Source organism: Delphinapterus leucas, chromosome 1 (assembly GCF_059928025.1).
Source record: "Delphinapterus leucas isolate spDelLeu-1000000601 "Yukka" chromosome 1, BTC_Dleu_Yukka2, whole genome shotgun sequence".
Taxonomy (NCBI): Eukaryota; Metazoa; Chordata; class Mammalia; order Artiodactyla; family Monodontidae; genus Delphinapterus; species Delphinapterus leucas.
Window position 1 is genome coordinate 161,362,249 of NC_143129.1, and position 269,919 is coordinate 161,632,167.

Below are 269,919 nucleotides of genomic sequence, written 5' to 3' on the forward strand. Positions count from 1 at the left end.
TCCAACTGCCTTCAGAAGCCCGGGAGGTGATCCTTGAGGCCTATAACACAGCTGGGACCTCTCATCCCACCCCAGTGGTCTTCTTGGAGAGCGGAGGTAAAGGGGGCCAGCAGCTAGTAGAGCATGATGGTTACGCATGTAAATTCGGAGGCTAGACTGCCTGGGTTCAAATCTAGCCCTGTCACTTGCTAGCAATGTGATCTGGGCAAGTTACTTACCCTCTCTGGCCTCAGTTTACTCATTTAGCAAATGGGGATGATACAGTATCTAACTCAAAGCATCGCTGTGAAGATTACGAGTTAAGACATGTGCCTGGCACAAAGTAACTGCTCCATATGTGTTAGCTATTATTATTATCATTAGCCAGAACCAGGTTAAGCCGGTGGTGGTGCCTACACACACACAGTCTATTCTGCCAAGGAAATGGGAAAGAAAGCCCTAAGTTTTTCCAGCTCGAACACAGTCCCTGAGTGAAATGCTCATTCTCAGGGGATCAGCCACTACCAACCCCAGGTGCCCCTGAACATGGGTCCTCATGAAGTGAGACTCACAATAACAATAGCTAATATTCCCATTTCCCAGCCATGTGACCCTAGGCAAGTTACTTAACCTCCCTGTCTCAGTTTTCTCATTGCTAAGATGGGGACCGTAGCTGTGCCCCACAATGGGACTGTTAGCAGACTCCGTGAATTAATACATACCGAGAACCACACAGGGTTAGCTTTCATCATCACCAAGCACTACTCCATGCCAGGCCTGTTTCATGTACCACCTCATTTAATCTGCACCATGGCCCTACGAGGTAGAAACTTTTATCATCGTTTCCACTTACAGATGAGGAAACTGAGGCTCAGATGTTGACTTACCCAAGGTCACCCAGCTTGTAAGTAGCAAAGGCCAGATTGAACCCAGGCATCTGGCTCCAGGGCCTGCATTCTTTTCATCTTCACGTCATCGTCTCCTACTCTGTCTCCAGGCCCACCCCTGGGCAGACTCCACACCGTGGCTCGAGACCCTCACAGCCTCTGGGTGGGCTGGGAGCCCCCCAGCCCTCAGCCTCGGGGCTATGTCATTGAGTGGGGCCTCGGTCCCCCCAGCCCCAGCGGCAGCCCTAAGACGTGGCGGATGGAGCATAATGGAAGCATTGCAGGGACCCTGCTGCAGGGTGAGGCAGGCCTGGGGGGCTGGGCAGGTGGGCAGGGCCCGGGAGAGGGAGGGACATTTTACCTGCCTGACAGTAGGCAAGGGGCGAGCTGAACCACCCTAAAGACGCAGATTCCCCAGTCTTTCCTGTTCTTTCACTGTTCTCTCACTGTTCTCTTTTCACATCCTCAGAATCAGGAAGTCCCTCCTGCAGTCTAACTGGATCCTCTGTTTCCAGCCCTGACTCTGCCACCTTCCTAGCTCTCCCACTCTTTGCCCCTTACCCGCACCAAATGGTCTGAAGAAGAGACTGCAGAGGCCAGCCCTGCAGAATGAGGCCCAGGTTACCCCTGAAGTCTGAGGTTAGCCCCCGACCATCATCAGAGGCTAGCCCCTAACCAGGGTGCCCCTATTTTCTCTCTACAGAGAACATCAGGCCCTTTCAGCTCTATGAGATCACTGTGACCCCCCTGTACCAGGACACCAAAGGACCCTCCCAGCACATCTATGCTTACTCCCAAGAGATGGGTTCGTCAGCCACCAAGCCTTTTCTCAGAATCCTCTCCTCTCTCTCAAGGCCTGTCTAGGCCCCCAAAATCAGGAATACGAGGGAACATTTTCTTCCTCCCCTACCTCTGGCCCAGAAGAGGGTCTCTCCCAATCCTAAGATTACCTCTGGCTTACACTGGACCCCTGCAGCTGGAAAGAAGTCAGGTGGTGGGGTAACAGAAATTGGGCAGTGAGCACGGCAGAATTCAGGGAGCCGGTCTGGCAAAAACTGATCCGGTGTCACGTGTGATAGAAATTAAACTGAGGGCCTGGCATAAACTTAGAGAGTCAGTGGCAGAAATAATGAACCAGACAAAATCAGGCCTGGCAGAAATCAGGTAGCAAGGCTTTGGAGTCAAAGAGGAGCAGGTTCAAATCCCAGCTCAACCACTTATTAGCAGTCGGTGGGATTCAGGGAAAGTTCCTGGGATAATGAGGCTTGGACATGAGTCCCCCTGGACTCTCTCCTATCACCCACCCCCACAAAGTGTCCCAGTTCTTGGGTCTGGGGAGCCACAAGAAGTCCAACTGGGCTCTCCCCGCCGCCCCGCTCCCTGTCAGCCCCTGTACCTCTCTCTTCCGGCAGCCCCCTCCCATGGCCCAGAGCTGCATCTAAGGCACATTGGCAAGACTTGGGCCCAGCTGGAGTGGGTACCCGAGGCCCCTGAGCTGGGGAGGAGCCCCCTTACCCACTACACTATCTTCTGGACCAATGCTCAGGACCGGTCCTTCTGTGAGTCTATCCTCAGTGCCCCACAGCCCCAGAAGGCCAGAGAGGGCGGGTTCAGAAGCCTTGGGGCGGCTCAGCAGCCAACCCAGACTCACCATTCTCCTCTCCTCCCAGCCACTGTCCTGAACGCCTCCTCCCATAGCTTTGTCCTCCGTGGCCTGGAGCCTTCCAGCTTGTACCATGTCCACCTCATGGCTGCCAGCCAGGTGTGGGCCACCAACAGTACAAGCCTCACCCTGATGACCTTGGCCCTAGGTAAGGGGAGAAGGGGGCTGGCAGGACAAGGCTGTTGGGAGGGTGCCTCACCCAAAGGATCTCCATTTTGCAAGTAGATAAGCCTTGCATGGATCCCCTGATTTGAGGGAGGAGACCCAGCCCTGCCCTTGGACCCCAGTCTGAGGGAGGAAGCCCAGCCTTACCTACGTGCACTCTTGCCTCTTCTGGCTTTCCCCTCACTCTAGAGGAGTCTGAGCTGCACATCCTCCTGGGCCTCTTTGGCCTCCTGGTCTTGCTCATCTGCCTCTGTGGGGCTGCCCAGCTCTGCTGCAGACCCAGGTGAGTCCTTTTGAGAGGCATGACAGCCAACTAACCCTGCCTGCAGGGAAGTGCAGGCCTGAGTGAGCCGGTCTAGGCTCGTCTCAGCCTTGCCAGGCCTCAGGACCCAGGTCTGGGGGTCGGGCCCTCCACCTTCTCCTCTCTACATGAAGGGGTCGTCCCTTCAGCTGCTGTGAGTAGGTGGGAGAAAGGATGGAAAGATGGGAGGGCATGCCTGACCTAGCCTTCACCTGCCCCCTTCTCCAGCAGGAAGAATCCCCTCTGGCCAAGCGTTCCAGACCCAGCCCACAGCAGCCTGGGTTCCTGGGTGCCTACCATCACAACGGAGGTGAGAACACTGGAGGGAGAGGGAAATGGGGCTGGGGGTTAGGCTCCCACCCCAGGCTCAAAGTGAAGGGATACCCCTCTGAGGAGGAGTACTCAGGCCTTCCCATCACTTCACCTCTTTGGAGCAAAGCAGACCTGAGTGCGAATCCCTGCTCTACCCATTCAAACCCTCAGTCACCTCACTGTGAAATGGGACTAACCCCATGCAGAAGAGTTGGGGAGATTCACCAGGCTAAGTCTAAACAGCACATAACACGTGTCAGGAACATATGAGATGCTTTGCATCCTTTGAGTAACCCTTTGAGTTTCAGCAAAGAGCAGCAGGAAGTGGCTGGGGCAGATATCTGAAATGAACCAGGCCCTCACCCCATATCCTTATGTCCAGGATACCTTCCAGCTGCCCAGCCTTCGGGACTCCAGCATGCCACCCATCACCAAGATCACGGTGCTAGAGGAGGAAGAGAAGAAGCCAGGACCCTGGGAGTCCAATGACAGCTCAGGGACCTGTGGCCTCCCCAGCCTGGTCCAGGCCTATGTGCTCCAGGGGGACCCAAGAGTACCTCGTATCCAGCCCCAGCCCCAGTCTGGCACCAGTGACCAGGTCCTTTACGTGCAGGTGCTGGGCAGCCCCACAGGCCCACGGCCTGGGCACTACCTCCGCTGCGACTCCACTCAGCCCCTCTTGGGGGGCCTCACCCCCAGCCCCAAGTCCTATGAGAACCTCTGGTTCCAGACCAGCCCCCTGGGGACCCCAGAGCCCCTAGTCCCAAACCCGGAGGATGACTGTATCTTTGAGCCACTGCTTGACTTCCCTCTCCTGCAGGGGCTCCGGGTCAGTGGGGTGGAGGGTCTCGGGGGCTTCTAGGGCTTCCTAGAACTCCCCACCTGGGCCTGCTTCTTGATAAGCCTGGGCTATCCAGAGAAGAGGAGGTCAGTAAGCCCTTCACTAAAAAACCCCCAGCCCCAGGAAAGGCAGAAAGTCTCCCAGTGTCCCCCTATCTCTGGCCCCTAGCATCCCTCTCCCATCCCCCCAATTTCCATGGGCTGGGCCTCCCACTTCAAAGGCCAGAGAATGTTTTTTCAAGCCCTGCCCACTAGCTTTTTGTACTTGTTTCCTACAACTTCAGTCTCTTAAACTGGTTTATGGTCTGATTTGGTTTGGCTTGGTTTTGAGAAACTCTTGAGTGTGCCTGAATCTCTGTTCTTTTTCTTTTCAGAACCCTAGAAATCGGGGCGGGGGGGGTTACTCCTTAGAATCATTCATTTATTTATCCTTTCCTTAATTCCTTCATTCAGCCTGCCCTCACCTAGCATCTAGGCCCTGTGCTGGCAGCGGGGGTTCCAAAATGACTAGGCTCAGTCCATCCTCAAAGAGTTCCCATTCTAGGGACTTCCCTGGCGGTCCAGTGGTTGGGTCACCGCGCTTCCACTGCAGGGGACATAGCTTCGATCCCTGGTGGGGGAACTAAGATCCCGCATGCTGCACGGCGAGGCCAGGAAAAAAAAAAAGAGTTCCCATTCTAGTGATGGAGACTTGAGAAATGACCATTAGGGCACGGTGGCCAGGGTTACCGAGGGAGTCACAGAGAACTGTGGGACATGGGGAACAGACCTCAGAAAAGAGTAGCCCCTGTTGCAGAAATGTAATTAAAAACAAAATCTCCTGCCAACCTAGAAAACCTCTCCACAAGGGTAGTAGAGGAAGAAAACTCTTTTTTAATTGGATGAGAATTAAACCAGAATGTCACAGGCAATCAGCTCAAGGGTTTGCAAAGATGAAGAGAAATTGTATCTGTTTACACAGCCAAGTGGACACAACTCATTGCGTACATTTTCTCAAGATAATCACTAGTCCTCAAGCAAGAGGACTTGACAGCGCTACTTGTCACACAGGGGTCATCCTAAATTCAGCTGGGAAATGGGGTAGCCACCTGGGTTTGCTAATTGCCATTAACCAAAGGAAAAATAAATTTCTCCTATCTTTATGAGAGGAGGGAGGTTTGCAACTTGGAGCTGGGCACCTGCTGAAGTTAGGCTCCTACCCTCCAGCAGAAACTGGGAGACAGGGGCTCTATCTTTCTTAATGATTATATTTCAAAGAGCCGGCTCCCAGGTCCTTGAAAAACACATTCCTGGGTTGTAAAACTGGCAAGAGGCTTATTTAGCTTTTAAAAAGATTTACATACATCTCAAAAGGGCAGAGAAAGAACTCACAGTTACAGGTATTCTAAAGTAAATGCTCTAAGAAAAGCAAGGGGCAGAAGAGTCTTTCCCTTTTTTGCACCACAGAAAATTAAGATCTATTTTTCCTACTTTTAATTGGCATTTGTCCTTACACCCCTCATTTCACAAATATCAAAGCTAGTATTTCTTGAATACTTAACTATATTCCGGGTGCTTTGCACACAACTGCCTCCGTTAATCCTCTAACAACCTAAAAGATAAGACACGGTTATTACCACTCCCATTTCATGGTTGAGTAAGCACACTGTGGCCCAGAAAGGTTGAGCGACTTGCACACAGAATCACACAGCCAGTAAACGGCTGAGCTAGGCTTCCAGCCCAGGGCTGTCCAAAATCAGCGACCTTAATCACCACGCGGCAACACTGCCAGAGAAGAGGCTGAAACCTAGTAGTTCTTACAGGGGTCCATCCTGCACTCTGGAGGGAGAGGGGGTGGAAATGCTAGGTTGGGGGAAGAAGACACGACAGGCCCCAGGGAAGCCCCCAAGATAATCGGGGCCCAAGGTCAGGAACGTGGAGTAGGATTAAGGGCGGGAGGCATGCTCAAGAAAACGTGGCATCTTAAGAGTTTATACAGCACCGCACGCCACTAACGATGTCAGGCGACGACCAAGCTCCCTCAATCTCGCGCTACAGCTAACCAGACCTCTGCCCTCGACCCAACTTCGCGTCATCACTGAGTCCGGCCTGCCAATCCATCATCTCGGTCCTCATCTGCTCATCCGGTCTCGCAACTGCACTCGATTGGTCGAGCCTGAGCCAATATGGCGGCGCCCTAAACCAAGTCCGTACCGCGAAGGCGACGGCGGCCGTGGGGCGGGCCCCTCGGGGGTGAGAAGGTACCATGCTGAGGGCGGCGTGGAGGGCGCTGAGTTCGATTCGGACCCAGGCAGTGACCCAGGCCCCAGTCCTCGGGCTGCCGGGCGGAGGGTGCGCCAAGCTTCTCTCCGTCCAGCGGGACCTTCCCTCACGTCCTGGAGGTAAGGAGCTGAGAAGCCGGACAGCGGAAGTAGGGAAATGGGGTTCGGCGGAGATAGAGGGTACGCGGGAAGAGGTTAGGGGGAGGGGGGGCGGAGTGTAGCGGCAGGAGAAAGAGTGGTGGGTGGGGAACAAGTAAGGCGCGGTGGGAGAGACATGGGGTATTCGGGGTGCGGAAGAAATGGGACTGTGGTCCTCGCAGAGGGGCCAAGACCTTGGAAGAAGGGTAATGCAAGGGCCGTAGACGAGAATCGAGGCTGGACTGTTGAAGGAGAATGTCCTCAGCACCCCCCTTTTTTGTGTAGGTTTCATCCTCCGGGCCGCCCGCGGATATGCCACCCAGAAACCAGGTAGGAGCTGTTGGGTGGGATTTAGGGCGGAAGAGAGATTAGATTGTCTAGAAAGCTTGGGGTGGCCAAGGGGAAAGAGGTGTCTACGTGGAGCCACTGGGGGGAAGGGGGTGCGGGTGACGGGGGGGGGCCGGAGGTCCTGCGAAGAAGCCCACGCCCACCTTATGACAAAGCCGTGGGCCTGGAGCCTGCATGAAGGGCAAGAGGAGGGGAGGTGGAGGCTGGGATATAGCGCTTCGTGTCCGCCCTTCCGAGGGGGAGGGCCCGGTTTCCCATTCCCAGGCAGTCTGCATAGTTGTTCAGATCTCTTACTAAATCTTAGTGTTATTTAGTTAGTATTATTTGCATAGCGGCAGAGCAGGGGCTGACTGGAGAAGACAAATTTCTCTCTCCCATGCCTCTCCCTCACCTACAAGCACAGTCCAAGCCTCAGGGTTTCCTTTGATCTCTGTTTGGTGTCTACAATTCAGGCATCTTAAAGTTCAGGGTCCCTCCTCAAGCCCCTTATTTCATTCATGCAGTCAGCCAGCGAGCATTAGTTGGGCGTCTATTCTGTGCTGGGCTGCAGACCAGACGTGGGGGATTCAAAGGGAGTCGACCTCAGTCCGTCCACAGGAGCACCCATCCTAGCGGGACATCTGATAACTGTAGAGCCAGACAGGTGTGTGAGAAGTGCAGGCACAGTACAGGGTCTTGGGAAAGGCCGCCTACTCCCAGCATGAAATATCAAGGCAGAGGCCCACAGGATTTGCAGAGGAGAAACTGAGCCCGGGGTTACCCAGTGCCTTGCTTGAGACCGTGGATGTCTCTGACAAAGCTGGTGAGAAGAGCCAAGTCTGGGAGGATGGGCAGTGAGAGTTGACTCTGGGTGTTTTCCATCCCTCCACTTGACAGTCCAGCCCAGCCATGAAGATGACCCACCCCCTTCTATGCTGCTCAAGGACTACCAGGACATCCCCGGAATTGAGAAGTAAGCAGGAAGAAATCTCTTTGATGAGGCAGGGGGCCCTGGGAGGATTGGCAAGGAGGGGGCTTCGAGGTAGATGCAGCTTGACTATGGAACAGGGCAGAGAACTATAGAAGCCCAGGAATGGTGAGGATGAGTGGGCAGCAGGGGCACATGGAGCACACCTGCTTGCCGTTTTTGTGCTCTGGGTAAAGACCCTCTACCATGAGATACCAAGGAGGCACCGTGCCTCACGGGTGTTTGTAGAAATCTTTCATCTCTTGATCCTGTGAGGGAAGAAATCGTGTCCCCGTTTTGTAGATTGTCAGACTGCCCAGTGTCATACAGCTCCTAAGGGGCAGAGCTGGAGTTTGAATCCAGGGCTGAAAGATACCAAAACCAGGATCCTCTGCTCAGCCCCTGTCCTGTGCAGTGGGAGCTGGGCAGTCCCTCCAGTCCCTCCCACTGTGCAGTGTGACATGAGAAAAATACAATGATTGTAGAATTGAAATGTCTCAAGAGAGATTGAACCATATTCCAGCTAAAATGGAAATCCTCTTTTTGCTCTCCCTGTGACAAGCCTGAAACACTTGAGCTGACAGCCCCAATTTTCTGTAGTTATCACATCATTCCGTGTTCACAGCCCAGCAAATCAGATCCGTGCTGACTTTGAATCCCTGAGAAATGGCACCCCGCTTCCAGAGAGACTCATGTTGTAAAAGAAATTTTCACTCATCCTTGGTTTTCAAACTAAAATGAAAACAGCATTGCTCCCCTTCCTTCTTCCCACCCACCACCCCCGCCGACACCTGTCTCTCATTGCTATGGTTTTTCCACAGGGTTGATGATGTCGTGAAAAAACTCTTATCTTTGGAAATGGCCAACCAGGTGAGTGGCCTTTGCCAAGGCTTGGCCTCTCTCAGTCCTCTCCTCTGAGATTCCCTCCTACCCTGGTAACACCTCCCAGCCCATGCTTCTCAAGTCACAGCACTTATCCTACTCTCATTCTATATCCACTTGTCAATACCCCCAGACTGAGCACCTCCAAGGCCAGGACTGTCTTGTTTCCCATTGTACCCTTAGCACCTGACAAACAGTAGGTACTCGATAAAGATCTAATGCCTGAATGAGTGAGCACGGTTTGGGGACATTCATCCAACATTCTTCTGTCAGTGGCATTGGCCTTGGGCTCACCTAGATGTGAACAACCATGTGGTTGGCCAGAGGCCACACCCTGATGAGCAAAGTCACGCCCTGAGCCTTATGGCCTAGTTGCTACGACTGTGGCCCTGGCCCTGGAGGTACGAGGGCTAGTTCTTACAGGGTGGCAGACCTCACAGGTTCTCGGTCTCTGTCGTCAACAGAAAGAGAAGCTAAAAGTCAAGAAAGAGCAGCTGATGAACAAGCTCGTGGAAAACCCTAAGGACACCAGCTCCCTGGAGGCTCGAAGTTGGTCGGGGGGCCCTGGGGGGGGTCGGGGTGCAGGGGAGTCTGCTAGCTGGTACTTAATCCAGGCCCCTCACCTGCAGATACGCTGGTATTAGATGTGGCTTGGTAAAGGGAGAGACGGGAAGGACCAAGGACAGTGAAAACTGGACTCTATCCGTGATGCTGTAGTCAGCGCCCAGGTCCTGCCTCGTACCTACCTCTGTATGAGCTCAGGCCAAGCTCCTCAGGAACCAGAGCTTGTCTCTCTCTCCACTCTGCAGCTGAGGTGGTGTGAAAGGGCGTGGGGTCCGGGCCAGCACTCCCACTGCACTCTGCAGTGTTCCCAGAGCTCAGTGTGCGTACGGCAAGGGCCTGCTGTAGTGACAGCCTCTCCTTGGGGCCACCTTCTGCTTTTGCCTTTGCGATATAGGTTTGAGTTAAATAAGAGGATAGCTGAGGGAAGAATATTCTGGGGCTTTAGGAGATGAGTGGGAGCTGATAATTCTGAAAACTCATTAATGAAAACACAGAGATAAGGATGGCAGCTGGAAGGGAAGAGGCAAGGAGAAGACCCTTGACAGTCTTGGGATCTTAAATTATTACATTGGTGAGGACCTCCAGGGCAGTATTGAATCATAAACTGTGACAGCAGCCATCCCAGACTAAATCCTGAATTTAACAGGAATGTTCTAAAGTTTTACCATTAAAAATGCTAATTTGGAATTTGGGGTTTGGGGATGATACCTTCATAAGATTAAGGAACTTCCCTTCCTTATACTTTGCTTTCTAAAGGAAAGATAATCCAAAGGCTTTTGAGATCTTGAAGTTCAGAGTGCTCTGGGAGTGATAGAGAGGTGTACAAGAGCTTTGGTGATTGTTATTCCTTGAGGTCTTCTTTTTTTTAATTTATTTTATTTTATTTATTCTTGGCTGCATTGGGTCTTCGTTGCTGCACGTGGGCTTGCTTTTCTCTGGTTGCGGTGCGCGGGCTTCTCATTGTGGTGGCTTCCCTCTTTTGCAGAGCATGGGCTCTAGGCACGGGGACTTAAGTAGTTGTGGCACACAGGCTCAATAGTTGTGGCGCTTGGGCTTAGTTGGTCCGCGGCATGTGGGATCTTCCCAGACCAGGGCTCGAACCCGTGTCCCCTGCATTGGCAGGCAGATTCTCAACCACTGTGCCACCAGGGAAGCCCTTCCTTGAGGTCTTAAAACATAACCAGGGTCTGGCTCTTCCTTCCTCTGTGCCCGGCTCTCATCCTCTGTGGTTTGTGGTTTCAGTTGTTGCCTTGACTGTCAAGATCCACAGTTATGAAGCACACATGCAGAAACATCGAAAGGTAACCCTTGGGCCTCACTCACAGCTAGCTGGGGGAGAGGAGCCTGAGCACTGATGGGCTCTGGGTCCAGAGAAACAGCTTGAGAAGCCAGGTGGCTAGAGCAGCAGAGCACCCACCCCTCAGTTGCGGTGGGAAACACACTTCCCTTCCACCTCCAGGGGTGAAATGGGAGCCTTACAGGACAGTGCTGAGTGTCACTAATGGTCAAGAACACAAACTTCAAAGCAAGGGCACAGCGTGTGGCACATAGTGGGCGCTCAATAAATAGTTGTTGAATGCGTGCATGGAGTCAGATTGCCCCAAGTTCAAATCCCAGCTCTGCCACTGCCACTTAACTGGCTGTGTGGCCCTGGGGAAGTTCCATGTCCAAGCCTCAATTCTCCTGTCTGTCAAACGGGGATCATAATAGTACCCACCGACAGGATTGCAAGGACTGTATGAAGTAATGGCAGCCAACATGACGCATATAAAGTATTTAGGCCTCATGCTAAATACTTCACATGCATCAGTTCATTTAACCCTTATACTTGTCTTTGTATCCCATTGTACAGAAGAATGAGCTAGGCTGGCGTAATGAAGTTATCCCTCCAGGCACAGGCACACCACTAGGAAATGATGTGCTAGGACTTGAAACTTGGTGATCTTGCTCCAGGGCCCACACTCCTAACCATTCTGCTGGATCTCAGCACAGTGTCGGACACAGAGCTGCTACAATTAGGCAATTGCTGGTATTTTTAATAAACACACAGTTGTGAACACAGACTGGCCCAGCTCCACACCTAGCACTTCAGTGTTCCCTGAAGCTAGTTGAGCTGTTCCTTGGAGATCAGAGTTGGAGTATGGAATGCCAGCCCCACTGAGGGAGCAGTGCCTGGCTGAGGGCAGGGGTTTTCCTAAGCCTTCCCTCCTCTCCACCCCAGCTGATAGTTTGCTGAGCTGTGCAGAGGCTGAGTGGGTGGTACAGGGGAAAGAGCATGAGATGTGGAGTCAGACCACTAGACCTGGATTCAAGGTATAACACAAGGTCCCGACCCAGCAATTCTAGAAACTTTAATGAATCAGTTAACATCTATGAGCCTTTATTTTCCCATCTGTAAAATGGGAATAACAGTAACACTGCCTACCTCAGAGTTGCACTAATATTTGCCTAAGATTGTGGGGAAGTTTCATTGCCAGGGTAAAATGACCATCCTTTGCTACTGTGAAGTGGCACACCACTTATTTACATAATACTCAAAGTAATACCAACTCTCGTACAGGACAAAGCCCACAAGCGCTATCTACTGATGAGCATTGACCAGAGGAAAAAGATGCTCAAAAACCTCCGCAAGACCAACTATGCTGTCTTTGAGAAGATATGCAGGGAGCTGGGGATTGAGTACACCTTTCCCCCTCTGTACTACCGAAAAGCCCACCGCCGCTGGGTGACCAAGAAGGCTCTGTGCATTCGGGTACGAGTCGGGACTGCTGCTTTGGTTGGCCCCACTCCAGGACCGTGGTGGGGAGAGCATAAGGGAGGGGTCGTCTGTTTCTGAGCAAGGCGTGGAGCTGGCCCCGAGGCTTTGAGGTGGCTCCCAGGGCACGAAGCCCATAGAGAAAGGCTAGGGTGACCATCTGGGGGAGTCACTTCCCACCCCAGATGCTCGAAGTCTGAGGTTTTGCATAGCATTACAAAGTTTTTTCCTGCCCTCTCTCATCCCCAGGTTTTCCAAGAGGCTCAAAAGCTGAAGAAGCAAAAAAGGGCCTTAAAAGCTGCAGCTGCAGCAGCCAGAAACAACGCCAGAAGAACCCAGAGAGGCCTTCCAAAACTGGACCAGAGGCAATCAAAGAAAACCAATAAATGTTAAAATTATGTCTTGCTGCCTTAAAGAATAACAGTAGAGAAGGTGGGGCTCTTAGTGGCCTGAGGACGAGGAAGAATTCATTCCATCATGGAACTCTGGGGTCCGGGGGATATCTGAGGCAGAGTCCCTGCCCTCACATGCCACGGGATGCATTCTCATAACGCACCTCACACACACTCACAGAAACAACCCCGTCCTCCAGGGGCCGTTCAGTGGAGGCAAGACTGAGCACACAGCAGCACAGAGGAAGCGTGAGGAGGCCAGCATACGAACTCCCTTCTAGATGGGGCCGTATAGGATGAGTGGAAGTTCACTGGGCAGAAATGGGAGTGAGGGCATCCCGGGCAGAAGGAATTGCAGGTGCAGAGGCAAAGAAGTGTACAGGTGCATGCTGCATTCAGAGAGCAGCAGAACTGGACATACAGCTTGACGGGTAAGCTGAAGCTGGGATATGAGGTTTCATATGCTGGCTGAGGAGACGGTACACGGTCCTCTATGGAGAGGGGAGACAGTTATGGTTTGAAAACCAAAGGCGTGATGATGGTAACAAGGCTATTTGATAGTTAAGCAGCATCAGTGTGGAGGTGGATGGGAGGGGGAGAGATCAGAGCGATTGATTGATTGGGGGGCAGTGGTTTTGGTGTTCAGATTGAGAATGGTAAAAGCTACAGGTCCTGTCCCTAAAACTGCACATGTACATAACATTGCTTATAAATTCTGGGGTGTCATGGATAAGCCCTTCCCCACAAAGCCCACCCACTTACACCAAGTTAAGTGCCAAGGCCTTGAAGCCTGAGTATGCTTAGCATGTTTGAAGAACCCAAAGAAGACGGTATGTCCAAAACTGAGTGAGCAAAGAGAAGAGTAGGAGGTCCGAGAAGCAAGCAGAAACCAGGTAGTATGAAGCTTGTGGGACGTATTAGTCTGTTCAGGCTGCCATTTTTAAATACCATAAACTGGGACTTCCCTGGTGGTCCAGTGGTTAAGACTCTGCACTCCCCATGCAGGGGGCCTGGGTTCAATCCCTGGTCAGTGAACTAGATCCTGCATGCTACAACTAAGAGCCCGCATGCCACAACTAAAAGATCCAGTGTGCCACAACTAAGATACAGTGCAGTCAAATAAATAAAATACCATAAACCGAGCGGCTTGTACAACAAATTTATTTTCCCACAGTTCTGGAGGCTAGGAATTCCAAGATCAAGGTGCTGGTCTGTTTGGTTTCTGATGAGGAATCTCTTCCTGGCTTGCAGATGGCTGCCTCCTGACTATGTCCTCACATGTGGAAGGAGGGAGAGACGGGGAGAGAGAGTGAATCTCTTCCTCTTATAAGGGCATTAATCCCATGATAAGGGCTCTACCCTCATGACCTAATTCTCATGATCTCCTAAAGACCCCCAAATACCATCACATTGAGGGTTAGGGCTTCAACATTTGAATTTGGGAAGAACAAATATTCAGTCCATATCACTGTGGGGAAGACCTTAGACTTCATTCTGAGTGAGAAAGGAAGCCAGAATTTATAAGCAATGTTTTTTGTATGTGTGCGATTTTAGGGACAGGACTTGTAGCTTTTATCTGATTCTCAACCTGAACACCAATACCCCTGCCATTGAGGAAAGCCGGAAAGGAAGGAAGGTGTGTTAAAGTGATGTCCAAAGAGCAGCTGGAGACAGCTTTGGGAGTTACGTTTAAAGTGACCCAAGCCATGGGTGTGAGTGAAATTGCCCAGGGAGGGAATGTAAACAAAGAAGAAAGGACCATGTCTGGATGGGAAGAATGATCTCTGAGGGCATAGCCTGAGTCAGGAGGAGTAGCCGAGGTTAAGGGGAAGGTGAAGTGAGGGTGGAACAGAGGACTTGGGATCCTGCAGAATCAGAAATGAGATGAGAGGGTCAGAACTGAAGATGAGCTGCTCAAATACCACCTCAAGAACAAGAGGGAAAGCCTTTTATGGGGCAGGACTCACAGCTACTTAAGAGGTATTGTGTGGAGGGCCAGGTGCTGACATGTAAGGGGGCTAGTGGAAAGAAGGCAAGAAAAGGAACACATTCGCACATTCGTGGAACAGGCCCTTCGGGAAAGGCATTGTTTTAAGTGCCATGTTAGGCACATTAACTCATTTCATCTTTAAAGCCGCCTTTACCTATTTGCCCCCCCTCACCATATTGGCATAATTATCCTCATTTTACCGTGAGAGAATTAAGGCTCAGAGAAGTTAGGTAATTTGTCCAAATTCACACAGCTGGTTAGGGGCAGGCAAGGATTCAAACCCACATCTGTCTTGACTCCAAAGCCCATGTTCTGTTCATTATTATCACACAGCCTAGGGCAAAAAGTGGTCTGAGAAGCTCTGGTAATTACACTGTAGCAAACTCAAAAGCCTTTAGCAACCAGGCAGATAGCATAATGCATGAAGGCCAGGTGTAAGATAACGATGCTAAGCTGCTTGTTACATTCCCATCCTAGTTATATTCCCTTTTGTGCACAGACCAGGCAAGATCAAATCAAAGCCTTGGGCTGCTGGCTTTCAATTACTGTATAGTATCCAATGCTGAGATGTCAGTTAAGGACCAAAAAGTCTTCATGGTGAAGCAGTTTCAGTAGAGTGGAGGGAGCTGAATCCAGTGGTAGTGAGGTGGGGAATGAGGATGTTATGGAAATTCAGGTTGTGAGTGTAGACTACTCTTTTTTTTTTTTTTTTAATTTTATTTTTTGGCTGCATTGGGTCTTCATTGCTGCGTGCGTGCAGGCTTTCTCTAGTTGTGGGGAGTGGGGCCTACTCTGCGTTGCAGTGCACGGGCTTCTCATTGCAGTGGCTTCTCGTTGCGGAGCACGGGCTCTAGGCACACGGGCTTCAGTAGTTGCGGCATGCAGGCTCAGTAGTTGCAGCACGTGGGCTCTAGAGCGCAGGCTCAGTAGTTGTGGCGCACGGGCTTACTTGCTCCGTGGCATGTGGGATCTTCCCAGACCAGGGCTCGAACCCTTGTCTCCTGCATTGACAGGTGGATTCTTAACCACTGCGCCACCAGGGAAGTCCCTAGACTACTCTTTTTAAAACTCGGCTTTGGGCTTCCCTGGTTACTCCATATTAATTGCTCTCTTTTCTTCTCCACGGGCCTGGCTGCTAGGCTAAATTTCAGAAGACACCACTTTTAGTATGACATCCCTTCAGTGGCTCTCTACTGTTTGGCAGATCACAGGTGAAATCCCTTTGTATGGCATTCAAGGCTGTCCACTCTGGCCAGTAGAGAGCCACTGAAGGGATGTCATACTAAAAGTGGTGTCTTCTGAAATTTAGCCTAGCAGCCAGGCCCGTGGAGAAGAAAAGAGAGCAATTAATATGGAGAAACAGTAATGCAGATAGAAAGAAATGAAGAGGTAAATTTGAGAAAGATTTTGGTGGAAAAAGCAGAATTGGTGACATAAGAGGACCAGGGGGAGGGAGTTGGAAACCAAGGCTAAGGTTTCAAGTCTGATTGGCTGGAGGGGAAGATGATGAGGTCATAGAAGTATTGAAATTTACAGAAATGGTTGCTCATCAAAGTAAAAATGTGCAACATGTGATGAAAATGTGATCCTGGAGCTCAAGATGGGGGTGAAGTATGTGGTCACTGCCCTCAAAGCAGAGAATTGGATGCCAGGCCTGCTTAACAGCGTGGGGGGTAGCTTCGGAGAGCCCCCAGCACGCGTCTTCCCACAGCGGGACAGACGTGAACAGGCCTGGTTTGCTTCCCGGTGTGTGAAACAGGAGGGGCTACACTCCAAGTAGCTTTTAGGGAGGAAATGCAAATAGGTCCTTCCCCCACCTAAAAGTCAGTTACCATTTTATTGAGTGCTTTCGTGGCATTTTGTGATCGCAATAACTCCTCTCTGCAACCCTGGGAGGTGGGTGTCCCCTCCATTTTCCTATGAGGAAGCCCAGGCTCAAAACACCTGCCCCAAGTCAAACAGCGAGGAAACTGCAGAGCTGGGATTCAAACCCAGGTCTGTCTGCCCGGAGTCTGCTCTAAAGGAGTTTTGCTTGGGTTTCCCTGGTTCAGGGGCACGTGGGCACGTGAGCACGCGGGCCGGCGGGGTGAGGGTGACGGCGTGAAAGAAGCCGGGCCGCCAGCCCTGCCGGGTACTCACCCATCCGTCGGGGCTCAAGAAACTCAAAACAGGCGCTGCGGGCCTAAGGCCCAAGCCGCTCCCACCTCCGGCTCGGACCAATCTACCCTGTAGGTCTTCGCCGCCCCGCCCAATACGCGTCCGCCCCCGGGCTCCTCCCAACAAGCGGCCTGTTGATTGGCTCTTATTTGCCGTCCGCCGTGTTGCCTAGCAACCGGCCTTCGAGGACGCGTCTGACGGGCCTCCAGGCCTCTGACTACCAAACTTCCGGGCTCTGTACCAGCTGCGTTCGCTTCCGACACCATGTCGGTGCGGACGCTACCGCTGCTCTTCTTGAACCTGGGTGGGGAGATGCTTTACATCCTGGATCAGCGGCTGCGAGCCCAGAACATCCCGGGAGACAAGGCCCGGAAAGGTGAGAGGGACCAGGCCCGCACAGCCAGCCCCCGCCCCCGCTCTCGCAGCCAGAGCTCCCCAGCCAGGCCCCTTTACAGACTGACCAACACCCCTGCACCCTGCTCTCTCGTAGCCATGGACCTCTTTCACAACCCACAGCCCCATCCAGGCAGAGCCCTCATGAGCAAAGTCCCCAAAAGATCGTTTCACCGCGGAGGGATTTAATACCCCTGTTGGATATTATTAGGGAACCTGACCCCCCCCCCCGCCATTTACTCATCCCCTTAAATTGGAGATGATTTCCCAATCTCTCTTGACAACCGGTCCCTCCCAAATGTGGGAGTCCCAGTGGCCCACCACCTGGCGACACATTCTGCTAGTCCGAGCATCTTCTTTCCCCCCAGGGAAGCTTCTGAGCCTCCATTCCTCTGTGTGGTATCCTCCTTCATAAACTGGAGGCCAGTCTTGCTAAGTTCAGAAGCTATTTCTCGAAAGGTGAGGTTCTGAAGTAACAAAGATAAATAAGAAAATAGAAGACAAGTTGTAAATCTTTTCCCTTCACAATTGTTCGGAGAGAATGCAATTGTGGAAGTAATGATATGAGAGCTTCTAAAGTGTAAAATGTGCCTCCTGTGCACAGCACATCTAACCCCAGAGGAATGGCCACCCAGAACTCTCTGCCACCCCTTTTCTCTCCCTTTTTCCCCCTCTTTACAACCAACAACTGTTTTCACCAAGTTTCCTGGATTAACTATGAAGGAGATATTATATTTCAAGGTAGAGGAAGAAAAGTTGGTACAAAGGTAACTGACATGGCCGCTGGTTAAAACATTTATTCTATCCAACAGTTTCTGTATGCTCCATTGATGTTAAACATGCAAATTCAGATGTTAAGCATACATATTCAGATATTCACTACTGTATCTGTGCAACTGAGTCCAAGTCCATGCATAAAGAGATAAAAGAACTCCCTATAGCATACCTCCTCCATTCATTCTGTACGCTGCTGCCAGTGAGCTTTCTAAACTGCAAATCCGTCCACACTTCCTGCTACTTGAAACCCTTTGTCAGCTTTCCACTGCTCTCTGGATGGAGGCCAAGTCCTTGGCAGGACATTTCAGGGCCCTTCCTGATCTGACCTCTGTCCACCTCTGCAGTCCCACCTTTCACCACTGCCTGCCTCCTACTGTGTATCTTAATACCAAACTGCTTGTAGGTCTCCATTTAAAGCATGTTCATTCGTGTTTGCATGCTAGTAATTCCCATTCTACCCCACACCTCCCATTTCCATGCTAGTTATCCCCTTGCATCCTGCACTATTCAGCTTAAGAACCATCTCCCTCTCATCTCCGCATGGGAAAGGGCCTGTGCATACTCCCATAGCACCCCAGTGTGTCCCTCTCTACCTTATCGCTGGCCACATTATACTGAAATGGTCTGTATATGCGTCTGTCTCCCCCATGTGATTGTTTTATTCATCTTTGTATTCCAGCACCTAGCATAATGCCTGCAACAGAATAAATCAGTGCTCGGTAAATGTTTGTTGAACTGCTGTTTTGTATGACATTGCCATTTCTTCCTCAAAAGGGTTCTGTTTTTCTTGGCGCTATGTTATGTGATTTCATCTGGGCTATTGGCACTAGTGAGCTGACAGGTAGTTCTTGGACTGGTAGTCTACATCTTGGAAGGCAATGTAAATTAGCAATTAAGAGCATGCTCTCTGGAGTCATACAGATATGGGTCCCAATTCCAGTTTTGCCATTTAACTAGTTGTGTGACCTTGGAGTGTAACCTCTATAAGCCTGTTTCTTTCTCCATAAAAGGGGAATAATAATATGCACTTTACAATGAATTTGTAACGATCGAATGAGGTCATGTATTTAACACGTTTAACCCAATGAGTAGCAGGTGCAGTCTTTCAGGAGGCAGTCTGGGCAAGACCCTGTGAATACTAGGGGACCTGCTTCCTTTGCGTTCAGGAGCTGCAGTCCTTCTGGGTTTGCTAGATACAGCTTCAGGGAGTTTCAGCCACCTTTCATAATTCACCTTCACACACTCATTCCTTCCACAGTTGGGTTGAGTGTCAGATGCCATGTGAGATGCTGGGTGGAGCCTGATGCAGCCCTTCTGCACATTCACTGGAGGTAGGGCTTTTGATCAGTCTGTCCAGTAACTGATTCTAAACCTGGGGGATATGTCTTCCTAATACAACAACAACAAACTTTTTTTAAATTTATTTATTTTATTTTTTTGACTGCATTGGGGCTTCGTTGCTGCACGCGGGCTTTCTCTAGTTGCGGCAAGCAGGGGCTACTCTTCATTGCAGTGCGCGGGCTTCTAATTGCGGTGGCTTCTCGTTGCGGAGCACGGGCTCTAGGTGCATGGGCTCAGTAGTTGTGGCACACGGGCTCTAGAGTGCAGGCTCAGTAGTTGTGGCACACAGGCTTAGTTGCTCCGCGGCATGTGGGATCTTCCCGGACCAGGGCTCGAACCGGTGTCCCCTGCATTGGCAGGCGGATTCTTAACCACTGTGCCACCAGGGAAGCCCCAAAAAACATTTATTAAGCACTTACCATGTACCATAGATGTCTCTGAACACCTTAATCCCCACAACTATCTTATCATATAGGTAATAGTCCTGTCCCCATTTTACAGATGGAGAAAGTAGGCTAATTTGCCCAGGCTAATTTACATAGCTAGTAAGAGGAAGAGTAAAGGATTTAAACCCAGGTCATCAGACTCCAGAGCTCATACTCTTCACCCGTATCCTTAACTGCTGCCCTGTACTTCCATACCCGAGGGGACTGTGTCAGAATCTTTGTGGGGGGAGTGGGGTAGGGAGGGGACTGGAAGATTGGGAGGAGACAGAGAGGTTTGAAAAAAAAATACAGTATAACCACTGATTTTGTAAAAGAAATGACAGAAAGTAGTTAGTTGATGAGGACCTGCAGAAGACAGAGCGAGAAAGCAGGGCAGAGAGTGCGGGATTCAAAACATCGAGAAACACTCATCTCTTCCACCACTTAGAGTTGGCGTAGCTGCAGGAGCAGGGGCCTCTGTGACAAATAACCCTGCACAGAGGCCTATAAAACACCAGACACGGTAAACTAGTCCTCATTGAAGCTTTGAATGGAAATCGTATTTCTTCTAGATGTTTTCACTGCCTTATACAACTAATTGGTCTCCTGGAGGCCATCCTGCTCCCACAAGGCCAGTGCAGATCTTGCAGTTCTTCCCCACAGTGCAGCCTCTAGTTTAGAATTCAACAGAAAGGAAGTGCTCTCTCTGTGGGGCAACTTTTGAGTGTTGCATATTGAATGCGGTCCCATGTTTAAGCAATCGCGAGAATAATAAAAGGTGCCTTTGCCTCACTCCCACCCTCTTAAAGATACTCATCAGTAAGACCCTCTTACGTTTTGTCTACGTTCCTCAGCTGACAAGGGGAAACTGAGGCATGGGGCCATTAAGTGATTTTCCCAAGATACGCAGGTCACAGCGTAGTACTGAGCAACTGAATGCCGTGAGGTTCTGTTTTTATTTTTCTAGTTCCAATTTAACAGGCAGCTCTGGATATCCTTGGGCCTACCTCCCACTCAAAATATAAGTAAAGTGGAATTGTCACAAACAAGTCATCTGGAGAAATAATAGAAAAACAGGGCATCCTTTACCTTCCCCGGATCCTCAGGAGGAAGTGGGCCCGGAGCACACAGCACGACAGAGACCTCTGCTGGAGCTGATTGTCACTGCCTGCGGGAGTGCCTGGTAGCCCTGGGCATGTGTTAGCCAGCTCTGTTTTGTCAGCAGCAGGTAATCACTGTCCCTTAGGGTAGGTGAGCCCCTGGCAGCCCCTCTGTTCCCAAACACACCTTCAAGAGGGTTGCAGCTCTATCTCTCTGAATTCCCACGAGCCTATCAGGCAAGACCACCTGTAAAATAAATGCCACGAAATGATAGAAGATGCGGACATTATGCCAAAGAAGCCAGCATCTGCTTTAAGAAGGCCAGACTCTTGGTGCTGCTTCCCCAGTGTTTTCTCTCCTAAACCCTGTGGCTCTTGTGGGAGAAAGATGATGAATTTTCCCAGCGGAGTCTGACATTGCAGTGGGAACCCTTTGCAGTTAGTTAGGACATGGCACTGGCTGTGCTTTCAGGCCAGTCTCTTCGAAGCTGTTGGTATTGTGTACTGAAGGCACATATATGCTTTGCTTATAACCTCAGAAATCACCTCTCAAACAATCTAGTGCAAATGTTTCCAAACTACACCAAAATACAAAATGTTTTTGAAATGTGGATGTGTGTGGAGCTCTGTTTATCTGTGGGTGGTTTCTCTAGATTGTAATCTCTCCCAAAAAATTAAGGAAAAAAAAATCACCATCTTTTATGGATGGTGTCCAGAGTTCTGCAGTAGAGAAAGCAGAATTAGGAGAGAAGCCAGCTAAGTGCCTGATGTGTCTGTTTCATCCCCACAACAACCCTACAAGGTAGGTGCAGTTATCATCCCCCTTTCACAGATGAAGAAACTGAGGTTAAACAAGCTGTTTGAAGTTATCTAGCTAGTAAGTGGTAGAGCCAGGTCTCAACCCATAAAGGATCTTGATTCTCACAGGTTTCTCTAGCCAAGTACATTTTTCCTTATTTGGTCTCTTCTTGGCATCTCCCTGACTACCTTTGTCCTCAGGAGCTTTCTGTATATCGTTATTTCCCTCTTTTTACATGGAAGCCATGCCTCTCTCTATAAAAAGTAAATCAGAAACAAATAGACTTTTTCCCCTATTAATTCACATTTCAAGTTTTTTTAATTTGAGCGGTTCTGTCTGTACTTGAGAAAGCAAAATCTTACAGTAATAAGAAAATCTGGTTGTGAAGAAAGAAAATCCTTTCTCTCCCTGTTCTTGGGGTTATTCTTCCTTGTGGAAGTTAGTGTTTTTAAAAGCCTTGTATTGAATGATGTGTATTTTCAGAGTGTTAGAGGGGATGACTTCTTGAGCCTTTCAAGATAAACCCCAGGGTAGCTAGTCCTGCTGAGCTTCCTCTCCTCCTAAGCCACCCTCTGTAAGATAACAGCCCCCCTAGGGCTTTTTTGGAACTTGTTGTTTAACCATCATCCTTTTAAGAGTTTCAAATGGAAGGCAGAGCATTTGCATTAAACGTTAATGCAAACATGAAAACTAAAGTTTCATAAGCCAGGTAATTGGAATTGGTATTTTTAAAGCCTCATTGAAAATAACGTTCTTGCTTCATGAACTGGTGTTTTCTTTTTATATGCTTCATGTAGATGAATGGACAGAGGTGGACAGAAAACGAGGTATGCTATTTCGGGGCTGCATGTATTCAGTCTGCATCCACAGGTTCACCCAGTCCTTCATCAGCGGGGCTTAAAGTGGGGCCACTCTAAATATTTCCAAATAAAAGAATAGGTGTGAGTTTCTCTTTAGCTGAGACATCGGTTATACATTTGAATCTTTTACTTAACCGAATACAGAGTGGAAGATGAAAACCAAGGAAACATTGGCCAAAGGACCATATTGCACCTGAGGTATTTGTCCCTTTTCATCCGTTCCAAGCTTTGCAAGGATAGCTGGAGCAGTAGCGATATTTCTGGATAGGCTGTCCCATTTAGTCATCCTTAAAACAATTCTGTGACAGCATCGTGAAGCCTAAGAGCTGTTCTGCTTAGCACACGGAGATATCTGTTGAACAACCGAGAAAAATGGAAGTCTATGGCTGCATGGCCGCCGGGATTGCGTGCAGAAGGCATGACACGCACGCACTATGGCCTTATCATGCCAAATCTTCAGTTTCCTCTTCACCTACAACTAGCAGCAAACCTGAAAAAGCTGTCTATTCCTCAGAATAAAACCTTAGCCTTTCTCACCTTTAACTGTCACGAATATCTTCCATCATTTGACATTTGGGTATAGTTTATGCACGTCATAGCCAATGTCCTCGATATTTTAAGTGCTCTCCCCACACCAAGTATGCTGAGGAGATAATGTATATAATATTTAAGAGCACAAGCATTAAAATCAAACAACCCCATTCTAATTTCAAGTCCACCGTCTGCTGTGTCATCTTGGACTTTAATCTTTCTAAGGCTCAGTTTTCCCCCTTGACAGAATTGGATAATAATTCAGAGCTGTCCTGGGGTTTAAATGAGATAATGCATGGAAAGTTCTAAGCCCAGTACTTGGAACATAATAAGGCTTCAAAACATGGTAATCATGCAGAAGTAGTAGCTTCTCTGTTTTACCCTTGGTTCCAAGTTGTATGTTCCCATAAACAATAAAATTTGCAGCAGAGGTAGCTGATAAAAACTCAGTTGCTTTCATCAAGAGAATTATTTCATCAGGCCAGCCTCAAAGAAAAGCCCAATCGAAGTGGTTGATACTCTTTTATGATATTTCACAACCATCTTTCACCACTTCTCTTGAGCAATTTTTGGCCCACCTCTTGACGCACAGCAGAACTTCAGGTGAGAAGTATGGATTTTGAGGACTCTTCATGTAAGTAATTGAATCACTGGAATTTATCTTCACTTAAGCGTCCAAAAATAATAAGCAGAACCTGACTTCATAATCTGACCCTGGTATTAGAAGCCTGTTATGTGAACAACTCAGTTGTTGACCCTTCCAGTGCACCTGTGAAAAACCACCCCACTCCCTGGCTTTAGTCTCCTGATGAAATCTGGCTGCTAGCACATTCCTGCCTCATGAAAGTATGCAGAGCTCGTGAGAGTGCCAGAAACCAACACCGGCACCAACTGACAGATCGGGTTAAAACTATTTCTCAGGTTTAACTTGAATACGGTGCGGGCTGCTACTCTTGGGCAAGGACAAAGTTTACTTCCTCTTTGTGCCCTGCTGTTCATCTCAGTGTCTCGTACTCAGCAGGCCTACGTCAACCAAGTGCCAGGTGAAGCACACTGTGAGATATAAGCATGTTAATTTGTGCCCCCAAAGAATTAAGTGAAAGGTGGGCGCTCTGGGTGCCAGGGCCCAACAGTAAAACTGCCATTTCCTCTTGGGGACATTTGTGTTCACTGCTCTGCCCACAGGGACAGGGCCTGTTGTGCTCTCTTTCCAGCAGGAGAACTTTCTGGAAGTTCTCGTGCAAGGAGCCATGGTGATACATAGCTTATTCACTTCCCCCCAGGGGAAAGGCTTCGTTTTGCTTTTTACTTTGCCAGAGTGGCTAACAATCACCTTGGGATTGTCTTTCCTTTAGAGCTGATTTATTTGAGCCTAAGCTAATTTCCTAGGTTCTGCTAAAGGCTCAAAGACCCTAGGGACATATTGCAGCCCCTAGGGGAATGGGAGCTCTTTGTAAGCGTGAACATAATCAGAGCTGGTGTGATTCTTTAACTTGAATTCTTCCTCTTTGGCACTCCTCCCTGGCCTACGTACACCTATGGAAAATTCTTCAGATTCTCTCTTCTGAGGCTTTATACGTGTCTTTCCATTTGTAGCTATTTCCTTGCAAATTCTACATGTTATATAGGCTGTGGTAAGAAAAATGTCAGAAAGCCCAATTTATTGCAGGTCCTTGCTTGGGTAGGTCAAAGGCAAAAGGCTGTGCTTGAGGCAAACCCAGAAGAGTTCATCTGTCTCTAGGGAGACAATGGGGAAATGTTAGTGCACATCGAAGGTAAGCTGCCCTGGGTTGGAACTGTCCAGTGTGAGGGATGCCCTGTGTTGGTAATGGATCTGATGCTTCCTCACTAATGGGATGGAGTATAGAGTAAAATCCAAAGGTCAAGTGTGAGTTCAACACTTCTGGAAGGAGTCTGTTCTTTTGTGTCTTGGGGGGGGAGTGGGGAGGGAGATGTTTCCCATCCCCCTCTCCCCTCTCTCTGTAGCCCTTCCATTTAAAATTTAAGTACAACTAGCCCTCAGCTCCCCGCTTCTCCCCAAAACTGCCCTTTGAGATACTTTAAAATGCTGGCCTGAGCCCTCAGTGTACGTCTATCAGTTACTTACAGGTTGAGAGGGTGCCCGAAATCATGACCTTGCCTTCACTCTCTAAGATACAAGGCCACAGCCAGTCACCTGGTGTGTCCTCTGTGTGGCAAGAGAAAGAGGCGTCTGTATCTTTCAGCAATAATCACCCAAGTTTGATAATTGATTTTGTATAATTATGTTAAGTAACCAGTTTTCTTTCAAATTTTAATTACTATGAATGTATAGTCTCAGCATCCATATACCCTCACCTTTAGGCAGGAATATATCTGGCTTAATTAAGAATAATCTGTGTTCAACCATACCCGTTCTTATTTCTTGTACCAAAGGGTTTTCCTAGCCCTCAACTAATGTTATTTGAGTAGCACAAAATATCTAAATGAATGAGTGAATGAAAAACTAGAATTGTAGAAACTTTGGTTTGCACATGCCTTAGGACCTTTTATTCTCACCGTATGGACATTTTCCATCTGAACAACAGTATGAGACATATCACTACAGTATAATATCAATATTATAGATCATATATAGAAATTAAGGCATCCTAAAATGGTGTTTATCTGAAGTACACATCTTATAGAAACATTAGAAAAGTTTTAATCTCTAACCAGTGGGTAGACTTGTCTATTTTTGTAAACTGTTTTGCAAAAAAAAAAAGAGTCAATTACCATTATAGGTCCCATTTTTATAAAATTTAATTTTGAGTAAAAATTTTATAAACTTGCTAAACAAACAAAACAGCATGATGCTGTTTATCATTTTAAGGTAGAGCTCTAATCGAAAAGAATCTTTTTTAAAGATTCTAATAGGAATCTATTTTAAAGAAAGAAGAAACTTATCCCCTATCACCAAGTGAGATAATGTATGTAAAAGTGGTTTGTAACCGTTGAAGCACAGCGTATTTTGTACATTGTCACATGTATGTTTGCCCTGAGATGGTCTCATAAAGCACTCCTGACCCTGCTTTCTACTGGGACACCTGTGTGGTTTCTCCCCAGGGAGCAGATCCCACCAAACGCATCCACATCCCCACTCTACATAGGCCCGGTTCCTCCATTCCATTCATACCCAGGGAACATTTCCTGAATAAAGCTTCCGCCAGTACCTTGTTCAGCTGCATCTTCTCTTGTCTCTACAGTTCTGAATGACATCATCTCAACCATGTTCAATCGAAAGTTTATGGAGGAATTGTTCAAACCCCAAGAGCTCTACTCCAAAAAGGCCCTGAGGACAGTCTACGACCGCCTGGCTCACGCCTCCATCATGAGACTAAACCAGGCCAGCATGGATAAGGTGAGCAGACAGCTGCCTCTGTCCCCTGGGCTGCATTTCTTGTGGATGATCACAGACTGGAATCAAATAAGATGACGTATGCAGTGGTGCCCGGCATAAGACAGGCACATGTAAACATGGGTTGTTCTTGAGTTTCAAGTGGGGAAGGACCTCAGAAGTCATCTGCACCAACCCCTGTGTTGTTTATTCCATTATGTCACCCAAAGAGTGTGCTGATTTGCATGTCCATGTTTAGGAACACCTTAACCCAATACAAGCACCCAACCCTAAAAGCTTTAATTCTGCTTCTTCCTTAACAAAGCTCAGCTCTGCAAACCAGGCATTTTTTTTTTAAAGCAAATTCAAAACTGCTCAGTCTTTATTGGGTTGGCCAAAAATTTCGTTTGGGTTTTTCCCAAAGATGTTACGGAAGATGTAAAGATGTAAGATGTTACGGAAAAACCCAAACGAACTTTTTGGCCAACCCAATATTTATAATATATACATATCTGTTTCTTTGCGAAACCAATTTTTGGGTACTCTAATTTTAAAAGGAATAATTCCAAATAAATAATGGCAGAGAATAGATAAATCTCCTGTTCATAAGAATTCCAAACACTTACATAGATACTCTGCCCTCAGGAATAGAGAGCATAACTCCCCACTGCTTGAATGTAGCTGCACTTGGTGACTTCCTTCCAAAGAAGACAGTATGGAAAGGAGGGGGAAAACAGCTAACTTCTCAGTGGAAAAACATGGCAAATATTACCTCAACCAGGTGATAACATCAATAGTGATAAGCCATGTGGTGGTACCCTGATATGATGCAATGAGGATAACACTTTGCCTCTGTGATCTTCCTCCCAAAAACCCACAACCCCAGGCTGATCATGAAAAAAACATCAGACAAATACCATTCGGGGGTCATGTTACAAAATACCTGACCAGTCGTCAAAGCTGTCAAGGCCACCAAAAACAAGGAAAGCCAGAGAAACTGTCACAGCCAAAAGAAGCCTAAGGAGACATGATGACTAAATATAATGTGCGATCCTGGAACAGAAATAAGACATTAGGGTAAACTAATAAAATCTGAATAATACATGGACTTCAGTTAGTTTTTAAAATAATGATAATAATAGTTCCTTTTCAAGTCCCTTCATTATGTGAATTTTTATAAATCATGAGGACTGACAGTGGGTGCCAGGTGTGCAAAAATCAACAGTGTCTCACTGCTGGTACCTGGAAACCTCAGAGAGACAGACTGCCTTTAACTATGCCCTCTTACTTTCTGCCACTTACCTTAAGAAAGTTACTTGCTTTCCCTGAGCCTCCATTTTCTCATCTATAAGATGGGGATAATAATAGCTACTTCATCAGTTAGTGGGACGATTAAGTGAGAAACATAGATAATAATGACACAAGAAGGCCTGGCACATAGATGTTCGATAAATGTTCGGTATCTTCTCTTCTCTGCTTGTTCCTCTCCCTCTGCCTTTAAGAAAGTTTAGGTTTCCACTGAGAAAGGACACAGAACTTGGAATAAAAAACCCTGGGTTCAAGTCTTCTTTCTACCAATAGCTCTGAGACACAATTGACTGAATAACTCATCTGAACTTTCATTCCTTCATCCTATACCTGTTTTTATCCTTTATTCCTAGCACAGTGCCCTGTACACAACAAGTACTTAATGTTTTTTGGTTTTTATAAATTTATTTATTTGTTTATTTATGGCTGCGTTGGGTCTTCGTTGCTGCGTGCGGGCTTTCTCTAGATGCTGCGTGTGGGCTTTCTCTAGATGCGGCGAGCAGGGGCTCCTCTTCGTTGCGGTGTGCGGGCTTCTCACTGCGGTGGCTTCTCTTGTTGCAGAGCACGGGCTCTAGGCGCACAGGCTTCAGTAGTTGTGGCTCACGGGCTTAGTTGGTCCGCGGCATGTGGGATCTTCCTGGACCAGTGATCGAACCCATGTCCCCTGCATTGGCAGGTGGATTCTTAACAAGTGCGCCACCAGGGACGTCCCAGGTACTTAGTGTTTGATGGTGATGATGGAGAGTCTTAAATCTACATCTCCAGTATCAGACACACCTGCGTGTGCGTGCATGCGCGCACGCACACACACACACACACACACACACACACACACACACACACACACAACCAGGCTGCTCCTGCTGTATGCCACCTTCTAAGCGAGATGTTTATCTGCATGTTGGAGAAAGGGGATCGTGTAGAGGGTTCTAGCACTTGCTTCAGGATCTGACCGTCTTTAGTTGCAAATCTCACCCTACTACTAAGTACCAGCTATGTGAAATTAGGCAAGCTTCTTCATTTTTAAACTTGGGATAATACGTACCTCATAGAGTTCTTGTGAAATTAAAGGGGTCAGTCGAGGCCATGCATATCCACGTGCTCGCACAGCATTCAGGTGGCTGTAGTTTAATTCCCAAGCCCACCTCAGATGTGTCCATACCTTCTCTCCCAAACTCCCCTCCCTCCGTCGTAGCATCATGTATCTCCCAGGCACTAAGTTGGAAATGCTGTGGTCCTTTTGGACAGCCCTCAGATCGTCTCCCGAATCCAGTCAGGCGAGCACCATGTACTGACAGCTTTCCTCCTGAGTGTCACATGCTCTTCTTTTCCCTTCCTTATCCATCCCCACCATCTTTATTCCAGGCCTTCCATCTGGGTCACTCCAACAAAATTTCTTTCATTCATACAATCAGTAGATGTTATTGCCACCCTCTTAGGAGCCAGGCACCAGCTAATCCTCCCCACTCCAGTCTCTCCCTTCTCTCGCATCTCATCATGGCCAGAGTCACCAATCTCACTTAATTACTACTTTTATCACACCAGCACAGAGCATTTCAGTAGCCCCCTAATTCCTACCACATCTAGTCTAAATTATCTTGTCCATCTTTCTAAAACCTCTAACATTCCAACCTTGCCGTACCCACCTTTATTTCCCACCACCCCGAACACAAACCATCCCCTCCAGTCAGGCTGCTCTACTCTTTCTCCCAGGAAAATAGCATGGCTATAGCTGCCTCCAGACCCTCACGCATGCTGTTCCCCTCCACTAGAATGCCTTTCCCCTCCCTCAGCCAGCTGGAACCTTGCCTTGAGTCTGTAGCAGGCCCAGTTCTTCCACAAAGCCTATCGTGACCACTTTGGTCCTCACCAGTGTCTCACCTCTGATCTTCACAAGTGGTCATACCATACTTGGGGCTTGTTGATCTCTTACTAAGTTTCATTTTTCATCTCATACAGCGTGGAACTTCATTCTTGCCACTTTCACATGTGTTTTCTCATTTACTCCTCTCAGCTGTTCTGCAATGTTGGGAAATTAGGGAGTATTTTTTTTTAATATTTATTTATTTATTTGGCTGTATCGGGTCTTAGTTGTGGCATGTAGGATCTTCGTTGCAGCACACGGGCTTCTCTTTAGTTGTGGCTCTAGAGCGCACGAGCTCAGCAGTTGCGGTGCGCGGGCTCCAGAGCGTGCGGGCTCAGTAGTTGCAGTGTCCGGGCTCTCTGGTTGTGGCATGCAGGCTCCAGAGCACACGGGCTCGGTAGTTGCAGCACATGGGCTCTCTAGTTGTGACGCACAGGCTCCAGAGCGCACGGGCTCAGTAGTTGTGGCACACAGGCTCAGTAGTTGTGGCGCACGGGCTCTCTAGTGTGGCACATGGGCTCTAGAGTGCACGGACTCAGTAGATCTGGCGTGCAGGCTTAGTTGCCCCGTGGCATGTGGGATCTTAGTTCCCCAACCAGGGATCACACCCGTGTCCCCTGCATTGGAAGGAGGATTCTTAATCACTGGACCACCAGGGGAGTCCCAGGAATATTTTTTACGCATGATAAAACTCAGGCTTAGAGAGGCGAAGAGACTTGGCCAGGGCCATCCAACAAGTTAGCAGCAAGGAGGGCTTGAATTTGGGTTTTCATTCTCCACGTCCAGCACCTTGTCCAGGGCCCCCCAGCTGCCCGTACTGTTTCACGTGTGGTCCATCAACAATACATGTAAGCTGGCCAGAAATCCTGGTTTGCCCAGGAACATCCCGGTTTACTCCTGTTGTCCCAGCTTAATTATTACTATCACCCCTTTTTACTTCAACAGTGTCTTGGTTTGAGTGATGACTAGATATGGTCACTGAGCTGCATGATAAGCTCAGAATTGGTTTCCGGTAAGTGCCGACTGAATCATCGTTTGAGGTTCTGATGTCTGCCTTTATGGTCCTGTTTCTTTTATTCACGTATGGGTTGGCAGCTCTATGACCTGATGACAATGGCTTTCAAATATCAAGTATTGCTGTGTCCTCGTCCCAAGGATGTGTTGCTGGTCACTTTCAATCATTTAGATGCCATCAAGGGATTCATCCAAGACTCCCCAACCATCCTGCATCAAGTGGATGAGACTTTCCAGCAGCTGACTGAAGTAAGCGTATCGTCAGTTTATCACCTCTCAGCCCCAATACTCGTTCTCATTCCTCTGTTAAGGACAGGCAGATTCTATGACAAAGAGAACAGGGTGAGGAATGACAAAACCTGCCTCTCCCAGAAAACTCTCAAAATCTACAGGTATCCATTTTGGAAACACAAGAGACATTATCATCTTATACCCTCTCACTGTTGCCTTCATAATTGGGGAAGCAATGATACAGAGCATAGCTGTTCTTGCCTAACTTTTCTGAAAGGGAGTTGGTGGTGGATGTTCTATAGAATCTTGGGGAACGGGGGAGGTAAAGTGCATGCTGCTCGGTGTGCCACCGTGGGGCTTGTCCCTCAGGCGAGGGTGCAGTGCTGGCCCTCCTGCCCCGCCTGCCCAGCAGCTGAGTCCTCTCCTTGCTCTCTGGCTCCCATCCGTGGGCACCCACCCACCCCCGCCTGTCCGCACTTTCCATCTCACTTCTGAAAGTGGAATGCCTCTGTCTGCTTTGCCTCCGCAGATATATGGGGGTCTCTCTGCGGGGGAGTTCCAGCTGATCCGGCAGACGCTCCTTATCTTCTTCCAGGACCTGCACATCAGGGTGAGTGAGTGGGCGGCCTGGGAGCACCCTGCCGCTGCTGTCCTGGGGAGACAGGGTGCAAGTCCTCAGGGCAGATAAGGCTGGGATTCTGCCCAGTTAGCAGCATCCTCGGTGTTTGGCTCCATGCTCATAGCAAATCGCAGCAGCTTTTCAATGGACCAGGGAAGACGGTGATGCCACCATTCCCTCCCAGTTACCTTATGTATTTCTTTAAAATGTGGCTTCTTCCCTTGCTTCCCCAGGCCACCTGCCTGATCTCAATTCCAAAACCTTTTCTCAAGCCTTTATCATCTTGACTTCTCCAGTGTCTGAGGTGTCAGGAGGCTGCCCTCCTGCTGCATGAAACTGTCACCTTTCATGGACTTTCCTGGCACCATACCGTCCTGGCCTTCCCTTACCTCTCCCATCTCTCTGCCTTTCACTCTTTCCTCCCCCTCCTCCTGTCTCCAAGCCTTCCCCCTTCTGCCTCTACCCACCCCCTGCTCGTGAGGAATCGCTTTCCTCCCCACTTTGGCTGCCGACTGACCCTTCCACCTATGACTCCTACATCTAACCTCTACCCAACCCTTGCCCCAGCCCTGCCATCCAGACCCACATCTCCACCCGCTTGGGGAGACACTCTCCCATGCCCACAACCTAACGTCTGTAGCTAAACTAGTCTCCACAATTCAAGTCCTGCCCAACTTCCGGTTTCTTTTCAGGGCGCCACCATTCCCTCACTCACTCGGCTCAGAACCAGAGCATCACACCTTTGATTTCCCTTCTCTGATCTTCTAATTGCTTCTATGGCCCATCGAGTCTGCCTTTTCACTCTCCACGCCCTCCTTTCCATTCCTGTCACCACCAGCCCAGCTCAGGCCTTCATACTTCTTGTTGGCTCTCGCCTCCCAGTTGACCCTGCCTCCTCCAGACAGTTCTACACCCTAACTTTGAAAAACACATTTCTGAGCTTCTGAATTTGGGGCCTGTCTCTCTTGCACAGGACTTTGTTCCTTCCCAGAATTTAACACGCTGGTATGGGAGGGTGGGTGATACAGCAAAATGAGCCCAGGCTCGGGAGTCAGGCACTCCTGTGCTTGAATCCCACCTACAGCACAGCTCCATGACCTTGGGCAAATTACTTCCCTGGCGCCTTAGTTTCGTCATCTGAAAAATGGAAATGATAGTACCTAATTTAGGGTTTTTCAGGAGGATTAAGTGAACCATCACATGTAATATATATGTATTTGCTTGTATATATATGTATACACTATAGAATGCTTCTGGAAGGATGTACAGGAAACTGGTCACAGTGGTTGGCTCCTGGGAGTGGGGAACTGCATGGAGAACAGGGATACAAGAGAGACTGACTTTCCCTCGTGTACCCTTTGAACCTTTTTTCTTTTTTTTTTTTTTTTGGCCGTGCCACACGGCTTGTGGGATCTTAGTTCCCCGGCCAGGGATCGAACCTGTGCCCCCTGCATTGGAGGCACAGAGTTCTAACCACTGGACCACCAGGGAATTCCCACCCTTTGAACCTTTTAAATTTTGTATATGTGCATGTGTAACATATTCACAAAATAAAATTCAAAAAAAGAAGAAATAGAATATGCTTAGAACCTGATTGTTATTTCCCTCCTGTGGACAGGGAAAGACAAATAGATTTCAACGCTGAGTCCAATTTTATTTTTAACCCCCATGAATAATTTCATTTGCTATGGATGGAGCAATAATAACATCAATATAAATTAAGATCTCTAATAGTCACCAATTAAAATTAAAAATATGAAAGTACAAATAAGATTAAGTTTCGTGTTGCTTTAAATATTAAAAACTCTGCATCATATGGTTGTCAAGACTGCATATTTGGACATTAGTTTATGGACTGTAGTAATATAAGCAGCCATATTGACTTCTCAATTCTGGCAAGATAAAATTCATTATGATAAAAAGACTTTCCTAATAATAAGTCTATAACAAAATCATTAAAATATATTAAACCACAAAATATATTAAGCTTTAATTGCTAAATGGGCAGGCAATGAAACATCAAAATGTTCATCAAGAGAAATTGGAATCACATACCCTGACATTACTCAGCCACTGGTCTGTAACATCCGGCCGCTTTTCCAAATCTGGTCTTTAATGGTATTTCTGCTCAGCTGCAATTTATGATTGCCTATACAGATTCTCTCTGTGCTCAAAACAACCTTCATAGTTTTTAGATTCTGTTAGCAAAACTAACTAAATCAAGAAAACACAGCTCTGAAAACTCCCTTGCTCATCGTTTAACCAAAGCAAATGCAAGACTCCCCATCCTAATGTCCAAAGCTTTCTGTGATATCACAAAACAACGTGAAGTGGCCTTAGTATGGTCAAGGCCTGACCTGTGCCCCAGGCCCCAGAGGCTGCACGAAGACCGATTCCATTTGGAGTCCTGAGCAGTTATGTACAACCATCTCAAGTCCCAACCCCCTTCAGCTCTCCAGAGCCCCTCCAGAGTTGCCTCCTAAAAGGTGGGCCCTCAGGTCACCCACCCTGTTCCGAATGCTCCTTCCCACACGTGCGTCTTCTATCATGGACTTTCTTCCTGCACTCCCCCTCTTCCAGTTGTTGGAAAACATAACTCCATCTTCGCCTCTTCATAGCATGGTCCTTACACCTCCAATCCATTATCCACTCCACTTGGAAACAGTTCATCCCTGGAAAACTAGTCCGTCTAACAAATATGTATTGAGTGCCTACTTTACACCAGGCAGTTTTCAGTCCTGAGATACAGAAGTGAACGAGGCAGAGGCCCTGTCCTGAGGAGGTTCCGTGCTAGTAGGTAGAGACAAGGAGGACACGTAAATCGTGTTATGGCTCTGATAACTCTTAGGAAGGTGGCCATATACAGTAAAGTTATAGAAGGCAACTGGGACAGGATGTTGCCTTAGACCAGCACTGTCCAACAGAGCTTCCTGTCGGTGATGGAAATGTTCTGTATCTGTGCTATCCAATATGAGAGCCACTAGCCACATGTGGTTGTTGAGTACTTGAAATATAGCTAGTTTGACAGAGAAACTGAATTACTGATTTAATTTAAATTTAAATAGTCATGCTTAACTGGTAGCTACCATTACTGGACGGTACATTCGTAGACGATAGAGGCAAGGACAGCCTTTCTGAGGACAGATATTTCAGTTGAGAGTGTAATAACAAAGGTCTCAGAGGAGAGCATCTAACCTGAAGGGACAGCTAGTTCAAACGCCATTAGGTAGGAAAAAGCATGATATGCTCCTTGGACAGAGCGAAAGCCAATGAGGATGGAGCATATCTAGGCAGGGGTGATATTTAAAATAAAGTTAACCACTTGTGCAGCATGGGCACTAACTAATCAGAAGAGATGCCAGTCATAAATAAACTGGTACCTACCTACCAGTTGACTTAGCTTTAGACCCTAGTAAAGGAGTTTATTCTAAGAGTAAAACAGAGATCTGGAGCATCTTAAGGTGAATGGTAACATGATTTGTGTCTGGAAGATGAATTAAATGGAACAAGGGTAGAGGTAGGACAGCAGTTACAAAATCTAGGTAAAAATGAAAGCACTGGGATTAGAGACACATATGGAATATACCTTCGGGGCAGGGCCAGTAAGATTTACTAAGAGATTAGATGTAGGGAATGAGGGGAAGAAGAAGAAAGAAAAACTCCTAAGTGGCTGGTGCCATTTTCTGAGTGGGGGAAGGACTGAAGGGAAGTGTATTTGAGTAGAAAAAATAATCAATTCTATTTAAATTGGATTTGTTCTCCAAGTAGCAGAGTCAAGTAGGTAGTTGAATACCTAATCCTGGAGCTCAGAGGAGAGCGCCAAGCTGGAGACGTAAATGTGGGAATCCTCAGCGTACAGCAGAGAGACGGTATGCGAAGTCTTCTGGCCACCTGAACGAGGCCGGTCATTCTCCCTCATCCACAGGCAGGATGTGAGAAGCAGAGTCAGTCATTTTGCCAACTTCTCCCCCTCACCTTCCGATCATTATTTTCCTGCCCTCACAAACTTAGCCCTCCTCTTGTAAGGCCAGTCCAGCAACCATTACACCATCCAAAGCCCTGCACTCATCCCTCTCTGCTGAAACCGACTGCCAAGTCACTCACCCACATTCACCAAGCATTTACATCCCTGGCTCACTTCCTCTTGGCCACCTGACTCCTACCATCGTCCTGTGGAATGTGGGTGCTCATGGAGATGTCTCATCCAGCACTCCAGCCCCACAGCTCTGTGACCTTCATTCCCTCTTTCCATAGGAAACGTGGGTCCTGGCTTCAGGACCTCATCAGAGAAGGGAAAGTGCACTAAGTACCTTGGGTATGTTTGGTTCTGACCCAGAAGAGTGTGAAGAGGGAGGACACAACGTGGGCCATGGCCACCTCTACCCAAGAGCATCAGGGAGTCTTCATAGAGTATCCAATAGCTTTTAAAATAAATAGGTTTGGGGGCCCTGGCAGTCCAATGGTTAGGACTCCATGCTTCCACTGCAGCAGGCTCGGATTTGATCCCTGGTCGGGGAACTAAGATCCCACAAGCCATGTGGTGTGGCCACAAAAAGAAAGAACGAAAGAAAAGAAATAGGTTTTCACCAGGACCATGGGAAAACAGGAGGAGGGGTTAAGAGGACACCATCTCAGTAAAGGCACAGGCATGTAACCACCTGGTGTAATTGGCGCGGAGGGCCGGAGGGCTGCAAGCAATCGAGTATGGCGAGAACACAGGGTTCAGGGAGGAGCGTGGCTGCGGAGAGGAACAAGGGTCAACTGGACATTATCTGCCAGGCAGCAGAGAGCCAGTGAAGCAGGAGAGGGACACAGTCAGATAGGAGTTTAGAAGAGTCTCTCTAACCGCAAAGTGGAGGATGGATGAAACACAGAGGAGAGCGGAGGCAGGGAGGCCAGTGTGGAGGCTCTGCAGTGGCCAGGCTGGAGGTGATGAAGGTCTGCACTAGGGAGCAGGGTAGAGAGGAGGGGCCAGACACAGAAGTGATCACCAGGTGGGCAGGGCTTGGCGACTGAAGGGCCATGGGAAGGTGGTGGGCAGGGGACTCAGACTGCTGACTTGGTGACCTGATGGTGTCATTCACTGGGATCAGGTTAGGGAAGCCAGCTTGAGCCCTGTTCTGAGCAAGGTGAATTGGAGGTGCATCCCATGGAACCCATAGGTGGACACGTTTAATAGGCAATGGGGTAGATGGGTCAGATGCCCAGGGGGGAAGACTGAGTGGAAGCTCCAGATCTGGGAGCCATCAGCGCAGAGGTAAATACTGGCGTATGGGTGTAGATGAGATCACCTCGGAATAAAAAGGGTGGAGTGAGAGGAACAGGGCACGGGAGAGTCACACCTACAGCTGAGGGCCAGCAGAGGGGCTGGGCAAGCAGGCAGACCCCAAAGTCCCATCCAGCCAAGGACAGATTCTCAGGTCAAACACACAGTTGACTTAAATTTGTACATTTCAGATCTATGACATAGTCAACCCTGTTAGAATTAGCTAACAGAGAGTCCAGTACCTACATATGGTCTCACTTCTCTCCCAAAATTTTCCTTCTCCATGCTTATATTCATATCCCTTGGTCACAGAATCTCAAGGTTAAGAATTCCTTAAAGCCAAACCCTCCAACCAACCCAGTGTACACATTTTCCCCAAAACATGCCTTGTGCCTGCCCATCTCTGCTTCTGAAGTGTCTTCACACCCACCTTCCTCCTCCAGGCCCAGCTCCAAACCCGCAGTTGCACCTACCCACCCCCTCTGCCTGTGGTCGTGCTCCTCAGTGGGCACATCTGAATATTCCATTCAGCGTACCGTGTTTTATAGGGTCGCCGTTTTTCCATTCTATGCTGTGTCCTGTGCCCAATTAGACTGTGATACTGAGAATATTAGTTATCTCTTATTGAGCACCTACTATGTGTCAGGCTCTGTGATGAGTGCTTTTTGTTCATCATTTGACATAGTGGTCAGCTAACCCATTGAATAGGTTCTGTTATTATCCCCAGTTTACCAAAGAGAAAGGTGGTGTAACTTACCAGAAGACCCCGAGCCAAGGAGAGGCCCAGCTGAGCTGTGAGCCTGGGCAGTCTAACGTCGGCAGGCCAGACCGCCAGCGTACAAACCCTTACCACTTGGCATTTTCACTGCCTTGCATGCAACAGATGCCTATTCTTGATATTACTAATGTAATCTTGTAGAATTTTAGAGTTTCAAGGGACCTTCAAATGTATCTCACTTTACAGATGAGGAAGCGAAGCTCCAATAAAACGGATTTTTTTTTTTTTTTTTTTTTTGGCGGTGCTGCACAGCTTGCGGGATCTTAGTTGCCCGACCAGGGATTGAACCCAGGCCACAGCAGTGAAAGCACCGAGTCCTAACCACTGGACAGCCAGGGAACTCCCCAATAAAATTGATTAAGTGCTACAATCTTGATGGGATTTAACCTGCCCAAGACCTGAATACAGAGCGCACAAAGCAAGGAGTAAGAAGTAAGCATCACGTAGGGTTTTCAGGCACAGAGAAGACCTTCAGACTCTAATGCGAGCTGGATCCACCGGTCCAGCACATAGCTGAGAGCTTGGAGTCAGAAACACAAGGGCTTGAATCCTCAGCCCTGCCCCTTATGAGCTGGCTGGCCTAGAGGAAGTGTCTTAACCTCTGAGCCACCAATTCCTCATCCGTAAAACGGAGATAATGAGGTTCTTATAGGTCAAGCCTCACAGCTGTATGGAAAGTTTGCAAGGAACCAAGGAATGGGTGTGGAATTTGGAGTCAACCTTGGTTTTGAATCCTGGTCCTGTCTCTTTTTGTTCTCTTTGGGCGAGTCATTTCACTCTGTGAACCTCAGCCTCCTCATTAAGGCAGGGGGGGTAGCACTACTCACCTGGAAGATTTGATGTGTGGCGCCAAAGGAGTTCTGTGTAAAAACACTACATCTCTGCAGGTGTTAGTTACAGTGAGTTTTTCTCTCTTAGGTAGCATTCTTAAGCCATTACACACTTTCCATCCTCAGAATGCATATGTCTATGGAAATATACCAAGAAAAATGACAATAAGTATTTTTTTTCCAGGTGTCCATATTTCTAAAGGACAAAGTTCAGAATTCCAACGGTCGCTTTGTGTTGCCAGTGTCTGGGCCTCTTCCCTGGGGAACCAAAGTTCCCGGACTCGTCAGGTGAATTCTCAACAGTAATTGTCAGACCAATATTTGTGTGCTGGGAAAGCAGTATGTGGGCCACCACGTAGAATGTAGCCCTGCTGGGGCCCCTCCTTTTCTTCAGTTGAGCACAGCAGTGAGGAGGTGAGGTTTAATCCCAGCTTGTCACCTCGCAGACACTTGAAACAAACCACCCGGTTCTCCAGGATTTATTTCTTCATCTATTGAACGTTTACTGTGAGGATGAATAAGGTAATACTGTAATGCTCCAAAGTGCTACACAGCACCCGGCACATAACATGTACTCAATAAATATTATTATTATTATTATATTACTATCATTATATCAACCAGCATCTTTATCTTGAAGCAGTGCGTGAATTCCCTTTGGTCCCATAGTACCAAGATTAAAGAAGCCTCCGGGACTCTCCAAGCTCGGAGAACACGTCATCACGTCCTACTTTGTATTGTAGGACGTTCAACAACAAAGGCGAAGAAGTGAGGAAGGTAGAATTCAAGCACGGCGGGAGCTATGTCGCTGCCCCCAAAGAAGGATCTTTTGAACTCTATGGAGACCGAGTCCTGAAACTGGGAACTAATATGTAAGCAAATTCCTCCTTCCCCAAATGAATTCAAGTCCAACGGAAGTCCCTTCACTTAAAAAACCAGCTTGACTTCTGCTATGAAAAATCCCCGCTGACAATTGGAGGAATTTCCCCTTAGATATACGGCATGCAGAGCCCCGATGTTTCCAAAGGGCACCTCAGATTTCCCAACATAAGGTAACTTAACAAGTTGAAAAGATAAATAATTTTAAATAGCCACGCAAGAGAGCTAGCCAAAACCTTTGTTGCAGTGGCGATCCAAAAGGGCCTGGCCTTCACGTACCGATCATGGTTTTTTCAGCGGTACATATTATTTTGCCAGAGAAAAAATTTCCACACAGCTTCCCAGATATTTTGTTTGGGGAAGAAGCAAAATTTGAGTGGTTGACACCCACTTAGTTGTATTCTGTATTCCCAGCACCTTTCTGGACACTTTTTAATGCCTCAAAATAAAAACTATGCACTATATTTATGAGTTAGAAGGAAGTCAGGGTAAAAGGGCTGGACAATGTTTTTGTGGTTTTCTGTTGCCACCAGGTACAGTGTGAACCGGCCCATGGAAACCCATATGTCTGGAGCATCAGAGAACTTAGCTGCACAGACACAGGTAAGCTTCTGCCTCCCTTGTTTACCTTCATAGCTTATTTCTAGATACAAGAGTCTGGACGGGGAGAGGGAGGGATCTCTAGATTTCAGAGCTGGCCAACATTTCCCTCATTGTTTGCAATCTTCTCCATTCCGCCTTACCAGTACACAGGTTTTTTGTTTTTAAATTTTATTTGTTTATTTATTTATTTATGGCTGCGTTGGGTCTTCATTGCTGTGCACGGGCTTTCTCTAGTTGCAGCGAGCGGGGGCTACTCTTCATTGAGGCGCATGGGCTTCTCATTGCGGTGGCTTCTCTTGTTGTGGAGCACGGGCTCTAGGCACACGGACTTCAGTAGCTGCGGCACGTGGGCTCAGTAGTTGTGGCTCACGGGCTCTAGAGTGCAGGCTCAGTAGTTGTGGCTCACGGGCTCTAGAGCGCAGGCTCAGTAGTTGTGGTTCACGGGCTTAGTTGCTCTGCAGCATGTGGGATCTTCCCGGACCAGGGCTCAAACCTGTGTCCCCTGCATTGGCAGGCGGATTCTTAACCACTGTACCACCAAGGAAGTCCCCATCACACAGGTTTTTAATTACAGTTTCTCATGGAGACTTCCAGTGATCTAATTAGGTAATTTTAAACTTGGCTCCCACCATAATTAAGCAGGAACCACACACCAGGACATGTGAAATAGCATTGTACCAGTGTCACGAGGTCCGTGGTTGCTGAGTTTAGCACTTGTGTGTATTCTGATCCTTAAAACATCCCTTTTTCAGTGCTTTCCTGTGTAATGATGTGGAAGCTAAGTTGAAAATGGGGTTTTTGGTTCTCTGAATTCTGTTGTACAAATTTTCACTGAACTAGCTACCAGCTAGCTATAGGACAAATCATGGAATACTCAGTTATTCTGTAAACATTTACTGAACTACGTCTATGGGCTGGGTTCCCAGGACACAGAGCTGGCTTAGATGTGGTCCCATCCTCAAGGGGCTTATAAAGACGGTGATGGAACAAATAACTACAACACGGCGGAAGACGAAAGACGCTCGCTGAGCATTCTGAGTAAAGAGCTGTGTCAGAACACATGTCCTGTCCGGCGGGGGGGGGTGGGTAGCGGAGGACAGGGAACAAGAAGGCTTTTCAGTGGAGGCGACATTCAAGCGAGGCTGTAGAGTGAAGAAGATACTAAACAGCCCAGAGGGAGAAACAGGCATACAAACCCAGGTGACAGCATGAGCAAAAGCACCCAGAATCATAGTGTTGGGGGAAGCGGGGAGGCAGCGTCTCTCCCACATGGCTAGATCATAACGTGATAGCAGCAGTGGTCAGAGATTCGCCTGGGCAGGGACATGGGGCCTGATTCAATAGGCAAAGCAGCGAAAGGCTGCGTTAGAGAGAGCCGGTTAGGAGGAGGGGGGAAGGCTGCAGTGGGACCAGGCAGTGTGAGTGGAAGCCACAGGACGGAAGGGATTCGGTGGGGGCACGGGGGGAGGGATTGTGCACGGACACCACCTGAGCGCAGTGTGGTCGCTCCCATGGAATGAGTGCCCTTGGACCTGGAGCCTCCTACTTGTAAAGGCTGGGGGAACTAGATTGCCTGAAGGAGAAGCAACGTTCTTCTCCTTCAAGGAGGAAGGTAATTTGAGGAGAATGGGGATCCCTGGGGCCTTCCCCTCATCTTGAGAATCTCTGGTTTGTGCCTTGTTAGAGTCCCTCTGCCTCTGACACAGGTTATTTCTCTCTTGGTTAAGCCTGTTTTCTATGTTTCATTTGGGCCCAGTCCTTCCCAGAAGTAATTTAAACTGTTATCGTTTTGCCTTGTTATATAATACCACCCCGGGGCTCTGGGGTCTCAGCAGAAAATGTGATCTCCTTCATGTGGCTAAAAATCATGAAATTGTTCCTGCAGGAAAGCATTGCTCCAAACCCTCTTGCTAAAGAAGAGCTGAATCTCTTGGCCAGGCTGATAGGAGGCATGGAGATTAAGAAACCTAGTGGCCCTGAGCCAGGATTCCGGTTGAATCTCTTCACCACTGATGAAGAGGAAGAGTATGTTTTCAGCCTGTTTCTTTAAAGACCTATATAAAAATCCTAAGTGTGATAAGAACCGAAAAATGACTGTTATAAACCAATGACCCTTATAAACACAGATGTAAAGACCACAAATGAAATACCAGCAAACTCAATAACCTAAAGAAGAATCCACCAGTATTAAATAGCCTGAACTTTGTGGATTCATTCAAAAAATAGTTCTAATGTTTCATTTAGCAAAGTACAACTCAATGAGAGAATTGGAAGTCAAGATAATCATGTTAACAAAAGACTGGTAAACCAGAAGGAGGTCGGAGCATGATATCTTTGGGATCAGTCTCCCCCAGAACCAATAGTGGTGGCAATTCACTGAGACTGACACAGCGCTTTACAGTTTACAGAGCACCTCTGGCTTCATTATCTCATGTGATGCTCCTCGCAACCAAATATTTGGGATGGGGGTTGCCTTCTATTTCCCTCTCCACTGAAGTGGCAGGTGCTGTGGTACGTGTGGGGACCCACAGATGGAGCGGAAGACCTGGGACCTGTCCTCAGGCACTCCCAGTGTCGTAGGAGCACGAACACGTGCACAAGTCACTCGAGCGCCATGTCATAAACACTCCAGTGGAGGACACGGCGACTGACTTTGCACCCGCGGATTGAAGGAGTTGGCAACTGAGCTGGGTCTTGGAGTTTGCCAAGCAGAGGAAGGGGAGAAACGTTCTTGGCAGTAGTACGTGCAAAGGCACAGAGACATAAAAGGACTTCTTGGAGTGTAGGGTGCACTGGTTGGGGACAGGGTAGAAAGGTGAATGGAAAGGGCAGAAGGTGAGGCAGAAAAAATAGGTTGCCAAATTATCAAGGGCCAGTTTGCCACACTAGCAGGGAGAAAACCCTAACCTTTGACCCATTTCTCTACCATCTTGTGCAGACAGGCAGCGCTAACCAGGCCAGAAGAGTTATTCTATGAAGTTATCAACATCCAAGCTACTCAGGTGTGTGCAGGGGATTACACAAGTCAATTCTTATTCCCCTCCTCATCTTATAATAACATTGAACTTCAAAGGCCCTCCCTTCTCCTCTCTAATCCGCACGTAATGTAGTCCCTATTCTGACAAACAGGTGAGGAACTGAAATGCATCACAGTGGTGGGAAAATTAACTACCAACTGCACAAAGAGGCCATGGTGCCCACACATCCTCCTCATTCCCTTCCACCTCTCATTTCTCTCACAGGACCAGCAGACGAACGAAGAGCTGGCTCGGATCATGGGGGAGTTTGAGATCTTGGACCAGCCAAGGCGGAGTGCCAGCAAGGGCGATGATTTGCTTGCCATGATGGATGAGTTATAGCTGTGCTGACCAGGCACGACCCTCCCCCTACGGAGAGGCTGCTTGATGAGGACCCTGGGGGATGTCCCCAGGGAGCCAAATGATGCTGCTAGTTTTCTACTAAGTGAAGCCCTTCCTTACCTCTTGTTCCTGTTTATGTCCTAACGAACTGTGCGGGTCTCCCTCAGGGAGCACAGTCTCTGGAAGGCACACACACATTCATATTTTCAGCAAAATATATTCTGGCTTTTAAACTGGACCTTTCCCATGTTCTTGCTAGTTTTATGGCAATCAAAGCATCCGGAGCCACAGGGTCAAGCCTGAGAGTCAGTAAGAGGGCGCTCCTGTTGCCGTTTTCATTACAGCTTTGCCCGGGGGACCCACTGCTCACAGGTGCCTGTGAATCATCACTAAACGTCGGCGCTTTGTCGGACGTATTCTGCCTTGTGAGTTTGACGTAAGTGGAAAAGGCGGTTGCCTCAAGCAGTCGGGGCCCAGTTTATACAGCCCTCCTCTCCCTGGCACACTGGGAACTGTCAGCTCAGAGGCAGAGGAAGCAAGGCCGTGACAGGGAAGCCTCAGGCAGGCCCCGCGCAGAGCGTGTGGGTGTCTGTGGTTCTCCGCACATCTCTCTATCCATATGTAGTGTGGACTTATCCCATATGGAAATGCGTACCAAGGAAACAGTTTGCTTTTTAAGAATGATGCGTCCTCCTTACCCCCAGAGTCTCCCTCTGCCACTTAGTGTTCTTGCCTTCTAAAGACACCCAGCATGACGTGCCATGACATGTGTCTCCTCTGCTTCGCCATTAGCGGCCAAGCAGAGCCTTAAGTTTGATGTACGGGAGGTGCACACGGTGTACCACTTTCCCATCCATGCACCAGATGAGTGACTTCCCTTGGCAGGATGCCAAGTCTAATTGGGCTCCATGAGAACTGTCTCAGGCCAGGGCTGCCCCGATTGCTTCAGGAAGGAGGGCCAGCCCTCCACCTCATATTCATCCTGAATTGAGTAACTAACTGGCGGGCTCAGGATCAGCCAATATCCAGAGGCCAAGGTACATTCAGTCCCATGGAAGAAAATATCCAGGACGGCAGATGGTAGGAGAGAAACTGAGCTGAGCTGCTCATTGCCTGAGATTGAGCCACAGCCACCAGGACCACTCGGGACCCTGGCACCTTAGCAAGAGTTGAGGCGAACATATTTCTGGAATGCAAGGGTGCCTGTCCTTTAGCTTACCCAAGGCATAGGGTTTGAATAGAGAAGGGTAAATCACCCAGTAAAGTTGCTTCCTACCCATGAAAGTGACTCTTTCTTACCCACCAAAGCCCCCAAAAGGTCCGCTGAAGGAGGAGAAGCACACCGTGCTGTGTAAGCTGCTTCTTACAGGCTTCAAAGTGCCTTCAAACTGTTTTAGTCTCTTTTAAGCAATCTGGCCACCGGTTGGGGTGGCCTGACTGGATGACAAGTGAAGGGGAAGGCTCTGTCTTAGGCCTGGCTGCCACCGCACTGCCACAAACCTGAACTTCACTGTCTGCTCCGAGCTTGTCCTGGGGCCTTGGAGGTGGGCCACGGGCTGCTGAGAAGCAGCCTTCTGCCTCCACCTATCCCAGAGCTGCGCTGATGATTTCAAACCTATCTGTTCTCTCAGTGAACAAACAAGATACAGGTCTCTGGTAAGGCAGCCTGGTGATGAGGCAGTCTTTGAGTTTCATGTCTCTAGACTTGCACAAATGTTGAGAAAAACAAGTTTATTTGCATGGTGGTTCAGGGTACCCAGAGAAAGCAGGGGAGTCGGGAGGGAGCAAAGGAAAGAGAAGGCAAGGATTCCCCGGGCAAGAATGTGGACTGAGTACTGACAAGGCATCATTGTTCACTTAACACCAGGCCACGGGGTCTGAGGGTGTCACACAACAGTGCCCAGTGCGCTCCGAGGGAAGGCACACCGTGGTCCCCATCCCTTCCCCGAATTCACCACGGCGTCTTAGGCAGTTACCCTCACCGAGCCTCAGTTCTCTCATCTGTAAGAAAGGAAAAGAACTAGTTCATTGACTCAAAGCCAGCTTGCCCCAGCTAAGTTGCTGAGTTTACAGATTCTTAGCCCCTGCCCCAGGTGGGGTCTGAGAACTGGAATTTTACCCACGCCGCACTCCCCCACCCCACTCCATGCTTTGGGAGTATATCTGCTCTCTTTCAGCAATTCTGTGACTTAACCTCTTCTCAACTAAGTTTTAAACTGTCCTGCTCTTGTTCTTATCATAGTGTTGGAAGGCCCCGTAGAACATGCAAGGCAAAGCTCTAGAAAAGCCTTCTGAACAAAAGTACTTTAATGGCTCCCAGAAGAAAGATGTAATAAAAATTGAGAGTGAAGGGGAAGAAAAAAAGGAGGAAATGTATTTAGCCCTTAGTTCTAGAATGAAAGTCATCCCATGCAGTCCACATAAGTATGTAACAATTTTAAAAGATAAACTCACTTTTTTCCTTTGATCCAGATCCTGGTAGGCGAGAAACAAATTCAAACATCATAACCAGATCCTGGAGATCCCCAAGTCTGAACAGGATCAGATTCCCTCATCCTCTTCCACCTGTTTTGTCACTCTGGTTTACATCCATGGAGACCAACTCAAGCCTCAGGAAACCACAGAAAGACAAATGCAAATCTTAGGGGGAAAAAAAAAAAAATATATATATATATATATATATATTAGCATAATACCGAATCGTAAAGACCCAAATTAAAATCCAAAAACTGATACACTGTTTACCTCCCCCTTCCTCCCTTTGAATTATGCCCTGGAAAACTCCTCGTCAGCTGCCAAATTCCTGGACAGCTGGCAGCAGAGGGAGTGAAAAGAAGTGTTTTCAAGGGACTGGGCTGGAGAACCCTCTTCACAGTTGAATCTTCCCTGCCCAGTTTCATGATTCAACGTGAAGTAAATTCTCAGATCATAGCCACCTCTTTCCAGATGAGAAGGTCAAGATGCGTTCCAAGGGCCGATGGAGATTATTCTGAATTACTTGATCCCCTTAACAACCCCCACCACCCCACATACACAACGCTGTGTTCTTTTTGTTTCTGGCCAGTCGCTCCTCTGATGTCAAAAATAACATTACCTTCTCTGTTAGTTCCCAGAACCACAGGAAACCCCAGCTGCCTGAGGCCTAGGGAGGCCACACCACTAGGTGTGGCCTTTTTTTTTTTTTTTTAATTTCATTATGAAGGTGAAGGACCTGCCAGGGTGGGTCATTAACACTAGTGCCAGTAACCTGGGAGAAAAATAAGAGGAAGAAAATAAAAGTGACTTCTTGAAAGTCACAGAGACAGCTGAAATTACAATAAAGGAAATTGTTTAAATTCCCATCTCTTACATAATTCATCCAAAACCACTGTCTATAAACTTCAAATATTGTTTCTTTATTTTAGGGTTACTTGATACATACAACTTTAAAACACACAAAGGATAAAATAAGTATTATAAACAAAGCTTTATAGAGCTCGGGGCAGACCCAAGACTCCTAAATCCTAGATGTGCACATTGGCTTCAGATCACTCCACCCTCCTGCTCTTTATAAAATTCCCCAGGGGCTGACCTTTTTTTCAAGTATTCAAGGGGAAGGTCAAGGATGCTTGACTTGGGTTTTCTGGATATCCAGAAGGCCTCTCAGCTTCAGTTACAACTGAGAAGATAATACCTGTGTCAGATGCCCTCCCTCGCCTCTCCTCTCTACCTCACCACATCTTTTATCTCTTTTTGCCTACCCAGACCCCTTTCTGCACCTCAGAAGTTCACCAGGGACTTCCCTGGTGGTGCAGTGGTTAAGAATCCGCCTGCCACTGCAGGGGATACAGGTTCCATCCCTGGTCCGGGAAGATCCCACATGCCTCAGACCAACTAAGCCTGTGCACCACAATTACTGAGCCTGCGCTCTAGAGCCCACGAGCCACAACTACTGAGCCCGCGAGCCAAAACTACTGAAGCCCCCGCGCCTAGAGCCCATGCTCCGCAACAAGAGAAGCCACCGCCATGAGAAGCCTGCACACGGCAACGAAGAGTAGCCCCCGCTCGCCGCAACTGGAGAAAGCCCGTGTGCAGCAATGAAGACCCAACGCAGTCAAAAATTAATGAATTAATTAAGTGTTTTAAAAAGTTCACCAAATGGCAGCTGGGGAGCTCCTCGGTCCAAGCCGCTCCCACGCAGCACAGCCTCTGCTCCTCCAGGGCCTCCTCAGCTCACTCACCAGCTCTACAGTCTTCCGAGCTGCCTCGCCTTCCTCCCTCCTGCCCCCCATAGCTCCTGCCACTACACAGGTAGGTCCCTTCTCAAGTCTCCAGGCCTCAACTTTGCTGGACCCCACCACCTTCTCTGCTCCCCATTCTCCTTGGCCCTGCTCAAGACCCTTTTCTTCCTAAAACTCTCTCACCCTTGGCCTTGGGGGCTCCAATCCTACTAATTTCTTTTCTTTCCCCCACCCCACCAGCCACGCCAGGCCCACTTGCAGGATCTTAGTTCCCCGACCAGGGATCGAACCCGTGCCCCCTGCAGTGGAAGTGCGGAGTCTTAATCACTGGACCACCAGGAAAGTCCCAGATCCTAGTGATTTCTGACCACACTTCTCCTCTCTCGCCCGGTGGCTTCTGATTGAGGATGGCCCGTCTTTGATGCAGGCATTAATGTAGCTGTTTCTAAGTCTGTCAGAACGGCCAGGGCAACTGCCGGAGGATCCTTATTTCATCCCTGGCGTTTTCCCCCACCCCCATCCTCTCTCTCACCTCATCTGTCTCTCACACTCCATTTCTCACCTTCACCCTGTCCCTTACCCTCACCCCAGTGCTCTTGCCCCGTGCTGACCAAATGTTTTATGTGCCCTGCAGTGCTCAGTTTGCACTCTTCTGCAAATTGTTTTGCATCCCTTTTTTCAGAGAGGCCATTATTTTCAACCAGTACTATTAACTCACAAATCTCTGTATCCCCCGCCTCACCTTGACTGCAGACTCACTTTCCCTGAGATGCTCCATCACCCCAAGCTTAGTGTCTAGCACTGACGTCATTTTTATTTATTCAGGTCATTTTTTTCACTTTTGAAAGGCATGAAGAAACTTCTTAAATATAATACGAAATAAGACAGTTCTCCATAGAAAAGAACCAGAAGTGATGGGTAGAATTTACCCAAAACTTCTCAACAATGGAGTAAAACAGCTGGCACAGGAGTGAGCTGCTGGTCACTGGAGTCTCGGGCAGTGGTTACAGGGGGAACTGTGGGGGGGTGGAGTGGGGATTTGGACCCTGGATGGTAAGTTGGAGCAGGTGACCTGGGAATCGCCCTAACTCTCAGGATTCTGTGATCCTCTGACAAAGGGATACAGAACCACAACAGAGCTCATCTAAAGGGAACAGGGAAATTCAAGGCTCTTGAACTCAATTCAAGTGGACCCTTGTCTGGGTTTGAGGTTGCAAAAGAAATTGGAAGTAATTCTGGCTACTTAGGTAGAGAAGGAATCTACTGAAAGTGCCTTCAGGCAACTCACAGTTGTCAGGAAGACTGAAGGCCCATGGGAAATGGCCAGGAACCGAGGAAGAGCAGGCAGCATAGGAAAGCACTCCAGCACCAGCAGCACCCCCGGGAATGAGGCACTGGATGACGCAGACACCAGGACGGAGCCTAAACAGTTCCTGCTGGTTCATGTCTCTTGCTCCAGATTTAGAATCTGATAATGCCTGAGTTTATGTCACAAGCCCATGCCATACCTGACAAGGCCTTTAAATCATCTGGAGTGGGAAGCAGAACCTCACCTCCCACTGAAATTCATAGAATGTCAGATTTCCCCAAATGGGAAAGGAGTTCGGTGGCTGAGTAGCCAAAAACTGAGATACCCTCCACAGGCATGACCCCCCCAACCCTCTTATTCCTATCAATGGACCACCACCTCTCTGGATACACAGTGTTAAAATTTAAATCATTGATTCCCGCTCTGCAAACCACGCTCCAGATTTAATCAGCCCCAAGGATTCTGATTAGCCCTCTTCAGAGTCTGTAACACTCATCCCTTCTTTCCACCCCACTGCCACCAATTCATTCAGATCCCCATCACCTTCTCACCACATTCATAAAACCAGTCCCTCCTGCAACTGCTCTTTGTAGGGTGAAGCATTTGTGCCTCCTAGGACCTTCTCCCTGTCTCAACACCCAGGAGATGAGCAGGAGAAACAAGATTTACGTAAATAACTATGGTGAATCTGCATGCAACCAGCAAACATATACCAAGCAATACGCTATCAGCGTCACTCCCAATTGGGGTAATCAGGGAAGACTTCAGAAAGGTACAGCAATGGAGCCAGCCTTTGAAGGAGGGATTGGACTTAACATCTATAGATAAAAAGAGAAGATCCCAGGCAGATGGAGCAGGATAGCAAAGGCAGAGACAAGAGTGCAGGGCTTGTCTGGGGGTTGCTGAGTCTGACTAGAAAGGAGGGCAGCAGGTCTCCAATTGTAGTGTACACTGTTAGATGTGCAGATCCCCGAGCTCCACTCCTGAGTCTGTAGGTGTGGGGTTGGGTTTAACAAGCATTCCAGATAACTTCAAGGCAACTGGTTCCCAGACCACACTTTAAGAAACACTGGTTGGAGAGTTTGGGTAGAGAACCTGAAGGAGATTCAGCTGGAAGGTAAGTTGGAATCAAATCAATGTCAGCACTGGAAACTTTATTCTGCTAGTGAATTGATTTTTTTCTTAGCAGGTAAGTAAGATCATAACTGTACTTTGAATCTGTTCGCAAAGGATCATGGGACACAAAGACCAGTAAGATGGCTTTTATAATGAATTAAATGAGAAAAAGAGGGTCTCAACTAGAATGGTGGCAGTCAGAATAAAAAGGCAAGTGAAGGCTGGGAGACAAATTCCAAAGAATCTTCAGAGTTCAGTGACTGTGACAGATGTGGGTGAATCCGGAAATGATAGAAGTTGTCAAGCTTATTCAAGGTGCCGAACTTGGGTAGTTGAAAAATGGTGGTAGCAACCACAGAAATAGAAACATTCAGGGTAGCAATTCATTTGGGAAGGACTTGATGAACTTGTCCTATAGACACGCTGAGTTCCAAGTACCAGTGACACATGTGAGAATAAGCAACAGACAGCTGGGAAATGGAGGTCTTGTGTGGAGCACTCTGGGCTAGAGATGTAGACAGAAATTCAGCATATAGTGGTAGGTGGCAAAGAGATACTCGACCAAGAAGAGAGCTGGGCCAGGAATACAGCCCCAGAAAAAGCACACGTGTTTAGGGAGCAGAATGAAGTGGGGTTAAAAAAAGAGAGATGGAGAAGAAACAATCAGAGAAATGGGTGAAACCAAGTGATACAAAGCCCCAGGGGGAAAAAAAATTACCAAGGAGGACGATGGTCAGTATGGTCAATCACTGAGAAGGATCATGGAAGTAAGGACTAAGAAAGAGATAGAGGTTCTCTTAAGAACAAGGAAATCATTAGTAACCTTCTTCAGAGAAGTTAATGGGAGTAGAACTCAAAATACTCGAGAAGAAGCCAGATTACAGTGAGGTGAGGGAGTAGGTGAAAGCCTTCAGGACAGAGCAGCAGTTCTCAAACTTTCAGTCTCAGGACACTTTTGTACTCTTAAAAATTATTGAAGGGACTTCCCTGGTGGTGCAGTTGTTCAGAATCCGCCTGCAAATGCAGGGGACACGGGTTCGAGCCCTGTTCCAGGAAGATCCCACATGCCGCGGAGCAGCTAGTCCCGTGTGCCACAACTTCTGAGGCTGTGCTCTAGAGCCCGTGAGCCACAACTACTGAGCCCACGTGCCACAACTACTGAAGCCCGTGCGCCTAGAGTCCGTGCTCTGCAACAAGAGAAGCCCGCAATGAGAAGCCCACGCACCGCAACGAAGAGTAGCGCTCTAGAGCGCTCGCTGCAACTAGAGAAAGCCCACACGCAGCAACGGAGACCCAACACAACCAAAAATAAATAAATAATTTTTTAAAAAAATTATTGAAAACCCCCAAAAGTGTTTGTTTATGTGGGGGATATATATATATATATATATATATATGTGTGTGTGTGTGTGTGTGTGTGTGTATATATATATATGGTAATCACATATCTATGAAATTAAAATTTTAATATGAATTCTCTTTTAAATAACAACAGACCCATTAACATATTTTTATTTAAAAATAACTATATTTTCCAAAAGAAAAAATATGGTGAGAAGAGTGACACTGCTTTATAGTTTTGCAAATCTCTTTAATGTCTATCACAATAGAAGACAGTTGGATTCTCATATCTGCTTCTGCATTCAGCCCATTGTGCTATGTTGTTTTGGCTGAAGTACATGAAGAAAATCCAGTCTCACACAGAAATAAGGTTGGAAAAGGGACTGCAACTGGAGAACCACTGATATAGAGGCCTCTCCTGAGTTCTACTGTGGAAGGTAGGAAAACAAGAGTAGCATGCATGGAGGAGAAAGACAATTTCAATTTTTAGGATAAGGAGAGGTCTCTGTGATGACTGGTGATGACTGGTAAAAAGAGAAGGCTCCTGGGGAAGGTGGAAACCAGTGAATGAGAGGATAAAGAAATGACACAAACCTAACTCTTATTGAGCTCTTGTGTGCCAGGTGCTTTCACACATTAATGAAGGTCACTCAAACCTTAAAACAATTCTCTGAGTTAGTCATTGTTTTGTTTTTTTCTAATGAAATTGAGGCTGCAGAAAGATAAGCAGCTTTTCCAAGGCTATACAGAATGACCTTTTAAAATGTAAATTAGATCCTGTCACTCTCCTTTGATGGCCTATCGTTGCACTTCCAGTAACAGATGAGGAAACCTGAGGCACAAAGAGGATAATTAACTTGTCTAAAGTCACACAGTTAACAAGGGGCAGATTTAAACCCAGGCACAGCCTCCAGAGCCTGCACTCCTAATCCAGAAATCCAAACGCCTTACCTCGGCTTGCAAAATCCTAAATACCCTGGCTGTTGCTTTCCTCTCCGACTTCTTGTCACACTACTCTTCCCAGTCTTACTGGCCTTTCCGCTTTTCCAAATTGTCAAGCTCATTTGCACCAGGTCCTTTGCACAAACTGTTCCCTCTAACTGCAATGCTCTTCTCCTAGCGTTCACAAGCTTGGCTTCATGTAATTCATCTCAACTCAGATGTCAAATGTCACCTTCTCAGGACACCCCTGACCGTCCAATAAAGAGTCACCCAGTCACTATAACATCGACCCGTTTTAATTCTCTGAAGAAATTTTATCATAATTTTCTTTTTCTCATAGGCGACTCCCCCGCCTCCCCCCGCCCCAGTAGATTTAAGGGTCGGGTCATCAGATCACGGAGCTTGCCTCCTTGGTCACCCCTACGACCAGAGCCTGGGAAAGGGTCCGACACACGGTGAAGGTTCAATGAATACAGCTGGCCCTCCGTATCCGCGAATGCGGAACCCTCCTATACGACGCCACTTCATAGAAGGGACTTAAGCATCCCTGGTTTCGGTATTCGCGGGGGTTCCGGAACTAACTGCCCCACGGAGGAGGGGCGACCGGATTCGCTGAACGGAAGAATGACTCCAAAATAGGAGAGAATCCAATGACGTAGGCCGCGGCTCCAGGAGCGCGAGTCACGCGCCCGCGAGGCCTTCTGGGGATTGTAGTTCCGGGCCCGCCGCGAGGTCGCGGGCCCTGCGCGCAGCCGCGCTCTCGATGCTCCGGGAGGGCAGAGCGGCCCCTCGGTTGCCATGGCTTCTCAGTTCGGCCGCGGGAGAGGAGCAGCCCGGCTAGGCGCTCGTTAGTTTCGGCGGCGACGCGCAGCGGGACAGCGGAAGGAGCGCGCGCGGTGGGTCCGGGAGCCAGGGGCGGAACGCTGGGGAACCAGGAGCCGCGGAGGCGGCGGGAGCGGGGCCAGCGTTTTCCTCCCGATTGCTGAGCGTAGCTCCTCACCCAAGCCCACTCCCACGCTCTGTGAGTAAAGGGTGATCACCATCCCCCTTTTAGGGATTGGCTAACAGGCTTGAAGAAGCCAAGTGGCTTGCTCGAGGTCGCCCTCCTAGGAAGTGGCCGAGCCCGTCCTCGAGACCAGACCTGCCTCTTTGCAGTCACTGTGCTGCCCCAAACCCTTGCTTGGACACGTACTCCTGGTGAAGCCTGGGTGGGGTCGTTAGAGTCGGCCGGCCCAGCTCCTAGCCTCTCGTCAGTGGTATGGGTAGCTTGCCACACTTAATGCCACCCTGCACAGCCTTTTCGGCATCCTGAGTGAGGTCTTAAGGAAAGAAAAGAAAGTTCCACCAACTTGCACTCAGGGTCTGGAAATGGAGGATAGATAAGACAAAGTTACATTAATACAGCATCAGGGCATAATCGAAAGCAAAGGAAAATACATTCAGTGTGGTTAGAGCTTGTTAGCCTCATTTAGCCTATGGTTTAATAGACGTGGAAACAGGTTCAGAGACATTAAGTAACTGTCTTACGTTTACAGAGTGTGGGTGGAGTGGGGAGTCGAACCTCCATTTCTCTACCTTCAAAACGTATGTGCTGTATATGCTACCATTTCTTGTTTTCAATCAGTTATCTGAATTTCTGGTTACATGGTGGCAGCATCCTGTAGACCAGTCGTTCTCAGCGCGCCCCAGGCCAGTAACATCAGCATCAACTGAGAATATTTTAGAAGTGCCCATTCTTGGGCCCCACCTCAGACCTACTGAGTCAGAAACTGAAAGGTGGGCCCAGCAGTCTGTGTTTTAACACGTTCTCCAGGTGATTCTGATGCAGGCAATTGTTTGAGAACTGGTGGTTCACCTAGGGGTCACGTTAAAATGCAGATTCTCTAAGTAGGTCTGGGGAAAGCCTGGAGATTCTGTACTTCTAACAAGTGCCTGGGTAGCAAGGGTGTAAACTACACTTTAGAGCAGTGGTTCTCAAACTCGGATGCACATTAGAATTACCTGGGGAGCTTTTAAAAAATAGGATACCTGGGACCCACCCCTGACCAAATGAATCAGAACCTCTGGGGTGTGGCAGCCAGGTAAAAACTCAGCGGATGATTCTAACATACGGTGAGGGTTCAGAACCACTGGTGTGGGGTTTAGAGTCAGGCAGAGATGGGTTTGAATCCCAGCACCTCCGCTTATCACCTGTGTGACCTTGGGCAAGTGACTTAACCTCTCCCGGCCATATTCTCCTCATTTATAAAGTGAGTATAAGTGATCCTTGGCTTGCAAGGTGTTGTGAGGATTCTATGAGGTGTGTACATGAAGCACCTAAGGGTGCTCCATAGACACAGAAATTGGGGAGGTGGGCAGACTTGGGAATGTCTGGGCTGGGGATTTTGTGCTAAAACCTGGTGGAGGTGAGTGAGCACCTGCACCCGCTAGCCTGCCACAGCTCCCCTCTGTGTGCCCCTCCCAGAGCGAGCAGCCGCAGTGTGGAAGAATGGCAGTGAGCCACTCAGTGAAGGAGCGGACCATCTCCGAGAACAGCCTGATCATCCTGCTGCAGGGCCTCCAGGGCCAGGTCACCACCGTGGACCTGCGGGATGAGAGCATGGCCCGCGGACGCATAGACAACGTTGATGCTTTCATGAACATCCGCCTGGCCCAGGTCACCTACACGGACCGTTGGGGGCATCAGGTCGAGCTGGATGACCTCTTTGTGACAGGCCGGAATGTCCGTTACGTCCACATCCCCGATGATGTGAACATCACCGCGACCATTGAGCAGCAGCTGCAGGTCATCCATCGGGTGCGCAACTTTGGCGGCAAGGGGAAAGGCCGGCGGGAATTTCCCTCCAAGAACTATAAGTGAGCCTGTCCCCTCAGCCAGCCCTGGTCCCCACTCAGGTTCCTCCAGAGTTCTACTGAGCCAAAGCCTGCTCTCCCTCCCCGCCCAGAGCCTGGGAAGGGAGGAGGGCCAGTCCAGAAGCTGGTGTCTGACAGACATCACCTGTCACAGCTGCCTTTCACAGGGTCCCACTCCCAGACTCACCCTGGGACCCAGAATTCTAGTTATCTGTCTGTGGCCTTGGGGTAGATGACAGTCCCCCCTTTGGATATTATTTATCTGAATCTCTGATTTACTGGTTTAGGGAATGTGTCAAATAGTTTTCAGCCCTCTCCCAGTGAGGATTATTAAATGTGCTCGGCCTGAGCATCCCCACTTCTCTTGTAATTGTGGTTTTTTTCTCACAAAACTAAATGGGATGCAAACAAGTCTGTGCCTCATGCTTTTCCCTCTGCACTGGGCTCCCTGTTGGTCCTGTGTCGTAGGGTGCTGGGTCACAAGTATGACTGCACACTGGAATCACCTATCTCACCCTCGCCTATTTGGATTTACTTGGTATGAGGTGTGGCCTGGGCAGTGGGATTTTTTTTTAAGTTTCCCAGGTGATACGAATATGCAGCAAAGCTTGAGAATGTAGGAGAGGGCTTCAGTCTGGTCAGGGGGAAAGCGGCTCTTCTGTTCCGATTCCCTGTTGAAGAGGTTGTTAGTCTCATTGGTCTTTCCTGAGGTGGAGAGGCTGGAGTAATCCTGGGCCCTCCCCTCAAGTGTGGGAGCTCATCCCACAGCAAGAAATCAGGCTCCGATTCTGAGAGTCATTGGGTCTTCAGGGAAGAAGGCGTTCTCGGGGTTAGAACCCCAGCCTTCGTTGTAGCTGCCTTGCAGCCGTACCAGCCCTGCCACCATCTCGGTAGAAGCGGCTCTGTCCTCTGGAACCAGAGAGTTTGTCTTCATCAGACAAACGTCCACAGCAGCTGCCACGTGCCAGGCCTTCTGCTGAGCACACATTGTCCAATAAACTTTGGTCCCTTCTGGAGAGGGGCTTAGAATCTAGCAGAGGAGGTAATCATTTCCTGAGGGAGATTGGAAAGGAGTGTTCATTTGGGCGCTGGCAGCCCACGGTCACTGCGTTCACATTCTAGCCCAGTCTGTCCAAGTGTTGTCCCTGGACCACCTCATCAGAACCAACTGAGATGTGTCTAGAAGAGCCACCTTCCTGGCTCCCCAGATTTGAAACAGAACCTGGAACCCGAGAATCTGCATTATCACACCCACCCACCCACCATGAATCTTCTGCCTATTGTATTTACTTCATTTCCCAGAGGCCCCAGAAGGCACTTAGACTCTGCCCTTTGCCTTCCGGAGAGAACACTGGGTCCTAGCAGGGAGAAAACCACTTCTCTGAGTTTCCAGGCCCCTTTGACAGCTAGAGTTAAGGGGAGCGGCACAAGAAGAAGACTGCTGGTAAGAGAAACCAGAGGGCAGGCACAGAAAGGGGTTCCTCACTGTGGAAACGTCCGTGTTCTCAAAACCAGTGGGGAGAGAGCCACCCCTTCCGGTAAATGATGAACTGGAGGGAAGTCCGCACACAGCCTCCCTTGCAGACATTTCCCACGTGTCTGCAGATGCCCCCAAACTTGAAGAGGTCTCATGCTGGGAGTTTGGCCTAAGGATGGAGGAGAGGTCTAGGTCTGAGGCTTTTAAATGGTGTGCTTTCACATCGGGAGCAGAGTAAGGAAGAGGCCCCAGGCCAGGGAGCAAAGTGGTAGGGCTAGCATGGGTTGCTGGGAAGAGGGGCTCTGGACATGTTCCACAAGCGTTGTGTACAGATGCCAGTGGGTCTGTATGGTTCTCAGGCAAGGTACTGGGAGGACAGGTGGGAGGGAGGGAACCAGGGTCCACTGAGACATACTCATGCCGAGTCCCTGGGGTAGAGCACAGCTAAGTGTTCAAGCCCCAAGGTTATGGGTCTTGGCATCTGGTCCTGGATTGCTGGGAAAGGCTGGCAGCGGCCCAGGTGTAGGGGTGGAGGGAGCTCAGTGCCCGCCAAACTATGGCAAGCCACGGGTCATTCATTCCACAAGTAATTTGAGTCACAGTGCTAGCTACTGAGGGAACATCAAGAGAGACAGAGGTCCTGCTCTCAGGGAGCTGATGTTCTGGAGGGGGAGACTAGCAAAAGTAAACATATAGGCATCATGAAGGAAATAAACAGGGCCCTTTGAGAGAAAATAGGTGGTTTTATTTCAGAAAGTATGGACTAAAGAAGTTAAACTGGGAAGGGGGGGTGGGATGAATTGGGAGATTGGGATTGACATATATACACTACTATGTATAAAATAGATAACTAATGAGAACCTACTGTATAGCACAGGGAACTCTACTCAGTGCTCTGTGGTGACCTAAATAGGAAGGAAATCCAAAAAAGAGGGAATATACGTATACATATAGCTGATTGACTTTGGTATACAGCAGAAACTAACATAACATTGTAAAGCAACTATACGCTAATAAAAATTAATAAAAAGAGAAAGAAAGAAAAGAAAGAAAGAAAAAGAAAGAAAGAAAAAAAAAAACTGAGACGGAGCATATCATTTAAACAGCCAAGGGAAGGCAGAGGGAATCGCCAGTGCAAAGGTCCTGAGGTGAGAAAGCTTGGGGGTTGGGGGCAATAACAGAATACCCTTGTGACTGTTGACAGAGGGGAGGGAGGCAGGAGAAATGGGAAGGGGGTGAGGCAAATGATACAGGGCCTTGTGGTTAAGGAGTATAGCTGGTTCCAATTTCAGGTGTGTTAAGAAATATAAATTGAATTTTCTCTAACTCAACTGAATTCATATTTGGCTTCACTCAGCCAGAGTGACAGAAACTTAATTGCAGTCAATTCAGAGTTCCCCATCACTTTCCTCAGAATTGGTTGAATTCTAGGGCACTTCCTTTGAAGATGCCAAAGCTTGGGCAGGGTAGTCTGATCTGACGGCGTCTGGTCCAGTCACACTAGCATCCCCTGAGATGTCCTAGTTTTGTACTGGTTTTCTGTCTTCAGCCTGCTCAGGATGCTGCTGAGTTGCTCCTTCCTGACCCATCCCCCTCTCAGTATTCAGATTCTTACTCTACTTTTTCCAGGCCACTCAGGCCCAGGAAATTCCTAGGGTCTTGGGTTAGTTAGGCCCCGCCGTCTGCCCCAGTGCAGCGCACAGCTGTTTCTTCAGAGGGTTTTACTACTACTTGGTGCTCCACCAAGAAAAGGAGCACAACTCTTCCTGCTTCCCGGGCCCTGATGCCCTCTAGCTCAGAGGCTGAGGAGAAGCTTCTCTATTCTCAGGGACCACCCCCTAAAGTCTCAGTCTCCCAGATCCCCCTTGTTACAGTTTTCTAAACTTGGATCTGCACAGATAATTCTTTCCGTTCCTCCCTGAAGGCAAGCCCCTTGGAATTCAGAAGCAAAAAATGAGCTCTGCATTCTGTCGTATCATTTGTTTCCTGGCGTAATGCATGCAGAGTATCCTAACTACCTGCACAAGGGAAGGGTGGAGGGACACCAAGGAAAAGATGAAAAACATATTTCAAAATGTCATCGTCCCATCGGAGTTTGGGTTTTATGCTCGTTGCTGCAGCCTTTGTTCAAGCCCGCACATACACCGATATGGGGATCCCAGTTGCTGACTGAGCCCCCCGGAATTCTGAGTGCTCAGGTGGGATGGCATGCCCCCTCCTCTCCCTCCCCTCCAGGCCTTGGAGAGAAGAGTACAGGATGCTCTCTCATTTGGGAGGAGACTCCTGGGAGGAGACTCCCAGGGCTCTGAAGAGGGCTGGGTGGCCTATGGCTTCAAGTTCACATCTCCTTGGGGGCCACACGAGTGATGTGACATCTCCAGCTCTCAGCTGGATGGGACTTGCAGGAGAGCAGCCGGTTCAGTGAGTTCCAGTCTGGCATCCCCAACTGAAGGGTCCCTGAGGGCAGCAGGAGTCCCTTGAGTTCTTATCAGTGTTCCAGAGGGACCCAGAGAAACAGCACATAGTATGTGAAGGTTACCCAAGCTAGCTTGGTCTCCGCTTCGGGCTGGAGTTATACCAACTGCGTGGTGGTCACACTGGCTTGCTCCTCCTGACCACAAGCTCTTATGGCTGTAATGCGAGGCTGTAATGAATAAAAAGGAAGAAATGACTTGATGCAGGTTGTACGGGAGACAAAATCTTATCAGATACGAGGCTCGTGTGGATGGAAAATACTAAAAGAAGCTTTCAAGGTGAGAAGGTTGGGAATCACTGATCCAATCCAACTCTGTCATTTTACAGTTGAGGAAACTGAGGTCCACTTTCCTCAGGGGGAAGGTGGAGGCATCTGCCAGGTCCTGTGATTAAGGTAATGGCAGAATGCCAAGATGGTCATCACAGATAGCTACTGCTTGTTGAATCTCACTGTGTGCCAGGCCCCGTGCCAGGGGCTCTACGTGCTCCAGGAGGGCAGAACCGTGGTCTGTTTGGTCCCACTGGATCTCTAGCATCCAGCTCAGTGCTCTGCACATAGCAGGCACTCCATAAATCTTTGTGGAATGAATGAATCATCTCATTTCATCATTACAACAACCCTGGAGGTTTATATTAGTAGCCCCATTTTACAGATGAACAAACAGGCCCAGAGAGGCGAGGTGACTTGCTCGAGGTCGAAGAGCCAGTGAAGAGGAGGGTGGGGATTTGAACTCAGGTCTGTATGCCTGAAACTCCATGATCTTTACTACCGCACTACAGTATTCTGCCTCCCAGCGCTCCCGATGCTGGCAACCGGGTAAGATAAGCGGTGCCTCTGCTCACAGCGGTGGTACCCAGCCTCCAGGTGTGGGCCTGGCACTCGGAACTTGCCATACCTTGGGTCTAGGGGCTTGGCCACAAAGAGGAGTCAGAAGTCAGCCAGTAGGAAGGGTTCGCTGGGTTCCAGGAGCCTGAGGAAGCTCCCCAGGGTTGAAGGTCTCCTCCTCTCCTTCTGTAATAGGCAGATCTGCTGGTACATCCTCAAGCAACCATCTCATGCTGTTGTGGCAGGTGTCACTTTGTTATGGCAGCACCGTCTGCCAGCATGCCCAGAGTTGGAGAGCCAGCAGGAGAGTATGTCACCGTGTGTGTGTGTGTGTGTGTGTGTGTGTGATGCAGCGGTCTCCTCCTGTTGGTGTCCTGGTGACCGTTTTTCATTTCCTCTGGCTGGCACCTTTCCTTTCTATTCATTACCTCTCCTACTCCTCTCTTTCTCTTCCTCCTCCTCCTCTTTGTTAAAATTCTGTATTTTGAATTGGCTGAGAGCCTCCTGAGGGTGGGGATGGTGGTGTCAGCTCTAAGTGATTCATCTAGCTGATAATTAGAGCTCTGGAAAACCCAACACTCAATCCCGTCAGTCAGGGCTTCCGGAATCCCTAGGCTTTTCACTTTGTCAGAGAGAGGAGCTTGGGGGGCTGGGCCCCGCTTCTTTGTGCCTGACTTTCTGTCCCCCGCTGCATTGAAGCTCGGTAACTGAGAGAAGTATGAGCACTCTTATTCGCCAGGTCCCGTGAAAAGCCCTTTCCACACTCACTGAATCCTCACAGTGATCCCACAAAGTGTTATCCCTATGTTGACAGATGGGGATAACTTGCACATAGTCACCCAGCTTGTAAGGGACACAGCAAGTACTCAAATCCAGCCTTTTTGGAATCTGCCAGACTTGGTTCAAATCACAGCCCTGCCATTATTAGCTGTATGTGTCTTTGGACAGTATGCTTCCCCTCTCAGAGCTCTAGCTGCTTCATCTGTGAACAGACTCCTTAACGTTGATGTCTCTAAAGTGCTTAACACAGTGTGTAACATAATACTGGGGCTGTTTCGATTACTACTGTTATTCAGTCCCATCAGCTCAGTGTGCACTAGACATTCAGAGACAAAGAGGTGGACACAGGAGGAAGCAGCAAGACTCACACCACCTCTCACGTCCTGGCACTGCCTGTGTGGAGATGACAAATGTGTGCATACACGTAAGTGCCTGGCCACACACCCTAGGAAATGCAGCAGTGTGCACACAGGTTTGGACACATGTGCCCACATGGATACAGAATGACACAGCTGGAAAGACACCCGGGGGTTAGACAGTCATATGCAGCAAGCACCCTGGCTCACACCTGGGATACAAAGGAGTGGGTCCATGGTGGCTGGTGCTGCCACCACGGAGCCCTTCTAGCTGCTTCTGCATGCCAGCGGAGGGAAGCCAGGCTCTCAGGGGGCCCCAGTGAGTCACCAGCCTGATGCAATCCCTTTAAAGGGCTCATCTGCTGGTGCAAGAAGCTGATTCACGGAGGGCGTGGTTGCTGGAGGAGGAGGAGAAAGGGACCGAAACTGCAGCAGGAGGGGCTGAGGTTAGGTGGCTGGAATCGCTAACAGGAACTCTTCACTGTTAACCTCCCTGGTCGAGACTCTAGGGATCTTCAGACTGAAGCGTGGTTTCTACAAAAGCGAGGGCCCCAGAGGGAAATGAATTGTGAGGGCTATGACAGGAATTCCTATCATTGATTGAGCCTCACGGCAGCGCTCGCCGCACAAAGCTCCAGAAAGAGAGAAATGGGGGTCAAGGAAGAGCCACTTTTCTGAGAAATATACTACAACTGGCCGACCTTTCAACTGCTGCAGACGTCTCCAGACCCGGGAGGGCGAGGGTAGGGCACGCGAGGCTCAGTGGAGTAGGGGCGGGGGCGGTGCCTCCGGCCCCACCTCACCGCAGACATAGCTAAGCAGTAAGTACCGCCCCTTAAGTTCTCTGTGTCCAATAGTTTCCCAGATATCGGCTCGGACCCTACCCTGAACCAATCCTCAATCGGATTCTGGCCTCTTGCCTGAAGGCTTCCGCCCATTGTCAAGATGGCTCCCAATCCCTGCGCCGTGGGCTGTAGATACGAGCAAGGGGCGGGGATGCAGCTCGTCCGGGAGGAGGGGGCGGTGCGTCACTTCCGTTGTCAGGTGGCGGTGCCGCAGCCATGGAGGGAGGCGGCGGCAGCGGCGGCGGAGGCTCGGGCGACTGCACCGGGAGGCGACGGTGAGCGGCTCCCACGCCCCTGGACCGGCCCCGGCCCCCCGGGACGGAGCGCTGAGCAGCCCCGGCTCCGGGCTACGGACTATGGGCGAGCAGCGCTGAGCACCGGGGGAAGGTGAGGGCAGGGGTCCGGGAGCGGGGAGCCGGGCCGGGGGTGCGGGTTGGTGGGGCGGGCCTCAGCGGCTGTAGCGCGGGGACCGGGGTGACAGCCTGAGGCCGTCCGGCTGCGACAGAAATGGCAGCAGCGACTGTGCCGTCCTCCGCTGTGGTCTGCCCTTCTCGGGCGGCGGGGGCGGGGGCTCCTGCGCGCCGGGTACCCGGTGGCTGCGGGGAGTCTCGGTCCCGCCGCAGCCCTGGGAGGTGGCACTGCCAGCCTTGCCAGGAGTCACTCGGCCAGTCAGTGAAGGCGCCGGATTTGAACCAGCCAGGTTTTTCCCAAGAGACACCCTCTGCCTCTCCACGCTGCCCTCCTGATCCCGAGAGTGACATGAAAGTTGAAACGAGTCCCCAGATAGGACCAGCCCGGGCTTCCTCCAGGAGCCCTCACCCGTTGGCACGGGCACCATCGCTGCTGGGGAATTTTCGAATCCCGGGAGGTGTTCAGGTGCGGGTCAGAGCTCTCTGCTTGCCGGTGCTACGTTTGGCCGGCCTTTTCCAAGGAGAGAGCCTGCTGCTATGGTCACTGTTTCACCTGCTGTGCCCTCTCAGGCCCGCCCATTCCCACGCCGCTTGGCACCACCTTCCAGCCAGTAGATGGGGGCATCGGGATTCCCGACGCCGAGTACTCAGCCACCCCCGCTTCCTAGGTTTGATCCCCGTTTGTTGGCGGAAGGAAGAGATGACAGCCGCCTTCGCTGTCAAGATAGACTTTGCTCTGTATTAAGTCACTGGAGGAAACCGGTTGGCTTTGCTTGGTTTTGAGAGCAGTGAAGAAGAGGGTAGTCACTCTGGGCTGGGCGCCTTCCCTCTTGGCTTAGCTTTGCATGAGATAAGGAAGAGCAGGATATGTAATCGTCGGGCCCAAAGAACCCCTGTTTGTAAACAGTGCTTGTGAGCTGGGCCAGTGCTTGCTGGCCCTGCTGTGCCAGTTGTTTGTCCCTTAGATCTAGACAGTGTGGAGATAGCCCTCGTTCGTTCATTCATTCATTCATTCATTCCCCACGTGACAGCAGCAATGTCCTTGCCTGGAGAGGCAAGTACCCTATATTATAGAGGTTAAGAGTGGGCTTTGGAGCCAGAATTCCTGAGTTCAAATTCTAGCTCTGCAGCTTTGTAGCTGTGTGACCTTGGGCACACTGTTTAACCTCTCTGTGCCTCAGTGTTCTCAGCTATAAAACAGGGGTGATAACATAGAGTTGTTGTGAAGATTTAAAAAGTTAACACATGTAAAACACATAGAACCATGTCTGCCACGTAATAAGAGTTCAATAAATGTTAGCTATTCTTATTCTTATTTCAAGGAGCTCACAGTCTGGTTAAGGGAGACTGACCTGTAAATGAATAGTTGAAACGTAGTGTTGAAAAACTAGTAACAGCAAGAACAGAGGACTGTGGGAGCCCAGGGAAGGAAGCTTCTAGCTCAGCCTGAGTTGGGCGGGGTGGGGGGAGGTTTTGGGGAGGCTTGGAAGAAGTGATGATGCTGGAGCTGCATCTAGAAGGATGGGAAGGCTCAGCCAGGTGAGAACAAAGGGGCAAGGTACTCCACTTAGACATGTCAACTCAGAGTTTTTCCAGAAACCTCAGACTGTTCAGTATGGTGGTGTGAAAGGCAACCTGGTGCCAGGTAAAGCAGTACAGGTTGACAGGGGAATGCCACATTAACAATTTGGGACTTTGTACCAAGGGCAGTGGGGAGCAAGTGAGGAGGTTTTAAGCAGAGGAGTGTCGTGATTAGACTCTCGTTTTAGAACGCTCTCTGGAGCCTCAGCAGGAGGGAAAGGAGAACTCGAGAGGAGAGATTAAAGCACTGGAGACCTCTTCAGAGGCTACTGCAGGCCTCTGAGAGAAGAGAGGTGGCGTGGGGTGGGGGATCCTTGCCGAGACAGCACTGCATGCAACTGGTGGCAGGTGACAAGCTCCCTGCATTGCCCTGGGCAGCTCTGCCTGCCCCAGAAGTGCCTGGCACATGTGCCCCTGTCTTCCTGAGATTGCAGGTCACTCGAGCCACTGGGCTGGTGAGGCTGTCCTCTCGGGTCAGTTGTAAGGTCAGGTGCTCCCTGGGGCTTTTAATTTGGCCTTTCGGGAAGGCAGCAGATTGTGGTGGCTAAGAGCCTATTTGGCTCTGCTGTCAGACAGAATCTCAGTTCAGATCCCAGCCCTGCCAGTCAGTAGAGGTTACTTATTCTTCGGTTGCCAGCTTCCTCATCTGAGGGCAGTTGTGAGGATTCAGTAAGATGTTGCAGGTTGGGCATTTAGCACACACTGAGTAAGAAATGCTTGGTAAATGTTAGCGGCTGTTGCAGGCTGCAGGAAAGGACTTCTAAGAATTAGTTGAAGCGGTTAATGGCAACTAAAACTGTGTCCCATTGAGCTGTCAGAAATGTCCTGAGGGATCACGAGAGCACAGAATTTTATTGTATTCTCTCCAAAAAAGAAATCTGTGGGGAATTCACCGAGTCTGTATGGGAGCCATGCAGATGACTCAGCTCAGCTCTTTAAAAGAACCATTTTTTAAAATAGAAGTAGGACTGCTGAGGAAAAAAAAAAAAAAAATCATGTTTTAAAGTATACTAGGAGAAAAAGTATTTTGAGTTCGTTCCATGTGTGTTCCCGTTAGTGACCCTAGTCTGTTATTTGAATTAGTACCGTCAGGAAGCACACATTGATGTGTGTGGTGACTCAAAATCCGGAACCCCTGTTCCACACACATGAGCTCCCAAGCGTGGCTGAGGATGTGCTGGGGGCCAGGTGCAGAATGAGAATGGCGAGGCACGCCCTGCCCTGGCGGAGCCTGTGGTCTAACAGGGACCAGGCAGGCTTCTAACCAGCTGACATGTGCATGGAGTTTGGTGAGTGTCTCATAGGAGTCTGCAGCATGTAGTGGGAGTGAGATGAAGGAGTGATTCTCCTGGGGGATGGGGGGGTGACCGGGGAGAACTTTGGAGAGCCCTCAGAACCTGAGCTGGATCTTGATGAAAATTGAATCTTGAAGGATAAATAGAGCTTTCTGAGGGTTCGTGAAGCACTCCAGGCAGGGGAGCAGCAAGGCACAGGCATGGATGCAGGCTGGTGTGTGTGCACACTGTAGGAACCACAAGAGGTTCTGGCACAGGGCGTGAAGGGACCTGGCTTTAGGACATGCTGGAGAGGTAAGCATCAGTGCTAAGAGGCTTGAACTTCTTATTCTGTTGGTGATGGGATGCTTTGGTTTAAGGGAGGAAACACCGTTAGAGCTGCATCTTGCCAGGAGCCCTCTGGCTGGCGGTGGGGCATGGACTGGGGATAGAACAAGTCTGGAGTCTCTGTAGGAGGCTTTTGCAGTAATCACAGTAAGGGCTGGTGGGGGCCTGGATCAGGGTAGAGGCAGTTGGGATGCGGAGGAGGGGCATAGATCAGAGCTGTTTTGGGGGAAATCAACTGGACTCCGGGAGTGTTTGGCAGTGATGATTGAGGGAGGAACAGTGATGGCGGGTGACCTCGAGCTTCCCGATTTGGCTGACAGAGTGAACGATATTGCAGATGTAGAGACGGCAGGAGATAATGGCCAGTGAAATCTGCCAGCTCCATTCAGTAAGCCCTCTCATGGGAGAGGGTCAGTTGCAAAGTCTGTGGCACTCTGTCCAGCTTCGGGCCAGGCTTCTCTCTGGTTTTGCCTGCGTCAGCGCCTGGGAAAAGGGCAGCTTCCCTTCCTTCATCTTCCCCCTGCCCAGATTTGCCCAGGAAGGTGAACTTCTTCAGTATTTCAGAAACTCAAGTGGCTGAGTCTGCAAAACTTCTGTGACTTCCGCAGCCCTCAGATGGCCCTAAAGGGCAGCCCTTCAGTCAGGTGCCATCCACACTGATTCAGCAAGTGATGGGTCCTGGACAGCATCATGCCCTCAGGGGACAGATGGCCATTCCCAGTGCTCCTGGGGAGATCTTATCTAGGAAGACACCTTGAGGTTGGATTTACTCCAGAGGCTGGGTCAGCCAACTCAGTCCCTCTTCTCCGGAAGGAGAGATGTCTGCCCCAGGCCACCTGGGACTCACTCAGAACCATCAGGGAAGTGAGAGGGAGCTGCCTTTGTGCCCTTATCCCCCTGAGCTCTACGGGAGTACAGAGCTAGGCCTGAATCAGACTGGGCTGCAGAGAGGGATGTGCTGGTAGATGGGGCTTCAAACAGGCCCTTTGGAATTGGGGAGATTTTTGCAGGATTTGTCCCTGCATTTGTGGTGTAAAGAAGGTAGAAGAGAAAGTGGCCTGAGACAAGGGCATTTCTTCCTCCTCCACCTGCTCAGGTGAGACTGTGGCCTTGAAGGTGGCCCCGGGCCCATAGCAGCCCTGCATCTCCTCTCGGGATCTGTAATCAAGATCCGAGAAGGGAAAGGATGGTGTTGCTTGCTTTGATTTACTTACTGTCTTAGAGATGTTTCCACTCTGTCTCATGCACGTCTGGGTCATTGTTGGCAATATTGTGTCATTGTTTGTGTAATTTATTCAGCAGACTCTCTGCTGATGAGCTTCGGTTACTTTCGGCCTTTTGCTCTCGAACAAAGCTGAAGTGACTATCTGTATATGTGTGGTTTTTCCCACCTCAGGCATCTGCAGGATAAATTCCAAGAGGAGTTGCTGCTTCAAAGAGTATCCTTCATGTTCATTATTTTAAAAGTAATTTCTTGGCCCCCTTTTAAGGAACTGGAGAAGCCTGATTTTCCCTCAGCAAGCGAAGATACACTTTTGGGTTGACATCCCTCTTCCCAAGAGTTACTGAGAACCCCAGTGGCGGTCACCCTTTTCTGGCTCTTGGCAGCCTGTCTTGGTGTGAGTTGGGGTTCCCTAGAGCTTACACAGTCCAGCAGTCTACAGGTCTGATGGTTTCAAAGAAACTCTAGTTGTTGGAAAGCACCAGAGAAACTGAGAAGGGCTCTTGTCATTTAGGATGAAGCTGTCCCCTCTACATCTGTTTACAGACCATCACCTACTTGGCAAAAGAGACCAAGGATCTTGTGGCTTTAGGGAGTCCGTGACCCAAGGGTCCAGACGGAAGAGAAAGTAGCCTGGACATGGCAGAGGGAACCGGCAAGAGCAGGACTGGTGTGCCTGGCGCCTGTCTTTGGGTTTAGGGCAGAGCTGGTTTGAGGTGTGATCGGGGATAGCAGGTGCCTCTAGGGAGAGGCTTGGTTAAGCCTCTTGGGAGACCTTGGGACTGGCATAGCCCAAAATCCTGTGGGACTTTTGGAGCCCCACTGCTGGCATTGCCACCTTTGGAAGAGCAGGAATCCTGCCCCTTTTTGTAGTAGACATGGAGCCCCTGGCATTACCACGTTTGTGTGACTTCCATGGCTGTGTTCTCCTCCAACTCCGCTCCCCAGGTGGTCCCTCCTGAAGGAACAGGAAGGAGACCAGCCACAAAAGAAGGATCCCCACCACCTTCCAGGTCCTTTGCTAAGTACTCTGCAATATATATTGAGGTCTTCTCACAATCTAAGGAAGGAGGGCTTGACTCTGTTTTACAGAGAACCATCGGACACTGAGGGGTTAAGGAACCCTCAGCCAGCAAGGGCAGAGCTGGATTTCCAGCCCACACTCGTGTGACCCTAGAGCCCATGCCATCCCATTCCCCCATCCTGGCCAGGCTCTGGCCCCAGGAAGCCCAGGCCACATGGAATAAAGCCGTAGAGCTGGAAGGGACCTTGACAAAGCTGAAGCAGTCCCTTCTTTTTTCCCAGAAGAATGGAAACTGCCACTGCCTGGAGACAAGTCCTTCCCCTCCTGCCCTGTGAGTAGTAGGTAAGGAGACCTTCAGCCATGTCACCCAGCACTTAAGGCCCAGATCAGACCTGGCTTCAGAAGCCAGTTCTGCCACTTGCTAGCTGAGTGACCTTGAAGAAATCACTTCCTATCTCCAAACCCAGTTTCCTCCAAAGTAGTAATGAGGATTAAACACAAGGTGTTATTGTCTGTGGCAGGTTCGGCCTGGTGCCTGGCCCTCAGTCAGGACCCAGGGGCTGGCTCCGGTGAGGCCTAGGTGAGCTCTTTGCTGGTGGGCCTGAGTGTCCCGGAAGAGGTGTTATGAACCAGCTTCCAGGTCTCCAGTTTGGACAGTTTGATGGTCTTCCCAGCCTTTATAGAAACCGGGTGGTGAACAGGAAGTTCCTTACAGGCAAGTTTACAAGTTACCTGAGAGAGTTTCAGTGTACCTGGAGTGGTGGTTTGTCCCTTCTGTCCCCCACTCTCCTGATGCAGCCTTGCATCAACATGCAGGCCCACACGTTCGGGGCATTCGCACGCCATACTCCCTCAAGTGTGCCTTCCCTAAGACCGGCCTCCCCTGATTCCATTACCACTCTTAATAATTCTAATGGGCTCAGAAACTTTTTTAGATTTTTCAAAATTATTATAGTAGCCTACAATGAAACAGGTAAACAATATAGAAGAATATAAAATAAAACTCTCCATCTCCTTCGGGCCCCTAGTTCTATTACCTGGAGGTATCCACTGTTAAGTTTCTTCTAGAAATTTCCTATGCATATTCAAGGGTGTGTATAATCATCTTTTTTTTTTTTTTACCCAAATGGGATCATCTTATACAAATAGTACTGCAGTTTGCTTTTGCTTTTTCATAAATTTATTTATTTATTTATGGCTGCGTTGGGTCTTCATTGCTGCGCGCAGGCTTTCTCTAGTTGCAGCGAGCGGGGGCTACTCTTCATTGCAGTGCATGGGCTTCTCATTGTGGTGGCTTCTCTTGTGGAGCACGGGCTCTAGGAGCACGGGCTTTAGTAGTTGTAGCACGTGGGCCCAGTGGTGGTTTTGGCTTGCGGGCTCTAGAGCACAGGCTCAGTAGTTGTGGTGCACGGGCTCAGTTGCTCTGCGGCTTGTGGGATCTTCCCAGACCAGGGCTCGAACCCGTGTCCCCGCATTGGCAGCCGGTTTCTTAACTACTGCGCCACCAGGGAAGTCCCCTGCAGTTTGCTTTTTTTAATGTAACGTATCCTAGACATCTTCATCTACCAGCAGGTGTGGGCCTAGTCTTAAAGGCTGCGTAGTATTCCCCTGTCGGGATGTACCATGATGGAGTGAACCAGTCCTCTCTTGGCGGACATTTAGATTGTTTCCTGTCGGGGGGAGATGTGTGTGTGTTTTGATATTTGTGGTTTTGTCTCTGTGTTTTTTCCTGCTACCCAGGGCTCTCCAGGGACCCTTGTTGAGCACATTCATCTTGGTGAACTTGTGTGAGTGAACCTGGAGGAAAAATCCCCAGAACTGGATGTGCTGGGCCCGGGGCAAAGGCATTTTCTTCTGCTTTGCTGGCTGTGGTTTCCCCTTGTCTTCTGCACACCTGTGGGGCCTGGGCAGGGGATTCTGAAGCGGTCAAGGCCCCAGGCCCTGCCCCCAGGAGCTCACCCTCTGGAGAGACACAGGCAAGCATGCGCTCACCCACCCCTGAGCAGAGTATGTGTCAGGGGTGGCTCGTGGCTGGCCTCAGCACCTCGGAGCAGGCGAGGGCCTCGTGTGGGTCCACTTGTCAGTGGGCCACTCTGGTGGCAGAGCCTGCTGTCTGCCTCTGTAATCTTGCCCACCAAGCAGCCACAGCCTGCAGCATTCAGTAAAAGTGCAGAAAGTCACTCTCAAGGCTGTGAAATTTAATTGAATTTCATTTTTGATCGAGGCAGTTAAAGAAGGGCAGTTTGCTGGCCCCAGTCCAAATTACCTTTCTCACAGGGTGATTGTAGTGACTTTGGCTGTTAAAAACCATATGAAGAAGGAGAATCACATGAACCTGGCCCTGGCCCAGGCTTTCCCCTCTGTCGCTCTGGAAATCTGAGGCGGAAGGAAGGAAACGTAACATTTACCTAGTGCCTCCCACACGCTGGCTCCCCGCAGTCCTCAGGGAACCCTGGGCAGGTACAACACTGTCCCTCTTCTCTGGGTGAGGACCCCGTGGAGCAGAGAGACACATGTGTAGGACACAAAGGTGCTCTCAGCCCTTCTTTAGTCACTTGCTGCTTTCTCCTTGCCTGACTTGGGCCATCTTGGGTGTCAAGAACCTGAATTCGGGACTTCCCTGGTGGTCCAGTGGCTAACGCTCCACGCTCCCAATGCAGGGGGCCCAGCTTCGATCCCTGGTCAGGGAACTAGATCCCACAAGCCGCAACTAAAGTTCTCGCATACCACAACTTAAAAAAAAAAAAAAAAAAAGATCCCGAGTGCCGCAACTAAGACCCGGTGCAGCCAAATAAATAAGTGAATGTTAAAAACAAAAAGAACCTGAATTCCACGAGGGACCTGTGGCGGGCCTTGTTCCCACTGAGCAAAGCAGTAGCAGAGCAATAACTGATGGTTTGAGCTGAGGAGGGGTCCCCTTTGTTGCAGGGCAGGCTGGCATGACAGGGGAGGGCTGTCAGTGACTCAGTCTCCCATCACTGCACATGGCAGGAGGCACCCCCCACAGAGCTGAGGGACCACCGGGAAGGTCTCCCAGCCGGGGTATTGGCCGCTTCCCCTGGCTACTTCTCTAAACAGGAGATACCAGGGCAGCGCGGCCTGAGAAAGAGCTATTAAGTCTGTCCCTTCCTCTTCCAGCACCCACACACGGTGACGGATTGTTGTCACACCAGCTGCTTCCGGAGGCCCCTGGGAGGGGCGAGCTAGTGGCAGGGCGGGCGATGCTGCCCTGGGTTCTCCCTGCTGGCTCTCAGAAAAGCTGCTGCTGGAGCCCTTTACCCCGTCCCAGGGACTGGCTTCTTACTCTGTTTATCTTTTCCCCAGAGGGGCCTCCAGGTCCACCTCTGTGGGCACAGCCCTGGAGCCTCTTCTCCCAGGATCACTCCGGGATACATCCTCCCAGCCCGGGGTCTTCAGGCCCACTCCCCTCCCCGTCTCTCCCCTCAGCCTTCATGGAGGCCACGGAGGAGCCCAGTGGGGCTTGCTCAGGGCAGGGGGTGAAGAGGGACATCACTGATTATGTAATCTCCTTGTGTGTGAATCTTGCCTTCTGGAGGAGACTAGAGTTGGACCTCCGAGCTCTAGATGGGTCTGGTGCGGATGTGCTGAGGGGGAGCAGGCTGGCCACTGGGCCCTCAGTCTGGCCGCCCCTCCCACTTCCCACTGGGCTGAGTCACTTCCTCTCTGGCGCTGCAGGTACTCTCCCACACACCCAGCACAGCAGCCTTCCGGGGGTGAGGTTCATCCCAGGCAAGAGAGGAGCTCCGGTTAGTAGCAGCCAGTTCACCTGTCACCCCCAAGGCAAGCGTTTAGAGAAGGATGTGATGGTATGTATTCCTGACAGATTGGAGCTATACATATCCTGCATTTTAAAATGAACAAAATCATCACTCTGTTTTGGAACAGTGGAGATGACAGCACATGCATGAATCTTTGTCATCAGGGAGTCCTGGCTAAAGCTGAGGGTTTACTAATCCACCTCCCCATCCCCCCAGCATCCATCCTGAGCACGGAAGCATATGGCTTCCAGTGGGTTCCTAGGGAGATTGCTTGCGGCCTTCAGGCTCCCAGGGAGAGGGTCCATGCCTGCTTCAGGGATGGCTGTCATTCAAACTCAAAGGAAAAGCCCTTAAACAGAGCCGCCTTCTAGCCAGCCAGCAGGAGTAGAAGAGAACAGGCCACAGGCAGCCTCCTCTGGCCCAGTCAGCTGGGCCAGGGCCTCTAGGCTTTGGTTTGTCAGCAAACCAAAAAAGGGGGGAAATCTTTACTTTATAAAGTTGTGAGAATTAAAGAAAATCTAGGAAACACTAAGAACGAACGGTTCCTGGCAAGCAGTAGGTGTCCATCAAATGCTGGTTTAAAAGGTACGCACCTGGAGAGACTTGTCACCAGGGAGGTTACCTCAGCAAGGAGTGGGGAACGCTCACCTCTCATCTAGCAGAGGCCTCGAGACACCCCTCTTTCACAGATGATGAAACTGAGGCCCACAGAGAGCACATGACTCTCACAGAGGGTAGGTGACCAGCTCTGGGTCGTAAAGCCAGTGAGTGATGGAAGCTGAAGTTTGAACCCAGGCCTGCCGGACCCCAGAATCCATCTTGCGCTCCCAACTGGCATTTGGGTAGCTGGTCCATGGTTTGAAACACCTGGTTCCATGGGCTGCGAATTTCTCTTGGTTCCCTGGGTTGACTTTGTGGATGAAGAGCAAGCCTGTAGGGAAGCTGAGCCACTAGTAGCAGCACATACATGTGAGTACTGAGGTGCAGGGAGGGTGGCTCCCCGAGTGCTTGGGTCAGGGAGGGGTGGGGTACACTGCCTTGTGGTCTGGTGGGAGGGGGTCTCAGTAACGCAGCCTCTGCGGCACCGCAGATCGTCTTGGCTGCATCGTGTGTTGAGATTTCACACCCCCAGTCCCGTTGTTTCTTTCCAGGTGTAGTCAGCTAAATGCATAGCTGGGCCAGAAGGTCTGAGGGAAACGAGTGGCAGGAATTTTTCTGACCAGCAGAAGGACCTTCACACTACAAACCTAGAGGGGCCCAGAGGACCTGTCCCTGGTGTGAGGGGCAGGCCAGGCTGTCACTCGCACACTCGCACACTCCGCTGCAGGAAGGCAGACTTTTCTGCTGGACTCAGCAGGAAGGGGGCTGGTCTGTCCCTTCGCCAGTGAGGGAGGGGCTGGTCCGAGGCCGCAGGCACGCTGCGAATGGGTTTCATTCCTCGGGGAGGTTGCCCTCCAGCAGCCAACACTGTCGAAGCACAACCCCTGGCTATCAGCCCAGAGCCGCCCCGCCCCGGGCATCCAGGCATTTCTGACCCGGGACTTTTCCTGGACACACTATTCCCAGCACCACTGCAGCCCAGTTACCTACAGCTGTGACCCCCTGTCTCTCTGGTCTTGGAGTCTGGCTCCTGTCACAGGCTGGTGGACCATCCGTACCTTCTTCTGGGTCCCGATCCAGCGCCTGGCTTCTCGTTGGGTCCTCTGTGTCCCCTGCCCCAATGTGGGCTTTACTGCCTTCTGGGTGCAGAACAGACAGTTCTACACTCCCTGTTTTCTCATTCAGCAGTTTGCCAGGCACTGGGTGGGTGCAGGGAAGCAGAGATGAACTGGGGTTGCTCAGCCTGGAGAGTGGTGGGGACAGGGGAGTCAGCCAATGGCTACGGCACGGTAGGAGTGGACAGAATGTGCTCTGGGAGCCGGAGGAGAAAAGGACCTGCTGCAGGAGGTGACACCAGTGAGGACTGAGGGAGAAGGACCGGCCAACCAGGGAGAGGAGGTCAGGGCAGGCGTGTTTATGGCACACTCAGGGAACTGTGAGTCATTTGGTGTGGCTGGATTTATGGGGCATATAAGGGCAGTGAAGCTGGATAGGTAGCCTGGGTCTGGCCAGGCTCACTGAGGAGTTTGGGTTTCTTCTTAAAGACCACAGGAAGCAGTGGAGGACCCCCACAGCAGAGACAGATGGAGATACTGCAGGCCCAGGTCCCCGAGCAGAGGAGAAAGAGTAGCCTGCTGGCATGTTTGTCCAGCCCCAGTTCCACAGGCAGCTGAGGTGGGGGTCTTCTGATGCAGTTGCTCCTGCATCCTTCCTGACCAGCCTGGTGAAGAGCAGTGCCCCCACCATCTTGCAGCGCGTGCAGAGAGAAACCCTGTGAAGAAGATGCGCTATAGAAAGACGCCACCAGGTGGCAGACCTGGAGATTGCACAGAGACCTCGTTTCTTTTTCCCCCCATTCCTTTAGCACAGTGTTCGGCCTGGAGAAAGGGGGGCGTTCAAAACTGAACTCCTGTTCGCGCCAGGCTGGCTCCGCCCAACAAGTATGAGATTCCAAATTTTGCCACTGTGAGCTGTGTACCCACGAGAAATCCCTATGAACCTGTAAATCCGGACAACAGATTCCTCCGGGGTCTTGGGAGCGGTTCCAGCAGGTTGCACTTTCTCTTCTGTCTCCGGGCACCTGAGAGTAAATTGCAAACATCATGACCCTTCACCTCTAAGCACTTTAGCATCTGTCACCTAAGAACAAGGACATTCTTCTGTATAACCACAGTGCAGTTTTCAAATTCAGGAAATTTAACATCGTATTATCTAATATACAGTCCATATTCAGATTCTGCCAACTATCCAGGCGTGTTCTGTATAACTTCTTCCTCCCAGGATCACCCATTTCATTTACTCGTCCCGTCTTCAATCTCCGTTAAGTGAGACTGGTTCTTCAGCCTTTCTTTAACTGTCTGACATTGATGTTTTTGAAGCATACACGCCTGTTCTGTTGAATGTCCCTCAATTTTAGTTTGTCTCATGATCAGATTGAGGTTACGCATTTTTGGCAAAAAACAAATAAATAACTGAGGTTGCGTCATATCAGGAGTAACATGATGTCAGTTCTGTTATTAGTGATATAACTTTGATTATTTGGTTAAGGCTGCAGCTTGTTGTTTTTTTTTTTTTTTAATTGAGGTATATTTACACATGGTGAATTTCACAGGTCCTTTAACAGTTCAGTCATTTTGACAAATGCACATACCCAGAGTTGTATCCTTTGATGGTAGAAGTTTTACAGCCCGGTATGTGTGCTCTGTCCCCCTCCCACAGTCCTCTACAAGAGATCCTGGACTAGAGGCACTAGGTCTTAGTTGCAGACTCCTCGCTGCCCCCCAACTTGATCATGATGAAGGACCCTTTTGGTCTGGCCCCATCATCCTGGACCGTCCCTTACTGCGCCTTGAGTTGACAGTTGCCAGCTGGTGCTCCAGCCTCTGCTCCCCCATACACCAGTGAACAGAACAAGAGGATGAGATGCTGTGTGCCTCTGCCTGAAAGAACAGGCCCTCCCCTTGACCCGCAAAACAATTGGACTCTACACTCCACTACAGATTATACCTGGTACTGCCCAGCACCCCGCTTCCTCCTCAGCAGCTCAGCCCACCCCCAGGCCTCCTGTCCTCCCCGCACCCAGTTGAGCGTGTTACTCAGGCTGGCCATCAGGCCACCCACCCCCGCCCCCACCCCGCCTGTAGTCTCAGGCCAGCAGACAGATGGCAGGTTCAAGGTCTCTTAAGCCTTTAGTCTGGTTACCGTCCTTCTTCCGCCCCCCACCCCGAGTCAGTGCCTAACTATCCCTTTCTCCTTGGGCAGGAAGAAAAATTCAAAGCTACTGTGTTTAGGCTCATAAAAGCACAATTTATCAAATGCTTATGATATGCCAGTAGGTACTCTTGCTAACTCCTTTGCATGGGTTATCTCACTTAATCCTTAGACCAACCTTGTAAGGTGGATGCTGTACTCTGGGTTGTGTAGGTACAGCATAAGTATCTCATCTGAGATCTCATCATTGTTAAGTAATGGTATGGTGCTGGGCTTGCAGCCAGGTTTGGCTTACTCCAGAGTCCTTGCTCTGACTCCGAGCTTCCCAGCCAGTTTGGGTTATGCAGGTCAAGATGGTGATCCCTTTAGCCCAAGAATGACTGCTGAGCTAAGCAGAGGACAGCTGGTGTCCCCAGGCCTTTCACCCCCAAGTGCTGTACAGATGTTTCTGTCTGTCCTGTGGCATGGGAAAGACCGAGACGCATTGCTCTGACCACATTGTTCTGCTGCCTGAGTGTCCTGTGGACAGAGACCCCTTTCTACCTCCCTCTTGGGGCCTGGTGCGGGTCTGGCCACACAGACCCTTAACTCCTGTGTGGCAGATAGGACTGAGGCCAGGGATGGGTGGGAGCATCTGTGCTCATTTCCGCGTGCCAGGTGGGCTGGACAGAGGGGCGAGGTCCCTGCCTTCGGTAGACACTACCAGAGATAAAGTCCAGAAGACAGAGGCCTACACAGCTCAGGACCTTTTTTACTTGTTTTGTTTTCACAGAGCCAGGAAACATGGGGGTGGGGATAGGGACTGCTGACAGGGACAGCTTGAATCCTGACACCGTCGGCTCAGCCTGACCCTGCAGTGTAGACAAGTCCTTAGGCTCCTAGCAGGCATTAGAAGCTGCTGACAAATCGTGGCTACCAGCTGTGGTGTTATCACACACATACACAGAAGTAGCGCACCGGGCCAGGGTCTGCTGCTTGCTCCTTGCGGGGACCGCCCTTGCACTCTGCCTGCACTTGTTCGGTTTGCAAGGTCACCCATCTCTCCAGGAACCCCCAGGTTGCAGCAAGAAGCCTACAGCGAGAATGAGTGCAGAACTCTCTGCGCGTGTGTGCAGACCCCATGCTGCCCCTCGTGTTTGGGGGCTGGGGGCTCACGCTGGCTCTGCGCTTGTGAGTGTCCGCCGCCTGGGCCCGCGCGTCTCCTCCTGTGTGGAGGCCTGTGGGCATGCTTCTGGGTGCGAGTAGTGGGCCCCTCCCTGCCTTGACCAGGCTTCAGACTGAGCGTTCATTCAGGCTACAGCCAGGCTTTCAGACTGAGCCGGGCACGCCTCGGTACCCTCTCTCTTTGCAGCCCACCTCCTTTGGCGGTTGGTGGTATGTCTACCATATTGAACCATGCCCTGCTATAGGGTGCCCTGCCCGGCTCTGCCCTGCCCAACTGTCCTGTACCCTGTCACACTACAGCACTGGACTGGGCACGATGGGCCGTAGAACCTTATGTGGTGCTGATGGCCCCGCCTTCGTTTCCTTCTGGGAGAGCTGGGCTCACATCGCCCAGCCGCTTTGGGCAGGATGACCTTAACAGCAAACTGACAGGGTAGGGCCGGCATCCTCTCCTCTGGGCATGCTGTGATGGTGGACACAGAGCAGAGGCCCACAACTTGCTCCCCAGGTTGGGCCAAGCAAAGGGAATCTCCTGCTTGCAGGGTGGAGGAGCGCAGCCTGCGGGCAGGCATGCCTCCCTCCTGGCCTCACCCCTCACACCCATTGTTGCCTCACTGAGCCTCCTGTTGAATCCAGGTTCTAAAGAAACTGGCGTTGACTTGGGAGGACAGCACGTGGAATAGTAGCCGGATTTAAAGTTCCAGAGACTTCTAAACCAGGCTTGCTGAGTTCCTGGCAAGCTGAGCTGTGGGCCCAGGAGACACCAGGCAGATGGCTCCCCCTTAGCCAGGCTGGGCCAGGGCCCTTCACCCCAGCCCGAGGACCAGCATCCCTGGAGGGGCCTGGCCCCAAGCCCTTCTGAAACCAGGGTAGCCAGAGCTTCCACATCACAGATCTCACTGGGAAGCCAGGATCCCTCAGAGCAGCCTCCCTGTGGGAGCATCTATGGGCCATTTGAAGGTGTGTCTCTGGAGGGGGACACATCAGGATGATTTGGGGGGACAGGAGGGGCTTGTCTTTGCTCATCCCACCCGCGAGCCCACAGCAGCTTCCAGTTGCTCAGAACTGCCTCCTCACACTGCTTGCATCGCCTTCACCAGCGTGAAGGGATGTTCAGGAAGGGAAACAGCCTTGCTGCCACTTCGCCTGCCAGCATCTTTTCCCTCTCCCTGCCCATCTGCTCTCATCCTTCTGTCTGCCTACATTTTGGAGCAACTCCCATGCCATTTGCTTGAGTTGAATCCTTAGTGGGGTGGGTGGGGTCAGGCTGAGCCCCCTCACTGTCTGTGCTGCAGCTGCTCCCGGCAAACTGCTGTCTAGACCATGCCTGTGCGTGGGCACCTAGGCAGCGTCTGCACAGGTACGGTGACACCACGTGGTGCTGTCCTAGGAACCGGGAAGAGAGAGGAGTCTTAGCGCTCCAGGGAAGGTAGAGAACAGCACCAGAATGGTAATGAAACCAACTCATCTACCAGGGCAGGGCAGCTGCAGCACAGGGCTGCTGACCCAATAGGAACCATCAGCAACTGGAGGGAAGGCGTCCAGCCATTCATAGAGTATCTGCTGGGCCAGGCACTGGGGGTAATGGTTTTATGTAATTTTTTTTCTTTTTTTCTAGTTCTGAGGGATTTTTAGTCTACTAGTGGGGAAAGGACATTAAGCATATAAGCACACAAATAAATACATAATCACAAAATATGGAAAGTGCTATGAATGAAAATTACAGGGTACCGAGTGGGACTGTGACCCGTTGGTGTTGGGAATGTCAAGAAGGCTTCTCTGAGGAAGTGACATTCACATTGAGGAGGATGTGTAGAAGTTAGCCAGGCAAAGAGTGGAAGCACTGTTCTAGACACATTACTGCTGAGCTTTTTAGGATTTTTCTAGAAACAGTTGTGTTCTTCCCTGCTTTTGTGTGAATGACTGAATCTACTTCCAGCATGAGCCTCTTTGGCAGAAGTCACAGCTGAGCCTAACCATGGCTTCTGCTCTGTCTGGGGACTGTCAGGGCCTACTGAGTTACCTGATCCTAGTTACTCTCAGGATGAAATCATGGGTCTGCTCCTCGGTGGCACAGCTCTGAAGACAAATTAGGGCTTGATGGGAGTCAAACCTGGTAGATTGGACTAGAAGGGCATCAGGCCATCTCTCCTAGTTTCCAGTTCACTGCATGGAGTCAGTCTCCTGGGGTTTAGAATAAGGGCCAGAATGGCAGCATATGAAGTTATAAGCTAACTAGTGAATACGCACCTGTTATCAGAGTAGGGGCACCTTCTAGGCATAAGAGCAAAAACAAACTAAAGGAAAAGAAGACTATTTGACTACATAGACATTTAGTCTTTTTTAATTAAAAAAAAGTTAAAAGATTAAGAAAAGCTACATCCTATGTCAGTTATAGCCTTAATATATAAAGAGCTCCTAAAAAATCACTAAGACTAATACACACAAAGCAGTAAAAAAAATAGAAAAAGAATGTGAACTGGAAATTCATAAAAGAAATAATACATATAGCTAGTAAGCATGTAAAACAAGCCCAGCTTCATGAATAATTAAGGAATTACGAAATTAAACAACGATATACTTTTTATTACTCATCAAATCAGCAGCTTTTAAAAATACTCATTCCTGGTGCAGGTTCTGGGACTTACTCTCCCACACTGCTGATGGTATCAATATATAAATTGGCACAGCCTTCCTGAGAGCAACCTGGCAGTGTATGTCACACACCTTTAAAAATGTGTGCCCCATTTGACCCTGTAGTTCCATTTCTTGGAGTTTATCCTGAGGGAGAGAGGCAGGTGTGCCAAGATGTGTGTGCATAACTGCTAATAAAAAATATAAAAAGTGGGAAGAATCTCGATGTCCATGAATAGGGGTGTGGTCTGATAAATCATGCTATATTCTTACCAAGGAGACTAGCTATTTCAAGTGACGCTACAAAAGAATATTGTCGTGCAAGGACGTTAAGAATGCTTTTTTCGTTTTGTTTTTTTACGGCTTTATTGAGATATGTTTCACATACCATAAAATTCACCCTCATAATATATTTTAGGTGGGAGAAAAGGAGGCTTGGAAATGGTATCATAGCGTCGTCTGAATTTTTGTAACAATGAGAACTAAGCATACACACACACACACACACACACACACACACAAACACACAGGAAAGTCTGCTTGAATATTAAGATTATGGGTACCTTATTTGCTTACTTTTGCATGTCTGTATTTTCTAATGCTTCTGCAGGAAATGCCAATTACTTTTATAAAAAGAAAAAATTATAGAAGCTTAGGGTTCAGTGTTCCCAAGCCCCCTGTGCAAGGGTAAAGTCTACACTCCTAACGTGGCCATCAGGTCCCCTAGATCTGGCCTTTGCTCCCCTCTGTGGGTCACCTATCACCACTCCCTGTACACTCCAGCGACACAGACTACTTGGAGTTAGTTGCTTACGTGCCGTTTCTTACTACGTACGTTTGCTCACCCAGGCCCCTCTGCCTGGAATGACCTTGCCTGTTGCCTGGCCCACTCCAGTATCACCTCCTCAGGGAAGTTTTCCCTGAGCCCCTGCACCCACTGTGGGCCAGAGGCCTTGGGATTGGGCAGCTGGCCTTCCCCGGGCGTCCCTATGACCCTCTGCCCTTCGTGTGTGGAGCTCCTCTGTGTACGTGTCTTTCCTCGCCCCACCTCCAGCACACTGCCTTCCCGAGGTGTGAACTGTAGAGAGCTGAAAGGAGCAGCTTCTTTTTGTTTTGTTTAAATCCAGGTCTAGAGGTTAACGTCTTCTCGAATCTGGCTCCTGTGTCCCCTTTCCTTTTAGGGGAAAGGGGTATTTGGGGAGAAGGCCTCACTTTGGGAACAGTCGCTCCAGGGCCAGCTGTCTGTCTCAGGGGACCCCAGTTGGCACCTGCACAAAACTCTGTGTCCTTCTGTCTGCATTTGGCTGGTCCCTTTGAGGTGGGCCAGCTGCCCACCTCTGTAGCCAGTGCATCCAGCTTGAGCCCCTAATTAATCCCCAGTAAAGGAGCCGTGGTCCTTTGCTATCGAGAACCTTCCACGCTCCTCTGGGACGGGGAGGAGGTGGCAGCGGCAGCTGTGTGATGCGTCCTCAAGTCAGACTCGCAGGCTGGGTTAGCGTAAGGAAACTCGCTGACTTGCTCAGTGAGAAGGCTCTTTTCTGTCTTGTCTAGAGCTGAGAATGAAGCGGAGAGCATCAGACAGAGGAGCTGGGGAAACGTCGGCCAGGGCGAAGGCTCTAGGAAGTGGGATTTCTGGAAATAATGCAAAGAGAGCTGGACCGTTCATCCTGGGTAAGCCTCTGACGGCCGGGTGAGTGGGGTGCCGGGGCAGTACAGTGTGACCTGCAGACACGCAGGGTGCAGCGCCTCGAACACCCCAGCGTGGGAGCCTGACCAGCCCTCGGCCACTTTAAATGGAGTCTGTTGATGAGAGGGGAAGGTCGCTCTGCACCAAGAGTTGTCGTTTCTGTTGTAGCCGCCCCAGCCTTAGATTAGTGTCAGCTGAGAGATAGACTGCCTCTTCCCCCAGAGGATCCTATGTGTGGCCCCAGGACATCACCCACAGGAAGCAGACAAGCTGCCTTAGAACCCAAGGCACATCATGCCAGGCACTTCTTTGACCATTCTTGGAGGGCACAACGGAGTTCACAAAGTGTTTGGTACAGCTGCAAACTTCTTACAGATTTGGCCCCGAAATCCTGTAGAACTGGGTGTTCCCAGTGGTCTGGAGGAGCAGCGGGGCCTTTCTGCATGAAGTTCGAAGCCCAGCAAGTCTAGACTGCATGTGTAGGGTTGCAGGTGCTTTGGGCTCTGAGGACCCCAGCTCTCCTAGCAGCCAGAGACTGGGTGTGGCTTTTGCTTTGGGACAGCGTCTTGGACTTAGGAGTACAGGATAGTTCCAGTTCCAGTCCCTCAGCAAACAGTGCATGGAGCCTGCTACCTGCCGGGCCTGTGCTCTTTGTCAGGGACGCAGCAGGGATTAAGACAGACAAGTTCCTGGGGAGCTTCCTGGCGGTCCAGTGGTTGGGGCTCCACGCTTCCACTTCAGGGGGCGCGGGTTTGATCCCTGGTTGGGGAACTAAAATCCTGCATGCTGCAGGGTGCGGCCAAAAAGAAGAATTGGGCATTGGGCGGGACAGTTGGTTGGAGACACAGAGAGACACACTCTAAAGCTAAAAATAAAGACCATTAAGTTAAAAAAAAAAAAAAAAGACAAGTTCCTGCCCTCACGGAACTTAACATTCTAGTTAGAAAAAGAAACCGAGAGTAAACAACACACGAGATCATCATGGGGGTCGGGGGGAGGGGTAAGGGCCTTGAAGGAAGTAAACAAGATGGTGTGAGAGGAAGAAGGGTCTAGAGAGAGTGTAGACAAGGAAGGTTCTGTATGAGGAAGTGACAGTTGCTCTGACAGCCAAGGATAAGAAGGAGCAGCCATGTGAAAAGCAGGGGAAAAGCATTCCAGACAGAAGGAACAGCAGGTGCAAAGGCCCAGAAGCAGGGAAGGGCTTAACATCTCAGGAATGAAGAGTCCAGCATAGCTGGAGTATGGTGAGGAGGGGTGGGGAAACGTGATCAGTTGAAAGCTGGACAGGAACCAAATCATGCAAGACCTTGGAGGCCAAAAAAAGGAATTTTGATTGCATATTAAAAGCAGTGGAGTGCTGTTAAGGTTTTTTAGCAGTGCACTGACACTGTGACGTTACCTGATTTATGCTCTGAAAGCTCCGGGTGCTGTCACAGGACATCAAGCCGTGCACATCTCTAAAAGTACAGAAGTTCCCCAAAGCTGATACGTGGCCATATCAGACCGCCAGGGGAACCTGTTAAAGGGACAGTTTCCTGGCTCCTCACCCTGGAGTTGCTGATTCAGAGGGCCCAGGTTGCAGCTGGGATCTCTGCTTTAACACTTACTCCTCGGAGATTCCAGCATGCACCCCGTGTTGAGAGCCCCTCTTGAGAAACGTGCCTGTAAAAGCCAGGTGTACTCAGGCGGATGCACACATACTGCTCCAGTTTTGGAGGGGAGACCGTGAGTTCAGTGGATGTGAACGTGGTGCCCTCCAGGAGAGAAGATCCAGCCAAAAGCCCACGTGGTAGCACAGTGCCCCACGGTGCCATGGTAGACAAGGCTACTGAGAAGTAAGCCAGCGGCTGTCTGTGCCATAGGTCCCCGTCTGGGCAACTCACCAGTGCCAAGCATCGTGCAGTGTTTGGCGAGGAAAGATGGCACGGATGACTTCTATCAGCTGAAGGTAAGTGAGGCACCAGGCGTGAGGGGCTGGGGACCCCCGGGACATTCTACCAGCCCGGCTTCTCCCTCCTCGCACCTTCTTCTGCACCACTTGTGAACAAGAGCAGTGCACTTCTTCCCGGGGAGCTCTGTCTGTGCTTATGTCATTTTGCTGTCACATTGGGAAAGACCGTTTCACTTCGTCCACGCACGTGTGGGTGTGCGTGTGCCAGGGTTGCGTGGGAGGATGTGAAACCCTGCTCCTCCTGTTCTAGTCACTCTGCTTGGAAAAGTAAGGGTTGTGGGGTTTTGTTTTTGTGTGTGTGCCTTCCTAAAGATCCTTACACTTGAGGAGAGGGGCGACCAAGGAATAGAAAGCCAAGAGGAGAGGCAAGGCAAGATGCTGTTGCACACCGAGTACTCCCTGCTCTCCCTCCTCCACACGCAGGATGGGGTGGTTCACCACCACGGGCTCTTCCAGGTGAGTGGCACCTCTCCCGTCCCCACCCCGGCTGGCACTGCTGGGGCCACATCACAGGACCCCCCAGTCTTCCTGCATGCGGAGCAGCGGGACTTCCTGGCAGGTGGCCTGGAGGTCTGGCTGGGCCAGCGAGCTCCTGCTCTGATGGTGGCAGCCTAGCGGGAATGCACCCGGTTTGCAGCCTGCAGGCTTTCTTTGAAGAGCCGCTTTTCCAAGAAAAGAGGAAAGTATGAAGTTATTTAAAGACACGGGCTCTTTCTAGCTGTGTTGTCAGGAATCAGCCAGGCCAGGGTGGAAGGGAGGGCAATGAGGAAGGATGGGCGCCGGGGCACTGTGGATCTCCACAGTTGCCTTTGGTACCAGTCCTTCTGCCTGCCCAGGCGTTTCAGCTTCTCTGGCAAGGGTCCCTGAACCCCATACTCAGATGTTCCAGGTCCGTTAGGAAAGGTGCTGATTGGCGACTGGTACTCTGAAAAGAGCTCTCCCCAGGGCAGAACTGAAATTGCGTCTCCAGAAATGAAGAACCAGGTTCAGAATGCTGGAGGGTGGGGGAGGGTTCCTGCTGAGGCCCCCGTGGAGCTTCTGCACCGCCCTCAGCCAGATGCGCTGGCCAGGCCCACTCATGCTTGGATGGATCTGGTACGCTAGAGGCAGCCTGGTGTCAGGGAGGGCGCACAGGTTTTGGAGCGGGCAGTCCTGGATTCAGGTGGTGTGACCTCGAACAAGTCACTTCCTAAGCCTCAGATTCCTCATGTGCAAAATGAGAACAATGATAACCGTGCCTACCATGTATGGTGGTGGGAAGATGAATGAGAGGGTATAAAGCACCGAGCTGTCCCGGGACATACGTGCTCATCACCGCTGTTATATCAGGCAATAAGAACTCCTTGTCAGCTTGGTTTCTTGAGGGAAAATAAGGGGAAAATGCCTCCCAGTCCCACACATAGATCCCACCGAGGTCTTTATTCTTAGATGTGCAATGAGAGGCACCTCTGAAATTTAGAGTGTCCCTTAAACATGAAATCAAATCTGGGGTGATTATGATTTCTTAGTATTTCATCTCTGGTAGCTTCCAGAGCTCGGCCCTGGTGTATATCATTTTGGGTAAGAGAACCGGAGCGATTAGAGTCCTCTGTGTGCCAGGCACTGTGCTGGGCCTCTGGGGAAGAAAGGATGAGAGGTATGACCCTGCTCTTGAGGAGAAATGTGGCGTTCAGTCCCCGGGAGTCCCCCAGTCTGCTGGGGCTGGCACCAAGGGCCTCCTCAAGCTGGGAGGATCAAAGTCCTCATGTTGCACCTGTGTTTTCTCTTACTCGAAATAAATACCTTTTCAGCAAGGAAAATGGGTCCAGAACTGCCAACCTTGGGGTTGGTAGTGGTGCCCGCTTACCGAGCCCTGGCTTACCGATACCGAGTCCAGGTGCTTACTAAGCACTTGTCATGGTTGTCTTTTCTCTCAGCAACCTGTGAGGTAGGGGTTGCTGGCTCCCTTTCACACACAAGGAACCCGGGTTGGAGAGCTTAGGTGAGCCGCCCCAGGTCCCGCAGCTAGGACAAGGTGGAGCCAGGGCCTGAACTCAGCCGTCAGGGGCCAGAGCCGTACTCTTAACCACCATTACACAGCTGCCCAGAAGTCCTGCGTGCCCGTGACGCAGCAGTTGTCTTGGACGCACACAACACTTAGCTTCCCCCGTCTTGGACACCTGGAAGGACGTTTACATCGGTCATTGCCAGAATCCCTGGGAGTGCCAGGAGGGGAGGATGCCCCGGAGCCCTGAGTGTGCTGCCTGCACACTGAGCTCAGAGGGCCCTTTGGCTTTCAGTGCCCAGCCCTGATCCAAACGCTTTGCAGTAGGATCAAAGCATGAAGTCTGAACCTGAGCTGCTTCAACCTGAGCCACTGGCTGGGCCTGGCACGGGGGAAGCAGGGCAGTGCTGAGCGGCCCATGGGCCATGCTCCCCAGATCTCAGGCCTCTGCCGCTCTCACACATGCAGTCTTGTTCCAGGCTCCAGAAGAGAGCCCCAAGCCCCTGGCCCTGGCGGGCCCCCAGCCAAGCCCTGGTCTGCCCCCTTCCTCCCAGGACCGCACCTGTGAAATTGTTGAGGACGCAGAATCCAGCCGAATGGTTAAGAAAATGAAGAAGCGCATCTGCCTCGTCCTCGACTGCCTCTGCGCACACGACTTCAGCGACAAGACCGCCGACCTGATCAACCTGCAGCACTACGTCATCAAGGAGAAGAGGCTCAGCGAGCGGGAGACCGTGGTCATCTTCTACGACGTGGTGCGCGTGGTGGAGGCCCTGCACCAGGTGAGGCTCTGCCCCTGCGGCTCCCACCTTCTCTCCATGGAAAGCCGCCCTTCTTGCTACTGCTCAGCGGAAGCAGCTCTGTCCCACCCTCACCCAGGTGTGCTTTGCAGCTGGGAACATCCAGAAGGAAAGTGGCCGGATGACACGCACACCTGAGGACACGGTGCTACAGACCTCAGCCCACGGCCCTGGGGAGGTGCGGGCAGCCCAGCAGAGCCCCGCGCAGAAATGCCCCAGCAGTCAAGAGGCTAAGTGGGAGCTACCCACTGGGTGCAGCCACAGCCTGTCTCTGAGCTCTTCCTAGCGCTGGGGGTGTCGGGAACCCCGAGGCACAGGTTAGGAGAGCCTGGGCCTCCTCCAGACACACAGCTTCTGTGGGCCGAGCCTGCAGTACTTGGTCATCAGAACCATGAGAATTCATCTCTGACCCCAGATCTAGGCAGGTGCTTGGGATTTTTTGGTTGCTTTTTTGGTTCTTGGTTTTTTGGTGGGATGTTTGGTAGAGGCAGAGAGAGGAGTGGTTTTCTCCATTGGCTGCTGCCCTAAGGGGAGAAAGAGCTGGGGTAAACACCCTGTGTGGGACAGAGACTGCCTGGGCTCGCACGTTACCCAGTTCGTCCGCGTGGTTAACGAGGCCCTAAGTGGTCCGGATCTGTCTGTGGCTTGCAAGTCAAGGCCCAAGCCTAAAGAGACATGTCTTCCCCGACACCTGGAGAGCCCACCTCTTACAGGCTGGGCCGACCCTGGCTCTCATCTTCACAGTGCAGACCATGTGCCTGTTGTTTTCCAGAAAAACATTGTGCACAGAGACCTGAAGCTTGGGAACATGGTGCTCAATAAGAGGTAAGCTTCGCTTTTCTTCTTTCATGACGTAACCTCGGGGTTGGGACAGGCTACGTGCTGCAACTACCCAGAGCCCTGCAGCGTCCCCATGGGGATTCTGACTCATGGGGCCGGGGGATGGGATGCTTGCTTCTCTCTTTTGCCACATGGGAATATGGTGATTGCTAAGAAGGGGAGCCTTAAAGTCCACAGAAAGGGAGCTCTGGGAAGGACTTCAGCAGTCCCCCTGGTCCATTCATTTGTCATACCCAGTGGGTGCACAGTAAATGACTGTAAAAAATAGACCAATAGGTGACAGAATGACAGATGAGCAAAACAGGCTTTGTTGTGGGTCAGGTTCCCAGGAAATGGACTCTGAGATGTACGTGCAGGAAGTTTACTGAGGCGCGCTCTCAGGGAGAAGGGGGCAGGATTGGGCTGAGGGAGAAGCTAAACTCTGGGCAGTCACGACGGGGCCTCAGCCTGGAAAGCCAGGTGGCCCCTCAGATGCCCCAAATCAAGTCCGTGTGGCCCTGTATCCCGACTGTGACCAGCCACTGAATGCAGGCTGCTCCCGGGGGCATAGCTTTGCACAAGGCTGAGAGGACTTCCTGGAAAAGGACACAGCTGTGAGTGGTCAGAAGCCAACATTCCCAGGAGCAGGGAGAGAGCACCTCGATATTGGAGGGGATCTGGGCGGCTCACCCCAGCATCCTCGGTGAGCCAGCGGCAGAGGGAGATCACATGAGGCTCCTGCCTCAGGCTGTCACCCCACTCAGGCAGAGGGTCTGGGCCCCTTCTGAGTGATCTGGGGCAGTGGTAGAGGGACACCAACCATGCAGGGTCCCAGGACCGATGGGAGGAGAGCCCACCCTGTGTGTCACCAAGATCCTAGCAATGCAGGGCCGGGAAGGGCACACCTCCCACCCGCTCTCCCTGGGCCTCTCACCCTCACCCCTCTCTCACCTCCCGGTGTGAAAGTGGGTCGGAGGGCTTGCAAATGGCAGGCAGCACACGCCTCATGGCAGAAGTGGTGTGGTGGGGGATTTATTCCATAACGTGGTTGCCCGCCCTGGAGGGGCCTGGGCCCACTATCCCTGAGAAGTGGCCAGAGCCACACTGGTCACAGGAAAAGGAGCTCTGGGGAGGGGCATGGGGCACCCGACCCTGCAGTGCCAGCCCAAGATGCCATTGGGAAGATGCTGCTGCCCCTCAGCACTCGGCACGTCCCCAGCCCCACCCGGCACTGGTGCTGCAGACAGTCTCCCAGAGCTTGCCACCTGGGGGCGACTGGAGGGCAGCTATCACTGTATGAGGGCCAATGTGCAGAGGACGGAGCGGGCAGAGACTCTGGCCATCTCAGTCAGTTCGTGAAGGATGAGTAAAGATTTGCCTGCTTGGGGCTTCCCTGGTGGCGCAGTGGTTGGGAGTTCACCTACCGATGCGGGGGGCGTGGGTTCGTGCCCCGGTCCAGGAGGATCCCACGTGCCGCGGAGCTGCTGGGCCCGTGAGCCGTGGCCGCTGGGCCTGCGCGTCCGGAGCCTGTGCTCCGCGGCGGGAGGGGCCGCAGCGGTGAGAGGCCCACGTACCGCAAAAAAAAAAGAAAAAAAAAAAAAGATTTGCCTGCTTGAGAAAAGTGAAGTGGTTAAAACCTGGTCCTGTCGTGCTGCATGGGGAGGAGGGAAAGAAACAGGAGTTCCAGGGCTGCTTGAACCCCTGACCAGCCGGGAGAGAGTTAAGAAAGCCAGGGAAGAGTGGGCCCTGGGGGTCAGACCTGGCTCACAGCACAGCACTGCCTTTTAATTACCCTTGAGACCGTGAGCACTCGTTCCTTTGATTATTCACCTGTTGATTAAGCCATTCATGTGTTGAGAAGCTGCTGTGGTACCAAGCACTCCTCTGAGCTTCCGTGTCCTCATCTGTGAAAGCAGAGATGATTATGCCTTCCTGCAGAGACTGCCCCTCATAAGCGCACCCTGTGCTAGCCAGCCGGGCCTGCAGGGCCTGTATGCTCGCTCCCTCGGGAGATGAGGCCTGCTGTGTGGTGAGTGGCCGACGAGGATGCCAGTGGCCAGGTCCCGAGGCACCCCAGCCCCAGCTCTGAACTGCACAAGGAGAGGAGGTGTCGGAAAGTGCAGACCATCCTGGCCCTGAGAGCGTATTGTCTTCATGTCGGGAGACTCAGGTCCTGGCCTTCCGTGGGATGTTGGGCCAGTCACCATCCCACTCTGGGCTGCAGGCTCACTGTTCCCAAAGTCCGTCTGGCTGCAGAGCCCATGGTCTCCCAGGCTTCCATGCAGCCATTCATTGGCTCTGAGTGAGCATCCCGAGGGTGCTTACGGGCATGCACCATCAGGGGCTCCTGCGCTGCTAACCAGGCCAGCACCCCAGGCCTCTTTGTCTCTGTGGTGGCTTAGCTTCTGGCTCCCAATTCTCCAGGCCCCCCTAGGTTCTGGGAATGTAGTCCGAAGGTGACACGTCTCTTGAGTAACGCCAGTGTAGCTATAGCAGCTCTTCCGTGAGTGTCCATGCGTGTGTGTGTCTGTGTCTGTGTGCGTGCATGTGCACGCATGGGTGTGTTTCCCTGGGGTTGCAGAGCACCCACACCTCATTCAGACCCTGGGTCTTGGCTGCACATCCTTTAACCATATAATCCCCTGTCTGTCTTGGGCAGACAGAGGTTCTGGCCGCCTCTCACTTGAGTCACGGGTGCTAGGAAGGCGCCGGGTGTGCTGCAGGGACCCACGCTGGCCGCCCAGTGCCTGCTCCCATGTGTCCACGCGCGCACCACTCCCCTCTTGGGGCCTCGCTTTCATCCTTGCGAAGTCAAGGGTGGACCTGGAGGAGCTCCAGCCCCTTCCTGCCCATCAGGCCAGGCCCTAAGTCCAGCTGGAGAGGCAGCAGATGAGCTGGAGGCTCCCAGCAGGACAGAGCGCTCCCAGGGAGGGAAACAGGGAGAAGGGTTTGCAAGGCAGCTGCTACAGCAAGTTCCCCTGCTGTGGATAAAGGCAAGGGTTGCCATCTGAAATCCCCTTTTGAGGCTGGCTATGGGTTCTTTCTCCGTCCTCCTTTCTTTCCGCGTGGGCACGTTGCATGCCCGGTTCCTAGAAAAGCAGACACGCTGTGGTAGCCCAGAGGGCCATAGCTGAAGAGTGACTCACTGAGCGGGCCCTCCTGACGCGGAGCTCTCTCCTTGCACCCCTGCTGCACTTGCCCCTCCTGCCAGGACCGGCTTGGGGGGTCTGGACTCCCGGGGATCTGTGCGCCGCGCCGACTGGGGCAATGGTGGTGGGCAGGGAGCATCGCCAGGCTTCGGGAGGGCTGGGAGCTGACCGTGCGGTTTCCTGTGGGAGAGGCTCCAACCCGGCCCTGCCGCCCACCCTGCAGAGTCTCGGCCGAGCTTTTCTCGAGCCCCACGGGCAGAGGGCTGGCAGGTCCTGCTGGCAGGGTGGAGTGGAAGGCCAGCACGCGGGCACGTGTGCTCCAGGGCCTGTCGTCACAGGGTGGCTCCTCTCACCCGCGACCTCAGCACGCTGTCTTGCCTGGGGTGTCCACTGGCAACCCCCACCAGCTGTGCCCACCGTCTGAGGAGGAGATATAATCCGAGCTGGCCACTGCTTGCCAGGCCCTGGATTCAGTGCTTTCCCTGGGATGGCCTTCTTATCTTGTTAAATCCTAACACAGCCCTGGGAGTTAGGTGCTAATGTTTTCCGTTTTACAGATGAGGAAATTGAGGTTTAACAGAGATTAAATAACATGACCAAGATCACACACACAGCCAGGAAGTGACAGAGCCAGGACTAGAACCCAGGGATCTGACTCCCAAGCCCACCAGACTCTCCCCTGAGCAGTCCTCCTCCCAGCGTCTCAGGCCTCCAGCTGCCGTGGCCAGCTCTGACCAGGCGAGAAAATGCAGTGCGTCTGCTCTGTGGGGCCCTCGTGGACAGGAGGCCTGAGCAGGCCGTATTCAGTGACATGGGCGGTTCTGAGTGGGAGCAGCCCACTTCTTGACGTGATCCTTGCCCGAGACCCTTCACCTGCCCTCTCAGACTCTAACTGCCCTGGGGGCCACCAGGCAGGTTTCCGTGGCATCTGCCAGGGCAGGCCCGTACGGAAGGCCAGGGCCAGCGTTTCCATTTGGAACGCCGGGGACAGACTGGCCTTTGTTTTGCACCAAGTCCTTGCCCACAGAATTCCCCAAGAAAGCTGAAGGGCTCTCGGAGCCTCGTGAGCGCAGCCGCACACACCTGTGCCTCTGAGCCGACCTCTTCTCCCCCTGGAGGCTCTTCTACGGAGAGGCCGCCCGAGGCCCCTGGTGGCGCTTCCCTTCCTGCCGTCCTCCCAGGCTTCTCCGCCCAGCCAGCCGGCTGACACAGCAGAGGGGCCCTTCCTCCCTGTGCCCGCCAACACAGGCCGAGGAGGCTCTGCACCCTCACCCCACGTCCCCAAGGGTGGCATACGGCGTCCTCTCTGGGCCGGTTTTTGTTCTCATTGTGAGCCTCCTAGAAAGGACTGGAGCCCAAAGCTGCTCTCACCACGGCTCTCTCAGATGGGGGAATCTGTGGTTTTCTAGCCAGTGCAGAGTCTGCTGTACAAGACAAGGGGGGGAGTCAGCTTGGATGGAACGGAAGGGAAAGCCAGGTGCTGGGCATTGTCCCGGGACCCAGTGGGCACCCCACTGGTGTCACTCAGAGTGCGGAGTCCGAGGTCAGACAGACCTGCGTGGGATCCTGCTCCACTCCTCACTAGCTGTGTGACCCTGGGCAAGTCTCTCCACTTCTCTGTGTCCTAACTGCATCATCTGTGAAGTGGGCCATGAGAAAGTCTCCCTTGTAGGCCGTTGTGAGGGGTGAATGAAAACAGTCCCCGTCGGGCACTTAAGCCAGGGTCTGCACTTACTAAGCATTAGGTTTTTCGGGTTTTGTGTTTTTTTTGTGGTACGCAGGCTTCTCACTACCGTGGCCTCTCCCGTTGCGGAGCACAGGCTCCGGATGCGCAGGCCCAGCCACTCCGCGGCATGTGGGATCTTCCCGGACCGTGGCACAAACCCGTGCCCCCTGCATCGGCAGGCGGACTCTCAACCACTGCGCCACCAGGGAAGCCCCTCGGGGTGATTTTAAACTTTCTTTCCTTTTCCTTTTTTTTTTTTAAATTTATTTTTATTTTATTTATTTTTTTGGCTTCACTGGGTCTTCGTTGCTGCACGTGGGCTTTCTCTAGTTGCGGCGAGTGGGGACTACTCTTCGCTGTGGTGCACGGGTTTCTCACTGCGGTGGCTTCTCTTGGTGCGGAGCATGGGCTCTAAGCACGCGGGCTTCAGTAGTGGTGGCTCGCGGGCTCTAGAGCGCAGACTCAGTAGTTGGGCGCAGGCTCCATAGTTGTGGTTCGCGGGCTCTAGAGTTCAGGCTCAGTAGTTGTGGTGCACGGGCTTAGTTGCCCCACGGCATGTGGGATCTTCCCAGACCAGGGCTCGAACCCGTGTCCCCTGCATTGGCAGGTGGATTCCTAACCACTGTGCCACCAGGGGAAGACCCAGCATTAGTTTTTAGTACTGTTGGTGCTGCTGCGATAGTAATAAAAGTGATGACCAAAGGCATCAGCACTGGGGGACTGAAGGGAGGCACTCAAGGAAGGCCTCCAAGACTCTGCTGGGCTTCCTCTTCCTCCTGTGTAAATGAGGGAACCAGACTTGGTCTCCAGTTCCTTCCAGTCTACTGGTAGATACCATGTGTGTGGAGATTGAGGAAATCTCTGCAGTTCTTCCAAGCCCTAAGCTGTAGCCCCAAGACTCAGCCAGGGCGCAGGTTCAGGGGAGCACCCTGAAGCTCCCCTGGTCAGAGTGACTCAGATCCCTGCGGGGACGGCTCAGCAGGTGGCAACCAAGGGTGACTGGCCCGTGTCAGCACCCCCAGTGGCACTCCCCACGCAGCTATGGGGAGGCCGGGAGGGCCAATGGAGAAGAAAAGGACGTGGGTGTGATTCCTCTGCTCCTTGGACGACAGGTGGGGACAGCTGGGGCGCCCGTGGGTACAGACACCGAGGTTTGTTCACTCCCTGCCCCCTGCCCCCAGAACTCATCGGATAACCATTACCAACTTCTGCCTCGGGAAGCATCTCGTGAGCGAGGGGGACCTGCTGAAGGACCAGAGGGGGAGCCCCGCCTACATCAGTCCAGACGTGCTCAGCGGTATGTGCAGGCTGCCAGGCAGCAGGCCCTGGGGCCTCACACAGCCGGGCTCTGCAGCCGTTCATTCAGTCAACAAACTGTCTATGGGTGTGCCCCGGGCTAGGTGCTGGGGCTTCAGTGGTGGCCCAAACCAGTCCTGTCCCTCCAGGTACAAAATGTGGGGTCCCATGGAGGAAGAAGATGGTAATCATTACACTAGTTACTCTCTGAGATTAGTGCTTGGAAGGAAAGAAATGTGATTTTTGTGAGCTTGAAGAATGAGCGCTTGAAGCCCCTCCCCAGGGAAGTGGCGTTCGAACTGAGGTTGTGAGAATAAATAGGAGCCCACGAGGGCTGTGACTGGGCGAAGGTGGCGCCACATAGTTGAGGAACCACAGAAGGCCCCTGAGGCTGCCGCTCAGAAAGTTCAGGGGGAGGCCAGAGAGGTGGATGGGGGTCCAGCCGCGCAAGGCCTAATGGAGGCCCTGTTGAGAAACGCCATCCTTTAATTCAAGTGCGAGAGGACGCCGCTGAAAAGGTCTTCGCTGAGGCTACCGTGATGAGACTTGCATTTCAAAGATATCACTCCCTTTGTTCGTTCGTTCATTCATTCATTCACCCTGCTGGTATTTACCGAGGGCATATCACTCCCTTTGTTCGTTCGTTCATTCATTCATCCTGCTGGTATTTACCGAGGGCATATCACTCCCTTTGTTCGTTCGTTCATTCATTCACCCTGCTGGTATTTACCGAGGGCGTATCACTCCCTTTGTTCGTTCGTTCATTCATTCACCCTGCTGGTATTTACCGAGGGCGTATCACTCCCTTTGTTCGTTCGTTCATTCATTCATCCTGCTGGTATTTACCGAGGGCGTATCACTCCCTTTGTTCGTTCGTTCATTCATTCACCCTGCTGGTATTTACCGAGGGCGTATCACTCCCTTTGTTCGTTCATTCATTCACCCTGCTGGTATTTACCGAGGGCATATCACTCCCTTTGTTTGTTCATTCATTCACCCTGCTGGTATTTACCGAGGGCATATCACTCCCTTTGTTCGTTCGTTCATTCACCCTGCTGGTATTTACCGAGGGCGTATCACTCCCTTTGTTCGTTCGTTCATTCATTCACCCTGCTGGTATTTACCGAGGGCATATCACTCCCTTTGTTCGTTCGTTCATTCATTCACCCTGCTGGTATTTACCGAGGGCGTATCACTCCCTTTGTTCGTTCATTCATTCACCCTGCTGGTATTTACCGAGGGCATATCACTCCCTTTGTTTGTTCATTCATTCACCCTGCTGGTATTTACCGAGGGCATATCACTCCCTTTGTTCGTTCGTTCATTCACCCTGCTGGTATTTACCGAGGGCATATCACTCCCTTTGTTCGTTCGTTCATTCATTCACCCTGCTGGTATTTACCGAGGGCATATCACTCCCTTTGTTCGTTCGTTCATTCATTCACCCTGCTGGTATTTACCGAGGGCATATCACTCCCTTTGTTCGTTCGTTCATTCACCCTGCTGGTATTTACCGAGGGCATATCACTCCCTTTGTTCGTTCGTTCATTCACCCTGCTGGTATTTACCGAGGGCATATCACTCCCTTTGTTTGTTCGTTCATTCACCCTGCTGGTATTTACCGAGGGCATATCACTCCCTTTGTTCATTCATTCACCCTGCTGGTATTTACCGAGGGCATATCACTCCCTTTGTTCATTCATTCACCCTGCTGGTATTTACCGAGGGCATATCACTCCCTTTGTTCGTTCATTCACCCTGCTGGTATTTACCGAGGGCATATCACTCCCTTTGTTCGTTCATTCACCCTGCTGGTATTTACCGAGGGCATATCACTCCCTTTGTTCGTTCGTTCGTTCATTCACCCTGCTGGTATTTACCGAGGGCATATCACTCCCTTTGTTCGTTCATTCATCCTGCTGGTATTTACCGAGGGCATATCACTCCCTTTGTTCATTCGTTCATTCATTCACCCTGCTGGTATTTACCGAGGGCATATCACTCCCTTTGTTCGTTCATTCATTCACCCTGCTGGTATTTACCGAGGGCATATCACTCCCTTTGTTCGTTCGTTCATTCACCCTGCTGGTATTTACCGAGGGCATATCACTCCCTTTGTTCGTTCATTCACCCTGCTGGTATTTACCGAGGGCCTATCACTCCCTTTGTTCGTTCGTTCATCCTGCTGGTATTTACCGAGGGCCTATCACTCCCTTTGTTCGTTCGTTCATCCTGCTGGTATTTACCGAGGGCATATCACTCCCTTTGTTCATTCGTTCACCCTGCTGGTATTTACCGAGGGCATATCACTCCCTTTGTTCGTTCGTTTATTCATTCACCCTGCTGGTATTTACCGAGGGCATATCACTCCCTTTGTTCGTTCGTTCGTTCATTCACCCTGCTGGTATTTACCGAGGGCATATCACTCCCTTTGTTCGTTCATTCACCCTGCTGGTATTTACCGAGGGCATATCACTCCCTTTGTTCGTTCATTCACCCTGCTGGTATTTACCGAGGGCATATCACTCCCTTTGTTCGTTCATTCACCCTGCTGGTATTTACCGAGGGCATATCACTCCCTTTGTTCGTTCATTCACCCTGCTGGTATTTACCGAGGGCGTATCACTCCCTTTGTTCGTTCATTCACCCTGCTGGTATTTACCGAGGGCGTATCACTCCCTTTGTTCGTTCATTCATTCATCCTGCTGGTATTTACCGAGGGCATATCACTCCCTTTGTTCGTTCATTCATTCATCCTGCTGGTATTTACCGAGGGCATATCACTCCCTTTGTTCGTTCATTCATTCACCCTGCTGGTATTTACCGAGGGCATATCACTCCCTTTGTTCATTCATTCACCCTGCTGGTATTTACCGAGGGCATATCACTCCCTTTGTTCGTTCATTCATCATCCTGCTGGTATTTACCGAGGGCATATCACTCCCTTTGTTCGTTCACCCTGCTGGTATTTACCGAGGGCATATCACTCCCTTTGTTCGTTCGTTCACCCTGCTGGTATTTACCGAGGACCTGCCACGCACGGGCTCTGTTCTAGACACTTTGGACGCGGCACTGAACAGTCAGACAGACATCCTGCCTCCATGGACGGCGAGCTGACTTTCCAGTGGGGCTGAGACAGGCAATACACAAATAAGCCGATTATGTAGCTCTCACCTTCTGATAAACTGTTAGCGCCGGGTGCTGTGCTGAGCATGACAGGCGTCATCTGTGTAAAAGCACACAGCTACGCCGTGAGGTAAAATTTTTACAGATGGGAAAATTGAGGCTCAGAGAGATCAGACCTCTTGTTCAAAGTCACAGCTGATAGTAAACCAGAAAACCAGGAGGCTCGATCCCAGGGCTGCCTCCTGCCCAAGCCCACGCTTCTGTTTCACCGTAGGCTTTCTTTCCTTTCTTGCTTGTCCTTTGCCACATTGGGGTCCGTCTCTCTGTCCTGATCCCTCCAGGGACCAAGGGCTCCCATCCGCTCCCATCCCTGTGATGCGAAGGTTTCAGGGTTGTCTACAGGGCCCATTATCCCCAGCACTCACACATGTGCCTCCCTCCTCACAGTGGCAGAAGCAGCCTCTTCCCGAGCTGTCACGTGTCTTCCTGTGGAGCAGGCTGCTCTAACTTGCCACGAGCATTTGCGATCTCCTTGGAGGCCTTCTCCCAGCTGAGGGTTCTGCTGGAGCATCAGGCCTCTCCCAGGGCTACCTCTGCAGAGGGCAGTGGTGCCACTCTCCAGGCCTGGGGATTTTGGGTGGAGTCCCTGTGGCCTCTGCTAGAAGGATCTGGGTGCCAGGGGTGCATCCCAACTCCCTGAGTACCCCTCCCCCACCAGCCCAGCCCAGCCTGGATACCCTCCCTGAGAGTCCCGAAAGCATCCCTGTAGTTGACAGAGCCAGAGCTGTGTCAGAGGTGCGGTCTGTGACTGTATGCAGGCCTGGGGGTGGATGGGCTGCCTCTGGTTAGGCCTCCTCAGCAGTGCCAGGCTGGGGTGGCCTCCACGTGCAGTCACTCCCACCTGCTGCCCTCGGCCTCTCTCTCTGGCTCGTCCAGACTCATGCCAGTCTTGAAGGATGAAACAGAGGAACTCCCTGCATCAGAAAGACCTGGACTGGGAGACCAGAGACCCGGGCTCTGGGACTGGCCTTGTTAATACCCAGCTGTGTGACTTTGGCCCTCAACCCCCCTCTCTGAGCCTCAGTCTCCTTGTGGGTTAAAAGCTGAAAACAGTCCTGCCTCCCTACGTCGTTAAGAGGATGAAGTGGGGTGGCTCAAGTGGGTTTTGATCCCAGGTCTGCCTTTCATTGATTCTGTGCCAAGCACAGGCCTCAGCACCGGGCATGGAGCTGTGAAATGGCAGCCATGGCCTTGCCCTCACAGTTCATAGTCCGGTTAATACCTGTGTGACCTCGGGAAAGGCACTGACCTCTCTGGGCCTCTATCTTCTCATCTATAAAATCGGGATGATAATAGCCCCTACTTCATTAGGTCCCTGTGGGATTGAATAAGGCCATAACCCAGTGTCTGGCTCAATAAACCATAGCTGGCATTGTCATTACCAAAAGGAAAGCTCGAAGTTCACTGTTCCCTCAAAAGTCAAAGCTCAGGGAAAGCTCCTGGGAGAGTTAGAGCTCCTGGGAGAGCTCGTTTGCTGCAGAGGCCGGACCAGCGCCCGAGAGCTGGCAGTCAGCAGAGCAGGGCTGGTGCTGTGAGGAGGAGGCGTGAAATGTGCCCAGGAGGGTGGGCTGCACAAGGCCAGGTGTGACCCCTTCCCCTCAGGGGTCGCGCCAAGGCGGGGCATCCCCCTGTGGAGCCGGGTCTCCAGAGCACGAGCGGGAACCAGCCTGAGGAGCGGAGGAGGAACGAGCGTGGCGGAAGCTCAAGGACTGGGCCCGTGCGGCTTGCTGTGGGAGGAAGCATGGGGCGGGGGTTGACTGGAAGTGAGGGTGCCGAGGTGGAGGGGTCCTGTGGGGAGGACTTCAGGCGCGAAGCCAGTAAGCCGAGGGAGTGCCAGGGCCGTTCTCCACCAGCCCTGGGCTGAGTGTGCGTGTCCGTGTGCCCTGCAGGCCGGCCGTACCGGGGCAAGCCGAGCGACATGTGGGCCCTGGGCGTGGTGCTCTTCACCATGCTCTACGGCCAGTTCCCCTTCTACGACAGCATCCCGCAGGAGCTCTTCCGCAAGATCAAGGCCGCCGAGTACGCCATCCCCGAGTGAGTCCTCCCTCCCTGGAGTCCAGCCCTTCAGGCGTGAGGGCTGGAAACAACACAGTGAGGCTTAGAGTCCTGGGTCCAAGACCCAGCACCAGCCCACCCCGCCTGAGCCTCTCCCTCTTTCTCTCCCGCATCAGGGACGGACGGGTTTCTGAGAACACCGTGTGTCTCATCCGGAAACTGCTGGTCCTCGACCCCCAGCAGCGCCTGGCTGCTGCCGACGTCCTGGAGGCCCTCAGTGCCATCATTGCGTCGTGGTGAGTGGGCAGGAGCAAGGCCGGGTTCTGCCCACCTGTAGGCACTGTCCTGCCCCCCCCCAGAAAAGTAGCCTGAGGTTGGGCCCGTTTCTCCTCCAGTCAGAGTCAGATCTCCAGATTCTCCTGATAGGCAGGGTTGGGAGGGTGCAGGCAGAACTCAGCATTGAGCATCTCCTGCGTGCCAGTCCATGCCAACTATGGGATGGGTATTATCTCACTGAGTTCTCACCACAGCCTGCGAGATGGAAATTGTCCCCCATTTATTGGGTGAGGGAATTCCCAGGCAGTCCACTGGTTAGGACTCTGCGCTTTCACTGCCAAGGGCCTGGGTTCAATCCCTCGTCAGGGAACTAAGATCCCACAAGCCTCGTGGCGTGTGTGTGTGTGTGTGTGTGTGTGTGTGTGTGTGTGTGTGTGTGTGTGTGTGTGTGTGTGTCCATATACCTGGAGCCAGCCTGACTTACCTGCCTCCCCTGCAGGCAGTCCCTGTCCTCTCTGAGCGGGCCTTTGCAGGTGGTTCCTGACATCGATGACCAAATGAGCAACGCAGACAGCTCCCAGGAGGTGAGTTGGGGAGGGCAGGGCTGCAGGACCCCCTCGGCCCCTTTCCCAGCCAGGGCCTCCTCGGCCTCTCCCCGGCCCTTGGAGCTGGGAAAGACCTAAGTCCCCAGCCTGAGCTGCCTGGGGCCTGCCTTGGGTCTGGCTCAGCTGGCAGTTCCGTGGCCGGAGAGAAGGGCTGTGAGGCGGTCGAGGAGGAGGCCCCACGGTGGGGAGGCCTCACGGCAGCTCATCCTGGCCCTCCCTCGGCTTCCTCTTCCTGCCCAGGCCCTGGCTCTGCCATATGCCGGCCCTTTAAACGGTCACACTGGTCTGCCCATCTGACTCACGGGGTTCTCTCTTGCCCTTCCTGCTTTTAGTTTTTCAGATGATTCATTTTCTCCCAGTTTTCTCTCCTCCCCTGTTGCCTGCACTGGAGAAAGTGCTGGGCCCGGGGTCGGGGCGGAGACCAGGGCGCAAGGCAGCAGCTAGCGGGTGATCTTAGGGTGCGTCCTGGAGGGCAGGGCTTGGCCGAGCCTGGGGAGGGCAACTGTAAGGACCCTCCCTCTCTGGGCCACCCTGGAGTCCCACAGCAAGCACTGGGCAGGGAGGACCGGACGGAGCCAGCCTGGGACTACAGCAGAGCCTCTTGGCCCTCGAAGAGAGAGTTCCAGGCCCTGCCCCCCAGCTCCCACCCCCTCCCACGGCTGTTCAGCAGCTAAAACTGATCATCACTAGCATGCAGTGAGTGCCGCCCCAGTACGCCTCATTCAGTCCACACTGTGTTACCTCATTTCACTGAAGAGGAAACGGGTTCAGAGAGGTCACTCTCCCCAGGTCGCACAGCTTGGAAGTAGCGGCAGAGCCTTGAGCCAAGTCTCATTCCACAGCCCTGCTCTCCCGCTCTGCTGGCTAGCACAGCACCGCCCACTCCAGTTTGTGACTGTGCCTGGGCTGCCCAGGGAGCTCAGCCTGGGACCAGACGGAGAAACAGGGCTGCCCCGGTGCTAGCACCCCAGCCCCTGGCCGCTCTCTTAACGCTGTACCTGCCCCGGTCCCTCGAGAGCCTCTGTGAGGGGAGACTACGGCCCCATTTCACGGAGGCGGGTGGGACACTAAGCCTTCTGAGGGACCTCTTCCAAGGTCAGTGAGTTACGGGAGATCACAGGTCTGAGTGACGCCCAGGGTGGCCAGCAAGGCGAGGTCCAGGTCGGCTGGAGGGCTTGCGGGACCCACACTCTGGGCCGCTAGATCCGGCCCGAGGGCGTGGCGCCTAGGGAGGGAGGCCCTTGAGGCGCCGCTGACGCCGCGCTCTTCTCTCGCATCCCCGCCTCTCTCTCTCTGCCGGGCTCCGCGGGCCTCTGCCGCGCAGGCGAAGGCGGCCGAGGAGCGCTCCCAGTACGAGTTCGAGACCTACATGCGGCAGCAGCTGTTGCTGGCCGAGGAGAAGAGCTCCGTGCGCGAGGCCCGCGGCTGGGGGCCCAGGCGGCAGCTGGGCAGCGTGCCGCCCGTGCGACGGCTGGGCCACGACGCGCAGCCCGTGAACCCCTTGGACGCAGCCATCCTGGCGCAGCGCTACCTGCGGAAATAGCAGCCTCGGGCGGGGGCACCGGCACCACCCACCACCTCTTCCCGGCCCCGGCCGACAGCCTGGCTGCCCGGCTGGGCCCCGAAGTGCTGAACTCTCTCCTGGACCGCACCGGGGACGGGGCAGGGACAGCCCAGGTCACACGTGGGGTCAGCAGAGGTACCACGGAGCTACCTTTTGGAATGATTGCTTGATTGTTTGGTTTTTTAATCTGAGACGCCTAGATAACTAATCTGCTTTTAATCATGACGTTTTAATCTACCTCTGTCTCTTTAACCATGCTGTCTCTGGACTGAGTGAGAGGGAGGAGGAGGGAGCCCGCCCGCCCGGGGCCCGACCGACCCACTGACCCCCGGGGACAGCTGCCCCCCACAGTCCACATAAGCTGAAAGTGCAGCTCGCTGCTGGCTCCCAACATGAGTGCCCGCTCCCCACTGCCCTCCCAGGCCCCTCGCAGTCTGTTTTCCTCCCTCCCCTTCTGACCCCAGGCCCCTCGGTCCGAGTTTTGGAAAACCGTCACCTCACCTTAAGCAGAATTCAAATGTATTTATTTTTGTACTGAAACCAACTTCTCTCCCATCTCTAGGTGGCTCGGCCCATGCCACTCCCTGCCCCCAGCCTGGCTGGACAGCAGGGAGTCAGTCCACAGCCCCCGATGGGCCCCCTCCTCGCCCCCAGGCTCAGAAGCCCCTTCTGGCCGGTCCCCTTCCACCTCCAGCCCACCAGTCCCTCCTTGTTTCTGGTGATGCGGAGGCCTTTCTACACTTGGTTTTTTCTCTCCCATCTCGGCTTCTCTGAGGTGCTGTACACCCGCATCAGCCCTGGTTTCCTCTTCCACCCCTCACCGTGGTACTGAGGTGATGCCGACATGGATGGGAAGGGTGCCTGGTGGGGGGCTGGTGAGGGGTGCTCTGGTCCAGCTGTGAACAGGCGGCCCTGTTTGCACGCCGTCTCGCTCCCCTCACTCCTCTGTGTTCAGAGAACCGTGGGGGCATCTCCTCTCCCGCCCCTGCCTCGTAACAGAGGTGGTGTCTCTCCCAGCAGACCACCAGGGGCGCCAGGGTCCTTCCTGGGGGCTGCAGGGCTCGTGGGGAGAATCGTAGGGACTGGGGGGCCCAGCCTGGCTTGAGAACAGCCCTGCTGCCCTTTTTGAGCCGAGATTTTGAAGTGGATGCCCGTCTTGCCAGAAACGCTGTTCTCACCTGATTGCCCTCCTTCCCGCTCTCCCACACTGGACTTGGCCCTGCCCAGTGCCAAGCAAACACCTTCCCCTGCCCTACCCTCCCCAGACCCCTCAGAGCAGCTGAGCGTTCCCCTTCAGGCAGCCCTGGGCCCTCGGGCCCTTCCTGCCTGCCTTCTCCCCAGTGGGGAGGTGACAGAGGCCTGTGTGACCTTGTTTCCCAGGGTGTGAGCTGCCCCCTCCCCAAAAGCTGACTCACTGTGAGTGACTTGGGCAAGGTCCCAAACCTCCTTGTGCCTCAGTTTCCCCATCTGGAAAAAATGGGGCCACCTCTTGCCAGCAGTAGCAGGGCCGCCCACGCCCCTTCCTCCCCATGCCCCCATCCCAGCACGTGGGCGCCTCGTGCCTCTGCCTCAGTGGGTCCGTGGGAGCCTGCCTGAGCCCAGCACTTACTCCCCTGAGCACCGGCTCAGCCTGCCTCAGCCGTCCAGCTGCTGAGAGCCAGGGTCTCGTGCTGGGGTGGGGGCGGGGGGCGGGATGCCCTCTTTTCTATATTTATTTCAAAAAGAAGTCTCCTGAAGGAGTAGAAATGCAGTCCGGCCCAGGGCTCCCAGCCCCTGTGACTGTCCTCCCGTGAGGGCCTCACCCGAGCCCCTTGTCCGGCAGCCTGCCCAGACCCTCCGGGCCTGCTTGCCTGGTGGTCTTTCTCCTCCTTTTCAAAGCAATATCCTCCAGGTCTGCAAAGCCTGTCAGACAGACTGGTCCCTTCCAAGGTCAGCCCACGTGTCTGGTTAATTTCTGGCAAAGCAAATGAGAGGAGTTTGGGTCTGCCCTCACTGGGTGTCACACGCTGAGAGAAGTCCTATTGTAAAAAAGCAAAACGGGAAAAGTCACAAAAAAGTTTGTATAAAGTCATATTTTTGTACTACATGGGGACTCTTCCTGCATGTCAGCAATAAAACTTCCTGATCTGGAGCCAGCGTGGCCTGTGTCGTCTCTTACCCTCCTCGCCGCGTCTCCATCTCTCCCACCCAGCCAGGCCGTGAAGGATTCCTGTAGCTCTTGGCTCTGCCACCAGCTGCCCTGGACGGGCGCTCCCTCACCCTGGCAGCCGTCACTGTCTTGAATGGGGGAGGGGGCCAGAACCTCCCAGCAGTCTCCCGGCCCCATTGGTCCAGCCTCCCGCCAAGTGCCCAAGGGGGAACTCCCCCCTTGGCTTGGCTCAGCCCAGACCTGCAGACGTGCGCAGGAAGGAGGCGTCCCAGAGCAGCTGCCACTATCAGGGTATGGATCCTCTCTCCCCTCCAAACAGCCATCTGGGATGGGGGAACCCTAGCCAGACAGACTGCCCGTGTGCCCACGTGCCCATCCAGGGCAGCTGGGGTAAGAAGCGCCAGCCCAGGCCTTTTCCTGCACCACCCTCCTCTCCGTAGGAAACCAAGGGGGCTTCCTTCCTTCCTTTCTTCTTTCCTTCCTTCCTTCGCCTAAATTTAGACTTTGCAGATTGAGCACTGGAGCAGTGAAGCTAGAGGTGGGCTGGCCCTGTCCCCAGCACACCATGGCACACAGGCAGACCCACTTCTGTGCTGGAACCCACACAGGCCCAGGTCACGAAAGGAGCAGAGATCCGTGCCAGAGACCCCCCTTCCCTGGCAGGTGTCCACACAGCAAGAGGGGGTGGCGCCTCCCCAAGGTGTGGGAAGGCCCTGATTCTTTGCAAATTCTTCAGGGCGGGCCCCGGGGCCACCATCCCTCCCTGTTCCCACAGCTACCCCAGCAGCCAGGTGGCCCCTATCTTCCTGGCCACTCCCGAGCCTGTACAAATGTTGCCTGTTACCTTATCTGTGGCACTGCCCCACTCCCAGCCCACCCGGGCCACACTCTGCTCCACCAGCCACACCCCCTGGGCCTCATCTCCATTTCGGCCTCCCTCTTGTGCCCCTGACCCTATCAGCCCCCGTTCTGCACACAGGTATCACCTGGGCACCTACGAGTCGGGTTTAACTTCAGCAACACCCAAGACAGCAAGTCGCATGCGGCCAGGGACTTTGTTTTGCTCATTGTGTCCTCAGCACCTAGAACTGGCTGGATGCGCAGCTGTCACGCCAGAACTGTTGCTTCATTGATCTAAACTTCTTAGATTGCCCTTTACCAGTTTTTCTTGTGAGCCCTGGAAGCAAAGCCAGGAAAGTACCAGAAAGGCGGGTGTGATCAACAGCCTCCTATGTTCCTGAGGAGTCAAACAAGAACGGAGATGTTTCCACCAGTGTTAGCCACCGCCTGGTCCCCAGTGTCCTCAGGCAGAACAGCTTCAGAGAGAAGCCAGCCTGGAGCTGTGGCGCCATCTCACGTGGGAAAGGAAGTGAGGAGACAGAGGCTTGGAGACTGAGCTGTGCAACCTCCAAAGCCAGGTTAGCCTTGACTTCTTGCCTCTTTCCCTCTCGTACCCCATGTCCAACCCTCTGTTGAGCCTGCTGGCCAGCCAGGCAAAACCTGACCACTCCTCACAGCTCCTGCGACCACCCTGTCTGAGCCCCCTCTTCTCCCTGCTCCCACTCTTCCCCTGCAGCAGCCCAGGGGCCACAGGTCAGCCAGAGCGAGCCTTTTAAAAGTCCAATGTTGTCCCTCTCCCGCTTAACACGCACCCCCATGGCTTCTGTACACACAGCGTAACAGCCAGAGGCCTGTGTGTGGCTTAGAAGGCACTCTCCACCAGGCCCCGTCTGACTTCCCAGCCCTCCCCTCCCTCACTGTCCCCAGCCACGCAGCCTCCTTGCTGACCCCAAAGGAGCCAAGCAGCTTCTACCTCAAAGCCTTTGCATTAGCTTTTCCTTCTGGGAGGCTCTTCCCCCAGATACGTGCATGGCTCACTTCCCTCGGCTCAAAATCTCACCTCCTCGGAGAGGCTGTCCCTGGCCATGTCCACTGGGTCTTCCCTAGCCCCTTCCCCTGCTTTATTTCCCTTCACTGTGCTTATCACAGCCTGACACTACAAGGTATGTGTGATTATCGATTATATCCGTCTCCCCTACTCAGATGTTGAGCTCCACGAGGGCAGGAGGCTTTTCTGTGTGTCCACGGTGGGGTGGGGTGGGGGGGAATTGGGGGCTGGTCGTCACAATGACAGAGGTCGGGGGGTGCTGCTGGCATTTGGGGGGTGCGGGCCAAGGCTCCAGACAACCCCAGAAGGAGGACAGATTCTACATCCTGCTCGACATGAGTGAAAAACGTGTTTATAATTACCAGAGCCAAGACTCTAACTCCATTTTATACATAAACACAGAGGACTTGTGTATACACTTGTGTATACACATAACATACACTGAATTTTCTGGGAAGGCAACTACTGTGTAAAGTGAAGGAAATTTGTACTTTGTTTTGTTCAGAACTTTACCAAGAGTTCACAGTTTCAGACGCTGACATAATATATCCCAGCATCGGTCTGCACTCGTAGCTGTCACCTTCCTGACAATTAATGACTTCACAAATACACAGCATTGCCCTGTATTTCTTTTATATTACAGGACAAAAAGATATGTACATTTAAAAATATTATCTATATTAATTCAATTATATAATTATTCGATTTAATTATATATTAATTTTAATTAGAGGTGGGTCTATTAGCCATAAATTTCATTTCAGGAGCATACAAGAAGCAATTAGAAAATATCATGAAGGGAATTCCCTGGCGGTCCAGTGGTTAGGACTCCACGCTTCCACTCCCGGGGGGCACAGGTTCAATCCCTGGTCAGGGAACTAAGATACTGCATGCCTCACGGCGCAGCCAAAAATAAAAAAGGAAAGAAAGAAAATACCGTGAAAAGGCAGCTTTGGGTCTGACAGGATGGAGAACCATGGCCTAGAGCTGCCCAGTGGAAGACTGTTAGGGAACATGGCTCTGAAGTTCAAATCCAGGCCCTCCCATTTACATCCACGTGACTGCACACAGGCTGCTTGACCTCTCTGAGCCTCAGTCTCCTCTGTAAAACGGGAGTCATGCTACAAACTACACAGGATTAGTGGGAGGATCTGAAGTGTTGAGACGAGCACGGCGTTTAGCAAAGTGCCAGGTACCTAGAGGATACTCAGTACCCATAACCGTTATTTACTCGTTTCGCAGACTTTCACAGTGCCTCTTCCCAGCAGCTGTCCCGGGTGCTAAGGGGGCATTCAGAGGACTTCGCAGGTCTTAGGAGACCTTGAGTCCCCTTCCTCCTCCACCCAAGATCTAGGCAGCCCCTGACCTCCAGGTGGGGTGAGGCCCCAGTGTCAGGAGCAGAGCAGCCAGGGCCAGCCCCAACCTGGGCCACTGGGGAAGGGGGCAGAGTGAGGCTTTGCCTTGAGCCCTGAATGTGCCAGGCCTCCCGAGGGCCCTCCCAGAGGCTCTGGATCTCTCAGCCTTCTGACCACCCATTAATACCTGTCTTTCCTGTATGTCATCTTAGGAACACTCTGCACCTCCCAAGGTGACAAATCTTTAGTCACACAGGCAGACAGGAAGACAGAAAGGCAACCAACAAATGGGCAGGTGGGCAGGCAGCAGGTCAGCCACAGGCCAACAGACAAGGAGGAAATCAGCAGGTGGACAGGTGGGACGCAAGCCAGGCAGGCAGGTGACATATATGCAGAGAGATCCCAGCCAGCATGACCAGAAAGCAGGTGGCTCGGCAGACCTACAGACAGGCTGGTGGGCAGGCAGAGGCAGACAGAAAAGCAGATAGGCAGGTGGCCAGGAGGGCATGGGGATGGGGGGGGTGAGGGGGGATGGCCCACATGGACCAAAGGCTTCAGGCCCTCTCCCAGGGCCTCGAGAAGCAGCCCCCAGCGTCTTTGAACCCTCCAGGGCAAGGCTGCCACTTCTCCCACCTGGCCTGGCTTGGCCACATGCATCCCCCTGGAGAAGGCAGCCCTCTGGGTAGCTCTCTCTGAGGGACCAGCAACCATCTCAAGCCCCACCCTGCTCCAACACAGCCATCTGCTTCACCAGGGTTGAGTCACACCTGACCCACTCCAAACACACGAGTCACACGCCAACCCAAACACAGGCACACCCTTGTCCATAGGTAGCGATACCCAGAGGTCTGCATAGCACAGATGCGAGGAAACAGCTTAACACAAACACATCCAATATCTTAGAGCCCCTACTCAGAGAGGCATGCACGTGGACCCACACGGAGACACAGGTACGTGCCATACAAACCGACGCACAGCAGCCTCACACTCAGGGTCAGTTATACACGCACGGCCGCAGCACACACTGATATCCATGTGGACGGGCAGGCATCCAACATGTCAGCGCAACCCATGGAAACCCACAGCCAGTGGTCAGATTCCAGCCTCAGATTCCCCTTGCAGTCTTGGCCAGGTCTTCCTCTCACCTCCCCGGTCTCTCCCAGCTGACGCCTCCTGCAGGAGACCTGCAGTACAGCATCCAGAACTCTCTTCTCTCCTGTCCCCTGGGTGACCTCAGCCACTCCCAGGTGTTCAATCCACCTTGTGTTGAGGACTGGCAAACACACTCCCAAGGCCAGACTCCTCCGGACTGCGCCTGCGTGTCTGACGGCTCCACCCAGATACTTATGGACCTCTCAAGTCTAACCACCTGAAGTGAAACTTGGATCCCTAAATCCTGCTCCCCACCTGAGCTTTCCTCAGGTGCTCAGGCCCAATACCAAGCAGCTGTCCTACATTCCTGCTTCCCTCACATCCTCATGCAATCCAGGGAGTCCTGCTGCCACTCCCTTCAGAATCTCAGCCTGGCTCACCTCCTCCACTGGCCATCCTGGTCCAAGCCCTCCGCCACTGCTGGCCTGGATGGCTGCCAGCCTGCTCACTGTTCTCCCCGCTTCCATTCTTCCCCTGCGGCCCCATCCTACCCTGAGCCCCCAGGGGGACCTCTCCGAAGTGCATCACAGAACCATGACGCTGTCCTGATGGAAACTCTCCAGGGGCCCCAAGCACACTTGCGATAACATCCAAGCTCCTCCGCAGGCCCACCGGCCCCTTCACAATCACCCCATCACCCGTCCCCGCGCCTCGCTGCCCCTGGGAGAGGTGCCCCCAGACGCTCCTACCTCAGGGCCCTCGGCCTCCTTCCTGCCCTGACGCTCTCCTCCGGATCCTGGCACAGCTGCCCGCTCTTCTGGATTCAAGCCTCTGCCCCGTGTCACCTGTGAGAGCTGCCCCAGGTGTTCCTCATCACCCTTCCCCACTCCATCACCCTCTGAGCACTTAGGAGCACCCAAGACCATCTTCTTCCCGTACTGTCTCTCCGCCTTAGCGTCAGTTCCAAGAGGGCAAACATTTGTGTCTGTTCTGTTTACTGCTGAGCCCCATTAGTGGGAAGTGCTAAGCAGGCCAGTTAGCATTTGTTGACTAGTGGCTGAACGGATTTACACACAGACATACCCGCCCCACAAAAATGCTCAAGCAGATACAACACGAAGATAGACACACAAATATACGAATATGGGCAGAAACACCTCCACACATGCTCACAAAACAGACTAAACAGTCCCAGAGACATCAAGAGTCCCTTCCCCTCCCCGTGGGAGTCATCCTAGTCGCTTCCCTAACCAGATCTGCCCTCTGCTTGAACCCAGTCTCAGGACTGGGAGTGGGGGGTCTCCAGCCTGGACAGAGAAGGGGGTCACTGGCCCACAGGCCTCAGGCTGTGCCTTCAGCTATGTCTGCAATTTCCTCTCCCCCTTCCTTCCCTCCTCCTCTCTAAGGCTCCTGCCAAGAAGGCCTCCCCCTCACCCCATCCCAGCACAGGAAGGGGGGCCCAAAAGCAGGGGCCTGGGAGTCTGGGCAGGAAGAAGACCCGGCTGCATGCTGATCACACACACACTGCAGGCACAAGCCCTGAGGCTGCGTGGAAATGCGTGCACGTGCACCAGCAGGTTTAGCCCAGAACCAAACACACCTCTGCCCCGGTGCAGAAGAGCACAGGGGCCAGCGGAGGCCCCGGGCTCAGTTCTGCAAGGCTGGCCTGGGCCTGGCTTGAAGCCAGAGTCCAACATTCATTAACCCTGCGTGACCAGAGCTGGGCCAGCTGGCCACACTCACTGCCTGGGCCCTGGGAGGAGGGGATGAGAGCCCCGGCCCTGGATTGTGGCTGAGGGTCTGGGGGAGGGTTGGTATCTGAGCTAGGGAAAGGGGCAGTCTTCCCTGGGTGAGGGGGGCCTCCTGGGAGGAAGAGCAAGGTTTAGGGAAGGGGTTAAGAGCCCATGGTCAGAGAACAGTGGATTCAAATCCTGACCGTCTGGGTTAAGTTATTCAATCCCTCTGTGACTCAGTTGACTCATCTGTCAAGTGGGGATAATGGTCCCCACGTTATAGGGTTGTTAGGATTAAATGAAAAAATATTGTAAAGGATTTAACACTGCCTGGCACCTAGGGAGAACTCCATCCTCATTATTATTGTTGTTATTAGCAGCCTGGGGGCGGGTTCCTGCAACCGGCCTCCCCAGCGGTTTCCTGTCGGGGAGCAGACGGCCCCTCAGGCCTCGGCCCCACCCCACCCCTCCTCCCTGCAGCCCTCCTCTCCCCTTCCTCTCCCGGCCCTTTTCCTCCCCGCCTCCCCCGCCCCGCCCCGCCCAGTCCCTCCTCTTTCCTCGGAGGAAACTTTCCGCCGGCTGGTCCATCGGCCCTTGTCCGGCCCGCGCTGCCGCGGCCTGGGATCCGAGCCGGGCGGGCAGGTGACCGGGACCGGACGGGGCGGGAGCGGCCGGGCCCCGGGTGTCTGCGGCCGCCGGACGCGCCGGGGCCGGGCAGCGGGGAAGCGGGGCGCTGACGGTGAGTGAGCCCGGGCCTCCGGGCCCGGGGGTCCCCGCCGGGCGGGCGGGATGGGAGCGGGAGGCGGCTTCCCTTCCCGGAGCCCGCCCAGGGAGTAAGGAAGGCGCCCGCGTCTCTCTCCTCCATCCCGATTCCCGGACGGCGAAAGCGGGCCTCGTTTGGGGAACCCACCAGGGGACGGAGCCTCCTGCGGCTCACTCCCCCGACCCTCAGGTGTTGGGGCGTCTGCGCCCAGGGGAAGGGTCCCCTAGCCAGGGCCCAGGTCGGCAACGAAGTTAGGAAGCCGCTCTCTCCAGGGTGGAGCCTGGCTGGGGCTGCCCTTTCAGGGAGCAGAGCTGCCCCGAGGAGAAAGCGGGGTCAGGGTCGGCTCCAGAGGGGGAGAAGGGTCTGACCTTGCTGACCTCGCAGGCTGACAGGGGAGCTGCCCCCCCAGAGAAGCATGGATGCCCCCCGAAGGGACATGGAGTTGCTCAGCAACAGCCTGGCGGCCTACGCACACATCCGCGGTGAGGGCAGACCCCGGGACCTGGACCCCTCCCTGCCTCCTCAGGCCCCACTCCACCCCTTCCCTCCCCTCCTCCACGCCCCTGCCACTGTAACCACCCTTAGCCAGTCACTTACTCCCAAACCGCCCCCCACTCCCCCGACTTCACGATGGCGGCTACCTAAGGTCCCTCAAATAGAGGGTACTGTCCTTGCCCCCCAAACTTAGAACCTGGAGTCTTTTGGAGATGGGATGACTCCCACGCGCCAGGCCCCCTCCGTGACTTCTGCCCTCTGACCCCCAGCTAACCCCGAGAGCTTCGGCCTCTACTTCGTGCTGGGTGTCTGCTTTGGCCTGCTGCTCACCCTGTGCCTGCTAGTCATCAGCATCTCCTGCGCACCCCGCCCGCGGCCCCGAGGCCCCACTCCGCGCCGGGACCCCCGCAGCAGCACCCTGGAGGCCGAGGACGACGACGACGATGACGATGAGGATACGGTGACTCGGCCGGGCCCCGAGGTGTCCGCGGAGCCCGACGGGCCCCTGAGCGTCAACGTCTTCACTTCGGCCGAGGAGCTGGAGCGGGCGCAGCGGCTAGAGGAGCGGGAACGGATCCTGCGGGAGATCTGGCGCACTGGACAGCCAGACCTCCTGGGCACCGGCACGCTGGGGCCCAGCCCCACGGGCACGGGCACCCTGGGCCGCATGCACTATTACTGACCGGCCCCCAGAGCGTACTGGATATGCACAGGGGCTTCGAGCTGCCCCAGGACCTTTGGACTGCCCCTGCCCACGGTGCTATGGAGGCCCCGCCCCCACGGCTCCCCTGGTGCTGTTGGGCCTGGATTCCCGTCCCCTGGGAGACACCCTTCCCCCGTCCAGCCAGAAGGCCCTGGGGGTAGGGCAGGACACAGGGTCCCCATCCCCTCTCTGGGGGACGGTTAAGAGGTGACGTGACCAATGAAAGCTGCATTCTCAGTGACTCAGTCTCCCTCTGTTATCCTTCCCCCTAATGACTCCCAAGATCTTGCCATGCAGGGGGCCCCAGGGCTGAGACCCCTTTACCAGGCTGACCACCTCCTTCCACCCACCCGACGCCTCAGCACACATGCTTGCGTTCAATTCACACATGGCAAAAACACACTCCTGCACCCACACTCCACCGCCTCACCGCAGACGCACACACAAAAATCAACCGCATTCCTTACAAATGCATTCCTTACCGGCAAACGCCCGGGTACACGTTGCCCCTGTCCCTACAAATGCCCTAGGTTTATGCATCATTGCAATCACACACACACACGCGCGCGCGCGCGCACGCACACAAGGCCTCGGAACCCTAACCTTGACGCTAAGGCGCTATTAGCCCCAATGTAACCTGGGGTGCCTGAGCTGGCCTGTGGAGTTCGTGTGTCACTGCGTTCCAGAGCGGACAGTGAAGGCAACTGGGAGGGTTCCGGGCTGGAGAGCCGGCCCGCCGGCCCCTCCCCTGGCGCACAGCTGGATTCTGGAATCCGGCCCCCGGGCAGAGGCCCGACCCCTCCTGGGCCCCTCCTGCCGGCCATTTCTCCAGCGCGGGGACTAGCGTCCGAAGGAGACACCCTCCCCCCTCGCCATCCGGTGGATAAAAATAGCCATGCGCAGGCCTTGGGAACGGTAATGGAAGCCACATGTTGGCCAGATGTGCCCAGGAGCGGCTGCCAGGAAAGCGGAGGGACCGGAGCGCGGAACGCCAGCCCCGCCCCGCCGCGCAGACCCCGCCCTGCAGGGACCAGGGAGGCGTGGCGCGCGTACACGGCAGAGTTTACTTTCTTGCGTTTCCCAAAATCGTGTGCAAGGACGTGGGTGGCCGGAGCCCGACTTCGCTCCAGGTCCCGCCGTAGTCCCTCCCGGGCCCACCCTCAGTGCGTCTGCGTCTGCGCCTGCGCGTGGATGGAGCCCAGGTTCCGGGACTCCTGGGTCCTCCGTGTCATCTGAACCTAGTGGAGAGAGGGCGTCTGGGGAGTGCCAGCCGCCCACCCCCCACCCCACCCCCGCCCCGCAGGGGACCCGCACCCCGCCCACCTCCAGCAACACGCGCTTCTCTCTCGCGCTCTTCAGCTCCTCCCAGATGTCAGTCAGCTTCTTTCTGCGGACGCGAGACCGAGGGGAAGGGGTGGGCCGGGCAGGCCTAGGGCCCGCACCCCTCTCCTCCCCTCCCCGCACCCATCCCCACTTACTCCAGCTGCACCCCCATCAGCTCCAGCGACCTCCTTAAAGCCTCCACCTCGTCCTTTATCCTCATGTCGTCTCTGTCACTTTTGCTATCTGTGAGATTTTGCGGGGCCGAGGGGTGGAGGGTGGGAGTCATTTGGGGCTCTGGAGTCAGCACGATAGGATGTGGATTCTTCTGAGCAGGGGATACCTCTTCGGGGGACACCTCCTCTTTGGGGGTAGCCTCATCCTTCGCTGGTGCCTCCTCCAGGAGAGTGGTAGCCTCTTCCTGGAGGTAGGCCTTCTCAAGGGCAGGCATAGACCCTGACTTGGACTTGGACTCGGACTGGAGAGGGGAGCTGTCCGTCTTATCCGGGGGACGTTTCACCGTGCAGAGGGGATGCTCCTCTGGCATGTGAACCTCCTCTTGGGATTGAGCCTCACTGGCCCCAAGAGACCTGGCGTTTAGCAGGGCTTCCTCCGGAGAGAAGTGACGGAACTGAGTGTTGTCTCGGGTGGAGGTCTCTTCAGAGAGCACCTGTTTGGTGGTCAAGACCTTTCCTAGGGTGTGGGCCTCGTCCCCAGGAGGGGCCATCTCTGGACCAGGTGGGACTTCTGGGACCGGGACCTCATGCACAGAAAAGACCCTGTCTGGTCTGGGGGCTTTGTCCTCCAGAGTTGGGGTCTCCTCTAGGATAGGGACCTTATCTGAAGTTAGGGATTCCTCTGGAGTGGGGGCCTTATCTGGAGACAAGGTCTTCTCCGGGCTGCGGGCATTGTCCAGAGATGAGGTCTTCTCTGGGCTGCCAGCCTTATCCGGAGATGGGGTCTTCTCTAGGCTGGGGGTCTTGTCCAGAGTTGGAGTTTTATTCACACAAGGGGCCTTTGTAAGGCTGCTCTGCTCTTCGCCCTGTGGGGATGGGGGTGAGGTCTCAGCCGAGGGCTGGGTACCTTGACAGTTTGAGTCTGGTTCCCCTTGGCCTGGGATCCTTCACACCACACCCCTGAGAACCGGACTCTGCCCAAGATTCCCACTGTCCCACCACGTCTTAGGCCTCTCACCTGACCAGCTGCAGTGTTGCTGTGAAGCCTGGGTTTGGGCTCGCTTTCTGCCACTCTGGCCTGGACACCCACTGAGGAGACTGCTGCTGGAGCCTGTGAGAGCAGACCCTCAGGAGCCCGGGCCTACTTGGACCCCAAGCCTCTCCCCATCTCTGTCCCTCAGCACAACACCCCAGGCCTCACCCCACTCACTGCAGTTTCGGGAAGGGCGCTTCTGACTGTCTCCGCTGGGTGTCCAAGATGGCCTGAAACATTTCTCCATCAGAACCGGGGATGGGGGCAGGGAGCAGCATTTCTTCTGTACCCTCCTCTTTCCCCCTCCGCCACCCTGCTCCTTACTTGGCTTTGCTTGGCCCAGTCGGGGCTGTCACCAGCTTCTTGACCGTAGGGAGGGCTGTTCTGGGCATCATCTTTTTGGGTTCCTTAATAGGAGCTGGGAGGGGAGAGGGGAGTGGGGCATTTGTTCACTCATCCATTCATCTAAGAGTCGCTGTGCTGTGCGCAGGGGACTAGTGACAGGAGATGAATTACATTTGACCCTGCCTCCCGGGAGCTCTGGGGACATTGACCATGGGAGCACCCCAAAGAGGCGTCAGGGAAGGCTTCGTGGGGAGATGGCTCCAAATCCTGCCAGTTTTTATCCATGCTTTTCAAAGACTTGTACTCGGCTTAGTGCCCATGGCTGGTTCAGACTCTTCTCCTTCCTGGACCAAGGCAACATCCTTCCCCCTTCCAGTCCACACTCCCTTCTCTGTCTTCTCTATCACATCTACTCCCTAAGAGATCTCACCCAGTCTTACGGGTTTTATTATCATCAATAAGCCAACCACTCCTAAATTTTCATCTCTAGCCCCTTCCTCTTCTCTGAACTCCAGACTCATACCCGACAGCCCTCTCAATATTTCCACTTAACTTAGCATCACACACTTACCATAGCCAGAACTAAACTCTTGCTTCCCAACCTCCTTGCCCTCAGAATCTGCCCCTCTCCCACTGCTCCCCATCTCGCCCACTCACTCAGACGACAAAGTGAGGAGTCCTCCCTGACACCTTTATTTCCGTATGCTGCACATGCAAACCATCAGTAAGTCCTGTCTGCTCTAAACACATCCTGAATCCAGCCACTCATCCCCACCTCCACCACTAAGCACTCTAGATTGAGTCACACCGTCTTCACTAGGACTGTCGCAGCAGCCTCCAACCTGGGCTTGGGCTGCACCCACCCTGCTTATGGTGTGCTCTCCCCAAAGCAGCCAGAATGAGCTCATGTTCTACTGGGGAAGCAGACATAAACAAAAGGAGTAAACGATGTAGTGTGTTAGGGATTTATTAGTAGTACAGAGGACGAATAAGCAGGGGAATGTATGATTTTAAATGAGATGGTCCTGAGAAGGCGACATCAGAGTGAGCATCTGAAGGCAGTCACACAAGTGACATTCATATCCACGGACACAGGAACAGCTACTCTGGCACAGGCACACATGCTGAAATTGACTTGCACACACAACATCACACACAGATATAAACAAAATCCCCTGACTGTGGGTCGCAGTGGGCGAGAGCATGGATCCTATAGCCAGACAGCAGACTTGGAATTCCTGCTCTATTACTCACCAGTTGTGTGAGAACTTGGTTGGTAATTTAACCTTTCTGTGCCCTCATGGCCTCATCCATAAAACATGGATAACAAGAATACACATCCTATAGGGTTGTTGTGAGGTTTGAGTGACTTAATCCACGTGAGGTGCTTAGCGTCTGCCATATAGTCAAAGCTCAGTAAATGTTAACTTTGACTCCTGCTTCTTGTAGTGTGGCTGATCAGGTGCTCTGTGGGGGCCTCCCACTAGAGAGCAATTATATCCTGCTTAGAATACAGTTTTAAGTTACTGTTGGACATAAAAGAGGTAGGAGAAGCCCACAAAAAGGGAGGAAGGAACTGGGGCCAGAAAGGAAGTGAGAGGGCAGCACGACTTTGTGGCTACAGAGCCTGGGGCCAGTGATGAGGAGCAGGTGCCCCATGTTCTGCTCCTTTGGCTCATCACAGGCCCAGAGCTCGGTAGCCAGACAGCAGCGAGAGCCTTGCACCACCTTCTTCCAGACGGCGGAAGTGGTCTCCAGTGGTTGCTGCCCTCTGGCTACTAGCAGAAGTAAAAGCGAGTCCTCGCTGGAAGAAGTTTTCCCCTACAGAGGTGTACAGAACTCCCCCACACTGAGATCATACACAAAGATCCTAAAACACGCGAGAGGGCAGGCCACTGAGAGCAGGAGTCAGCAGACACAACACACAGCAGATACTGGAAGTGTCAGGAAAAGAACACAGCATAGCTACATACAGTATATTTGAAGAAATAAAGGATGAGCATGCAACAAAAGGACCATTAGGAATAAACAGGAAGATTTTGCAGGGAAAATAAAAAAAAAAAGAATTCTGTACTACTAGAGATGATAATAGCATATATGAAATAAAATGCAATGTGTAGGTTAGACAGATTAAACCCAGATAAAAATCTAGAGAGAGAATTAGTTAAACTAGAAGTAGAATGAGACAAGGAGTGAAAATTTGAAAGCCATGTTCAAAGGAAGAGGTAATAGAAGCAGGGTTTGACTATGGCCGAGCGAGGTAGGTGGTGGTTAAATACCCTCTCCACACAGCAACTATAAAGCTGGATAAAAATGGCAAAACAACCAGTTCAGTGCTTGGATACTGACCAAAGACATAAAATAATTGGAGAAGCACTTGTGCTTGACAGTGTTCTTGCCTGCTCCCATCCCTCCCCCACCCCCTACTGCCTTGGTCCATGTGGATGTTCTGCAGGGTGGGATAGGTGGAGGATGAACAGCTTTACTGCCATGGTTGAAGAGAACTCAATCAATATGGGGTGCAACCTTGGATTTGGCACTGGTTTCATTGATATGACACCAAAAGCACAAGCAACCAAAGAAAAAATAGGTCAGTGGGACTTCATCAAAATTTTAAACTTTTGCGCACAAAGGACACCATCAAGAAGGTGAAAAGACAACCCAAAGAACGGGGAAAAATATTAGCAAATCATACATATGATAAGGGCCTTTTATCTAGAAAATATAAAGAACTCCAACAACTCAACAGTAAAAAGTCAACCCAATTAAAAAATAGGCAAAGGATTCAGATTTTTTCAACATCATTAGCTATCAAAGAAATGCAAAGCAAAACCACAATGAGATAGCATTTCATACCCACCAGGATGGTTACAATCAAAAGACAGATAACAACAAGTACTGGTGTGAATGCGGAGAAACTGGAGCCCTCGTACACTGTTGGTGGGAATATAAAATGGTGCAACCACTTTGGAAAACAGTCTGCCAGTCCTTCCCAAAGTTAAACCAGAGTTATCATATCACCTAGCAATTCCTTTCATAGGTATATACCCAAGAGAAATGGAAACACGTCCACATAAAACCTTGTACACTAATAAAGTTCATAGCCAAAAAGTAGAAACAATCCAAATATCCATCAACAAATGAATGGAAAAAGTGATACAATAGAATATTACTGGGCAATAAAAAGGAATGAAGTACAACACATACTACAAAATGGATAAACCCTGAAAACATTATTTGACGTGAAAGAAGCCCATTAAGAAGACCATATATTGTATGATATCATGTATATGAAATGTAGGCAGATCTATCAAGACAAAGTAGATTAGTGGTTGTCTTGGGATGAGGAGGGGAGAATGGGGAGGCTGGTGGGGTAATGGCTAAAGGGTACAGTGGGTGACGAAAACATGCTAAAATTGATTGTGGTGGTGTTGCACAACTATGACTCTACTAAACACCACCGAACTGTACATTTAAATGAGTGAATTGTATGGTATGTCAAGATATCTCAATAAAGCTGTTAACCCCCATTCCCCAAAAAAGGTGGCAGGCCAGATTTGGCCCACAGACCATAATTTGCTAACTCTTAACCTAAACACCCCAATAAAAGGCAGAGATTGTCAAACTGAATTTAAAAAGCAAGATCCAGCTATATACTGTGGACAACAGATTCAAAGACACAAATAGGTTGACAGTAAAAGATTGGAGAAAGATATATCACATAAATAGTAACTATAATAATAACCATATATTAATATCAGACAAAAAAAATTTCAAGAGGAGAAAAATTACTGAAGACAAAGAGGGAGAGTTTATAATGATAAACAGGTAAGTACATCAGGAAGAGATAACAATGACAAATATACATGTGCCTAACAACAAAGCCTCAAAATATATAAAGCAAACACTGACAGAACTGAAAGGAGAAATAATTCAAAAATAATAGTTGGAGATTTTGTTCAGGAGAAAGGTTAAGACTTTGAATTTAGACTTGTTAAGTTAAATATACATGGTAAATTTCAAGAGCAACCACTAAAATAATAACAATAAAGTGTACTAATTCTAAATTAATGAAAAAAGTGAAATAAGAAAAAAAGGAGAAAATAAACATTTAAAAATATTGTAAAATAATTATGATTAATATAGTCTAAACTCATCAACTTATCACCAAAGAAAAAGACTGACAAACTAGAGTAAAAAAACAAAGGTGAGAGGGCAGACAGCAGAAGCAAGAAGAACTACAATCCCGCAGCCTGTGGAACAAAAACCACATTCACAGAAAGACAGACAAGATGAAAAGGCAGAGGGCTATGTACCAGATGAAGGAACAAGATAAAACCCCAGAAAAACAACTAAATGAAGTGGAGATAGGCAACCTTCCAGAAAAAGAATTCGGAATAATGATAGTGAAGATGATCCAGGACCTCGGAAAAAGAATGGAGGCAAAGATCGAGAAGATGCAAGAAACGTTTAACAAAGACCTAGAAGAATTAAAGAACAAACAAACAGAGATGAACAATACAATAACTGACATGAAAACCACACTAGAAGGAATCAACAGCAGAATAACTGAGGCAGAAGAACGGATAAGTGACCTGGAAGAAAGAATGGTGGGATTCACTGCTGTGGAACAGAATAAAGAAAAAAGAATGAAAAGAAATGAAGACAGCCTAAGAGACCTCTGGGACAACATTAAATGCAACAACATTCACATTATAGGGGTCCCAGAAGGAGAAGAGACAGAGAAAGGACCCAAGAAAATATTTGAAGAGATTACAGTTGAAAACTTCCCTAACGTGGGAAAGGAAATAGCCACCCAAGTCAAGGAAGCACAGCGAGTCCCATACAGGAGAAATCCAAGGAGAAACACGCCAAGACACATAGTAATCAAATTGGCAAAAATTAAAGACAAAGAAAAATTATTGAAAGCAGCAGGGGAAAAATGACAAATAACATACATATGGGAACTCCCATAAGGTTAACAGCTGATTTCTCAGCAGAAACTCTACAAGCCAGAAGGGAGTGGCATGATATACTTAAAGTGATGAAAGGGAAGAACTTAGAACCAAGATTACTCTACCTGGCAAGGATCTCATTCAGATTCAATGGAGAAATCAAAAGCTTTACAGACAAGCAAAGGCTAAGAGAATTCAGCAGCACCAAACCAGCTCTACAACAAATGCTAAAGGAATTTCTCTAAGTGGGAAACACAAGAGAAGAAAAGGACCTACAAAAACAAACACAAAATAATTAAGAAAATGGTCATAGGAACATACATATCAATAATTACCTTAAACGTGAATAGATTAAATGCTCCAACCAAAAGACAAAGGCTCACTGAATGGATACAAAAACAAGATCCATATATATGCTGTCTACAAGAGACCCACTTCAGACCTAGGGACACATACAGAATGAAAGTGAGGGGATGTAAAAAGATATTCCATGCAAATGGAAAACAAAAGAAAGCTGGAGTAGCAATACTCATATCAGATAAAATAGACTTTAAAATAAAGAATGTTACAAGAGACAAGGAAGGACACTACATAATGATCAAGGGATCAATCCAAGAAGAAGATATAACAATTATAAATATATATGCACCCAACATAGGAGCACCTCAATACATAAGGCAACTGCTAACAGCTATAAAAGAGGAAATCGACAGTACACAATAATAGTGGGGGACTTTAACACCGCACTTACACCAATGGACAGATCATCCAAAATGAAAATAAATAAGGAAACAGAAGCTTTAAATGACACAATAGACCAGATAGATTTAATTGATATTTATAGGACATTCCATCCAAAAACAGCAGATTACACTTTCTTCTCAAGTGCGCACGGAACATTCTCCAGGATAGATCACATCTTGGGTCACAAATCAAGCCTCAGTAAATTTAAGAAAATTGAAATCATGTCAAGCATCTTTTCTGACCACAACGCTATGAGATTAGAAATGAATTACAGGAAAAGAAAACATAGGGCTTCCCTGGTGGCTCAGTGGTTGAGAATCCACCTGCCAATGCAGGGGACACGGGTTCAAGCCCTGGTCCGGGAAGATCCCACATGCCGCGGAGCAACTAAGCCCAGGCACCACAACTACTGAGCCTGCACACCGCAACTAGTGAAGACTGTGCACCTAGAGCCCGTGCTCCACAACAAGAGAAGCCACCACAATGGGAAACCCGCTCTCCACAACTAGAGAAAGCCTGTGTGCAGCAATAAAGACCTGACGCAGCCATAAATAAAATAAATAAATTTAAAAAACACACAAAAAACACAAACACCTGGAGGCTAAACAATACATTACTAAATAACCAAGAGATCACTGAAGAAATCAAAGAGGAAATCAAAAAATACCTAGAGATAAATGACAATGAAAACATGATGATCCAAAACCTATGGGATGCAGCAAAAGCAGTTCTAAGAGGGAAGTTTATAGCTATACAAGCCTACCTCAAGAAACAAGAAAAATCTCAAATAAACAATCTAACCTTACACCTAAAGTAACTAGAGGGAGAAGAACAAACAAAATCCAAAGTTAGCAGAAGGAAAGAAATCATAAAGATCAGAGCAGAAATAAATGAAATAGAAACAAAGAAAACAATAGCAAAGATCAATAAAACTAAAAGCTGCTTCTTTGAGAAGATAAACAAAATTGATAAACCATTAGCCAGACTCATCAAGAAAAAGAGGGAGACGACTCAAATCAATAAAATTAGAAATGAAAAAGGAGAAGTTACAACAGACACCGCAGAAATACAAAGCATCCTAAGACACTACTACAAGCAACTCTATGCCAATAAAATGGACAACCTGGAAGAAATGGACAAATTCTTAGAAAGGTATAACCTTCCAAGACTGAACCAGGAAGAAATAGAAAATATGAACAGACCAATCACAAGTAATGAAATTGAAACTGTGAACAAAAATCTTCCAACAAACAAAAGTCCAGGACTAGATGGCTTCACAGGCAAATTCTATCAAACATTTAGAGAAGAGCTAACACCCATCCTTCTCAAACTCTTCCAAAAAATTGCAGAGGAAGGAACACTCCCAAACTCATTCTACGAGGCCACCATCACCCTGATACCAAAACCAGACAAAGATACTACAAAAAAAGAAAATTACAGGGCTTCCCTGGTGGCGCAGTGGTTGAGAGTCCGCCTGCCGATGCAGGGGACACGGGTTCGTGCCCTGGTCCGGGAAGATCCCACATGCCGCGGGGCAGCTGGGCCCGTGAGCCATGGCTGCTGAGTCTGCGCGTCCGGAGCCTGTGCTCGGCAACGGGAGAGACCACAGCAGTGAGAGCCCCGTGTACCGCAAAAAAAAAAAAAAAAGGAAAAGAAAATTACAGACCAATATCACTGATGAATATAGATGCAAAAATCCTCAACAAAATACTAGCAAACAGAATCCAACAACACATTAAAAGGATCATACACCATGATCAAGTGGGATTTATCCCAGGGATGCAAGAATTCTTCAATGTACACAAATCAATGTGATACACCACATTAACAAATTGAAGAATAAAAACCATATGATCATCTCAATAGATGCAGAAAAAGCTTTTGGCAAAATTCAACACCCATTTATGATAAAAACTCTCCAGAAAGTGGGCATAGAGGGAACCTACCTCAACATAATAAAGGCCATATATGACAAGCCCACAGCAAACATTTCTCAATGGTGAAAAACTGAAAGCATTTCCTCTAAGACCAGGAACAAGACAAAGATGTCCATTCTCACCACTATTATTCAACGTAGTTTTGGAAGTCCTAGCCACGGCAATCAGAGAAGAAAAAGAAATAAAATGAATACAAATTGGAAAAGAAGAAGTAAAACTGGCATTGTTTGCAGGTGACATGATACTATACATAGAGAATCCTAAAAATGCCACCAGAAAACTACTAGAGCTAATCAATGAATTTGGTAAAGTTGCAGGATACAAAATGAATGCACAGAAATCTCTTGCATTCCTATACACTAATGATGAAAAATCTGAACGAGAAATTAAGGAAACACTCTCATTTACCATTGCAACAAAAAGAATAAAATACCTAGGAATAAACCTACCTAGGGAGACAAAAGACCTGTATGCAGAAAACTATAAGACACTGATGAAAGAAATTAAAGATGATACCAACAGATGGAGAGATATACCATGTTCTTGGATTGGAAGAATCGATATTGTGAAAATGCCTATACTACCCAAAGCAATGTACAGATTCAATGCAATCCCTATCAAATTACCAACGGCATTTTTTATGGAACTAGAACAAAAAGTCTTAAAATTTGTATGGAGACACAAAAGACCCCGAATAGCCAAAGCAGTCTTGAGGGGAAAAAATGGAGCTGGAGGAATCAGACTCCCTGACTTCAGACTGCACTACAGAGCTACAGTAATCAAGACAATATGGTACTGGCACAAAAACAGAGATATAGATCAATGGAACAGGATAGAAAGCCCAGAGATAAACCCACGCACCTATGGTCAAGTAATCTATGACAAAGGAGGCAAGGATATACAATGGAGAAAAGACAGTCTCTTCAATAAGTGGTGCTGGGAAAACTGGACAGTTACATGTAAAAGAAGGAAATTACAACACCCCCTAACACCATACACAAAAATAAACTCAAAATGGATTAGAGACCTAAATGTAAGACCGGACACTATACAACTCTTAGAGGAAAACATAGGAACAACATTCTTTGACATAAATCGCAGCAAGATCTTTTTTGATCCACCTCCTAGAGTAATGGAAATAAAAACAAAAATAAACAAATGGGGCCTAATGAAACTTCAAAGCTTTTGCACAGCAAAGGAAACGAAAAACAAGACGAAAAGACAACCCTCAGAATGGGAGAAAATATTTGCAAACGGATCAACGGACAAAGGATTATCTCCAAAATATATAAACAGCTCATGCAGCTCAATATTAAAGAAACAAACAACCCAATCCAAAAATGGGCAGAAGACCTAAATAGACATTTCTCCAAAGAAGACATACAGATAGCCAAGAAGCACATGAAAAGCTGCTCAACATCACTAATTATTAGAGAAATGCAAATCAAAACTACAATGAGGTAACACCTCACACCAGTTACAATGGGAATCATCAGAAAATCCACAAACAATAAATGCTGGAGAGAGTGTGGAGAAAAGGGAACCCTCTTGCACTGTTGGTGGGAATGTAAATTGATACAGCCACTATGGAGAACAGTATGGAGGTTCCTTAAAAAAACTAAAAATAGAATTACCATATGATCCAGCAATCCCACTACTGGGCATATACCCAGAGAAAACCATAATTCAAAAAGACACATGCACCCCAATGTTCACTGCAGCACTATTTACAAGAGCCAGGTCATGGAAGCAACCTAAATGCCCATCAACAGATGAATGGATAAAGACGTGGCACATATATACAATGGAATATTACTCAGCCATAAAAAGGAACGAAATTGGGTCATTTGTTGAGATGTGGATGGATCTAGAGACTGTCATACAGAGTGAAGTAAGTCAGAAAGAGAAAAACAAATATCATATATTAACGCATATTTGTGGAATCTAGAAAAATGGTACAGATGAACCCGTTTGCAAGGCAGAGAAAGAGATACAGAAGTACAAAACAAACGTATGGACACCAAGGGGGGAAAGGAGGGGGTGGGATGAATTGGGAGAATGGGATTAACATATATACACTAATATGTATAAAATAGAGAACTAATGAGAACCTTCTGTATAGCACAGGGAACTCTAGTTCACTTCGCTGTACAGTAGAAACTAACACAACATTGTAAAACAACTATACCCCAATTAAAAATATATATATATATATATTAAAAACACTATGCACTTTAAAAAAAAAAGCAAGAAAGAGAGAGAGAGAAAGAGAGAGGGAAAGAGAGAGAGAGGGAGAGAGGGAGGGGAGGGAGGGAGGGAGGGAGGGAGGCAGGGAGGAAGGAAGAAAGAAAGAATTTTAGCCAGAAGCCAGACTTGCTTATAACTATAGAGAAATTGAAGTAGTTTAAAATCTTCCCATAATGGAAGAAAAGAGGACCAGATGAATGTACAAGTAAGTTTTACCAGCTTTCAAGGAAAGATGATTCCCATCTTATGTAAGATCTAAAAGATATTTTAAAAACAAAAAAACATATTCCTTAACTCATTCATGGGGCCAGTATAATACTGATAATCAGATGAGGACAGTAAAAACAAATGCAAAAATCTGAAGGAAAAGAAAAAAAACTGGGAAGGTATCCCAACAGTATATGAAAAAATAATAAACCATGACCAATTTGAATTTATCCCAGGAATACAAGGGTGGCTTAATATTAGAAAATTCTACAAATATCTTTATTACATTGACAGAGTAAAGAAGAAAACCTATATCATAATTTCAAAAGATTCATATAAACAATTTAAGAAAATTCGACATCCATTCTTTTTTTTTGCGGTACGCGGCCCTCTCACTGTTGTGGCCTCTCCCATTGCGGAGCACAGGCTCTGGACGCGCAGGCTCAGCGGCCATGGCTCACGGCCCAGCCGCTCTGCAGCATGTGGGAACTTCCCGGACCGGGGCACGAACCTGTATCCCCTGCATTGACAGGCGGACTCTCAACCACTGCGCCACCAGGGAAGCCCTTGACACCCATTCTTGATAAAATTTCTAAGCAAAAGAAACAGAAAGACCTTCCTTAACCAGACAAAAAATATACCTACAAAAGATCTAAGCAAACATCATTGTTAAAGGGAAAAAGTTTGAAGCATTCCATTTAAAATCAGGAGCATGGTAATGATGTTCAGCATCACTATTTCTATTCAATATTGTATTGCGATCCTAGCCACTAGAGTAAAACAAGAAAATGAAATTAAAAGATATAAGATGTGGAAAGGAGAGAGCCAAACTGTCATTACTCACAGATTAAATGACTGTCTTCATAGAAAACCTGTTAAGGATTTACAGATAAATTACTGAAATTATCAGCACCATGGCTGGCTATAAAATCAATATACAAAAATCAGTGCATTTCTATAGTCCTGTAAAAATAATAAAAAGGATATCTAATTTTTAAAATGACACAATAAAACTACATGCAGAAATAATAAATGGTGCTAGAACAAGTGACTGTCCATATGGAAAAAAGTATAATTAGATCACTCATTAAAATCAATGCTGCATAGATAAAAGCATTTAAAAATGAAAAGCAACACTTTAAAAGTTTTAAAGAAAATATAAATGGACTGTTTTTCTGAATTTGGGGCAGGAAGGATTACTTAAACAAGAAAAAACCTGCTAACTATTAAAGATAAGATTGATATGTTTGCATTAAAATTAACTCCTAGATAAATATTGTATGTTATCACTTATATGTGCTTATCACTTATATGTAGGATCTAAAAAACAAAACAAACAAATGAATATAACAAAATAGAAACAGACTCATAGACATAGAGAACAAACTAGTGGTTACCTGTGGGGAGAGGGAAGTGGGTGGGGCAAGATAGGGGTAGGGGATTAAAAGGTACAAACTACTCTGTGTAAAATAATTAATGGGAATTCCCTGGCAGTCCAGTGGTTAGGACTTGGTGCTTTCACTGCCGTGGTCCTGGGTTCAATCCCTGGTCAGGGATCCCACGTAAAAATAAATTTTAAAAAATAAACAAACAAATAAATAAGCTGGGAAATAAATAAATAAATAAGGTGGGAATATAAGTTGGTACAACCACTATGGAGGACAGTATGGAGGTTCCTTAAAAAACTAAAAATAGAACTACCATATATTCCACCAATCCCACTCCTGGGCATATATCTGGAGAAAACCATAATTCAAAAAGATACCTGCACCCCAATGTTCACTGCAGCACTATTTACAATAGCCAGGACATGGAGACAACCTAAATGTCCATCGACAGAGGAACAGATAGAGAAGATGTGGTACATATATACAATGGAATATTACTCAGCCATAAAAAAGAATGAAATAATGCCATTTGCAGCAACATGGGTGGACATTTATCACACTAAATGAAGTAAGTCAAACAGAGAAAGACAAATGTCATATGGTATCACTAACATGTGGAACCTAATTTTTTAAAATGATATATAAATAAATAAGCTACAAGGATTTATTGTACAGCACAGGGAATATAGCCAATATTTTGCAATAACTTTAAATGGAGTATAAGCTGTAAAAATTTTGAATCACTATGTTGTACACCTGAAACTAATATAATATTGTAAATCAACTACACTTCAAAAAAATTTTTTTAATTTAGAACTCCTATTCATCAAAAACCTCATTAAAAAAAAGAAGAAAAGCCACAAACTGAAAGTATCTATAACATGTATAACACGTAATTCAGAATATATAAAGAACTTCAACAATTATTACTAACCAGGGAAATACAAATGAAGTCCGCAATGAGATGCTATTTTGTGCTAGATTCACGAAAATAATGAAATCTGGTAATACCAAGTGTTGAAGAGGATTTGGATCAGTTTGGTCTCTTATACACCAATGGTGTAGTGGTAAAAGTGTACAATCCCTTTGGAAACCAATGTGACTTGACCTCATAAAAGCTGAACATTTACATACCCTACACTCTAGCAGTGCCACTCCTAGGACTATATCCTAGAGGAACATTATACCTGCACACCGGAAGATAGGCACATGATAGTGTTTATGGCAGCACTACTTGTGATAGTAAATACTACAGCCCTGCTGCTTCTGGTTCCAGCCTTGCAACCTCATCACAGCCCTCCTAGCCCCTCTTGTCTTTACTACTCAGCTCCTGCAACAGGAGTCCTGCTGCCAGAGGCTGGGCAAGTCCCTGAAAACACACACCATATCCAGAGAGCAGCTCCCAGGGGACTGAAGGCTTGAGGCAGACCTGGGGCCAGCAGTGGCTACTGGTTTATATTGGAAAGATAAAGGAGGTTTTCTGTTTCCTGTTTTATAAATGTACATTTTTCACTTGGTATCTTATCAAATGTTTGTGTTTAAAACATATTAAACAATCTAGTATTGCCGTTTTCTACTTGGCTTTAGCAAACAACAATAAATGAATTAAAAAATAAAATGAAATAAAAATAAAAACTAGAAACAACGAAAATGTCCAACATCAGGAATAGACCAGATACATAATTTGCGTTCAGTCCCACAAGGAATAGTATACAGCAGAGAAAAAGAAATGAACTGCATCTACACACAACATGGATGAATCTCAGAAACATAATGTTGATTGGAAACAGCAAGTCCCAGAAGACCATAAACATATGATGCCATTTTTATAGACCTCAAAAACAAACAAAAATAAATTAGGCACATACCAAAGTGAGTACCTTTAAAAACTCAAGGGAATTATTCAAAATTCAGGGTAGTGGTTAGGGTTACCTTTGATGTGGGGGAAGTAGCAGAAGGGAAAGAGAGGAGCACACAAACCACTAGCAATTTCTAGTTCTTGGGTTTGGGTGACAGACCATGGGCACTCATTATTAACTTTGAAAACACATATATTATATATAGTTTTTGATTACGTGAAATATTACATTAAAACATAAATTAAAGACACATCCCACGAATATAGCGATACATAAACAGAACTATTCACTGACACACTTAATAGATACATGAACACACAGTCTCAAAGACCCAGATACACTGATCCATACATTTCCTTACAAAATGAAACAAACCTAAACACATTCATTCATGAGAATGACAGCCACATTCTCTGGAAAGAAGAACAGGAACATACTAACACACACAAAGTGACACATTCCTAACACTGACCACATACATTCCTACCAGTCCCATGGGGAGGTACCTCCTAAGAGGGTGTACTGGACCACTGGGAAACTATGGGTGCTTATGAGCAACTGGACTGGTGGATCGTCTCCCAGAGATCACCCCCCCAATCCCAGGCTCCCCGGGCACCCACCTGATTCCCGGGATACCACTTTCCGTGGGACCAGCTTCTTGACCTATGCAGAAAAGAAGTGCCAGAATCTGAAGAGGAGCCCTCACATTTCTAGGTCCACCCTCATTTGTGGGTGGCCCTCCAGCTGTGTCCCGTGAGAGCCACAACCCCCAACTTTGTCCAGAGTAGCCTGCCCCTTGCCACCTGAGTGCCTGGCTTCATACTCACCGGGGGTGGTGGGAGCACAGAGTTATCTGGGAAAAGTCCTCTTCTGCCTGGAGACTCTCCTTCCCACCAGCCCTTATCCTCTGTGGTCTGGGAGAGCAAGATGCCGTGGGGAGGTGAGCCAGATCCCCACGCTCCTTCTTTCCCCAAGCCCACCCTTCTCAACACCCCCGTCCCTGTGCCCTCCCCTGCCCTGTGCCTTTCACACCTTCCTCAGTACTTTCACCTCGTCCCCCCTCCGCAGCGCCAACTCGTCTGGGGCGTCGGGATGGTAGTCAAACAGGACCCGGTAGGTCTCAGGGTGGGAGACTGAAGGGAGGTCAGTTCACTGAAGCCAAACCCCCTCCCCAAACCATTCATCGGCTCCCTCCTCCATCAGTCTAGCTGGGTCCCCCCTCCCCCCAAGTCAGAGTGGCTTGGGGAGGAGGATTTGAAGGACCCTTTGGCTGGGTGCTCACCTGTCCGCAGGTAGTCTGGAGGGCTGTCATAGGTCAGGCTGCTCAGCTAGTGGGGGAAGGGCGAGGAACAAGCTGAGCCCCCCAACACCCCCGCCCCTCCCAGCCAAGATGAACTCACCACGTCTTTGCCCACTCCACCCAATTTACCTTGGGAGCCCGCTGGGGACCAAGGCTGATTGAAGGCATGTCTGGGTTACCAAGGCCTGGTGGGGGGATAGTGAGGTTAGGGGCTGGTGCTAATTCAGTTTAGGTCATGGGAGAGGTCAAAGGGGTGATGGGGCAAGATGTGTGGATCACACGTTCAGGCCACTGGGGAGGGTCACTGAAGATTGTAGAGTCTGGTCACAGGGGTTCACGGGGTCACAGGGTCCAGGTCTCACTTGGGGGCCCACTGTCCAGCAACTCCACAAAGTTGGATGGGAAGGCTCCCAGCTGCCCGTTCTTCTTCCCCAGCCACCAGCCGTCCTCAATCTGGGGAGGGGGGAGGACGAAGGGGCATCTGGTTCTGCCCCAAGGGGCTCCCTAGGCATCTTAAACCCTGGTTCACCCCCCTCTCCCGATTCTGCCCGATGACCCCTCTCCTCCCTTGCTCCCCCACTTGCCCATTTCTGTGCCCCTCATCAGTCCCATCATCCACACCCTCACTGCACCCATGTCCCCTCATCCGGAGACATACTCCATCATCTCCCCCCAAACCCTCTCATTATCTCATCCCCTCACCTCCTTTATCACTTCCACAATCTCCCCAGCTTGCAGCTTCCGCTCGTCAGCCTGCTCCGGGCTGTAGCTGAAGTTCACTTTGCACTATCTTCGGTGGCCCGGAGATTCGACCTGGGTGACCTGGGGTCTGACGAGAGGGAGGTCTCTGGAGCCTCGAGCCCCAGTCCTCTGAGGGGGACAGGGGCGGGCCGCGAGCGCCCCCTTGTACCTCCAGGCCCCGCCCCAGGGCGGAGCATTGTACTCGAGAACCAATCACGGGACGCACAGAGGCCACGCAGTCCCGCCCAGAGCCGCGCCCGTCTCGGCGAGCTGGGAAGACCTGGGGTGGGGGTGGGGGTGGGGTGGGGGGGAGCTGCGCGCGCTCGCCCACCGCCCTGGCTCTCACCTCGGCGGCGCGCACAGCGCGGTCTCGGCGCGTCCCCCGAGCCGCGGAGAGTCTCAGGGATCTCCTACGAATGAGCGCACGGGCAGGGGGGCTCTCAGCTCCCGGGGGCGCGCGCTGAGAGCCACCCCAACCCCCGCCCGACCTCCGGCCCGGCCTCACCTGCACCAGGCACTCGGGGAAGAGGCCACAACGGCCCCCCAGCTCTCCACGCAGCCAGCCCCGTGCGGGCCCATTGCACACCTGCCGGACCACGTCCCCGTGCGCCAGGCTCAGCTCGTCCTTTTTCTGCGCGCTGTATCCGGCCAGGACCAGCACCTCTGCGGGCGGAGGATGGCGCTGGCACGCGGCTCAGAAGAGCCCATTCAGGGCCGACTGGCCATGGCGCGAGTCCCAGGCCCCGTGTGGACAGCGGGACAGCGGGGTGGTGGTGTAGGCTTTTATCGCTATTTCCACTCAGTTGCATAGAAGAGCTAACCCAAACCCTCTGCACATACCTATGGCTTCCGGGGCGCCTTCCGGAGCCGAGCAAGAAGGATGGTGCAGTCGCGTTCGCAGCCGATACTGGGTCCAGGTAGGGTGGGACAAGCAGCGAGATTGTGAAGCCAAGGAGGCGGAGACGCGAGCCGATAGGTCGGGCTCCAGGTGCAAGGAGTGCGTATGGGAGAAGGGGCGGCCCAGTTCGGCGGGTTCGGTCCCCAGACCAGGAGTGAGGACTCCGGGATCTCTGGCCAGTGCTGGGGTCACAGCTCCCCTACATGATCTTGTCTGCCTAACCACCTAAGTTTCAGTCTAGCCACCTTCCCTCCTTCTCCCAGCCTTGGCCCTGAGGCTCCCACCCACCATTACTGGCCTACCCTCTCCGGGCTGACAAGCTTTTAGCTGCAGGGGAGGTGGGAAGAGGCACATACCAGCAGGCAGCAAACGCTCTCGGGCGGGTCCTGGGTGGACGGGGTGGTTGTTCTGTGCGCACAAACCTATTGCTGCTTTCCCTGGGAGGCATATTCCTCCCTGGACCCCCTTCAAGGGAAGAGGAAGAGCACAAAACCCCTTTCTTCAGGCCAAGGGGGCCTCATTTGGTTTCAGAAAACATGCCCGGATTTTCCCAGGGAGAAGACAGGAAGAAGGGAACTTCAGGAGCTTGCAAGGCTCCTGCTCTCCTGCAGCCAAGGCCAACGCTGGCAAAGGCTGAAGGTTAGTGCCAGTCCCACGTGGGCTAGGTTAACTTTCAGGTCATCTTCCTGCTTAGTGGCGAATGTAGAAAGCCGAACCCGAGCCCTGCAACCACTTCATCTGTTGCTACCCCGGGTTAATGGAGACTCTTCACTGCAGCATGGAGCCCACTTTTGTGCTGCATTGAACAGCAGCTGGAGTGACTTAAGTAGCTTTATGAAAAGATATTATTTTTCAAAAAATCTGTGAGCCTCAAGAAAAAAAGAAAGCCGAGCCTGTTATCCACACCCCTTGACCCCTGCCCCACCACTTTGGAAGCCAAAGTTCTTGCTTATGACACCAGAGTGAAAAAATCTGGTTCTCCTAGGGTGTCCAAGGTACAGGATATGAAGCAAAATCACTGGAAAGGGAAAGAGAAGCTATAACGCAACGCAGGATTGGCTGAGGTCCTCCTAGAACAACCAAATGCGGAGCTGGAGCGGATGGAGCTGAGCAACAGTCTGGGCCCAGCCCCCCCCAGACACCTGGTTTTTCAGGTTCCCTGAAGCTGCTATGGGAGACACCCCCCGCCCCAACACACACACTCAGGGTGACAATGACCAGAGCCCATTTACATCTGCCACTTCATTTATTTTTTTATTTGCAGGAGGAGTTGAAACAAATTTTAAGGGTATTTTCATTTTTTTTTTCCCTAAACATGAATCATTCAAGTAAAACCAACTTAACTATAGAAATGTAGCAAAGTAAGGGGAAAGTAGCATAACAACCCAAGAGGCAAAGGTTGGAGGGGGGGAAGAGGTGGGTGCAGTCCGCATATAACATATGCATAAATGCCATATGATTCACCTGCTCAGGACCGCCTCCCCAGAAGGCAAGCACAAGGACCCATTTTAAGAGGATGTTTTCCCCCCAAACATCTGAGAATGTTTCAACTTAAAGCTTAAGGTTAAAAAAAGAAAAAGAAAAAAAAAAACAAACCCCCACAAACCACCCAGCCATAACCACCTTCCTTAATCGATCATAGGAGTTTCTTTTCATTTTATAAAAAGATTAATAAAAAATATTGAAAAAATTATTTTCTCATCTTATATTTGTAAAGATAATAGAAGTCAGAAGTTTCTTAGAAAACAGACCAGAAACTGCCACATCCAGTTTCCACCCCTGTTGCTGAGAGGATCAGCAGGACTAGAAAGTTCGGGATACTGGAGCTGCTGGTGGAGAAGGGGAAGCCCAGCCCAGAAGAAATCAGAAAATATTGGCGGAGAGGGGAGGTGCGCACATGGGGTGTGGTTAGGAACAACACCATGTGATACATGGCTGCGCAGAAAAGGGGAACACAAGGTGGTCAGAAAGGCCTTGAACTCCTCCTCGACATACAAAACCAACTTTTACAAAGATTCAAGCAGTTTGGTCCCAAACTGAGGTGAACACTTCAATGTTTATTCACATGCTTTGTTTTCTCTTTTAAGAATCAAAGTTGCCCAAATTAAATCTTTCCGCTAATGTTACTATATATGCCTAAAAAAAAAGGGGGGGGGGGCTTTTAAAATCAGGATAAGGGAGAAGAGATTGAAAATCATCAAATTAGTCCTCTTAGCTCCAAATGAAATGAAATGAAGAATAAAACTGTTGGTTTCTAATAGGGAACAAACCAAAATCCAAGTATCGCTCTGCCCTCCCTACCCCAGCCCCACCCCACACAGCAACAAATGAGAACCACACAGCTAAAGCCCAACATGGTGTGTTCTGCTCAAGAGCTGGGCCTGACCCCAGGCCCCACAGCCGGCTGCCTCTGGCGGGACACAGCGCCAGGGATGCTTTCGGCTGTAGTAGGAGTTCTGCATGGCTGGTGGGGGGTAGGGGTGGGATTTTCAGAATCTTCTCGAGGCTCCTCTGTTTAGCTCCTCACCAGCCATCTTCCCAGCGCCTCTCTCCCTTGGGCAGGGGCTCCCATCAAGGTGGCCTCTACTCAGCTGTAGGCTGTAAATTGTCCTTCTCTTCTCGGTTCTCTGTCCCACTCTCGTCGTCTTCGATCTCCCCTTCCTCCCCACTGAACTTGTCGTGGGCCCATTTGGGGCTGGTGCTGGATTTCCGGAACATGAACCGGCCCCGACCCCGAGGAAAGGCTCCTCGGCCCCGGCCCCGGCTCACCCACTTCTCACTGCCTTCACCTTCACGGTCATCATGCTGAAAGGAAAGAAGACTGCCATCAATGCCAGAGTGAACAAGAGTAGCCAGAACCCTCTCCTCTGAACCCACCCAAATATGACTTTCTCAAGTGAACCTATGCCCTGTTCCCCACTCTAAAAATGCCACTGATTCAGATCTAAGAGAATACTCAGTTGGGTTCCTTGAATTCTAAGGCAGTAGTTTAGGCATTATAATAATGATGATGATGATAAAATCTTCACTCAAAGACCTTTTCCTGCATCATCTCATTTAATCCTCACATCTACCCTACCCTATCATTACCACCCTCCACTACACAGATGAGAAAACAGGCAGAGGAACTTTAAGTAACTCCATATTATTTAGAACACTGTCTCTCAAAGAGTGGGTTTGAGAAAGCAAATCACCCCTAAACGTGAAACTATGATCTGAGTTGTCAGGATGGTAAGAGATGAAGCAACACAGAACACACACATAGTTGGGACTCTAGCTCTCCCCAACCCTCCCCCTCAGCCAAGAACAGGCCGTGAGACCAAGGGAAAATGATCTGCTCATGGTCTCAGACCAGTTATTGGCAAAGGCAGGACCAGAACCCAGCCTCCCGTCTTGTATCCCTCCCCTCTTTAGTTTTACGCAAGAAGGCAGTGTGGCAGAGTAGAAAAAACAAAACCTACAACTCAAACAATCCCTGGTCTGATGATCACATGAGAAGAGAAGAAGGGATCCAGTGAAAAAGAATGAAATGACAAAGCATTTTGAAAAGTCACTGTTACCTATCAGCCCCATGGCTTCAAAGAGTCTAAATCCTCCACCCACACAAGTAGTGCCTTAGGCCCCTGAGGGGTTAGCTCAGCTAAAGGGCCAGCTGCTTATTCACTAGCCTAAATGAATCAGGCTGGCAATGCTCCTTCAGGGGACAGATGGGGCAGGGAAAGGGGCTTTGTGTGGCCTTTAATCCTTCCCTTAAGCAGCCCCACTCCAGTACCTATCCTGGGCCCAGGCAACATTTCCCTAGATATAGGTTCAAGGGTCCTCTAGGAGTCCCAAAGTAGCTACCAGCAGCCCTAGAAAAGTGAAGTTGGCTATACACAGTGATTTACACAGCAACCTGTTTCCTAGCTTCCTGTTTCCATGCCAGTCCTCAGGGGTGATGAAGAGACTCAGCTGCAAGCTGACCTTGGTTACAACACTCAAGAGTCACGTCTGCTTGGATCTGAGCCTGCTGTTGAGCAAAGCCAAAAGAGCTCTCTCACTGGCCAGGTAATTCAGCTTAGAAGAGCCCTAACCTGAGAGGCAGAGAGGCTCAGATGGTGCCTGGTACCTGACAATGACCAACAGCTTAGAAGAGAGAAGCCCCAGTGGCGTTTCATTTTGGAGGCAGGTCCCCTTCCTCAAAAAGAGATCCTGAGCTGTCTTTCCTGTCAATCTTGTGCTGGGGAGCGACAGGGTGGAACTGCAGCCTCAGGGGAAGGTTATGGTTCTATCCCTTGCATAAAGGCTGGAGGGAGGCTTAGGTTAGGGTGGGTGAGCAGTAAAACAATTTCACAGACTAAAAAGGCAAGAGGAACCTTTCCCCGCTTACCCTGGGATCCATAAACGTCTTAGATAGCGCTCTCAAGGTCAGGACTACCTCTCTAGAGAACTCATCTTGCCAGCACTATGCCATCCCACAAGTACGCATGTACCCAGTGCAGCGCCTGCACACATATTTAATCACAGTTCTGGAAAGACCAATTAAGGCCTCTGTATCAGCTACTGTGTGTGCCAAAGGCCCCCGGCCCTTCCTGGTTGTCCCCAGACACATACCAAGTAATACTTCTTGCTTTTGGGTGTGTACTCGGGGTCCCATTCCTCCTCACGGTTTCTCTTTTGAAAATCGTTGTTGCTGCTGCTGCTGTTGTTACCAGAGTAGTTGCCTCTGCCCCAGCCTCTTCCTCTGGCTCGAAATTGCTGTGGCAATAAACAGGGGAAAGGAACAAAGGGACCATGTAAGGAATGGAGAAAAACAATTCCTTGCCTTCTATTCAAACACTTTTCCGGCACAAAACAGACAACTGTCCTCCAGTCAATATGCTGGTCAACTGGTTTCTAGTCATTCCCTTTCCATTCATCTCAAGTCTACAGCCTAGACAGAGGACAAAATGGCATAAGGGCCTCCCTACACACAACAGGAGTCAAGACAAGTGAGGAAGTTCGGAAGAGAAGCCCTAAGAGACTTTCTGGCTAAGTGATTATGAACAGGAAACAAACAAACAAAAACACTAAAAATGGAAAGCCTGGGGATTGGGAAACCACAGATTCTAGGGTCTTTAGACTGAATTACTTGTATCAAGGGCAACAAAATTAGTATTCTGATAAGAACATAATTAGAATTGGTGGGAGTAAGGGCTTAGAGAAAGGGAGAGGGGGCAGGGTCTTACAAAGGTCCCTCGAGCTCTGCCTCCTCTGTCACTTGGACCCACAAAGTCTTTGGTCCCCAGTCTTGATTTGTCAAAGCCCGTGGTACTCTCCTCTCTCTCCTCTGTCTCTTCAGTGTACTCTTCCGCTTTGTAGGAGTGGGATGACTGGGAGGAAGAGGATGATGACCTGGACCGGTCTCGTGCTCTCCGGTGCTTCCTTTGAAAATAGAAGAGGCAGGGAGATCAGTAAGCCTCTAGGGTACAGCCTTTGGCTGGGGGCTCATGGATAAGCAGCACAGGGCAATCAGGAGTGTGTCTGTGATGAAAACACTGAAGGCTAGTAACCTGAAAAACGAACTCACCCCCAACATACACACCCAGGGAACCTGGGGAGCTTCCTCCCAATTCTGTCAGTCATGCTGAGTGACATATCTATGTCCGAGCCTGTGATGAACATGGGACATACACAGAAGGAGCAACAAAACATAGTCTGTGGCCTCTGGCAGCTCAGTCTAATACATGTGCACGAATCAGAAAGGCAGAAGGAAACTAACATTGTATTGAAAGTCACGGAGTATCTGGTACCAGGACAGGCTTTATATATTACCATCTGTTTCGGCTTTACATTAGGTCTACTTCTCATAAGAAGAACACTACCTGTCTTGGGACAGTGCTCTAAAGACTGAAAAAACAATGTGCTTAATTAAAAACTCTACACTGACACAGCAGGCATGTAGTAAATGGCAATTATGATCATTCAGTATTATTTCCCTCATTTTATAGATAGGAAGTTCAGGTGACAGAGCTGAGTAGGCCTGGATTCAAACCTGGCTCCGACTAACTATACCACTACTCCACAAACCACCTCCCCGCTTTCCAGTGAGCTCAAACAGCTTCTGTCATTAAGCACAGGATTTGTCGAAACTCTCCTCAGAGTTATTTCCCATCCTTCCCTTCACCTGGGGGAAATTACAGACTAGGGCAAATCAGACTAATATGATGAGTCACGGTCTGTGTACTGGAGGTCGGGGCCAGTCCGCCATGTGGTGCTGGAGAAGGGCACCAACCACGTCTAAGGTGGCAGAAAGGCTGGCTCCCAGGAGTAGAGGAGGACTTACAGGGAGAAGCCAGCCTGTGTCAGTAACCGATCACTGCCCTCCTCCACTACGGAGGAAAGTACCTTGCAACCCCCCAGCCCACCCCCAAACATTCGAGAAGATCAAAGACTTACATGTTTGAATCCTACTGGTGCCTTCTAGCATTTACTCTTAAAAAGGGGGAAATCTAAGTTATTGTCACAGGATTCTTAGAACTCAAATGTTTGACTCCTAGAAATCAGTGTCATTTCAAGAGGTTTTCAAACCTAAGACTCCAGAAAGCCCCATATTTGAGTCCCAACACTGCCTTTTATTAGTTGTGTGATCTTGGGTGAGCCACTCTTCAGTCATATGAGAAAAAGTTCTTCTAAACTGAAGTGTGATATACAATGAAAAATGACATAATTATCATTTTTCTTCTTGCCCCAGTCACAAAATACTACGGTTGCAAGAGACTTGGTCAAGGTTACACAACAAGTCAGAGGTAAAGGCCTGTGTCCCAGGGAAAGAAATGAGGATCAGTCATCCAAGTCCAACCCTGAAATGCTTGAGGGGTTCTGCTCCCTTTCCACCAGTGACAGTGTTGAAGACTACTATACCCCCACCTCCATTCCCTGGTGAGGATTATCAGATTTTTATCTGTGGGCAGCCCTGAAAGCTGCTAAGGCTCATAATGTGTAAGTAACTGAGTGGAAGAGTAGACAAAGTGGAACAGAAGATCTGAGTTTTGATGTCAGTTGTTACTGTGTAATCTTAGACAAATCGTTCTGAGCTTACTTCTTTATCTTTCAAATGGGCAAAACAGGTAGCTACTAACTATCCAACTTATCTCAAAGGACTGTTATCAGAAAATGGATATGAAAGTGCTTGCTAGATAAAGTTCAGAAACACAGAAGTGGTGTAGCTTCTTACAGGAAGGTGTGGGGTTTCAATTGTGCTACCTTTAATGAGACATGACTGAAAAGTCATGGAACATTCAAAAATGTAAATAGAGATAAGACCTTGGCATAAATACTGCCTTATGAAGTTCAACAATGCTACCTTTGTTTAAAGAATATTTGTAACACCTCTCTTGGAAGTGTCTGTGAAACCAGTTTAAAAGGCGATCAACAATCTTGTCCTATCTAGTTCCACCCTGTTTCTCTGACCAAACAGTATTATTACCTGACAACAACTTTGAGCCATTTCTAAAACATTGAGCCATTTCTAAAACATAACCTTCCCAAGAAGATTTGTGATGAGAAAGGACAAGTCAAAGAACATGACCAAAACAAATGCAAAAGGAATTCCCCTATGATTTTCCACACTGTCCCTAGAGCCAAATTAACTGCCCATCTCCCAGGAGGCCTCCTTTAGACAAGGATCATGCCTACTTTCATGCTAAAGTTCTATTTTCAATCTAGGGACCTTAATTGACAGTTAAAAAAAAGACACTGTACAAGTGGCCATCGTTCCTAACCCCAAGTTCTCTGGCTTGGAGGGTCTGCCATATAGCCTAATGGTGGGCAGACAAAGAAATCCACTCAGGAGTCTGAATGAGGTGACAGACAGGGGCTTACGTACTTCTGCTTCTTTGATCCTTTATGAGTTTTCTCTGTTTTCTCAGCTGATCTTTCCCTCGAGTGGCTTGAGTCTCGGGAATCCACTGATTCTCTTGATTTACCTCGTTTAAGATCTCTCTCTTTATGTTTTTTACGACGTTCGATATCAAGGCGGAGATCAACAGGATCATCTTTGTATTTTCCCTCAGCCTGCCAAAAGAGAAATCAAAATTTAGGTTTTGGGGATTCAGGGCTACCAACTCAACCACCCCACGAACTGTGGCTTCTACTCCACTGGAGTGGTGCAGAGGAAGCACTGGGAATGTGAGGCACCTCGCCCAAGCTCAGGAGGGATACAGGATGGTCCACAGAAGTCGCTTCATGAGGATCCTACAGAGCCCAAACCAGTTCTCTAAAATAATCATGAAGACCTTCTGCATATGCTACACACACACGTACACGCACCTCACTTTGCTGTTTCCCTCTGTGGCCCAGTAAAGACGGGCTAGCCAACAAGTTGAGAAGGCCAAAATCAACTCTGGAAGGTGTTGGTTAGGCTGGCTCAGGCTTAGTCACCACGAAGAATGGAAATGCTGTTATCTTCCCCTACCTACACTGTGGCAGCTGCCCTGGGCCTATCCTCTACTTGGAATTCTCTCTCAGTATTGAGTCCAATGACAGACAATGGGAGACTCAATCAGCCTTCCAAAATGTTTAATTGTATTAAATTTCTCTAGAAAAGGCATATCAAAAAGCATAACGAATTCATAATGTGGCAATACCAAGTCAAAGTTTATTTAAAAAAAAGGAAGGGAGGGAGGGAGGAAGGAAGGAAGAAAAGAGAAAAAGAAAACCTTTTTTTGCTAACTTTCTAGGAAGTGTAACCTATCAGGGTATGTATGTTGCAGATACAGCATGAGCCCAGCAACAACAGCGGCCTTCTACCCCAAACTATCATGCCAAGGGCTTTCGACAGCTCTTTAGAATCTCAGTGAGCAGAGGTGCAATGTGGTTTCAGGCACATTATACACTAAGATTTGTCTCATGGAAGTAAAACCTCCTTAGGGACTTCCCTGGAGGTCCAGTGGTTAAGACTCCATGCTTTCACTGCTGAGGGCCCAGGTTCAATCCCTGGGTCCAGGAACTAAGATCCCCCAAGCTGCACAGTGCAGCCAAAAACAAAAAAACACAACAAAAAACTCCCTAAAAAGAGGAAGCGATGAGTAGTTCACTTAGCATTAACGTTTTACTTATACAAACAACTAAGCTTTTTGTTGAAATAATTTAATTAACAGGAGTGGTAGGTAGTAAGTTGGTTTATTTTATCACATGGTTTTCTTCTGACAGAGGGAATGGGGCCTCTGTACCCTCCAAAGACAAAAAAAGAGAGAAGAAAAACGCAGCTGCAGCTCCCTTAGGCAGTGCCCACAGCACCTCTAATGAGTAGGCTATGTGGGGCAGAGAGGACGGAATCTCTTCTGATGTTTCAAAACCTTGCATTTCACATGGTTAAAGCCGGTGGGTACTTGGAGAAAAAGAAAAGGGGGATGGGAGAGAAGAGAGATTGTACAAGAGTGCCTCTCATTACATTCAACCAATAAGACAAATTTACTTGGAAAACTTAAAAATTACTATTTTTAGAAAAGGTTTCAGCAGCATCGGAAGAGCCATCTCTAATTTTAAATTACAACTCTATATGGGAATGGTGGTCAAGAAATACTAAGATTTTTAAGAACCCAAATCTAGTACCTCATAGTAAAAGACTGCACACAAGCTTTAACCTCTTAATAACAGTGTTTACGTGCACATCATTACGAATGTAGCTGGGCTATCAAAGCAATGTTTAGCTTTAGAGTAACAGTAATCGACATGATAGACATGGTGCAATGTTAGGAGAAAATCTGGACAGCTGCTTAGAACAGTCTACTAAGTTAAGACATGAATATCGCACTCTTCTCTGACATGCATGTCTCTTTGAAATCATGGTTGGAAATAGTGCATGTATATAGTTGATTTGATAATACTTACAAGCAGAAAAATATCACAAAAAGTTTCTTCTCTCATCATGGGCACTTGTTCCAAAACTCCTCTCTTTTTTTTCTCAAGCTCACCTCAATAGACTTTGGGGTCATTTACCATATTCTAACCACTTCACAAAGGTTGTTGATACATTTAATAAAAATTAACCCTTTGTAGTTCATTTTTAGAATTATGCCCATCCTTAAAAGAAAAACACAAACTTAAGTAGAGAGTAATTTAAACAAACACATTTCTGTCAAGTTCATGCCCAACGCACTCATTTTGCTGGAATTACTGATCAAAGCAACAGTTCACCTTGTAGCCAGGTTCCCGGGGACTTTTCATTTCGTCATGAGCCAAACCATGTTTTCTGAATGTACTGGGGGAAATGTCTATCCTCCTAAAATTGAAAACACAAAAATTGTTTAACATTCCATAGTGTGAATATAGCACCTCAGTTCGTAAGTAGAGTGGTGCAAATCATAGGCATTCCTTTTTATTACACTTACGTTGTTTGCTTATATACTTACACTCTCCCATAGATGTCCATGCGCGTGTATGCATGCACAACACATATACACCCACTCTCTCTCTCTCTCTCTCTCCCAACTTTCCAAACTCAAACAGAAAAAACATCTTATTCCACCCAGTACCATTACAGCCAGGAAAACAGACTCACCTACAGCCGTGCCTATAATTTCAAATTCACATCAAGATTATCTATGCCCTGCTAACTTCAAAAAGCAGTTTTCATCTTGGAAATTAAAATATAATGGCCCTTGGGACTTCCCTGGTGGTGCAGTGGATAAGAATCAACCTGCCAACGCAGGGGACACGGGTTCAATCCCTGGTCCGGGAAGATCCCACATGCCATGAAGCAACTAAGCCCATGCACCACAACTACTGAGCCTGCACTCTAGAGGCCATGAGCCACAACGACTGAAGCCCGCGTGCTTAGAGCCCATGAGCTACAACTACTGAAGCCCGCGTGCTTAGAGCCCGTGTTCCGCAACAAGAGAAACCACTGCTCAAGGAGAAGCCTGTGCACTGAAGAGTAGCCCCCGCTCGCCACAAGTAGAGAAAGCCCACCACATAGCAATGAAGACCCAACGCAGCCAAAAAAATAAAATTTAATATTTTTAAAAATACAATAAAAATAAATAAAATAAAATATAATGGCCCATTATTCACCAACAGGATGAGGTCGAAGTGAGAAACAACTGCCTGGCATGACATAAATCCCCAAAGACCCTAAATCCAAGACTGCTGTGCAAACATGGTCCTCCTACCTCCTGCAAAGGTTCAAGAGCTGACTATTATATAATTAAAGACCAACTTTGTTTCTAGACAAAGTCCCTATTTGCTGAATGAATAGTCTCCAACAACCGAATGTTTAAACCTCTGGGCTTTTAAACCCTTTGACATAATCCTATAAGCACTCCCACCTCCAGCCCCCACCTGCTGCAAATTCTTCCAAAGGAAGGACTAATATATGAAATACATGGGTTGCTTAAAGAAACAACATCTAGGGCTTCCCTGGTGGCGCAGTGGTTGAGAGTCCGCCTGCCAATGCAGGGGACACAGGTTCGTGCCCCAGTCCGGGAGGATCCCACACGCTGCGGAGTAGCTGGGCCCGTGAGCCATGTCCACTGAGCCTGTGCTCCGCAACAGGAGAGGCCACAGCAGTGAGAGGCCTGCGTACCGCAAAAAAAAAAAAAAAAAAAAAAAAAAAAAGAAACAATATCTACTCTATATAAAGAAAGCTCACAGTGACCTTGGGTTACTGTCTGCCAGCTCCCAAGAATACAAGGGTTCATTTATACCAAAAGGGCTGTTTTCCTCCGGCCCAAAGTGAGAAACTTATAGTCATCAAAGCATACCCTTTCCACTACAAACAACCACTATCCTAGAGCCTGGAGGGCACTACCTTAAATTCTGCTGATAATGTAACTGACAAGTTGCAAAAACAAGACGAGTTTATTATCTGATGAGCAGACTTTTATGACCACCTCTACTGTAAGGCTGAGGTCCTCACCTGTGAATCTCTGGGCTTTTCTTGTTTTTAGCTGCCTCCTGCTCGGTTCCTCTCTTTAGGTATTTAGTAAAGCGTTCATGCAATGTCATTCCCGAGGACCCAAAGTGATGCTCTGTGGGGAGTCAAAGAAAAACATATCAGGCTATCAAAGGCACACCCAACATTCAACTTGTGTGCATGGACCTATAACCACAGAGATGTGACTAAAGTAGTCAAGTCCATATAAAAAACATTAGGAAGAAGAAGGAAAAATGGCTGGTTCAGACAAAATCCAATGTCTGATTTCCACTGTAGGACATGGATACAAAGAGAGAAACTAGAGCTTACTATCCTTTGATTCAGAGCACCAGCTCCTGCTTGAGTTCCAATTTCAGATGGAACCCACAACTGGCCCAAACCCAGATTCTACATGACATTCCCCAGCCTGTCCACCTCCATTTGCCCAGAAGATGGCAAAATAATGTGGGGAAGATATCCATACCCCAAGATCTACAAGAAGCCTCTAGAGGATTCTAGCTACTAGACAGGAAAAGACAGAGGGGCTGAGAAAGTCACCTTCATATCTCCTTTTCAAGCAATTTAAACCTTCACATGAATTTTACTTATTCTCATGATCACAGGTTACCACTAGCATTTCATAATGTTCAGCTCTGTAATTAAAAAATGGAAACTTCTCCCTGGAAGAAATTTCCTTCAAGTTAGCCCATAGCTTCAAAGGCCCCTATCAATGAGATAAAGATCCCTGATAGACTCCCTCATTCCCCCACTCATCCTTCTGCTTGTTAGAGAGGAAGCTAAGCACGTGGAAAGGGAGCTTGAGGAGGCTGGGGTCTGGACTCACCTTTAACATGGTGAACGATGGTCACTATATGCTGGGCAAACAGTTCTGAAGGGCTCCGCTGAGACTGAGCTGACTGTATGTGCTGGAAAATGGATCGAAATTCCTGTTCCTTTTTGTTGCTATGAACTAGATCCCGACAAAGCTTTCGCTCCTGAGCCAATAAGCCACTGGGTCTGAAAAAGAAACACAGGGAGGCCCAATGTAACAAGATACACAGAAAGTCAGAACGTTTAAATCCTAAAAATGAAGAGCGTGCTTTAAAAGAGTTAAATTTATCTGTAAAGTTCCTTTTTTAATTCCTACCAAAGTAAAAAGTAACTTCAATGCACCATAACTATGGGAAAAGGCATCCAAGATCTCTCTCTTCCCTTTTCCCCGTTGGAATTTAATAGGAACACATGGGTAGGATGAAGCATTAAACCTCAGTGATTCTGTTCTGGGGGGTCTCTGCTGGTTTTAACAGATGACAAACAGGAAGGTGTTTTAAAAGACCAACTAGTTTGGCCATCCAGGGCCACTCAGTGAAGTGACACAATGCAGCAAGAGTGGGATGTGGCTAGAATGCTGTTCAGGAGACTTCCAACTGGCTTTGCAGTTTTTACACCAGGTAAAAAGCAGCCTGGGCTTCATCACTCTTTCCTGAAGTTCTCCTGCCCCCAGCCCCAACTTTAAAACTGTTACATTATTTCATGAAGACCTGTAAAAATAGATATTGTGACTTAGCTAAGAATGGAAAAATGGACCCTGCATGGCTCCACAGGCAAAAGACATCTCAAGCACATTTAGGAAGGCAACAGGACGGGGGTGGAATGGGGCCGGCAGGGGAGCTTACAATGTGATGAATAGAGTGCAAGAGAGAAGCAGAGGGGACCCAGCATCAAAAAAGCCAGTCACTATAGTGTAAAAAGACGCTTCACCACTGCTATGATACTGCCCCCAACATATAACTGCTCAGTGATGCACACTTCTCCACTGAAAACAGAGACACGAGGGTATCCACACTGAAAATGAGACAGCGGGGAAATACATGAGGGGCCTGTCCTCGTTCCAGAATGACCTCAGGGAGAGAGGTTAGGCTACTAAAGCCCTGAGGGTCAAGATGGACTACAGCTCACCTGGCAAGGTCCTCATCAAAAGAGTCCATCCGGACATTGACCTGGGCCTCTCGAGTAATGGAAAAGGAAGACTTCCCCGTGGAAAAGTCTCCTTTGGCTCCTAGCTTCTCTCGGCTCTCAGAGGTCTTTCTCGGGGGAGGTGATGAGCTTTTCTCCTGGACTGCTTTGTAAGCAGTCACTCGGAAATTTTTTTCAGGCACAAATCCCCTGTGCCCACTTTCGGTTCTCTTGGGTCCTCCCCGATCCTCCTTTTTGGATCTCTCTGAGAAAGACTCTTCCTCCAACTCCTCCGTTTTTCTTTGCTTTTCCTTCCCTGGCGGTGCGTACATCAGGCCCTCCCATTTGCCTGACTTTTCCTCCTCCTGGTTTTTGTTTGCACCTGCTACAACTTTCGACATGAATTTGGGTTCATCATCAAACTCAGATTCCTTCCTTCCTTTACCCTTGTCTTTATCTTGATCATCCATCTCCTCCTTGTGGAAGTCAGCCATCTTCTTCTCAAAGTCATCTCGGAGCTTATACCTTTTAGGAGACTGGCTACCCCGGAAAGGCTTCTCAGTATCAGTTTTGGGAGCAAATGGATCAGATTTCATTTTTGTATCACCCAAGCCCGCATCAGAGAAGCTCCCTTTCTCTTTCATTTTCTCTTTATCAGTATTTGTTTGTTTCTGTTCCTTATCCTTTCCATTCTCTGTCTTCTGCTCATCTAGATACCTAGTTATGAAAACACAAGGGAGACACACACAAGAGGCTTCTTAAGCAACTTGATCTAAAATAAACTAGCACCATGTGCGTACGGTCTTAGGATTCTGCTTCTCTAATAAGCATGTCTTGTGGATTCCAGTGTTACGAAAGGAGTCTTGGTTACCTTCTATTAATTTCTAAAAAACTGCTCTTCACAGATCTATGAACTTGGCATTTAAGAGAAAACTATATGGTCTATGGAGTTGTGTATTATAAAAACAAACAAAAAGAAAATAGCAAAGGCAATTTTTAGGATACTGAAAAACAAAAACCTACTTACCTGTAAGTGGTCTAGGAAAAAAAAAACTTAAGGTCTTATCCAACCTTCACTCAGTCACTTAAAATCTGCTTTCAGCAAAGTTAACATAGAATGTTCAACCTTGGACTGTTTTGCTTTTATACAACTCACATTTGGAAATACAAGTCTCAAAAGAGACTTCAAATTTGCTTCAAGTCACCTAGAAGATCTAAGTATGAAATATACTGCAAACACAAATAAAAACAGAATACATGTTAATTGGGGGAGGGGGCAAAAATCATCCTACTCATTCTTATGGAAAAGCAGAGCTCATGCCCAAGTGTTCTAATGAGACTCATAGTCCTGGCAAGGAACAAAACTTGTATTTCAAAGCAGACTTACTGAAAGCTGCAAAGTACAGATTCTGAACGTCTCATTTGTACCATGAATGGAAAAAGTCTGATCATGTTATAGTTGCATTAATATGACAAAAAAGAACCAAAGGACAGCAGGGCAGCAAAGAATATGCTAATAAAAGGAAAAGGTGGGGGCAGGAGGGGAACCACCTGCTCTGTAAAGCCCTCTTAACAACCTGGTCCCAGTACAAATTCCCTGTTATATCTCTGCCACCCCAATCCATCCAACCACATAAAAAAGATTCAAGTTCCAACTCAGTGTGTCCCCCAGGGTAGAAAGACAGAGACACTGTTATGTCCTCTCCTAACACACAGCCTGGTTGGCTTCTACTGGGACATACACCCACTTTGTGATTTTAAAACAAGGTCTTCCTGGACTAAGCCTTGGACTTTCCCATTCTGCCCAGTCTCCTCAACTGGAGGGTGTGAGGGCGCAGCTCTTCACCATGATGGACTGATGCAGATTGATCACAGGAGATGGTAGGTCCTAGAGGGTCTAACAGCTCCAACAGCCATTCATTTTGGTAAAGACCACATTTTTTGATGGCTGACCCACAAATCTCTACTGTTCTCTGGCTTATACTGGTAGAATCCAAGGTAAACTTTAAATGTGAAAACATCATTGCAGAGTAGTCTAAAGAAACTTTATGCTGCAATACAAATTCAGGAAGGTAGGAAAACTAGAGTTAAGCTAAAGGTTTCCTGGGGTGATGCTTTAAAGTTTGCTAAATGAAAAGTTGAAGAAATGGGATTACCTTATTACCATTAATCAGAGCTCTACAGATCACATTACAACTAAACTGCCGGCTGGTGAGATAAAAACAACCAGACAGGGGAAACAAGATACTTGCCTCTTTGTATAGGCTGCTCCGCCTGGAGCAGCAGCCTCCTCTTTCTGAGATGAGCCATATGTGGAGCCAGTGGCTGGTGGACTCTTACCCATGGGGCTCTTTTTGGATGGACTCAAGGACCCCGAGCCATGGTCAAACTGACCTTGGTGTGTCCCAGCCTGGTACCCAGCACCACTCTGCAGAGCTGAGCCCATCTGGGATGTGCTGGAAAGCGGAGGGCTAGGTTTGGGCACAGGGCTAGGACGAGGTGACCGCCTCCTCACCACCACAGACTGGAGGGGGCTTTTGAGAGCCGGGCTTCGCTCCCGAGGACTCAGCTCAGACACGGCTGAGGCCCGTGATGCAGAACCAGCACTGTATGTGGTGGCATCTGGCCATGGCTTTGAGCTCTCAGACGCTTTTGTGTCTTGAGAGGTGCCTCCAGAGAACGGCTGCTCCTTGGCCTCATCTCCCTGGTTATCCCCGGCAGCCTGAGACGGCCGGCTATCCTTGGAAGAAGACTTTTTCTCCTTTGCAGACTTGCGCTTAGAAGATTCAACTCGGCTGTGGTTGGAGGAAGAACGAGAGGATGAGGAACGCCTTGACCTGTCAGAGGAAGACTTATCGGAGTTTCTAGAATGGCTCCTGGACCTTGGTGAAGGGGACCTTCTCTTTGGGGACCGGGATCGGGAACGGCCCCGACGAGGACTGTATGCCTGCCGGTAATTCTGCCAATTTGAGCGGTAGTTTCCATAGCCTCCTCGGTTATACTGGCCCCATGGATAAAAGCCTCTGTTGCGCCCACGGAAATAATAGGGCCTTCTATAGCCTCTGTTGTGACCTCGGAAATCCCGATTCTGATATACTCTTGGGTGATTTCTCTCTCTGTTATGAGCTGGAGAATATGATCTGGAACGAGACCTAGAACTGAAAGAGGGGCAGGGGAGGGAAGAAATGTTTGAATTTTTGACACAAGCATTTTTACTCAAGAAAAACCTGCCAACAAAGAGGTAAATCCCTCTTCTTATGTATCATTTAACTTCAGTGTTTTCAAATGAAAGGTACAAACTTAAATAATTAATTCTACTCTTATGGCCACATTAAGTACAAAAATAAAGAAGCACTTTAACAAATGAGACACTGAGATGCTTCATTAATACTGTAGCACATTCTAAATGGAGATGTATTTCTATAGTGACTGAGAGAATATAAAAATGTTTCTAATGTGGTAAACTAAACAAGCACCATTTTAATATAGTATACTACTTGCTAAGAGTTTCACAGGCACAGAGGACTGTACAGGTAGGTCCCTGGGTCATTGGAAGTGATCCCTGCATGCTGTGGTACCCAGACAGGTAACTATTCAGATCCTCTGGCCCCACACTGCTTACTCCCCATCCTATCCACCTCTCTCTGTCTGTGCAGGGCTAATTTCTTAGCTTCCACTAAGACTTGGGGTTGTATAAAAAAAAGTTACAACAGGTCTAAACCAAAGAATGCTTAAATAGGGACTTAGAGAACTCATCTGTTCAAAGCTTAAAAGAATTTTAACTGAAATCAGATCAGCAAAGCATACAAATATTGTTGGTTTTTTTTAAACTGGGAATCTGGAAATGGTCTCATTATCTAGAAGGTCAAGTTTCTGTGGCTGAACTACAAGGTCTTACCCAGGTGCCACAAGAGGGCACCATCTGACCATAAGACATCAAAACACACAAGAGGGTAGCAAAGAGGAACTACAAAAACAGCCCCACACTTGCACATCTTTAAGGTCAACCTAAAGCCTAGTGGTGTTCTTCTTCATTTAACAATACAGAACTCTAATTTAGCAAAGGTACATTTCCAGACCAGTGGGGATTCAACAGTAACCTAACTCTGTAAAAATTACATGTTCACAAATGCCAGGCTTGTCAATGACAGGGAGCTGTTTCCATCAAAAAGCCAAAAACTGTATTTGTTGGTGTGGAAAATCCAGTGGCGTTCTTTGATACCACTTGTCATGTCAACTATGATATAGAGCATTAATTAGTCACTACTCCTAAGTAGTTAACTAGAAATATGTAAAATTACTAGAAAACTCCAAAAATATTTTCTTTACATATAGAATAAAAACCCTTCAGTTCATAAGCAGGGCTTCTCATATCAGACCTAACTGGAAACAGATGCAAATGTGACAGGTTTTAACAACTAAACAGAATGTTATTTTTAGAAAGAAACTTACACTTAGAAGATAAAGTGGGATTGGTTTCCCACTACTTACTACCCACCATGCTCAGGTTCTTTATCTACTCCAAGAACAACAGGAACTAGTGAAGATGTAGCATAGTGATGGTTGTTAATGGTTGCTATTTAAGTACAATTTAAAAAAACAAACTTACCTTTCACACTTTTCATTCGAAAATAGAACAATGTAAGAAAGAAGGGAGAGGCAGATGCAGCTATGAAACTGAATATGACCCAATTTAATGGCTGTACTTGAGGGAGGTGATGCACCACCAGCACTAAGGAGGGTTTTATTCATGTTCCCATCCTCAGAGGCTACTGCTGCTTCTGTCACCAATTACTAGTGAGGGCCCTGCGGCATACTGCATCCAAAACCCGCAGTCACTGCACGGATGCAGGAATATGAGTCTCTGCAGATTGCAAATGAATTTATTTATGAGAAGTCATTTAAAAGGATACAACAGTCTGTGAAATACAAGGAAACAACCAATTTTCTCCAATTCTGTAGAACTCAGCAGCTAAGTTAATTTAAAGGTATGGTTTCTCAAACTCTCTGGACAGTATACTTTCCTTGTAGGAGAGGGAAAACAAAAGAAAAAAATCATGAAACAGATAAGCCAGAATTAAAAATTGAACATCCAGCGGCAAATTTATCTGTTTCTAAAAAGCAGAGAAGTCAGACTAGAATCAAATATAAAAACTTGTTTTCTAGTGGAGATATTCCTCCAAAATAATCTTACAGGTATTAGGACAGCACATGGAGTGGCTCTAGACCTACCCCGGCACATATTGCCTGCATAAGGTATCTTTCCCTCATTTGCCAAGTTGATGACCATGCCAAATGACCTGCAGAATAAGGAGAAGCAATCTGTCCAGAGAGATCCGCCCAGAACTCTAGCTATCACAAATACTTCAGAACTGGTAAACATTTTTCAATTTGGGTTATGTCAGTTCAATTTTCTCTCTCAGTTTTGGTTGTACAGCCTCTTCTTTTTGAACCAATTATTTAGTTTCCATTTACTAGATTAAGTTTTAAAGAACCAAATGAGCTGAAACTGAGATTTAAGCAAACCAGATCAAAAGACTCTGGGCGCAAGGTAGGAGTTTACTAAGAGTCTCTGCTCGGTCCTATGGCCTTGATAGCAAATTCCTGGGGTAGATATATTTAGTGGGCTTTCCCTCATTTTTGGGGGGTGGGGGTGGGGTTTGAGAAGATAAAAGAGAATTTTACTTACATACAGACTCTGACACAATTGGGCAACAGAGAGACTCTATCTAGCACAGGCCTCAAACAAAGCTTGGTATAAAAATGTGTGCCCAAGAAACATGGGAGAGAAAAATAAAGTTAGGATTGGTTATCCTCAAGGTGTAATGTTATCTTAAAAAAAAAAAAAAAAAGTGTTTTTGAGTGAGAGACTCAAAGTTTATAACTTCCTGTTCTACACTATATGGAAGTCATTAACATTTATGCACACCTATTTTTTGTTCAATCTCTGCTCTGAAATTAATTTTCAGACAGGCTTCTCACAGATTCCATTTAAGAATTAACTTATTCTTGGGCTTCCCTGGTGGTGCAGTGGTTAAGAATCCACCTGCCAATGCAGGGGACACGGGTTCCAGCCCTGGTCCAGGAAGATCCCACATGTCGTGGAGCAACGAAGCCCGTGCGCCACAACTACTGAGCCTGTGCTCTAGAGCCCGCGAACCACAACTACTGAACCCACGTGCCACAACTACTGAAGCCCGCATGCCTAGAGCCTGTGGTCCACAACAGGAGAAGCCACCACAATGAGAAGCCCACACACCGAAACGAAGAATAGCCCCTGCTCGCTGCAACTAGAGAAAGCCCGCACACAGCAACGAAGACCCGACACAGCCAAAATTAAAAAATAAATAGAAATAAATAAATGTATTTAAAAAAAAGAATTAACTTATTCTTGTTGGGAGGGTGGGGGGGGAGCCTACCAACTATTTGTTTATAGACTCTTTTAGGAGTAGGACTATGGAAACCATCAATAAAGATTAATAACAACTATTCCTGAGTTTATTTTAAACTGTGTAATTCATTTCAGAGAAGGGCTCTAGATACTCATCTAAAATAATCAGCAGGGGCGCCAAGTGGTAAAACTGAGAAATTGTCTCCTTGCCTACTGCAGCTCTGACAAAAAGAATGAAATTGTACAAAAATCCCCTTTTGGTATTTAAACATTTAGATACATCAATATTTCTCTAACACACATATAGAAACTTATATTTACTAACAGGTTCTTATCTACTCACAAAAGAAAGTTTTAAAGAATGAAAAACCGAACTCATAACACAACAAAAGAGGAAAGATGCGGGAAGTTTGGCATTATATTCCAAGACAGCTGAAATAGGAAATAATCCAACTAAAGCTGTAGAAACTGACTAAATTAAAGAATACTGGCAATAAATTCAAAAGAATTATCTGCATATTTACTAAGGCAAAGTGATGTCTACAATAGTGATTTTTTTAGGCAGTTGCAAGATGTGTTTTAGTAAATAGATGCAGCTTGTCAGCAGCTGGCGTATCAGGTATATATATACAAAGGACTCCTGATTAAGTTTTTTAAGGTTTAATTATTTTAGTGAGTTAAGGTTTCTTTTCCTTGCAATGTTGATCATACTATTAATCCTCTTAGCTATCCTTTCTCTGCTGATGGTGCAAATAAACCTTGGTCCAAGCCTCCAAAAATACTTCAGTGAAAAATAATCAGGTGTAGAGATTTGAAGCAAGTAGCTTAAATAAAAATAAAATGCTCTTTCTTCCACAGTGGATGAAAAACAGTATGTGCTGGCAGGAAAGAAAAGGAATTAGGCCAACAGCATGGCAATCAAAGATGATTTGGATTTGTAACATTTGAAGAGACCTGGAATATCTTACCGCCCAACACTCCACCTCAAGCCAACCCCGCACCTCCATTTGACACAGAAAGGGTCTAACAAAAGATCTTCAGAGACCTATACTGACTGATCAATGATCATCTCATTATACAATCACACCCCCTTACCTCAGCCTGCGTTTCCTTGAACGAGAGACAGACCGACTTCTGGACCGAGACTTCGAAAACGAACGAGAACGAGATCTTGATGCAGATCTTGATCGAGAAGAGCGAGATCCAGACTTAGATTTGTTTGTTTTTGACATCTCTAAAGAGAGGGTCGCTTTTCAATTACACCTAATGTAAAAAAACAGAATCAAACAAATGAGTGAGTCCCTTGAACTTCTATGGACACTTAGAAACAAACAAAAAAGATGAAATGACTGCTAAAACCAAACCAAACCAAACACTCTTTGCCCTTTTACCAAGGGGGATTTCTAAGCGGTACAATTCCCAACGTACCAACCCACAGCAGCAAATGGAAAACCTGACCTGTAACTCTAACTGGGGGACACCATGAAACACAGACAAAAATGAGGAGAGCTATTGATAACCTGGGGCACACAGTCTTTTCTCAATAAGCAGACAAGTTTTGCAAACTAAGTTAACTGTTAATAAAAGTACTGAGATGACCTGAGACAGGCTTCCCAGTCCTCACAGAAGAAACTCTATGCAATGACATCTTGGTTATAGAGTTTGTGGCACATCTTACCATTTCCCTACTTCCTGGACCCTGAATCCATGAGGCATACCCTTAATATTTACTTCAAAGGAAAAGGTTTAAAGTGTGAGAGATTCTGTAATCTCCTTTACACCTACAATTATGTATTACACCTATAATTATAATCATACATCTGCTCATTACATCTATAGTTATATCTTTCCATTTTGTATTTTTCTAACTTTTATCTTCTTTTTTATCAGTATTACCAAGTACCTATGTGTACTATTTATCTTATCAAAGAATTAAAATCTGTTTATTTGTGCTCAAAAGAAAAAGTGTGACAGAATATTCTCAAATATTGTAATACCACAACAGGATGTACTACATCCTGTAAAATATAGGATTTTTTTTTTTTGGCTGCGTTGGGTCTTCGTTGCTGCGCACTGGCTTTCTCTAGTTGTGGCGAGCAGGGGCTACTCTTTGTTGCAGTGTGCGGGCTTCTCATTGCAGTGGCTTCTCTTGTTGCGGAGCACGGGCTCTAGGCGCGCGTGCTTCAGTACTTGTGGCTCGCGGGCTCTAGAGCGCAGGCTCAGTAGTTGTGGCGCACAGGCTTAGCAGCTCTGCGGCACGTGGGATCTTCCTGGACCAGGGCTCGAACCCACGTCCCCTGTATTGGCAGGCAGATTGTTAACCACTGCGCCACCAGAGAAGTCCCAAAATACAGGATATTAATCCATAAACATAGGACTAAAGTAATGTATAAGGAGAAGAACCTCTACTTTCTTCTAGCCCATCACTAGCTTCAAGAGTCAACCTTCTTTCAGGGTCATTTTCCCATGAAAAAAACAAAATTGTTTTTTCCTTTTTTTTTTTCAAAGATCAGAAAGCTAGTTAATACCTAAACCAGACCAGAACTCCAGGACCTATCCTATCACCCTCGCTGTCTCACTGCTTAACAAAAGATTCTTTTATGTAATGTTGTGCCTGGCTTGTGAAGGGAAAACAATAATCAATGAACATTTCACCCTCCCCTACCTCTCAGATTTTCTTGTTATTCAGATCCCAACTCAAAGGCGATCTCCCCAGAGGTTTGCCCTGGCCACCCAATCAAAAGCAGCCACGCAGTCATTCTCTAAGTTCTAGTCCAGTACCTTGTTTTCTTCTTCCCAGCATTAAATCCAGTACTTGAAACTTGTTTACTTTGTACTTGTTTACTTTGTTTTTCCTCCTCTACCCAAGTAGGATGTAAGCTCCCACCAGCAGAAATCTCATCTTTCTTATTTACTGTTGTATCCTCAATGCCCAGAACAGCAAACACTTAAACAGTATTTTTATTAACTTATCCTCAAGGAGGGTATTATTACATCCCTTTTTACAGATGCGGATACTGAGACATAAAGAAGGTAACTAACTTGCCCAAGGGCACACTGCTTTAAGTGGCAGGGCTGGGATTTGAACCCAGGTGACCTGGCTCTAAACCAGTGCTCTTAACTACCATTATACAGCCTCGCCAGAGCAGTGTCTGGCACACAGAAGGCATGCAGAGACTTGTGGGATGAATAAATGAATTCAAGTCTCCACTCCTATTGAGTTTAGGATCTGGTAAAGAGGGCAAGACAGAGACAAACTGAAAGGTGGTATCTGTTTATAATTACTATATTCAAGTTTTAGACTTGAATTTTAAGAACTTTTGGAAAGGCAAAGAAATCCAAGAAGCTGCTATAGCTCCAGCTCATAAGGGAAATAACCATAATCTCAGAGACATAAATTTAGAAGAAGACTGAGAAACTGCTAGGAAGCCAGAGACAAACAGTGATGAGTAAGAGATTGCTAAATGAGGATACCAAAGACCTACAGTCTAGATCCTACCAAAAGGATCAAACTGTTACATGCTTTAGCAAGGTCAAAGATGTTTCAGTTTGGAACCGATTTTTGGAAGCAGTGTCGTTATACAAAGCCAGGGTAGAGGAATAAGTTATTTGGAGATATGAGGTGGAGGTGTAAATAAGCAATTTACAGAAACTGAATATTGAAAATACATTGTTTTTCTGGTTGGGCTTCAGCATATTTGGGGATTCTCTAGGTTCATTCTTGCTAAATGGCTTTTTTCTGTTACAAGTCTAGGGGTATCTTTGCCTAGCAACTTCTCTGTCCAGTCTTCAATTTAGCTTAGGCTAGAAATAAATACCCTTTTAGATCAGTTACACAATGGGTGGACAATATCAGACTTTAAAAAGGGGAGGGAATTCCCTGGCGGCCCCGTGGTTAGGGAGTCCTCACTTTCACTCCTGGGGGCACAAGTTCAATCTCTGGTCGGGAAACTAAGATCCTGCAAGCCTGCGCTGCCCGGCAGGAAAAAGGGGAAAAAAAAAAAAAAAAGGAGAAGGGGGAACAAGTCAGTAGAAAAGGAAATACTCATTTCAACTCCAAGTCACTGGAAAATTAAGAACCTAATTTTCATGAAAAGGAAGAAAAAGTCGTCATCTAAATACAGATAGAGAGACTTCCCTGGTGGTCCAGTGGCTAAGACTCCGCACTCCCAATGCAGGAGGCCCGGGTTCAATCCCTGGTCAGGGAACTAGATCCCACATGCATGCCGCAACTAAGAGTTCGCATGCCACAACTAAGGAGTCTGCAAGCCACAACTAAGGAGCACATGTGCCACAACTAAGGAGCACACGTGCCACAACTAAGGAGCCCACTGGTAGCAACTAAGACCCGACACAACCAAATGAACAAATAGAAAGAAGGCAAAGTATTTTTTAAAAATACAAATAGTGGGCTTCCCTGGTGGTGCAGTGGTTGAGAGTCCGCCTGCCAATGCAGGGGACACGGGTTCGTGCCCTGGTCCGGGAAGATCCCACATGCCGCGAAGCGGCTAGGACCGTGAGCCATGGCCGCTGAGCCTGAGCGTCCGGAGCCTGTGCTCCACAACGGGAGAGGCCCGCATACCAAAAAAAAAAAAAAAAACAGCCAAATTTAACACTTCTACCTATATTAAATTTACTAGAATTGACAAATGTACTCAAGAGTCACAATACTGTGACACCACCCTCACTCCTAGAATTTCTTTAATGTGAACTGAAACTAATTTTAAAACATCACTATTCCCTGAGAGTTAAGAGGAATAACTTTGGATGATACAAAACCAGAGCTGGAAATAAATCAATGAATATCTTAACTCATTCAAGAGAACTCTAGAGAGTGGACAAACAATGGTAAATTAAAGTAGACTTGGTCTTTGCCTCCATGGAGCTTACAATCTAGAATTACAGATAGATCATAACCAAGCAAGCAAGCAAAAATGTAATTTCAAATTCTGGTAAGTACTAGGAAGAAGGCAAAGAGCGCATAATGTTGGCAAATTTATGAAGTGTGGTAGTGAGTTATTTAGATAGGATGGTCCAGAGGTGGCATTTAAGCTGTCACCCGAAGACTATGAAACAGCAAGTCACACAAGAAAGGAAAAGGTCCAAAAGACCAAGAAGTGTCTTCTCCTGATATACATAAATAGATTTCATGTATATAAACATTTTATACAAACATTTTCGTGTAAGGTACGGACAACCATAACTAAAGCTATCTGATTAAATTACCAAAATTCATTCAAAACAACTCACAGTTCTACTTTGAAGACCTTTAAAACTTCATTGTGTTTACACATAGCTTTTCCCATTTCTAACATTTCTTCCATGTCCATGCTCTAAAAATAGTATGGAAAGTACGACAGACAAATATCACCTTGAAAATCAACTTAGCACATTTTACATGTTACAAGTATTGGGTTGGCCAAAAAGTTCGTTCCGGTTTTTCTTTAAGAAGTTTGGTTTCTGTTCAAATTAAAATTTCCCCCAAAGGAAGTTTTGTTTCTTCAGCAGTACTTCAGCCTACTCTTCCTGGACATGCTGTTTCATTCAGAATAAAACAGCGATGTTCCTACACCAGCAATATAAGACAATCCACCTATTGAACAAGTAGTACTCAGCATGTTAGCAGGCAGAAATATAGGATCCAGTTCCTAAACTTCTAGTTAAGGGCTGGTATGATCCAAATACCCTCAACTTTCCAACATCCTTCAGATGACATGGTTTCATATCCACATTATCACCCTGTTTGCCACTGAATCAATTCCAGTTTGTCCTCCTTCACTGGGATACTCAGAACTAAATGTAATTCACCAAATTTGGCCTATTATAAAACTATTTAGACACTACTAATGCATCCTAAGCTTTCTCTTTCTGGCAGCCACACCACATGTTGATTCAGAGTGAGATGAGTCACTAGGCCCTCAAATCCTTTCTCATAAACCCTTCTTCAGCTGCAAGATATCCTCCTCCTCCATCTTGTATTTATACTGCTGTTGTTCTACTCTCCCCCCTTTTTATTTAAAACCCAAGTGTAGAATTTCAAACAGCCTTCTGAAATGATTTCAGATATAATTCTGTCACTTGGAGGAAGGGTTCATCTTTAAACTCTTCTGCAGAGCCACGTGAGAGGGTAATTTCCAGACCCACCACCCTTTTTAAAGCCCAAGCCTTCTCCAAGCCACTCGTCCTTGCAAAAGCAGAAACATTTTAACGTAAAACAAAACAAAGGCCTTAAGGTATATAATTACATGGCTTTTATGTCATTAAAAATACAGATCTTATTTTTCAGCAACAAGAATAATATTGGCAGCGAGGGCCAAAGCAAGCTTCTCTAAATCAAAGACTCTCAAAGATAAGAAAGAATTCAATTACTCCTCTCCCCTTCTCACTCCAGATTGTTAAGTTTCTTCTTAGTGTCCCTAGTGACTATGCCAGCATTGTGCTTGGCACATGGTAGGTGTCTTGCTGAATTCACCAGAAGAAACACTTCGGTAGTTAAATTTAATACTGTTTGCCCCATGTTTGGAACGCTGTGGATAGGTTACATTTGGCAGGAGACTGAGCTCCTAAAACTAAGTAGTGCCAAATACAGCTTCTCAATGGGCTGCCCTGGGGCTCCAACCTTGGCAGCCCTTAATGGTCAAGCTACTGGGTTGACCAAAAAGTTCGTTCAGATCTTCCGTTAAGCTGTTACTGTTGGGTCATATGGTAGTTCTATTTGTAGTTTTTTAAGGAACCTCCATACTGTTCTCCATAGTGGCTGAACCAATTCACATTCCCACCAGCAGTGCCAGAGTTCCCTTTTCTCCAGAGCGAAGTAAGTCAGAAAGAAAAAGACAAATACCATACGCTAACACATATATATGGAATTTAAGAAGAAAAAAAAATGTCATGAAGAACCTAGGGGTAAGACAGGAATAAAGACACAGACCTACTGGAGAACGGACTTGAGGATACGGGGAGGGGGAAGGGTGAGCTGTGACAGGGCGAAAGAGAGTCACACTAACAAACGTAAGGTAGATAGCTAGTGGGAAGCAGCCCCATGGCACAGGGATTTCAGCTCTGTGCTTTGTGACCGCCTGGAGGGGTGGGATAGGGAGGGTGGGAGGGAGGGAGACGCAAGAGGGAAGAGATATGGGGATATATGTATATGTATAACTGATTCAGTATGCTGCACAGCAGAAACTAACACAACAGTGTAAAGCAACTATACTCCAATAAAATTTAATTTAAAAAAATGAAAAATAAAAAAAAATAGTCAAAACAATGGATAAGAACAATCAACTATGGAAATCTTCCCAAGAAATAGCCTTCCAAAAAAAAAATGCAAAAATCTCACCATAAGACTTAGAATCCTTTTAGGCAAGTCCCTAATTTAAGATGTAAAATTCCATAAGATACACTGGCATACTGAAATGTATAACATCTATGACATGATTTTATAAACACACAAATTTTAGTAATGAATGCATACTGACGGGGAAAATGAAGCATGGAAATTTGCATCTTCTTGTAGTTCAGAGGAAAAAAAGGCTATGATTTAATGACTATAACATACATACATACATATATTTATTTATTTAGGCCATACCTCGCAGCTCATGGGACCTTAGTTCCCTGACCAGGGACTGAATCCAGGCCCTCGGCAGTGAAAGCATGGAGTCCTAACCACTGGACCACCAAAGAATTCCCCAAAACAATTATTTAAAGAAAAAATATCCATCTAGAAGTAGGGGGAGCAGAGAGTTCAAATCTAAAAGTTAACATAGGGCTTCCCTGGTGGCGCAGTGGTTGAGAGTCTGCCTGCCGATGCAGGGGACACGGGTTCGTGCCCCGGTCCGGGAGGATCCCACATGCCGCGGAGTGGTTGGGCCCGTGAGCCATGGCTGCTAAGCCTGCGCGTCTGGAACCTGTGCTCCGCAACGGGAGAGGCCACAACAGTGAGAGGCCCGCATAACGCAGAAAAAAAAAAATAATGAAAATAAAATAAAATAAAAGTTAACATACAGTGTATATAGTCCAATAAAAGATTACTGCCCTGCTCTGGCTGAGACAGGCTAGGGGTGGGGTGTGACATTTGTATCTAGCAATTTAAGGTTTCCAGGATATTTGGGTTGACAATGGGGAACAGGACTTTATCAATAAATTGGGACTATCCTGAAAAACCAGGACTCATCATTTCTTCAAGGAGGACAACTCAGCTACCCTGATTTGATGATCTTACTATTTAAGAATGTCTAGCCTGGGCTTCCCTGGTGGTGCAGTGGTTGAGAGTCCACCTGCCAATGCAGGGGACACGGGTTCGTGCCCCGGTCCAGGAAGATCCCACATGCCATGGAGCGGCTAGGCCCGTGAGCCATGGCCGCTGAGCCTGCGCGTCCGGAGCCTGTGCTCCGCAACGGAGAGGCCACAACAGTGAGAGGCCCGCGTACCCCCCCAAAAAAAAAAGAAAAAAAAAAAATGTCTAGCTTCTCTTGCTCTGTATTTTAGAATACGTTCATCAAAGATCCTTCTATTGGGTTAGCCAAAAAGTTCGTTCGGTTTTTTCCGAAAGATGGCTCTAGTAGCACGTAGTTGTCGTTAACTTCATTCAGGACAATCCTGTTAGACTGCATGTGACAGCTGTCATATCAGTGTGCATTTTAAAAAAAAAATTATCAAAACTGGTGAACTTTTGTGTAGCCATTTTAATATTGAAGATGGAAGAAAAAAAGCAATATTTTCAGCATCTTATGCTTTATTATTTCAAGAAAGGTAAAAACATAACTGAAACGCAAAAAAGATTTGCACAGTGTATGGAAAGGGTGCTGTGACTAATCGAACATGTCAAAAGTGGTTTGCAAAGTTTTGTGCTGGAGATTTCCTGCTGGACGATGCTCCACAGTTGGGTAGACCAGTTGAAGTGGAAAGCAATCAAATCGAGACATTAACTGAGAACAATCAACGTTATACCACGAGGGAGACAGCCGACATACTCAAAATATCCAAATCAAGTGCTGAAAATCACCTGCACCGGCTTGGTTACGTTAATCGCTTTGATGTTTGGGTTCCATGTAAGTTAAGCGAAAAAAACCTTCTTAACCGTATTTCCTCATGCAATTCTCTACTTAAACATAACAAAAACATTCCATTTTTAAAACAAATTATGACGGGCGATGAAAAGTGGATACTGTACAATAATGTGGGATGGAAGAGATTGTGGGGCAAGCGAAATGAACTACCACCAACCACACCAAAGGCCAGTCTTCATCCAAAGAAGGTGATGTTGTGTATATGGTGGGATTGGAAGGGAATCCTCTATTATGAGCTCCTTCTGGAACACCAAACGATTTTTTTTTAAATACTTTTTTGAGGACTTCCCTGGTGGTCCAGTGGTAAAGAATCTGCCTTCCAATGCAGGGTATATGGGTTCGATCCCTGGTCAGTGATCTAAGATCCCACATGCCGTGGGGCAACTGAGCCCACGTGCCACAACTACTTGAGCCCGCACCAGAACCAGAGAGAAGCCCGGCACCACAACAAAAGACCCGATGCAGCCAAAAATTTAAAAATAAAATAAATACTTTTTTTGGCTGCACCTCATGGCACGTGGGATCTTAGTTCCCCGACCAGGAACTGAACCCGTGCCCCTTGCATTGGAAGGGTGGAGTCTTAACCACTGGACCGCCAGGGAAGTCCCAGAAAATTAAATGATTAATTCCAACAAGTACTGCTCCCAATTAGACCAACTGAAAGCAGCACTCAACAAAAAACATCCAGAATTAGTCAAAAGAAAACACATAATCTTCCACCAGGACAACGCAAGGCTGAATGTTTCTTTGAAAACTGTTACTGCTTGGCTGGGAAGTTCTTTTGTTTTCTTTTAAATAATAACAGTAGATCACCTTCTTCTTTTTAAAATAATATTTATTTACTTTATTTATTCTTATTTCTCTTGGGTACATACCTAGGAGTGGTATTGCTCAGTCACATGGTAATTCTATGCTTAACTTTGTAGGGTACTGCCAGGCTATATTCCAAAGCAGCTACACCATTTTACTTTCCCACCAGCAGTGTATGAGGGTTCCAATTTCTCTACATCTCCAACACTTTATTATTGTCTTTTTTATTATAGCCATCCTAGTGGGTGTGAAGTGGTATCTCATTATGGTGTTTTGTTTTTTGTTTTTGTTTTTTTTGTGGTACGCGGGCCTCTCACTGTTGTGGCCTCTCCCGTTGCGGAGCACAGACTCCGGACGCGCAGGCTCAGCAGCCATGGCTCACAGGCCTAGCCGCTCCGCGGCATGTGGGATCTTCCCGGACCGGGACACGAACGTGTCCCCTGCATCGGCAGGCGGACTCTCAACCACTGCGCCACCAGGGAAGCCCTATGGTTTTTTGTTTAATATTTATTTATTTGGCTGCGCCAGGTCTTAGTTGCGGCACAAGGGCTGTTAGTTGCAGCATGCAGGATCTAGCTCCCTGACCAGGGATGGAACCTGGGCCCCCTGCACTGGGAGCGCAGGGTCTTAACCACTGGACCACCAAGGAAGTCCCTCATTATGGTTTTGATTTGTCATTCCCTAATGACTAACCGTGTTGACAATCTTTTCATATGTTTATTGGCTATTTGTGTATCTTAGAGAAATATCAATTCAGATCCTTTGTCCATTTTTAAGTTGAATTATTTGTCTTTTTATTATTGAGTCGTAAGGCTTTCTAAATTATGGATATAGATCCCTTATTAGACATATACTTTGCAAGAAGCTTCTCCCAATTTGTAGGTTGTTCTTCCATTTTCTTGACTCTGACCTTTAAAGAAAAGGGATTTTGTTAGTTTTTTTTATAAAGTCTGATTTATCTTATTCTTTTGTTCCTTGTGCTTTTGCTGTCATATCTAAGAAGGGTTTGCCCACGGTCACAAAGATTTATTCCTAGGTTTTCTTCTAAGAATTTTATAGTTTTAGTTCTTGCATTTAGGTCCATGATCCATTTTGATTTAAATTTTATGTTATAGTGCGAGGTAAGGGTCCAACTCCATTCTTTTGCATGTGGATATCCAGATGTCCTAGTACCATCTGTTGAAAAGACTAGTCTTATCCTACTGAAATGTCTTGGCATCTTGGTAAAAAAAAAAAAAAAAAATCAACTGACCATAAATGTGAGGGTTTATTTCTGTATTCTCAATTTTATTCCATTGATCTGTATGTCTATGCTTATGCCAAAACCACAGTTTGATTACTGTAGCCTTGTAGTACATTCTGAAATCAGTAAGTGTAGGTTTTTCAACTTCCTCCTGCTCAAAGACAATTGTGGCTATTCTGAGTCCCCTACATTTTCATATGAATTTTATTTTTTAAATTTATTTATTTATAGTTGCACTGGGTCTTCGTTGCTGCACGCGGGCTTTCTCTAGTTGCGGTGAGCAGGGGCTACTCTTTGTTGCGGTGCGCGGGCTTCTCATTGTGGTGGCTTCTCATGTTGCGCAGCATGGGCTCTAGGCGCACGGGCTTCAGTAGCTGTGGCACAAGGGCTCAGTAGTTGTGGCACACAGGCTTAGTTGCTCCGCGGCATGTGGGATCCTCCTGGACCAGGGCTCGAACCCATGTCCCCTGCATTGGCAGGAGGACTCTTATTAACCACTGCACCACCAGGGAAGTCCCTCATATGAATTTTAGATTCAGCACATCAATTTCTGCAAAAAAGCCAGCTGGGATTTTGACAAAAATTGTGTTGAATCTATAGATCAATTTGGAGAGAACTGCCATCTTAACAACATTAAGTCTTCCAGCCCATGAACGTGGGACGTCTTTCCACAGTGTTTTGTAGTTTTCAGAGTACAAATTTTGTGCTCATTTTGTTAAATTCATTCCTAAGTATTTTGCTCTTTTTGATGCTACTGGAAATGAACTGTTTTTCTATGTCATTTTGACTGCTCACTGCTGGTGTATAGAAATACAGTTCATTCTTTTTTTTAAATAATTTTATTTATTTTTGGCTGCATCGGGTCTCTGTTGCTGCACGCAGGCTTTCTCTAGTTGCGGCAAGCAGGAGCTTCTCTTGTTGCGGAGCATGGGCCCTAGGCACGCAGGCTTCAGTAGGTGTAGCACTCGGGTTCAGTAGTTGTGGCACACAGGCTCCAGGGCACACAAGCTTCAGTAGTTGTGGCACATGGGCTCAGTAGTTGTGGTGCACGGGCTTAGTTGCTCCACAGCATGTGGGAATCTTCCCGGACCAGGGATTGAGCCCGTGTCCCCTGCATTGGCAGGCAGATTCTTAACCACTGCACCACGACGAAGTCCCAGAGAAATACAATTCATTCTTGTATATTCATCTTGTATCCTGTAACATTACTGAATTCATTTAATAGTTCTAATAGTTTTCAGTGGATTCCTTAAGATTTTCTACATAAGATCATATCACCTGCCAAAAAGATAGTTTTACTTCTTCCTTGCCAAGTTAGATGGCTTTTATTTCATTTTCTTGCCTAACTGCCCTGGCTAGAACATCTGGTACAATGCTGAATAGAAATGACAGAAGTGGACATTCTTCTCTTGTCCCTGAACTTAGGGTGAAAACATTCAGTCTTCCTTCCACCTTTAAGTACAATGATACCTGTAGGTTTTTCACAGATGTCTAATGTCAGACTGAGGAAGTTCCCTTCTATTCCTAGTTGGTTTAATATTTTTATTATGAAAATATGTTGGATTTTTTTTTTACTGTATTCATTGAGATGATCAAGTAGCTTTGGTCCTTTATTCTACTGTATTACATTATTTGATTTTCAACAGTTACCATTTAACACCTGTTTTTAAAATAGATCTTAAAATTAGTCTTTTCCCTGTTTATGGATCTCTAACATAACCTTAATAGAAGAGGAAGAGTCTCTGAGGACTGACCCCATGTAGGCCTGCACTCCCTGTCCCTTGCCCAGGCCCCAAGACTGTTGTCTCTGCTCTGCCAAGAGGACAGCATACTTTTCCAGATCAGATGGCACTATATTTGGTAACTGTTGGGTAACACAAGAGTGCTAACCAAATAAATTTAACAATTCAGGATACCAAACCCAGGAAGCGACAAAATTGCCTGGTAAGAGATCACGTCTGACTTGTTCTCCATTTTATGCACAGTGCTTAGCCACAGAGTGGACACTTGGTATGTGCTAATGAACAGGCTCTTTCACACTTTCTCTTCATCACACAAGCAGAAATAATAAAAGATCAGTTCACCAAATATTAACAATACAATCCAAGAATAAAATTAAGTACGTATCACAGTCCTAATCACTACAGCTAAACTAAAAGTTGAGCTCATTCGTATTCCTTGTACATTTTCCTCAAAGGCAGAGAAGGCCAAACTGATCTCAATGTTAGGGAGACACACTTCATTTAGCAGTGCCAGGTTAGAGTGAAACTCCACCGCCAGCAAGTCCAGTCAAGACAGCCCTGCTCTCAACAGTCACTAAAGGCAAGAAGCAGAAAATTCTTGGTGAACAAAATGACTGAAATAAAGAAGAGACAGGGCTTCCCTGGTGGCGCAGTGGTTGAGAGTCCGCCTGCCGATGCAGGGGACACGGGTTCGTGCCCCGGTCCGGGAAGATCCCACATGCCGCAGAGCGGCTGGGCCTGTGAGCCATGGCCGCTGGGCCTGCATGTCCGGAGCCTGTGCTCCACAATGGGAGAGGCCACAGCAGTGAGAGGCCCGCGTACCGCAAAAAAAAAAAAAAAAAAAAGAGACAGATCCAAAAATCAGCCAAGAAAGAAATTCACCATTCATAAAGGGCTGTAGGCAAAGGAGGGGGCCTGACTGTGTGCTCTGTGTGCCTCTGGATAGTTAGGGGCAGGAAAGCAGAACTCAGGTGAAATATTAAACATGTTTACTATTTTATGCTTTCCTCTGGAGATTATCCTCTCCTGAGCGAAAGAGGGAGGAAAAGGGAAACAGAATCAAGAGCAGCTGTAGGTATCTCTAGGGAAACACTTTTCCAAGACTTCACCCCCGCCCCTCAACATCCCTGAAGAAATCAAATCAGAGACCCCTTCCTGATAGTTGCTCTATTAAGCAGCTCTCTTAAACTATGAAATAAATCCATAAATATAACACTAATTTCTGAGGTCTTAAAATTCACAGAGGCAAATACCCACATGTGCACTGAGCACCCTCCTTAAAAGAGAGCAAGGTCCTTTGGGGAGAATGGCAATTTTATTGCTTAAACAACTTAAGGATATAATAAAAGGTTTGCCCTTGCCTATGTTATAAAACCACAGCTATTCTGGAGTTTAGCACTAAAATTCTTAAACTTTAAACATTGTATTCTATGTAATTTGGTAGAACTTGTTTTTAAAATGAGTAATATGTAGGTACAGATGTACATATAAAATATATCTGGGCTTCCCTGGTGGCACAGTGGTTGAGAGTCTGCCTGCCGTTGCAGGGGACACGGGTTCGTGCCCCGGTCTGGGAAGATCCCACATGCTGCGGAGCAGCTGGGCCCGTGAGCCATGGCCACTGAGCCTGCGCGTCCGGAGCCTGTGCTCCGCAATGGGAGAGGCCACATCAGTGAGAGGTCCACATACCGCAAAAAAAAAAGACATATCTACATAAGCACATGCAGCAAACTATGAACAGTGGTTACCTCTGTGGAGCAGAAAGGAAGACATGAAGAGGAAGGAGAAGGGAAAGACACGAAATGGGGCAGACAGGATAAGAGCATATGCTTCTCACTTTACATATAAATATTTTTAGCTAGTGAGTTTACAGGTGACTTCCCCCTAACAGTCTTTTACAAAGTTGTTGACATTCATAGCATTAATGGTGTTAATTCTTTTAATGTGGAATCAAACATCTACCTACTTTCTTCTAAGATATTTTAAAAATCTAGCCTAGTAATTTCCACAAGACCCTAAATAAATAAAACTGTACTTTATTCAAAGTCCATTTCAGGAAAACTTTATTACAATGGAATTTTTCCCCTCTTTTATGACTTTAAAGAAGGTTAAGAAAGGGCAGCCTTATAGCCAGCTGTGCTCTATTTTTTTTTTTTTAGTGTTTTTATTATGGAGGCATTGATTCAAACATAGACAAAAGTAGAAAAGAACAGTGTAAGGAACCCAAGTACATCCGTCTTCCAGCTTAAAAAATTATCAGCTCTTTGCAGGCGGGCTCAATTCATGGTCAAAATCCTAATAAGTCTGGGTGGATATAGCCAGTCTCTGCAGCAATTTCCCCAACCTTTTCCATAAAAAAAAATTAGAGAATCCTTCCATTAAAAAATCCAGACGTGGGCTTCCCTGGTGGCGCAGTGGTTGGGAGTCCGCCTGCCGATGCAGGGGATACGGGTTTGTGCCCTGGTTTGGGAGGATCCCACATGCCGCGGAGCGGCTGGGCCCGTGGGCCATGGCCGCTGGGCCTGCGCGTCCGGAGCCTGTGCTCCGTAACGGGAGAGGCCACAGCAGTGAGAGGCCCGCGTACCGCAAAAAAAAAAAAAAAAAAAAAAAAAATCCAGACGTGCGGGAGTTCCCTGGTGGTCTAGCAGTGAGGATTTGGCACTTTCACTGCGGAGGACTGGGTTCAATCCCTGGTCAGGGAACTGAGATGCCGCAAGCTGAGCGGTGGAAAAAAAAAAAAAAATCCAGACATGCAATGAGGGGACCCAAAAGGCTCACCTCTACATGCTTCTCCATGTGTGCTCTGCAAATAAGTCTAAAAGGAGAATCATTTATCAGCAAATAACAATGACTGATTTCAGTTCAAACACATTTAAAGTAAATTCCAAAGTGCAACCTTAAACTACCTCCTAATTACAGGACATGAGTAGTCCAAAATACCATTCCCACTGTGGGTTGTTTCAGCAACTTGTTTTTAGAAGTGTGACTACTTCATAACAACTGAGAAATTATTAAGAGAGGGGAGAAAATACACATTCATAAACTATATTCTGGGGTTAGCAAGCAAAAAAAGCTAAAGCTTCTACCTCTGTGGAGTCTGGAAGCCACTGTGAAAATTCAGAGCTCACTTCAACCGTTTACTTGGCATTTGGGGGATTATCTGACACTGTCATTTGTTTACCAGTGTGCTTTTATCCTAGCCTTACTATCAACTTCCCTGAAAATAACATTTTTATTAATGACAGCATATATTTTAGTTAACTTATGCTAATAATGGATGTGTTTACAAAACAAATTCTCAATTGTTCTTCCTATTGGTTGTTGTCAGGCTGGAAAGAATTCAGAGGAACCAGCTCCAAAAACTTCACAGAAACAATTCAGCACAGGGACCCGTGTTCAAAAACTGGAGAGTGAAGGGAAGCCAATAAAGCCCACACCCTCAGAGAAACAGTATCTGGCCTTCGGTTCCTGTGTCAAGTAACTACAGCAACAAAAGGCCCAACTCTGTGTACTGTTTTCACTACGTAAAAAAAACTAACTCATGTTAGTTATCCATTGACACAGATAATTTTTCTAAGTGTTTTCTAAGTGAGTATTAAGAAGCTTCCCTGAGGGTAACCTCTGAAGCATTTATTGGGTTGGCCAAAAAATTCGTTCAGTTAATGAATAAACTGTTCGATAAAGTTGGTGGTGAAAATGAAGAGTGTACTTAAAACCGAACGAACTTTTTGGCCAATCCAATAGTTTGAAAGTACATCAATTAAGGAATGGCAAGCCTCACATAAAAATACACATGGATAATTTATAATAATAAAAGAGCTTTTTCCCCCTAGGTCAAGAATACTGCCAGTGTGGGAAGTACTGGCCAGATGGATAAGCCAGCTCTTATCCACAAAGGTTCAATTCCAAGTCGTCCAAAAGTCAATCTCTGTCCTTCCTTTGCCAGCCCTGATTTCTCTGGACAGCAAACAGGAGCACTGTGTTATTTGTCTCTTAGAAAATTCGTAATAAACTGCACAGCAAAAACAGGAAAAAAATGAGGACTCTTTGCCATCACTTCAAACTTGAGGAAAATAAGTAATTCCTTTCTAACAGTATTGCTACTTATGTCGGATGCTTTGGGCTCCCAAATGCAAAACAGACCTGTTCTGACAGAGTTCTCTTCCAAAAGCCACCAGATACCTGTATTCTGTGGGTGGGCGTGGGGACTGTGGGCTCCTGTCTAACCAGCAGGGTGCCCATTCTACCTCAGAGAGAGTCTTCTTGACTTCCTTCCTTTAGAGCCCAAGCACCAGTCATCAACTAATAAATAACAGATGTCATTCTAGCCTCCTGTTTGGCTGTTGCAAACTGCTTTCTTCCCTCTCCTATCAGGACCTCTGATCAGGGCAGAAGTGATCTTCTTCATTGCCACTGGTGAGCAATGAAAAGCTAAAAATAAGTAAATAAATAATGGGCACCTTAAATGAGAGAAATTTACCAAAACTAAACTTATGCTCCTAATAAACGCAAAACCCCTTATTTGAAGGTGTTTTTAACCTCTCTGTGCCTATTTTTCGTCAATAAAATGAGGATTTGGAACAGCTCTACCAATGGCAAAAAAAACTTAAAAGCGTTTACACAAACAGAAGGAGATTCCTCATCCTTACTTCAGCCATGTCCTAAAAATGGAATTAAGTGGTGAGGGTTAAACTTTTTTTTTTTTTTTTGCGGTACGTGGGCCTCTCCCGTTGCAGAGCACAGGCTCCGAACGCGCAGGCTCAGCGGCCATGGCTCACGGGCCTAGCCGCTCTGCGGCATGTGGGATCTTCCCGGACTGGGGCACGAACCCGTGTCCCCTGCATCGGCAGGTGGACTCTCAACCACTGCACCACCAGGGAAGCCCGAGGGTTAAACTTTTTGCTTTTAGGGCTTCCCTGGTGGCGCAGTGGTTAACAATCTGCCTGCCAATGCAGGGGACACGGGTTCGAGCCCTGGTCTGGGGAAGATCCCACATGCTGGAGCAACTAAGTCCGTGCGCCACAACTACTAAGCCTGCGCTCTAGAGCCCGCAAGCCGCAACTACTGAGCCTGCGTGCCACAACTGCCGAAGCCCGCGTGCCTAGAGCCCTTGCTCCACAACAAGAGAAGCCACAGCAATGAGAAGCCTGCGCACCACAATGAAGAGTAGCCTCTGCTCGCCACAACTAAAGAAAGCCCGTGCACAGCAACGGAGACCTGACACAGCCAAAAATAAATTTATTTAAAAAAAAAATTTTTTTGCTTTTAGAAACGAATCATCCCTCCACTTCCATCCTATCAATTCTGAAATTTACTGTAGAAGAAATCATTTAAGATTCATAACATATTCTACCGCTTTATAAAAACCAGTGCATCTGCCTGAAAATAGCTGACCAGGGACTTGATTACTTACCTTCTGACTGTACTTAAACTATCACTTGCATGGGGGCAGTTCACCTACACCAAATTCAGGCAGCACCAACCTCACTTGGGAAAGAAGAGTTTCCAGAGTGAGTCAGGGCTCTGCAACAGACTCCGTCAGGCTGAGGGACACTGCCGCTAGCTTCTTTCCATCACACAGCCAGCAAGAGGTCACATTTCCTTCCGGCTCTTCAGAGACTGAATTAGTTTCTCTGTCCCAAAGACATGGCAAACTCCACCCCTTCCATCTTTCATTTTTTAAAGGAACAGGACCACTACTTCTCAGTAACTTGGAAAGGCAGGAAAAATTCAGTGAGATAGCTATTTTCCATATGGCACAGAATACAGCATGCCACTAATTATTTCAGGCCTGATTTCCACAAAGGAACAGGAGTTTCATAAATGTTTCTCTTTGTGTTTTGTTTTTTGTAAAAAACACCAGAGAAAGATTGAATAATTTAAGATCAAAATGATGACAAACCTTTGCTGGGAAACCCCTTTATTCATTCTTTCCATCAAACTGCTGTTTCTCCCCCAATCAGAAATAAAAACATATGAAAATCTTAAGATAGCTGGGATATTATGTAATAGTCACAGAAAGCAACATAATTTAATCAATCAATGCTGGAAAATTCTGAAAAATACACACAAGTAATAAACTTAGGTCTCAAGCCACCAGTCTGAAAAAAGCTAGTAAAAGAAAATATATGCAAGCAACTTTACACACCTATTTCTTCTATTATAAGTATACGTCCTAGAAGGTGGTAAACTCAACTTCATCTGCCTGCACCGTGTTTTAAATATACGGTTTATCTAATAGCAAAAGGAAGTGACTTGGAATAAGAAAGGCATTCTGGGGAACTTTAAGGAAGTAACAGTCTTTGTAGATTTCAGTTTATTCATTTGTTAAAGGTGGTTAATACCGAACATACAACTTAACTTCTAAAGTTTCAGGGGACTTCCCTGGTTGTCCAGTGGCTAAGACTCCACACTCCCAATGCAGCGGGCCTGGGTTCAATCCCTAGTCAGGGAACTAGATCCCACATGCCGCAACTAAAAGTTCACATGCCACAACTAAAAAAAGAAAGATCCTGCATGCCACAACGAAAAGATCCCGTGTACCGCAACGAAGACCTGGCGCAGCCAAACAAACAAACAAACAAATAAAGTTTCAGCTTAGTAGACTGGGCTTCATGAACATAAATAGGACTTCGCACCAAGCGCTGGTTACTGGAAAGGTAAATACACAATCATTTCACAATTTTTTAAATAGTTTTGCTTTCTCATTAAAGCAGGTTTCACAATCTCTGTACTTTACGTTGGTAAGATTATTGTTGAGTATACTCTCCCCAAAAATATCATGGCCCAACAAGTACCGAGAGCATGTTTCTGTTCATTCTATCAGATTTTAATGAATACTTACTCCATACTAAGTACTCTGCTGGATGCAGAAAACAAGAAAATCCTGTTGTAATTATAGGTAGAAAATATCTTTTCAGGCTCATAATGTGACTTGGGAAGTTTTCTTTTGCTTGTACTAAAGTAAGAAAGGAGGTCACTAGTTTTGAAATCTTTTCCAAGTCATATCCCCTCCCTGAATTGAAGTTTTATGTGTTAAAAATAGGGCTTACAAAAAAAAAAATAGGGCTTACACTTTAGTTAATAATAGTGTATCAATACTGGTTCATTAATTGTGACAAATGTACCATTCTAGTGTAAGATGTTAATAATAGAAGAAATTGGGCATAGGGACTATAGGGACTGTTACAGGTTAAACTGTGCCTCCCTAACCCTAAAATGTATATACTGAAGTCCTAACACCAAGCACCCTCAGAAAGTGACCTCATTTGGAGACAGGGTCTTTACAGATATGACTGGTATCCTTATAAAAGGGGAAATCTGGACACAGAGATATGTGGCGAGAAGACGACATGAAGAGAAATAGAAGACAGCCATCTAATACAAGCCGACGAGCGAGACCTTGGAAGAGACCCTTCCCTCACAGGTCTCAGAAGGAACCAATCCTGCCAACCTCTTTTTTTGTGCGCGCGCTTCCTCTAGTTGTGGCGAGTGGGGGCTACTCTTAGTTGCAGTGCACGGGCTTCTCACTGCAGTGGCTTCTCTTGTTGCGGAGCACGGGATCTAGGCGCATGGGCTTCAGTACTTGTGGCACATGGGCTCAGTAGTTGTGGCTCGCAAGCTCTAGAGCACAGGCTTAGCAGTTGTGGCGCACGGACTCAGTTGCTCCGCGATATGTGGGATCTTCCCAGACCAGGGCTCGAACCCGTGTCCCCTGCATTGGCAGGCAGATTCTTAACCACTGTGCCACCAGGGAAGCCCCTGCCAACCTCTTGATTTTTGTACTTCTAGCCTTCAGATCTGTGGGGTGATATACTGCTGTTGCTTAAGCCACCCAGTTTGTCATACTTTGTTATGGCAGCCCTAGCAAACTAATACAGGAATTCTGTACAATCCTTGCAATTTTCTGTAAATCTTATTCTCAAACAAAAAGTTTATTAAAAAAAAAAAGACAGGGGTAATGGTGCCCACATATCACAATTATGAGAAGACCAAAGTAGATAGATAATTGGGAAATCCCTGCTCAGCGGAAAGAGAATCCATGATCCCAATACACGGTAAGCAAACAGCTAGGACTAGAATCCAGGTTTCATTTAGTGTTTTCCATAATATAATGTTATTTCAAGATGGGCATATAAAAGTGGGTGTAAGTGAGGGAATATGCTGAAGCAAATTATCATTCTGAAATGCCCTGTCCCAAAGGAAGAGAACCTTAGAGAGTCACTTTATAATGCTGGGCTAGGTTCTGCAGTGAGTAGTGGCTTTGGCACCAAAAAAATAATTGGGTTCAAATCTTGGCTCCTCCACCCATTAGCTGGACAAGATACTTGCTCTCTCAATCTTCCAAACATGACCTACACCTCATAAGACCACCACAGGAATTAAAAAGTGTACATAAACTGCCTGCATTCAACATGTGACTTCACACCTTAAGCTATGTTTAGCTACAACCCTAGAGTGGTGAGAGGGAGATATTTAGGAACTTCTCCGAGAGGAAACAGATTTCACCACTGATTCTATTTCCCTGCTGTCAGTAAGCAATCAGATACCTTCCTACACAGAACAATAATGTGTTTTATAACTTTATTAGCTGAACTGGCATGTGTTGCACTGAAGAGGTGCAGAAAAGCAAAAAAAGGTCAAATTCTAGGGTCCTGACCTTTGTAGAATAAATCCCTTTGCTGCTGGATGGTAGCAGGGAAAAATCAACAGCAAACTGAGGGGCCTTTCATTTAGAACTTACTCATCTAATATTCCCAATGTAGGCAACTTGTGGTATCTTCTCCTGAGAATTTGCTCAATGGGTGTCTATTAGGCTCAGGATCATCTATGCAATTAACCTTTCATCATTAGAGAAATAGAATGAACAGCACAGACAGCAACTTAAATAATCTTCGATTCACCCCAGAGGCTCCTCTCCTATATCCCTAGGGTAGGCTGACGGCAATTTTAGTTACTGTTTTAAATGTGTTACCATTGGGGAATATATCCTTCCCATTTTTTAGAGGAACTCTCAGCTTTCCTGACTTAATAAAGATACTACCGGCTATGTTAACTAATCACCTATGGCCTCCTCCCAGCTCTCATTATGATAAACCTTTTTAAAAACTAAGTTTAACAGCCAATCATCACACAACTATTTTTTTAATTAAGTTATTATTACTAAGACCTTGGGCTGAACCAGTGGTATATACTGCAATCACCTACAGAGCTTTTTAAAAAGTCCATCTATCAAGATTATTATTCAGGAAACCAGGACAGGAATTCCGATCCACTGGTTTACAGACATTCTTTACAGATTCCAAGGACTAGGACTGTTTTCTCTCTTCATCCCACCATCGATACACAGAAAGCCACTGCTTACACGGAGTTGTACATAAAGCTTGTTCTACATAAAGTCTGTTTACAACTCTCTTAGGAGATAAGTTGTTTGACATCTTTTATAGACGTTAGCCTTTTGGGGATAAAATGAGCTTCCCCAAACAAGTCTATCACACAGAGGTTTAGAAGAGGGAAAAATGTATGTTTTTAAATTTATCTCCTTATTTGTTAAACTATCACTGCTTTGAATGATGTTCACAACATGGCAGGGTTTTCAATAACTTTCAATAACTAGATCATATCTATTTATCCATTCCTTCAGAAGTATGAACCCTAAGAGCTGCAGTGTCCCATACACATGTAGCTACCATGCACCTGAAATGTGGCTGGCCTGAACTGGGATGAGCTGTAGGTATAAAATACAGGATTTCAAAGACTTAGTACAAAACTCAGAATGTAAAATACTTCATTAAGGATTTTTAATATTAATTACACGTTGAAATAAGAATGTGTTGGATATATTAAATTACATTAAAATAAATTTCATCTGCTTCTTTTTATTTATTTTCTTAATGTGGATGCTAGGAAATTTGAAATGACATGTGGCTCACACTGGACTTCTCTTGGATAGCACTGTCCTAAAGGACAACAATGATTATGTCTTTTCAAATGCTCAAGTTCTGAACCTTATCCAATATTAGTCACTTTTAAGTTCATCATTTACTTTTGCAGTTTCTAGTCTTCATCCACTAAGACTTTCCTGTTGAGATAACCACCTGATGTCTTTCCATTTATATCTACACTTAACCAGATAAGGGGAAAAAAAAGAGATGTCTTAAATACGCACACAACTCTACATAAGAAACCAAAAATAATTTCAAGATCTGCTATCATTCTGGACCTTACCAGTCACCTGAGTCTACAAAAGAAATCAAGAACCCAACCTTTTGCTTCTAAATCTAAAACGAATTCATTAAGGCACTATTCAAAGCTATCTAAATTTAGAGACCACTCAACTACCCCAAGCGCAGATAGATCCAGACACTGAACCAGAACTCAGTTCAGATACATATGATCAGTGCAACTCCCCTCTCTGGCTCATAAGGAATAGCAATATTAACTACATAGACAAATAGGTCTGATTCTTTTCTGTAACATCTTGTATTTGTTTGTTTGTTTTTAAAGGAACAAAACTGAATTCATCAGATTTATATATGAAAGCTCCAGCCTGCCATAATTTCAACATTCTAAATGATCTGACTCCTGCCTACTTTTCCAACATCATCTCAAACCACTCTCTCCCGAATCAATCACTCTACCGGAGTCACAAAGGCCTTCTTTCTGTTCCTTGAACACTTAAAAGCATTTATAGTCTCAGCACCTTTATACTTGCAGTTCTCACTACATGAACAAACACCCTTCTGCAGTCTAAAGCATGGCTGGCTCCTTTCTCATCCTTCAGATCTCAGCTTGTCACCTAACTCGAAAAGGTACTCCTTGGCATTCTACCTAACGACACCTCACTGTTATCTTGTAGTCAAATTTCTTTCCTACACTTAGGAAATCTGAAACTATCGTATTTGCCTTCCCAAACTAGAATGTAAGCTCCTCAAGAATGGGGGTCCTGGGGCTTCCCTGGTGGCGCAGTGGTTGAGAGTCCGCCTGCCGATGCAGGGTACGCGGGTTCGTGCCCCGGTCCGGGAGGATCCCATACGCCACGGAGCGGCTGGGCCTGTGAGCCATGGCCACTGGGCCTGCGCGTCCGGAGCCTGTGCTGCACAACGGGAGAGGCCACAACAACGTACAGCAAAAAAAAAAAAAAAAAAAAAAAAGAATGGGGGTCCTGTTTGTCTTGCTCACTGCCAGTTATCCCTAGCAACAGAGAACAGGCACAGTAACAAGCACTCAAGCGTCTACTGACTGAATTAATCAAAAATATCAAAAGCAGCTTTAAAAGACAAAGGATCTTAGAGGGGAAAATCCAGTATACTTATTTTTTAAATTATGCAACTGGCTTCCTATGTACATGTCCTTCTAGTGTTTGTTTTCTAGTTTCCAATACTTAAGTCTCTTGAAGAACTGTCATAGTTCCACATGGTGAAAAATAAGAAGTATGGAAATATCAATTATATTTTGCTTGCTGAGTCTGGAGAGAGAAGAAGCGCTTGTTATCACTAAGTATTTAAAGATGAAATAAGGCAACAATAATAAAAACACTGAGTATTAGTGAATAGTTGGGACAACTGATTAATGACTTAATACAAAATGTTAGATTCCTTCTTCTTACCATTAACAAAACCAAAAAAAGGTAGGAAAAATCATCAGGATGATGATGATGTGATAACAACATCCCAGCTGCCTAGAGCACATGTTCAGAATGAAGCAGATTAGAAAATATCTCTAAGGGGACTTCCCTGGTGGTGCAGTGGTTAGGACCCTGCGCTCCCAATGCAAGGGGCCTGGGTTCAATCCCTGGTCGGGGAACTAGATCCCACATGCATGCCGCAACTAAGTGTTCACATGCCACAACTAAGGAGCTGGTGAGCCACAACTAAAAGGAGCCCTCAAGCCGCAACTAAGGAGCCCGCATGCCACAAGACCAGGTGCAACCAAATAAATAAATAAATATTTTTTAAAAAAATCTCTAAGATAAAATTTATAATATAACCAAAATGCTTAAAGTATTGAGGAAGAATTTACACTTATGGGTAGAGTTTAGAAAGAAATTACTGATAAGAACATAGAAACTAAACAAAGCAGACCAGAAAAAGATAATTATTAACAACAGAGAAAACAAAAAGTTGTACAGAAAAAAAAAATTAACCATACCATACGACATTTGTCTGTGAACAAGCTATACATAACCTTAATATTGTTAACAGTGAATACTGCTCTAACCAAAATTCAATTACAACCAGAGTGACAATAAATGTGGACATGTGAGGTGGTCAGAGAATTCTACCACTATCCAAAGTAGAAAGTTAACAGATAATACCCAAAACTGAAAAATCTATAAGTAGCAAAATAAGCTTATTATTTTAGAGGTAATACCAAAAGAAACAGTAAAGAGTTGGAAATGACTGCTTCTAGGGACTGAAAAAGGGGCAGGAGGGACTGTTTTTCATAAAAAGCCCTGTGGAGCTGATGGTCTGACATGACTACGTATAGGGTTTTTGTACATGTATTAATAAAAAGTAAAACAAAAAAGGTTTAAATAAATATATAAAATGTTTTTTAAAATTTGAGAAGAAACTGTACTATGGGGGGACATCAACTGTATGCATAAATTTACTCATGTCCATCACACAGTTACCTAACACACGGAAAAATGAGAGAAAAGCCTAAAATGTTTACCAAAAAGGAACTAGTTAGATAAATTATATGGTACATCCAATGATGAAATGCCATGAGTCATTTAAAAATGCAAACAGAGAAAACTTTTCTTGTTAACAAGAACCAAGTGACAAAAAACACAACTCCAATTTTGATTATATACACACATATCAGAGTAACATATGCATGACAAGGGACTGTTCACCGAACTATTAACAGTGACTGTATATGTGTCAAGTTTATGGCTGATCTTTTTCAGTATGTCCAAGTGAATAAACATATGTTATTTAAAAACTCAGAAGTTAGTTAAAATAAGAAAGTAACTGCTGATTCTACAACTTGGGATGGAATCAGAGAGGAGAGCGGCTACTTTATCAGCCTATTTCAGTTTTTTAAACTGAAAGATAAATATTGTTTAATAAGAACCCAGAACTTCTATTAAGGAATCTTCTGCATAAACAACATAAGACTGGCTCTGTAAGCCAACGAAGTTATTATTAGTTCCTTTTACCACCATGCATTTACCTTATTTGAACAATGATTCGACTTGCACCAGACCCCAAACAGACACTACCTCAAAGAATACTGGCAGTGCCACGCTGGCTTCTCCAATTTACAAAGTCAGGATACAACTCTGGAATGAGAAGAAATAAGCAGTGATAAAATAGCTACCCAAACCTTGCAGATCACATCTTGAAATACAGATGCTTGGAATCTATAAGCAGAAACTCTCCTCTAGCCCTCAACTTAACTCCAAGTGAACACAGGATTCTCTCCCAAAGTATACTGGCCTGAGGGTCTCTCATACTCATTTTCATCCACCCAACCTCCTATAGTAAGGTTGGAAAGTATGGAAAGCTAAAACCTTCCTCTTGTAACCTGATACTTTCACTGGCAATATTTCAGGTGCTATGGTTTGCATTATACAAGTTTAATTTGCAAACTCCATAATTCAACCTGGAGAATAACTTCAGAAGAATCAGATGCTTGAAACAAAAAACTTTCAAGTATGCTGAACTAAATTTAACAAATACATTTCAAGTTAAACTAACTCCCCACACTCATCCCTCAAAGCACAAAAAAACCCTTCAGATCCAGTTGTTCAAATATTCCCACATCCAAATACTACTAACATGGCCATATAGCAAAGCAATGTAGTATTATCCCAAACAAACAGGAAAACAAAGTTCCAAGATCAGCAAGCTCAGTATGTAATTAACGTCCTCACTCCTAGATTAAAGTTTTTTCGTTCATTCATAATACTGTAAAGTAGGAAGGCACCTAAGAATTACATAATCTGAAAGTGCAGTCTTGACATTAATCTTCTCTTTTTTCACTTATTCATTGACTCAATCAAGGATACCCACCTTAGCTTTCTCTGAACCTGTGGTTTGCACATAGCTGAATCCTTGCCTATTTAGCCAGGAGAGAAGAGAATGCACTTCCTTAAGCTATAATCTCTCAGTAGTGGGGAGCCCTCAACTCCCCTCTCAGCAAACTCCTACTCATTCTTACGAGGCCCTCCTTCCCCAGCAAGCTGTCCCTGGCTCACCCAGGCTGGGTTAAGTATTGCTTCTCTGTTACCCTTGACATGGTTCTCCTTACACGCATATCATTATGTCTGTTAATATGTCAACTTACCTCACAAGGCTGCAAACTCTATATACACTGATATGTGTCCACTGAATAAACTGAACACACAAGCAATAAACTCTTGACCTATATACCAAAGGTTATCAGGTAATTAACATTACAAAGAGGCAACAAAAACCTACTGTTAAAACTAAGACTTATCCAGATGAAATTACTATTCAGTCAGACCATTTGGCAAATTAATGACAATGTTGGTATATATTCTCTTAGTTGATAAATAGCAAAACTACAGCACTTACAAAAACTCATTCTTTCACAATACTTTTGCATATATTCTTGCAAGTCATTCTGGGAATTCATCCTAGGTTTCATCAACCGAAACTTTCCCTGTTTCTAACTGCAGAGGCACAGGGGCTCATGACACCGGTCAGCTTGAGGGAACCCCCGATGACTGCTACAAAACTGGGAACCGCTTACTCTACAATGCTCTGATTAAAGAACTATTCCAATACATCCACCTTTAAAATTCTAGCCAGTTAACAAACACACACACACACAATCTTCCTTTTTCTACCCCATCATGTTTCTTCCCTATTAATTAACCTCTTTGACACTGGCAAGAATTTTCTCATCGCAACAAATCTTCAATTTTCCATTGTTGCAATGGGTGGAGAAGCAAATCTGAGGCTCTGGCTCTTAGTTATTCTATGACAGCAAGGAGACACCTGAAGCCCTAAGTCGCCTGCCACCAATTTTTATGCACCCCCAAACTTGTCCTGCTTGAGTCATCGGGACAGTGATAGGCGTGCTTTTCAGCCTCATTCTCCCGACCTGCCTTTCGTCAGAGTATATTAGCAAGGACACCACAGCACTACCAACAATGTATCTTTTTTCCCTTCTACACAATTTCCATTTTAACTGTCCACTTGCTTCAACAAAAAATTTATTAAGTACCTACTACATTGCCAGGCACTATTTTAGGCAACAGAGATTCAGCAATTAAAAATTTCCTCAGGGACTTCCCTGGTGGCCCAGTGGTTAAGAATCTGCCTGCCAATGCAGGAGATATGGGTTTCATCCCTGGTCCGGGAAGGTCCCACATGCCTTGGAACAACTAAGCCCGCGAGCCACACCTACTGAGCGTGCGTGCCACAACTACTGAAGCCCACACGCCTAGAGCCTGTGCTCTACAATGAGAGAAGAGAAGCCACCTCGATGAGAAGCCAGCGCACCACAACGAAGAGTAGCCCCCGCTCACCGCAACTAGAGAAAGCTGGCGCACAGCAACGAACACCCAACACAGGCAAAAATAAATAAATTTTTAAAATATCTCTTCACTCCTGGAGCTTACATTCTAAGGGGCAGATGGGAGCACATGAGGAATAAGAGTTACTCTTTTATGTACTGTGGCCAGAGAAGGCAAAGATTAACAGAAACAGCATGCTGTACTTTATCTGAAGGCAAAAGGGACCAAACAGAGGAAAGAGCAAGTGCAAAGACCCTGCGGAGGGAACATGCCTGGTGCATCTGAGGAAGACAGAAAAACAGAGTGGCTGCAATGCCAACAGTTTCCAGGGAACAGCTGGAAGATCAGGTCAGAGACATGGGTGAATGGAAAGGGCCTTGCAAGCCATCGTAAGGACTTTGGCTTTCCTACAGGTTATGTAGGCAGCCACAGCACTGTTTTGAGCAAAGGAGTAAGGACCAGAATCACGTTCTAAAAGGATCTTGGCTGCTGAGTGAAGAACAGACCTTAACAGGGCAAGAGCAGAAGAAATTGTTAGATATTGCCTACAATTATCCAGGAAAAGGACGGCAGTGGCTTAGACTAGAGTGCAGCTCAGGATGCCCCCATGTTCCATACACTATACCTTACGTAACAACATAGTTCCTAAATCCAAACAGTGAGCACTAACATTCTAAGTTTTTACTTCCTACAGTTAAAGCATTTTTACTTCCTACAGTTAAAGATTTGAAATGTTTTTTCGTATCTCACCTCAAGCACCCCTGATAATCTTTTATTGAGAAATACAGAAGATAAGGAAGCACAAAGATGACCTTGTCTGCTCCTATGAACCTGAGGTTAAAGCTAATCCTTTAAACCACCATGCAGGGACTTCCCTGGAGGTCCAGCTGTTAAGAATCCGCCTTCCAGTGCAGGGGACGCAGGTTCAATCCCTGGTCGGGGAACTAAGATCCCGCATGCTGCACTGCACAGCCAAGAAAAGAAAAAGACCACAAGGCACATGATGCTTCTACAATACTTAAGGACTAATGTGTCTACTTTCAAAATCAAGTTGAATAAAAGTGAACAAAAGGGCTTCCCTGGTGGCACAGTGGTTAGGAATCCGCCTTCCAATGCAGGGTACATGGGTTCGAGCCCTGGTCTGGAAGATCCCACATGCTGCGGAGCAACAAAGCCCACACACCACAACTACTGAGCCTGTGCTCTAGAGCCCGTGAGCCACAACTACTGAAGCCCGCATGCCTAGAGCCCGTGCTCCGCAACAAGAGAAGCCACCGCAATGAGAAGTCCTCGCACTGCAACAAGCCCCACAACTAGAGAAAAGCCCGCAGGCAGCAACAAAGACCCGATAATGAATGTATAAATAAATAGGAACAAAAGAGGACTGTGTCTTCTATTCACGTTAACCCAAAGTAGCCAATAACAAAATTTAATCTTATCCACTCCCCATTGAAAAAAATACTAGGAATTGATAAGATTATGACAGCTAGGCAAATAAACCTTTAGTGTTTTACCACAGAAAACTGTGCAATGTCTTGCTCCAAGCAGCTTCCCTGGTATGAACCAGGGACCAATACTGAATCTAAGACTGGTGAAATTACTATGAATGGTTTTGGAGAGGAAGACAGATACTTCCAAATGTGTCCAGTATACAGGGCCTTCTTCGCTTGGGGGGGTGAGCAAATGATGTCACATAGCCCAACCTGTTTTTGTACCACCTATGAGTTAAGAATAGTTTCTACTGTTATCTTTTTTTTTTTTTTTTTTTTTTGGCTGCCCGCTCAGTTTGCAGGATCTCAGTTCCCCGACCAGGGATCAAACCCAGGCGCCCCTGCAGTGGAAGTGCGGAGTCCTAACCACCGGATCATCAGGGAATTCCCAAATTTCTACATTTTTTTTTAATGGTAGAAAAATATCAAAAGTATTTCATGGGCTTCCCTGGTGGCGCAGTGGTTGAGAGTCCGTCTGCCGATGCAGGGGACACGGGTTCGTGCCCCGGTCCAGGAGGATCCCACATGCCACGGAACGGCTGGGCCGGTGAGCCATGGCCGCTGAGCCTGCGCGTCCGGAGCCTGTGCTCCGCAACAGGAGAGGCCACAATAGTGAGAGGCCCACGTACCGCAAAAAAAAAAAAAAAAAAAAAAAGTACTTCATGACATGTGAAAATTCTATGAAATTCCAATTTCAGTATCCATGAAGTTTTACTGGAACACAGCCAGGTTCATTTGTTTATAGATAACTGCTTTCACACTACAACAGCAGAGTAGTTGCAAAAGTGACTAAAAGCAGTGGTCTCACCCCTTTGCGCTGCTACAAATTGTGGTGAAGCAATTGTAACTAAAAAGCATTTCAAGGACTTCCCTGGTGGCGCAGTGGTTAAGAATCCGCCTGCCAATGCGGGGGAAACGGGTTTGAGCCCTGGTCCAGGAAGATCCCACATGACGCAGAGCAACTAAGCCTGTGTGCCACAACTACTGAGCCTGCGCTCTAGAGCCCGCGAGCCACAATTACTGAGCCCGTGAGCCACAACTACTGAAGCCCGTGCTCCACAACAAGAGAAGCCACTGCAATGAGAAGCCCCCGCGCCGCAACAGAGTAGCCCCCGCCTGCTGCAACTAGAGAAAGCCCACGTGCAGCAACTAAGACCCAAAACAGCCAAAAATAAATAAATAAATCTTAAAAATAAATAAATAAATAAAAATAAAAAGCATTTCAAGTACCATGTATTCTGTCATATCACACATGGAGCGTGGGTGCTTTTTTTTAATCCAATTAGATGGCAACACATTGTGTTTACTATGAAAAGACACCATAGCTATGCCAAGAACACAGTATGTGTCGACATTACCAAACTAAGCACTCACACAATATTCCCAACTCACAACTCACAACTGCTGGAAATTTTTTAAAAATTTAAAACAGAGTATCTTATCACAACAGAAAACCTTCATAAAAACAAAATAAAAATAAGGCTACAACCAAAGTAAGTTTCTGAGTGTTGTATCTGTTAGCATAAGGAGGGAAGTCGTTTATCTATAGTGAGTTAATTAAATTATGTTTGACTGCAAGAGCCTAAAAAATGTGTCTCGAGAAAATGAACTTGTTTAAGACTATTTGCCTTTTGATTTGAAGGGTTGAGGACAATGGGAGCAATGTAAGTAGTCAATTAAACAATAGGGCAGGTGGAGAGGAAGGGTGCTAACCTAAGTTAACTATGGAAATAAGTGAAATGAGAAGATAAAAAGCAAAAGGAACTGCATATAACCACTGTGTTCTACTTGTTAAAGTTTTCTAGTTGTAAAGCTGTTAAAGGGTACAGGTTAACAATCCTGAAACCACTAAACTACATGTATACTGGAACTAATGAGTAAATGGATGGCAAATGGTGAGAGCCAAGTTTCTCACTGTTGGGAGAGGGAGATTATAGATAAAAAAGGAAGAGACTAGAATGATCAGTGAAGTACTGGATTAGAGTTGGAGATATCAGTAATTCATGTCCAGCTTAATACAGATACAAATGAAGATATGTAGAAATAAGAAATACTTAGATATTTCTATAAGTATATGGAATATATGTTAGTATACAGATGTATTTCCTTGCTTTGTCAGCTGAGAAGATGTGGAAGGAATAACCCTCCAGTAGCAATGTGCACACCTAGCACCCAGATCTTGATTTCTAATACCATTCTCCAATAAAAGAAACCAGGGCCCCTTCGAGAAATGGCTGAATCTAGGGCTGGGGGAGGGGATTCACAGTATGAGCTTGGGAGTATCTTATAGTGCCAGAAAGTGAGGAAGTGCTAAACAACAACAACAAAAAACACCACCACACACAATAAAGGGGGTATGTCAAAAGGACACTCCCGTCCAACTGAAAGAGCTCTCAATAGTAAAAATCAAAAAATTAGAACAGGGCTTCCCTGGTGGCGCAGTGGTTGAGAATCCGCCTGCCGATGCAGGGGACACGGGTTCACGCCCCGATCCGGGAAGATCCCACATGCAGCAGAGCGGCTGGGCCCGTGAGCCATGGCCGCTGAGCCTACGCGTCCGGAGCCTGTGCTCCGCAATGGCAGAGGCCACAACAGTGAGAGGCCCGAGTACCGCAAAAAAAAAAAAGAACAAAATAAAGTACTGGATTATAACAAAAATAACCATGAGTCCATATTGATATAAATAAGTGACTGAATAAATAAATAAATGGATGAGAAAAGACCAAACTCCCAGGCAGAAGAATTACAAATAATTTATGTATATACGCCACCCTCAAGGAGGTGGACTATAACTCTCCACTCCTTAAGTGGACGTGGGTATGCTTAGCGATTTTCTTCCAAAGAGTACACACTGTGGCAGGGAGGGGAGGGAGTAATTTTTTGGAGAAACCTAGCCAGATAATCACAGCTAAACAAGAAGTCACACTGATCACATGTATTCCTTGATACGACATGGCACTTCACCTCTGTGTTCTTTCTCCCCCAAATCCATAACACTAGTATAAATCATTAGAAAAATATTAGACAAATCCCAATTGAGGGACATTCTACAATACAGCTAACCAGTACTCCTCAAAACTGTCAAGGTCCCCAAAAATAAGTGTGAGAAATTGTCACAGCCAAGAGAAGCCTAAGGAGACACAACAACTTAATGTATATCCTAGATGAGATCCTGGAACAGAAAAAGGACATTAGGTAAAAACTAAGGAAATCTGGGGACTTCCCCTGGTGGTCCAGTGGTTCAGACTCTGTGCTTCCACTGCAGGGAGCATGGGTTCGATCCCTGGTCAGGGAACTAAAGATCCCACATGCCTCACTGTACAGCCAAAAAAATTTTTTTAATTAAAAATTAAAAAAAAAAAAAAAAAGGGCTTCCCTGGTGGCACAGTGATTGAGAGTCCGCCTGCCGATGCAGGGGACACCGGTTCATGCCACGGTCCAGGGGATCCCACATGCCGCAGAGCGGCTGGGCCCATGAGCCATGGCTGCTGAGCCTGCGCTCCGCAACAGGAGAGGCCACGACAGTGAGAGGCCTGCGTACCTCAAAAAAAAAAAAAAAAAAAGCCTAAGGAAATCTGAATAAAGTATGAATTTTAGTTAGTAAGAATATACCAAATAAAAGGAATCCAAATCGGAAAAGAAGTAGTAAAGCTGTCACTGTTTGCAGATGACATGATAGTATACATAGAGAATCCTAAAGATGCTACCAGAAAACTACTAGAGCTAATCAATGAATTTGGTAAAGTAGCAGGATACAAAATTAATGCACAGAAATCTCTGGCATTCCTATACACTAACGATGAAAAATCTGAAAGTGAAATCAAGAAAACACTCCTATTTACCATTGCAACAAAAAGAATAAAATATCTAGGAATAAACCTACCTAAGGAGACAAAAGACCTGAATGCAGAAAATTATAAGACACTGATCAAATTAAAGATGATACAAATAGATGGAGAGATATACCATGTTCTTGGATTGGAAGAATCAACATTGTGAAAATGACTCTACTACCCAAAGCAATCTATAGATTCAATGCAATCCCTATCAAACTACCACTGGCATTTTTCACAGAACTAGAAAAAAAAATTTCACAATTTCTATGGAAACACAAAATACCCCGAATAGCCAAAGCAATCTTGAGAACGAAAAACGGAGCTGGAGGAATCAGGCTCCCTGACTTCAGACTATACTACAAAGCTACAGTAATCAAGACAGTATGGTACTGGCACAAAAACAGAAAGATAGATCAATGGAACAGGATAGAAAGCCCAGAGATAAACCCATGCACATATGGTCACCTTATCTTTGATAAAGGAGACAGGAATGTACGGTGGAGAAAGGACAGCCTCTTCAATAAGTGGTGCTGGGAAAACTGGACAGGTACATGTAAAAGTATGAGATTAGATCACTCCCTAACACCATACACAAAAATAAGCTCAAAATGGATTAAAGACCTAAATGTAAGGCCAGAAACTATCAAACTCTTAGAGGAAAACATAGGCAGAACACTCTATGACATAAATCACAGCAAGATCCTTTTTGACCCACCTCCTAGAGAAATGGAAATAAAAACAAAAATAAACAATTGGGACCTAATGAAACTTCAAAGCTTTTGCACAGCAAAGGAAACCATAAACAAGACCAAAAGACAACCCTCAGAATGGGAGAAAATATTTGCAAATGAAGCAACTGACAAAGGATTAATCTCCAAAATTTACAAACAGCTCATGCAGCTCAATAACAAAAAGACAAACAATCCAATCCAAAAATGGGCAGAAGACCTAAACAGACATTTCTCCAAAGAAGATATACAGACTGCCAACAAACACATGAAAGAATGCTCAACATCATTAATCATTAGAGAAATGCAAATCAAAACTACAATGAGACATCATCTCACACCAGTCAGAATGGCCATCATCAAAAAATCTACAAACAATAAATGCTGGAGAGGGTGTGGAGAAAAGGGAACACTCTTGCACTGCTGGTGGGAATGTGAATTGGTTCAGCCACTATGGAGCACAGTATGGAGATTCCTTAAAAAACTACAAATAGAACTACCATATGACCCAGCAATCCCACTACTGGGCATATACCCTGAGAAAACCAAAATTCAAAAAGAGTCATGTACCAAAATGTTCATTGCAGCTCTATTTACAATAGCCCAGAGATGGAAACAACCTAAGAGCCCATCATCAGATGAATGGATAAAGAAGATGTGGCACATATATACAATGGAATATTACTCAGCCATAAAAAGAAACGAAATTGAGCTATTTGTAATGAGGTGGACAGACCTAGAGCCTGTCACACAGAGTGAAGTAAGTCAGAAAGAGAAAGACAAATACCGTATGCTAACACATATATATAGAATTTAAGAAAAAAAAAATGTCATGAAGAACCGAGGGGTAAGACAGGAATAAAGACACAGACCTACTGGAGAACGGACTTGAGGATATGGGGAGGGGGAAGGGTGAGCTGTGACAAAGCGAGAGAGAGGCATGGGCATATATACACTAACAAATGTAAGGTAGATAGCTAGTGGGAAGCAGCCGCGTGGCACAGGGATATCAGCTCGATGTTTTGTGACCGCCTGGAGGGATGGGATAGGGAGGGTGGGAGGGAGGGAGACACAAGAGGGAAGAGATATGGGAACATATGTATATGTATAACTGATTCACTTTGGTATAAAGCAGAAACTAACACACCACTGTAAAGCAATTATACCCCAATAAAGATGTTAAAAAAAAATATATATATATATATATATATATAAAAAGAATATACCAATGTACCAATATTGGTACGTTAGTTGTGACCAACGTACTATACGCAAGGCGTTAACAGGTGAAATGGATATGGGGGTATATATAGGAACACCCTGTACTATTTTCTGAGACTGTCTGTAAATCAAACTGTTCAAAATAAATTTATTTTTAAAAAAAGGCAAATGATTGTGAGTGGTGTTCCATGGCTCTAGATGATTCAACAGATATTACTGAAACTGCTCAGTTGTTTAGTGACGTCAACGCTGAGTTTGAAGTGACTGAACACTATGAACAAAACAGTCTGTGTGGAACAACCACTGGCAAGAATCTTTTCACAAAGGTTGAGAGAACATAATTCAATACAATCTGAACTTGAATCTGCTAAGATGTGCACAAATAATGGTGGTAAAAACATGTGGAGAAAAAAGGGCTTAGTTGGACAAATTTACAAAGCCTGTGAAAATGTAAAGTATTTCAAGCAAATGGTTTATTCACTGTACTGTTCATCAGCAAGTATTCTGCAAAAAAAATCTATCACATGCTATTGATCCAGTATTGTCAAGAGTGACCTTCATTTGCTCTCAATCCACTGCTGTAATGGATTCATCAGTTCTATGAATTTCTGTCAGAAACAGAAGGTGAATCCTGACTTGCCTACTAAACAGCAGTTAAATGGCTTAGCAGCCATAAAATTTTATTGTGATTTTTTTTTTTTTTTTTTAAGCTCAAGGCTGAATTTGAGGGACTTCCCTGGTGGTCCAGCAGTTAAGACTCCATTTTCCCAATGCAGGGGGTCCGGGTTCAATCCCTGGTCGGGGAACTAGATCCCACATGCATGCTGCAACTAAGAGTATGCATGCCACAACTAAGAGTCCACATGCCACAACTAAAGATCCCACACGCCGCAACAAAGACCCGGCACAGCCTAAATAAATAAATACTCTAAAAAAAACCCAAAAGACTGAATTTGAAATTTTTCTGAAGACGAATCACCCTTAAACACTATTACTGAATACTTTATGGCTTTGGAAATTAGCTTTTGCTGCACACTTAATAACGTCTCTTAATAAATCCATTTGAAAATTAACAAGACAAAACAGCACTTCTATGGGAAACATACTACAGCAAATTTAAATGAACATACATTGTTTGAATCACAAGTAATGTTGTTACTTTTTTCATTTCCTGTACTGTCGAAAGTTAAAACAAGCAATGAGATCTCCAGTCCCACACAAATTTGAAGCAGACATATTTTCTTAGCTCAAACTACAGTTTTACCATATTTCCTCAATGCAAGTGCAAAGGAAATCTCCATATTTCAAAATCCATCTAAGCACAACTAAGGAACTTCCATCTAATCATCAATTGGAAATGATTAATGTGCAGTGTAAGGGCAGGCTAAAAAGCAAATATCGAGAAAAGAATCTAACAGAATTCTATAAAGCCTTCCAAGTGATAAATATGCTCAATTAAAATCATATGCTCATGGATTAAGATTAGTATTTGGCAGGACCTGTGTGAAAAAACGTCTTCAAAGATGACATATGGGGACTTCCCTGGTGGCACAGTGGTTAAGAATCCGCCTGCCAATGCCAGGGACAAGGGTTTGAGCCCTGGTCCGGAATAGATCCCACATGCCTCAGAGCAACTAAGCCCATCTGCCACAACTACTGAGCTCACGCACCTCAACTACTGAAGCCCGCAAGCCTAGAGCCCATGTTCTGCAACAAGAGAAGCCACCGCAATGAGAAGAAGCCCGCGCACCGCAACGAAGAGTAGCCCCCACTTGCCACAACTAGAGGAAGCCTGCGCACAGCAATGAAGACCCAACGCAGACAAAAATAATAAATTAATATTTTTAAAAAGATGACATTTGTAAAATCTCACTACAAATTTCATCATTAACAGATGAACATTTGCCATCAATTGCTATGGACCCCAATTAAAAGAAGTGTTATCCCCCCAAAAGAATCCCATTCTTCTCACTAATACACCTGTATTATAAAAACTGTATTCAATTTACATAATTTGCCTAACAAAGTCATTTAGTGCAAATGGCCAAACAAGAATAAACCCTTAATGAACAGTAATTCTCAAAACTGTAGGGTCTCAAATAGTAGAAAATGTCATTTTTAAATACTTATGCCCAGCAACTTACAGTAAAGCAAATAAAATTAGTAATCCATCATCCCAAAGCAATCTGCAAAGCACTAACCAATAAATAATAAAAAAGAACACATGCTCTAAAACTAGACTGCCTAGATTTGATTGATTCCCACTCCACCAACTGACTTAGACCTGTGATAAATTTCTTAATTAAATCTCACTATCTCTGTTTCTTTACCTGTAAAACTGGTTCTTACTACAAAGGGTTATGAAAATTGAATAAATTAATATGCATAAAGTTACTGAAAGTGCTTAGCACACCATTAGTACTCAATAATAATAATTATGAATCAGGCCAATGTCAAAATGACAGAGTTAAAAGACAACAAGACTTCAACTAGCTGGTGTGGATAGTCACAAGGTCATTAAACAATTATGTTCTCTCTCTTGATAATTCAGAGTCTGGATTTATGGCAAACTCAGAATATAAGACACTACATCTTCCAAATCTCTTAAAGAAGCAGAACACTCTGGCAACAAACCCAAACCTATACTTCATTCCAGGCTGAATGAGCTTGACCCCTAAATGACACCGTGATTCTGTGCCCCAGGTTCTCAATTTACAAGAGAGAGAGACGCATCAACATGCCATCTGTGTACCTGACAGTTCCTACCTAGACAGGTGATTTTTAAAATCTTGCTCTCAGGCTATGCAGACGTGCCTCAGGGCAAAATTATAACCTTCTCATCTGAATCCTCTGGCCTATTCAGCATGTAAGACTGTCAGGAAATCCTAACAGCTACTTTTCCAGAATTTATTTTATCACATTACAACTTTTTATAAGCTATCACCATTTCCTTACAACTTAAGCCTCTATTCCTTGAAAAATACTAATCATGCAATATTACTAGACTATTTTGCTCCTTGAGGGCAAGTACCAGATCAAACTCCTTTTTTTGGATTCCCCGGTGTTGAATAACAAAATGAGTAAATACTAGCTAAATAATATATATATTTTTTACTATGGTAAAATATACATAACACAAGATACACTATTTTAACCATTTTTAGGCGTACAGTGCATATCAGTGGCATTCAGCCCACTCCCACTGGTATGCAACCATCACCACCATCCATCTCCAGAACTCTTCCATCTCCCCAAGACAAACCACGCACCTGTTAAACAGTAACACCCCCACCACCGCAACCACCACTCTACTTTGTCTCCATGAAGTTGACTAATCTAGGTATCTCACGCAAGTGGAATCATACAGTGTTGTCCTTTTACATCTAACTTACGTCACCTAGCATGTCTTCAAGGTTCAGCCATATTGTGGCACATGTACACAGTTTTTAAAATGGTAAAAACATGTACAGAATCATAGAACTTGAGATATTAACTTAAACTGTTTCATTTGCCTTAGCAAACTTAAAATATTTAATTATTTTTACCTAGTTTTTTCATTTTAGTAATACATGCACAGTAAAAATTTCAAACTGTATAAGACTACATAATGAAAAGAGGTCTCCTTCCTAATTTCTACCCTCCCTATCCTCAACTTCCAGTCCCCCTCTCAGGTTTAATTTTTTACCTTGGAACACAACTGCCAACCACATGTTGCCTTGCCTTAAGGATGTCCTATTAGTAAGATACTTAGTTGGGGGACTTCCCTGGTGGTCCAGTGGTTAAGAATCCATCTTGCAATGCAGGGGATCCCTGGTCGGGGAACTAAGATCCCACATGCTGCAGGACAACTAAGCCCGCCCACTGCAACTACTGAGCCCACAAGCCACAACTAGAGAGAAGCCCGCACGCCACAACAAAAGATCCGCATGCTGCAACTAAGACCCAACGCAGCCCTAAATAAATAAATACTTTAAAAAAAAAAAAAGATCCAAAACAATGAACATAAAACATTTCACAAGTATTTCACTGAGTTAACATTCATTGAGTGCACCCAATGGATAATGTCTTTGCTAGGCAGCATACTGAGGCAATAAAGAGAACAGACTCTGGCGTCACATAAAAACTAGTTTAGGGGTTCCCTCGTGGCGCAGTGGCTGAGAGTCCACCTGACGATGCAGGGGACACGGGTGCCGCGGAGCGGCTGGACCCGTGAGCCATGGCCGCTGAGCCTGCGTGTCCGGAGCCTGTGCTCCGCAACGGGAGAGGCCACAACAGTGAGAGGCCCACGTACCACGAAAAAAAAAAAAAAAACAACTAGTTTAAAGCATTTTGACTCCTTTAAGTCTCAGTTTCCTGATCTATAAAATAAGGGCAACACTATCTCATAAGCTACTGAAACGATTAAATGAGGAAAACATCTCATAGTACAGTGCACAGTAATATAGCAAGGACTCAAGTAATAATATAAATGTTAATTTCCTTCACTGGGCACTATGGAAAGCACAAAGATGAATCAGAAAATCTGTGCCCTTTTAAGGTGCTTATAATACAACAGAGCAGTTTATCTCTGCTCAGTATTATCATTATCTGCCAAGACCCTGGTATTAATACAACTTCCCACCTACGTTTATAACTTTTATGCCTCTGTTTCTAAACCTCACTGAAATAGTTATTTGTAAATAGTTATTTGTTATTTCTCCTAGCACTAGGAGAATAAAGAGAAAGTTCATTATCATCAGACCATGTACAGGGTGTGCAGCCCTGAGTCAGTCTACAGCTAGCTTTAATCAAAGAGCAGAGAGTCGTGTGATTAAGAGACCATGATCCACTCCAATCTGACCCAGAAGCATATGAGTTATGGACAAATCTCACTAGAATTAGAGTCACAAAGCATTAAGAACTGGAAGCACTCTTAGAGATCATTATCTAAACTACAACTACTTTTCACAGAAGGAAACCTGAACCCAGATAAAGGAAGAGATTTGCCCAAGAAGATGAGGCAAAACTAGAGCTAAAGGCCCTTAGCTCTCAGTGTGTCCCGGTTCTTTCCACATCATCATGCTACCTTTTACCTGTTAAAGAACCTTAAACCACAAACGTCATCCACTCTGCTCTAATTTCTCACTTTTCTTCCCAATTATCTAACAGGAAAAAAATTTTTAAATGTGCTTTATGAAATGTCTTCCCTAAATTATCTATTATTTGCCTTAAATTTACACTACTGGAAGCTACAGGGAGATGCTAACTAAAAGTAAATCTAAATAAATAAATCTAATTCACTAAAGGCCTATTTGAAATGAAATTTCAATCCACAAAAAAACTCTTAATTTTATTTTATTTATTTTTCGGCCGTGCTGTGTGGCTTACGGATCTTAGTTCCCTGACCAGGGACTGAACCTAGGCCACAGCAGTGAAAGCACCAAGTCCTAACCACTGGACCACCAGGGAATTCCCAAAAAACTTAATTTCAGAGTTGGAAAATTGGATGGTACATTCAGAGTATTATCTTCCACAACTGCTTACTTTCACTAAAAAAATTTATCCAAAATAGTAATTTGATTAACCCATTTAACCCAGAGCATCAGACCAGGATAACCAACTTCTAAATGAGTCACATTTCATCTCATCTGTAAACAAGCAACAGGAAAGAGACTAAATTTGATGCCGAAATAATCTGTTACAAATATTTGTGACATTATTCCAGCAACCAATTTGGATATGATCATGTCTTGCTGGAGAACCTACTAAAGTACATTCACCTTCAGAGATTTTTTTTCTTTCTTATTTTTCCTTTTTAAATTACAAATTGGAAGAAGCTACTACGTTTGACACAAAGATCAAAACTACTTCCCAGAGTACTGCCAAATAACTTATTTTCAAACAAATTAAGAAATAGTCTTACCAGCAATTTTGGAACTCTACCCAAAATGTCCACATATATTCTGGTTCTGCTAATTCTAGAAATAAATTTGCAACTGCTTTGTAAATTTGCTGATGTTAACCCAACATCAATTTACAAACACCTTTAGGGATGCAAACCTCTTCTTCCCACAAAATGCCAAAATCCCAAGGCCACCTAGCCACTCCTAAATACAGGGTTTCTCACAAAATGCATCTTATTTCCAAAACATTTATAAGCAATGTAACTGCTCACCAATGACCCCTACCTCACATCACACAAAATAAACTCCAAGTGGACTTACAAAAAAAAAAAAAAAAAAGCATATAAACAAACATTAAATGTGAAAAGCTTTAAAACATTTAGAAGAAAATATAGGAGAATATTTGTACAAATTCCGGGTAGAGGATCTGAAATAAGTTATAAGTATAAACCATAGACGTAAAGATTGATAAATATGTCTATATGCTTTAGAAAATCAAAACAAAACCACATACTACGAGAGTATATTTGCAATACACATAAACAAAGGATTAAAATCCAGACTCTATATAAAGAACTTCTACAAATCAATAAAAAAGGCAAAAAACTCAATTATTCACATAAAAAAAGATTAACTTATTAAATACTTATTGAACACTTACGTATGCCAGGCACTGTCCTTGGCACTAGAGATACAACACTGACAAAAGGAGAAAGTCTCTCATCTTGTGGTTGGTGGAGCAAGACATACACTCAAGTAACTATATACTGTATGTCAAGGGATGATAAATGCTAAAAATAAAGTGGGCTAAGGGGATGATCAATTAAAAAAAGAAAAAACCTATATGGCTAATACACACATGCAAAGATTCATTTTCACTACTAATCAGAGAAATACAACTTAAAACTATAATAAAATATTTCATACTCACAAGAATGGCAAAAAATTTTAAAGTCTAACGACATCATGTGCCATTAAGATGTACAGCAACAGAAATGCATATATTGGGAGTATAAACTGGTATAATTCCTCTGGAGAATAATGTGACAGTTAAAGATGTGCACATCCCGTGAACCAGAAATTCCAGTTTTAGGTATAAACCCTAGAGAAATTATCTCAAGTCAGTAGAAAATATATACAAGAATATTCTTGGCAGCACTCCCTGAGTACAAACAGGATACAGTACAAAATGGATAAATAAAAACTGGCACTTTCATACAATGAATACTATAAAACAGGGAAAATGAAGAACACACATACCATGAATGAACCCCACAAACAGAAGCCTGAGCAGAAAAAGAAGTTACAAAAAACAACTTCTTGGTATCAAGAATCAAGAGCTAGGGACTTCCCTAGTGGTCCGGTGGTTAAGAATCTGCCTTCCAATGCAGGGGACAAGGGTTCAATCCCTGGTCAGGGAACTAGGATCCCACATGCTGTGGGAAACTAAGCCCCCGTGCCGCAGCTACAGAGCCCACACACCCCGGAGCCTGCACACCACAACTAAAGGGAAGCCCACAAGCCGCAATGAAAATCCGACGCAGCCAAAAATAAATAAATAAACATTAAAAAAAAAAAAAAAGCAACAACAAAAAAAGGAGAAAAACGCTAAAAAATAAAAATAAAAAAGAAACAAGAACTTCTTGGTATCAGTTGGTATTGAACAATTTACATGAAGTTTTAAAAACACAAAAATAGTATATTTTGTTTACAAAAGCATACATTTTTAATAGAAGTACAGAAAAATGCATAAACACCAAGTTAGAAGAGAGGTTGGGGGAGAAGGGGAGAACAATTCTAGAAGACTTAGCTATGGTGGTAAAGCTTTATTTCTTAAATTTATTAAACTGATCTCTTAAATAGTCAATACATGGGCACCAGTTATACAGTATTATTCTTTGTACTTTCTACATGTCTTCAGATTGCATACTTTAAAACCATGAAAAAAATGCTGTACAATGCTGAACCTGTTGTTGTGCTCACTTTAGACTTCATTTCTCAGTCCCTCTCTAGAGGAAAAAAGGATTAATACAATTCTCTATAATAGTGACAGAAAAGTACAAGCATTCCCACGTACGTCATAAGCTTCTTGGCCACACACATTTAAACTTTTGCAAACAACTTCCAAAGACTGAAATAGAACTCATAAAGCAATGCTCTTAAGGTTAAATCAAAGAAATAACTCCACATTGAAGGACAAGCATATGAAAGTGTATGTTGAGGGGAATTCCCTGGCAGTCCACTGGTTAGGACTCTGTGCTTCCACTGCAGGGGGCACGGGTTCCATCCATGGCTGGGGAACTAAGATTCCGCAAGTTGTGCAGCACAGCCAAAAATAAAATAATTCTTTCTTAAAAAAAAAGAAAGAAAAAAAAGTATATGTTGAATACAGGCAGAGTGATTAAGAGCAAGAATTCTGCAAATGTGACCGACATGGATTAGAATCCTGACTCCACTACTGTGCAGGCTTGAACAAGGTGTGTAATCTTACTAAGTTTCTCATATCAAAAAACAGATACAGGGCTTCCCTGGTGGCGCAGTGGTTGAGAGTCCGCCTGCCGATGCAGGGGATACGGGTTCGTACCCCGGTCCGGGAAGATCCCACATGCCGCGGAGCGGCTGGGCCCGTGAGCCATGGCCGCTGAGCCTGCGTGTCAGGAGCCTGTGCTCTGCAACGGGAGAGGCCACAACAGTGAGAGGCCACAACAGTGAGAGGCCCGCGTACAGCAAAAAAAAAAAAAATAGATACACTGATCTTATAAAATTACCATAGGATTAAACAAATTAATGTATGTAAAGCACATAGCACACTGTATTCTAAAAGGGCAGTTCGAAAAATATGAAGTTGGAAGGGAAAGGATAACAGTGGATAGGCTCAACAAGGAGAATTTTATTTTCCCAAATTGTTTCAGTAATGAATCAAGATTTTATACTTATATTAAGGCTTTTTTCCCCACTAACATGCTTACATAACCACCGAACAACAAATTAAATCCTTAAAGATATTTCCATTTCCAGAATCACCTTTAAAAAAACTGAGCTGATACTAAAATATCTGTCCAATGCAAAGCAGAGATCCGGCTAAATCCCTAGCATTTTGTTTAATTCCACATTGGGTCCAATTCAGGTGCTGACTACTCAGGGAGAAAAAAAAATTACACCAAATGCTATATAACTTGTATCAAGAAATACAGTCAAGGGACTTCCCTGGCGGTCCAGTGCTTAAGACTCCGTGCTCTCAATGCTAAGGGCACGGGTTTGATCCCTGATCAGGGAACTAAGATCCCACATGCCGCAAAAAACATAGTCAAGAAAAAGTTGTGAATATTTTCTACAGAAAATTAGATTATTCATGAGTTACTATATGAAAGGCTGAGTTTTGTACACATAATGCATCCAAAAAGTGTATCCAGGACTTAAAATTTTGATTTGAACAATGTTTTCCTACACAGTAAAAGGAGTAAAGGCAGGAGGATGAACAATACAGAAGACAAAGCCTGTATCCCTACAGCTCTGCAATGATATTTAATACAGAACAAGGAAACCAAAGATCCTCTCCTCAGAAAGCACCTCCTATTTCTTGTTCACAGCTCTAGGATTAGTTACCAGAGTAAGATCAGGTGAGAAGGGAAAGGTTAAGATTCCAGATGGAATAACACATTGTTATAATATTATATATACATATTACATCTGGAACTTAAGTTACAGCTTATGTATACTTTTGACCAGCACATAAATTTTTTTTTTTTTTTTTTTTTTTTGCGGTACGCGGGCCTCTCATTGCTGTGGGCTCGCCTGTTGTGGAGCACAGGCTCCAGACGCACAGGCTCAGCGGCCATGGCTCACGGGCCCAGCCGCTCCGCGCCATGTGGGATATTCCCGGACCAGGGCACGAACCCGTGTCCCCTGCATCGGCAGGCGGGCTCTCGACCACTGCACCACCAGGGAAGCCCTCAGCACATAAAATCTTAGTTTCCTAAAAATCCCAGCAATGCTAGGTGACAATTTCAAAATTAAACAGTTAACCTTTGATTTACATTCATGGCTCATGTATGAAAATAGCTCAACACGTTAATGGTCAGGGCAGGTATCAGATTTTATCAGGAAGCTGCTCTTTGGGCTAACCATGTTAAATTTTTTTCATTAAGCTGCCTTCTCTCAAAGAGAAGATGTTTCAAAAATATTAAAAAATGATAATAAATGATATGAGAAAGCATTTGCAATAGTTAAATGACACTCTATGTATCATTCTTTCAATGAATTTTGGATCCACTGCTTCTGAACCAAGAGTCCAACAATTTGTTGAAGAGATGGTTCACTGTAGTGGGTAAACTCAAATGACATTCAAAACAATTACATTTGAGAATTTCTAGTGCTCAACTAACACTGTTCATTCAACTGTCAAAACAGCACAAGGGGGCTTCCCTGGTGGCGCAGTGGTTGAGAGTCCGCCTGCCGATGCAGGGGATACGGGTTCGTGCCCCGGTCCAGGAAGATCCCACATGCCGCGAAGCGGCTGGGCCCGTGGGCCATGGCCGCTGAGCCTGCGTGTCTGGAGCCTGTGCTCCGCAATGGGAGAGGCCACAACAGTGAGAGGCCCGCGTACCGCAAAAAAAAAAAAAGCTAGGCAACGGAATTCCCTGGGGGTCCAGTGGTTAGGACTCTGCACTCTCACTGCTGAGGGCCCGGGTTCAATCCTTGGTCAGGGAACTAAAATCCCACAAGCCGTGCTGAGCGGCCAAAAAAAAAGCTAGGCAAATATTATTGATTCTGAAATACATCTTCCTGTCATTCTACTTGCAGCAAGGCGAATCAAAAAGCCTCTGCAGTCGGCTGGTAGATTCAAGTCCATTTATTCTTGAAGCGAAATTTAAATAATTTAACTCTGGATCTAATAAGCATGACAATAACAAAATGGGATGTTCTGTTATGTGAGGACTCTCCTCATTTACTGGTCAATCCACTCCCTGGACCCTTACTCTGAGCAATATAGCAGTTGCTAAGAGTGGAAGTTTAGAGTCAGACCTAGGTTCAAATCTTATCTCTTCCTAAACTGATCTCTTATGCCTCAACTTTATCATTTGTAAAACAAGAAACTCTTCACTTACCCTGTAATATACAGGATTAAATGAGATAATGCATGTAAAGTGCTTAAATAAGCATTTACTTTGAAAAGAATCTCAATCTATAAAAGTTCTTCTTTAATATTTAGTTCTTTAGTTCTTATTTAATATTTATTTAATATTTAACCTTATATCCAGGTTTGCTCAAGATAGTCAGTTTACACTTGCTGTCCCAGTATATTAATAGCATCCCCTCTCTCAATAGTGTCCTGGTTCAAAAAGATAAATTATATGGTCACAATATTAATTTGATAAAAGTAAATCTAACTTGAGACAAACAACATTAAATCAGAGGAAAGGGAACTATTCCAGCTAAGAACTGGCACTCAAAATCTTTCTATCCAAGCACGTATAAATTAAAGAAATGATGGTAACATTTAGGTGTGTAAATTTTACCTCCCTGTCCTCCCCCAAAAAGGGACTCATAAGAGTTCAATCATAAATATTGAACTCTAGCTAATGATATGCATGTTGAAGCGTTTAAATATAAAATGTACTGATTTCTGCAACTTACTTTAAAATGCTTCAAAAAAAATAAGGAAATGGGCAAAGGACTTGAACAAATATTTCTCAAAAGATATACAAATGGTCCACAGCATATGAAAAGAGGACATCACTAATCAATAGGGAAATGCTAACCAAAGCTACACCACACCCATTAGAATGGTTACTATTTAAAAAAAAGAAAAGAAAAGAGGAAGGAAGGAGGGAGGAAGGAAGGAGGGAAGGAGAGAGGGAGGAAGGGAGGGAGGGAGGGAGGAAATGCTGGTGAGGATGTGGAAGAATTGGCGCTGTAGTTGGGAATGTAAATGGTGTAACCAACTGTGGAAAACAGCAGAGAATGGCAGTTCCTCAAAAAACTAAACATAGAATTACCATATGATCCAGCAATTCAACTTCTGGGTATATACTCAAAAGGACTGAAAGCGAGGTCTTGAAGAGATATTTGTACACCTAGGTTCACAGCAGCATTATTCACAATAGCTAAAACATGGAAACAACCCAAGTGTCTGACTGATGGATAAATGGATAAGCAAAATGTGGTATATACCTACATACAATGGAATATTATGAAGGGAAATTCGACATATTACAACATGAATAAACCTTGAGGACATTATGCTAACTGAAGTGAGCTAGTCACAAAAAGACAAATACTCTTTGATTCCCCTTCTATGAGGTACTTAGAGCAGTCTAAACCTTAGAGACAAAGTAGAATGATGGTTGTCAGAGGCTGGGGATGGAAGGGAGAATGGGGACGGACTATTCAATGGGGTATAGAGTACCGATTTTGCAAGATGAAACATTGTGCGGATGAACAGTGACGATGGCTGCACAACAGTGAATGTACTTAATACCACTGAACTGCACACTTAAAAATTATTATCACGGTAAATTTTATGTTCTGTATATTTAGCCACAACAAAAAAACCTGGAAAAAAATACGGTGGAGTGATGAGTATAAAGATATGTGATTAAAAAAAAAAGATATGTGATAAAATAAACATAGCAAAATGCTAACAAATGTAGAATCTAGGTGGCGGGCATATGGGTACTCACTGTACAATTCTTTCAACTTTTCTGCATGCTTGAAATCTTTCATAATAAAACACTGGACGAAAAAAAAAAAATCAAAGAAATTTTCATCCCTACGAAAAACACTTCATGCAGAGCAACTAACCTACCCAGTATAAGAGAAACATGAGCCTAAAGGGATGAGAGAATGTAAAAGCCAACTTACACTAAATCTTCTAAAAGTTCATTTCAGCCACATTCAATGGGATCATCACAACTGTAATAACACGAACACAGTGGGAATATATTTGCCTACCCTAGCCCCAAAATAACAAATTAAGATTTAGCTCATCCAACATAAATAACCAATATTCTGAAGGCAATATTTGAAGCCCCGATTTAAGCAATAAATCCATCCACTTCTAAAAAATAACTAACCTGGACAGAAATTAAATCCTAAAAGAATATCAATCAGTAAAGATCTGTATACCACGTTATTTTCATTTTGGTAAATGCCTAGCACTTAGCAGACATTTAGTAAGTATTTAATGCCCTCTTTCCCCAAAAAAAGAAAAGCCATACAACATCAAAAACAATCCATGCATGAATCTCAATTCCAGTTCCTGCTCAGTTGTTTTTAAAGTACAGAAACTCTAATAGGTTAAAAAAAATTCTAATCCAGAACGAGGAGGTTTAGCAAAATTGTCCCCATGTTTTCCCCTTTGGCCACAGAGGTAGCATTCTCTCTGCATTCTGAACAAACCCATTGTGGGCTAAGAGGTAAAGAGAGTTTAAATATTATGAAAATGGTGATGCATAAATGATAGCCAAAGCAAAGTCCAAAATTCTTTTGTAAACTCTAAGGGGAGAAAACTGCAACTACTCTGAGGCCCCACCTATCATATGCAGAAGCGATGCTGACAAAAACATGAAAAGACAATCTAGATCCACGCTAACAGAACTTTCTGAGATGAGGAAAATGTTCCATATCTATGCTACTCAAAATGGCAGCCACCATTCACACGTTGCTGCTATTGACCACCTGAAATATGGCTAGTGTGAAAACTATACTAAGTATACTAAATAAGTATACTAAGTATTTAATTTTAATTAACTCAAAGTAAGCTAGCCACATTTGGCTAGTGGCTACCAAAATGAACTGTGCAGATCTAGACCACAGACCACATATTTAAGGTAATTTTTCTCCAACAGAATCTAAAGCTCAGTACACGCTTAATAAACACTGACTAAGGAGGAAATGGAGAGTCAGAAAGGTTTTTGAACAGAACAAAAGCATCAGTTCTGGGCATTTTTCTACACATTGTATTATGTCAACAAATATGGTGCTTCCATCTACTTCTCTTTTCTACCTAGCATTCCACTGTACACACATGCTATAACATAAGCAGTTCCCTAGTGGTGTACATTTAGGTTGTCTTTAATTTTTCACTTAATGTAACACTGTAACGATTATCCTTATCTTTAAGGACCTGTGCAATTATTTCCTTATGGTATATTCCTAAAAGCACAGGTACGTTGTGTTGTTCTCTGGAACAGCTACAGCACCTTATATTGCTACCAGGAGTACTTGAGAATGTCCATTTCCCCACACCCTCACCAACAATAACCGTTATATTGTTTTTTTTATCATGATGGAGATCTGAGGGAAAAAAGGGTATTTCATTTTTGATTTAATCTGTATCTCTCTTGTTTTCACGTGATTTATTTTGTCAAGTTAATGTAATTTTCAAAAAGGTTAGCCAACTGTTCCAGAGCTGTTTATTGAGTAATTAAGTCATCCTTCCCTCACAATCTTGAACACCAACTTAATCGGGTACTCAGCACTTTCCATATGCTATCAGTTGAGAGCTCTGCGTGTTTCTCACTGTCCTTTCAGATTTAATGCCATATAACTGCTTCCCTTTCCCAAGTAGCTAACAAGCAATCCATCTTCCATATATAATAAAATTAATTTGTTGAATCCCTACTATTAACCCTGGCACTGGGCTAACCATCTAGCCATCACAATAACCCTTGCTGGAGGTAGATAAGAGATTTCCATCTCCATCTGAAACTGAACAGATACACTGAAGGGTTAAGCAACTTGCCCCAAGGTCCCAGTTTAATTAAAAACAACAACAAAAAACTTCTGATAAGAAATGACTTGCATTTCTCATCTCATTCCAAGGTCTCTAGGTACCACAGATCATATAACTCCATGACCATGCCCTATTAAATGAACACTACAGCTGAAAATATTCTGCTAAAAGTGGAACAGAAAATATCCCCTACCAAACCCCAAAGTATAAAATATCAATGCAGCACCTCAGACTGAAATGGGGGTGGGCTATTCAGAGCCTGGCCAGGTTAGCCTCCTTTCCTCATAACGTCTGAGGCACCTCCTCACTCCAGAGTATTTTAAAACCTCCTGTCCCACCTACACTTGGCTAAACTTACCAAAAATTCAAGGAAAACAATCATTAACCACAGCCTACCTACAGAATTACCTCAGTTTTTTTGTTTTTGTTTTTTTTTTCGTACGCGGGCCTCTCACTGTTGTGGCCTCTCCCGTTGTGGAGAACAGGCTTCGGACGCGCAGGCTCAGCGGCCATGGCTCACGGGCCCAGCCGCTCCGCGGCATGTGGGATCTTCCCGGACCGGGACACGAACCCGTATCCCCTGCATCAGCAGACGGACTCTCAACCACTGCGCCACCAGGGAAGCCCGCATTACCTCAGTTTTACAGAACAGCCTTTAAAGAATGAGTTCTGAATACAAATTTTTATAAATTATTATAACTCATATATAATAGATGTACACATCTTAAAGATACAGTTCAGTGAGTTTTGACAAAATATACTATGTAAACACCACCCAACCCAACAATAGAATACTTTTATCACTCCAGCAAGTACCCTCTTGCCCCTTGCCCCTTGGCAATCTCCTCACCAACCGCCATACAAATTATTTTCAACAGAATCCGAGTAAGCTAGAACTCGATAGTGGGAGCACCTCCAGAGACTGTCACCCAGTCAGCCATCTATTTATTCCCATATTAATTCATCCTTTCTCTCAATATTTACTAAGCCTCTTCTTTTTAACAGAGAATGTCCTAGGTGTGGGGATTCAGCAGTGAATCAAACAAATCCCTGCTTCACTCTCTAAAAAGGTGAAAACACAACAGATGAAAAATAAATAATGTAATATCCCACAGTAATAACACGGGGTTGGGGAGGGGTATTGGTTAATGATCAGAGTACCATTATAGATAAGGTCATCAAGAAAAGCCTCTCTCAGAACACTTTTCCAATGTGATACATGCATACAAAGGGACATCAAAACTGTCAGAGTGAGACTTCCCTGGAGGTCCAGTGCTTAGGACTCCGTGCTTCCACTGCAGGGGGTGCGGGGTTTGATCCCTGGTCTCCCTGGTCGGGAAACTAAGATCCCACATCCCGCATGCTATGCGGCCAAAAAAAAGGCTTTGTAAAGGATAACTTTATTACACCTGAAACAAGAATTTTTTTTACATTAAAAAATTTACCCAATTCTTTTTCTTTATTGGGCAACCCCACTCTGGCGCCTGACCAACTTCCGCAATCTCCTTCATTTTTAAAGTTTTTTCTGATAGCCCATAATCTGGTAGCCAAAGGTTTTAGTCAAGACTCTAGGACACATAGGACACATCCTTTAGATACAATGAGATCATTTTCCGGGAAGCCCTGATACAATGGAGAGTCCTGGAGTGAAGAAATCTCTACAGTAGCTTCAGAAAGCAGTCTCACCTCTATGACTCCTCTATCAATCCTTTCTGTAGGGACTTCCCCGGGGGTCCAGTGGCTAAGACTCAGACTCCATGCTCCCAATGCAGGGGGTCCGGGTTCAATCCCTAGTCAGGGAACTAGATCCCACATGCCTCTACTAAGAGTTCGCATGCCACAATGAAGATCCTGCACGCCGCAACTAAGACCCAGCGCAGCCAAATACTTTTTTTTTAAAATCCTTTATGTATCCTGACCTTTTAATTAAAATAGACAAAAATAAAATTGAGTTATGAACCTCTCCAAAACACACACAGGATTTCTGAAAGCAAAGCGATGGACTTCACAAATGCATACATTAAACACACACACACACACACACACACACACACACACACACTTTTGCCTCAAGACAGGCGCCAAAAGTCTTCTAATTAGACATTCAGCAACTTCTCTTTGCTTGGCCTTCTATCTTCTGATGCACAAGCCAAGCTGTGCAGTTACTGCATTCCAGATGCTGAAAAGCAAATCAGGCAGAACAAAAATGAGGACACTGCACACGTGCCAGCTAAAAAGGCATGGTCAGGGGTCAGATCAATGCCTTTTGCTTTCTAAAAGCCCTTGGGCTTCTTCAATTTGGAAACAAAATAATTCAATGTTTTGGGGCCCCCCTCCCCACTGCACTGCTCCATCTCCCTCTTCTGAAGTTATCTAAAATTTCCTTTTTTTTTTAAAGAAGAAACAAAGGAAACAAATAAAGCACCAAAGCAGAAAAAATATATTTTAGTGGTGATATAAGGACATGCCCAACTATAAAAGACTGCTGCTGCAAGCAGAAACACAGGTCCATGGCTGCCAGATCTGATTTTTCAAAGCAGCCTGAATCCACATTTTTACATGAAATCTCCCTGTTTTTCAATGTTGACAACTAATTCAAATTTCCAACACTGTGTAAGCCAAACAAAACACATCTGCCGACTGGATTTAGTCCATGAGCCTTCAGTCTTCAACATCTGCCATAAAAAGAAAAATACATGGTTCTTTCAGTGGTAGAGCTCTAACTGTGTGGAAAAAAGCACACCCTATGCTTCCAGTAACACACTATCATCTGAAAAATACACTACAAAATGTATAAACATACATATGAAACCCCTAACTGTTAGAAGGAAAGCAAGAAGAAAACAATCTCACTCTTCACACACTAAGGTGCTCCATTTCTACCACTAAACTATAAACAAAACCCAATGGAAGAAAACAGTAGGAATGAATATGGATTTTCGTGAAACTGAGCTCACTAATGTTCAGCTTCCTCGGTATGTGCATCGGCCCATAACTCCTAGAGAAAAAGAAACTAAAAGGTGACTTTTCTATGGCACAGCATTTAACTTTGATTTAAAACAAACAAAAAACGAGTTCCCTAAAGAAAGGCAACCTTGGGCTTCCTTGGTGGCGCAGTGGTTGAGAACCCGCCTGCCAATGCAGGGGACACGGGTTTGAGCCCTGGTCCGGGAAGATCCCACATGCCGTGGAGCAACTAAGCCTGTGTGCCACAACTAATGAGCCTGTGCTCTAGAGCCCATGAGCCACAACTACCGAGCCCACTTGCCACAACTACTGAAGCCCTTGCGCCTAGAGCCCATGCTCCACAACAGAAGGCACTGCAATGAGAAACCCACGCACCGCAACACAAAGTAGCCCCCACTCGCCACAACTAGAGAAAGCCTGCACGCAGCAATGAAGACGCAACGCAGCCAAAATTAAATAAATAAAATAAATTTTATTTTTAAAAAAAAAAGGCAATCTTTTAGAAAGGGTACCCATGACTCTTAACTCTCCTGGTAAGCCACGGGCAATTACTTTTTTATGGGTTATAAGCCTCCACAAAGAGCCCACGTGCAGCAACTAAGACCTGGTGCAGCCAAAAAAAAAAAAAAACCTGAATTACAAACTCTATAGAGCACTGGTTCTTAAATTTTGAGACTCTAATGGATGGAAGGTAATGACCCTTTGAGAAAATGCACTTCCCTCACAAAACTTTTATAGTTCATGAGCTCCCTGTAGTCCATGGACCGTACTAAGAACGTCTTGCTCTAGAGAATACTGAAACTACCTAATCTCAAAACCCTCTGCTTCTTCCCACCAACGCATCTCCACTCCATCTCTCTACTTCAGGCAACTATCATCTCCAGGCTATAACAGTACAATAGCCTCTTAACTGATAGCCCCACAATCCATTTTCTACACCCCTGGCAAAAACGATTTTAAAATGTATATCTGGGGACTTCCCCGGTGGCGTAGTCGCAGTGGTTAAGAACCCACCTGCCAACGCAGGGGACACGGGTTCGAGCCCTGGTCTGGGAAGATCCCACATGCCGCGGATCAACTAAGCCCGTGCGCCACAACTACTGAGCCTGCGCTCTAGAGCCCGCAAGCCACACCTACTGAGCCGGTGTGCCACAACTACTGAAGCCCACATGCCTAGAGCCAGTGCTCCACAAGAGAAGCCACTGCAATGAGAAGTCCACGCACCACAACAAAGAGTAGGCCCCGCTCGCCGCAACTAGAGAAAGCCTGCACGCAGCAACAAAGACCCAAAGCAGCTAAAAATAAAAAATAAATTAATAAAAAAAATACCTGTACTAGTTATGCTATTAAACTAATATGCTAAAGAACTACTACTACTGCTGCTGCTATGACTACTATTAACACCACCACCGCTACAATTGGACTGTACCTGATCTGCAAACTAAAAACACCAGTCTCCAAAACCGGACATCTTTCACTAGTGCTAAGAGATGTAAAAAGCAGAGATGGAATTGTATTGAACGTAAAGGCTTTTAGTTAGACAGTTCCTAACAGAAACTTCAATCCACTCTTCTACAAAATACAATCAAGCTTAAATGGCTGCAGAAAAAAACTGCTTTTGATATTGCTAAAGTATGTATACTAATTCACAAAACTAATTTCCCAGTAGAGAACAAACTAAGCCCAGTTTGTTCCACAAGTTCTTCATGGCAGCAGCCCGCTTTGGCTCTTTAACAGGCTTGATACACACATCGGTCTGTCTAGATAACAGGAAAAACTACAAAAAACCGTATTGCCACAAACAAGAAAAGGGAGGGCCATCTGAAAGGGAAAGAAAAAGATGGTGTGATACGTGCCTTTCCACTCTGGGCCTACAACCTATAAATTCTAAAAGTGACGATAATGATACTAGTGCTTAATACCTGGTAGGTAATGAGCTAAGCGGTTTTCAATTTACCTCATTTAACCTTCACAGTTACGCTATAAAATAACCAGTGTTGCCGCTATTTTGCAGATAAGGAAACTGAACGACCTGGAAGTGAAGCTCCTCGACCTTAAACCAAAAGCTAGCAGAGCCAAAACTTGAACCCAGGCAGCTGGCTCCAGGACCCTTCCGTTACGCTGCCACCAGAAGCTTCATCGGCTCTCTCCCGCCAGGCTCTACCACGCTCTCAGAGGCTTCTCCTTCAATCCAATGAACAACCTCCTCGTAAACACTCAACTACCACTGATGGCTCCAACTGCTGGGCACCAGCGCTACTCGCCAGTTTCTGCCGCCATACTCCATCCCTATGACTTAGAAAGGCAAAGAGGGTAACTGATAAAAGTTGCTTGGGTGCTAAGGGAGATGAAGGAAATTACCTTATTCAGGCAGAACACTCGCCAATTACCACTGGAACACAAATCGGCCTCACCTCCAGCGCAAGAGAAATGAAAGTGGGCGCACCAATGTTCCCGTGGGTGATAAATTTGGACTATGCCTCCTCTGGCCACAAGGCAGAAAAGAACGGAAGAAGTACCAACATTTACTGAGTGCCAGCCACATGCGCCCTAGAAGAAGACAGATCCAGGCCAATGGAGATTAGGCTGGGGGGAAGGGCACTCAAGAGTTCCGGGAAAAGGAGAAATCCAAATAATAGGATTCAGGATTCACCCGACTAAGGCGGGGAGATAGAGGAGGTGGAGGCCCCTCCCTGGCAGCTTGCAAGCAAGAAAAAGCATAGGGGGTGCTCCGGAGGAAACGCGGCCCTGAGCGTCGGGAGCTAGGCCGGAGCGAGAGGAAGCCCTGAAGGGCGGGGAGGGGGAGGAGCCGGAGCGAGCAGGGCCCGCTCTGAAGAAGCCGAGGAGCAGGCGAGGGGGAGCGGCTCCGCGCCAGGCCTGCCGGGCACCGTGAGCCAGCGGCCGCGGAGAAAAGATAAAAGACGAAACGACTGGAGCAGACTGAGCTGCCCTAATTCCCATCAAGGGCCCTCACTCACCTGGGCCCACCTCAGCGACGGCAGCAGCAACCTCGCAACGGCACAACCGGCCCGAACCTGCCCCCCGCCCGACAGCGCGCCCCGCGTCCCAGCTCTCCGACGACGTCTGCTGCGGCGTCGCCCCGCGGCCTCCTGGGAAATGTAGTCCTAGGTCCCGCCTTCCTGGCAAGCTTGACGGTCTACGGAACTACGTTTCCCACAAGGCAAGGCGAGCGCCGGGCCCGCCGCTTTGCGTCACGCGCCAGGCTGTCGGCAGTCACGTGGGCTGCTCCGTTCCATCCCCTCCCCCCGCCTGGGTGGCCTGGGGAAGAAGGAGGGAGGTGGACGGAAGGGGCGGGGGCGTTGCTGACGCCAAGGCCCCCACCATTTTGGAAGCAGCCTGGAGCGAGGGCCTGAGCCCCACCCACTCGCGGCCTCCCTTCGTAGTCGGAAAGTCTCTGAGCTGGGAATCTGCTAACCTGGCTTTCGGTTTCTACTCTGCCACTTCTCGCTTCGTGACCTTGAGCAAATCTCCCCTCTCTGAGCCTCAGCTTCCTCCCCTATGAAATGAGACTCTTAATTTCTACCCCACAGAGTTGTTGCGGGACTCCGACAAAGTACGGCACACAAAAGCATCTACTACCCTGAAAGCGCGACTCAAAATGAATTTGTTTTTATTGTGACAGTGTGCTCCTATGGAGACCCAGAAGCCCGGGTGGGCAAAGCTCTCCACTCTCATCTCCCGCCACCGCTGCCCCCCACTTCCAACGACAGTGGGAGCACACAAAGAGGTTTTAAAGAGTGTGGTCCTGTAAAGCTTATTAAAGTGGATGCCCTCACCTATAGAATGAGAAATTTCCCGGAAGGTATAGCCTTGGAATCTGCATTATAAACAGACTTCTCCAGTGATTCTTAACGTACATAGAAGTTTGACAACCACGGCATTTATCAAGTTTTTTGCACAGGCTGGTTTGCGCTAGAATTCCTACCCTACTGAACGCCAACCTTTAAGACTGAGCTCCACTGTCACCTCTTCTGTGAAGCCTTCCAAGTTTACGAGCTCCTTCTCATCTCTGTCCTCGCACAGTACCTTTCCATCTTATAATTATCAAGGACTGTGTTTGTCTTCTCCACCAGACTGTGAGCTCTTTAGAACAAGGATCAGTTTTGATGGATTTCTGCATCTCCAGGGCAATGTAAACAAAGTAAAAGTGAAAAAAATATTGAATCTATTCTTCCTGCGAGAAAAACTCACTAGGCTCAACTCAAATTTCACATGCTGCCACATCAGCTCTCACCCTTACTGGCCTCAGCAGCATTCCTTCCACACTGTCTTCTTTCTTTGAGCATTTCCTGTAGGCTGCATGCTGTGTAGTGTTTCTTGAAAGGTTCTGTTTCAATTTCATTTTCAATTCGCAGATTTTCTGAGTGTCTGCTATAGGCTATGCCTAGTGCAAGATACTAGGAACACGGTGGTAAACTAGGTAGATACAAAACTACATAGTCATTACTCTTTATTTCCAAAACACCTCTGTGTTCGATCTCTTACCTTTCTCCTACCTCTGCCCCTTCCCTAGCCCATAAACTTACCCCATAGTTCCAGCCTCCTCTCTCTCTTCTCGTTCAACCTCTCTCCCTGAGTGACCTCTCTCCTTAAGTGATTGGCACACGCAGGTAGCTTTTACAGCTCTTCTGTGAATTTTACTCCCTTATCTATGTCTTAGCATCAACTCAGTTCCAGATGTTTGTCACCATACCCTGATTTCCCACTGGTATCTCAAACTGAACCTGCGGAAAACTGAACTCTTTTCTCCAATAAGTATTACCTAGTTAATTGTGCATACGTCTGTGTTCTCCACTAAGCTTGGAGTGCCTCTCAAGGAAAATAACACCTTATCACATCATTCATTTATGGAGCACCTCCTATGGTCCAGGCCCTGTGTTAGAAGCTCAGGAGGAAAATGGTAAACAAAATAAATGTGGTCCCTGTCTTCACAGAGCTTAATTCTAACTGGAGAGACAACATTAAGGAGTCTATCACATGCATAATTAATTACTACTGTGATAAGGGCAACACAGGAGGTTATATGAGACATATATATATAAAACAACACAGAATAAGGGTTGGCAAACTGTGGCCTACGGGCCAATTCTAGCCCGCCTCCAGTTTCTTTATGGCCAGAAGCTAGGAATTGTTTTTTCTTTTTTCTATTTTTTTTTCTTTTTTTTTGCTGTACGCAGGCCTCTCACTGCTGTGGCCTCTCCCGTTGTGGAGCACAGGCTCCGGACGCGCAGGCTCAGCGGCCATGGCTCACCGGCCCAGCCACCCTGCGGCATGTGGGATCTTCCCGGACTGGGGCACGAACCCATGTCCCCTGCATCGGCAGGCGGACTCTCAACCACTGCGCCACCAGGGAAGCCCTGTTTTTTCATTTTTAAATGGTTGAAAAAATCAAAAGAATACTAATATTTCATGACACATGAGAAGTATATATGAAATTCAAAATTCAGCATCCATAAATTTGTTTATGTATTTTCGATGACTGCTATGACCCTGAGTTGAATAGTTGCGATGCTCTATGACCTGCAAAACCTGAAGTATTTATTATGTGCCCCTCATAGAAAACGTTTGCTGATTCTTGACAGAGAATCCCGAGGTCCTGACCTAGACTTGAAGGTCAGAGGAGGCTTCCCTGAGGAACTGACTGATAAACTTACAGTTAACTAGGTTGAGAATTGGGGAACAGCATTCATTCCAGACAGAAGAAACAACACACAGGAAAGCCCGGTGGCCTGAAGGAATTTGGCACATCCTAAATATTGTTAGGCCTACTGTTGACTCTGGAGTGTAACAGGAACTAAAGCACAGTGAGCTTAGTGAGGTCAGATCCTGCTGGGTTGGGTAGCCCAGGTTGAGGATATTGGATTTTACTCTCAGAGCAATGGGAAGCCATTGAAAGGTGTATAAGCAGGGGAGGGATTCAGATTTCCTTTTTTAAAGGATTAAATAGGGGGACTTCCCTGGCGATCCAGTGGTTGAGACTCCGTGCTTCCACTGCAGGGGGCACGGGTTCAATCCCTGGTCAGGGAACTACAATACTGCATGCTGCACAGCATGGCCAAAAACAAAAAAAAAAGGATTAAATAAATTTCCTAAACGATTAAATGAAATTCCTATTTTAAAGGATTATTCAGTGTGAGAATGGATTAGAGCAAACTAGAATGAAAGTGGGAGACCAATTTAGGAGGTATATAACAATAGTTCAAATGAGAAGACACAGTGGTTTGATCTAGTGTGTTTTCAGTGGGGATGAAAAAAAGTGAGCAGATTCAAAAGATACTTAGGGGGACTTCCCTGGTGGCGCAGTGGTTAAGAATCCACCTGCCAATGCAGGGGACATGGATTCGAGCCCTGGTCCGGGAGGATCCCACACGCCGCAGAGCAACTATGCCCGTGCACCACAACTACTGAGCCTGTGCTCTAGAGCCCGCGAGCCACAACTACTGCAGCCCCTGCACCACAACAAGAGAAGCCACCGCAATGAGAAGCCCACACACCGCAACAAAGAGTAGCCCCCGCTTGCCCCAACTAGAGAAAGCCCGCACGCAGCAACAAAGAACCAAAAAACACAGCCAAAAAAAAATATTTTTTTTTAAAAAGAAAGATACTTAGGAGATCAAATCTACTGGTCTTGGTGATTGGATGAAAGAGGGAGAGAAGGAGTCAAGGTTGACCCCTAGGTTTCTGGCATGAGCAGCTGTGTGGATGGATGTGCTATTACTGCCTCCCTACCCCGCTCTTCTTGTACAAGTCTCCCCACACTCATCACGATGTATTGAAATCATCCGTTGCATGCCTGTGTCTCCCACAGACAGCCATCTCCTGGAAGGCAACAATGAGCTTGTTCTTTGTCTTCCTAGGGCCTGGCAGTGAGCTAGGCATAGAGTGGGCAGCAATAGATGTGTATGAACTTTTCTTCAGTTCTTACTTCTGTTTCTTACAGGAGCTCTCTATCCTTCTGACTGCTCAGGTTCAAAATCTCAGAGGAATCCTGGCTTCCTCTTTCTACCTCATCTACCATATGGCATCAGTCACAAAGTCCCATGTATTCTGTCCCCAGAACATCTGGTGAATCTCCTAGTACCCTGTTTCAGGCCTTCACATGTCTTAACACGTGCAAAGTGATTAGAACAGGGCCTGGGCCAGAGTCAAGGGTATGTAAGTGTTGGCTATGATTAAGGACTCTTCCTCAGTCTCCCTGCCTCCTGCTTCTTTCCATTCAGGCCATCTTTCAGAAGGTAGTCCGAGTGCTATCTCTCAAGTACAACTCTGATCTGAAGCCCTGGCTCCAGTGCTCTCAAGACAAAATCCTAAATCCTCAGTGTGGCCGACAAGGTCCCATGTGGCCTAACCTCTGATTATCTTCCCAGCCTCACCTTCACCTTCAAAGGCATTCCATTGCCACTGGGATGAAGGACAAGCTCAAGGCCTTCCAGCATCTAGACTCAATGTCCTCACCAGCCTCAGCTCTTTCATACGCAATGCTCCAGTTGTGTGTACTTGTCTTGACCATACTCTGGGTTTCCTGCCTCCTCATGCCAGCTCATGCCCTTCCTCCCCCATGGCCCCATCTATCAAAGGCTTATCTTGTCAGTTCAGGGTCCCCCTCCATCAGGAGTACCCCAACATCTACTCTGTATTTGTCAGATCCTACCTTATATTGTGGTTTCTGCACATCTCATTCCTCCACCACCTGGGAGCAAATGGATCGTCCATCTGTTGCTGTGCCTGCTCAGCATCTTTCCAATACTCCTCCTCTGGTAACAGCACTCTGATAATCCTTTGAGATGACTTCATTCCCCCGCTCTGGCTAATGAGCACATTTCATTCCTTTGGCCACAGTTATTGGTAGGTGGCTCAAACCAGGCTAGCAGAGAGAGTGAACATCAGCCTGAGACCTATGCTGGAACACTGAGAAAAGAGCCCTCTCTTTCTTCTAGGGTTGCTAAACTAGAAGAGTAGCAACCTGGACTTTGTTTTTATTTTTTTTTTGGCTGTGTTGGGTCTTCATTGCTGCACGCAGGCTTTCTCTAGTTGCAGAGAACGAGGGCTACTCTTCGTTGCGGTGCGCAGACTTCTCGTTGCTGTGGCTTCTCTTGTTGTTGAGCACGGGCTCTAGGCGCACAGGCTTCGGTAGTTGTGGCACGCGGGCTCAGTAGTTGTGGCACATGGGCTTAGTTGCTCCGCGGCATGTGGGATCTTCCCGGACCAGGGATCGAACCTGTGTCCCCTGCACTGGCAGGCAGATTCTTAACCACTGCACCACCAAGGAAGTCGCCAACCTGGACTTGTTAATGGTCATCTTTGCCATTATTTGGAGAGAGCCTTCTTGAGAATAAAGCAAACAGAGTTGGAAAGCAGAGCCATGAGTTGAGAAAGACAAATTCTCAGCTATACCAATTTGAGCCCTTGGATTCGGCCATGCCTGAAATTAGTAGCACCTTGACTTTTCCATGCATGAGCCAATAAATGCGTTCATTTGAAATGAGTATCTGTCACTTCTGTGCTGGAGTCATGAGTAGCAGACTGAAGCTGCTGGGGCTATCTGTTGTGTACAAGAGACTTTCAGAGAAGGAAGTTGGGAGGGGAAATCAGAAGAGACTGGGACTAGCACCAGTGTGTGACCCTCTAAGCTTGAAGGTCCACCTGTGGAAAAGAGGAGCAGTTACCCTTGCTGTTGCTCAGACCAACCAAAGTGCCTTCACCTCCATCTCTGCTTTGCAGGAGAACCAAACCAAACATTCTGGTCAGGGTAACAGTTGCTTGTTTTGCTGATGATCATTGGGAAGAGGAGGCTTTTAATGGCTGAACTTATGCAGGAGGTGGTTACTCCTTAGCCAGTTGCCTAGCATCTACCATCAGAGGATACTCTAGTCCAGTGGTTCCTAAACTTGTCTGCACATTGGAGTCATCTTGGGATATTTTAAAAATTCCGACACCCAGACCACATCCCAGACCAAGTAAATCACAATCTCTGGGGGTGGGACACAGGCATGGCTATTTTTTTTTTTTTTTTTTTTGCCATGCGGGTTCTTAGTTCCCCGACCGGGGATCGAACCCATGCCGCCTGCAGTCCTGCAGTGGAAGCGCGGAGTCCTAACCACTGAAACGCCAGCGAATTCCCGCTATTTTTGAAGTTTCCAACATCAGACACATTTGGGAACCACTGCCAAAGGTCCCATCTTCCTGTTCCCAAGGCTTACACTTCTATAAAGCAGAGATTCTCCACCAAGTTGACATTAGATCACCTGGGGACTTTTTTTTTAAATATTTATTTATTTATTATTTTTGGCTGCACCAGGTCTTAGTTGCGGCATGCAGAATCTTTATTTACGGCATGCAGGCTTCTTAGTTGTGGCATGCGAACTCTTAGCTGTGGCATGCGTGTGGGATCTAGTTCCCTGACCAGGGATTGAACCCGGGCCCCTTGTATTAGGAGCACAGAGTCTTACCTACTGGACCACCAGGGAAGTCCCCGGGATTTTTTTTTTTTTTTTTTTTTTGTGGTACGCGGGCCTCTCACTGTTGTGGCCTCTCTTGATGCGGAGCACAGGCTCCGGATGCGCAGGCTCAGCGGCCGTGGCTCATGGGCCTAGTCACTCTGCGGCATGTGGGATCTTCCCGGACCAGGGCACGAACCCGTGTCCCCTGCATCGGCAGGCGAACTCTCAACCACTGCACCACCAGGGAAGTCCCTGGGATTTTTTTTTAATATCCATGTCTGGGCCTCACCTTCAGAAATTCTGATTCAGTTGGTTTGGGATGAGACCCCAATACTGGCTGCTATAGACTGAATGTTTGTGCCCATCCCAAATTCATGTTGAAACCTAATCCCCAAAGTGCTGGTATCTAGCAATGGAATCTCTGGGAGTGATTAAGTCATAAAGGTGGAGCCCTCATGAATGGGATTAGTGCCCTTATAAAAGAGACCCCAGGGGAATTCCCTGGTGGTCCAGTGGTTAGGAGTCCACACTTCCACGGCAGGGGACATGGGTTCGATCCCTGGTTGGGGAACTAAGATCCCGCAAGCTGTGCAGTGCAGCCAAAAAATAAAAAAATAAAGAACCACCGTAGTTATAAAGAAAAAAAAGAGAGAGAGAGAGAGAGAGACCCCAGAGAATTCCTACCCCCCACCCGCACTCCCATTCCCTTTCTCATTCGCTTGCTCTTCCCCTAAAGCAAAAGAATGTTTTGTGGGAAGGATGAGGCTGAGAGAAGCTTCAACAAGCAAATAAATAGGGAGGGTGGGAGGGAGGGAGATGCAAGAGGGAAGAGATATGGGAACATATGTATATGTATAGCTGATTCACTTTGTTATAAAGCAGAAGCTAACACACCATTGTAAAGCAATTATACTCCAATAAAGATGTTAAAAAAAAAAAAAAAAACAAGCAAATAAGACTCTGGCTCCCCTCCCTTTTCAGATCCTCCTCCTCCAACACATGGCCAAGGCGTCATCAGATTTCTAGAGGCAAGTCTGGAGATCTACCTCTCTGATCCCACTCTCAGGGTTGGCCCAAGGATTGGGTAGGTTTGTCTGTCCTGCCCAGACTGTCCCTTAGGTGGGTCTTGCCAAGGCCTAGACATGGGAGGGGAAAGTTTTTGAGTTTAGGTCCAAATATAAGCAATTAGCAATAAAACTGATTTGGCTCTCCACCCTACGGCCTTGACTGGCTGGTCTGAACTCAGGGTTTGGGGCGGGGTGGTGTATGTAAGTATCACTCTCACACCCCAGCACTAGCATTTGTACCAGCTTCCATTCATTGGTTTTCTCACTGAACTGGACTGCACTGTGTCCTGTGTCCTCTGTATATTCCCCAAGCACAGAGACTGCCACAGAAGTTCTCAATATATATAAATTGACTCAGGTCTTGGGAATTCGCTGGCAGTCCAGCGGTTAAGACTCCACGTCTCCACTGCAGGGGGGCACGGGTTCCATCCCTGGTCAGGGAACTAAGATCCCGAAGGGTGCACGGCAGGGCCAAAAAGTAAAAAAAAAAAAAAATTGAGTCAGGTCTTCTCTGAATTCCTACCCCATTTAGGAGCTAGGAAGGGATACAAAATATACAAATGGGACATAGTATGATCCCTGCTCTAGGGGTCTCCAGTGACCAACAGCCTCAGAGGGGCAGGGAAGACTTCCCAAAGAGGAGGCATTCAGCTGATTCCTGAAAGATGGAGGAGTGTCACAGGAAAAGTGGGAAGGTGCGGAGGTATGAAAGGTTCATCTAAGGGAATATTGTGCTCCCTCAAGGGCACTTGGAAGGGCTGTTCTCGATGATAGCCCATCCCCATCCCCCCATCCCCACGAACAGCTTCACTACGGTTCTCCTCAATCCACTCATGTGGGCTGATCAAGAGACTGAGACAGACACTTAGAGAAGGAACCAGTACCAGACACAGAAGGAAAAGAGACTCCTAGAATAGGGCCTGTGGGCCAGCAGCATGTGGCACCAACCACCAGTTGCTGCTTTTTTTTTTTTTAACTGTATAATGTATTTTTTATTATACATAATTTCTAGTTCAACAATCATTCTATCAAACATCTAAAATGCATCCTTTGGTTTATGCATTTTACAATCCACTTAGAGAAAAAAAAAAGGAAACATCTTTTTCAGTTGACTCATCTGTAAAATTGGAGAGGAGTTGCTGCTCTTTTCCCACCTTGGCTCTGAGCAACTTCCTTTTGCAGTTGGGGCATCCCCTTTGGGGATGGCAGTAAATATAACATCACTGACCCCTCCTGGATTCTGATTTGATAGAGCCGGGTACCGGTAAAGCCAGTTATTCCCAGGGAAGTCGGCGTCAGGCCTCAGAGGATCACCACAGGCCTGGCTCCTGACTGGGATTCAGGCCTTAGAAGCTTCCTCCCCAGCCCCCTCTTGCATCAGAAGCAGAAGCCTAAACCTCAGTGATCTATCTCCCCCGAGCTACTTCAGAAGAGGGGACTTATTCCTCCCTGGCACGTTTTATTTATAAGACCTGCTTTCTTGAAACAGCTGCTGTTTTATCTTTTGTCTAACTCAGTGGTTCTCAGCTGGCGTGGATTTGGTCCCCACGGTGAACATTTGGCAATGACTGGACACGCTTTTGGTTGTCACAACCTGGGGGCGGGGCTGGGGGTGGGGCATGGTACTACTGACATATGGTGAGTAGAGGCCAGGGATGCTGCTAAACATCCTACAATGCACAGGACAGCCCCTGACAACAAAGAATTATCCTGCCCAAAATATCAATAGTGCTGAGGCTGAGAAACTCTTCATCTTGCTAGGGAGAAGAAAGTTTAGTAACATTAGCTTTAAAATATCCCCGTGGTCTGGTCAGCAATAACTAACACAAGACTGTCGTCTTGCAATTCAACCATAGATTCGTGCTTGCTCTCCTTTCCCTGGGTCCTGTACGGGGAGGGGTGGAGGTTGTGGTATGGGGAATGCTGCAGAAGTAGATGAGGGTCAGGTGGGGATGAGAGATGGGGGTCACACAGGGCAAAGAACACAGGCTTTAGAGTCAGATCTCAGTTCATATTCCAGCCTTGATTACTACTTTTTCTTTTTTCTTTTTTTTTTTTTTTAGTATTTACTTATTTGGCTGTGCCGGGTCTTAGTTGCAGCATGTGGGATCTTCATTGCCGCGTGCGGGATCTTTAGTTGCAGCATGTGGGAACTTTAGTTGCGGCACGTGGGATCTAGTTCCCTGACCAGGAATCAAACCCCAGGCCCCCTGCATTGGGAGCACAGAGCCTTAGCTGCTGGACCACCAGGGAAGTCGCTTGACTACTTTTTTTTTTTTTTTTAATTTTTTTTTGGACTACTTCTTTAACTGTGTGCCTTTAGGCAAGTGACTTTCCCTCTCTGGGCCTCGAGTTTTCTCCTCTGTAAAACAGGACAACTCCTACCTTACAAGGTCCAGGCACTCAGCTATTGTTATGACTTCATCCTGAGGTAGTCACAAGCCATCAGAGGAAGCCTGTGAGCCAGGGGGAGGCATATCAGCTCTGAGTGGTCGCTGGGGCAGCCTGGAGGTGAAATTACTTACCCTCACAGTGTCTGCATTTAGTTCCCTCCAGGCAGGTCCAGAAGTCTCAAGTCTAGCTGTAATCTCTCCTTGCATGGCCTATACTCTCCCTTTTGTTTAGTTCAGTGCCTCAGCGGGTTGTTGCCACCACAGTAGTCTGACTATGCAGCAGAGAAATACCTTGAGGTTGTAATTTGCATTTTGGTCTCCTTGCTGTGGGTGAGTTTCCTCCTTTTTGCCTGGGGGTGGGGACTGAGACTGTCAAAGGTTGCCAGGCATCAAAAGACATCCCCCAGGCAGGGCTTTTGTTTACTAAGGCCCCTGCTCTAGGAGACTGGAAGCTGGGTTATTCCAGACTACAGGGCTCCCAGCCTCCAGGCTGGGGAGGGGAGGAAGTGGCCCCATCCAAAAAGGTTTGAAGGTTTTCCCAAGCCTGAGAAAGTGAACAGGGGTCTGCGTGTCTTGGCTGTGGCTGTTGTCTTTCCTTGAGTAATAGGGACTTTGCACCGCTCCCACTCTGATCTCCCAGGACCTCTGATGGGCCTGCAGAGCTTCTGTGTGCTGGGGAGGGGATGGGTGTGTGAGTACGTGTGAGTACTAAGAATGCTGGCTTGGGAGTCACAGCAAAAGACCACTGTGGCTAAGCCAAGCAGGTCCACAAGGATAAATCAAAGTTGATTGAAGATTAAACAGTCCTGCCCTGAATATTCTAGATCGGATAAACACAGGAATTAAACACAGTGCTTTAGAGGGGTGAGGGCATTATAAAAAATCAAATTATGTAAACTTACAATTAAATAAAGTATATTCAAAGGTGATAACACTCAAAGTGTGTCAGTTCCTAATTATTTTCCTGCACTTTGCTATTACACATGCTCTTGACGTTATTCATGTCTACATGGTGGAAGCGCTACATAACGGTGCACTGCTGCTGGCCTCTTCCCAGCAGCACCTTCAGTGACATCAGGTTGGCAGCTTGAAGTTGGCGGTGGTGGGAGTATTTACACCACGGAAATTGGCAAATGCTACAGATCTTTCCCTAACACACCCCTCCCCCTTTCCCTCAAGCCGTTTGTAAACATTTTACCAGCACAACACTGGGTAGAGGATTCCCAAAACATGACAGTGATTGAATTTCCCGCCAGCTTGGCTGGCAGGGGGTTTGGAGCAGATAATGTGATTTAGAGAAATAAATAAATATGACATGTCTTACATCTGAGTATTGTGGATAAAATGAATACTTGCTACAAATACCTAGTCCAGACATACTTGGGGACTCATCTCTCCCTCCTCCCTTAGAGACAAGAGTGTATACCCACTCACAAAACACCCCCTAGAGCACCCCAAAACACCCTGTGGTGGCTTCTGGGTGGAATAAGACCCGAAAAGCCATGAAGACGGGTACTTTGTTCACAGCTGCTTCAGCAGATCTTCAGACCCCTTCTCAGTCTCAGCAGCTCTCCCAGTTTCCCTGGCTTCAGAGTCAGGGCAGTTGAAGCCATGTGGGGAGCAAAGGGGGCTCTGGATGGGAGAACCAGAACGAGCCAGAAACCAGGAATTGGCTCTCAAGCATATGGATCTGCTTGGGAGCAGGGAAGATTGTCAGGGGCAATTCCTCCCCAGGGAACATTTGGCAATGTCCAGAGACATTTTTTGGTTGTCACATTTCGGGGGAAGGGTGCTACTGGCATCTGGTGGGCAGAGTCCAGGGTGCTGTTAAACACCCTACAATACACAGGACAGCCACCCCTCAATCCCACATCGTGTAATTCCCTGCCCCAAACATCAATAGCGCTGAGGATGAGAAACTAGGGTAGGAGACACAGTGGGGAGACACTCAGGGCAGGGTCTAGGAAGAGATAAAGGAAAGGTCTGCTGGCTGGGCAGCTACTCATCCCTCCCTCCCCCACAAAACCCACTTCTGTGGGTGGCCATTCAGTCTCTTATTTTGTGTCCTGTCCTGTTTCTCTAGTCTCTCTCTGGTGATGTCCCTGTTTATCTCAGTTTATCTCTTGGTCTCTTTTTCTCACTCTCAGCCGTGCCATCTGCTCTGGCTGGATCCTCGTGTTCTGAGACGTGAGACAAGCTTTTGGCATTCATACTCCCTCGGCCACACTCTTCACTCCAGCTGCCTTGGCCTGGGAGCTGGGCCAGGAGCTTAGCAAACGGGAGGGTATAAAGACAGGGGGCTAAAGGGTCCCACACCTCCCACCACCCATCTTGCCTTTGCCCCGAGGGTCCTACCTGTCTGTCTCCCTGAGACCTGGAGCTCCAACCTGCTGTCACCCCCCCAGGGCCTGGTACCTGAGTCAGCCTGTCCAAGTGGCCTTGCTCAACCCATAGATCCCTTCCTCCCCACCCCCAGCTCCTTAAATTTCTCCTCTAGCTCAGTCCAGCAGCTGTTACAAAACAACTGGAGTTAGGCAGCTCCTCCTGCCCCGGGGCAGTAAGTGACACCAGGCTCATGACTGCCCCTGAGCCCAATAACTTCTGCCAAGTAACCAGGCACTTGTAGCCTTTGCCCTGGTCCTGGTTTCCGGGACCCAGAGCCCAGAGCTCAGAGCCATGACATGGTGCCCGGTGCTTGGAACCCAGTGCTCAGCATCCAGGCTCGATTACCAGTGCCCATCACCAGGACCCAGGGCCTGGTGCCAGGGCTACCCACCCTGCTCCTCCCACTCACCACCCCTGGCAGACCCTGGCGGCCTAGGCTTCTGTGTGCAGGTGGGCACTGTGTGAGGACAAGGACACTGCAGAAAAGTCTAGTGGCAATTTTAAAAATAAATTGGAGTGACTTTTAAAGTAAGAATTATTCAAATCAAGATTTAAAATAAACGACTTCCCTCATGGCGCAAGTGGTTGAGAATCTGCCTGCCAATGCAGGGGACACGGGTTCAAGCCCTGGTCTGGGAAGATCCCACATGCCGCGGAGCAACTAAGCCCGCGTGCCACAACTACTGAGCCCACACGCAGCAACTACTGAAGCCTGCATGCCTAGAGCCCATACTCTGCGAAGCCACCTCAATGAGAAACCCGGTGCGCCACAACGAAGAGTAGCCCCCGCTCTCCGCAACTAGAGAAAGTCCACACGCAGCAAGGAAGACCCAACGCAGCCAAAAATTAAAAAAAATTCTAAAAAAGATTTAAAATAAAAATCGGGGAAAGGGAACTTCCCTGGTCCAGTGGGTAAGACTCCACGCTCCCAATGCAGGGGGCCCAGGTTCAATCCCTGGTCAGGGAACTAGATACTGCATGCTGCAACTAAAGACTCAGAGCAGCCAATTAAATAAATACTAAAAAAAAAAATTGGGGAAAGGCCCAGCAGTATGGGCAGAGGGAAGAGAAAAGCTGGGGTATAGGGTTGCCGAATAAAATAGAGGCTGTTCAGTTAAATTTGAATTCAGGTAACAACAAAGACTTTTTTTTTTTTTTGGCCATACCACCAGGCTTGCAGGACCTTAGATCCCCAACCAGGGATTGAACCCAGGCCCTCAGCAGTGAAAGCTCAGAGTCCTAACCACTGGACCAACAAGTAATTCCCAACAAAGACTTTTTTTTAAATGAATTAATTTATTTTTGGCTGTGTTGGGTCTTCGTTGCTGCGAGTGGGCTTTCTCTAGTTGCAGCGAGCGGGGGCTACTCTTCGTTGAGACACACAGGCTTCTCATTGCGGTGGCTTCTCTTGCTGCGGAGCATGGGCTTTAGCTGTGTGGGCTTCAGTAGTTGTGGCTTGCGGGCTTAGTTGCTCCGCGGCATGTGGGATCTTCCCAGACCAGGGTTCGAACCCGTGTCCCCTGCATTGGCAGGTGGATTCTTAACCAATGCGCCACCAGGGAAGCCCCCTTTCATCCACTCTTTAAAATGATTTTTTTTTTTTTTTTGCGGTACGCGGGCCTCTCACCGTTGCAGCCTCTGTCATTGCGGAGCACAGGCTCCGGACGCGCAGGCCCAGCGGCCATGGCCCACAGGCCCAGCCGCTCCGCGGCATGTGAGATCCTCCCGGACTGGGGCACGAACCCGTGTCCCCTGCATCGGCAGGCGGACTCCCAACCACTGCACCACCAGGGAAGCCCTAAAATGATTTTTTGACCAAGTGATATAGTCACATGCTTTAAAATTCCATAGGGACAAAAGAACATGCAATGAAATGTCTCTTCTGCCCTGCCTCTCAGCCACCCAGTTCCCTTCCCCACTTCCCTGTGTGTCCTTCCAGAGACATCTTACTGCCACAGCCTCCTAACTGTCTTCCTGCCTGCAGTCTGGCCCACCTGCCTCCATACTGTGGCCAGCTGGTGTTTCACCTCCAATCACGTTACTTCCTGACTTAAAACCCTGCTGTGGTTTTCCATGCCATGGGATAAAGAACAAAATTCCCAGCTAATCAGGATACAAGGCGTTCGGTGCCTGATTCATGCCCATCTTCCTGGACGCTTGGCATCATCCCGGCCGGTCTGACACGCCACCCCAGAAACACAACCTGCCAAGTAGTCTCCCTCACTCTCCCACCTGTTCTGGCGTCCATGCTCTCGCTCATGTTTCTCTGTCAGACATTTATTCCACACAGACAGCATCTATGGTGTGCCCGGCACTAGGGGCTACGAGGGACATGGTGGACAACAAAACTGAAATGTCCCTGCTCCTGTGACTCAGGTTCTAGCAGAGGAGCAGTTAATAGACAAATCATTGAAATAAAGCATTTGTTGTGCTAGGGTAGGTCCAGAGCTCTGGGGTCAAAGAAGGCCTCCTGGAAGAAGAGCTATTTAATTGAACAGTCATCAGCCAACTAAGGGTGGGAGACAGGCAGGCAGGGAAGAGTGTCCCAGGGCCAGGAAACGGTTCATCGGGAGGAGTCACAAATCCAGGGTTGGGGGAACACAGAGAAGAGAGGAAGGGTGTGGGAGCTGCAGGGTTAGCAGCTCTCAGGAAACCACTCTACAGGGTTTGCGTTTTATCCTAAAGGCCTGAGGTGATTTACGCAGGGGAGTGTGTGGGCACATCTGTGGCTGTTCTGAAGAGACTGGATTGGAGGACAGGACCTTGTTGCCGTTTCTAGGATGGCAGAAATGACAGCAGCCTGGGCCAGCGAGAGGGCACTAGGGACAGAGTAGGAGATATCACAGAGATGAGGCGGCAGGAGGAGTGACTTCCCAGGGATCTTGCTTGAGAGGCTGGTGGATCCTGTGATGCTCTCTGGTGATATTTCTAAGTCCAGATTTGGACTTGAATTGGTGGTGCTTGCAAGATGTCCAAGCCAAGACGTCCAGCAGACACATATGTATGTTATCAACCTCGGGAAGAAGGTCTGGATTGGAGATTCTTTTTTTTTTTTTAATTTAATTTTAATAGTGTGCCCTCTTTTTTTTTTAATATATATATATTTATTTATTTTTGGCTGCATTTGTCTTTGTTGCTGCATGCGGGCTTCTCACTGTGGTGGCTTCTCTTGTGGCGGAGCACGGGCTCTAGGCATGCAGGCTTCAGTAGTTGTGGCTTGCAGGCTCTAGAGCACAGGCTCAGTAGCTGTGGCACACAGGCTTAAGTTGCTCTGTGGCATGTGGGATCTTCCCGGACCAGGGATCGAACCCATGTCCCCTGCATTGGCAGGCGGATTCTTAACCACTGCGCCACCAGGGAAGCCCTGGACTGGAGATTCTTATTTGGGAGTCATTAGCAAAAAGTTAACAGTAAAAACGTTATCTACCCCTTATCAACTGTTAGACATTTTTCTAAGTATTTTTTTTTCTTGGCCGTGCCACACAGCTTGCAGGATCTTAGTTCGAACCCCGGGTCTCGGCAGTGAAAGCGCGAAGTCCTAACCACTGGACAGCCAGGGAATTCCTTCTAAGTTCTTACATACTTTAATTTGTTGATTTCTTACAACAACCCTATGAGGTATTGTGCCTTCACTCTTTTTAAATTTTATTTTATTTTACTTTATTTTTTGGTCTCAAGCGGGACCTTTTTTTTTTTTTTAATGTATATTTATTTATTTATTTTTGGCTGCAGTGGGTCTTCGTTGCGATGCACGGGCTTCTCATTGCGGTGGCTTCTCTTGTTGCAGAGCACAGGCTCTAGGCGCGCGGGCTTCAGTAGTCGTGGCTCACGGGCTCTAGAGTGCAGGCTCAGTAGTTGTGGTGCATGGGCTTAGCTGGTCCGCGGCATGTGGGATCGTCCCGGACCAGGGCTCGAGCCCGTGTCCCCTGCATTGGCAGGCGGATTCTTAACTACTGCGCCACCAGGGAAGTCCCTGTGCCTTCACTCTTGCCATTTTACAATGAGGGGGAAAAGTTCAATAATGTAACCACGGTTACAAAACTACTAAATGACAGAGCTGGGTTCAAACCCCAGAAGTCCAGCTCCAGGATCCATGCTCCTAACCGCATCATACAGCCTCTCACCTAGACAGTAGTTTAAGCCCCAAAAGCAGATGAGATCAACTTCAGAATTGTGAGAAGGGCAGACTGTCAACCCTGAGGAATACAAGCACCTAAAGCCCAGGGTTTGAATCCTGCTCTTAAGATAAGTTTTCTCTGAAATGCTAGTGTTTTAATTTAAAAAAATTAGTTGCCGGGGGACTGGCCTGGGTGGAGGAGGGAATGGGGCATTAGTGTTTTGGGTATGTGTGTGTGTGTGTGTGTGTGTGTGTGTGTGTGTTTTGGCCGTGCCGTGCGGCTTGTGGAATCTTAGTTCCCCAACCAGGGATTGAACCCCAGCCCTCAGCACTGAAAGCTCGGAGTCAACCACTGGACCACCAGGGAAGTCCAGGAGAAGCATTTTTTAACTGATGTTGTTTAAAATTGCCAATGGGTGGTGATGATAAAAAGCAGGCCAATTTTTAGTTTTTTTTATTATGATTCTTTAATTCTCTACCTTTATTGCCCACACCTGGGGCACACCCAAACCATCATTCTACCCTTGTTGGCCATTGCCAGCAATGCTGGGATCCAAATCCACCTGGCAACAGTGGACCAGAGCTGACTGCTAGGGGCTGTCCTTTCGAGGCATAATGTTCTCAGTTCTCAGCCCTTAATTTAAAGGAGCTTCTCAGAAGTTATCTCCTACGGGTAGCCGCCCCTGAGATCTGGATCAAATATTTCTCCTTTATATTCCCATCACATCCTGTGCCTGGTTCTGTCACTGACCTCTTAGGTTGCATTCAATGCCTCCTTCTACATCTAGACTGAGCACCCTGAAAATACGGACCTGGCCCTATGTATCACAATGCTCTGGCCACATCGAGGTATGTCTAACGAGGCTGTCCCGAAGTGGAGTGGTTTGGGGAAGGGGCTGGTAGTACACAGGAGGTGTTGTTGACAGCCCCAGGAGGTCAAGGCCCCTCCAGTTAGGGAGGGGGTCTTGCAACTATCAAGACTCTTTTATTCTATGTGTTAGCTCAAGGAATGCCTCACCCAGATCACTAGCCCTAATTTGCAGGCGAGGAAATCGAAGCTCACAGAGGTCACGAGAATAGTCCACAGTTATAGAGTGAGTCACTGGCCAGGACTGGACACTCACTTCCTGACCTCTCTGCCAGGACCCTGGCCACAGCCCTGCCTCTGGTCCCAGCAGCTCCGGCCTCACCTAGCTCGCCAATGTGCTCATGTAACCACGAGGGGGAGCCAGATGCCCGTTCATGGAGTAGCCGGGCCCAGGCTGAGGGGTGGAATGACCGCTCCTTTGACGGAGGCCCATCCGGACTGACGCCCATGAAGCTGGTAAAGAAAGTAGCAGGAGAATTGGGCGGTTATAAGAGAGCCGACGCTCAGGAGCGGTGGCGGCTGGGATGAAGGGAGGAGGAGGGAAGGGCATTTGTTGCCTCCTCTGGCCCTGCTTGGTCTGGCCCTGCTGGGAAAGAGACAGAACTGGAGAAAGGGAGGGCTCTCCGGAGCACAGGCTTCTGCCCCCGCCTCCACTCTGCTCGGTCTTGCTCAGGAACAGACCGGACATTCCTAAAGCTCAGGCAGGAAACCAGGAAATAGACCAGGAGGCCAGCCTCTCTGCAGCCTGGCCAGTTCTTCCAAAGCAATCCCCCGTGATGTGCCAGAGGACCCAGGCCCCAGGCGCCTGGACACTGCACCCTCCTAGAACGTCCCCTGCACTCTTCCCTCCTGGCCTCCAGGCCCCTTCCTCCCAGCCTAAGGGGTCAGACCCATTCCCAGAGCTCCAGACCTATAGGAGAAATTGTTATCCACCACCAACTTCTAGGTCAAACTCATGATCTGTCCCCCTAAACCTGGGTCTCTTCCAGATTTCCTTCTCACAGTGAACGATACCAGTATCCATCTGCTTATTTGCCTCAGAAAACTTCGAGTCATCCTTGACACCTTTCTTTTCTTTTCCCCATTTTTTCAGTTCCTCTGTCTACCTCTCAGTTTCTACCACTCACTGGATGGAGGGCCCATCATGTCTCACCAGAATTGGTGTTCTTGTTTGGACTCCCTACTGTCACTCCTCTCTCCTTCTCCTCTCAATCCCCTCTCCAGGTGGTAGCTTCTGATAATCTTTTCAAATCATCAATCTGATCATGTCACCCACCTGCTGAAATCTCTCAACAGCTTCCCAGTGCTCTTGCAATAAAGACCATACTCTTAGTATGGCCCATCAGGTCCTGCATGGTCTGGTCCTCCCTCCCTCTCTGGCCCCATCCTCCCTCTCACTCTCTCTGTTCCAACTACACTGGCTGTGGTCATCACAGGGCCTTTGCACCTGCTGTTTTCTCTGCGCGGAATTCCAGCCTTCTGCCTTGTTAACGCCTATTCCCTCAGATCTCCACTCCAGCATTGCTTTCTCAGGGACACCCTCCTCTTGACCTCCCTGACCAGGTCAGATTCCTCATTATTCACCCTCCCAGCACCACATACCTCTCCTTCATGTACCTGTCATAGTTGTAATTGTCCATTTGGTTGTAGTATTATTTTTAATATTTATTTATTTGGCTGCGCCGGGTCTTAGTTGCGGCACGCGGGATCTTCGTTGTCGCATGAGGGCTCTTGTGGGATGCGGGATCCCACAAGAGCGGCATGTGGGATCTAGTTCCCTGACCAGAAATTGAACCTGGGCCCCCTGCATTGGGAGCGAGGAGTCAACCACTGGACCACCAGGGAAGTCCAGGTTGTAGTATTAAAGTAATGTCTGTTTCTTTCACTAGACTGTAAGCTCTGTGAGCATAAGGACCCTGTCAATTTTTGCTCATTTGAAAATCTCCAGCACCTCAGTCCTAGCACATAGTAGGTGTTCAGTGTTTCTTGAATAAATAAATAAATTAATGTGGCCCACTTCTCTCCGCCTCTGTTTCCTGAGCCTAACCCTCCATCATCTCCTGTCTGGACCTTGGCAATCACTTTTTAACTGGTCTCCCAGTTTACAATCAAGTCCCTACTGGTTTCCCACCCAACAGCCAGAGAGGTCTAATAAAAATGCCAATCTGAAAAAAAAAAATGCCAATCTGACCATGTCACCCTTCCCACCCCCATTTAATAGCATTCATTCTCTTCCCATGGTCCTTGGAATAAAATCCAAACTCCTGACAGAGCCTAACAAGGCCTTGCATGGTCTGCCTTACCTTGCGCCAAGCTCCACCTCCTCAACGGACCTTTCTTTTTTTTTTAATTTTTTAATTGAAATATAGTTGATTTACAATGTTGTGTTAGCTTCTGGTGTACAGCAAAGTGATATATCTCATATATATATGCTTCTCTGCTGAAGCACAGGGTGGGATCCAGGAGGAAGACAGCCACCTGAACAAAATCAGGATTCTGTCTGGAATGAGGAAGGGGCGATGGGAATGGATGTTGAGTGGACGACTATGCCTCTGACGCTCACCTGCTAGACTGTCAACTCCATGAGAGCAGAGGCCAAGTCTTTTCCTACTACTGCATCCCTGGCACAGAAGCCCACTGCCTGGTACAGGGTAGATGTAACCATTTTTGTTAAATGAATAAATGACAAAAAGGAAGGCCACAGGCAGGATGTCTAGGACTCATACCAGGTAGGGATGGATATCTGCAGGCCCCTGGCTCCTCAAGTTCTTCTTAGAACTCAGGAGGCCACATGCTCCCAGCCCCACTGCCAGCCCCAAGAAGAGACAGCACTGGCAGAATTATTCTCATTTTATTTCTGGAGAAATTTGATCAGATGCAATAACACTGATTCCAGGCGAGGGCAGGGGGCATGGGTACTCCTAAAGCAACCAGTATCCTGTGGCCCAAGGTGCCCCCCATCCCCAGACCTGGGTTCCCCCTCAGTCACAGTTAAATAGAGGGAGGAAGATCTCCCCAGGGAGTCTTGGGAGGGTCTGCCTCTTGCACCCACCCCTCCACGCAGAGGAGTCTGAGCACAAGCTATTTACAGTATTCACATCCACTGTACCCCACCAAACCAAGGCAAATACTACAGGTAGCGCTTCCCCATGGGAGGAGGCCAGAGAGGCTGTGAGTGTATGTGTGTGTGTGGGGGGGGGGTGTCCGCGCGTGTGAGCACACGAATGCACTGAGGGGCTCCAGCCAAAGAGACATCAGTCTATAAGGTGCAGGTTAAAAATAACAGAGAGGACCCAACGCTCAGGGGCCCAGGCCACTTCCAGCTTTGTTCTGTCTCTTTCTCTTGCAGACATCCTGGTAGATGATGCAAAGGAGCCCTCATAGTTGTGCCTGGATCCAAGGCAACCCCTTAAAGGACTTCTGGGAAAAAAGCAGGAAGGGAAACAGTCAGGGGAAACCAGGCTCCAAGCTCACATGGCTGGGGGTCTTCAGGGTAGAGCTTGAGAGGGCCTCTGGCAGAGCTAGGAGAAGAGAGGGCACGGCTGAGGAGGCCAGGGAAGGCTGCTGAGAGGTATAGATATAGGTCCGGGAGACAGGGAAACCTACCTGTGACCTGCGGGGCCTGCACCACAGCTTTCTTGAGGAAGGCTTCTGCCTCTGCGAAGGGCAGGAGTGCCTCTGGAGTTCGGCCCAGACTCTTGTCCCCAGAGGGTCCCTTAGGGGAGAAGCCATTCTCCTGGTGCGCTGGGAGAGGCTGCAGGCCATTCACCAGGGACCCTGGCGACTCCTTGTTTGGCAGGCTGTGGATGCAGAGGCCAACGCTTAGGCACCTCCCATTGTAGGACAGCCCAGGTACCCCACAGCGCCAGCTTGACCTTGCCTCCCTGCTCACGGCCCCTGGGGTTGGGAGCTGGTACCTCCACTGAGGCTCCTGGGGGGCCAGCTCCTCTTTCTGCACAGCCTCCTTCTGCAGCCCGGAAGACCGAGCCTCCATGGCTTTCACAGGGTCTATCCCTGGGAAGGAATGGCCACCAGTTAGGGGCTGGTGAAAGGATGAGGTCTGAGGATCGGGATGGAAACGAGGGGAACAGGCCTTTACCTGGGCTGGAATTGTTGGCCTTTGCCTCCTTTCTGTCCTGCTTCTGCTTTGAAGAGGAAGAGCAGTCAGGCTCAAGGGGATATCTGGCCCCATCCCACTGAGCTGCTGAATTCTTCTCTCCCCAGCCCAGACCCTGAGCAGCCTCCCAGACGGCTTCCCTCCTCCACCCTGGATGCCTTTCCCCAACCTCCCTTCCTCACCGGACCTCCACTCCCAACACCGCTCTTGGGGGCATCCTGACCTTGGTTTCAGCAGCTTCTGACTTCCGAGTCCTCTTCATGATTTCCTCCAGGCGCTGTTGGGAAGCCCCACACCAGTTAGGCCCAAGACGCGCCCTAACTCTCAACCTCCCACCAGCTAGTCCTGGTCCTGGAGTTTCAAGGCCCTTCCAGCTCGTATCAATTCTTTCCAGGCTAGGAAGCCGACCTCACCCCAACTCCTTCTTGTCCTACCCTCTACAAGTCCAAGGCAGGGCCCACTTCCCAGCCCCACCAGCCCCTCCAACCGAGTGGGGACTGAGCCCAGGAGCTGGCCCCGCCCACTAGGACCAAACCCCGCCCACAGAACTCCCGGCCCGCCGCTCTGCACACCTTTTTGCGCTCCTGCCGCTCCTGCTCCTCGCGCTGGAAGTGCTTTTCCCGCTCCAGACGCTGCCGCTCCGCTTCTTCTCGGGATCGAGCTTCGGCCTCCTCTTTCTGCCAGAGAACCCCGTGAGCTTTAGGCAGCCGGCCTCCAGCTGTCCCTCCCGGTCGGTCCCAGACCCGCCACGAGGAGGCGCCCGCGCCCCGCCCCGCGGGGGCACCTGCTTCTGCAGCCGCTCCAGTTCCTCCTGCTCCGCCTGAGCCTTCTCCCGGGCCTCCTGCTCCTCCCGCCTCCTGGCCTCCGCCTCCCGCTCTGCCCGGGCCTCGGCCTCCCGAGCCAGCTGCTCCTCTCGCATTCGCCTGGGGGACAGAGGAGACGCAGGCTTATCCCCAGCTTCTTCCCCAGCCCCTGTAAAGGCCTCCTCAGTCCCCGAGGGCGTGCTCACTTGTCCCTTTCTGCCTGCAGCCTCCGCTCCTGTTCCTCGCGCTCCCGCTGCTCCCGGGCCTGGCGCCGCTTCTCAGCCAGGAGCCTAGTGGCCTCTTCTCGGTCCGTCGTGCCAGCCATCGGTTTGCTAGGGGTCACCAGGGGAGCAGGGGCTGGGGGTGAGGTCAAGACTGCTGTATCTGGAGCGGGATCCAGGACCAGGAATCAGCACACACCAGCACAGACACCTCCATCACCCCTGCATGCCCCCGTGCCTCCTGGACCTCAGGGCGATCCAGGCGGCCCACCCGCCCAACTCCTGCCACCAACTCAGAACACTGAGGTCCTCCTCTCTGGCAGGAGCCTCCTTTCGCCAATACCCAGTCCCCAGGCATCCCTGGCAGCCCACACCTCTGACCGCCTGCCCCTCACAGGCAAAGCTGGCTTCTCTGCCCTGCCCACCTTTTGGCCTCTTCTCTCCTTGCCCACCTGCAGGGATCTCTGTGGGCTGCTCCTCCTGGGGCTGGGCTGGGGTGGGTGAGGGCACAGGCGAGGGTGCGGGTGAGGCTGGGGCTGCAGGCTCCTTCTCGTCAAGGGCCTTGCCCTTGCTCTGGTTCTTGTCCTCAGGCCCCGCCACACTGAGGGTCTCCTTTGCCTCATCCTTCCTCCGAACCCGCCCCTTGGGTGATGCAGTGGTACCTCGGGGGGACGGTGGTTTTGGGGGCAGAGCATGACCTGGACCTGGGCTGAGGCAGGGAGAGGCAGGCCTGTGCCAGGATGTGGAGGGAGAGGATGGCCGGGCCTTGGATTTGGGACTGGGAGAAAAAAAGAAGAGTTAGACCTTGAGGGCACAGAGTGTCCACACACACGTACACACTTTCAGCATGTCACTTCCTCAGGGAAGTGTCCGCCCCAGGCTTGGGTCAGCACCCCACCTTATGTGCTCTCACAGAAACATAAAATTTCCTTTTAGAGCATACATCCCAGTTTGTAATTACATATTCATTTGTGATTCTTTGATTATTGTCTGTTTCCCCAATAGCCAGTAAGACTAATAAGAGCAAGAACTAGGCCTAGGGACTTCCCTCGTGGCGCAGTGGTTAAGACTCTGCGCTCCCAATGCAGGGGGCCGGGGTTCAATCCCTGATCAGGGAACTAGGTCCCACATGCATGCCGCAACTAAGAGTTCACCTTTCGCAACTAAGGAGCCTGCCCGCTGCAACTAAGAAGCCCACGTGCTGCAACTAAGACCCAGGGCAACCATATAAATAAACATTAAAAAAAAAAGAACTAGGTCTGGTTTGGGTCATGGAAACGCCCTCAGCACCCAGAACAGTACCTGGCAAGGACCATTCATGCATCCAGCAGGTATTTGTTGAGTGCTTACCAGACGCCAGGCACTGCTCTAGGTGCTAGGGTACTTCGGTGATCAAAACACTCCCCCCACCCCCCAAAAAAATCCTCCCTCAAGGAGCTTTCCTTCCAGAGGTGGGTGCCTAACACATATTTACGAACGAATGGCTGCCTGGCTGGCTGGCATAGGCAGGCGGTGCGCCCCACTGCCCGGCCCACCTGAACTCCGCGTTGCCAGTGGAGAGGCGCGCGCGCGTAGAGGCCGGCAGCGACTGGCGCTTCTTGAGGCTGCGCTCCCGGGCCAGGGCACTCTTCTCCTTCTCGTTTTCCCGCTCCTTGTCCTTCTTCTCCTTTTTCTGCACCTGGGGAGGAGGGTTAAGGAGAGCGTAGAGAGGGGGAGCAGAGGTCAGAGGCGCCCGCGCTGCCCTGGATGGGATCCCTGTCCCCGCCACTCACCAGCGAAGCCTCGGGTCGGAGGCGTGCCGGGGCAGGGCTGCCCCCGGAGCTGGCCTTGCGGCGCTCCCCGGCGGGGGCGCAGCGGTGCCCGCTTCGGGGGGCGCTGCACGGCGTCAGGGGGCTGGCGGAGGCCGAGCGAGGGCACACGGGCACGGCTGCGGAGGGATGAGTGCGGTCGGGGCGTGGCCTACTCACGAGGCTGGCCCCTGTCCCGCCTCTCGAGGGGGCTCTCCCAGGACCGTGGCCCCTACCCTGGTCCCGGCCGTTTCGGGGCAGGGTGACTGCACTGCGACTCCGTGCCAGGAAGGAGAGGGTGGGCGTCATCAGACGGTCCACAATGCTGCTCTCCCATGGGCTCAGCTGCAGGCTGCGATCTAGGGGGAGATGCCAGGAGAAGCGGGTTACCGCAGGGCCAGAGCAGGCAGAGGCATCCGGAGACCGCCAGGTACCACCCCCATGCCGAGCTCAAGGACTCTCCTCCCCCAGGAGGCCTCTTCCCGCAGTCATGGGGGGTTACACAGGTCCGTCCTGGGGTCTGACCTCCACTGCAGACCCAAGCGACAAGACACTTCCCATGGCAATGTCCTGCAGGGCTAGAGGGTCCCCTCCTACCGCTCTCCCCAGGTGAAAGGGTTCTGCACTGTGAGTATAGCGAGGAAACACCCAAGGTTGGTGGCAGACCCAGCTGCCCACTTCCATGTCCCACTTCCTGCTCTCAGAGGGCTGGCCTGGGGAGGCATGCCCCCATGGATCTGGGACAGTGGGGTTCCTTGTGCTCCTCTGACTGAGGAGAGGCCCAGCTTTCGTGCGTGCCAGGCCAGGGAGAGGCTGCTAAGGGGGCCACGCTGCCCTGGGCCACGCTGCCCTGTCCCCTCAGCTGCTGGGTTATTTTTAAGCTTCAGTCACAGGTGGGGTTGGTAACAGCAGCTGATTTTGTTGCTAGGCAACAGAGCAACCAAATAAAAGCTGGAGAAACTTATAAATAACTCCTACCATGGCCCCTTCACATGTGAGCACCAGGGCATGGTGGGAACACAGGGGCTGTGCTACCCTCCTTGGCCAAGGCTCTGGAGCCAGCCAAGGCCACGGCTGGGGCTCTGAAAGCAGAGAAGGCAAGGTTGCATGGGCCCTCCAGGGTGGAGTCAGAATAAGAGGGCTCCTCCACACACGGCACCCAGGCTCGTCGGGTACTCGGGGGCAGCTGGCTGTGGTTGGAGACGAGGCTGCCTGCCCATTCCCACCCTCCACCGCCAGTCCCACCCCCAACCCACCTGCTCTTGAGGCCCCAGCCAGGCTCTCTGCCTGCTGGGTCACTGCCCTTTGTCTCTGTTCTCCTCCCATGTGGGGCACACCTCTGTTCTCAGGGCCCAGACCCAAATGCCGGCTCCCCCGAGGGGTGCAGAGCCCCGAGTGGGGTCGAGCGGGGATGGAGACCTGGGGTATGTGAGGGCTCCTGGGACCTGGGGTTCTTGCTGAGCTCTGGAGGAGGCTCGGTGGGGACTACAGGAGCTCTGGAGGGAGGAGGGCTGGGCCTTCTCTTACTTCTACTGGGGGAGTTCCAGAGCGTGGCAGAGGACTTTGAGAGCCGCTTGTTGATTATAGAGTCCACGTGTTTGGGCAGGTTTACTGCCGACACGGAGCACCTGCTCCCACCTGGAGGGGAAAACACACGGCATTAGGGCCGGGCCGGACGGGAGCCAGGGGGGGCACTGAGGCCTTCCATGCAGGATGCTCCGCGGGCAGGAGGGGACAGGGAGGAGTGGGCAGGCTAGGAAGGGGAGGAGGAGGCAGACTTGGCTCTGAGAGGATGGGGTGGGGGGGGGGCGAGGGGGTGGTTAGGTGACCAGAGACAACCTGGATTGGGGGAGCCGACGGAAAAGGAACAGAGGAAGGAGATGGAGTAAAACTAGAGAAACTACAGCCTTCCTGGCCAGGAAGTCACTCCCTACGGCTGGGTGCTGCAACCCCTCCCCCATAACCACCCAGCGTCGGCACTTGCTGGCACTGCCCAGCCAAGGCTCTATGGCTACAACACCCACGGTACTGGGACAAATGCAGAGACGGTCCTAAACAGAAGAACCCATGGTCAAAGTCACTCACACAAATCCACATATTCACAGGGACACACAAAGACAAAGACGTGCAGGCCCGGGCATATAGAGTGATAGGTACTTCCACATGCATGCGTGTGTGCAGACATGCACAGATACAGAAACAAAAACACCAACGGAAAGAGGGTCAGACCCAGATGCACACAGGCACAAATACATCGAAGCAACTTAATCATATTTGTAACAGCTAGCATTTGTTGGATGCTTACTGTGTACCAGGCACTGTGCTGGGCACCACACACATGTTACCACACTTGATCCTCCCCAACATCTACCTACAACCTCGGAGGCAAGTAGTACTGTTATCCCCATTTTACAGATGAAGAAAGTGAGACAGCAAGAAGTCAGAGGTCACACCACACGTGCCAGAGCTGGGATCCTGACCCAATTCCATCTGACTTGGGAACCCACACTGAGGTACACAAGGCCACAAACACACCAAGGCAAACACATATTAAGACACACAACGCACAGATCCATGAGCACATACACCAAAAGATGCACAATGAGAAATACTGAGTCTTGCCATTACATAAAGACATCCAAACACAGCGGTACATACATGCCAGCAAAAAGACCAAAATCCGCGATGGCCCTACGTGAAGAAAACTCAGAGACAAAAATCTACTTTCCAAGACAGATACGTAAGGGGGTGACGGTTTTCTTTAAACGTCCAGTGTCTGCAGGGTATTAAAGTGCTCTTCTATGTATCAGCAACTAATAGCAATTGACAGGAGCAAAGAAGCCTAATCTAAAATGACAGAGGTTTGAGGAGCGAACCGAATGAAGAGACTCGACCTCTGAATTGCTAGTGGAAGTCCTTGTAAAGGACTTGGGTTTACAGACTTGGGTTTACAGATCATTCCAGAAGGCACAAGTCACACGAAACAAGGCATACCTGCTGCAGGGAGCTGCCAGCTCCTTGCACTGAAGCTGCTCCCTTCCCCCACCTCTCAGGCCCCAACCTCCCCCGCCCACCCTGCGGCCCCTCCTGCGCACTCACTGGGCTTCCGTCCTGGGGAGCTGTGGTGCAGGGCCCCTGCCCAGGACCAGCGCTGCTGCCGGATTTCGGCCCACGTCTTCTTCACTGACCGCTGGATGGCTGCTTCATATCGCTCCTGGTGAGGAGGGGGCAGAGGGGAAGGGTCTTGGCTCAGAATCATTCCTCCTACCTGGGAGAAAGGCCCTCTCTCTCCTGGGACAATGCCTCCCCCTATGATTGAAGACAGTTTGCAACAGATCCCTTTCAACTTGTTCTTGGGGAGCTTTTCACTGTTCTTGACTCATTATCTGAGTGCATGAGCTGTTTCTCTGAGGATGGAGCAGGACTCTCCGTGCCTGGGACTCCCAGGTGGGCCACTGGCACGAGGGTCCTGACCCTGGAGCTGTGTTTGCTTTTAGCCTGAGGACCCGGGGCAGGGCCAGGCTGCCTTTTCCTTCATATCTTCATGGTGCTCAAGCCAGGGTTCTCCTAACTAGGAGCTCACTCAGCGCACTCAGACAGACACATCTCTGCACACCTATACACACACACATACGTGTACTGATAGCACAGGGTTACAAGTGCTCACCCTGGCGTGTACAGAACCAAACACATCTGCACAGATGCCCAGATGTAGTACCCATGGCACACAACTGCAGACACATGAACACAGATGTGCATACACACTAAGCCAGTGTGCAGATATGTGCACACACATGCACACAGATCCACGTGCACCTGGTCAGAATTCAGCATAAACACACCTTGTTTTTCTCCAGTTTCTGCCGCTGCCGCTCCTCCAGGGCTGCTCGGCGTTGCTCGGCTTTGAGCCGCTGCTCCTCCAGCCGCCGCCGGCGCTCCTGGAGCTGCTTCTCCCTCAGCACCTTGGCCTTCTCCTCCTTCTCCAGCCACACCGCCTTCTTGGCCGCTGTGGAGAAAGGAGCCCCAGGGGGCGTGAGCAGTCCTGCAGCGCCCGGCCCCGCAAGTGTCTCCTCCAAGTGGCCTTGCCTGTTCCTCCGACCCTGGGTGGGTCTTCCCCCTGCCTGCTTGGTGGGGAGGTGCCTCTGCTCTCAGACTCCCCCCTCAAATTGAAGGGCATCCTGAAGATGGGTTGAGACCTCAGAATGAGGGCTTCCCCAACGGGAGGCCTGTTTCTCCCCCATTGGCCTCATGGTCTCTGGGCACCGAGGGAGAAACAAGCTCTTTAGTGCCAGATCCCTGTCTGACTTTGGGGTCTGCTGTATCGATACTCACGTATTGTGATTAGGAGCATGAGATTTGGGGTGAGATGAGGCTTCTGGGTCTGAATCTCAGCTACGCCACTAGCTGTGTGGCTCAGGCAAAGGATTTCATCTTTCTGAGCCTCTGTTTCCCCATCCTCAGAATGGGTAGAGGGTTAAGTGGGATAAGCGTACCGCTCTTAGCACAGTGCACATAATGCATGCTCCGGAAGTGTTAGTGTTACCAATAGAATGTCGATGGTGGTGACAATGAAGATGCCACTGCTTCCCACACACTCACCCAGGTACTTGGCCCGCTCTTCCCGCCGCTCCTTCGCCAGCTTGTGTCTCTCTCCTGCCTTCTTTGCATCTTAATAGAGGGAACAAGAAGAGGCTTAGGTCAAGAGCCTCCCCCAAGAGGGGAGTCAGCCTCAGGGCCCTCCCCAAAGGCCTCATCCCATGCCTTTTCTTATCTCCTCCAGGTAGAGACTCCCCTGGATGGCATCATCCAGGGCTGGGACTGGGCCCAGGACTAGGGACATCACACATACCTTGCTTCGTGGGAGGGCTGTCGGCAGCTGACCCTGCTGTTGGGGATGGCTGGCTGCTTCTTCGAGGAGGCCTGGCATCCCGTGGGCCTGTGGCTGGTGGGGTGGGTCCCCTGATCTTCACTTCTGAGAAAGGGGACTCTTCCTGCTTCGGGGCTGGCCTAGGCCCTACCAGCTCTGGGGGGCTTTCTGGTTCCAGTGGGAGCTGCTTAGGGCCAGTGGTGTTCTTCATGGCGGGAGGGGTGTCTGGGGGAGTGTCGGGCACCAGGGCTGACATCGGTGGTGGTGGCGGTGGCGGGGAGGGGTCACCTTCTGGAGAAGGTCTTGGCTCTGGAGGGGTCCTGGCTGCCACATCTGGAAGAACAACACAAGAGAGGAGAGAAAGTCAGATAGAACATCTGTACCATCAGTTCAACATGTAGCTCTCTCCCTTGTCCAGCTGATATTCATTCATTCATACATGTTTATCGAGTTCCTTCCATGTGCCAGGCCTTCTTCCAGATACTAATGATATAACGGTGAGAAAATGGCCACAGTCCCTGCCTCTGCGGGGCCCACACTCTAGCAGGGCAGACAGATAGATAGCTAGGCGATTACAGTATAGAATAAGTACTATGTCTGGGGTAGCAAAGCAGAGATGGTTGTTAACCTATATTGGAGGGGTTTCCTGCAGAAATTATAGCCAAGCTGAGGTCCAGGATGAGCTGGAGTTGGCAAACCAAGGAAGAGAGGGTTCTGGTTAAGAGAAGATCATTTGCAAAGGGGCAGAAGGGAGCAGGGTGTATCAGAAAAGCTGAGAAGTTTGTAGTAGTTATTAGTGCACCAAATGGTAATGATTGGTTTCCACGTCTGCCTCCCTCGCCTTTCTGCTTTACCTTGGGGTCACAGTGCCCATCCCAAGGCCTGGTGCTCAGGGGCTGCCAGTGCTGGGCACAGTGGGATGCCCGTGTGGAATCCCCAAAAGGGAGGGTAGGCAACCAGCGACATCCCCTTTGTCGTCTTTTTTTCTTTCCCAACCACCCTCAGATTTCTTCTTTTAAGACACTGATATTTCAGGGTCCCTGTAAAAGACACCAAAGTGCCAAGGAAGGAAAACACATGATTTGGTGTATACGTGTTCATGCACACATGTGAGCACAAGTACACTATAGCACAACAGAAAGACTGGCTTGGGAGTCAGCCTGATGAGGGCCTGATTCCGACTTCACCACCCCAAGACAGGAAGAGAGGGCCTGATAACCTTGGGGAAGCCACTCAACCGCTCTAAGCCTCAGTTTTCATATCTGTAAAATGGGGACTATAAGCCCAAGCTGATAGGGATGTCAGTGAAGTGCCTGGAACAACTCATGTGCCAGCAAACAATACTTCCCTCTCTTTTCCTATGGGTCTTATGAAGCTGCCAAAGGAAGCCTCTGCATGTTGAGCCCTGGTACCATCTACTGCTGCCCTCTGGGCACTAAGGGGATTGGTGGGGACACAGCCACTGCCTGGGCGTAGGGATCAGGGCCAGGGTCCATGGAAAGGTCAATCTAAGGAAGCATTTTCCGCTCTCGCCAGGTGCCTCCACCATGCAGGGTCCTCTGCTCTAGGAATGGTGGCCCTCTCAGGAGGTGACAAACTCCCCACCCCTGTGGGTGACAATGTGTATGCAGGGAGAGGACACTCCCAAGGAGTCAGCTTTGGAACTCTGGGGACCCTTTTCAGGGAGACGGGTGTCCAGTGGGCTCTGAGGAAGACAGGCTATTTGAATATGTGGCCTCCCCACTAACTGTGTGACCTTGGGCTAGTTACAGGCCCTCTCTGTGCCATAGCTCCTCCTCTGTAAAATGCAGACAGTAGGACTGTGATGAGTGTTAGTGACAACAATAACCACTAACGTGTATATTTCTCGAGAGCTTCCTATGTTGAGAGCATTTTACACATATTAGTTTTAATCCTTATGACAATACTTCTGAGGAAGGCACTATAAAGATCTCTTTCACACAGAGGAGGAAAGTAAAGCAAAAAGAGGTTAAGTAAAGTAGTTTGAGGTCACTCAGCTGGGAAGTGAAGGAGCCTGGACTTGAACCCAGTGTTTGTCACCACAGCCCACGCTCTTAGCCCCACACCCTCCTGCCTGTGTCAGGCAGTATGGGGTAACACATGTTACACAATGAAATTATCTGAGGCTCACACTATTTGCCCCTCATTCCTTCCCTTCCAGCTTCCTGGTCTCCAGGCAACAGCCCCAGCTAAGGCCCTTTTCCCCCAACGGTCCCTCCAACTCTGCCAGCCCCTAGGTTCATGACAGCTCTCACCAGACCAGCTCCAAAAGGCTGCCTGGTCACTGCTAGTCGACTTCCCAGCCACCCGCAAACTCCTTTCCAATTCCAGTGGGCAAAAAAACTAGTGGCAACCATTTAGTGAGTGCTTACTACATACCGAGAGCTGAGCTGGGCCCTTTGTATCCCCATCCTGCATCTTCATATGAGCTCTGAGAATCTTATCCCCATTTGACAGATGAGACTATCAAAACTTACTCCACTAAGTGATTTGTCCAGGGTCATAGAACTAGTATATGGCAGAGGTAGGATTGAACCCAGGACTGTCTGGGGCCAGACGGCCTAGGTATGTAAGTATCAATACAAAGCTTGAAGGCTGAGGTTGAGGCCTGCTTATTGCCATCCTCCTAGCACCTGTGCCTGCTACATGTGTTGCAATGAAAACTGGTAGGCGGCTGTTTGTCTACACCTAGGCAAATCACACCCACCAAGCAAGACAGTGAATTTCCAACTAGCTTCTGACTAGCCCTGTGAAGGGAGTCTCGGAAGAAGTAGAGGGATGAGGCCTGGAAGGGCCTGCACCTGGGCATCAGATGCAGCGAGGTGGAAAGGTCTTAGGCTTCAGGGTCAGACAGGCCTGAGTAGGGAATTCCAGCTCTGCTGTGGGACCTTGGACAGGCCCTGAACCTGTCTGAGCCCCAGTTTCCTCAGGCTGGGGCCTATGGTGTTGGGACCTATGGCGAGTAGGTCCACCACCTCTGGCACCTGACAGGGGCTCAGGAAGCAGCCTTGCTGGAAGAATTGGTCCGCTTCCTCCCATCTCTGCCACAAGCGCCCACGTGGGTCAGGCCTTCACGCCCACTGCTCCATGACACTGCTCTTCTCAAGGTCACCAGTGACCTCCGCATTGCTAAGTCAGCAGCCACTTCCTGGCCCTCGTCCTGCTGACCTATCTGCCGCATTTGACGTGGTTGACCCCTTGGTGCTTTTTGAACACTTTCTTCAACTGGCTCTGAAGACGACAAGCTCTCCCGATTTCCTTCAACTTGCTGGCTGTGACTTCTCAGGCTTCTTTGCTGGTCCCTCCTTAACTTCCTAACCTCTTAGTACCGGAGTGCCCCAGGGCTCCGGTGAAGACCTCATCTCTTTTTGGTCTACACGTACTCTCTTGGTGATCTCATCCAGACTCACGGCTTTAAATACCATTGCTCTGCTGATGACAACCAAATTTTTACCTCCAGCCCAGACGTCTCCCTTGAGTGCCAGTTTAGCTCATGCAACTCCCTACTTGACACCCCTGGATGTCTTACTGATGCCCCCCATTTTTTTTTTAACATCTTTATTGGAGTGTAATTGCTTTACAATGGTGTGTTAGTTTCTGCTGTATAACAAAGTAAATCAGCTATACATATACGTATATCCCCATGTCTCCTCCCTCTTGCATCTCCCTCCCACCCTCCCTATCCCACCCCTCTAGGTGGACACAAAGCACCGAGCTGATCTCCCTGTGCTATGTGGCTGCATCCCACTAGCTATCTGTTTTACATTTGGTAGCGTATATATGTCCATGCCACTCTCTTACTTCATCCCAGCTTACCCTTCCCCCTCCCCGTGTCCTCAAGCCCATTCTCTATGTCTGTGACACCCCAAATTTAACATCCAAAACTGAGCTCCCAATCTTTCTTCCCCAAACCCTGCTCCTCCTCCAGTTTTCCCCATCTCGGTCAATGGCAACCCGGTCCTTCCAGTTTCTCAGGCCAAAAATCTTGGAGTCATTTTAGAATCTTTTCTTGTCTCACAAATCACATCTAATGTCTCAGTAAATCCTTTTGGCTCCACATGCCAAGTATACTCTGAATCCAGTCACTTCTATCTCCACTTCTATCATCGTGGTCCAGCCACTGTCATCTCTCATAAAAGCCTCCCTGCTGCCATTCTTTGTTCCCCTTTGGCCTTCTCTCACCACAGCAGCAGAATGATTCTTTTCAAGAATAAGTCAGATCAGGAGTTCCCTGGTGGCCTAGTGGTTAGGACTGCGGGCTTTCACTACCGTGGCCCACGTTCAATCCCTGCTTGGGGAACTGAAAAAATCCTCCAAAGAAGCCCCACCTCAAGGGAGGAAAAAACAAAGGCATCACAATGGCCTCCAAGGCCCTTGGGGATCCTCACTCTCCAGCCCATTACCTCTTGGCCTCCTCTCCTCCTCCCCTTCTCCCCCTGCTCCGTCTCTTCTGGCCACTGTTCCTTATTTGTGACAGGCATGCTTCTGCCTCAGGGCTTTGCCCTCGCTGTTCCCTCTACCACAATTCTCTGCCCCCAGATCCTGCATGTCTCACTCCCTCACCTCCTTCAGATCTTTACCCGTATGCGACTTCTCATTCGAGCCTTCCCTGATCCCCTCCTTAAAACTACAAACTGTAGTTGAAGTCTCCCTCCCCTTTCCAACTGTATTCTTTTTCCTTCCAACTCTATTTTTCCCAGTAAGCATCAGTAGCACTTTAACACTGGCTCCCACCCCCAGAAGGTAATCTCCACGAGGGCACACATTTTTGTCTACTTTGTTTAGCTCTTCTATTTCTAAGGCCAACAGAGCCTGGCACACAGGTGCTCCACAGCTATTCGTTGAATGAATGTATCAATGAACTCCACCCTGGCAGATACCATCAGCACCTCTCTTCCCTGGATGACTGCAAACTCCCCCCACTGTCCTACACGCACCCTTTCCCACTCTGCTCTTCACTGAGCAGCCAAAGTAATTGTTTCCAAATGCAAATCTGGCCATGGTACTCTTCCCCACTGGAAGCTTCACAGTGACTTCTCCTTGTTCTGAAGAGAAAGACAAAATTCTTGAACCCAGGCTGCAAGTCTGGCAGTCTGAAGCCCCTGTCTCCCTCCCTACACCTCTTGAGTCCCCACCTCTGCTCCCCTGCTCCCCACTTGCTCTCTACACTCCAGCCACACTGACCTTTTAATTCTGATAGCCTTGCACACTCCCTCTGCCATGGGGCCTTTGCACATGCTCTTTTCCCTCCGTCTTTTCTAACTCCCATTCACCCTTCAGATCTTCGGTTAGGCATCATTTCCTCAGGGAAGCCTTCCCTGGCCTCTCCGAACAGGGTAAATTCCTTCATTATATATAGTCATGGCTTCATGTGCCTCTCGTTTGGAGCACTGTGACTGTTACGGTTTTATACTTCCTTGTTTGGTTCTTTTGTGATTGTCAGCCTCCCCCTAAGGGCTGGGCCACATCTGCTCTGCTCGCCACTGCTTCAACAGCAGCTACCGTGGTGCCCGGTATGTGGAGACCGTCACGAAATGCTGCCGAATGAGAATAAAGCACTGTACCAGGAAGCCACCCTTGCCTAAAGCAGGTGCACAGAGAAGGAGATTTTTACTCTAATAATGAGCAAACCCATATTGCAATTTCTTGCAAAGGGATAAGCACTTGAAGGGAAGCAAAACAACTCCCCCCTCAATTGAGTTTGGGCAGCTTCTTGGACTAAGGTAGTCAGAGAGAAGTTAATAAAAGTAATAATGAGTGTTGACTCCAGCAGTTCAACAGGAAAAACTTCCCAAGAGGCAAATAGCACGCTTGGAATTCTTCTTCTGACCTGGAGGACTATTGACCCCGAATCCAAATATTTTCCTCAGAATTATGCCAACCCTGATGAAATATCATTGGGACAGTGTTATTCGGAACAAATTATGTTAAGCCAAATTAATTCCTTGGTTAATTATCTATATGGTGTGGTGTGGTTAAACCAATATCTGATTATTTCCATTTTCAATCATCAAATGTGATCCTTCAGCCATCTCATTTTATTGTATTTTTATGTGTGTCAAATTGTGAGGTTTTATTTTGCTGTGCTGATATCTACCAGAAGTATTTGTTAAGAACTGGATAAGTGACAGTTTGTATTCATTTCTTGGCACAAAGAGCATTAGCAGGGCAAAGGTGCAGGAGCTGGTTGCAGGGTCAGTAAGTCTAGTCTTCTCAGAAAACCCAAGAAGGACTGCAGAAAGATCAGGGCCGAGTCTCTCGGAGGGCCTGTCACATGTCTCAGGGTGCTTACTCCCCATCTCCACCCTCTGGGCGCTGGCAGGCCTTTCCTCTCATCCCTCCCCAACAACTGCTCCTGGGCCAAAACTCCTCTCACAATACCGATAACTCAGTCTGCCCTTTTTGTCTGCCTGCTGCCCCTGCGAGAGTTGGTGGCGAGAATCCTTTTTGCAGCCCAGAGCTTTATACAGGACCTACCCAGCACAGAGTAGGAATTCTGTGTCTGTTTAATGAACGGATGGATGGATGGATGGATGGATACACTGTGGATAACATAGTAAAACCCCAAGCTGCTCCAAAGTCTAGCCTCTCTAACCCTAAATGTCTTTACCGTATCAGAGCCTTGTATGTGCCCTGCCAGCTCCTCAGCCCAGGAAGGGAAACACAGCTGAAGCCCTGCAGTACACCAGGCACCTTCCCTTATCTCATCTAGTTCTTATTACAGCCCCAAAGGGAAAGCGCTATAGGGGCCCCCGTTCCCCAGGTGCGAACGCTTAGACAGGTTAAGTGAACTGCTCACGTCAGTGTCGGAGGTAGGACAGGGCCCAAGGCTGTCTGATGACAAAACCCTTATGTCACACTGTTTCTGGTGGGTGTCACATCACCCCTCCCTAAGGCTCCTGCCTGTTCCCTGAAGAAGGAAGTGATTCAGTGGTTCCCCTGGGGAGGTTTCCCCCATGAAGATGAAGGGTGCAGGTGGGGCAGGCAGGCACTGAGCTCAGAGGGCAGGAATGCAGGGAAGGCAGGCTCCTGCCCAGGCTGGCCACCAGGAGCCAAGAAGTGGGGCACCTGAGCAGGTGTGAGGGCGAGTGGCCCTCCTCCAGGAGGCTGAGCAAGGGAGTGCCCAGGGGAGGGGCTGCACAGACAGCAGAGGTCAGCATCTAGCTGACCCCTACCCAGAGCCTTCCTGGCTCTCGTAGCAGCTCCTTAGGTGGCAGCATCGGACCAGACAAACGAAGACAGGGAGGCCGACAGAGGGGCAAAGACACACACGCAGACAGAGGGTACACACTGCAAAGAGAGAGACCCAGACAACGTGGACAGAGTCTGCATAATGGCGAGAGACAAGACGTGTTTCTTTTCTCTCTCCTGTTACATACAGAAAACAGACCTACTGGGATTCAGAAATCTGCGCGCGCACACACACACACATGCACGCACACACACACACACGCAGTCAGGCACCCCCTCCGAGGCATAGACAGAAACCTCAGAGATTCATACAGCACTCGGGGACGTGATGTCCCAGTATATTTACACAGCCTCATCCAGGTCACTTCGGCCCTGCCCCTCTGGGCACTCCTTTACCTGGGCCCAGGGAAATTCCAGGTAACTGCAGCAACAGCTAACGCTGTGTCAGGCACAGCTAAACACCTTAAAGCTTCAGTCCTTTTCATCTTCACCACAATCCTATGAGGTCGACATTATTACCCCATTTGACAAATGAAATAGATCCAGAGAGATTAAGAGACTTGCTGGTGAGTAGCAAAGCTGGGTTTGGGTCCCAAATCAGGGTGACAGTCTGTACCTTCACTCTGCTACCCAAAGGGGGCAGCCTCCTGGGTTTCCTCTCCTGGAGAGATCTGGGCTAGGAGGATGGGGTGGGCAGGAAGGACAAACCCTGGGAGATGCCTGATCATGGGGCTGGGACAGAGGGGAGCCTTAGGGGGCAGCATTACTCCCAGCCGGGACAGAGCTGAGCCAGCTCTGAAAGGGAGTGAACTAGGAGAGGGACAGCCTGCTCCGGTGGTCCTCCGAACCTGGGCCACAGGCCCTTCGCAGCAGGGCACTGGGGCCAGGCCGTGGGCCTCTGTGGGTGATAAAGCCGGGATCCCACCTGAGACTGCAGATCTGAAGAGCTCTCTGGCCGGGTTGGCGGCCATTGTTCCCAGCCTCCAATCAGGAGCACCCACTTCCTGTTATTTTAGGCGGCAGGAAATGACCCCATCCCACAGCTTGGGCCCTCCCTCAGCCCCAGCAGGGCTGCCCACGCTGGGGCCTAGAAGCTGAGGACAGAAGCCCAGACTCAGGCCAAGGCCTGAGGATGGCCTACTGGCTGAACTGTCACCACTGCCTGAGTCCAGGGCCTCCTTCTGGTCCCACTTGCTCAGATTCCAACCCAGCAGGAGGCACAGAGGACCCAGGGCTCTGCTGATTCTACCTCTGCCTGCCAGAGAAAAGCTCACAGGGTCCCTAAAACCAAGATGCCCATAGAAGACCAGTCATGCAAGGACAGCGGGCCAGACTCTATCACCAGCTGGCTTGGCCATGCTAATTCAGCATAGAGGTTTGGTGCACAGGCTTTAGAGTCGGATGGACCTGGGTTCAAACCTTGCTTCTGCCAGTACCTAGCTGTGTGACTTTAAGCAAATTACTTCCCTCTCTGAGCCTCATCTATAAAATGAGGATATGGGACTTCCCTGGTGGTCCAGTGGGTAAGAATCCGTGCTTCCGCTACAGGGGGTGTGGGTTCGATTCCCGGTCAGGGAACTAAGATCCCACATGCTGCGCGGCACAGCCAAAAACGAAAAAGAAAATTTGAATAAATAAATAAATAATAAAATGAGGCTAATACTAGTCCCTACCGGGATAGTTCTGAGAATCAAATGAGACAATGCACGGGACGTACTAAGTGCTATGTGTGGCACAGAGAAGGTCCTTAATAAAGACCTGTGGGAGATAAGTAGGATCACCCGGAGGGTCTATTCTTGGCCCATATCTCTTCGTATAACTGGGGAGGAGCACTAGATACCAGGTTGTCTACTCCCTATCATGCTCTCTGCTCCCCTCGGGGCAGAGCTGCAGCTGAGAGGTGATGATGGAGATGCTGAAGGCTGTGCCCTGGGGTGCCAGGCAGAGCTGCCACCTCCAACAAAGCTGCATTATCTGGGCTGGCTCGTTGGCTGCCTTACCGGCCCCAAGGCCCAGTGGGGACCCAAGGACATGGTCCCCAGCTGCTTGAGGCCAAAATCCCAACATTGATCAGACCTGAGACCTGCCCTGACCACCCTCAAGTGCCACCACCCCAGCCTGGGCCCTGCTTTCAGCTCCTTCCCTGCTCCCTCAGCCCTTCCCCACCACCAGCTGATGCCCATCCCTGAGGAGGAGGAGCTAGGGGAGTGAACTGGCCTGGTGCCCCTTCCTCCTTATTTGCATATGCATGACTGCACATTAGGGGCTCATTAGAGGCCTCATTATTGGGCCCACCAACCCAGGGAGGGACAGAAACTGTCAGTGGGAGCTGCCAGCCAGGCTGGCTGCTGTATGTAGAGAGGCAGTCCATCTTCTCATCCATTCAGGTCCACCTCAAATGCCTCCTCTGTGAAGTCTTCCACAAACAGATTCCACCAACCACTGTATCAGTTATACCTGGACTTCCCAGCAGTGAACACATGGGTTTCCCCCACTGGGCCAGGAGCTCCCTGAGGGTAGTGACTCTGATTCACTTCTCTGCCATCTGTACAGCCAGCACCAAGCTGGCACATGGCGGGCAACAGTATGGCTGCGCTGGATGGCTGCACCCATCCCCTGGGTCTCTCTCCTACTCCCAACTGCCCCACTTCAAGTACGGGGCCCTCTGTTCCCCAGATACAGCCTGGCTCATGTCTGTCTAGAACGCACCTCCCCCTTGCTCTCTGGCCTACATTTACCTCCTGAAGTTCTAATTAATGACACCTCCACCTCAGGCCTCTGAAGGAATTAAAAATAATAACAACAAAAATAAATAGCGTTTATTGAGCATTGACTATGTATCAGGGCCTCTCCTAAGTGTTTTATGCGTTTCTCTAACTTAATGATCCCAATGTCTCTATGAGATAATGTCCAGCATTACTGTCATTTTATCAATGGGAAAATTTAAGACTTAAGCAAATTACCTAAGGTCACACAGTAGTAAGTTATGAAGGGGAGACTTAAACTGTTTGATTCCAGAGTCTACACTCTTAAGCAAACTGACTCTCAATTCCTGCCCTCACTTCCTCCATATTTCGTACCTCCCTGCTGGCACCAGTTCCGATAAGCATAATGACAGTAATGGCAATAACACTGTATTGCAGGTGTCTGTGTGCCAGGTTCCTTTAGGTACATCACTTCTGACCCTCACATTAACCTCACAAGGTTGATAATACTACCTCCATTTTCCAGGGGCATAAACTGGCCAGAGGAGGTTAAGTCACTTGCTCCAGTCCAAACTTGACCCCTGCTGCATGCTGCCTCCTGTTAATGCTCAGTGTGCAAAGGGAACTCAAAGAGGGTAGGAATCCCATCGTACGCACTCGGTGTCTCAGACCCATGCCTCAAACTCTCACAAGGGCACGTGTAGTGGACAATTCCTTTACTCCCTGGAAGCTCTTGACTCACAAGGGCCCCTGTCACCTTCAGTTTCTCTGTGTAGGAACCAGCCACCATCCTGACCCAGGTTCTCATGTAACTCCATCTAGGTCCCTATGTGTAGAAGTCTTCCCAATCCAGGACCCTGTATGCAGGACCCATTCAGGCGCCCCCCAATACAGCCAAGCCTCCCGCCCATGCCCTCAGGTTCAGTCCAGACATCCCACTCCAGTGCCCTGCTTATAAACCAGCTACTCACTCCAGCCCTCATCTCTGGCCCAGTAATCACCGCCATTCAGGCCCCGATGTACACACCAGTGCCAGAGACCCTCAGCTGCAGAGGGCCAGTAAGCAGATGGAACTGACCCAGCCTAGGCCTCCCTGGGTCCCCTCTCAAGCTCAGCAGAGCCAAGACGGACCGAAGTGCCATTGTTCCAGCACAGCCTACAAACCTCCCGAACCACACCAGTCTGACAGCCTCCCTTTGCGTCCTCCAGCTCCCACACCCACAGGATCCCCTCCAAGCACCCATACTGGCATGGGGAGGATCCCACCCACAGCCAAGCGGCTCCACCTTGTCCTGCGCTCTCCGCACCCACAGACACTGTTTCATCCTGGGCCCATGCCCCAGGGGGCAGGGAGGTGACAGGGATTAGGTTCTAGGACTCTATGGAGGTGTGGGGTTGGGGCCACCTCCCCCCTGAGTCAGTGGGAACAGGACTTAGGTCCTCAGAAATCAAGCTCTTCCCTCCCTTTCCAGGAAGAAAGAGAAGGAGAAATCCCTCCCTCCAACCCCAGGCCCAACCAGAAACCTGTCCCCACCCCCTCATGAGCTGCTCCCAGATCCGAAAGGGATTTGCAGAAGTCTTGGGCACTGGTGGTTGGTGGGGTGAGGGGAGGGGAGGGTTGATGGTCTGGGGCCTGGAGAGAAAGAGAAAGAGAAAGAGAAAGAGGGAGGGAGAGAGAGAGAGAGAGAGAGAGAGAAAGAGAGAGAGAGAGAGAGAAAGAGAGAGAGAGAGGGAGGGAGGGAGGGAGGGAGGGAGGGAGGGAGAGAGAGAGAGAGAGAGTGTGTGTGTGCGTGTGTGTGTGTGTGTGTGTGTGTGTGTGTGTAAGGGGGGTAGGTATCAGAAGCCTCAGGCTGAGGAATGATGTGGCAGGTCCCTGGAGTGCCGGCCTCAAGCCTTCACCTCATTCTCCAGGGAAAGACTCAGGACCGGAGAGGCTGGGAAGGAGGGCACCAGGGTAGACAGATTTACTTCTATCCCTTTCCTCCCCAAATCGGCCTGGGTGGGCTCCAGAGTAGGCCAGGCTGCAGGGGAATCGGCCCACTCCCCAGCTCCCGCCCTCGCCCCAAACAATGCCGCCTCCCCCTCCCCCTCGCCTTTATCCGGCGGGTTACTTGGCAGCCGCCGCTAGAGACCTCCCCTCCCCTCTACTCCCCTCCCGGCCAGCCCGCAGCAGCAACAGGCCCTTTGCGCGGCAGCTGGAGCGATGGGGTGGGGGCGAGGTCTGGGCCAGGGCCTGGGAGTGGGGGGGGCGCCAGGGCCTAGGCTTCGGTATGCAAGGCTTCAGGCCTGAGAATGTGGACCCCCGACACACACGTTCAGGCTGGGGTCACACGTGCCCACCGGCGATGGGGAGGGACAGACGCCCCAGCTCAGGAGAAGAGGATCTTCAGGGCCTGGGGTGGATCGGGAAGAAGGGTAAGGGCAGGGAAGACGAGGTGGCACTGGGCTGGGGCGGAAGGGTCACCAACAACTCCACATTGGGTTCCTCGCGGATCCTGGCGCCCAGGACGTCCCAGCGCCCGGGATGGGGGAGGGGGCAGCTGTCAGAAGATGCGTCGGTGGCCCAGAGCCGCCGACGCCGCTGCAACCTTTATTTTTGAACTTCCAAGTGGTCAGAGGGCTCGGCAGGAGAGGGGTCCCCGCCGACCGGGCCGGCCTCATCCTCGGCCTGTCCGAGGCCCCACGATCCCCCTCTCTCATCTCGCCTCTGGCATACCTGGGGCTGCGCCGGCACCGGGCTCCGAACGTGAGCCGCTCTCCATGGCTGCGGCGTCACTGGGGAGTCTTCGGGATTTCAGCAGCGGCGACGGCGGCGGCGGCCAGCGGCCAGGATAGGGGTCCCGCGGTGCATCACGCCCGGCCCGGCCCGGCGGGCAACGATTCGAAGGGCGGGGGGGAGCTCCGGGGTAGGTCGAGGCTGGCTCGGCTGGTGGCCTGCGGGTTCGGAGTCGCCGGCCGCCCAGTGTCTGTCGGCTCCGGCCGCGATCCTGCTCCTCGCCCAGCGCCGGCCCAGTCCCCGCCGCGGCCCAACCCTATTGTACCGCCCGGGCTGGGCCTGGCCTCGCCGCTGGCGCGTACCAAGTTGGACACGGGGAGGGCCACCCCCGCAGTGCCCGGGACCTAGCGGCCGCAAGCCCGCCCCACCCGCCCCGCCCCCGCCCTGGGGGCGCGGGGCCTCGAGCCTGGGGACGCGGCCGCCACGGAGAGGACGCCACGGCTCCCGGAGGACGACCGTCGAGCTGTCTCCCCCTGCGGCGGCGCGTTGGTACGCGCCGCTGCGCGAGGCGACTATGTAGGGAGCGCTCTGGTGACTCACCCGCCGCTAGACTGGGGGGAGCAGGGGGGAGCCGGGATGGAAGCCCCCAATCCCACCCTGGAGCCTGGAAGCTCCGGCTCTGGGGCCTTGGCGGCAGCTTCAAGTCCTCATTCTCTCCCAAACCCACCTCAAACAAAATCCTCCCGGGGGACGTCGGGAGACCTGAAGGAGGGTCGCAAGGAGACCCCTAAAAGGGCTATACTTTCTCTCCCCTGGTGATGGCTGGGGTGGCGAGAGGCCCGGCCCGGTAGCCTTGCTGCCGCCCTTCCTCCATCATCCTACGGTTGGTGTCTTCCCTGCTCCTCTGGGGTAATTACAGGCCTGCACCACCGCTTTACCCAAGTCTCTAATCTGCTGGGTCTCTCCCGGCTCCAAACTGGGTGGTCTTGACCCTGAACCTTCCCCAGCCCCTTCAGACGACCCCTTCCAGCTCCCCGGAAGGATTTTCTCCCCTGTGTCCTGTCGAAAGAGTGAGTGAGTCCCTTCTCATTCCCCTTCCCCAAGAAGTCCTGCTTCCCAGCACGGGGGAGTGGATCCCCGAATCCCCTTTTTAGTGCCAGCTGAGGTGGGGCCTCATGCCAAGTCAGGCCCAGCCTGGGCAGAGAGGCGGGAGCTTGCTGGGAAGGTGGATCGATGATGGTGCTTGCTGCAGGGACTGACTGAGGGGTGGAAGGAGCAGATGCAGCTGGGCCCTGCGCACCCAATCCCTGCCCTTTGTCCTGACCTCCAGAAGGTCAGTTGTCTAGTTCTCCATTGCCCAGAGATTAGGCCCAGCGATATGTTGTCCTCCTGCCCCCCTTTCCTGCCAGTGTCTCCTTCCTTTGAGCAGCTCCAGAGAGCAGTCATTTCAAGGGGGAGGGTTGGGAACAAAAGGTTCTGGATCTCAGGCAACCTGGGAGCAGACTGTCCTGGGAGGAGTGAGTAGATGGGGGACTGAACCCTCTTCGAGGGCCAGGGAGGGAATACTACCTTGCCCAGTCCAAAAACATTAGAAAAGGATGATGCTAGAAGGTCTGCAACTGGAGCTGGTAACCTTAAGCTACTGTCTTAACTTTTCTGAAACCCAGTTAGCTCACCTATAAAATCAGGAAAATAATAATACCATGAGGTATCATGGGGTCGCTGTAAAGGTTAAATAAGGCAACACAGATGAAGTGCTTAGCACAGAGCCTGGCGTATAGGAAGTGCTTAACAAATATGATGATGGGCATTCAAAAGTAAACGCAGGGGCTTCCCTGGTGGCGCAGTGGTTGAGAGTCTGCCTGCTAATGCTAGGGGACATGGGTTCGAGCCCTGGTCTGGGAGGATCCCGCATGCCGCGGAGCAACTAGGCCCGTGAGCCACAACTACTGAGCCTGCGCGTCTGGAGCCTGTGCTCCGCAATGAGAGGCCGCGATAGTGAGAGGCCCGCGCACCACGATGAAGAGTGGCCCCCGCTTGCCACAACTAGAGAAAGCCCTCTCACAGAAACGAAGACCCAACGCAGCAAAAATAAATAAATTAATAAACTCCTGCCCCCCCCAAAAAAGTAAAAGCAGGTTAGGTTGAGGATCAGATCCCCCATCTTTGTTGTCAGCCATCCCATCTGCAGGGTGAGGGGACCATGTGGATGGTAGAGTCCAGCACTGTCCTTTGTGAGGTCAGTGCATCTTCCAGAGCTGACCAGGCCCACACTGAGCCAGGTAGTGACTAGACTCAGAATTCATGAACAGAACCCAGTAGGGGAGAGCCATCTGGGATGGTTCTTCCCCACCCCCATGCACAATCTTGAGGGTACAGTAGGGACAGTAGGGACAAAGACATATATTGGTGGGTATAGTGAGATACGCTCTATAGCTAGAGCTCAAGAATAGTAGAGGGGGAACATGCCACGGAGCAACTAAGCCCATGCGCTACAACTATTGAGCCTGCGCTCTAGAGCCCATGAGCTACAACTACTGAGCCTGCGTGCCACAACTACTGAAGCCCACGTGCCTAGAGCCCGTGCTCCACGAGAGAAGCCACTGCAATGAGAAGCCCGTGCACCGCAACAAAGAGTAGCCCCCACTCGCCACAGCTAGACAAAGCCCACGCACAGCAACAAAGACCCAACACAGCCAAAACTAACTAACTAACTAACTAAATAAATAGAAAAAAAAAATAGTAGAGGGGCAAGTGGGAGCTGAAGATGAAGAGATAGGCCAGGGATGGCCTATATAGGAGGATTTGAATGCCAGTTGGCATCATGATCTACACAATATAGATATTAGGGAGCTGCTGAAGGTTCTTCAGAAGGAGAAGAGTGAGCAGTGCTTTAGAACTGGAAATCCTCCATCATGTCTAATGATCTAGGATTGACTTTGAGGAGCCCCCTGCAAAGAGACAGCATATGGCATTAGCCTACTCGGTGGTTCTCAATAGAGGCAATTTTGCTCCCCAGGGGATATTTGGCAATGTTTAGAGGCCTCTGTGGTAGCCACAACTAGGGGTGTTACTGGCATCTAGTACTTAGACACCAGGAATGTTGTTTAACATCTTGCAATGCACAAGACCACCTCCTGAACAAAGAATCATCCGGCCCAAAATGTCAATGCTGCCAAGATTGAGGAGCCCTTCCCTAGACTGAGGGTGGAGACACCTGCACCTACCTCCTCGCAAGATGCTAGTGGTGGGGACATCTGGGAGTTAGACAACTTGATGGACGGTTCTCCTGGCCAGCCCCAGGAGGCTTCCTGCACAGCGAGTCCTGGGAAGGTGACTGAGGGGAGCCAGGAGAGCACCAATGTCCTGTGATTGATGCAGTCGGAGTAGGCAAATGGACTGGGTTCCTCTTCGTTTGCCCGCTAATTGACCAGGATCCTTGGTGGATCCCAGGCCCCGGCAACTTATGGGGTTTAGAGTGGGTGTCTGTGAGTTTGGGGCTGAGTGAAAGTGCTCCATGTAGCCCTCCACGTATTAGACATAGCAGAGAAGGAGCAAGCAGGGCACTTGCAACATTACAGGGGTCTGAGAATGTCTTGCCCTCTTCAGTGAGGGGCTGGGAACTCTGTGACCTCCCCTGTTCCTCCCCTACGGCCCAGGGCAGTCCCCTCCCCACTCCACGGAAACAGGCTTGAATGAGCTGTTAGTTTCACCATGAGGCTGGGCTGGGGCTAGGAGACAGGTCACTGGATGGAAATCAGATACATGTTCTCTTCCTGATCCCCCTAGGGGGAAAGCAGGAGCACGAGCATTTACAACCTCCTAGGTTTGGTGGGGCAGGATCCAAGATGAACCTGATGGAGAGGTGAAGGAAATCACTGGGAGATTTGACCAAAGCCCTGGAGGCTGTCGCCACTCCCACACAAGTAGGAAGTAGGAGGGGCCTCATGGTGGGGGCGGCTTGAGTGAACAGATATCAGATTCTGACTCCCACCCTACACCCAAGGCGCTGCAGCAAGAAGGGGTCTCTAACACAGACCACTCTGCTGGGAAGCTGTATCCTTCAGGGCCCACCCTCTGGGGTTGGGGGTGGGGAATGTCCTCAAGGACAAAGTTGACACCAGCTGCAAAAAGGCCTCCCTCCCTTCAGCTCTTGCAGAGGGGAAGTAACAGAGAGGGATTGGAGGGGGAGGAGCTCAGATCCAGGACTAAAGAGGTTCAATCTTTTGGGTTCTTGAGAAGGGGCGGCTGGAGTCCCTGCTAGGGATGGGAAGCTGTCCCTGCTGCATTCTTTTCCTGAGAGAAGGAGATGAGGGTGGGGAGGAGGTGCCTAGTGTTCTTAAATGTCCTGGCCCCAGGGGTGACGGAGAGGGATTGGGAGCTGGGAATGAGAGCCCTTGAAGAAGTCGCTAAGGAGCCAGGAGGAGACCCTCTAGATTAGCCTGAGGTGGACTCCACCCCCACCCTCAATTCAGTACTGGTGACTTTCCAAGGAGGAGTCCCAAAGAGGAAGAGGAATTCCAAAAGGAGGAATCACAGGCAGAGAGAGGAAGAATCTCAGAGGTTACAAGATGGGCGGGGAGAGGCTCCGCCTTCAGTCTCTCCAGACCCACCCTGCCTGACAGCAGGCTGGGTGGAGTGGAGCGCTGGCTGTGACTGTGACTCAGGTTTCTGTGGGCAGCCAAGGGCAGCCGGCAGGGAGGAGGCCAGACCAACAGACAGGCCAGCCAACTGCAGCTTTCACCTCAGCTGTCCTTTCTCCTGGGAATGCAGGAGGTTCTTCTCTAGCTTTGCTGGCCTCCAAGGGCTAGCCCACCCCTGCTTCCTCATCCTCACCCCCAGCCGACCCTCATCTTCCTTCCCAGAACCCTCAGCCAAGGCACTGACACAGGAGGGAGAGTCAAAGGTCACTGCCTCTAGGAAGGCCCCAGAATGTCTGTGCCACAGGGAGAAGAGTATAATAATGATTGGTCCTGCATGGGAGGGACAGACTGGGGGAATCTTGGGTGCTGGCTTTCAGGCTAAGCAGCCTGCTGCCCAACCCCCCCCACTCCCCCAGCCAGGATAGCCAGGATGGCTCACGTCTGGGCAAGCTGGTTGTCATGGTGAAGGCTAGGGGCTAGAATGGAGCTGCCGCAGAGTCAGGCTCTCCTAAGTGAGGAGAGGGTGCTCAGGGACTCCCAGCCAAGCACGCTCAGCATTGACCAGCCAGGGAGGGATGGCTGGGGCTGCAACCAAAGAGCTATAGCCAGGGACTGACTGTAGGACTTCCCCTTGGTGATGGGTGAGGGTGCGGCCAGCACATTCCCCTGGTATTTCTGGGGCCTGTTTGCTGGGCTGAGTTTTTAGAGAGCGGCTGGAAGAAAGGGAATGCACATTTACTTTGTGCCAAGTGCCTGCATACATATCTCACCAATCTTCACAACAACTGGGAGAGATCCAGCAATTTGCCTAAAATGGCAAAGCTGGGATTAAAATCCAAGACTGACTGCTACAAACACCGGTGATCTTTCTTTTCTGGGAACCAGGCTGTGTACTTGTTCTAGGGGAGGGAGAGGGAGAAAGTGACCTGAACTTTATATCAGCCTGGATATTTCATCAGGAGGCCACAGTGGTAGGATGCAGGCGCTGGCTGCGTTTGGGGTTTAGAGGCAGATGACAGTTTGAAGAGAAAGCCACTGATGAAATACTTGGCACATAGTAGGTGGTCATTGAATATTTTTGTAAAGAAGAAGCCAGATCTGTGTATGAGCCATGGCCAGTTTTCTGGGACATCCTGGGAGGTTCTGGCTCTGAATTGCAGCAACAGCGCAAGAAGCTAGTTTGAAAGAGGGACTTTCCAAGACCATCCCCGGCGAGAGAGGAATTTGCGGAGCATCACTGAGTGGAGATGGGGGAATGGAGGGGTTGGGGTGGTGGGGAGGAAAGGGAAGTGTGTGGATGATACAGGATTACAGCAAGCTGCGGACGCCACCCAGCGGCCATAACGCAACCCATGGGGAAGCCAGGCTCCAAGAGTCCGCTGTGCGCGGAGCACTCTGGGAGTTGTAGTCCTGCTACATTAAGGTGCTGCCAGTGGAGCTGTTGGGTGTTGTAGTCCGACGTTTCCTGGGCGGGAATTACCCTCGTTGGCCGGACCACGAGTCCCGTGGTGCCCCGCGGCAGGCCGCGCAGGCGCGGTGAGTCGGTGCTGGTCAATCCTGAATGCTGTGGGGCCGCTAACTGGGTCCAGCGGTGTTAGAAGGGGTCACCGAGTGGGTCTGTGTTGTGGTGGGGTAAGGCGGCCAGCACCATGTCGAGGCAGGCGAACCGTGGCACCGAGAGCAAGAAAATGGTAACCGGAGCGTGTGACCTCGGCGGGCGGGGCGGAATGGAGGTGTTCTGGGGAAGGGCCCGGCGCGGGGCGCGAGTCGCAACTGGGAAATCTCCTTCTGCTAGCGCTGGGAGGGGGTGGTTCCGCTGGGAGGAAGGAGGAGGCTCCTTGGTGGGTCGAGAGCGGAGAATCGCTCCGGGGTGGTCCCGGGTGTGAGGCAGGTTGGAGGGCCCCTGGAGTAGCTCGGAGACCCCTCCCCCGAGTGCAGTTGGGTGCAAGACCAACAACGACGGCGGCAATAACAGTAACTTCCACTGTTGCTCTCTTACTGTGTGTTAGGTACTGGGCCTGGCATTTACGTCCGTTATCATTTAATCCGCAAAATAACTCTCAGGTGGATAATGTTATCGCCATTTTAAAGCTCAGAGAGGTTGCATACTGGCCCAGATTTACAGCTAGGAAGAGTTAGGATCTGATGAACCCATGTCTCTCTGACCCCAAAGCTAATGCTTCAGACTACTAGACCATAACGTCTCTCACACTCAGCTACTGGTTTTGCCAGAAAGCAAGTGTAAGGGGTGGGCCAGAGTAGGGAGTAAGTGCTCTCCCTCTGGCGAATGGCGGGCAGGCTCCCTCCTTGTCCTGGGAATAGTGGGACACCATCTAGTCCTATGAAGTTTGGCTGCAGATGGGGGCTGGGCCTGGAAAGTAACGTGGATGATGTTTTTATCCAAACTGAGGGGACTTCTTGACAGATGTTCCTTTTCTTTGGCATATTCTTATTTCCTCCAGAATTGCCCGTTTGTCTTTGTTTTTCAGTTTACAGACTGAGTTATTGAAGGTTGCATGCAGGGCAGACCAGGGGCCTTTTGTTGACACTCAGCTCTAGAGGGGATGACTAAACTTCCCTCACACCTTTGCATCTTATACCAGGAACAGCCACCAAAAATGGGCAGCAGGAGGCCCTATTACTCCAGAGTAGTACTGTACTTTTTCTCTCAGATCCCTTTTGAGAAGTTGATGAGAGCTGTGGATCTTCTCGCAGAAATAGTAAATGGACAAACATATACAGAGACATTTACTTACATTTGGGGAGGATTTGTGGGCCTGCGAAGATACTCTGTGAATTCCTGTTTTGGAGGAAATACTGAGTTAAAAAGAAAAAGGAGAGAATATTTTGCTAGGCAACAATGTCATGTAGGGGAAAAAGCATGGATATCGGTTGGAATTCTCATTGGTCCTCAATTTCCTTATCTATGAAATGGGGACAGTAATACCTCCCTAGGATTAAGTGAGGTAGTGTAAAATGCATGGGGCATGGTAAATGTTTGCTTTCCCCTCCTTTTCCTATGATATGAATGGATATGAGAAGTCTTCCTGTTTAGTTTTCATATCTAGCTCTTTTTTGCACCTTTTTTTTAAAACCTGAAACCAGTATTGAAACTTTTAATACCATTTTAGCAGGAACCTTCAGTCTACACACACACCCCTCCCCCCCAGCCCTCAGTATTCACTCAGTTTTGGTGAAGTGAGGGAATTAGGGAGGGGCAGCAGTGCATTCGGGCCTCAAAGCTTTTGCTACTGCTGTAGTCTCTGCTTGGAACTTCTTTCCCCAGAGACTAGCTGGCTACTCCTCACCTCATTCAGTTACTCAGATATCATCTTCTCAAAGAGGGCTTCCCTGACCACCTGACTAGTTCTCTATCCTCTTACTCTACTCTGTTTCCCTTCAAGCACTGTCTATTTCATTTAAAATATTTCATTGTGGATTCTATACTTACTTGTTTATTTTCAGTCTCCCCCATGAGAATGTAAACTCCATGAGGGCAGGGGTTGGTTTGTTCACTGCTCCATTCCCAGCACCTAGAATGATGCTTGGCACTAGGCAATCTATATTGAATGAATGACATGAAGGTTTGGTGCATCCTGTCATTCAATTCCTATTGGTACCCACTTGAGGCTTGTCACATGATCCTCTTTGTAGCCACCTGGTTCTGACATGCTCCCCTTTCCTCTCTGCCTTTGGAGTCTCCCCCTCTAGCAGCCCACTTCCCAATCAGCCCAACCTTCTGCTGATTGCTGCGTTCCCAGGTAAGCCTTCCAAAACTTAAATGGTTAATATGCCCAAGTAATTAGATCTCTGCTTTTTGTCTGTGTTAACAGAAACAGCCCATTTGTCTAGCAGACTTTTCCTGAGTCCCAGCTCTGTGCAAAGCATTGTGGGAAATGCAGAGATGAAGTCCTAGTCCCTAACCTTGAGAAGCACATACTCTATGAGAGAGGTGGAAAAATACACAACACAGAAGTATGGTACTGTCTTGGATTGAGTCCTGGCTTCACTGCTTACTTATGTGGCCTTGACCAAGTGTCTTCATTGTTTTGTTTTGTTTGCGGTATGCGGGCCTCTCACTGTTGTGGCCTCTCCCATAGTGGAGCACAGGCTCTGGACGCGCAGGCTCAGTGGCCATGGCTCACGGGCCCAGCTGCTCCACGGCGTGTGGGATCTTCCCGGACCGGGGCACGAACCCGTGTCCCCTGCTTCGGCAGGCGGACTCTCAACCACTGTGCCACCAGGGAAGCCCTCTTCATTGTTTTAAGCATCAGTTTCACCATCTTTATTTATTTATTTTCGGCCACACCAAGCAGCTTGCGGGATCTCAGTTCCCTGACCAGGGATTGAACCTGGGCCATGGCAGTGAAAGCCTGGAATCCCAACTGTTAGGCCACTAGGAAACTCCCACTAAAAAGGTAATAATAGTATAATAAGGTTGTTCTGAGGATTAACTGAGGTATCGCGTGTAAAGCTACCAGTGTGATAGAGCACCTGAGAACACAGTTGACACTCAGTAAATGTCAGCTAGCAAGCCTTTTCTCTTTTCTGCCGTGCTTGTCGGATCCTGGTTCTCCAACCAGGGACCGAACCTGTGCCCCCTGCAGTGCAAGCACAGAGTCCTAACCACTGGACCGCCAGGGAATTCGCAGCATCCTTTTTGTTTTAATTGAAGTATAGTTTATCTACAACACTATGTTAGTTCCATGTGCACAACATAGTGATTCGCTATTACTATACACTGCAAAATGGTCACCACACAAGCATCCTTATTAGTAAAGATATTAACCTTTGTGTGTTTAGGCCTGCCCTTCTTTTGTGTTGTGGCTCTATTCTCCAGAGCTCAGGTGAGTTACTACTTGAGTAGCAGCGCTCAGAATCTCCATGACAGGAGGCTGGAGAGTGACAAAAGAGGGATGGACTCAGTCCTGTTACTGACCTTCCTTCCCCAGCTGCTGGGGAGCAGTCACACTGGATTATTTGTGTTGACAAAAATAATAAGCATGACTGTTAATAAGTATCTTGGAGCATTAGCTCAAAAGATCAGCCCCTTAAGGAGTTTTGATGTTTTGTTTGGGGCACTGACTGCAAGCTGCCTGAAAACCGTGCAGTAGCTTACCTGAGTGTAGGGCTTGGCTTACCTACTCTGCTCAGGTTGTGCCTGAAGCACTTGGCTTTGCCAGTGTGAAACCACTCTTGTGGTTTCTTAGTCTGCAAAGCATCTTTAAGTCCAGGATCTTATTAGACCCTCTTCCCAACCCTGTGATTGGCATGACATATTTCACTGTTACTGTTTTTGTTGGAGAAGATTGAAGTTTAGCAAAGTGAAGTGACTTAGGTAAAGTCTCACAACTAGTGACAAGTCCATACTCAGAACCAGGTCTTCTGACTATAAACCGAGCATCCTTCTATATGCCTTACTAATTGTTTTAAAGTTCTTTATAGCGATTCAGAATCTCCCTCTTTGAACCTAGTTCAGGGTGCTTTCTGGCACCACACCACAGAGAACCAGTTTAAGGACAAAAATAACAATATCTACTTTTATTTATTTTTTTGGTGAGCAGTATGTGGGATCGAACCCGTGCCCCCTGCCTTGGAAGCGCGGAGTCTTAACCACTCCAGGGACGTCAGGGAAGTCCCACAATATCTATTTCTTGAGTAGGTACTGTGCAGCAGGTACTCTACACATATTATCTCATTGATAACCCTGAAGGGCAGATAATATTATCGCCATTGTGCAGATGGGAAAAGCTGATGTTCAGGGAGATTAAGCAGTGGCTTGGGATGACATACCTTTTTATTTTGGACATAATAACTTACAGGACAGTGCTCAACTCTAAGAAGACTGAGTCTCAGTTACTTAACCTATCTCCTGTAAAATGGGGATAAATAATGTTTGTTTTGCTAACCTCTCATGGTTGTTATAAAGCTCAATAAGTATCTGTGAAGACACTCCGAAAGTTTTATAAATGTTAGTGATCATTATTATTAAACATAATTAAATCAGTCTGAAAGTAGAAGTTTTGCAGAAGAGATTCATGTTTCTGTTGGAAGAATGTGCTTATGTTCAGTGAAGAAATGGGACTGATTGAATTGGTTGACCTTTAAGGTCCCATGGAACCTTAAGTTATAAGGGTCTTCAGACCCTGCAACCACTTGTTACTTTTCTGACTTCCTCTTCTGTTCTTTCTTGTGTTTACTACTGTCTAATCACACTGGTCTCCTAGCTGTTTCTCACTCATGTCAGACATACTCCCACCTCAGAGCCTTACACTTAACTGCCTCAAATTTTTTCACCCAGATACCCTTACTACCTTCAGTTCTTTGCACAAATATCATCTCAATGAGGCCTCCTCTGACTACCCTATCTAAAACTGAACCCCCACACATACATACAGGTAAACATAAATCTCCTTTTGTGCTTATTTTCCTCCATAGCACTTTTCACCATCTGGCAAGCCATTTATTTTATTTATTCAGTTTATTACCTCTTTCCCTCCTGTTAGGTAGTTCCTGGTACATAGTAAACTTTGAATGAATGATTTTTTCTATACCACAGCTCATTTCTATTTTTAAAGTCTGAAGACCTTTAAGTTGTGTATTTATGTCATGCACTATTCCAAATAGGCTTGGTTCATACCTGAAGATGGAGATAGACTTACAAATTAAGAGAGGATGTGGAGAACCTGCATCAGGGACCCTATTCCCAGATCCCAGGCATATTGATTCTGTGACCACCGACAGATCTATTTAGGACCTTGATTTTTCTTATTGGTAAACTGGGGGCTGCTGCATGTATAAAATGCTTGGTAACATCGTGATATGCATGTTACTTGGCATCATGGTGGGCTGAGGCTCTTGGAGTCTCCATCCAAGGACTCATTAATAATGGAAGGAAAGATCTCCTGATTTAATGCCGTGGTGCCAACTCTGTGGACTGGTTACTGCTGGATTGTCTCCATCCATTCATGCCTAAGCCATTCTAGTGCCAAACCCTTAACTTTACTAAAAATTATTCTCCTCCTTAATAGCTTCCCTTTAATAGCCATATTTGGTATATGGTCTCTTGGAGACATCCTGATCTGTTTTAGTTGAATTCAAAGAGCTTACTTATTCTGAAACTGATTCTCTTTGACTCCCTGGTACAGCTACCTTTTATTTGTTTGTTTTTTTAGGGAAGGTTATTAATATTGCAGTTGTTGGGAACAGTGGACAGAGTGAACTTTGGCTTAGAAACTCCTGGTTTTCATCCCCCCAAGTTACTTTTGTCAATAGTTAGCTGTCTCTTGGGGACTTCCCTGGTGGTCTGAATCCGCCTTCCAATGCAGGGGACGTGGGTTCAATCCCTGGTTGGGGAACTACGATCCTACATGCTGTGGGACAGCTAAGCCCACATGCTGCAACTACTGAGCCTGAGTGCCACAAGTAGAGAGAAGCCTGTCTGCCGCAATGAAACATCCCACGTGACGCAGCCAAAAATAAATAAATAAATATTTAAAAAATAAAAATAATAATTATCTGTCCTTGGTCAAATTACTGAACCATTCTGAGGCTCAGTTTCCTCATCTCTAAAATGAGATCAGTTTCTGCTCTTTCTGCTTTACAGAGTTATTGTGGGGTGAAAAATGAGATAATGAAAAATAGAATGTATGTAAGCAAAAGGCATTCACATTATTCTTTTTTTAAAAATTTTATTTATTTTTGGCTGCGTTGGGTCTTCATTGCTGCACGCGGGCTTTCTCTAGTTGTGGCAAGCAGGGGCTACTCTTCATTGTGGCGCGTGGGCTTCTCGTTGCAGTGGCTTCTCTTGTTGTGGAGCACAGGCTCTAGGTGCACAGGCTTCAGTAGTTGTGGCACGTGGGTTCAGTAGTTGTGGCTTGTGGGCTCTAGAGCACAGGCTCAGTAGTTATGGTGTATGGGCTTAGTTGCTCCGCGGCATGTGGGATCTTCCCCAGACCAGGCTCAAACCTATGACCCCTGCATTGGCAAGCAGATTCTTAACCACTGTGCCACCAGGGAAGTCCCTCACATTATTATTCTTGCAGTGACCTCATCACCAGGCCATGGGGATGAGGTGAGGAGCATTGGGCCGTGGGAGCCTGGGCCTTAATGTTAGTTGTACTTTCTTCCCCCAAAGACTTGCAGACAGAGAGGTGCTCTGCTCCAAGTCTGACAAGCCTCCATTCAGAAAGGACTGGTTGGGGCTTCCCTGGTGGCGCAGTGGTTGAGAGTCCGCCTGCCGATGCAGGGGACACGGGTTCGTGCCCCGGTCCGGGAAGATCCCACATGCCACAGAGCGGCTGAGCCCGTGAGCCATGGCCACTGAGCCTGCGCTTCCGGAGCCTGTGCTCCGCAATGGGAGAGGCCACAACAGTGAGAGGCCCGTGTACCACAAAAAAAAAAAAAAAAAAAAGAAAGGACTGGTTGGGTAGCAATCTTGATTTTTCAGCCATGTTTCTGTATGAGTACATTGATCCAAATGTGCTGCTAACACGTTTCTCGCTTTAACTCCGATAATACCTTTCCCCCAACCTGCTGCTTTTATTCTGTAGTCTTGGTATTTGCTGTTCCTTTCACCTTCCACATCTCTCTGTTTTTTGGTAAGTAGGTGACAGGATTCTTTATCTGGGAGTTTCTGTGCTTTCAACTGTGGTTGTAATAGAAACCAGTCCAGGTCAGTATTGTGTTCCAGGTACACAAAAGATTGTGTTCCTTTCAGAGTTATCCCTTTCCCGCAAACACTTTAGCTATGTGTCAAGAGAAACATTATTTTTTCCCATGTTGGTGACTTAGAGGGTTATCATTAGTGCAGTGGACTTCATCTGGTACGTCCTTCCTTCCCCCTGGGACCTCTGCTGCTCCTGGATGGGGCCTTGGGAGCGCAGTTAGGCTTGGCAGCTGTGGTGGGACCCTGGGTCAGCAGAAGTCCACCTTGGTGTGTTGGAAGGGGCTCAGTGCATGAGGTACCTTTCACAGCCTGTTTTTTAGTGGGTCTAGTTTCAGCCCTGACACATTGACCCTAGGGAGCTAAATTCTTTGGCTACTCCACAGGGGGTGATGGTCTTTCCCACCAGACACAAGTAACCTTCCTTTGAATTCTGACAGTTGCATTGAGGCCCATCCAGACTCTCACCAAACTTGCTTTTTTTGTGTGGCTTGGTCCTGACTGCCTTTTGAATCTCTTTTAGAGCTCTGAGCTCTTCACCCTGACCTATGGGGCTCTAGTCACCCAGCTGTGCAAGGACTATGAAAATGATGAAGATGTGAATAAACAGCTGGACAAAATGTGAGTGAGCTCCTCTGTGGGAGAGCCAGTAATGGGACTGCTGAGCATACCGAATCTACGTGGTCCCTTAGGGCCCAGAACAGGGTTCACTCTCGTTACCAACACTTTGGGTACAGTTTCCACTGCTTATTTATTGGGATGTTTTGGGATTGTCCTAGTTTTCCCTTTACCACCGACAGCCTTATGTTCAGACATAAGACATTCAGACCGCATAATATAGTCTGTTCTCTCATTTCTTTCCCAGGGGCTATAACATTGGAGTCCGACTGATTGAAGATTTCTTGGCACGGTCAAATGTCGGGAGGTGCCATGACTTTCGGGAAACTGCAGATGTCATTGCCAAGGTCATTATCCTGGGTCACCTGGCCATACCGAAGGATTGTCATTGGAAGGCACTGCTTACCACTCGCTCCCTTAGAAAGGCCCTTATTATTCCAGAAGAATAGCTAGGCAGCTGTTTGAACCAAAGAAGCCTTCCTGGTGGTTTAGGAATAACACAGATTATGAAAAAGGGAAGAATGGTTGGGATCATCCTTGTGGATTAAAGACCCACTAAAATCAAAGCCAGATCTCTTCAACTGTGCGGATGTAGCAGAGTAGCATGGGGGTTAAGAATATAGACAAACCTGGCCGTGAGGCATGTGGGATCTTAGCTCCCCGACCAGGGATCAAACCTGTGCCCCCTTCGTTGGAAGGTGACGTCTTAACCACTGGACTGCCGGGAAGTATGGGCCACATCCAAAAAAAAAAAAAAATCTTAGGGAAAAAAAAATAAAGAATACAGACAAACCTGGCTTCAAATTCTGGCCCCAGTACTTAGCAGTTCTTAGGTAAGTTATTTTTAACTTCTTTAATTACCAGTTACCTCATCTTTAAAATGAAGAAAATAAGAGCTACCTCATAGGGTTTTTGTAAGGAGTAAATGAAAAAATGAACATGAGCGTTCAGGTAAAATGAATGTCCTTACTGCAGCATGTATACAGAAAGTGTTTGCTATTAATAATATTAGTGTTACATATTATAGGGTTAATAGTAAATGATATAACACCTATAGCTTTGTGGTGTTAGAAGAAGGGTTCAGATAGCAGAGAGAGAGGACAGGAAAGTGTGTTGGGACCGCTCTGTGGTTAGATGCTGGTTCAGGGCAGCCATCCCTGTCAGAAGATCAGTGCTCCTTTCCACTAAGAAGTGCAGGTAATCCGCAAGTTGTCACCTAATTGTATGATGCCTTGAAGGAGAAGGGTGTGGAATTGTGCACAGTTGCTTTCCCTTTTTGCCTTGAATACCTGAAGCTTCAGTGTCTTGCAGAGGCCACAATTTTTTTCCTGAACCATTTAGTTCCCCTTGCTGGCCCCATCACATCACCTTCCCTGTCGTACAGCCCCTACTACTCTTCCTCATAGTGCCATTGTGTGTTTTTTGACAGGTGGCGTTCAAGATGTACTTGGGCGTCACTCCAAGCATCACCAATTGGAGCCCAGCTGGTGACGAATTCTCCCTCATTTTGGAAAATAATCCCTTGGTGGACTTTGTGGAACTTCCTGATAACCACTCATCCCTTATTTATTCCAATCTCTTGTGTGGGGTGTTGCGAGGAGCCTTGGAGATGGTGAGCGCAGCCCTTTACCTCCTGAGACACCTGAAATGTAGTAAGGCCTTAATAAATGCTTCAACGAATGAATGGGAGAGTGAAAAGAAGGGCTTTTAGCTCACCCCAGTGCTTCCCTGCCTGAGGTGGTGATGCTGCCAAGTGTAGGATCCAAGTTGGAAATCTCCGCATGGTGTGGATGCTCCCTGCTAGGCTGGGAGGCGGTGCGCTCAGCCCTCAGGGCCCGGGAACATCTGTTCCCAGATTGGCTTATTTGGTGACAGTTTGATTTGTGAGTGTTCTTTGCTAAGTCTCCCTTATTGGGTGGGGACCACTGCGTTCTGCATAGGAACTGGCAATCTTGTCCATGTGGAAACCAGCCTCCTTGTTTAGGCTACTGTGGATGAGTCAGTTATAGCCCCATCCCTGGTGGTTTCCCAGAGGCTGTGGCTAGGCAGCCGCCCCTTCATTTTTGCACTGTCCCCCAGGTCCAGATGGCTGTGGAGGCCAAATTTGTCCAGGACACCCTGAAAGGAGACGGTGTGACAGAAATCCGGATGAGGTTCATCAGGCGGATTGAGGACAACCTCCCAGCTGGAGAGGAATGACCGTCCCCAGGACTTCAGCGTAGCTGGCAGGAGCCTTGTTGGAGTCAGGAAGCCTCAGTGCTCCCTCTGCCCTCTAGAATTAACTCAGTGACTGTTTAACACAGATGTTATATATTCTTCTAACCTTGTTTCCCTTCTCCATGTTAATAAAGAGCAGACTGTGATATAGTCCATTTACCCTACAAGTGTGCACATTCAGGAGGGAAATTCTTTGCTCCCTTTCCCTTCAGAGGGGCTGGATGTAGTCATCCTTGGTTGGACTAGAAAGAGCTCAAACCAGTTTACATTCCTGTTTGAATTTTCCAAAGTAGAACCCACTTTGACCCCATTAAGAGGCAAGCCTAGCACATTTGTCCCTGGGTCTTCAGAAAGTCATTTGTGAATGGCCGCAGGGAATCCAGGATTCACTGGGACAGGGGAGGAGAAGCCGGGAGGGGTGGGTCGGATTTGCTAGCTGTAGTGTGACACACTGTAGTGCCAGGAAAGGGGAACCAGTCATGCCAGAAACGTTGACTTCTGGGAGGCCACCCAGGCCTCTCTTTCCTCCCTGCTGTTTGGAGGCAAGATCTCCTCTTTTTACAGAGGGTCCATCTTTTTTTCTTACAAGTTCTTCAGTAAAGACACATTCTTGAGTGAAATCCCAATCATGTCATGTTTTTTCTCTGCTCAGCCCTGGGAGTTTTGTTACAGTGGGGTGAGGAGACCTGCTAAAAGTTCCTGTGCCCTACCTTGATTTCATCTGGTCTAGGAATGGCTTCTTCCCATGGACCAGAGAGTCTGGGAAACCTGGGAGCAAATGAGGCCCCTTCAGAGTCATTTTTGAGTCTACTGTCTGTAGCAAAATCTAGAAGCAGACCATTATCCCAGACGTGCCTAAAATGGGCTCTCCTGGGCCCTTGGCCACCAAGTTGGAGGATTTGGCTAGAAAGACCATGTAAACCTTGGTATTGGGGTGCCATTTACTGAGTGCTTACCGTGTGTCATCACTGTGCCGAGCACTTTGTACGCATCATCTAATTCACAATAATTCCATTTTTAGGAGGAGGGCCCAAGTTGCCCAAGGTCATACAGCTAGTAAGTGGAAAAGCTAGGGTTCAAAGCCCCAGCCAGACTCCAAAGCCCGTGTTCTTAACCGCGATGCCTGGCTCACGCGGTGGGAGGGTGGGGGAGCAGGCCTGCGGCTCCCTCTCAGTGTCACAGAGCTTAGGATAGCTTTTGAAGGGAGGGAGCGATCAGAGGTCGTCAGGCCATATTTGGTAGCACTGTTCTTGGGGATGGCCTAGGGCCTTGAGGTCTCAGGCTGTTGGGGTGAAACAGAGCCCCAGGCCTTCCCTGAGGTTAGTAGGCAGGCCTGAGATGAGGGGAGCATTGTGCTTGAAGTGTGTCTTGGTCATAAAGGTTAGGACAAGGGTCCTGGGGCACCAGAGCACACGGCCTGCCTCCTCCAGCTGGGCTAAGCCGCTGAGGAGAGGAAAGATCACTTTTGTGTCCCCGAGTATAGGGATCCCATCCTTCTCTGAGCCTCTTTACCTCCCCCTCCAAGTACAATTGGGGGCCCCAGGGCATGCACCCCATTTTGGTCAACTGTATCCTCAGCGCCCATCAATGCTGGATCCAGTCACACCAGAGTCTGAGTGAATGAAGGAGAGATTAAGGGAACGAAGGCTGGGCCCCAGATGTGGAAAACGTTTGAGTGGTGCCTGGACCCTGCCAAGAAAAGTGAGCTGCACCACCCTTTCCTTCTCTAGGGGGGCCCTTGCCCTTCCTCTCCTCCCAGACCACAACCAACTTCCCAGCAGCTGTTTGTATGGCGTGAGGTTTTGGATATTTCCTTTCCCAGAATTTAACTTGGGCAACGTTACAGGGTCGGCAAGCTGTGGAAACAAAGCCCCCTTGGTGAGTTCTCGCGGTTACAACCCCACAATTGTGTGATGTGCACCCAGGGACTAAGGGAAGGGAAAGGGCTGAGGGCTGTGAGCTATTGGGAACATCACCTCATCCTCTCCCCAGATAAGGCAAACATACAAGGCCCAGCGACCCAACAGCTGGTCCCCCACCCCTGAAGTTAATTAGCTGTAGATTACATATCCCTTTGCTTTACTATGACTGAGCCTGGGACACCACACCCCGCAACCCCCAGGCTAGGCCATTCCCCATTCATGATATACTGGCACAGCCAGCAAGATGGGGCAGGTTTGCCTGGTTGTATGGGAGGACCTGACTAGCCGGGGGGGCGGGGGGTTCCCAAAGAGCCTGGGTGGCTGGAGTAGTCCATGCTGGTGGCCTTTGGACTTGGCGCTGCTTGGGCAGAGCAATAAGGAAAGACCTTGCTCTGCAGCCTTTGGCCACCAGGGGTCTCCAGACCACCACTGTACTGTCCCAGAGAGTTACTATCGGATCCCTGGTTTTCAGAGTTTGCCAGAAGATGCACCTGATGGAGTAAATCTCAGAGGCTGGTCAGAGCCTGAAAGTGCCCCTTTTCTTTAGTCACAACCATGGGACCTGAGAACAAAGCTCACATGGCTGCCTGGCTAAGGGCCTGCCTACTGAACCCAGGGCGCGGGAAAGAACACGTTGGCTAAGAAATCACTGGCTTCCATTCACACCCCAAACTCTTATGCTGCCCTCCTGAGTTGGACGAGCTAGCTCTGAGCCCTCGCCTAACCAACCCCCACTTACTTCCTGAGTCTAGACCAGAGCACCAGCCCTGTTCCCCTGATGTAAGAGAGTCCTGTTCCTGCCCCGGACTCGCACCAGTGACATTTCCATATTCAGGTTACACATTTCTGTGGTGGATTGGCTGCCCCTACGTTTGTACTGAGCATCCAGGTCTGAGAAGGAGGTGGCAAGAGAGGCCCGGGAGCAGAAATTGAGCTAAGTAAAGTTAAAACAGCCTCCTAACAAGCAGTTCATTGTGAATGGCTGGGGGTGGTGGGTGCAGGAAAAGCATCCTCCCGTTCTCCCTCCCGGAGCTTAAGTGCTACCATGTGCTGTTCCCTGGAAGCCAGAGGGCCGGTGGGAGGGGAGGGGAGGGTGGCGGCAGGCGAGGAGCCTCGCTGTTAACCAATCTCCAGCCTTTGATGTAGGGCCAGGCCTGACCCCAGGACGGCCGCTGGCCACTGCCAGGGGAGCTGTGGGATGCAGTGCATTCCTGGGGGCAATTTACGCTTCTGGCGGCAGGAGAGGAAAGTTTCTACTGTGGGGAAGGGGGTGGGGGGAGGGCGCTGCAGTAGAGTTGAGGGCTTGGGTGTAGTACGAATAATGGAGGGAGCCGAGGCACAGGGCAGCACCCTCCTAACTCAGTCTGGCTCACCTAACCTGCTTGGCTAGAGGCCTCCTCCAGGAAGCGTTCTCTGGTGGACCCAGAGCTGGTAAGGGGCAGCACCCTCACCCCCCCACCCTCCGGGCTCTGAGGGCCTGGACTGTCAGCCATGAGGGCATCAAGGACTGAGCCAGGCTAGAGGAGGGCTGGGAAGATGGTGTGATGAGCGTGACAGCATGTGTGAGTGCGGACAAATGTTATTCATAGCAACAGCTAATCTTTATTGCAGAGTGACTATTTGCCAGGGCGAGTCTAAGCAATTCACCTGGATTTCCCGTTTAGCACTCACAGCAACCCTATCACTATTCCTATTTTGCAGATAAGAAAACTGAGATACGCAGCTAATGCATAGTATCAATAGACTTAGGACTTGAACCAAAACAGTCCAGTATTGGACACCAAGCTCTTATCCAGTACATTCTGTGTTGCATGTGTATGTGTGTGTATTTCAGTGGGTGACTGTTTCCTTGTATTCCTTGGGGAGTGTGTCTGTATGTGAATTCTTTCAGTTAATGGAAATGTAGCCCTGAGCTGGGGGCTGGGGACATGGAGATGCTGGGAGCTTCTATCTATGGGGAAGCAGCTGAAGCCATGTGTGGTGGTGGGGAGCAGAGGAGAGGTTGAAAGTAAGAGTCAAGGGCAAGTCCCAGCTCTGCACATAACTTATTAGTTACGTGACTCTGGACAAAGAATTTGAACTCTGAGCCTCAGTTTTTTCATCTGGAAAATGGGGATAATAATGCCTACTTTGCTGACTGTTTTGAGGATAAAACAAAATGAGCATGTATATTTCCTGTCATAGGCTGAGTGTTCCCTAACTGGCAGTTACGATGAACTGGCAATTACGATGAACATTAGGGGAATTGTCTTGCAAAATTGCTGTGCGTGGATATGTCAGTGTCTGAGTGTGTGCAGATGGAAATTTTGCGAAATCAGGGTCGTGCCTCTGTTGTTCATTGCTATATCCCCAAGCGTCTAGCACTACTTTCAGCATAAAGCAGGTGCTCAATAAATTTTTATTCACTATTGACTGAGTGTAAGAATGGAGTGGGGAGCGCCCATAGAGAGAGGGTTGAGTGAGCAGTGTGGGCTTCCACTGGGACCAGTTACATATTTTTTTTAATATGTATTTATTTATTTACTTGGTTGCACCAGAACTTAGTTGCGAAAGGCGGGCTCCTTAGTTGTGGCTCCAGGGCTCCTTAGTTGTGGCATATGAACTCTTAGTTGCGGCATGCACGTGGGATCTAGTTCCCTGACCAGGGATCGAACCTAGGCCCCCTGCATTGGGAGCATGGAGTCTTATTCACTGCGCCACTAGGGAATTCCCCCAGCTACATATTTTATCGGGCTCAGTGCAAAATGAAAATGCAGAGCCCCTGATTCGAAAATTATTATGAATTTCAGGCTGACCCACGAGAGCATAAAACTAAGCCCTTCCGAGCTACAGGCCCATGAAGCCAGCCCCGGCCTCCTCTTGCCTTTGAGCATCACCAGCCCCCAGCCCTCCCCCAGCCCAGCTGTTCGGGAGGGAGTATAAGGAGGCTCCACCCAGGCCTGCTGTGCTTCCCAGGCTGTCTGAGGGAAGGTGAGGAAGGGGAAGGATTGCTCAGTGTGAGCAGGCCAGGGAGGGACTCAGTGACCTGCAGACCTTTCCCCCAAGAAGCCCCTCCTGAGCCAGGCCAGGCCTGAAAGCAGTCCTCTGCCCTCCATCCCTCTAGGAGCTCACCCCCCACCCCACCCCGCAAACCACCAAGCAGGCCACTGGGTGGTCTGGGAACATGTGGTCACATTTAGACATTGATTGAAGCAAAATTGTTATAAGATTAGAATATTTAAGATAACTTTAATTTCCACAGCATTACTGGGATTTTTGAGGATGGGGCTGAGAGATCCTCTGGGGTAGAAGTGAGGAGAACGGTGGGGCCTGTGGGAGGAGTCTTCATTTCCCTAGTTCCGTAAGAGAGGCCTGTGGCAACTGAAAAGAAAGAAGGAGGGCTAGACGGAGGAAAGGACTTTCCAGGAATTGTAGAACCAAGAGTCTATAGTCCCCAAGCAGATATGGAAAGTCAGGGGTGGGCATGGGGGTGTGCAGAATCATCAAGGCCCTGGTGGAGCAGCAGTTTACCAACACCACGCCCCCTCCCCAGACTATTTGCACACCCTAGGCACACATCTGTGCAAACATCCCTCTCTCCCATCAGCTTACCAGACAGATGGAAGAGGTGGCAAGAGGAAGGTTCCAGCCAGGACCTCCCCAGGCTCCAACCTAGGGTGGTTGGAGCCCAGAGTTTTCTCATTGACAGATCAAGAGAGAAATTTAGAAGGAATGGGAGAATCATGGTGACAGTAATAACAATTGCTAACATTTACTGAGTTATTACTATGTGCCAGGCTTGTATTAAACCCTTTATATTCACTGTTTCTAAGAGGCTCTATAGCATGGTGGGAAAGGGGAAGACTGGGGAGCCAACCTGCTTGGAGTTGATTCCCAGCTCATCCACTTGCTAGCTATGTGACCATGGGTGAGTCAGTTAACCCATCTGTGCCTCAGTTTTCCCATCTACAAAGTGGGGACAATTCTCATACCAATCTCAAAGGGTTGGTGTGAGGATTAAATGAACTAATCCATGAGAAGTGCTCACAATAGTGCCTGGCATGGAGTAAGAACCCTGCAAGGGTTAGCTGTTGCCATTAGGGACTATCATTATCCCCCTTTTAAAGAGGAAGAATTTGAGGTCTGGAGAAATGAGGTCACTTGCCCACAGTCACAGAGAGGCAGAACTGCGATCCAAGCCCAGGTCTACTTGACTCCTCAGCCTGTGCTCTGAACCACCAGGCGGGTGCCAGCATCGCCTCTGCCAGGGGCTGTGCTAAGCAGGTTACGTGCCTCGTCTGGTTCAGTTTAACCAGCCACCCCATTTCATACCCCTGCTCAGGCCTTGAGTCCTCTCTGGCCAGCTTCTGATTCTTGTGGCTGAGGAAAATAAAGCCCAGAGAGGGGCAGCAACTTGTCCAAGGCCACACAGCAGGTGACCACAGACAGAGCCGACCCACTGATATCTAGGCACTACCAGAGACAGACCAAGGATGGAAGCCCTGGCAGGTGGGATGGGGAACCAGGCTGGGAGTCTGGCCTGGCCTGGCCTAAAGGTGAGCTTTGGCTGGAAAGCCTGCAACCTCTGGCACCCAGACACTCATTTCCTGTCTTGAGGTTTGCTGTGCAAAGAGCTGGTAGGACAGGAGGCAG

At 48.5% G+C, this 269,919-nt stretch overlaps 10 protein-coding genes and 1 long non-coding RNA gene across 42 annotated transcripts in view; 7 read left to right on the forward strand and 4 right to left on the reverse strand.

Annotated features, from left to right (window-relative positions):
* The window catches only part of CSF3R (colony stimulating factor 3 receptor), a 13,646-nt gene extending 9,190 nt beyond the window's left edge, over window positions 1-4,456 (forward strand). For 2 of the 4 annotated variants that reach the window (XM_022575258.2, XM_089895937.1), the window contains 8 exons: window positions 1-96; window positions 977-1,165; window positions 1,570-1,671; window positions 2,279-2,425; window positions 2,537-2,677; window positions 2,884-2,977; window positions 3,224-3,305; window positions 3,690-4,456. The exon at window positions 1-96 is cut by the window's left edge and continues 118 nt beyond it. In XM_022575258.2, coding sequence (XP_022430966.2) covers window positions 1-96; window positions 977-1,165; window positions 1,570-1,671; window positions 2,279-2,425; window positions 2,537-2,677; window positions 2,884-2,977; window positions 3,224-3,305; window positions 3,690-4,169 — 1,331 coding nt within the window. In that variant the 3' untranslated portion in view covers window positions 4,170-4,456. The remainder of the gene's footprint in view (window positions 97-976; window positions 1,166-1,569; window positions 1,672-2,278; window positions 2,426-2,536; window positions 2,678-2,883; window positions 2,978-3,223; window positions 3,306-3,689) is intronic. The other 2 variants (XM_022575259.2, XM_089895940.1) reach the window with 2 other exon arrangements.
* Window positions 4,457-4,576: 120 nt separating this feature from the next.
* MRPS15 (mitochondrial ribosomal protein S15) lies at window positions 4,577-12,439 on the forward strand. Its single transcript, XM_022575263.3, is given in 9 exon segments — window positions 4,577-6,528; window positions 6,832-6,876; window positions 7,771-7,846; window positions 8,662-8,710; window positions 9,187-9,271; window positions 10,529-10,587; window positions 11,847-12,038; window positions 12,291-12,351; window positions 12,354-12,439. Coding segments are annotated over 9 exon segments (777 nt in total). The 5' UTR covers window positions 4,577-6,392; the 3' UTR covers window positions 12,428-12,439.
* A 4,053-nt stretch (window positions 12,440-16,492) lies between these two features.
* OSCP1 (organic solute carrier partner 1) lies at window positions 16,493-46,081 on the forward strand. Its single transcript, XM_022575252.3, has 10 exons — window positions 16,493-16,956; window positions 26,031-26,185; window positions 30,429-30,596; window positions 31,108-31,188; window positions 38,256-38,359; window positions 38,815-38,943; window positions 39,484-39,553; window positions 41,439-41,578; window positions 42,492-42,555; window positions 42,796-46,081. Exons 1-10 carry the CDS (start codon window positions 16,845-16,847, stop codon window positions 42,910-42,912), a joined length of 1,140 nt encoding a protein of 379 aa, XP_022430960.1. The 5' UTR covers window positions 16,493-16,844; the 3' UTR covers window positions 42,913-46,081.
* Window positions 46,082-52,577: 6,496 nt separating this feature from the next.
* Window positions 52,578-55,051, forward strand: LSM10 (LSM10, U7 small nuclear RNA associated). Of its 4 annotated transcripts, none has more exons than XM_022575250.3 (2): window positions 52,578-52,736; window positions 54,305-55,051. In XM_022575250.3, the coding sequence occupies exon 2, from the start codon at window positions 54,329-54,331 to the stop codon at window positions 54,698-54,700; it is 372 nt and encodes a 123-aa protein (XP_022430958.1). In that variant the 5' UTR covers window positions 52,578-52,736; window positions 54,305-54,328; the 3' UTR covers window positions 54,701-55,051. The 4 variants fall into 4 exon arrangements, with proteins under 4 accessions (XP_022430958.1, XP_022430957.1, XP_089752158.1 ...); XM_022575249.2 differs by having other exon boundaries at window positions 52,580-52,861; XM_089896032.1 differs by lacking the exon at window positions 52,578-52,736 and adding an exon at window positions 53,050-54,089.
* Window positions 55,052-56,893: 1,842 nt separating this feature from the next.
* Window positions 56,894-61,476, reverse strand: LOC149750787 (uncharacterized). Its single transcript, XR_016387796.1, has 2 exons — window positions 59,542-61,476; window positions 56,894-58,814 (listed from the first exon to the last, which is right to left on the reverse strand). It is a non-coding gene; the product is annotated as an uncharacterized LOC149750787 (long non-coding RNA).
* On the forward strand, window positions 61,032-101,867 carry STK40 (serine/threonine kinase 40). 11 transcript variants are annotated; one of them, XM_089895972.1, is made up of 14 exons: window positions 61,734-61,839; window positions 66,462-66,504; window positions 67,572-71,138; window positions 80,250-80,369; window positions 82,248-82,333; window positions 82,649-82,792; window positions 84,875-85,102; window positions 85,893-85,945; window positions 90,870-91,034; window positions 91,996-92,111; window positions 97,186-97,330; window positions 97,468-97,587; window positions 98,067-98,151; window positions 99,497-101,867. In XM_089895972.1, the coding sequence occupies exons 4-14, from the start codon at window positions 80,258-80,260 to the stop codon at window positions 99,713-99,715; spliced, it is 1,473 nt and encodes a 490-aa protein (XP_089752098.1). In that variant the 5' UTR covers window positions 61,734-61,839; window positions 66,462-66,504; window positions 67,572-71,138; window positions 80,250-80,257; the 3' UTR covers window positions 99,716-101,867. The 11 variants fall into 11 exon arrangements, 10 of the variants coding, with proteins under 10 accessions (XP_089752125.1, XP_089752111.1, XP_089752080.1 ...); XM_089895968.1 differs by having other exon boundaries at window positions 66,462-71,138; XM_089895985.1 differs by lacking the exons at window positions 61,734-61,839; window positions 66,462-66,504; window positions 67,572-71,138 and adding an exon at window positions 61,037-61,428.
* An 84-nt stretch (window positions 101,868-101,951) lies between these two features.
* On the forward strand, window positions 101,952-110,155 carry EVA1B (eva-1 homolog B). Of its 2 annotated transcripts, none has more exons than XM_089896015.1 (3): window positions 101,952-103,303; window positions 109,101-109,198; window positions 109,481-110,155. In XM_089896015.1, the coding sequence occupies exons 2-3, from the start codon at window positions 109,132-109,134 to the stop codon at window positions 109,891-109,893; spliced, it is 480 nt and encodes a 159-aa protein (XP_089752141.1). In that variant the 5' UTR covers window positions 101,952-103,303; window positions 109,101-109,131; the 3' UTR covers window positions 109,894-110,155. The 2 variants fall into 2 exon arrangements, with proteins under 2 accessions (XP_089752141.1, XP_022430950.1); XM_022575242.2 differs by lacking the exon at window positions 101,952-103,303 and adding an exon at window positions 108,506-108,692.
* Window positions 110,156-110,950: 795 nt separating this feature from the next.
* Window positions 110,951-131,526, reverse strand: MNMIP1 (manchette microtubule inner protein 1). The gene is given in 16 exon segments (XM_089913543.1): window positions 110,951-111,152; window positions 111,238-111,301; window positions 111,393-112,292; window positions 112,443-112,521; window positions 112,621-112,673; window positions 112,768-112,861; window positions 126,746-126,788; window positions 126,953-127,039; window positions 127,158-127,258; window positions 127,408-127,453; window positions 127,555-127,610; window positions 127,788-127,878; window positions 128,128-128,238; window positions 128,505-128,576; window positions 128,672-128,859; window positions 131,451-131,526. Coding segments are annotated over 16 exon segments (2,139 nt in total). The 3' UTR covers window positions 110,951-111,074.
* Window positions 131,102-205,594, reverse strand: THRAP3 (thyroid hormone receptor associated protein 3). 5 transcript variants are annotated; one of them, XM_022575241.3, is made up of 12 exons: window positions 205,482-205,594; window positions 175,378-175,437; window positions 150,382-150,549; window positions 145,148-146,053; window positions 142,899-143,612; window positions 141,784-141,956; window positions 140,943-141,054; window positions 139,223-139,307; window positions 136,911-137,098; window positions 134,272-134,467; window positions 133,658-133,801; window positions 131,102-131,869 (listed from the first exon to the last, which is right to left on the reverse strand). In XM_022575241.3, the coding sequence occupies exons 3-12, from the start codon at window positions 150,516-150,518 to the stop codon at window positions 131,648-131,650; spliced, it is 2,877 nt and encodes a 958-aa protein (XP_022430949.1). In that variant the 5' UTR covers window positions 150,519-150,549; window positions 175,378-175,437; window positions 205,482-205,594; the 3' UTR covers window positions 131,102-131,647. The 5 variants fall into 5 exon arrangements, with proteins under 5 accessions (XP_022430949.1, XP_022430947.1, XP_089752054.1 ...); XM_022575239.3 differs by having other exon boundaries at window positions 175,329-175,437; XM_089895928.1 differs by lacking the exon at window positions 205,482-205,594 and adding an exon at window positions 204,865-205,442.
* A 20,032-nt stretch (window positions 205,595-225,626) lies between these two features.
* On the reverse strand, window positions 225,627-247,684 carry MAP7D1 (MAP7 domain containing 1). Of its 11 annotated transcripts, none has more exons than XM_030759900.2 (18): window positions 247,223-247,674; window positions 234,572-234,922; window positions 234,322-234,390; window positions 233,565-233,728; window positions 232,822-232,936; window positions 231,250-231,360; window positions 229,959-230,081; window positions 229,708-229,862; window positions 229,471-229,613; window positions 228,361-228,713; window positions 227,921-228,098; window positions 227,696-227,834; window positions 227,484-227,588; window positions 227,135-227,188; window positions 226,894-226,939; window positions 226,712-226,808; window positions 226,401-226,594; window positions 226,203-226,315 (listed from the first exon to the last, which is right to left on the reverse strand). In XM_030759900.2, the coding sequence occupies exons 1-18, from the start codon at window positions 247,266-247,268 to the stop codon at window positions 226,242-226,244; spliced, it is 2,517 nt and encodes an 838-aa protein (XP_030615760.1). In that variant the 5' UTR covers window positions 247,269-247,674; the 3' UTR covers window positions 226,203-226,241. The 11 variants fall into 11 exon arrangements, with proteins under 11 accessions (XP_089752193.1, XP_030615760.1, XP_089752200.1 ...); XM_089896074.1 differs by having other exon boundaries at window positions 226,894-226,936; window positions 247,223-247,667; XM_030759902.2 differs by having other exon boundaries at window positions 226,894-226,936; window positions 228,388-228,713; window positions 247,223-247,649.
* A 5,723-nt stretch (window positions 247,685-253,407) lies between these two features.
* TRAPPC3 (trafficking protein particle complex subunit 3) lies at window positions 253,408-263,520 on the forward strand. Its single transcript, XM_022575232.3, has 5 exons — window positions 253,408-253,556; window positions 261,054-261,151; window positions 261,396-261,495; window positions 262,578-262,760; window positions 263,228-263,520. The coding sequence occupies exons 1-5, from the start codon at window positions 253,515-253,517 to the stop codon at window positions 263,345-263,347; spliced, it is 543 nt and encodes a 180-aa protein (XP_022430940.1). The 5' UTR covers window positions 253,408-253,514; the 3' UTR covers window positions 263,348-263,520.
* Window positions 263,521-269,919: the final 6,399 nt, after the last annotated feature.

Coding starts and splice junctions, on each gene's coding strand:
- LSM10 (XM_022575250.3), top strand. CDS start 54,329: ATGGCAGTGAGCCACTCAGTGAAGGAGCGGACCATCTCCGAGAACAGC.
- STK40 (XM_089895954.1), top strand. CDS start 61,553: ATGGCTCCCAATCCCTGCGCCGTGGGCTGTAGATACGAGCAAGGGGCG. Junction 85,946..90,869: donor AACATGGTGCTCAATAAGAG/GTAAGCTTCGCT, acceptor TGTGGTACGCAG/GCTTCTCACTACCGTGGCCT. Junction 98,152..99,496: donor ACGCAGACAGCTCCCAGGAG/GTGAGTTGGGGA, acceptor TCTGCCGCGCAG/GCGAAGGCGGCCGAGGAGCG.
- THRAP3 (XM_022575241.3), bottom strand. CDS start 150,518: ATGTCAAAAACAAACAAATCTAAGTCTGGATCTCGCTCTTCTCGATCA. Junction 143,613..145,147: donor GGAGCAGCCTATACAAAGAG/GCAAGTATCTTG, acceptor TTTCATAACTAG/GTATCTAGATGAGCAGAAGA. Junction 141,055..141,783: donor CATCGTTCACCATGTTAAAG/GTGAGTCCAGAC, acceptor GACTCCCCACAG/AGCATCACTTTGGGTCCTCG.
- EVA1B (XM_089896015.1), top strand. CDS start 109,132: ATGGATGCCCCCCGAAGGGACATGGAGTTGCTCAGCAACAGCCTGGCG. Junction 109,199..109,480: donor GGCCTACGCACACATCCGCG/GTGAGGGCAGAC, acceptor TCTGACCCCCAG/CTAACCCCGAGAGCTTCGGC.
- MAP7D1 (XM_089896047.1), bottom strand. CDS start 247,268: ATGGAGAGCGGCTCACGTTCGGAGCCCGGTGCCGGCGCAGCCCCAG. Junction 229,614..229,707: donor TCCGACCCGAGGCTTCGCTG/GTGAGTGGCGGG, acceptor CCTCCTCCCCAG/GTGCAGAAAAAGGAGAAGAA. Junction 227,189..227,483: donor AGCGGCAGGAGCGCAAAAAG/GTGTGCAGAGCG, acceptor GCTTCCCAACAG/CGCCTGGAGGAAATCATGAA.
- TRAPPC3 (XM_022575232.3), top strand. CDS start 253,515: ATGTCGAGGCAGGCGAACCGTGGCACCGAGAGCAAGAAAATG. Junction 253,557..261,053: donor GCACCGAGAGCAAGAAAATG/GTAACCGGAGCG, acceptor AATCTCTTTTAG/AGCTCTGAGCTCTTCACCCT. Junction 261,496..262,577: donor CTGCAGATGTCATTGCCAAG/GTCATTATCCTG, acceptor GTTTTTTGACAG/GTGGCGTTCAAGATGTACTT.
- OSCP1 (XM_022575252.3), top strand. CDS start 16,845: ATGTCGGTGCGGACGCTACCGCTGCTCTTCTTGAACCTGGGTGGGGAG. Junction 16,957..26,030: donor GGGAGACAAGGCCCGGAAAG/GTGAGAGGGACC, acceptor TTGTCTCTACAG/TTCTGAATGACATCATCTCA. Junction 42,556..42,795: donor TCAACATCCAAGCTACTCAG/GTGTGTGCAGGG, acceptor TTTCTCTCACAG/GACCAGCAGACGAACGAAGA.